Source organism: Mixophyes fleayi, chromosome 3 (assembly GCF_038048845.1).
Source record: "Mixophyes fleayi isolate aMixFle1 chromosome 3, aMixFle1.hap1, whole genome shotgun sequence".
Classification (NCBI taxonomy): domain Eukaryota; kingdom Metazoa; phylum Chordata; class Amphibia; order Anura; family Limnodynastidae; genus Mixophyes; species Mixophyes fleayi.
In genome coordinates this window covers 95992737-96226707 of record NC_134404.1, presented here as the reverse complement: position 1 = coordinate 96226707, position 233971 = coordinate 95992737, and the positions used below count along the sequence as shown (strand labels likewise).

The following is a 233971-nucleotide window of genomic DNA, read 5'->3' as shown; positions in this document are numbered from 1 at the left end:
TGCATTAAGCTGCGTTATACTTCATCTAAAAGCTTTTCTTGTTTTGAAGGTAAATGCTATTTGCAAGACCTGTTCTTCCAGAAAATACTACTGACAAGTAAACTTTAAATATGTCCAAGATCGTTTTCCTCCCTCATAGGTATTACATCTTGTCACATTGGTCACCCGACATAAATATGATTGCTTAACAATGTGCCTGGATACACTTTAGATTCATAAGGCAACTGGAAATTCTTACTAGGATTAGCAGATGTCCTTATCTTCCATACATGTCATCTTTGTCTTGTAAAAAGAGAATCCTTCCAGGGATTTCATTTAACTTCTCTTAAGAATCTGTCATTGTCTGCAGTAGTAGTAGACAATCAACCGGTGTATTCATTACTGATAATTCTAGTGAGTGGGACTTTTCTGTTTGTTCTAGTGGGTTCCAGGGTCGGGTTAAGACCCCATGAAGATCTAGGCTATATATTAGTTTTGTTCCCCTTCCCACCATTGTTTGTCAAATAAATAAAAATGGGTTGGGGTAATCTGAGCCCCATAGTGCCCACTGGGCCCTGGGCAGGAGTTTAGGTAGCCCAATAGATGATTCGGCTATGAATGTTATGCTCAGTACCTTCCAGGGCTGGTATGTAGTCATATCTTTTCTATGAAATCTCTAATTTTGGTAAGAGACAAATTATATTCTTCAGCTAATGAGCGGATTTCAATTTAGATATCCTTGTGAGTTTTCAATTTCAAATGTATAGGTACATATCAATTATAGTGTTATAGTTATTATTTAGCATGTGCATTGTTCTGTAAGGTGGTACTGTACACATAATAGATGCTTGATACAGTGTCCATCTGTCCTGCAAACTGCATTGTCCTGTCTTTAAAGGTATAAACTGTGGGTCTAGACACAACTTTAATCTGTTTTCTTCTGTTTCTATTTTTAAGTTGCACTTGTATCCTTATATCCTCTTGTTAATACAATTTTGAAATGGGTGCATATGCGGAAGCCAACAGCAGTCCTTTCCAAAAATTCTGATTATTTTTTGGGTCTTATTTGTGGCAATACCTTGTCAAGTTACAAATATCACCACTGTTATTGCTGCATATTTTAGGACAGCCTAATTTATACTTTATTCTCCAGGCCTGATATAGTTTAATATTGGGTCTAAGAACCTCATGACGAATAGCTGACCCCAGACACATTGTGAACAATAATAGCACTCATCAGCCTCCCGGGACCACTGTAATGTGGAAACATCCTGGGGTAAATGTATTAACCTCCGATTCTAGCAAATCGACGATATTTGGCTACTTTGCCGGCCAAATTTAAAATAGCAGTGTGTTTAAAGGCAAGTTTTGCCTGTAATATGTATTGATTTCCTTAGATTCCAGACCCTGACCTTTTATCTATGAACCTTTGCCCATAATCATTATCAGCAATTTATATAGCGCCACTAATTCTGCAGCGCTGAACAGAGAACTCACTCACAACAGTACCTGCCCCATTGTAGCTTGCAGTCTAAATTTCCTTAAATACATACACACAGAGACTAAGGTTTATTTAACAGCAGCCAATTAACCTACTAGTATGTTTTTGGAGTGTGGAACAAAACCGGAGCACCTGGAGGAAACGCACGCAAACACGGGGAGAACATATAAACTCCACACAGATAAGGCCATGGTTGGGAATCTAACTCATGGCCCCAGTGCTGTTAGGCAGAAGTGCTAAACACTAAGCCACAGTGCTGCCTATATTCTGACTTCAAATGAATATTCTTCCTATTATCGGGAAGTTATCCAGTCCTTTGACAGGTGACCTGTTATAGTAATTTGGTATTTTTACCAATCTGCTATGGCATATTTATTAATTTTTATAGAATCTTGGCCAAACCAATGGCATCCTTTGGTCAGTGAAAGCCTAAACTGTAGACATGATGTCAGTATCTAGTTTCTCAATTATGAATTGATGGCACTTCCAATAAAGATATTTGGTATTTAAATAATCTACTTTGGGTTTAATTGTGCTTTCATACTGTGATAAAAAATATAATTATAAAATATTTTTTGTATTTTAGATAAAATATATTAACCAAAGGAAATAATTATTCACAGAGTTCCAATTTTGTGTCTTGTGGTTTATCTTCCATACCTGAGTGACAGCTCAGAGGGCTTTGATTCAGATTTAGTATGGCAGGCCTCAGTTACCATGGTAACATCTCAAACCCCTGCAATGACGATATGAGCTATTCAAACAACTTGGTATCTTTGGTTTAAATTGGGCTGATAGCTGTTTTGAATTTGGTCTGACACGCATATAAATTTTCCAGCCTGTCAGATTTATAACAAAATCCCTTTTTTTTTTTTTTTTTCAGCTAGGTGAAAAGTAGAATATGTAAGGGAAGAGTTGAAAATGATGTTCCAGACAGTTAATGGGTATCATGCTGGTTAGAATCTGTCAACACATAGTAGAAACAACACTGGAGTTTATAACAATAAAAGCATGTTTATGGCTAAATAAGGATGGATGAAGTGTGTTAAAGTCAGAGATCACAAGGTCCTATAGAAAAAGCAGTGAAAGGATGAATTAATATGTTGGAATACCATTGGTTGGTGTTTTATATTTTCATGAGCGAACCACATTTCATTTTTTTCTATGTGTTTGTTGAACAGTATTTTTTTACCTGTTTGTGCTCTCTACTAAATTTCACAATGTGTTTTTTTATTTTTCAGGACAGATAGGGCATTTGATTTTGTAGCACAGTGAAATGCATCTTTTTTTTTTCCTTTTAAGTGCATTGCACAGATCAAAACAGGTAGATTGTGTAAAATAATACACTTTTTCTTATAATCCGCATAGCTATTTTAAACCAATTAGTGAAACCAATTTACCCCACATATCTATCACCTAGTTCGCCCGAGTATATAGATATCAAATATGTTTACATTGGTGTTGGAGATATGGAACTAGTAATAAATGTGGTTTTCTCTTTTTCAACTGTGTTTTGTTTTTTTTCCTTTCATGGAAAGTTATCTTGTCTTGGGGACCTCTTATTGCCAGCACTGAAAGATTCAGTTTAAACTGTATCAGCCACTATTGGATCCAGCATCCACTGGATCAAGTGCTGACATGCAGGGGACATCTGAGACAGATCTCCCTTGCAGCTTCATGAGCTTTCCACCAACATGGAAATCATTGTTGATGTCAAACAACCATCCAAAACTCCACTGAGCAATACATAGTGTTCGCTGTGTACTGTGATCTGGTGGGCAAGAACCATAATGATAACAGGTCACCTCTTTAGAACCCAGGACCACCATAGAGGTCACAGGCTGTGGCATGCAGCCGCCTTATTGAGCGGACATAGATTTGTCTTCTCGGGCCAATGCTAGTCTACCTTGAATTTAAATATACACATGAATAAAGTTTTATAAAGTAAAATTACATCAACAGCATATCTACTACATATGAGGTCGAGGAACACTTTCTCTCACGGTTTTGTTTTTGTTTTAGCTTTTTATATATTTATGTATAGTATGTATTTTTCATCCAGTTTCATAAATCACTTTGTTTTATATAGATGTGCATTTAACACAACACTACTCTTGCAGCAGTTTGAGGGGAGCCACAGATTGCTAGTCTGTGCTGAAGGGACTTTTCACCTTTAACTCTTAGACTGTTTCTTTCTGCTTCCCACTATTCCCCTCCAAATATCATGACTACGTCACATGCAAGTCTGTCCTCAGTTACACAATCATACGACTGGGAAGGTCGCCTCACATCAAATTAGCAAATGAAATCTTTGGAATACTCTGTGCTGACATGAAATTTTGGCTACAGATGGCTCTATCCCCACCTACTTCAAAACTGGGAACATTCAGACAAGTAGATGATGATCAATAACCAAATGGGGGTTGACTCAACTCACACACTTTATAAATAGGGAAAACTGCTATGAGCACTGATACATTTTCCCAGTATCAGACCGGGGCATGAAGGAGCCTGCGGGGGACTGCAATGCTAGGGGCCCACCAGGGGGGGTGTGGCCAACCACCATAAAGGCGAGACCAGACACTAGAGAGGGCATAGTGTAGTATATAAAGAAATGTAGTGTATATAAAGAGTGCATAGTCTAGGCCCTCCCCCTTAGATCAGGACAAAGTCTTGCCCCACTAGACTCATAACAGTTAGCAGACTGTCCTACTCTCTCTAAAATCTAGCCAAGCCCAGGTGTTCCTGTTGTGCGTTTAGATAGATAAGATAGTGATATAGAGATATATATATAGATATAGATATAGATATATATGTATATATATGGTAATATTAATGGAACAAATAAACGTTCATGTTATACCACACAGTAGTGCCCCAGTTCAATTTATGCCACATTGTTCAGTTTATGCCACACTGTATTTTATTCCACAAAGCAGTGCCCCCAAGCAAGGCCGTCTCTCCCATTGAGCACAATGGGCAGGTGCCCAGGGGCCCTGCAGTCCAGGGGGCCCATCAGAGGCAGCGCAAAAAAAAAATCCTGAAAAAAAAAGAAGAAGAAAATACTTACCTTGCGGTCAGCTGGCGATCCAGCTCCCTCCCTGGTCTCCTCCGTGTGGCGCTCACAGTGCATGTCGGGCGTTATCACGCCCGCCCGACATCCATTGCGGAGCGCAGCATGGAGGAGGAGACCGGGGAGGGAGCCGGATTGCCAGCTGACCGCAAGGTAAGTATTTTCCTCTTCTTTTTTTTCAGGATTTTTGTTTTGCGCTGCCTCTGATGGGCCCCCTGGGCTGCAGGGCACATATATATATATATATGTATATATGTATATATATATGTATATATGTATATATGTATGTATGTTAACCCGTGCATGATACTCATGCATTCTAGTCAAATCAAGGTACTTAAGGTGTTAAAAAGGTTCTTGTCATGCATTTGGGGCTAGGCCAGGCCTCCTCAGGGAAAGAGCGTTACTTCCTGACGTAAGCGCCCTTTTTTAACATGGTTTTGTCCACATGTCACCACCTCATCATTCTTCTCCATCACCTCATCCTTCCTCTTCATCGCCACATCCTTAATCTCCATCGTCTTACTGTTCTAAAACCTCTTGATACACAACGTTTCTGCTAAACACCTTATCGCTGTGCTCAATCAGTCTTCCTTGAAGGGCAGTATTCATAACCTGCACTTTCACATCACTGCTTCTCCGTACTCGTGAAAATGCGACATACAATTGTCCGTGACCAAAGAAAGGCTCTGGTAAATAAATAACCACACGGTCAAGAGTTTGAGCCCTCAACTGGTAAATTTAGCCTTTACTACCCCTCCCACGGGGGGAAGGGGGGATGATGGAAGTTAACTGACTTCACTATTATAATTTTTTTGTCAAATAATGTCAGTATACCAAATTTCAGGTCAATTGGATGAGCCCTTTCTGAGAAAATAGTTTTTTCCACACACACACTAACACACGCCGCTAGGCTTATATATATTAGATAGGGGCCCCGGTGCACTGCTTTGCCTGGGGGCCCATAATGTTGTTAAGAGGGCCCTGCCCCCAAGCAATATTACCGCACAGAGTAGTGCCCACAGACAAATTTGTTCCACAGAGTACTGCCCCTAAATAATACTATGCCACAGAGTACTGTCCCCAAAGCATATTATGCCAAGAACAAGCTACCCCCAGGTAAAAAGGGAACATTGGCAAGTTGAAAAAAAAAATGTTTACAATAAAATAAATAAATGTGACTTACCTCTGCTTCATTTCCTCTCTCTGGTCAGCTGGGCAGGCTCCAATGTCATGTCGTGTGCAACTCTTAAAGGTGCAGGTGACTCACGCTTTGCAAATTTTTAACTCTGGTGGGCCCCACCTGCGTAGAAAACGGCAGGGGCGGATTGGGAACTTAGTAGCCCTGGAGAAAAAAATCTGAAAGTTGACTCATGTAGGCGGTGCCAAATAAATGATAGGTGGAGCCCAGTATATGTGTGTGTGCACCTAATGTATGTAGTATGTGTGTCCTGTTCTTGTCGCTCTCCCGACCTATGGCTGCTGGTGTCTTTAGCTCAGTTGCTGCTTGTCTGGATCCTGGAATGTTGGGGGTCCTATCTGGAAAAAAAATGGGTACATGAAATTCAGAAAACTCCAATCAGCCCTTTGCTTTAAGTCAATAGTACACACGTTTAATAGTTACGTATAATAAGCCCCCCTGCTCTCACCCCATTTTGCTTATAATAAGCCCCTCCTGATCTCACCCCCATTTCACTTTAACAAGTCCCCCTGTTCTCACCCCCATTACATTTCCACAAGCCCCATTGCCCACACACAGTTTACCATAACACACACACAAAACACACAATACACTTGCCTTGTTTCAGGCGCACTTCCCGCACTGCACACATGGGAAGGCACCTGTCACATGGTGCGCATCCCATGTGACACCTGTGTTGGATGGGATAAGCTACGCACAGGGGAAAGGGGAGAGGATCCGCGGCCACAAGAAGGAAATTGGCCACTGCGCTAAAGGGGTTGTGGTCCTAAAGCATCGGGGCCCATTGGGGAGTCTCCCGGTAGGCCAGTCCGACGCTGCATGTTCCCCAACCATAGATTGCAAAATTCCAAGTTGAAAAATTTAGATAAATTAGGCCATCCCCATATGTATACAAACCTCAGTCATTCTGAGCGATGTCCCATTTTTTATCGGGTAGGTCACACCTTTTTTTGGCTGATAAACATTTGAGACTATCCTGTTAAAATTGGGACTGTTGGTAGGTATGATACCAGCTAATCAGTCATTTATCCAGTGCAGTTTAAAAAGACTAAGATGATCTGAATTATATGGGAAATACTACCCTTTTCCTATGCACCTTTCACATTTTCATGATGGCAGAATAGTAAATTGTTGCTCTTCTACTATATTGTTAATTCAAAATGACTTGCATTTTTATTTGCATTAAAGAATGAACAGCTTTATAAATGGCATTAAAATAAAGCAGAAGGGTAAAAAACAGGGTAAGAAACAAAAAGTAACAGACATTAAAGATTAGTTCTGAAACACGGTAGCATTGGGACTAGTATACATGTAAATCAGAGAGGTAGAAAAATCTCTGAAGACACACTATGCAAAACTTTAAACATCTCGTCAGATTCCAACCTTCTACCACTTTACTACAATCCCGTTACACTTGAAGTTTCTGTAAAATACTGCTCAATTCAGCTTCATTCATGGCTACCATTAATCATGAGAATGTCCTTATTACATGTGGCACTCTTGTATGTGAGTGTATTATCACATTGCTTGAAATGTGCATGGAAAGTGCAACATGGAGGTGCAGAATGGGTCCCATTAATGTATAGAACAAGACCCAAAAACCACCAGTTCTGAGTCAGAGCAAAGTTCTGCTTCTCTGCAACATCCGCCCTCTTGATTTGCAAACCCATTTACCACAGCAGACGTGTAGGCGCACTTGTGCAAATCGAGGTTCACGGCAGGTTCAAAGTTGATTTTACACTAAAATCTACTAAAATCAGTCAGTGTGCGTACAGTGCACATAGCACTACAGGAATGTGTGCATGGACAGAATGTTACCATTCTGCTTTATTAACCCCTTCCCTGTCAAAAAGCCTTCTCTACCGAATTTTTTTAAATTTTTTTTTACATTTCATGCCTTCAAAGACTACCTATCCAATCCTTAACCCCAGGGTCAGTTCAAGCATGTTGGGCTCCAGCCTAGACTAGCTCCACACTCTCACAGACACATTCCCAGCACATCACTGACATGGAGGGACAATAGCCGGCGGCTTTACTGGCACCATTTTATTTACAGTCCCTTCTTAAAAGGAACGTCCACATATGTTTTTTTTTCCTTGAATGAGATGCCCACCCAAATTAAGGGGGGAATTCAACTGGCTGTGTTACTCGATAGTACGGTAGTTTTAAAGCGGATTTCTGCTCGTGGCTTTCAGGGGCATATTCAATTGTTGGCGAAAACGCCAAATATCTTGCGGGGCTCACACTATTCCGGTAAAAGTGCGCTTAAATACCGTTATTACGGTAGTTTTCTCGCTGGATTTCCAGCTTACTATTACCGTAATAATGGTAATAGTTTTAACGCCGCGGAAATACAAAAGAATTGAATATGCCCCTTAGAGTTGCAAGCAAAAATCAATGTTGAAATGACCATACTAACAGTAATAATGCACAGTATTACCATAGTAACAGTGATAGTGCTTGGGTTGCGTAACTTTTACGAGTAACGCGGCCAATTGAATTCCCCCCCTAACCATTTAACATGAAATTCCCCCCACAGCATTCAGCATGGCAGGGGTTTTGAAACCCTTCTGTTCAGGAGGTGAGCTCTCCCAGGTATGTCTCCTGAGCTTATCCTGTGCCCTAAGCACTGACTCGATAGCAGTTTTGTTTAGTCTGCTGTGTTCTCTGCATTTGACACGTGTTCTGAGACCATGGGGTATATTTACTAAACTGCAGGTTTGAAAAAGTGGAGATTTTGCCTATAGCAACCAATCAGATTCTAGTTGTCATTTATTTAGTACATTCTAAAAAATGACCGCTAGAATCTGATTGGTTGCTATAGGCAACGTCTCTACTTTTTCAAACCTGCAGTTTAGTAAATATACCCCTAGGTTTGTGTGGCATCCAAGAACAACAACATGAACATCTCTTCCTTAGGATCTGGCTTAAAACAGACTGAATCCTACGACACAAAGCATTTCATTGTAAAAGTCGCAAGAGGGCACACACAGACCAATACATCAAAGTGATCAGAGGGTGGAAAACCCATTTGAAGGACGTATGTGGTAAATCTGTCCCAGACACCACTGTCCTTAGTCTTTCTCCTCAAATTCACGTCTAGCCTTGATATTTCGCCAGCTTCAGCTCATTTCTTGGCTAAAATTTTCTCCTTTTTACTACCCCTCACCTGTCCGTTGGTATAAGCTTGCTCCAATTTAAACAGGAACTGTTTTTTAGATCGTCATACTTTCTATGTGTCAACATTGTACTAATCTCTTTAGACTGTAAATTCTCTGATATATCTTAGTCATTTTACATTTATTTTTCCCTGGTACTACTGTGCATTGGTGAACACCACCACCCTAACATCTGTGGTACTGACAGCTGGACCTCAGCTGTGGCTGGTTTAGAAATGAAGATGACAAGTCATGGTTTCCAAAAGGAAAATACAAATGCTCTTATGTGAAAAGTGTTCTTGATTTTAGTAGTATGCACCCAGAGCAGGTGTGTGTCTAGGAAACAATAATGACACTTGCTTCAGCCAGCAGAACAGACAGTTTCAATATATAAAGGTTTGACTTGCATAATCTAAATAGGATAAGACAGGGACATTCATCACATTGGTGCTGAAACACATTTATAAAAACTCTGTTATGAAGCATAAGAGTTTAGTAACTCTGTAGGACTAATTTGACACTGTCTGAGATCATTAAAACAGTGTTGGCATGCTGTACCTCTACAAGACTGGCCAATTCTTTGATATCATCATCATCATCATCAACATTTATTTATATAGCGCCAGCAAATTCCGTAGCGCTTTACAATTCATGCACCTTTTCCTCTGAAATCCGATATTAACCATAATGCTAAATGTTGCCGCACACACAAATCTTTAACTCATAAGTGGACAGGTTAGATTCCTGCCTGCCAAAGAGACAACAGTTTGTTGGAATAAACCAGTTTCAGCGACTATAACTGACTCATCTGAACTGATTTCAGCTTCTGCAATGGTGGGCAAACCATTGAGTAATCCCTCTAGAACAGATATTTTGCAATCTAGTGTGATAGCGGGATCTAGCCTCATAAAAACTCTGGGGATGAACTCAATGCTAATAAATATATTCAATTAATTGAATATATTAGTACAAGGGTGTATAGTTTTATTTTTCAACACAAAATCTAGTTAGGAATTCATAGTAATTAAGATTTTTTTTTTCTAGCAAAAAACAACCAGTACTACATTATATATTGTAGAAGTAAATGTGATCAAAATCTATTTTTCGTGCTCATTATTAAAAAAAACAAAACAAAAAAAACCTGGAAATATCCACACTATTATTACCACATACTTGTGATTCTGTGCGACATTATTTAGAGAGTCAATATTTACTTTCTAAGCATGCCTGTCACAAATGGTTGTGTGTGTGTTATCTGTCAATGGCAAGGAGGGATCCAGTAATTCTGCATGCTCCCTGCAGACCTGGAACAATAATATAAATGTAATCAAGCCCTTAAGTGCCTATTTGATGAGAATAGCAATTACTTTCACATAGTGCCTTTGTGAAGAGAGAGCCCACTGTGAATTGTTTTTTTCTTCTTAAGCTTACGCTTTCTGTCATTCAATTTAAAAAAAAAAAAAAAGAAAAGGTTTTAATCAATTTCCGAATGACCTCCCCAGGTGAGAAGGATCTTCTTTACGTTTGAAATCTGCACAAGGATTTTGCACATTTAATGCCACAAGGAACTTAATCACCCCACTATGCATGCATGTCTCATACCAAAAGTACTCACAGCCAGAGCATTCCCACAATAGCAGCTGAACCCAGCAGACGTTTCCTGGATTTCTTCCTATGCATATGTTCCACTTTGGAGAAAGTTGTGCTATCTGGTATCATTAGATTGATCTAACAGAAGAATGTGGATTCCCACAGACAAGTAACAGTTATTCCAGGGAATCCTTTTATTTCTCATGTAATGTTGGAAATATGAGAAATGAAGAGGGCTTGGATCCAGGGAGCAGCTGAATTGTGTGTGCCAATAATGTATAAGAGTAACATATTTAATGGCAGACCTTGAAGTATACAAAAATTTAAGCCCCGAAAAAGGTAAGGTAGATGCTTTAGTCATTGTTGAGATTGTGGAATTTTTATTAAATAGGTCTCTTCTCAGTGTGAATGAAAGCTGGGTATGTTTAAGAATGGGAGATTGGTGTTTTAAAAAAAGTCAAATCTGTGTTTAACCAGGTGAAACAATTTAGTAGTGATGGTAGTTGAGTTGTTAAAATGTTTATAGTAAAGACCTTATTATTTATTATTGTTATTTATTTACCAGGGCACTTTATTTGTCTAAACAGCAGTAATGATAATGATGGATTACAAGAAGTCTGAAAGGTTTACTAACAATAGGTTATTTTAGGTTTTTTGCTGTGAATACAATGATAAATAAGTTTTATGAAAGTGCAGCTTGGCTTGTATAAATTGAATGAATTAAGTGTACATAATGCATCGTTTAAATTCACCTGCTATGAAACAAGCTGAGGAATGTGGTGATCCTCCATGCATTCAGTGTAAACTAAAGGATGAGCTGTCCTTGGTGATGAAACTGGTGTCCCCTCTCTTTCAGGATTGTGCTACCAGCAAAGCAATTCTTTTACCAGTGTCTTGTGTGTACGTGCCAGTGGTCACTTCAGTGGCTAATATACAATTAGCATACTGGAGTTTCTGATACTGTTCCATAATGCACTGTTCTGTCACTGACAGATGACATATCGATATGTATGTTTGTTCATGGCACTATTACTGTATACCCTTTTATATTTGTTTATGTGTGCTAGTGTATTAAGTCTGTATTAAGTCTTGGTCTTTAAAATAGGATTATGTGCATAGTTAATTATATTTGGCATGTAAAGCTAGTCAGTCTACAGATTAGTGTGTCATTACATTCTACTCTTACAGTGCATTGCATGAGAATGATAGCACCGTTTGAATAATGCAACTATAATTAATGGCATAAATGGGATTTCAGCATAAATGGGATTCCAGCTTTCGTCACTGATGTGGATGTGTAAATACTTTCCAGAGGATTACATTGAACACCAGCTATCTATTCTATAGGTAAAGGAGGACATAGCTGCTTGGCTGTTACATTATTATATGTTACAATTCATAAATGCTCAGATTTGTCACATTGTGTTTTATATATTTGAGTTATTGTTTATGTAGCCATGAGAAACGGTCATTTGATTATTGAACAAAACACCTGCAGTAGGGGTCGCTAAGCTCAAATGTGTACCATATATTGAACTGGGTAGAAAAGGTACTTCCAAAATAAAGTTATTTTGTTCTACTTTAGTACATGGTAATGCTATGCTCACATTATGATATTTGGTCACTATAATCTGGATAACATTGAACTTTTACATAGAAGACTAATATAAAAATTAATAATCACCTGGCTCTGGATTGATTTGCATATGACTGGTATAAGGATAGTTGAAGGCCTTTGTTGAATAAACTATAGTTTTGATAGCATTACTGTACTTGGCTATTGGGGCCTGAAATATATTAAACATTAAAGTGTATTAAACCTCTGCACATAGTGGAGGTAGGTATTTTGTGAGAATGCAGCCTATCCATTTCATGTCTTGGTGATATTATATTATATAGTATATTATTGTTCTTGGTAAAATGAAAGGCCACATTCTGATATATACCAATGCAGCCCACGATATGTCTGTGTGTAGACAGTGGGTACACTTTAACTGAAGATTGTGTATACAAACAAATTACTTCTTCATTACAAAGTACAATAAAATACCTCTTCAGATAAAGATTTTGGAGATTTTCCCTTTATATTATCCGCTCACCACTTCCTCTGCACCTATACTTCCCATATAGCAAACTTCCTTGTGTCAAGACATGGTTTGGTTCTTTGAGTCCTTTAAACCTGTGAACTGATATGGCTCTTGGCAGTCCCCATTTCAGGGGCTTTGGGTGGAGCTACAAGGAATGGCAGAAAATCAAATAGAAGGAGGATTGTTCAAAACGGCGCATCCCCTTTAATGTCTAGTTTTATTACAAGTTTGGAGAAACAAGTGTTATTCATTTGTTCCATATTGTTTTACTTATAGTTTTAATAATAGGAAAATGCAGACTTGTTTTAAGAATTCTGTGAAAGAAAGTAATCGCATGTCTGTCTGCTTCTATGGGAAAATAGCATTCTTTCACTAGAGATGTTGAGAAATTGCAAATACAGTAATTATTTTTGAAACTGCTTTTTTGGATCCAATCATCACATGTCAATATTCATGCCTATTGTCGGGTTTAGGAGATACCTCTGCCTAGGAACAACCTGAAGGAGCATTGTGCAAAACTGACAAGTCCAACTTCCTACTACTTTACAATGACAGATGAAAATGTATTAGCAAATGGGGTTAGGGTAGTATGTTTTTTATATATAAAATTGCAGCACCACACTTAAAAAGAGGTAATAAAAAAGTGTTGCAAGTAGGCGGATACAAATTGCTGGATAGTCCATAATTATCTGAACGATGGTTCTTATCTACATCTGCAGGCAAAATACAGCTTCCTCAAGAGTTAGCATTTAGAATCACTCCTCTCATTAAATCAAATCTGTAAATTGTAAAATACTGCTTGGTTTAGTCTCATTTATGGGTTACAATGATCATGAGAGATGTTGGGACTGCCTTATAATATATATGTATTTGAACATTCCCTCTACATTGGGAAAAGTGTGGTTGAAAGTAGCATAATCCATTCCATATAACAGTATAGGACTAGACCCGAACTTCTTCAGTTCAGACCTGGTGCAAAAATCAAATCCATTTGTGTAAATGGTGCACCCTCAAAAAAATCCCCCATTCCACCCCTTAATTTGATTTTAATAATATTGCAAAATTAAGTGCATATAAGGAATGCCCTCATTCCTCCCAAATCCTTCATTAGCACGTGGAACTTCTCCTCCTTGGCAAAAGCTGGCATTTTGATCTGTCAACGTTTTGGTGCAAATAAGGGCGCATCTTTGTTTTGCACTTGTTCTTGGCCCATGTGCACTTCGTAAAGAAGGCTCTCTATGGGAGCACCGTTAAACCATTTATTGGGGCCAAAGACAGTGTGGGGAGAGATGGGTAACTTTAGAACTGGCTATTCAGTTTTAGAACACTAGCAGATTTTTACTAAAGCAGCATTTAGATTTAAGATCATAAAGTTGATAATAATATTACTCCTAGGTAGGGGCAAAGAATTATTTCTATTTTTCTGCATGATAACTCATGAGAGATTAACACTTTGTAACCTTTATTAAAGAAAGTCTTCATTACTGCTATAAAATAGGAAGCATACATTTCGATTAGTCTGTGCTATTATGATTAAAACTGTTATGTTCTTTTATATATGCCACCACTATATCCTATGGCGGGATACATTGTGATGTTCTGTGCTGCCATATACTGCCATGTATAATCATACAGGAGTATTATTAGGATTCCGCTAAGATTGACCTAGTTATACCATTGATCAGTTGCATATAATTTTGTAACATATTTTTACTTTATTAATTGTGAGTCAGTTGCAGAGAAACCAGTGACATATTGTCTATTCTTCCTATCTTATTGTTCTCAATCGGGAAGGGTAAAAGTTCTAAAGAAAAAAACGCACCTTTGTCTGATATTGGTGTTATGCAACCGCATGAATTATTTGTCATAATAAAACCATAATTAGAATCGTTCTGTCCTGTTTCCTGCAGCTAATGCTTTACGTTCTTCTGTTATTAGAGAAATTAAAAACCGGAGGTTAGCTATCTTATACTCTGGCTTTTGTTGGATATATTTTTAACTATTTTACTCAGCCTCAGTCTTCTTTGGTGAAAAATCCAGGAGAGTTGAACTTTTATTCTTCTCTGCATGGAAGATGATCTTGCCTGGCAGTATGTGGAATTTGTAAACTTTTATAACAAAAGTTAGATCCTTTTGAAATAGAGCAGATCAAAAGGAGAGGAATACTGTAGCTTTACCGAGGGCTCCTTTTTCTTACATTGACATATTACATTTAAGGTACATAACAATTCTTCACTGACAAGGCCCATCTCCTGGAGATATTGAACTACATGAAAACCTAATTATATTACAAGTCTAATGGCAGATAAATACAAGCATTGTATACACAAGACTAATCTGAATCAGTTGGGTTCTTTAATAGTATAGGAAATTACGATTTACATTGTGTCTGTGTTTAAGCCTTGGCCTGTTCTGTTAAGGTAGGACCATATACATTATATATTAGGGATATATAAATTTCTTTCCTGAAACCTATATCTGTGCATACCTTTCTGTGTTTAGCAAATGCAACTCATGCTGTTGTCAGTGGAGCATTTATAATGAGTACCAGTAGAGAATGTACATGTGGCTGACAGAAGGGAAGGCTGTGTATGTATCCAGCTCCTCCAGGTAGGATATCAAACCGCTCTTTCACATTCATTCTGTTGTGTGTTCATGCATAGGAATTCTGACCCACAGTAAATTCCAGCCCTATTGTTTCTTGCATTGAAATGGAAGTTTGTCAAGGAACAGCTTTATGTTTTTCTAAGCTGGCAAAGGTCAGTCACAGGTTTTATATAATAATGAAAAACTGCCCCCCTAGGAGCCTGTGTGGATGTAGGATTAAACAATTTTATACAGCTGTGAAGACTACATCTCCACAATTCTGCTACTGCCTCAAAGGGTATATTTATGTACTATTCTGACAGTTTATGGAAAAATAGAATGTGGGCAATGGAAAAAGTCCAACTGGACCATCTATCTGTCCTTTTAACGTACATTTTCAACACCATTATTCTGTACATTTTTGAAGCAGGATCTTGTGCCACATACTGAACACTCTGAATATATATTACTGGACATTAGTTTCCATCTCAGATTGTGAGAGGGTTGTAAATAGCCTATTTCACAATCATCATATTTTAACTACTGATTATATTTTAAGACTAACTAGATTTCAGAAAATCATATTACAGTCATTAGAAGTCGGTCACAGTTTTAACAGTAATTTACCAGTAACTCATTACATTGCTGTCTACCACAGCTATACAAGTGAGCAGACAGAAATATCAATACAGCATAAAACGGCTCCCAGTGGAACTTGGAGAGACGAGCCATATCGTACTGGTGTTAGAAGGCGTCCATAACTGAATTGTGTGCAACAACCCTAAGTCTGCAAGTTGCACTTAAGGTTTATGGGAGCTATAAAGTCTTTCTTTTATCACTGTCATCTTTGATTTCCACCCTTCTCTCAACTAAAATATTTCAAAAGTCACCATAATTTCTGCAAAGGAGAACGAGGAGACTGATTGAGCAGGTATGATAGTAGTTTAAACTGGTCCATAATACAGAAGTTCTGGACCCAGGGGAGGGCTGGCAAATTTTAGCCTAGGTGGGTAAGATTTTACATTTTAAAAGAAAAAAATGCATGTGACCCAGCCCAAGGTAGCCCACCATGGGACCTGCCCAGGGAACAAATGCCCGCTTGTCCCTGCTCTGTACCAATATATCCGTTCTGTTTTTAACACACAAATAATCAACTACTTAATGCCTCATTTGATTGTTTCAATAGATCAATCTGGTTTATTTTGTAATTACCAGCTAACATTTTCACACTGCACCTAAATGTGTCACCCATATATTTTAATTTGGATGAATGTACATTTATTGGGCCAGATTCAGTTTGGCGCAAAGAGGGGTGATGTGTCTCCAAAACAATCCATAGAGGCATATCGTGTCGGAGTTCTACAGAAATTTACGATCACGTTCTTTTGCGTCCCATAGGGAAAAGGAGATTTATGTACCCTATTAGTCAGTAAGTTGCGGAGCCGGACAGCGAGGTGATATCCAGCTGCACCTCGTGGCTAATTCAGTCTGCCCCATTGATTGCAGTTTAGTGTATTGTTCAAAGTTTTAATGGGAAGGTTTGTATGTATGTTACAGAGTTAATACACATTTGCAGGCCCATAATAATTAAAAGCCTACAAAACAAACACAAATATAAACAACACTACTAAAAGTATAAAAATCCTCACAAAATAAGACAGGAAACTTATCTTTATCATACTGTAAACTCTCTTACTGACCCACTTGGCAACATGGTTTGGAATTTGATTAGGCCAACTACAATATGTTTATAGTTATATTGCATAATATGAAGATTTATCAGTGGTGCATAAGGTGAAAGCATTTGTACTAAAATGCAATTACACATTCAGGTTGGCTTTTATGTTAGCCTTTTTCTCTATCCGCATAGATATCCAGATAGTATTGAAAACAAACATCATTTTATAATTTGTTTTGTGTTTTAGCCTGGTGTTACAAAACAACATCAAGTAATATTGCTTATGAAGAGTTTATTGGCCTGAAAATTAAACCTTTGGAGTGATTCATCTCAATAGGAGTCACAAATTATATTTTATTTCTCTTTTAAGTAAATAAGGAAGTCAGAGGTGTATTGCTTTGTAAATCAAGCTGGAAGTTGTAGTTCAGATACAACTGCTGCCTCAGTTTAGTCTAGACCTGTGTTTCCCAAGCAGTGTGCCTGAAGCAGACCTTTGTGCACTGCAATACCTCTCTGGAGCATTGTGTGGGTTTATCCTGTTGCTACGGGCAACAATATGTGCACTTTGCATGTCCTGGATCTGTGTCCAGGCCCTTGTACTGCAGGAAGGGTCTAGGCAGCAGTCCCACTTTCGCTGAATAAGAGTTGAGTCTATGAGCACCACATTCTGAGTACCAATCCTAATGGTCCCTGCATATAGTATTTACTGATACAGGGCTCTGCATTAGAAACTGCTGTTATTAACGCCAAGTCAAAGCTGTTCTTGCTTGACACTCAGGTGAGTCACACTCAGGGGTTTCCTAAGGAACGATTGTGACTCTAGGAAATGGAAACGGTAATAACAACTCAAAATACACAATGCAGAAGCACTTAGATCCGTGATGGGTATCCTGATGCAAATCAGGAGCTGCATGGATGGTCCTCTAACCTTCAAAAGGGCCGCAGATAACAATCTTGGTAGTTAAACAATACATTTGATCAAATAATATCTGTAACGCTATATCGGCAGATCATTTAATGTAAGATAGACAAGTGTTACACGCTACATCAAACAAACTTCACATTAAAGCAGGGGGCCCATGGCTAACGTAGATGCAGAGAACCGGGTCAGAGGTAGAACTGTACACATTGCTTCCAACAATGATTTAATCAAAGCACACGAGGAACAAACTGAAACCCTATTGGCCATACAAACCAAAAGGCGGACCTGGAGCACTGATCTCAAAGAAATAATATTAAAATTCGGGGTCTCCTTGAAACCATTGTCCATGCAAGGTCTAATAATTGATAAAATGTATAGAATCCCCAATCCAGCTTAGACCCCATAGGAAACGCATAGATTACAGTTCCTTAAAGTAACGGCACGAATTCTCATGGGAGCTTGGACTGACATCTGTAAAGGGGCTCGCTCAAAGGCCTACGAATCTTCTGAGATCTTTACAGAGCCGATATCACCAGGCATTGCATATCCGTCCTGGTAATGATGATCCTCAGGCAAACACAGATCCCAACTGAACTCCTTGCTCAACAGGAATGGTTGCACTCACGTGGTCTCCTCACCAGAGTGTGGCATCCCATTGCTGAAATCCTGTAGCATCATTCTAGACCCAGTCAAGACCAACATAACCTTAACTTGATTCCCCTAAATAGCAGAAGAAATGGTCACCTGTGCATCATCTTATTAAAAGCTGCTTTTTTTATTTGGCCTACTCTGTGGCAATTCTCTTACAACTACATTTGGCAGTTCCTCCATATGATGGGCACTTGCAGGTCTTGGTTAAACCAGGACAGGTATCATAAACCAGATTTTCCAAGGGGTTGGGGAAATCTTCTATTAGAGCCTCTTATATCATGGGTCCCGGTACCGCAACATCACAGATTTTGGGCTGCACACATAAATCTGCGATGTTGCGGTACCGTAATGGCACTTTATAGGCGCAGCCGCGAATCCTAATTAAATATGCCCCTGTATGTCATTAATGCTTATTTTGCAATGTAATGCTTTATATAACAAATAGCACTGTTCTCCCACATATTCCTACAATGTGGCAATGACACTCTAGAGCCACTTTTGTGACCCCATTTATGGTCACATTCTTAAAATCTTTTTTATCCCCTATATTCCTAAATCGATCCCTCCCATGCCCCACTATGGATCCAGGCAACTCCTCCCCATGGACAGCATTACATCGATCTGATCTTATCTGCTATCATCGTTATGCCACTCTTATACAATTTTCTCCCTTAACCCCTTGAGTGCTAAGAAAGTGAGTGACTGGTCCCCTACATGACCAACTAAAGTGCTAACGACGAGTCCCACTGCTAGGAGATTTTCTATCACCTGTTTTTAATAAATAGACCGCCTGTATCCACATTACTCTCGCATTCTACCTCTACAATCTGAAGTTTGGTATATGTTATTGATTCCGTTAATATATAGTTCATTTGAACCATTGTCATTAATCTGTGCACAGGTTTTATTTTTTAAAGGAATGTAGGCCAAGTGGTCTAAAAACTGTAACTGAAAATCCTTTGAGAATGCGTGGCATAAACGATCAGACTTTGCTGTGAATTATTTTCCTGTGCTGGGGACAATCTGATAATTTTTTCTATATTCTTCATAACCACAATGGTTCAAATCCTACAGCAATGACACTTCCCACAGTCTGTTGTTCATTTACATAACTTGTTTATTGTGTCCAGAAAACAGCTCATTCTGCATGATAGAGCTGCTTAGAAAGGCTGTTCAGTGCAGCTACTGCAGGGGGCAGATTAGTCAAACTAAATAGTAATTGCAGCTGAAATATAGTTAAATTATGACCATTTCTAAACTGATTTGCTTAAATTAAATTGATTTTGCTGGTTGCAAACATAACTCATAGGAAAAAAAAAATAGAGCTGTAATAGCAATATAATTCCATATTTTTTATCCTTGCATAATGTAGAAAACCCACTTCACAGACATATTAGTCCACTGTTAAAGGAACTCTGTCATCTGAACTGAAAAATCTGGGCCATATTTTGACCAATGTCTGTTGGGAATTTCATGTGGTTGCAAGGTTTCCACCTTGATTATTGCACCTTTCTCCTCTCTGGTCTGCAAATATGCCCTAAATGTGGTGTTGCAAGTAATCTTTTTCTCCCAGCGTTCCTTCTGTTGTGCCTCTCTGCAAAGCCTTTCAATTGTTCTCCATTCCCTCCAGATTACAATAGAAGTTGCTAACTGTCACTTATAAAGCCCACTTTAATGCCTCCCCCCTCCTACATCTCTGACCTTGTCAAGAAATACTCCCCTACCCGCCCACTGCGTTCTGACATTTGCCTCTCCTCCTCCTCCCATGTCACCACCTCACACTCCCACCTTCCTGACCCGCCCAACCAGACTTGCCCCCACCACCCGCCCCTTTTACTCCTTTCTTTCCATCCCTATAGTCTCCATTTCTACTCCACCCCATCCTAGTCAGCTCTTCCCCCCTCACTTCCATCCTCCTTCATCACCTCTGTTTACTTCCCTAATCCTTTTGAATGTAAACTCTTATAAGTAAGGCCCAGCTTCAAACGGGCCTTAAAAACCCACCTCTTCCTTAAAGCCTTCCAGTCCCCCACCTAATTGACCCCCTCCCACTCCTGCCCTCCTTCCTGTCCCACACCTACCTCCCTTCTTTTCATTCTCCTCTCCCCCCTCTCCGTCTCTGCCTCCGTTCTCCCCCTTTCCTCCTCCTTACATAGCGTCTCTGTCTGTCCTACCCTCCCCTTAGATTATACGCTTCTTCGAGCAGGGCCTCCTCTTCTCCTGTTCTCCACCTCCATAACTCTGCTCTCCAGCTCCTTGTATCCTCTGTGAGGTCCTCCTGCCCTTCTACCCCTCTCTCTACCCCGCTGGGGATCTCGCCTCTCATCTAGCTGTACATTGAGCTTCCGAGTTACTGTGCTTTTTGTTAACTGTACCATGCTGTCTCACCCTGTATCGTGTTTCTGTCTGTCCCTGTACGGCGCTACGGATACATAGTGTCTCCCTATAAATAAAAATTAATAATAATAACTCCTATATCTTCATTTTTTTGTAATGTTTCCTTTTGTCCTAGTTGTGTTATGTACTTACTTTCTCTATATTGTCTTGTATTGATTTTTACAGATTCTATTTTTTCTCTTGCCCCTTAATTATCTACACTTTGTTCAGTTTCTGTTTTGTTTGTGCGACGCTGCAGATTCTGTGGTGTCATTTAAATAGAATAAGATGATGATGATTTGGTTTCTTGTCATGCCAAGATGTACATATTCCATATATTTATAAACGCTCTTACATGGTCTTTCAGTCTAGGCCATATGAACACATTCCCATGCACATCATAGACATTTTCCTCAGGCCCCCTGGAATCACTCACTGCTCTTTTTTCGCTCAAGATGATCTGCTGTACTGACAGGTTAGCTCTTATGTGTGTGTGAGGGGGGGGGGGGGGGGTGAGGAGAAGCTTCAACAGGGGCAATCTGTTTATACTTGGCTCAGCCCTGTAGATGTCTTTAGAGTATTAGCTTATCAGTGCATAATTTTCTTTTTTCTTTTTTCTTATTTAAGTCTGATATCGATAGGTATGCATACATATTAAAGGTTCAAATTGAATTTTCTGCTTTTTGCTCAATTACATTGGGTAGGTATTTTTTGCTAAAAGTATCTGCAGTAAGCAGATCAGCTGGAGTAGCAAATATCATGGTCCTACTGTTGAAGTTTAGAAGTGAAGAAACCCTTACTGATGCTGTGCGGTCACTTACTCTGGGTGTCATGATGTAATGTGGTACCTCATTAGCTGCTGCCCTTCTCATCTGCTCTGGCATCTGGACCAGAGGGTCTCCTGAATACTCAGGTGTTTAACACAAAATTCATGGAATGGACATTAGTGGTGGGATAGTGCAGTATTTCTTAAACCTGGTCCTAAGGACCCATGACAGTGCATGTTTTCATGTCTTCTTGCTTTACCACAGATGTATTCATTACTGACTGACACAGATCCACAGCTGGTATAATTATTTTCCTTGTCACCTGGAAAACCTGACCTTGAGAAACACTGGTGTAATTAAAGTCAAATAAATGTTGGGTGCCAAACCATATCATGAATAAACGTATATTTAATTCAAATGTCTTCTGCACATAAGTTTAACAGTTACACATACAGCTTCTCCCAAAGACTCCGGCACGATACATCACCAGAAGTTAATACTCTTAAATCCACTCCTTCACTCCACCTATACATTTCTGACTTCAATCCATTATCAGTAATAAAACAGCTGCTTGCCAGGTGTTGTTGGATGCAGTAATTCCACACATGCTGGACATACTTGGTTCTTTCTCACAGGTGTCGGTAAACCATGGACATGCTTCAGAACCTCTTGCACTCGCTCAAACCGCAACTTACAACATCCCACTTTCCAGGGATTTTCAATATCTCCGAGCCAGTGGTAGTCATTAGTGCTATGAAGATATTTCCAACAACAGTTACAGCAACAGGAATATGGAGATTTCGTAACTTCAACACAAAGGAAATACAGATTAGTGAACAAGTGACAGACAACAATTCCGCCAACCCTGCTATCAGCGCTGTTGGCGGAAATATCTTTATCATCATCGCGTACCCCACCCCTCCGAGCACACCTTCCCATTGCAGGGACCCTCCTGTTGCTGCTTGCCCTATTGTTACTATCACAAATGACATCGCAATATCCAGGGACCTTTGATTAATTGTTAAGCATGCTGTTGCTGTCCAATTAAATGGACAGTAATATATACTCAGGCAGACCTATTTTACCGTCCCAATAGCCAGGGACTCTACCTTACTTGAGGTCACAGCTTCTCAACCACAGGGCTCTTTCTGTACCTCATGGTGGGGTCTCCTTCCCTCCAGAGCAGCCACACTTCCTCTGCAGCAACCCCCCACCCCGCCTCATAGTATGGGGGCACTTTACAAGGCACTCTCATACGTGAGACCTTCTTCCCTAATTTAGCTCCTGCTGCAAGCCATGCTGCCTCTGCAGTGACCCTCCCCCCCTCATGGTATGGGGGCACATTCCAAGAAGGCTCAATACAGGGTACACTCCATGTGGCTTCCAGCCATACACATACGCTCACCCCTCCTGGGGTTTCTTTGTCAAGCCAATCCATGCCTCTCCTCTAGGCGCTCTCATCCAATGGCTCTCCTGTAGGCACTCTCATCCATTGGCTCTCTTGTAGGTACTCTCATCCAATGGCTCTCCTGTTTTGGAACCTTTTCTTGTAGGTACTCTCCCCCTCTTGTCCACACTTATCCACACCTGTCACACACCTACTTACACTGGTGCCTCTTCCTGAGGTATCCCCAATGGTGGTGAACCCCTTATATCACTGCCTCATTTTCTATGGAGCTTTTATTAATGTGTGGCAGTTGATTCCCTCTAATGGGGTAATGTACTGGTGTCCTCGTAGCATGCGCCACACACCTCTTTCGCCAGGAACCCAGGACCACCCTCTTCCTTCCAGGTCTTGGTTCCAATATGGCCACCAACGCTCTAAATGAAGGAAACCAGAGTCTTAATTTTCAGGATTTTGTTCAGTGGTTGTGGGTCAATGCATATTCTTATCCTATTATTTCCCTAATGGTTACTTACTATTGCCAAGCTGCTTATCCATCCTGTACTGGCACTATGCTATATCTGTCTTCAGAATACTGCAGATCTTCCTTTACTGTTTTCATCAAAGATACAGGCACTTTCATTTGAATATGGGAACTTGTCTATTGAGTAATCTGGTGGGTACTATGGTGGTATTGACGTCAAGTTTATATTTGATTTCCAAGTAACCATCACATTTATATACATCTGAATTAAACAAAGATATATTGTAAGAGGTTGGTAATCTTTGAGAGACATCGAGAGCTATTTTGTTCTGAAATCGAACATTTATGAAGTCCGTAACCTGAAATGCTTTTACTCCCAATAACAGGATTCACCCAACTTATTTCACTACTGTAAACTCTAGACTGAACTTTTTTTAATTATAAGGATGTCATCATTTTAGTTGTCATTTCCCCATGGATTTCAGATTACTTTTGTTGTATATCATTATAGGCTGTAAAGTTACCCGTTTGTTAAGCTGGAAAAAAAAGAAATCACTTTGCTGGTTGTTTCACAATCGTACGTAAACGTTATGGGATTTTCATCTTGTAAGTAGGTTGCAAAAAGCTGTCTTAAATCATTTACTACTGTTGGTTATTCTACGTTTGAACATTGCTTCTGCTTGTAGTTGGAGACACATTTTTTTCTGCCAGAATTTGTGTAATCCACATTTTTTTCTGCCAGAATATTGTCTCTTATATTTTCTGCCACAATATTTACACTGTACTTAACAGCCAGGGAGCTTTCACCAGTTACTGCATGTAAATTGTTATGGGGTCATTTTCAAACTGTCTTTGTTAAAAGATTTGTACGTTTGAAGACATTTCCCTAAATCTAAGTCAGCATTCCCATATGATCTCCCTCTCGTAAGCTATTCTGTCTCTGATAGGAGAATCTCTTGTTTCCCGAAATATATGGCTAGCTGCTAGCATTTTCCATTCTATGTCATATGTGCTAATATTCTTCCCTGGTTTCTGATTCCTTGGACTGACATGTGTCTTTCCACAATATTTATCAAATGCGTGGATAATGTATTTCAGAGTGAGACTGTCAGAAGCCATTGTTGTCCATAAAGCTTGTAATAGAATAGCTTTATTTGGCAGTTCTATTCACTGGGAGCTACGGTGAGATCTACATACTGGGTAAACTCTCCTGTCCAACGTTGACCGCACTTGTGCTAATGTTAAGAGGCCATATCCCATAATTCTCTGTCGAATAATGCCTACCATAACACATTGCAAACATTTATTCTCAAATGTAATTAAAATAAAGTTCTGTTTGACAGGCAGAAATTAAGCTTTTACCTTCATGTGTCTATTTTCTGGAGGGTAAGACACTAATTCTGCATAATGTATTAAGAAAAGGTATTAGATGCTTGCATTAGCTGGAACAACACTCTCATTGTAAGTATGATCACATACAACCAGAAAGCCTTACATGCAAGACAGGCTGGTATCAGTGCTTGATTGAATGATTAATGAAATAAAAAAAAGCTGGAGGACTGATGTCCCTGTCCTTTCAGGCCCGTAGAATTGTTTTGAAAGCTGTATTAAATATCCTTCATGGAGCTTTCCCTGTGCTAACGTCACTTGGGTAACTATTATATTATGTAAGTGGCGTTCTGAAATTCTACTTCAAAGACTCATAGCTATAATCTGCTTGGAATACATTTATAGAGATTACTTGTACAGCATAGTCCTTTTATTAAATGTTAACATATACCGGTATGCTCAACTTGTAAATATTTGTTTTATGTATATTACTACAGCATATATAGTAGACAATATAGCCTAGGTTTCCAGGCAAGCTGTTGCCCTGAAGCCAAATTTAAACTTTAAATCCTGTTTTTAAATTCCGTGGTATGGTGACTAGAAAGGATTTGCCTTGACTTTTTGCCTCGAGAAGGTTTTAACAAGGAAGCAGAAAACAAGAAGTAGAATCTGCTTTGCTGAAAGGAAACAGAAACATTGCTGTTTATCGAGGTACAAGAATAATATGTAGGGTGCCGGGCACATAAGGAGTTAAGTAGATATGTTATAATATGGTGTTAAGCAGTTGCCCAGCAAGTTGAAGATTTGCCAACCATGTCTAAAGTCCCAAGTTTTAAAGATTAGTCCCTTAGAATGTCTCTGGTTATCATCATATTATTGACCAATTAACTCAGCAAAAGGATTCTTATCTTATATAAAATAGTTTCCATTGTTTAATTTTTTATCTCTATCTTTTATATATTAATATATATTTAAGACGAGTATTTAAAGTGCAAACAAAACAACATTATAACCCTGTTCAGTTAACATGCCATGATTGAAATTGTAGTGCGCTGATGAGTCTGTACCCTGCATGACATCACAGTAAAATTTCCCTGGACATTATTTTTAAATGTTGGCAACTGTGTCACTGGGGTATATTAACTGTGTGGTGGTTCCGTAGAACCACAAATTCCCTGCACTTTCAAGTTATTTTTTAAAACGTCACTTTTATTCAAGACAAAGCCCATCGGGTATTGTCTTTAATAAAATTGCCGTTTGAAGAAAATGACTTCAAAGCGCCAGGAATCAGTGGTTAGTAAATATACCCCAATGGGTCCACAACAGCTGGAGTTTTACAGAATGCCTGGAATCATTTTATTACAGCAGTCAGTGTTACATAAAAGCTGTTACCTATATTTTCATTATGACACATATATATTCATTCCAAAGTAATGCATATCAGATCACTTTTGATAGTTTTTTCACAACATTTAGGCATCATTGACTTTTGACATGAAAAATATCATGTGAAAACGGCTAATGAAGTATTTTTGTGTGATTTAGAAACTTACACTCATATGGCGACAAGGGTGTTGTAAATCTATGCCATGACCTGGGGCTAATATGCTCCTTCTCCTCCCAAGAGCCCGGGAGCTGCTTCGGTGTTGTTTTTCGGTGCTCAATAGTTCGTACTTAGACCCAGATGTAAATTGGGAGAATGAAGAGGTTTTAGTGACACTATGATCTGCTGGGTGATGGGAACGGTCATTACGGCTTTTGATTGGTCCTCTCGCTCACACCTCTCTTCCACAGCCACTTTTAATTGGGTAGACAAAATATTCCCCACTTTCCCAAATAGAAATAGGCATAATAGGTGAACTTTAGAGGTGTAATGAGAGAGGATGTCACACAAGCTCTTAAACCGCTTGGCTGGCTTTTAAACCACTAACAACAGTGTCCAGAGTGCTCGATAACAATGCTCTTCAACTGAAATCCATTATATTTGAGCAGACCCTGTCACACAGACTGATTTAATCACTCGCTGCAAACAGTGAGCTGGAAAAGTGCTACCCTTTAACAGCTGCGATAAGAAAGGCTATCCAAATTAGGCCAAAAAGCCTCTAAAGCTAGAAAGTACCATCACTAAAGGCACCCTTTAAAATGCTCTAATAGGGACATTTAAGAATAACACACTTTTGTTTGTATTCTAGTTATTTACATAGTGATGTGCTAACATCTGTTATATAAACATATATACACACTCATGCTGATGTAATAAAGTTCATTATAAATAGCTTTTAACTACATAAACAACTGAAATAACACAGTAGTGTTGAAAATTAAAGGAAGGTAAACAAATTTAAGAGACACACACACACACACACACACACACACACACACACACACACACACATATATATAATGTAATGTAAAATGTGTGTGTATAACGAACTAGATAGCATAATAGCATAAACCCAATGGCTACATTTAAATAGGAAATAATGGGGCAGGGTCTGATGTGAGTGAGTTCTCTGTACAGCGCTGCGGAATTAGTGGCGCTATATAAATAAATGGTGATAATAATAATAATAATAATAATAAGTCCATGATGGTTTGTGTGTCCTGTTGCATTGTCAAAACACCTTTATTTAATTGAAAAGGAATCCCATATTTTAACAGTAACCAGATGGCCTGCAGCCTGAAGAGACAGTCTGAAGCTTCCTCGCTTTCATCCTGTTCGCAGAGTTTTTGACCTACTTTTTAAATCGCAGTCTAAAGCATGTAAAGAAACTTGATCTGACCACAGTAAACTGACTTCAAACTATGTATGCTACAGCTTATGGGTATAAAACTGTTCAAATCTAATAAGAGGTGGAGAAGATTTACTTTTATCGCGGTTTTATTTTAAGTTTGTAAATTGAGATTTAAGGCAAATTTGCACATAAAAGCAGATTTTTTTTTTTTTTTTTTAAAGCATCCTGGCTTTTATAATAATAATAATTTATGTAGCATTTTTCTCCCAATAGCACTCAAAAGTGCTTAACAGTTGCAGACCCATAATACAAATTAAACATACATAGGATTAGGAGTACAGAAGCGAGAGCTAAGTATTTGATTTTTTTAGTGAAGTGTCATTAATTGTCTGCACAAGTATTTCATTAAAGTCTTTAGTCTGTTTTTGTAGATTTCTAGAGGCCTGGCGGACTGTACGAGGCAGTGAGTTCCAGACAGTAGGTGCCGCAAAACCTAAAAGCTCCAGCCCCATATTAATTATGGGAGATTATACGTAGGTTGTATACAAATCGTTCCATTTATTAAGCGTTGGTTTGTCAAACCATATGGCAACATGGCAAGCCACTGCTTATTACTATTTAAAAAAAAAAAAAAAAAAAAAAAGACATGGTACAGGCCACGATAGATCAAGCTGCCTGCTGTTTGAGCTATCTTGCTTGTCAGAAGGGAATAAAAACTAAAAAAAAAACCTGCATTCTGATTTGTACAAAGCCAGTGATACTCAGCACCGGGCACGATGAATTCACTACGATTTGATTGCAATTGCTGTAAAATGACTGCGGAAAGCTTTTTCTTTCCGTATAGCTGGAAGGGAATTTCCGCAGTTCTCCTGCTAGGGCTGAACTACAGGAACTCCAATCTCTGCATGAGGTAGCAATGGGAGATGCAGAGATGCCATAAAAATAACATCTGGAAACAGTAGGATCAGGCCTTTTGTTTTCTAGGAACATAACTTATAGGGAATGAATGCAGGATTTTTTTTTACTTTAATAATTAATGCATGTAACAATATATATACAAATAGAAAAAATATATATATACTTTTACTATTGTGTGTAATTAGGGCATTCCATTATGAGCTAATCCACATGTGCTTCCTGTAAGTCCACTTGGGGACATCTGTGGATACTCACATAGATGTCTCTGTCTTAATTGGAGTTAGTTGCATGTGATTATATTAGTGACTGCAACAGACCTCTTCATTCTCCAATACTTATTCCTGATCCCTGCTTATGGACTCTTCAGCTGAGAAATCACTTTAGAAGACAGACAGCCTGAGTCAGTTGTTATGCTATAGCTAAGACCTCTATGCCATGGTCAGGTAGAGTAGCTCAGGCTACACATTACTGTAGTTAACTCTTTAGTTAACACTCAGCAATTTCGCAATTTCATTTTTTCTGACTGTGTCTATATTAGAATTTTGCAGAAGGCCTTCTCAGTCTGGAGGATTCTGGAGATCAAGGAGTCCAAATTAGACTACATAGTAGCACTTCCATTTTCTCTATGCAGGATGTCATACCATGATTTTCATTATTTGTTGCTTTTCTTTATGCATGAAAAACTGCATAGTAGCTCTTCTCCAGTTCCTGCTGCTAGATGCATTTGGCATTTAATCTAGGTCTACCAGGATAAGAGGTCACCATTAGATTGTTTTGTAATAGAGGCTGGATAAGTGAGGTTCTAAAAGAGATCTGGGGGTAAATGTATGAAAGTCCGATTTCTGCAAGTCGCCAGAAATCAGCGACTTTGCAGTGAAAATTTAAAGGGGTGATGGCTTGTAAAGGCAAACTTGCCTTTACAAGTCATCGCCGCTTTAAATTTTCACTGCAAAGTCGCCGATTTCCGGCGACTTGCAGAAATCGGACTTTCATACATTTACCCCCTGATCTTATCCCTGGTTCCTGAGGAGGTCAGAGAGGGGAGTTTCCACTTTCAGTTATCTGCTTAATAAAACATTATGTTAAAAGGATTCTATCATACTTCAATTATTGATTCATTTAGACTGTAAGCTCCAATGGGGCAGGGACTGATGTGAGTGAGTTCTCTGTACAGCATTGCTGAATTAGTGGCGCTATATAAATAAATGGTGATGAGGTCTGTACCCATTTGTTAAAAAACAGGATTAGAAATGAAAAGATCACCATCTCTGCAGCAGAGTTACAACATGTAAAAATTACTTGAAGGGAAGCTGGGGAACATGCAAGCTGTAATTATTATCTTTTCAATATAAATTTATTCATTTTGGTTGCAATTTCCAGATAAGAAAAATACAGGTGTTATATACCGGACTCAACGCCTAACATTCTTTCTTCAGAGGTAATGCCCTGCTCCCTACTCTTAGGTATAGGGATGGTCTAGTGCCTATCCCCTTTTTTGGTATTCCAGCTAGTTGACCGCTGACTAGGTATGCCTATTTAAACAACACTGTGGGCTCTTCTGTCACAGTATTAGGTGATATCCTAGCCCCAGCACAGTCCTTCTGTGCCTGCTAGTGTTCCAGACCTTGGCCAATTAAGACTCTCCTCTTGTCTACTGATTCAGTACCACGTCCCTGGACTACCAGTTTGTCACATCAAGAAACAGATCTGAGGGCTGTGTGTGACGTGCAGACTTCCTGCAGTGAAAATTAAACTTTCTTGCTGGGATCACTGGTGAATACCAGGGGGTCTGTTAGACTCTATGTCTCTTTTCTGCCAGCGCTAATCCTGGTTGGCAACAGGGAATCCGCTACTACCAGGTCCAAGTTTGTGACAACAACATTAAAGCTGCACTATATTTTCCTAAGTTGTCCCTCTCATACAGAATTTCAATTAAAATTGATAAAGTTCACCATCTTTAAATGGAGATGGCGATTGAGGCTTGTAATTGGTCGTCTACTACCATCCCTCTCCGCAGGTTACAGTGTGAGTAATGGAGGTTTCGGCTGGGGCATGGAGTACTACAAAAATATTTTCCTAAGGTGATGGTGCAGCTTTATATATGCTTATTTTTCAACAAAAAGACTTCAGAAAAGGTATTAACAATAATAACAATCTTCAACAAATTGGGGGAATGAATAAAAGTGTTGCTCAATCATAAAGCAGCTCTAGTTAATGATTCCAGTAGCCACTTGATATGTTTGGTCAATTTGAAATGTATTTATCTTTAATTGAGAGGCTTACTGGAAACATTTGTAACTTTTAAAATGTTTAAAATAACATTTAAAACAATTTTAAAATAAATAAAACACCATTTGTTTAAATTATTATGATATATACTAGTTAATTTAAAACTCATCCTGTGTTAAATGTTTTGTGTTTTTTTTTCTGTGTTCTTATGAGAATTTATTTTTCACATAGGCATTGACAGGGCCGCCGAGAGGGGGGGGGGGGAGCAGGTACATTTTACCCGGGCCCTCACTGCAATTTTTTTTTTTTTCCATTTTTTTTTTTTTTTTTTTAATCTTGCGTTTTTATATATATATATATTTTTGTTTCCCGGGGGGAGGGGGGGTCCGTTGGTGGGGGGAGCTATAAGAAATAAAAAAAGAAAAAGAAATCAATACTCACGTGACGCCGCGTCCCTCCTCTCCTGTCTTCTCCATTCACACTGACTGTCGGGCGTGGCGTCATCAAGTCACGCCCGACAGTCAGTGAGGAGTGCCGCAGCATGAGGAAAGAAGCCAGAAGAAAGAAGAGAAGACAGAAGAGAAAATAAAAAAAAGAACCTACCAAAAGGTAAGTAAAGAAACGGAGAGTCAAGGGGAGGAAAACAGAAAGGGACAGTGCTATAAAGAAGGGGCAGAGAGGCACAGAGGAAAACAGGGGCAGAGAGGCACAGAGGAAAACAGGGGCAGAGAGGCACAGAGGAAAACAGGGGCAGAGAGGCACAGAGGAAAAAAAAAGGGTCAGAGAGGCATAGAGAATAAACGGCCAAAGAGGCACAGAGGAAAAAAAAGGGGCAAAGAGGCACAGAGGAAATAAAAGGGGCAAAGAGGCACAGAATAAAAAAAAAAAGGGGGGAGAGAGGCACAGAGGAAAAAAAAGGGGCAAAGAGGCACAGAGTTAAAAAAAATGGGGAGAGAGGCACAGAGTTAAAAAAAATGGAGAGAGGCACAGAGTGAATAAAAATGGGGGAAAGCAGCATAGAGGGCGCAATGTAGTTGTGATGAAGGGGCACAGTAATGTGTGTGTGATGGCACAGGGGCTTGTTGCAATGTAGTGTGTGTGCGGTAGGTGGTGGCTAATTAATGGGTGCTATTTTGTTTGTGGGGTGATGGTGAGGCAATTTAATAGTGGGGATTATTAATTTAAGATGGGGTGATTTGGGGGCTATATAATGTGGGGGGGAGTTTGGGGAGAATAAGGTCTATTTATTAAATGTGACTATGAATTATTTAATGGCAGTGATGGTTGCGGGAAATAGGTATTGCTAGGTTGTAGGCATGAAGGGAAATAGGTTTATTTATTAAATGTGAATACTATTATTTTAATGTTGGGGCTGGAGGAAGGCCTAATTATTAATCGTGGGTGCTATTGATTTAACGCTGCGTCTGGCTGTAATTTTCTAAATGTAGCCATTTTTTTTCCAAATAGGTCCTCCAACATTCCATGATCCAGACAAGCCGCAACTAAAGAAACTAGCAGCCACAGGTGGAGAAAGTGAGAAGAACAGGTAGGACAGAGCAGCATAGTGTGTGAAATGTTGTGTTTCTAGTAGAGACAATGCCAATGTTTGGTGAGTGTTTGTTGAGCCCAGTGGGCGCAGGCCAACACTGAACTCTTTCTGTACACACTGCATTCTTCCTATACCACACAAGGGTGCTAGATGTCCTGAAAGTCAGGAGTGCTTAGACAAATGTCACACTCCGAGGAATTCAGGACCTAGGGATTTTGATGTGCTAGCCACGCCCCAATGGCGCATTGCCACTCCCCTAATCGTGTGACCACACCCCTGAAAAATTTTGCGGCGCCGTTAGGCGTCGCAAAATGTTTTGACTTACTCAACTAGAAGGGGGGCCCCATAAATTTGTTGTACCGGGGCCCTGAATTCCTCTTGACAGCCCTGGGCATTGAACGTATCCTGCAGTGTCTTGTGTAGTAAAGCGGAGCAGACCTGCACTTTAATTCATAAATGTGCATCCTTGTTGAATTAGGGCATGTGTATGTGCAGGGGCAGGCTGAGCTGGGGGTCATGGGGGCATATGTTCCGGTCCGGTCCCATAATGGGCTACCTTGTGCTGGGTCACTGGGCCAACTGCATTTTTTTTCCTTTGAAATAGACTGCTGAGTCAAGTCTTGTCCCCGGCCTAAAATTTGTCACCCCTCCTCTACGTTTAAATGCGTTTAAAGAAACGCAGGTTGCGCTCAGTGTGCATGCCTTGATGAGTCAGGCCCGTAGGGTGCATTCTATGCCCTCTCCCACATACTGGGTACAGATTGCACTAAAAAAACAACAATTTGGACTGAGCATCATTTTAGAAGTGCAAAAAAGAATCAGATAAACTGTGTTTGTTTTTTTTAATGTTTGCATACTACCTCTTTTATTTTCATTACTAAAGTTATAATACTATACTACGCTATATGGCTTTTGTGCTCTGTATATATTCCTCTTCTCTAAATGAGACACTGATTACCTATTGAGGAGGAAACATTGGGAACCAAAGTAGTGTTTTTGCAGCTAAATCTATTTCTAACATTCACTTGGTACGTGGCTATAGCGCACAATTGACACATTTGGAGTGAGCCTGTTTTCTTTTATGTTGTAGATTTTGTAAAACAGATATGACCGGTATTTTTGGAGGATGGCTGCCACCCTTATAACCTGAGGGAGTGTATTTCTACAGACTGGATGTATTTTAATAATTATTTTAGAGATATATACAAGATAGTGAATGTATGTTACACACATGCAGTTTAAAGATTTATTTATTCTGTGAATGAGCAGGGGGAAGAAGATGAAATTCTAACCCTGCCTTATCAGAGCTGTAGTTTGTCTTTTTGCAACTAGACAAGAGCTTGGCAGCTGTTTACCCCATAGCATTAGTACATGAAGACATTTAGTGCTTGATTTTCAGTGCATACAGCCAAAAAGATTTTCCAAGATTTTATTTTCAGTGTTACAATCCTCAGAAACTGGCACCAAGATCAAGTCAATTTATCCACCTGAGTGAGCATAGCTTTGCACAGCACTATATAGGTTTTGGATAAATATTTTTTTGACAGCAATATATAGGTATTAAATACATATATATTTTTTAAACGTTTATAAGTTGTAATTGTAATATGATTTCTCGCACATTTAGACATCAGGGGGTAAATGTATCAAGCTGTGACTTTCTGGCAGGTTTGAACAGTGGAGAAGTTGCCAATAACAACCAATCAAATTGTAGCTATCATTTTGTAGAATAGGTACTAAATAAATGATGACTACAATCTGATTGGTTGACATCGGCAACATCTCCACTTTTCACACCTGCCGGAAACTCTCGGCTTGATACATTTACCCCTAGATATCTTTTACAAAAGCATTGTATTTAGATGGAGAGCTGTATTCAGACAGTTTAGTGCCCTGGGCGGGAGAAAATATCAGTGACACAACCCTATGTCATTGGGAGCAATAGTAGGGGCGCACTGCTGTAGGATATATGGAAGACTCAATGAGGTAGGATGTCTAGCTCATAGAGGGCATTGGAGCTAGCAGAGCTTCCTTTGATGTCCATTATATTTTGTCCCTTTTGTTAAGTGCATTATACAATGCACAGCCCTACTTAATGTCCATTGCACAGAACATCTCTAATGCCCATTATACAGTGCTCAGATTGGGAATTTGGAGGGGTGTACTTGGTTTGCAACAATGTTTAGGTAAGTGGTACATATCAAAGTAACATCCTCATGAATGCCAGCACCCAAGGTTTCCCACCGCCAGCTTGCCTTCTTCTCATATTGCATCCTGGTGCCATCTCCTACACAGGTGATAGACGCACATGCATCCGGCCATCCACATAATGTAAAAGAAAATGTGATTCATCAGACCAGGACACCTTCTCCCATGATCCAGTCCTGGCACTCACTTGCCCATTGTAGGCGCTTTCGGTGGTGTACAGGGGTCAGCACTGACACTCTGACCCGTCTGCAGCTACCCAGCCCTATACGCAGCTCATTCTCTCTTGCAGTCATCACCCCTTCTTTATCTCCTCATCTTCTCCCTCATTATCAGGATGTCCCCTCACTCCTGAGGTTCTCTCTGTCCCCCCACTTACAGTGCTCTCTGTTCCTCTCCACTGCCAGCATTGTTACATCACAACTACAATGCTTAAGGGAACTGCCATGAGGTAAAATAAATAATTCCTCTGCATAGGTCAAGTCTGCGCATGGCATTACCATAATACTGGTGTGATGGGACACTAGGAGACATTAAGAGTGAAGCTTGTATACAGACACCTGCGGGCAGCTATAGCACCCTGGGCAACAGCACCTGTTGCTCTGCACTAGTTATGGCTGTGTTAGATGTAAAACTACTGTTTTTCAAATGTACTGAAATCATCCATTATTCCGTTAATGTGTATGCGAATCACTGTTACTTAAACACCAACTCGGTCTTCCACAAAAGCCACTGATAATGGCAGAAAGCATCTAAGAATATAAACTTTAAGTCATCATTTGACGTAAAAGCAGTTCAAGTTGGATGATTGAATAAAAACATAAATTAACAAATATATTTTTCTGGACAAGTGAAATGCTTCTTTAGATAATGAGCAAAAGCAACATATGATTTTGTAACATCATCCATCACAAATGAACACGATGGATATTTATTTATTTATTTTTGTTTTTTTGTAAATGTGCATTTTTATTGTATTTCTTGTTTTGTGACTGTACCTCTCCTCTTCAGAACATTACAGATGGAGGGTGTTTAACCAAAATAAATTGCACTTCTTGATCCATAGCATGGAGAAAATCTACTGTATTGTCATGTTGTATGTGCACACCATAAAAGCACTTTGCTGTGCTAGCTGTTCCAGTTAAACTTGCTCCATCTGTATGTTCAGTAAGTATTTGATGCTTATAGAAAACTTTTGCCACCTGCAGCTTGTTTGAAAGGACTGCACCCTAACAGAATTACATTAAAAAAGTCGTTTCTACAGTCTAATTTAATGTGAATAAGATAATCATAAATATGTACATTTGTTTTAATGCCACAAATGAATTATTAATAAACAATATCAATATAGTATCAATCCATTATAACATATTCAGCTTTTGAAAATACTTTGTGTAGGATTTACTATAAATTAACTCTACTATGAATAAATGTTTTTTTTTTGTTTATTTTAATCAGAACACCATTTTCATCTCCAGTGAGCATAAATATGTTGGCACTTTCACCCTTTTCACATCATGTTAATGATTGCAATGTTTTCATGTCTGTAGACTAGAGACTGCCCCTCGGGTTGCTATCAGAGGAATACTGCGTCTGCTGTAAGCCTGCTCTGTTGGACTGAACCATTAACACTTTTTGTAGTCCTGTTTTTGAATAGATGAGAACTGGGTTACATGCAATACTGTCTCCTGTAGTGGATTAGAGTGTTTTTTTGAATGTACGATGACAAAACAGCTTTTGCTCCAGTTCCAGCTTAGTGCATCCTACTCAGCTGCTTAGATTTATTCTGCAATGGGAAGCAGATCTTGTCAGGTGCAATAACTATCATCTGCCTTAACATACATAGAAGCTCTCAAGAAACATCTGGACTTTCCTTTAGCTCAAATGGCTTCCCTGCTGGCATCTGAGATGTACCATGTGGTAGGAAGTGTAGCTACTTCACAAGGATTCAGACTGGCACAAATGGGTTAGTACCTGGTTTAAAGTTTATGCCTCGGTTCCTTGTGTGGGTCAATGTATGAATTGCACTTAACTCAGAGAATGATGTAGATTAATTTGTATTTTAAATCAGTTGACTCTTATGTTCTATATCCTGTTTGTTTGATTTTGAGTAAACATTACATTGTTTTTGTATTTTATATTTAACTGTACTTAATATTTTGAGATTAATATTTAATAATTAATAGCGAGGAATAAATGGTTGCAGTAATAAACCACAGCTGCATGCATATCTTCTCTATAAACAGACCACCATTCATTTTCTTAATCTTTTGGATGTCCATTCTGCCAAAATAAATTAAACGGCTGCTGCCTTAAGTTCATTAATTCTGAAATTGAAATATCCATTTCATGACAAACCATGCACTCGTCTTCTACTTTAAAAAAATGAACTAAAACTCCCCTGACAGTCTTGAGTCATTACAAATAGAGCATATTTTTGCTAATGATTTGTGCATTTGTATTTAAGCTCAGGAAAGTTCCATTTGCTGACGTGATTACAAAATGAGCTTACCCCTGACTCTTAAAATCATTTTAATTTAAAATGCATCTTCATTATTCATGTTTAGCTTTCCACCTGATATTGTGTACTTTTTTTTTCCTGTCTGCCATACAAATTAGTATTCAACTCATTTTTCAGAGGTGCCACTGATGATAATATTGCGTGGGTCTGAGAGTAAGTAGGAGAACAAAAAGACTGATAACAAACACAAGTTGATAACATTATAATGCCTTAAGTGACCTAGTTTTTGGTGATGTAAATTAATTATATGCGTTACAAAGCAATTATAGTTTGGTCTCGCTATAAAATAAGGTCTTGCTACAATGTAAATCTCCATTCCATTACACCTACTAAATTGGTAGACATATGGGTAACAAAAAGCCCTCTTAACCAACACAGGCATATGTAGTGGATAAATAATTAAATATGTATGGATAACACTTTTACAGGATTTATTTTAAATATTTACTTTTGCTTCTATTATGTAACACATAACTACTTTGCTTACAAATGTTTGGGTAGATTTGAATTCTGCACGAACATGAAACAAAAATGCAATAGATAAATTGCAACTTTTGTCAAAACAGACAGCTGGCTGTATAGTAGCTGAAAGGGAGCGTTAGATAATATATATCTTATATAAGATTATATTAAGTTAAATGCCATTTTGTGTGATAATAGAGCACTGATACTGCAATGACCACATTCATATATAATGACAGATATTGCATCTTTACTCTTAGTTAATGACAGTATGCATTTCACTGGAATGCATTTTAATCTACTGCTTATCCATATTACATATTATAATGCCAATACGTATTGCCAAAAAGACCCACTCTCATACTTCTATATATGAAGCTCTACTTTGTCTTTAAGAGATGCAAACAAATGCCAGATACAGGGTTAATTTCCACTGATTTGTCTGCTTAGCATTGTTGTTCGAATTGATTCAGCCAAATATTCTGTTGAAAAGAATGGTGAATCTGGAATGAATTGGTCCATGTCATATTCGCATATAGTTTTTCTAGTTTACCTGCGGTAGAACAATGCTGTGTTTATTTCCTTAAAGTGGACACGTCCTGCATTTCTGAATAGTCATTAGCACAGTCTGACTAGAAGAATGTACGATTATTAGGTCGCAAAGCATTCTTGATAACATGAGTTATAAAATTGTACTCATCCCTCTCAATGCCATAAATGACTTAGGTGGTGTTTAAATGAGTTATTTGTGTGGCCGAAAAGCCTGTCATGCATCTCTCATGTGATCACATAGAGCCAATCAAGAGTCTTGAGGCTGGAATACTACCAGGAGTCTAATGATGTCACAAGGTTTTCCAGGTTCCAGGAGCTTGCTCCGCATACAGCATGCTCCTGGTCTACAAATGGAATGTTCTTACTCTCCTTATTTCTCATGAATATTTATATCTTGCAAATGTGTGGCGGAGCCCCATTTGGGATTTAAGATCCACTATGATGACTAGTCTAATTCTGCAGAATTATAACAGTACATACATGATAGCCCAAACTTGGCTCTACAATACATGCACCAGGCCTCATGCATCCTCAGAAGATCAGAGCAGTGCTGCTATTGTGGTAGATATACTGCATATATTTATATGGTGTGTATTCCAATATATGCATTGTGCAGTTGTTTGCAGGCTAATGGTCATCTCAGAAATGGAGCACACCCACAACTAACCCTCTGCGTGTCTTGTGTTAGCAAAGAACATGCCTCCCCCCCCAAAAAAAAACCAAAAAACCCCAAACAATTATGTAAAGGCTGCACTCAAGTGTTACTGATTGGCAGCAGTAGAGTAAGCTCTAATAGAGGGATGGGCTTTCAGAGAGTGTTTAGAAATTTGAAGGCCATGGGACAGTCTGATCTTATGTGGTAGGGAATTCCATTATTGGGTAGTAGCACGGGAACATTCTTGTAGGTGGCAGTGATGGTTACCAGGTGCAGATCAGAGGTAGATCTAGGAGAGTATTTTCATATGAGATTTGAAATGTACAAAGGGGTGATGTTTTTGAGGGCTTGTAGGTTGAATTGGATTCTGGAGGGTATGGGGATAGTGTAGGGATTTGCAAAGTGATGCAGCAGATGTGGAGAGGCGAAAAGGAATATCAGCCTTGCTGCAGCATTTTAGATTGAAGTGGGGATAAATGTGTGAGGGAAATGCCAGATAGCAGGATGTTGCAGTAGTCAAGGCTAAGTGGTTAGCACTTCTGCCTTACAGCACTGGGGTCATGAGTTCAATTTCTGACCATGGCCTTATTTGTGTGGAGTTTGTATATTCTCCCCGTGTCTGATTGGGTTTCCTCCGGGTCCACTGGTTTCCTCCCACCTTCCAAAAACATACTGGTAGGTTAAATGGCTGCTATCAAATTGACCCTAATCTGTGTGTGTGTGTGTGTGTGTGTGTGTGTGTGTGTGTGTGTTAGGGAATTTAGACTAAGCCCCAATGGGACAGGGACTGATGCTAGTGAGTTCTCTGTACAGCATTGTGGAATTAGTGGCGATGATGATGATAAGAGTTTTGATAGCATTTTTGGTAAGAATAGATTGTACTCTGGCAAGTTTTCTATTCCCCAATAATCCCTGAGTCTCTCCTATCAATTTTATTTTATATTCTCCCTTCATAGCACAATGGTGCTTAAGGGGAGGCCTAATGGTTATATGTTAAATCTTAATATATTTTTAATCATTGAGAGTACAGTATGATGTCATTGGGGACATGGCCAGCTGTTGAAAGGACTGGAAATATAATAGAGTAGGCCAGTCTTGGCTAACCTGTGACACTCCAGGTGTTGTGAAACTACAAGTCCCAGCATGCTTTACCAATATATAGCAGCTTATTGCTGGAAGGGTATGCTGGGACATGTAGTTTCACAACACCTGGAGTGTCACAGGCTAGCCAACACTGAAGTAGGCAAAGAGGTAGGAGAACCAAGCCTCTGATTTTGCTTATAGGCCTCACAGAAAGCTAATACAAAACTATATATAGTATATACATTCCCATGTGCTAAGCACAATTAATGTAAGAATATTTGTGCTGTTACAGTCCCCTTAAATTAGTTCCCTTGTAGACACCGCATGTTGTAGATATGCTCACATTCAGAACCTTGTGTTGTCTAGCGCCTAGTTGATTGCTCACTGTTTTGCTATTAGAAGCATTCTGGAGTTTAATATTTTCTGTAGCATGCTGGAAATATTAATGCAAGTTGGTGCCCCATGGGGCATCTAAATCTGCTAACATATAACACTTCTATGGGTTTCATTTGCCAATGTGCAGCTTTGGCAGCGAGTTCAAACTTGCTGCACATGGCCTTAGATTTTAATCTACAAACCGCCAGATTTATTATCCAGCGGTTTAGCTGACTAAAATGTCAATTGCAGTGATGTGCTGTGGTTTTAAACCCCTACAATGCTGATTTAATGGAAACCTCGTCATTCTAGGGGGAGGTCACATGAAACTAGGGATGCCTGGGCCAATGCTAAGTAGTATTGACCCCATCCTGGTAACCCTGGGCAGTGGGTACCAGGGTAAAAAAAAAAGTGTGTCCACCTGAATAAATAAAATTTTTATGTGCACCCTTTATTACAAAAAACAAATCATATGTGTGTCCTTTATAAATAAAAACACTAATCGTGCCACCTTTATTATTTATTATTGTAAGAGTACCCCATTTACTAAAGTAGTAGGGCCCCTTTATTATTTTTTAATAAGTAAATATGACCCCATAACTTATAATAATATTTCCACTGTAGTAGTAATAAATAATGGCCCCCAACACTTTATATAGTGCAGTCACTATTTTACTTACTTTCTTGTCCTTTTTCATTGAGTGGATGTAGTCCAATGGGATAAAAAAGCATGCAGTGCAAACAAGTTTAGAATTGGCTAGCCCACCTACTTTATAGACCGACAGCCAATCAGGAGTGCTCTTTCATTAGACCATTTCACAAGACCGCTCCAGCTGGCTGTCAGTCTATTAAGTAGGCAGCCTAGCCAATTCTTAACTGATTTGCGTCAGGATGCTCTAGGGAGCAGTCCAGTTGTTTGTTTGTTTATTTTTCACATTGAACTATGTCGGATCAAGAAAGGTAAGTATGGTACCTCATACCAACCAGATTCCAGAGGTTGTGTGGCACAACTTCCCCTTAGTGTTGGAGAGGTTGTGGTGAATTAGGCTCTTTCCTCACATCTGGTAGACGTGCCCTAAAAACGTCAGATTCTGGGAAGACATGGCTTCATACCCAATGTTACATTAATACCCACCTATAAAAATCCATGTTGTTCCTCCTGGGGCTCCCGATTGAGAGCTTGGATAATACCTCTGATAAATTAGCTTCCCAGATCAATATAACTAGATGCCTAATAACTAGCCATTGAAAAAAAACTGCAGCTTAATATACAGCAAAATATGCTACCTCACAACTATGGAAAAAATCTCCACCTATCTATTTAATAAAACCAAATCCAAATCTGGGCCTTCGGTCTTACTACAACACCTCACCCAACCAAAATTGACCCACTAGTTTCATTTCAGGCCTTATCTGGTAGTTGATATATATTTACATTTTTTTCCATTTGCGAATATAATTTTTTTTGTTTTTGTTTTTTTTAAGTGTGCCGGGCCCTCAGAAGTTGACCTCAGTTCCCCGCCCCTTCCTTCTTCCCCCCCTCTCCTTTTTTGTTAAAGTTTATTATGCACCTTTTTAGCTCTCATGCACTCTTTTTCTTGAATATCTAAGGTTCACATTTGAAACTTTGTTGGAAGCAGTGACTGCTGCATATTCTATTTGCAATTTTCTTAATGTATGTACATAATGCCTATAACCAATGTAAATAAAAAAAAATGTTAAAGTTCTTAAAAAAAACACTACAGAAAACTTTGGGGGCCATTATTATTATTATTATTACAGTGGTGATATCATGTGCTAAGCCAGGCTGATGCTTAGTTGTACGACCTGATCAGAAAGGGAAAGGAATTTCAACAGAATGACGGGCAAGATAGTGACAATTTTGGGTATCTCATATGTCACAACCATGTCTTTTTTGGGTGATTTGCAGTGGGTTGCATTAGAAAATGGTGGATTTACTGTGACTTTTTTTGGTTGATTTAGCATTGATAAATGTGGCGATTTGTAAAATACATTGAATAAAAATGGTTTGAAAAACATTGTTTGTGTTATGAGCTGAAAAACCCGTGGGTGGCATTCATCTCTTATTACAACTAGCCTGCAGTGAGTCTTTATAGTGACACCGGCCTCTACATCCACACTGTTCTAGGCCTCTCACCACCACTGATTCCTGTTCACTGATATAATTCACTACTACCTAGTGTATATTGTATATAACTAGTCTGCAGTGAGTCTATATAGTGACACCAGCCTCTACACCCACACTGTTCTAGGCCTCTCACCACCACTGATTCCTGTTCACTGATATAATTCACTACTACCTAGTGTATATTGTATATAACTAGTCTGAGGTGAGTCTTCACAGTGACACCGGCCTCTACACCCACACTGTTCTAGGCCTCTCACCACCACTGATTCCTGTTCACTGATATAATTCACTATCACCTAGTGTATATTGTATGTAACTAGTCTGCAGTGAGTCTATATAGTGACACCGGCCTCTACACCCACACTGTTCTAGGCCTCTCACCACCACTGATTCCTGTTCACTGATATAATTCACTACTACCTAGTGTATATTATATATAACTAGTCTGAGGTGAGTCTATATAGTGACACCAGCCTCTACACCCACACTGTTCTAGGCCTCTCACCACCACTGATTCCTGTTCACTGATATAATTCACTACTACCTAGTGTATATTATATATAACTAGTCTGAGGTGAGTCTTCACAGTGACACCAGCCTCTACACCCACACTGTTCCAGGCCTCTCACCACCACTGATTCCTGTTCTCTGATATAATTCACTACTACCTAGTGTATATTATATATAACTAGTCTGAGGTGAGTCTATATAGTGACACCAGCCTCTACACCCACACTGTTCTAGGCCTCTCACCACCACTGATTCCTGTTCACTGATATAATTCACTACTACCTAGTGTATATTATATATAACTAGTCTGAGGTGAGTCTTCACAGTGACACCAGCCTCTACACCCACACTGTTCTAGGCCTCTCACCACCACTGATTCCTGTTCACTGATATAATTCACTATCACCTAGTGTATATTGTATATAACTAGTCTGAGGTGAGTCTTCACAGTGACACCGGCCTCTACACCCACACTGTTCTAGGCCTCTCACCACCACTGATTCCTGTTCACTGATATAATTCACTATCACCTAGTGTATATTGTATGTAACTAGTCTGCAGTGAGTCTATATAGTGACACCAGCCTCTACACCCACACTGTTCTAGGCCTCTCACCACCACTGATTCCTGTTCACTGATATAATTCACTACTACCTAGTGTATATTATATATAACTAGTCTGAGGTGAGTCTTCACAGTGACACCAGCCTCTACACCCACACTGTTCCAGGCCTCTCACCACCACTGATTCCTGTTCTCTGATATAATTCACTACTACCTAGTGTATATTGTATGTAACTAGTCTGAGGTGAGTCTTCACAGTGACACCAGCCTCTACACCCACACTGTTCTAGGCCTCTCACCACCACTGATTCCTGTTCTCTGATATAATTCACTACTACCTAGTGTATATTGTATGTAACTAGTCTGAGGTGAGTCTTCACAGTGACACCAGCCTCTACACCCACACTGTTCTAGGCCTCTCACCACCACTGATTCCTGTTCACTGATATAATTCACTACTACCTAGTGTATATTGTATGTAACTAGTCTGCAGTGAGTCTTTGTAGTGACACCGGCCTCTACACCCACACTGTTCCAAGCCTCTCACCACCACTGACGCCTGTTCTCTGATATTTCACTATTACCTAGTATATATTGTATATAACTGGTCTGTAGTGAGTCTTTGTAGTGACACCAGCCTCTACACTTGCACTGTTCCAGGCCTCTCACCACCACTGATTCCTGTTCACTGATGTGATTCACTATTACCTAGTGTATATTGTATATAACTAGTCTAAGGTGAGTCTTTGTAGTGACACCAGCCTCTACACCCACACTGTTCCAGGCCCTTCACCACCACTGACGCCTGTTCTCTGATATTTCACTATTACCTAGTGTATATTGTATATAACTGGTCTGTAGTGAGTCTTTGTAGTGACACCAGCCTCTACACTTGCACTGTTCCAGGCCTCTCACCACCACTGATTCCTGTTCACTGATGTGATTCACTATTACCTAGTGTATATTGTATATAACTAGTCTAAGGTGAGTCTTTGTAGTGACACCAGCCTCTACACCCACACTGTTCCAGGCCCTTCACCACCACTAACGCCTGTTCTCTGATATTTCACTATTACCTAGTGTATATTGTATATAACTGGTCTGTAGTGAGTCTTTATAGTGACACCAGCCTCTACACTTGCACTGTTCCAGGCCTCTCACCACCACTGATTCCTGTTCACTGATGTGATTCACTATTACCTAGTGTATATTGTATATAACTAGTCTGAGGTGAGTCTTTGTAGTGACACCAGCCTCTACACCCACACTGTTCTAGGCCTTGCACCACCACTGATTCCTGTTCTCTGATATAATTCACTACTACCTAGTGTTCAATGTCAATAAGTTAGAAAGTTTGTTGTTCTATATATCAGTATTGTGTAATTTGTCATCCTCACTTTTTACTATATGCTTGTCAATTTTATATACACATGGTTTTAGGAGAACTACATGATTACACCCCAGTCATAAGACTGAGAACAATTTATAAGCAATTTCTCTTTTTTCACCCTTGGTCCCTCTTGCTGTTCCCAACAGTTTAACCCTAACTTCCCCTTCTGCAGCCTGACCCTAAAATTCCCCAAACCCCTAACCTTCCACTGCTGCTTAAACTAAAGTCCCTCCAGCTTGTAGCCTGCCTACCATTATGTGAACAGGAGACGCAGTAGCCAGAGTGTAAGATGAATGACTGCAGCCGCCAGGGACCTGGGAGCATTAGATGCTCCCGTAGGAGCTGAAAAATCCTATGTGGGAATCTGGAGCATTAGATAGGGTAGCGATAGTGAAAGGCTTTCAAGATCCTGTTTCTGAGCGACTGTGCTGCTTCCCAGCAGGGAATTGTCCCTGGATTGAATTATTTACAGCAATAGTCAATGGGGAACAGTTTTCGCACAGGGACATTGTCTGTCTAAAAAGATTACTCATGTAGAAAGGGTGCACAGTGTCTGAGAAATGTTTGTGTGTGCAATGTTTATGTATGTGCTAGAACGGACCTTTGTCTGTTTACTCACATATAGAAATGTCCTCCTACTAGACACATTACTATCCCAACTAAAGATATGAAATGGTATAATGCTGATCTCGGTATGGGTGCTGTCCCGTCAGGTCTAGTACTGACTCAATGAATTCCACTTAATTCTCTCTTCGATAGATTCGATGATCATTGTATGAAAAACAACACTTTGCATTTTATACTAAGCAAACTGGTGAAATTTAGTGAAAGAAAATATTGTTGCTTAGTTTTGTATTTAGCTTGTCAATACTTAAAACTACATGCCAGGAAGCTTAAATATTTTACATGATACAGATGCAATAGAGGCTGTGATGGGTTTGTATTGCTCCATAGCTAAGGATTGTGAGGAGAATTTGTGCTATCTTTGACATATCGTAGAACAGTTTAGCTGTGTAAATGTAGTTCAGACTTTAATTGTAAAACATCTTGATCACTCCAATAAGCTCTCCATCCATATGGTGCAAGCACCCATGTGCAGCAGCTAAAGCTAGACAGGTATGTTTTGGTTGGGGTAAAAGTATAATTATTTCTCTCTTATGCTGAAGCGGGTTGAAAAAAATTAAATAGAAAGCACCCTTCACTGGGTGATACAATGTCCTCTTTATGCAGCCGATTTAGTGTAAATTGTAAATATAAAATAAATATACAAAACAAAAATTCTTACAGCGCAACTTAATCACACACAGACAAAATATTTCCAGTGTCAGTCCGTTTAAAACTGCTGCTCCTTCCAGGATCCACGACCAAAGAGCCATTTAATATAGATATAAAGTAAATATAAAACTTTAAGAAAAACTTCTCATTGGTGAACTTTTTTTAATTAGGGGTTAAATACTTTTGTGTCAAAAAAGACAAAATTATTATAGAAGTGATACCTTTATTGGCTAACCAAAAAAAATATTATTATATTTGCTAGCTTTCAGAGCACAGAGGCCCCTTCATCAGGCGACTTTACAAATGAATGACTAAGAAACAGGCAAAACATTTAAGAGCTGTTACTTCAAGAAATTTGTACAGGGGGGTGGAATATATTATTAAGATAAGCTAAAGTAATAAAACTGAGGTTTTTGTTACGGATGGAAGCGTAAAGTCCTATAAGTTCAGAAATCTGGAGTCACTGGAGAATTCCTCCTCTAGTTTAGCCAAGAAGGCAAATAAACCTAGGAGAGACCAAGCAGAGACTACAATCCAGGATGAATCTACACAGACACACAATAAAGAAAAGTCTGGACATCCCCGTGGGTAAACACTTCTCTGGACCAGGACACAGTATAACAGTCCTAATACTGAAAGGTCTTTTTAAAAATGACAGGGAGATAAAAATCTGTGAATTTAAGCTGATAAGAACATTCCAGTCATTGACACAAGGGCTCAATCTAACACCTGGATTTATGACCCACTACTTGGACACACTTCACACCCCACAGCAAAGTGACTCCAGGGGCTAGATTTACTAAGCTGCGGGTTTGAAAAAGTGGGGATGTTGCCTATAGCAACCAATCAGATTCTAGCTTTTATTTATTTAGTACATTCTACAAAATGACAGCTAGAATCTGATTGGTTGCTATAGGCAACATCCCCACTTTTTCAAACCCGCAGCTTAGTAAATATAGCCCCAGATCTCTGAACTCATAGGACTTTACGCTTCCATCCGTAACAAATATCTATGTTTTATTACTTTAGCTTACCTTAATGATATAACCCCCCCCCCACCCCCCTCTGTACTCTGAAAGCTAGCAAATATAATATTTTTTTTGGTTAGCCAATAAAAGTATCACTTCTATAATACTTTTGTCACAAAAGTATTTAACATCACATAGATTATTCTGTCTAAGACGGTACTGCAATAATAATTTTTAAAAATAATTTTTTTGCTACACATCTTACTTAGAGGTTAAATGTCCAAACTGACCGTTTTATATCTCCTTATCCTATGTCTGATAGTTTTCTAGATACACTCTTTAGCAGAGGTTTACTAGAAGCTACCTTTTCCTATGCTCAGTCGTTATTATGTAGCTAAGGACTATCTAGTAAATGGTTAGGCATAGAATATGGGTTATATTTGCACAACAGATTCTATTTTGAACATTTAACACCAAAAAGAAGTTCACAAAGACGGACATAGGCTTTAATTCGCTTCAGCAAGTAATCTGTTTCTACACATGATAATGATACATGTTTGCTAGCTGGAGGGTGTTATAACATGTCTGTGAAAGTAGGCAGCCCTGCGCTGTATATACTGACAGCAAAGAAAGTGATGTCTTAATCGAAATGCTTTGGTCTGTTTGTGCATTTCCTTCCATTTGTAATCAGAGTCAGGGAGGCAAATAAGGTCTCTTCCACATGTTTTGTTTTTTTCATTTATTTTGAAGTGTTTTGTATGCCTCTAAAACATTGGTAGACTAGATCTAAGCAAATCCCCATGGACCGTGAAAGAAGATGTCTGCACTTTATGCTGCGGAAATAAATAAATAATCTAACTGCTAGTAGTTTATTTTAACACTAACAGTGTTTAAGAACAAAGAAAGAAAAGTCAGTGTAGACAAGCTCTAAGGCTATGGATGTGTTATATTCTATTTGTTTCCTTGTTTTTTTCCGTTTCCAAAAGCCTGAACTTGTTGGTTTTTTTTTTAAAGAAAAATACCTTTGGGTGTTTTTCTTTAGAATCCTATTCAAGTGAATGAAGAGAAGTTTTAGGAGTGCAGCTTAACGTAGCCTCAAAATATTTGCTTTTCCCAAGAATGATCTAAAAAACTCGGCAGATGTTCGATTTCAGCTATAGGGCTAATTTTATTGAATGGAAAAAGTCATATCTTTAGCACAAATGGGCGAGTATCACAGCGGCAGCTTAGTAACGATCAGCTGCCCTGCAAGGTTTTAAGGATAAATTATGGAGATGGGTGGTTTTCTATTATTGATATAAAAAACAGCCCTATTATAATCTGACAAATAGACCTGCAAGTATGCTATAATCTACAGTCCCTAATATCATCAGCACATGCGTAGCCAGCCAGCAGTACATTACTACTGACCGAGAATTTATACTGGTCCACGTCAGGGACCAGGATTGTTGGATGGATTTTCAGAAAAATATGGCAACATGCAATAACAAACTCGTAATTTGTTACTGCATAAACCTCTTTTTTCACATGCCAGGAACCCAATATCGTACATATTTCCCTGTTCATACAATAGTAGTTTTCAGTGTTTTTAGGTTGACTGTAAAGAGACAAAAATTATAATAAACATAACCATATCCTTAATTCACCACACAAGAAATTAAAATACACATACTCCCATATATTATTCCAAATGATTACTGAAAAGAGAAAATGTGTAATTATATGGTGTTTCAGATAAATAAGGATAAAAGGAAGAGCTTGATCTGCAATGCACTGGAATTCATTTAAAGCTCTGATTTTAATTGAATTGACTGAAAGTGGGATGGAACTGTAAGCTGATGTTCCTTAATAATCTGCCTGTGACTGTCTATCGGCTTTCAAGAGTGCTTTCCCATTCTCTCATGCCTAGGAAACTAACATTGCTTTGTAGATTGTGGGATTATCCCTCAATTGCCTGAATAGTTGCTGTGTGCGTATTTTCAATGGTTTATTTATTTGTGATCTAAATAAAAATGTTATCCTTTCATTATCCTGATAGACCGGTCACATGGTGAGACTTTATTTATGTATGTGGTGTTTGTAAAAATGAACGCCTAGGGAAGAAGCAGGGAAGCCGTTCTTTCTGCAGTCACTGTGGATTGGTGAAATCCCTTCTGTTTCAGTGAAGTGGTTTTATATGTCATAGTCTGGTTCCATAGCCATTACACTGAGTAGAAATCAATATTTTTTAGTTGTGTTGCTATATGTGTGGAATAATGTTATTTTATTGACTCCTGTGTAACTGCCTGGATTTGTACCATACAACAGAGGGGGGCTATGTCTTTGTTGAACCGCAAACCCTAGTTGCAGCACCAGATGTTGCTCAGTCTTCCATTCATTAATATTTATATAGCGCCTACATATTACACAGTGCTTTATAGAGAATATTTAATCATTCACATCAGTCCCTGCCCCAGTGGAGCTTAAAATCTATATTCCCTACCACATGGAAACATACCCATATCAGGGTTAATTTCATGATAAGCCAGTTAATCATACACTATACCATATGTAAGTGATCTGTGGCTCTGCAGCTGTATTGGGGCTTTTTGAAAACTGGGCTTGGGAAAAAGGTGTTGTAACCCATAGCAACCAATGATACATTTTGTAAACAGAATTAGAAAAATTGCTACCACCGAATTGATTTATCGGGCATTACACTTTTTTCTTTTTGTACTGTGTGTTACAAATATTGCTGTATGGGTCATAGCGGCCGGACACAGTGTCACAGTGTTTCTCCCTGTGCTGGTTGGAAAATGTATGTGTTTAGTACACACTTGATATGTTCCTACATTGCTGTATATAATAAGGAAAAACACATATTTTTGAACATAATCTGGGAGTATTGATTCAGTGATCAAGATTAGGTTTAGACATTTTCTAGCAATCACAAACTACCTTTCCCTCCATCAGATAGATCCTCCTCATTCCAAACTGCTAAATGTTGTTATATGGAATCCAGCAAATTACACTGTGTTGTGTTATGTAATTCAGCAACATGAGCTGAGCAGTGAAACATCACAATACTAAGAACAATAGCAGATGTACTATTTTAAATACATCAAGGGACATACTATAATATTTTGGGCTATGTGCAGTTTTTTGCATTCTTTATACTATCATTGTCCAAGTTCTTCCAGGGAAGGGCAGTTTTTGTGTTATAAAATAGTCCTATTGCAAACATTATGTTCTAAAATAAGGGAAATGGAGGATAATAGGACAGGAGCACAAAAAGACCTGTCCTGTATTTATGTCCTCATACATTTCTTTGCTTCTAAATGTATTTATCAATTTCTGTTTACATTGTATCCTTGTTATGTTAGTTAATATGGTCACTTTTCCTGGAACATTACTCTTATTTCTTTCCAATTATTTCCAATTTGAGTACACCTATTCTAAACACCTTAAACATAAGTTGCTTGATTTAGTCAAGGTAATTCAGTTAGGAAATTAGGGTTTAGAGCAGGGGTCAGGAAACTTTTTTACCTTTTACCCCAAAATATATTTAGATCAGCCGACGTTACCCCCTTGATTTGAAAGGAAGGAAATCCTATATTATTAATTATTGGAATTCAAAATTTTATTGAATCTATTAAAAATTTCTTTGAAAGTTTCAACTTCAAAACTTCAGGTTATGTTGCTTCATTTTTGAGACGAGAGCATCAATATTGGGGCATTTTGATGTCAGAGCAAATTGGATATAGTCTTCAGCGTCCAATCGATTTCTCTGCTTTGTTTTTATGTTCGTTACAGTGGAAAATACTTGTTCGCAAAGGTTGTTGCAAAAGGCAGCAATTTTTTGACTGCCTCCTCATGTGCAATTTTGATGCCTTTGCAGCTGTTGACATAAAAAAATATGATAGATCTGCTTTGTTTTCAAATGCAATACGTGCTTCATTATTGCATCGTAGCTCAAGAAGGGCCTCTGCCAACCCTTGAGCCTCTTCTGGTACAACAGCAATTTCACATTTAAAGGGGTCTACAATCCAACTGACAGCATGTGAATCGGCAGCATTACCCCAGGAATTTCATTTTTACCCCATTTGGGGTAATTTACCCCTGTTCCCTGACCACTGGTTTAGAGGGAGGCTGTAACAATGAAGTGTTTCCCAGGAAATATTGGTCATATTAGCAGCTATGGATAAGCACTATTATATTGGTGTTTTATAAATAGTACAAAACTATCACTGCACATTGTCCTTTCTCTTCCCCAAATAATTATTATTGTGGTCTGTGCTCCTATAAGCATTACATCAGTACCTTGTGCTTTATGTATGTTATTGCCATGATGGCAGACAGAACCAGATAGATGTGGTTGTTATTGTTAGATAACATTTGGAGAACAAAGCTCTGCACTGCTGCTATGAACTGTTTGAACCTCTCCTTTTAATGAATGTTAATAGCTGTCACAATAACAATCCAAGTCAGAAGGAGGGTGAAGCAGTGATGTCCACCTGTTGTAGATAAGCTGGCTATAGTCTATTGTGGATGAGGTCACAAAGCATTCAGCCTCACTAGAATAACTAACCTCACACTCGCAGCGGAACGTAGGGAAATGTGAAAGATTACGTATTGCTTCTAAATAGAAAACGAGGGCACACTTCTGACTTTATTTGATCAATCCGTAAACACCACCCTCTATTTTTTTTTATTGTATTTTTCTTTGTGTGCTAAATGTAGCAAAAAGGCTATTAGGCTAATTAACCTTGACACAGCATGAAACAAATAAATTACAGATTTAAGATTTTAATTAGCATTAGGGAACTTCACAGAGAGAATGTAACTTAACTTGCACATGTATTATTACTAAAGGCAGAAGAAAATCAAAATGGTTTGTAGTACAGGTGTTTTTTATCCTGTCTTCAAAATATTGTACATGAGCTAATTATGTAATTCATAGGGAAAATCTTTTCACACAGAGAGAAGTGTATGAAACAATGGACTGATGATTAAAGCACCAACCATAATTTTGTCTTGATACTTTGCAGGGTAATTAACAATGACCTCTGAATAGGATTTTTGTTAAATGTTTCATCTTGCGTTAGGTGTCATCCTTGAGAAGATATTGAAAGTCATTCATTACAGGGACACAAGCTTGCCTCTGATTAGGAGGATGATACAGTCGCATGCAGCAAGCTATATGATTAACCCAAAAATCACACGATAGTCACTATTGTGGTGCTTCGCTGATGTGCTCCTCAGTGCATGTTTTCCAGGTCTCCTTACAGTCACAAATTGAATAATTAGTACTTTAGATCTTGAGAAACACTGCATTAGTATGCCCTAAAGCCACTTGATCAACAACTGCTACTTTTCATGTATTATTTCAGTTAAAAAAAAATAAAAAAATCCACCTCCTCATTTAGAGTCTTGCATACAGACCATACAGCTCTCCAAGGTTTGGTAGTCTTCCAAAAATTAACCTATTTCTCCTCTTCTGAAGATTTTCATTCTCATACATTTTATACCACTGCCACACTAATATCATGATCTGTGCACGTTCTTAAAGCTTTACTGTACCTTGCTGCAACTGATTTCAATGATGCAGCGGCTCCAGCATTTTGTATACTGGCTATTGGGTGGGGCTCTATATTGTACAGTAGTCGCCACAATGGGTTCATCATTGTATACTAGGCACTGGAATGAGTTCTACATAGTGGTCATCAGAATTGTTTCTGCATTGAATACTGGCTATCGGAATGTGCCCTACATTACATTGTGGTCAGCAGAATGGGCTACAGAAACTGAATATTGATTACTAGGATAAACTCAGAATTGAATATTGGTCTCGCTAATGGGCTCTGTATACTAGCCACCAGAAGGATTGTGTACTGGTTACTGGTTAGTAGAATAGGCTTAACATTGTATACTGGTCACATGGGATGGGATTATATTTTAGCATAGCTATTTAAAACTGCAATTTTTCCCCTCATAAATGTGTGTAAGTTCATGAATAAACCACACCCATGAATTTTGTGGTTTTGATGCTTTGCCCCCAGCAAGTCTCCTTTATATTCTCTAGTCTGACATCTCTATTTTTCTATTTCAATATAGTTTAATTTCTGTATGTTTTGGTCTACTAATCAGTAAACGCATTTTCTTTTATTTTGCAGTTGAAAGATGTATGAGTGTAATGCAGTCTGGGACACAGATGATCAAGCTGAAGAGTGGAACAAAGGGTCTGGTTCGCCTGTTCTACCTGGATGAGCATCGTACATGTATTAGGTGGAGACCCTCCAGGAAAAGCGAGAAAGCTAAAAGTAAGATTCAGATTTGACGACATAAACTAGATAAAACTGTTTTAAATAATTGTACATTGTGCATCTATAACCCTGAATTACTGTATAGTGTCAGTGATCAGTGAAGATCAAATATCGCTAGTCCTCAAAGACTAATGGCTAGATTTACTAAGCTGCGGGTTTGAAAAAGTGGGGATGTTGCCTATAGCAACCAATCAGATTCTAGCTGTCATTTTGTAGAATGCACTAAATAAATGACAGCTAGAATCTTATTGGTTGCTATAAGCAACATCTCCACTTTTTTAAACCTGCAGTTTAGTAAATATACCCCTAAGACTTATAGGATGAATGGGACAACTTTTAAAAAAATTCTATTACATAATTGCATAAGTAGTCCTACTTTTGCATGCTCAATTTAGGCATTATTTTATGTTGTTCATATGCAATGCACCAGATTAACAAAGATGTCTGGTAGACCTACATTGATTCTGATTGTAATAAATTATAACAAGTAAATCTACTTTTATTTGTTAACATATATCAGTGCTGGTGTATTACCTAAAATAAATGGTGTTGATGCTTAATATGTGTGCAATTATATTTGCAAGGTCCCATTTCCAAACAGACCCTTTACAAGCATATTTAGACCAGTGATGCTTCTTCAATCTTGCATCACTGTTGGGCAGTGTAAAAAACAGAGTCTGAGTGATTGAATTGCAGTATCCTAGGTAACAGAAATTAAACTGTAAATTGTTGGACTCATACTTGGGGCATTGCCAGCGATATTGCAGAAAATATAACCGATGTGCTATATTTTATAATCTGAGATTATTGTTATATACCAGTAACACTGCATTAGAGTTGTGGAGGTGATTATTGCCGATTGTAACGAGTAAATACTTTTCCTTTTTTTTTTTTTACTTTACATTTGTTTTTATATTATTACATATGTGAGTTTGCAAAATCACATAAGAAAAACACTTGCAGAAGAAAACAGAAAGTGAAGAAGTATACCAGCTAAACATGTAATAGCATAAGCAGGATATTTAAGGAGGGAAAAGACGGTGGGTGGGTTGTAACTGGTATAGATAATTAGGATAAGCAAAGATGGCAGGAGGGAGCAGTTATAACCCAGTAGGTGGGTAAATAAGGGGGGAAAGGGGGTAAGTCAGGACATCTGAGGACGTGTCCGAAAGCAGAGGGGAGAGATTACATGTACAGCGAACGGGCACAAATCTGGTGAAATTTATCTTCCCTAATTAAACTTGAATTTGAACGCAGTTGTAATGGAAAGTCAGGGTGAGACTTAAATAATGTATATTTGTTCTTTAATGCAGGGTGTGTATTATATCATGACTGTGCAGTGTCAATTTTGCTCTCATTCACACGATGCCATACCCCACATCAGGAACCAACACGTGTGTAGATGCTAATTGACCACATTGTTTATTAATTACACAAATAGAGAAAGCAATTAGCATCTCATGTTTATATCCAAAAATATGTAACTCTGTTTATAAACCGCAATAATGCTTACTTCCAAATCTCTGTATAACTTATAACCAACTATACCAAATATTTCTTTCTTACCACTAATTGTCCCATGGGTCTGTTTTAACCACCACCATGGACTTCCCTTAGCCACAGTTTTTCTGCTTGAGAGATCAGCTACACAGGCACCATCATCATCATTTTCCATACCACTGGGTCCCCTTGCCAATACCGGGGTAACCAACATAGACCAACACTCTACCGGACACCTGCACAGCCAGTAGATTTGACCCCTTAATACTGTGCAGGGTACCACTACCAACCAGTGTCTCAACTCCATCCTGAATCCCAGAAACAGTATGTTTAGACCAAACCCCATAGGATGCTTCAAAGGCACCAACTTAATGTGTCTAACCAACAGGCCTCTGTTATAGACCAAGCAGAGTAAACAATAAAATTATTTGTAGACATAACATATTGTTACATATAAAACTCCAAACATGCTGCACCTGTTAATACCAAGTTAAATATATTTACATTTATTGTAACCCTTATATCCTGTTCTTCCACTCCTTCATTACACCATCAAACCCATTATTCCACCGCTAACAGACCCAGCTCAGACATACTGTCTAAAAAGTTATAAATTAAGTGAAACTGAAAACTCCCGTCTTCAGGTTGGAGTGGACGCTCTCTTGCTGGACATACATCCTATACCAGCCCACTTAGGGCATATCTGTCAGTGTGGCATTACAGATTCACTAGCCTGTCCGCAAACAATCTGTCTTATATGTCTGTGAGGGCATATCAATTTTTATTACATTTTCCATGATGAAAGAAAACAGACCTATACATAAAACAAGGAACAAAAACAGAACGTAAATATAACATAATGCCCATCTTGGCAAACGTATTTGTCTCGCATTTAAAATTTACATACACAAAAGTAGTCATAAGAAAATCTATGATTAAAAGTCCAACAAATGTGAGAGCAATATAAAAAGTCAATATAGAAAAACTTCATTTTGAACTCTGAGGAGCATATTTGCTCCAATCCTGCCCTCAACACCATAAGGTTTTAAAAAGGCTCTGGACTTCTTGCAGAACTTCTCACCTTGTCTTTTCTTTAGCACTTCATAGCCTGACCAACCATATTTCCTTTTGCCAAGGTTTTGTTCCGTGAAATTTAAGCTAAGATGTTATTCCAGCCAGTCTCTGGTTGAGTGAGACATGGACAGTCCCACTGGAGAACAACTTCCCAAATACTACCGCAATAGTACTAAATGTACCTGGTTATTAGAGTAAGCAATCACCCATTTCTTACCATGTATTGCCAGTCAGTGACCATCCCACCACTGACTCTAACCACCACAAGCCATCTGCCAAATAAACCCGGGCACTTGCAGCCGTGTACATCATTTGGCATCAGTAAAAAAAAATTGTCCATCTAAAATGGAAAAAAAGCATCTGCCATAGGTTCACTGTGGACTCAGGGCCCCCAACATCCATCCAAATTGAATCCATTTGTTGTACCTGGGAGCTGGTAACTGAAACTGGTCTCCTGTCACCAAATGAGACCCTTCCGCCACTAAATGTTATTTACAGCAAGCTTGACTGGCTGCAACCCCCAGTTTCATACTCTGACCCCAAAGTGCGGCCTGAAGCCACTCTCCTACTCTCAGTAGTGCAGTAGTCTGCAGTTGGGCTAGAAAATGCTTGAAGTAAAAAATGAGGCCAACTATTCATACATAAAGTTCAAACATCATATATAAATGCTTCCAACTACCATCTGAGAACTCGCCACTCCCACTATGAGCTTAAGCCTGTAACCCCCATCCCATCCCAAGGTACCGCAGTCAATTTTTTTTCTACTTACCATGTAATTGCCTTTTCTCATTTTACCTCCACCCAGGTATAAATTGTTTTGGATCTTTTTTAAAACTAGTAGCTTGTTTTAGTCATAATGTAATTTTTACTAATAAGCACTAATGCCTCCATGTCAATTATGTTCTCGTGGCATTTAGGATAGAAAAGTAAAGACAACATGCAATGAACCAGGAATTTTGTTTACCGAATTATCCTATATTTCTATGCAATATATGCTGGCAATGGGGATATATATATCTATGCAATATATGATTGGCAATTAGTCAGTTTCTCTAATGTATGGCTTTCAAAGAGTGGGGAATATGCTGTGCACAGAACAAATAGAGAATGAATCCTCATAGTCCTAAACTAAGAGAATAAGTATAAAAGTCCATCATTTTAGCCATAGCATGCACGTGTGCACTGTAGATACAGTTTTTAAGACGTCAGATCTTGGCAGTAATTGGTATATTTGTTAATTAAATTGTGACATTAAATACGTTATACATGCTTCTACTGTTCAACAGGATGGACTAGTATGTATCTGGTTAGCATCTACTCTCAAAGGCTTCAAGCGTGCCCTTAAGACTCATTTCTTTATTCAAGTCTATCAGTCCTCCTAACTCTCTTGTCCTGGCTCTCTCCCCTAGTTAGTACCACCCTTTTTTGTGTCTTCCCCTTCCCTGTGTCTCCCCCTTTCCTTTAGGTTGTTAGCTTTCATGAGCAGGGCCCTCTTTCCCTGTGTGCTCCTTCTACTGTTCCTTCACCCTCTGTACCTCTTGGCCTGCTCGCTAGCCCTGTTTTACCTGTTTTATTAAGCTTCGGCCTTCTTCCTGCTGATTTTTACCATCCCTTTCACTATCTGTCAGATATAATCTGATTTGCTTTACCCATGCATCTGTGTTTGTATATATTTGTGTATCATGTTGTGTCTTGGTTCTGTTTTCTGTATTTGTAATGTACGGCGCTGCAGACCCTTTGTGGCGCCTTATAAGTCAAAGATAATAATAATAATAGTCCAAGAATCTCAAGAACAAATATTTCTACTTCTTTGACTAATTGACTTTAGCATTTGTTTTCAGTAATGAATTGGATTTGACCTCATTTTCTCTCCTTTACTCATTTAGTATATACTTCTGCTATGAAGCGTGTAGCTTTTTCTCAGACATTTTTGTGATAGTTCATGTGATTTACGACACTATAAAATTAAAAGTCCCTAGAGTATGTCATTATCTAAAAATAGGGTACCCTTTCTTAAATAAAGAATGATAAGTCTTACTTTGATGTTCAAACTGTGCTCTGTAATTACATTTCACAGAGTTTAACCAAAGGGAACAGCAAGTGTGCTTTAAACTCCTTAACTTTAACATGTTAGGCATTTAAAATTAAAATCTTTTTCTTTTCTATAACTTTTTAGCAGCATATGAATATTTTGTTTAGGAGGCCTGGGACATGAACTTATTTTACCATTTAGTGTTTCACAATGCTGTTTGTTTACTTGTAAAATACATGCTAAGCCTTCTGCCCATCATCTTGACACAGGTTTATCTCGCACTACTGACACATATTATTATTATTATTATAATTACTATTTATTTATATAGCGCCACTAATTCCGCAACGCTGTACAGAGAACTCCCTCACATCAGTCCCTGCCCCATTGGGGCTTACAGTCTAAATTCCCTAACATACACACAGACAGGGACAGACACACACAGAGACTAGGGTCAATATGTTAGCTGCCAATTAACCTACCAGTATGTTTTTGGAGTGTGGGAGGAAACCCACGCAAACACAGGGAGAACATACAAACTCCACTCAGATAAGGCCATGGTCAGGAATTGAACTCATGGCCCCAGTGCTGTAAGGCAGAACTGCTAACCACTTAGCCACCGTGTTGCCAACATCTTGTACCAATGTTCCTTTCACTCTAATGTGGCATACTTATACCACTCATTTTGATGGACATAAATACTGTGCATTGTACACCTTGCTGGCCCACCCTACACCCAAAGGCTTAACTATAGAAACTTGTTCTACTCACACTCATTAACTGTGAGCCTCTTGCCCTAGATGCATACCCTTTACTATGGCTCCAAATTCCTAGGTAGCACTCTTATAATATTTGTACATTATACCCCATGCAGAACTGAGGCAGCTTGCCCAGCTGCGAATGCGCAATTAGCTGATAAGGGTATTGAGCTTGCGCAAGATGGCGTTTTACTCCGGTATAAATGCACAGAGCAGACGTGCTCAAACATTCTCCTAATGAAGTCTCAAAAAACCTAACGGAGGCAAAACGAGTTGAATTTCCTACTTGATCAGTGGGACAGCACGGTGTTGGGCCGCACGGTGGCTTAGTGGTTAGCACTTCTGCCTCATAGCGCTGGGGCCATGAGTTTAATTCCTGACCATGGCCTTATCTGTGTGGGTTTGCGTGGGTTTCCTCCGGGTGCTCCATTTTCCTCCCACACTCCAAAAACATACTGGTAGGTTAATTGGCTTCTATCAAATATTGACCCTAGTCTGTCTGTCTGTCTGTCTGTCTGTGTGTGTGTGTGTGTGTGTGTGTGTGTGTGTATTAGGGAATTTAGACTGTAAGCTCCAATGGGGCAGGGACTGATGTGAAAGAGTTCTCTGTACAGCGCTGTGGAATCAGTGGTGCTATATAAATAAATGGTGATGATGATGATGATACCCCACTGAGACCTATATTTTGTGTATTTCCGCTTGTGGGACACTTTGATTTGTATTCCCTCTTCCTGATGGCATATTCTATGGCTTCTTCAACCATACTGAGACACACATTACTTGCTGGCTCATCAATAACATGTTCCCTTTACACACTGCTAGAACATCATTATCCAGCGTTTCTCTCACCCTGCTATCACACATTTAACTTAGCTAAATAATCAGCTTTTTAAAATGATTGAGTGCAGGCAAAATGATCTGTTAAAGATGATATATTTTCTAAACAACACACAGAGATCTCCTGGGAATTTCATCCAAGGCCTAATTTTGTCTTTCTCATTTCAGTTATAATTGATTCAATTTACAAAGTCACAGAGGGGAGACAATCTGAAATCTTTCATCGCCATGCAGAAGGGAACTTTGACCCCACTTGTTGTTTTACCATTTACCACGGTAACCATATGGAGTCTCTCGATTTGATAACATCCAACCCAGAGGAGGCTCGAACATGGATTACAGGATTAAAATATTTGATGGCTGGAATAAGTGATGAAGATTCTCTAGCTAAGAGGCAAAGGACGCATGATCAATATCCTTTTGAAATACATTGTCTTGTAGTTTATCTTGTTGTATGACTAATATTCTTCACAGCCTAATACCAGCTTTATCATTGAATCTGAGATATACTGTATATATTTTCATTTTTTGTCCAGCATACTCTACAGTACTATACAGTTAGAGTACTTAATTCAAGCACATCTAAAATATATAATAAGTATCTGCAAATTTGTATATACCAATCATTCTATTCAGACTTATGGTCCAAGGTTAGCAGAGTGACGGATTATAAATACCATAAACACTGCCCATGCCATGGGCCCCCACATTACATCATTTCTGTGCTCCATCACTCCCTGAGACACGGTTCTATTTACTATTCACTCTAGGGCACTTAATACTGTACACCAGTGGATTCCAAACTTTTTCAGTTCAAGGCACCCTTATGGTCTCCAAAATGTTTTCAAGGCACCCCTAAGCCAAAATAATTACCAAGTAGTCCCCCACCTTGCTTACTACTGGTCCTGGTCAAGGCACCCCTGTGAGATCTCCAAGGTACCCCAGGGATCCTAGGTCCACAGTTTGGGAACCACTGCTGTACACAACAAACCTCCATGTACTTGCAATAAACAGCCAGAACATCACCACACCCACCTCCTCACCCAGTCATAAATGTACAACCGTGTTTGAATCGGGTGGGTCTAGGATCGCCCTCGGGCAAAAATGTCTTTATTATAATCCATCCCCAGGTTAGAGCACTGTAAACTGGACCACGTGGATGCTGATGTGTTTTGCTGCCCAAGAGCTTATTTTACAAATTTAGGCAAAAACCTGTGACCATAATGGATATTGTTGACGGATTTATTTCATATATATATATATATATATATATATATGTATATGTATGTGTGTGTGTGTGTGTGTTGTGATCTTGTAATGGGTCCACTTAGCTTCCTTGTAAAGCTTCAGACTGCTCTATTTTCTGTGCCCAGCTGGCTTACTCATTATGTCCCAGCTCCCCGCCTCACACGCGCAGAAGTGGTGTGTCAAGGAGAGTGGTCTAGGAAAGAGCATAGCGGGGTCTGAAGCAATTTTCATAGAAATCACACTGAATAACGGGAAAATAAAATAGGCAGAAGGAGAAAGGGGTTTTTGTTTTACTAACTACAGAGTACACAAGGTTCTATATATGACATTAAACAGCAATCCCAATATTCTCTTTAAAATGCTAAAAAATAATGTTCTGGGGGAAAGTTGGATAAACTAATGGGATTGGTTTACTTTAGTATCTGTGTTGATCCTTTTAATTCCGTAAGACACTTCTCTACAATTTACCTGTGTCTTACGGAATTAAAAGAATAAAAAATTAAACGATAGGAGTAAGCTTCTAAAGCTGCTTTAGCAATCACATTTTAGGAAAGAAAGAACTTAAAGCCAATGTCAATAACACACGGGGGGTATATTTACTAAACTGCGGGTTTGAAAAGTGGAGATGTTGCCTATAGCAGGGTTTCCCAAAACCAGTTCTCAGGGCTCCCCAACAGTACAGGTTTTCCGGATCACATGTGACATAATTAGGACCACCTGTGGATCTGTTACAATGTGTCAGTCAGTAATGAATACACCTGTGCTCCAGCAAGGAGATATGGGAAACCTGCACTGTTGGGGAGCCCTGAGGACTGGGTTTGGGAAACCCTGACCTATAACAATCAGAGTCTAGCTGTCATTTTGTAGAATGTACAAAATAAATTAGAACTAGAATCTGATTGGTTGCTATAGGCAACATCTTTACTTTTTCAAACCCGCAGTTTAGTAAACATACCCTTGGGTGTTTGAAACCACAGTGAGAGATGTGAAAGTGGTAATCACAGACAACATAGCCCTGCAGATTCCAAGAGAAACCAGAGAGTGTATTGTATATGTATTACACTCTGAGAGATAGATTTATCAAAGCTTATAAAAAGGAAAAGTGGAGGTATTGCCCATAGCAACCAATCAGAATCTTACTATCGTTTACTAGAATGTTCTAGGTAAATAATAGCTAGATTCTGATTGGTTGCTATGGGCAACACCTCCATTTTTCCTTTTTAGAATCTTTGATACATCTACCCCTTTGTCACACAGGTCATTATTGTACCTAAAATTACACCTAGAGTTCGGGAAATTTAAACATATATTATTTCCAGGTGGCGTGATACTTGGACGTCCCTAATACTAAAGCATTGGAAATATTCTTTTAATAGTTCTAGTATTCCATAAGAAACAAATTAATTTCCATTGAATGTCGGAACATAATACACTATTTCTAATCTCTTTTGTGCAATGCATATTTCAGACTTCATCATGTTAGTCTTCTTCATTGTTTCTTGTAATTGATCATACTGTATTTACTTGAAGATGTAATAAGTAACTCACTCATATTAAAAACACACTCTTATTTATGTTTAAATATACATTAATAATGATTAATATACATTAATAATGATATATACTCCTAAACTTCTAGTTCTCTGAGAATAAAATGAGCAGCTGGAAGTCTGCTGCCTGATCTGAGCCCTTTGCAGTTCCAGCTGGCAGAGAAACTTGACAAGAGCCACAGAGGAATAGGCTTAGGGAGATAGGGGTGGAAGACGGCTGCTATTGTGCAGATAAAATGTAATACGGGGACAGAGGATGCACAGAGGGGTGGAAAATGCATCACATTCTCAATCAGGACTCTTTCATTTTATTTTGTTTTAGCTTATACTCTTGTTTTATACAGACAACAATAGTCTGTAGCTCTGTGACACTAGTGTATGATATATAGATATACATATATTTATATAGATATATGTATCTAGTTATATGAACGACTATCCTTACACAGCTTAACCTGCTACAGCTAAACTTTATTATACATTCTGTGAAACATAATGAAACATAATAAACCTGTTTCTCTAATATTGTTATACATGTTGTTTTCTCGAAATTATAATAATTGAAAAGATGAACTGGAATGAACCAGAAGTCTTGTGTTTGACATAGATAAAATCCGTCGGAATGTATATCGTTCAGCTTTGCATTCCACACATTTTAGAATTCTGCCAGCACACTAATAATTGCTATTAATTCAGTCGAGCAGACCTCGTTAATAAAACATGCATAAGGCTTTGCTGGAGACCTTAGAATTTTTCTATGCAATAGTGGAGATAACAGCAAATTCTGATTATGAAACAGGACTGCACACATTTATGTTGTACACCTTAAACCAAACCAAATAACCAAATTTGAATGAAATGTTTACTCTGCTCATCGATCACATATTCGGAAATGTTTGAGGTTGATTATTATACTGAAAATAATATGTTTTCTATGAGTAAAGTAAATTTACTCCATATCTGAAAAATGCTGTATGTACATGGTCTAGCTTTGTGTTGCTACACATTATAGTATTTTGCCATGATATAATAATGTTTTATTTACATAGTGTCAACATATTACACAGTGCTTTACAATCCTAGGGGGAGAGTCATTTAAATTTCTGCTCAGGGAGCTGCGAGCAAACACCAGCATTTAAATTACCGTACTAACGGTAATAATGCACATCCATTACCGTAGTAACGGTAATGATGCGCACCCCGGGGAATTCAATCTCCCCCATTGAATGTTTAGTTATACACCTCAATCTCTGTCCCAGTGGCCCTCACAATCTAAATTCTGAACCACAGGCAAACACACACTAACACACACACAATTAACGGACCAGTGTGCTGAACGGCAGTAACCACTGAGTCACGGTGTGGTCATTTTGCCACGGGGACACTTTTTCCTAAAGTATGTTGATGTTGTTTCATTTAAAGGAATTGCCTATTTTGAACACCCTTTATCCCCCCTTCCACTCTTAATAACTGACCCCTGAGTGTAGCACATAAGTGTGGTTTTTCTCATTAGACTTTCATAGTTACTTGTTTTTGCTGTTTCAGAGCAGGGAATGCAGAGAGAGGTCAGTATTGGAGAAAAGGATGAAGCAGGTATTTTTTGGTCAGCCTGATAGGAGATATTTAGCGAATGTGGCACTTGATTGGACTGCTGCCATCCAAACTGGTGGTGTTTTCAATACATAGCTTAAAATTGAAATACTAAGAGGAATAAAGAACAGAATATTTTTTTCCCTGGAGGCATACTCAGGCCAGTCTCTGCATATGTATGTAAGTGAGACTGCGAGCCAGCTTACACATGTACAGTGGAACGGACAGGCCAGTCTCTGCATATGTATGTAAGTGAGACTACGAGCCAGCTTACACATGTACAGTGGAACGGACAGGCCAGTTTTGTGCTGGTAATAAGTAGATCTCATTTTTTGTATTACTTTTTTTTTTTTTAAAGAACAGTTATCCTAGCAATAACAGAATAGGTATCACAGCATTACTGCTGCAATACTTGTTAAATAGATTTTCCCCTACAAAAGATTATCTCTGGAGATAGCAGTATTGTCGCCAGCGGTAACCCTGTGATGTATAGGGCAAAGCAGAAAGAAGCCCTATCATCCTTTATAATTCTGCTCTATAGTTCCGCAGCAGTGAATTGATATGTGATCTGTATGAACACTCTGAGCAATACATACTATACTTTATAGGTCATATCTCCTCCGTGTGCCATAGGATTATCTAGACATGACCATTCCATGGTAACATCTACCAACATTTACTGCAGTGTAATGTCACAAGCTACAATTTTTTAAAAAATATGTAGGTAAATGAATGCATTCCAGGGACTTGATGAGGTGCACTAATCTAGTGAACTAACAATTACCGTTTTGTAGTAGTAGATTGTTTAACAAAATGCTGGAGCTTTTCTGCAAACTGATCCAGGGATATGAAAGATAAAACCAAGCTGTAAAATGTAATGAGATTCAGTCTAAGAAAAAGTGGGCACATTTCTGATTTTAAGCACTTCCTTAATGACTCCGTACATGGGTGAAACAGACGTTTGAAGAAGCTGACAAGAACAGGGATGGTTTGCTGAATATAGAAGAGATCTACCAGCTCATGCATAAGCTTAATGTGAATTTGCCTCGCAGGAAAGTCAGGCAGATGTTCCAGGTTAGTATTCTTTATAATTTGTATGTGCTCTTTTTGTTTTGACTGTTTTTCTGTCTTAGGTACACAACATACAAGGGAGAGTCAACTTTTGGCCTAGGGAGCCAGCAAAAGAAAGTGGCCCATAGTATAGTAGCCTACAAGTTAACAATATCAGGCTATTATTAGTACAAATTAGACCAGTGAATTAAATAGTAAATCTGTCCCAAATAACCAAAAAATACTCTAACATTATTTCCTATGGGGCCGGCTTGGGAGCAGAAAAATGGGAGGAACCACCACCCTTCCCACATAGACCTCAATTCAGGAAATGGTTAAATAATAAATCCTCAGCTAACCTCAGCCGTAGGTAGCCAGAGCTTCCACTGTAACAGGGTGACGACGAGCCTGGGTTCCTTCTACCGTAGTGACAGCCAGTCCAAGACTGGTTATTGCAGGGCTGATGTCTCTGTGGGATGGAGGGCTGCAAAAAATAATGTGGTCTCTTTTCCACAGGGCAACCAGCCCCAACCTAAAAAGCTTTGGGACTCCCTCCTGCCCCCCTGTGGGGCAGGGTAACTATTAAGACTGTGACATGTGGAGTTTCAGCTTTGATAAACACATTCACAGAATGGTCAAATAATCAATAACTGAGTAGAAGATTCCCCAAAATCCTTTTTCACCACCACTCACTTTGTGTCCGCAAATTCAACGTCAAAATGTCTGTAATTTGTTTAGTCACCTTTTAGTCAGAGTTTAGTATGGGAAAAATGTAACAAAAAAGAAATGTACAGTAGAACAACTAAAGTACGCAGTCAGCTATGCTTTTATTAATAACTAAAGACAAATGGGAGATAATTCCCATCTTGTCTACATTATTCCATCTTTCTTTTTTATACTTGTAATTTATATTACTCTTGTTATCAAAGACGTCTTTATATTTAAACATCACTCTCTAGTGGTGATGACACACTAGCGTTGTGCCCTCCATAAGTGCACTATGTACTATTTAAAAGAAAAACAAAAGTTTAAAAAGAAAATAAACACCAGTGATGAGTGATATATTTTTCCATAAATAGTTGTTAAAAATAAATGTTTTTGCTTTTAAAGTAATCGGCAATTATTCTTTGAAATCATATGTTAATGTTTTGTCACCTGTACATGCCGTCAAGTGAACACAAAGGAGCTTCAAGTAATACTAATAGAACTTTTGATTGGTCTCACAGCCCAGAGCCATATGCAGTTGGCATAGACCAAGATTGACTATCCTTGTTGCAAACAATGAGGTACCATGGTAGTATCATTATTATTCTTTATTTATATAGCCCCTTAATATTCCACATCTCTATCAGATAATTTTATTCATGTACATCAGTGCCTGCCCCTGTGGAGTCTATAATCTAATTTCCTTATCAAGGGTGTACAAAAACATACACACACATTAGGGAATCATTTGCCAGATGCCAATTCCTCTACTAGCATGTCTTTGGATACTGCACACCTGGAGGAACCAATCCCCAGCTCTGTCAGACATAAATACTAACCACTGTTGTCGTCCATAAAAAAACATAATGTGTACGCAGCCTTATGAAGTCCAATGTATACCTTAAAAAGGCTTCCAACATGGTCTCCTTGCACCATGATCATACATCAATCAGCAGGCCTGGATTTGTGGAAAGATCACATAGGCCAGGGTCTAGGGCAGCAGGCAGCCCTATGTTTCATCATTAACATAAAGTAATGATCATTTTACATTACTGATAGAATGTAGATGGAATGAGTCAGAGGCTATTGCCATTGCACTCTGTGAGTATAGGGGGGGGGGGGGATGTGGGAGCAGCAAAATTGGCCTATTTGGTAAAAACTTTAAACTTGGGAGTGTTATTTACCAGCCTACCGCCCTCCCATGTTTTACACTGGTACTCGAGTGAGCAGAGGGTGCAGCTGCTATGGAGCCTGCATATGGAAGGCCCACCTCCCTTTTCAAAACCCTCTGTGTATATGTAATGTTTTCACCTTGGCCAATACATGGAGCCTTCCACAATTTTGCTGTGAGACCCACAAAAAAAGGTACTTCCCTGAATAGTAGACTGGCCACAATGATGTCCACTTGTAACCCATTTAAACATTGAGAACTTATGCTTGGTTCATTATTTATCTGTATTTGTGTTTATCCATAATGTCTGGTCTTTGTATTTTGTTCTTCATGTTATGTGCTATGGATCACTGCTTTCTGTATATGTCATGTACAGCTCTGCGGACCTTTTGTGGCGCATTATAAATAAAAGTTAATAAAAATAATAATAATTATTTTTCACTTATGTTTTCACTGGATTAACCTGGTGAACATTAATAAATTAGTGGGAAGGGCTTGTTATACATTAATTCAATGAGCTTAGATTGCATCTTTCAAAAGGAAGTGTAAATCATTGGTCCAGACATGTTTCTGGGAATCTTATTGATTTTAGGAGGATGACATTCAGTGTGGCTGAGCTTCCACTTGTCTACCAGCAGATAAATACACTGGAAGTAAGGCTAGGTACAGACTACAGGAAAATTCTAATGATGCAATAGTTGTAGCGATTTTACTATAAAAAAAATAGGCCCTATCAGCATGCCAATTCATGTGTACACACTATAACACTATACACAATATACCTTCATCTTCATCTGTCATAATCATTGGCCGAAAAGTCTGGGTCCCTGCAAATCTCTCATGAGCAGTGCACCTTCTGGGGCAGCCATCCCCAAGAACAAAGACCAAGACATCTGTGAGCCACAGCGGTCTAAATATACTGGAAACATTATCTTCCCCAAACGCATTACTTAAACACAAAATTAGCAGCAAAATTAATATTCCACCAGGCATACCATGGTTTTTCACTTAGTAGTAAACAGAAGTCTTGGTGAGACTGGAAATATTGAAATTTTAAATGTCAAGTGAAAAATATGTTGTAAACTAAAAGTATAACGTTTCTTCAGCGCACTTGTTTGTAGGACGTTTGGGGATTTCAGCAGTGTCATTCACTAATTATAGTGTTGATTTACAAGGCCCCAGGTAACCGGGGGATTCGCTTGGCAAACTATTATACCAGCAAAATGAAAGTACACCAGGGAAAAGCAAACAGTACATTACATTAAGCTGCCCGACAGAAAGCATGAGTTAAATATTAGATATAGATCTTACATTGGATAGAAAAAGATAGCGTAAAAATATTTATATAGAAAGCATACATATGTTATACTGCTGCAACCTACACTTTGGATTTTACCTTTTAGAATATCCTATCTTACTACTAAGAAGAATAATCCCTATCTAGCATTACACAATACACCATTCCCAGGTCCCAGCAGTAAGCGGTTATGGGACACCTATAGAGGATTATCATTTTGTATACGGTCGCAGTACATATACAAGCAGTACCATGTCACATTATAGTGTTGCATATTGTACTCGGCTAGGTATCCTGGAACATAGGAAAACCACATGTGATAGATAGAGAGGTACAAATACAATACAAATCATTTAGCAATGTGCCATCTGGTTACAAAGCTTCATGGTGCCACTTTCTCAGTGGTGGGATTCAGCGGGTCCACACCGGTTCACCAGAACCGATACCTAATTTTAAGGTCAGTTCGGCGAACTGGTGGTTCCAGACTGAGTCCACCCTCTTCGTTGGTGGGATGAGCAGGGTCCTTTAAAAAAAAATACCTGTTTGCGGCGGCATCTGCACTTCTCCTCTCCGTTCTGTCCGCACTGAATGTCGGGCGTGACGTCATCACGCCCAACATTCAGTGAGGAGCGACGCAGAGAGGAGTCAGCAAGCAAGAAGAGCAGAAAACAAAAGAAACAAGCCGATAGAAAAGGTAAGTGAAGGAACGGAAGCAAGGGGGAGCAAAAGCGGCATCAGAGTGTGAAGGGGGAGCAAAAGCAGCATGGCAGAGTGTGAAGGGGGAGCAAAAGCAGCATGGCACAGTGTGAGGTGGGGAAAAACGCCCCATGACACAGTGTGAGGTGGGGCAAAAGCAGCATGGCACAGTGTGAGGTGGGGAAAAATGCACCATGACACAGTGTGAGGTGGGGCAAAAGCAGCATGGCACAGTGTGAAGGGGGGTTAAAGCAGCATGGCACAGTGTGAGGTGGGGTGAAAGCAGCATGGCACAGTGTGAAGGGGTAAAAGCAGCATGGCACAGTGTGAGGTGGGGTAAAAGCAGCATGGCACAGTGTGAAGGGGGTAAAAGCAGCATGGCACAGTGTGAAGGGGTAAAAGCAGCATGGCACAGTGTGAGGTGGGGTAAAAGCAGCATGGCACAGTGTGAAGGGGGTAAAAGCAGCATGGCAGAGTGTGAAGGGGGGTAAAAGCAGCATGACAAAAAACTCTTTCTTATAACATAATCTAGTTTTGTGTACCTCTTTTATTGTTCTTATTTGAGTATTAATTGCATGAAATATTAAAGTAACTTTTGGTATATCTTTTTCTATAATAAAAATGGTCATTAGGGCAGAGAAACGGTTGTTAATTTATTTGAATCCCACCACTGCACCTTCTTATATATCTATTGTTTATAAACATCCCAACATCAAAGGCAATACCACAAACCTGGTGATATATGGAACATACAGCAAGTTGCCAGTTTCAGCAGCACCCTGCCCTTCTCCACTCCGAGCTCAGATCCGCCTTCAATGTGTATGCAAGACAGTCATGAGAGCGTACACACTGCAGAATTGGAACACCTTCGCTCCATCATTGAACAGGATTTTTAGTTCAGTTTAAAAAAATCTCGTTCAACAATATGATGTACTTTGGAACGATAATGGTTCCTCGTTGCAGGGTACACACTAATGTGATATCGGGGCCAACTGGTCCTTTATCGCCTCATTGGCCCGATTATCAGCTGAAAACACTGTAGTGTGCACACAGCCTAATGCAATTGTTTAGAAGGAGACTACATGTGTAAGAGCATAGAACATGGGAATCATAGGCAATGCCATTACTATATTTACAATGCAAGTAAGTGTCTAAATGCAGCAGAATATTTCAAGTGCTTCACACCTGAATGTCACAAAGGGAAGGTTTGCTTGAGATAAACTAAATTCCAAGAAGGGTGTCTGACGATTGGCCTGTCCTAAAGACCTATATAAAAAGAAGCCTATATTAGAGAACCTCTGTCGAATGTTTGGTAAATCCTGAGCAAATCCTCTTAGGCAGATGCTTGAAGCAGAGATAATAATGACATCCGTACTATGACTGTCTCTGAGGACAATCTAAAACAGACCACAAGATAATTTTTATTGGCAATCAAGATTGTGTTTTTTTCCCCACAGAACTGCTGCTGTGGCTCTTGTTTCCTTGTGTTCTAAATATGGTGTATTTACAATAAAAAACACTAAACCTACAATACTAGTTGCATTTTATAAACAAATATTTGTATTATTAAAAATATGTAATAAAAAAAATCTGTTAAAGGTCACGTGTTAAAAGAAAGATTTTACAGATTTTTACACGGTCTATCTAATATATAAATGTCTAGTGGCGTGTGTTAGTCTGTCTGTCTGTGTGTGTGTGTGGAAAAAATAAAACCAAGCTGCAGCCCCACCTGCTGGGCGGAGTTATACACTGACCTACTAAATTCTTAGTGTGCGTGTAAAAAAAAATTCAGAAAGGGCTGAAATTTGGTATACTTTGATGTTTTTAATTTGTTAATTTAATTTGTTAATTGTTAAAAGTATCTAAAAAGATTTAAAAAAAATATATATATATTTCTTGAAGGAGAAGTGACAGTTGGGAGTGGTTGGTGGTTGCCGGGGGTGACAGTGAGGAGTGTTTGGTGGTTGAGGCCTGGGCTATGGCCCAAATGCATGACAAGAACCTTTTTAACACCTTAAGTAGCTTGATTTGACTAGAATGCATGAGTATCATGCACGGGTTAATTTGTCTATAATATAAATGCCTAGTGGCGTGTGTTAGTCTGTCTGTGTGTGTGAAAAAAATAAAACCAAGCTGCAGCGCCACCTGCTGGGCGGAGTTATACACTGACCTACTAAATTCTTAGTGTGTGGAAAAAAAAATTCAGAAAGGGCTGAAATTTGGTATACTAAGATGTTTTTAATTTGTTAATTTAATTTGTTAATTGTTAAAAGTGTTTATAAAGATTTAAAAAGAATATATATATATCTCTCGAAGGAGAAGTGACAGTTGGGAGTGGTTGGTGGTTGCCGGGGGTGACAGTGGGGAGTGGTTGGTGGTTGCCGGGGGTGACAGAGTGAGAGGAGTGTGATACTCAGGACCGCTGAGAGAGATCCCTGTGTCTGGATAGACATCTGGATAGATGTGGCGATGAAAATGAAGGATGAGGTGATGAAGAAGAATGATGAGGTGGTGACATGTGGAGAAAACCACGTTAAAAAAGGGCGCTTACGTCGGGAAGTAACGCTCTTCCCCTGAGGAGGTCTGGGCTATGGCCCAAATGCATGACAAGAACCTTTTTAACACCTTAAGTAGCTTGATTTGACTAGAATGCATGAGTATCATGCACGGGTTAACTTGTACATATATATTTGTCTTGGAGCCGAATATAAGCTGTTCTGTTTTATCAGTTGCCTGCAGTGTCCTTCAGTAAGGGCAGCAGTCAGAAGTCTGTTGAGTGTAGGAGAAATTTTCCCTGCTACAAATGTATCACACATATCTTTAATCCTATAAGCTTCTGAGACTTTTTTATATACATGTTTCTGAATGTATTTGGTAGATCTTTTATATAAGCTGACTTGTAGCACAAGGAAACAAAATATATTGTTATTTAACTTAAATGTGGTGTTCACCTTTGGAGAATCCCCTCCATTTCTTTTCTGGCATCCTCCCCTTCAGCTCTGTGGGAGAGCTCAGCACATACTCCCTCATCCGTACAATACGGCTCCCAGCTTCAGGTAACAGAGGTGAGGGGGCCTGTTGCGTGTGGCGTGTTAGTGTAAAGAGCGGACAGTCCAAAATAGAACTTCTCCTTTGTTCCACAATATCCCATAGATGCTCGGTTAGGTTCAGATCTAGTGACTAGGAAGACCATGACATATGGATAACATCAGTGCCAATCAAACAATTGGGAATTCACACATGCTTTGTAGATGGGACAGTGCAATCCCCCATCTTGTCAGAAATTCTACAACACTGGCAAAAATTATGACTCTGTACCAGTAAGTAGCTATTAGCACTGACCTTGCCTTCTACAGGAATGATTGCACCCACATCATACCAGGATAATGCACACCACTACATTACGGAGACTCCATAAACTGTTAGTGTTGAAAACAAGCACTCAGACTTCTTTAGGTTGGCCCCATGTGCACTTTTCTGTTTGTTGAGAACATGATGAATGTGGTTGGTAGTGTACTGTGCTCTCTGCACCACTGAACACAAACATGTCCATTGCCAGGTGTGATCAGTGGTTTTTACCCTGCAGCCAGAGTATGATATACTTCTCTGTGAAGATCCCATGACACTGTTGTTGATGCGACTGGCTGCTCGCACTACAGGGTGAATTTGCTGCTAATTGATCTGCAGTTTAAATTAATGCATAGATATTTCAATCACGGAGTATGTGATCCATCCACTGTCTTTGCTAATGGGTTTTTCCCTTGTACCATGCTGATACCTAGACACCATTGCTCCTGAAACATTAGCAACTTGGTCTTGAATTGATAATTAATGTTCCTGCCAAACACTCCCCTACAGTCACCCCTCTTTCAAAATCACTGCAGTCTCCCCCGTGCAGTTTTGCAGTTATGGGGAACAAGGGCAGTCTGGCACTTTTGTGTATGACCCTGATTATGCTGGGATGTTATCTGCTTAATTAACAGATGAGCCACATCTATGTGATAGCCATTGCATTCAGTATGCTTGATGTCCTTCATTTAGCCCGGTGTTTCCAGTTTTCAGTTCACTATGTGTAGATACCTTATTGCATTCAACGTTTCTTTTTTAGTAATTGATTTTGTAATTTTATATAATTATTTTCTTCAGCAGTAATTTGTCTGATAATATCACACAAGTACTCCCTATATTACATAACTTTATTTGAGCACTTTCAGGGCTGTTATCTTCCAGGTCACTTAATTCAGAGGCAGAATCATTCCCCAAACATGCTGGGATCTATGTACAGTACACTATCTGATGACCCTCTAGCTTCTCACCTGCTCTGAGGCCTGTAACTGATAGGTGTTCCACTTTAGCCTCCTCACTAGTCGGCTAACTGCAACTGGCACAATATCACACTCCAACAACAGGTCTGGAAATGCATATGCCGCTCCTCCAGAACCTATGTTGCCTAGTTTGCCTATCTAAATAGAACAGGTTGATCAATCCAGCGCTATATGTAGTGATATAAATCTGTCTGTATGTGATGTTAGTATGACATATGGAAATTAATGTAACCTACCTCTTCAGACAAGCTGATAATATTCCTCAACCACCCTCTTAACCTCACGACCTTACCCTATTACCATCCGTTACACAATTTCACACAAGACAAATACCCCCTCACCAACATTGTTGTGTGACAGGATCATTTAGCCTATGAGTCGTTTTTACCTTTGCAGCCTGGCTGGTCCGAAATGCAAAATGTAGACTTAGCCTCATGTATCAAACTCCCATTGTCTCATAGATTGTAAGCTTGCAAGCAGGGCCTTCTCACCTCTTTGTCTGTTCTACCCAGTTTGTTTATTAGTTTACTGTTTGTCCCCAATTGTAAAGCGCTACGGAATATGTTGGTGCTATATAAATAAATGATGATGATGATCATTTCTAATAATGTGTAATTTTCATTTCCATATGTCATACTAGCATCACATACAGACGTCTATATCACTACATATAGCACTGGATTGATTATCCTGTTCTGTTTGCATTGTAACAAGACACAGGATCATCGTCTTGTAATCCTAGCTGCTTACTGTAGTGTAATACATTGGTCTCTTTGACCTGAGCGCAGATTTATCCCAATTAACCATATAGTTTGCCTATCTGAATACAGCCCCAGTATGTCATTAAATATTTAAATATATTTGATATAATGGGAGTCATTTCTATATTTTGTTTGCACATGAGATATTTATAGAAATAAATGTAACATTTATACTAGTGCATATATTACTAGTAAAATACATTTAGTTTGATTTTGTTTGTTTTTTTGGTTGCTTCTGTTACACAGTTACCTGTGCATCAATTTTACATAAATGTCCCCTATTCCATTTTCAGTTTGTATGCCCATATACCTTACAGCAAAGGACATCAGATATCATACTGGCATTGGTTGCTCGATAGGAGCTTGCAACAAAATGATTAATGCTTTATAACATTAAATATTGATTTCAAAGAGCCTCACATTTTTAATAAAACATTATTAAATACAACCTAATTTGCAGCAGTTAGAGCGGAGCTATCAAACTGATATTTGGATGTTCACAGCGTTGGAACAAAGAAAATATTTTAATACCACAAAATAGGAATCCTGTATAGAATTTTCTCTTAGAAAAAATAGAGGATGGTGAACTATTATGAATGTATTACGTGACAAGCATAAGAGAAATTATTACTCACATACACAAATTTATAGACATGATTGTCCATAATTCTGACAATTTATTGCAGGTACAATTTCCAGACATCATTTATTAGAGCCAAACATAATCAGACTGGACATCATTATTTGTCAGAGTTAACATTCATTATCTGTCGACAAGTGTGTTGATTGATGAGTGAGTATGAGCATGGGAAGTGAGAAGCAATGAGTGAGGATATGGGAGAATGAAAGTGATAATACTTCATATTTTTTTTTAATGGCCGAGTTGCTTTTTTTTAGTGTTTCCAGCATGTAATATCAGCCAAATAGCTTATGTTTCATTTTTAATTTGATTGCATGGAAAAAAATCTTTCTGCAAGGCATGATTGCATAACAGATATAATAATGTTTGTTGTAGGATCACCAGATAAATTAAAGAGAATGTAGAATGGGCAGCACGGTGGCTAAGTGGTTAGCACTTTTGCCTCACGGCGCTGGGGTCATGAGTTCAATTCCTGACCATGGCCTTATCTGTGTGGAGTTTGTATGTTCTCCCCGTGTTTGCGTGGGTTTCCTCCGGGTGCTCCGGTTTCCTCCCACACTCCAAAAACATACTGGTAGGTTAATTGGTTGCTAACAAATTGACCTTAGTCTGTCTCTCTCCATCTGTCTGTCTGTGTGTGTGTATTAGGGAATATAGACTGTAAGTCCCAATGGGGCAGGGGACTGATGTGAGTTCTCTGTACAGCGCTTCGGAATTAGTGGCGCTATATAAATAAATGGTGATGATGATATATGTAACAAGGACATCTCCTAATCTGGAGTACAGTACATTGGCCTCTTGAGCTTCTTCTGTATTTTCCATAATATGTCCCCTAAGAGTTACTAAGACATCCTACTTATCAGCTATTTATTTTGTCACCTAACCTTGATTCTCCTCATCCTAACATAATTATCACCTACCTCTATATTTTTAAGGATGATTCACTGTACAGATAGGTGTTTTATGAACGGCTTTATCCCAGTATTATCTATTTCCATTAGTTTTATTTCCAGCCAATTGTTCAACAATCACTTTTGCCTCCCACACTCCTAAGGCAATAGGATGGGTGATAAAAGATACACAACTCTACCACATCATAAGTCACACATAAGCTTGGCTTTTCTAGAGAAGATCATAGTACAGTTGAAGGCACTGTTATCTGTTGCTATCTTCCATGCAACATACATATCACAGCAACATATCCATGTCCTTTTAAAGGAGTGAGCTTTCTGGAAGTTATATTAGAGGTAAAGACAGGGTACACACTACAGAACATTTCTCCTGATGCGATATAGTTAACGATTTTACGACTAAAAAAAATAAATAAAAAGGTCTCGATCAAATGCCGATTCATGTGTACACACGAAATAAGTTTTACACCATTTACCTTCAAGTCTGCACCCTTCATCTGTTATTATACTGTTGGCTTAAAGGATCGTGACTCTGCACACTCCTTAGAGATCTATGGACACTGCTCGTCGGGAGTGCATACACACTGCAGAATTGGAGCCACATCGTTTCATTATTGAACTAGATTTTTAGTCCGGTTTAAAAACCAGATCAAACTATACGATGTGCTTTGTAACGATAATCGATCATCGTTGGAGTGGACACACTAATGTAATATCAGGCCGAATGGACGTTTATCGTGTGATTGGCCCGATAATCGACTGAAGTACCTGTAATGTGTACCCAGCCTAACCCTATGTAACCCTATCGTTTTTATTACCTCGGTATTGATATTAAATAAAGTCAAAGTGATAAATTTTCCTGTCAATCTTTCTGAAGTGTGATGATCGTCTTACAGTAGAATAGTTTAGGGGTATGTTTTGCTAGCAGGAAGTATGTGTGACATAATTGGGGCAAGACTTTGCATAATTGAATGTGTACGCAGATCCAGAAAATATTACAGAGAAGAGGCAATGTGGTTTACTCATTGCTTGGACATAGGGATAACTATGTCTATCATATACATTCCTCCGTGCTAAACACATTTATACCAAGTAAATGAAGAATCTGCAATACCTTTAACAGACTAAGTTATGTGTTTAGAGGAACATAATTTAAAGTTGGAAGGTATTGGATGGTGAAATGGGCTATATAAAACAATGAGCACATTTAAATTTGAGTACAGTACACATGTTATTTCAGCTCTATCTGAGTTTTCCTCAGTCAATAGCATATTGTTACTTACACCGACAGTCCCAAGGCTGCAGAATAAAAAATAATGCATGTTGGAGTTGGTTACTAGGTTATATATCACACTATACTTTTACTTTTTATGATATGTTCACAGTCCAATAGAAAGTGCTTATAGCAGCCTGTTCTAAATGATGGACAAATCCAGTAAATAATGATGTTGATTCATTTATGAGCGTATTACTTTTCCACTTTTACTGTTATAATATTGAGCACTGATCTGAGTGTGTTCCTGTGCATGATGATATGAAACCTTTGTTTTGCAGGAAGCAGACACTGATGAAAATCAGGGCACATTAACCTTTGAGGAGTTCTCTGTGTTTTACAAGATGATGTCATTACGGAGAGATCTATACCTTCTGCTTCTAAGTTACAGTGATAAGAAAGATCACGTGACGGTGGATGAACTTGCTCAGTTTCTGAAAGTGGAACAAAAGGTTTGAAGCTGAATTTGTTTTGTAATACATGTACCATATCTTCTAAATAACATTTATATAAGTGGTGCTTAGTGTTTTTAACATTATAATACTTGTTCAATTTTGTAATTCATTAGGAACGTTATAGGAATACTAGTACATTTGTTGAGCGTGTGAAAGGGTGGCCTACAATACAACATAATCTGTTTGCCAGGTACATAGCACAGTCCTCATTACACTGATACTAACATTGTACAGACCCTGTCACAGTGCACAAATTCAGCCAAAAATACTCCCCACACACACACGGACAGCCCTGTGGATGTGGACAGAACATGGGGCAGACGTATGCATGGTCTACAATGGGTACGGAATATCTGCCCAGGTCATTAGGAGTAACATTTTCAGAGTTCCTAAGCAGAAAGAGGGGTGGAGAAAGCAGAATTATCCAACTATGGAGAAACAGTGGAGGGAGGTGGTCATCAAGATGGGCAGGTAGAGAGCCCACAAATTAGATTAGGGCAAAAAGCATTAGAGCACAGGTAAGTGTGTGTTATCAGAGGGGGTTAGAGCAGAGTGATCCATGCAATGATATACAGTAGCCGGAGCTCATGAGGAAAGTGGGGGACTGAGTAAACAGCAGTGTCACAAACACGCTCCCAGCTTTCGTGACTTTGGGGTGTTTGCTGTATGAGGTTACACATGATTTCAGCCCACAGTCTCTCTCTACCAAGCACACAGGTTATAGACCTACTGAATCGCCCCCACACACTTCAGGTTTGCCACCACCTATTGAATGCGGGTAATAGGACCACAATATACTGTGCCACACTGGCACACATGGCTGCTGGCTACCCACATGCTAGCAAGGCCCACACAAGCAAACAAAGGGTTAACTCTTCACACCTCCAGACTGTTACACAGATGTAAATGCAATCACACAATAGGCTTATTGGTCAAATTTATCAACAAATCACACACCGGCATTCAAAGGGTTAACTTGGTCGAGCTATATTCTTCTTAATAGGCTAATGGATTCGTTAGAGTATCAAGGACGCAAATTACTAAATTTATAGATTTAATATACAAAGGTACAGGGCATCCAGATATAAAAAAAAAACAATAAACAATTGACATAACATACACAAGCAAAGCAGTATAAAATAAAAGGGGTTATATTCAGAGTATAAATTACATGAGTTGTATAATCTGTGCCATGGAAAATTGGCTAGGAAGATGGACCGCTTATCAATGTGGATTGATTTTCCCAAAAGCAAAATGAAATTGGATGGTCTTCACAGAGGCAGTGTTAATGTTAATAGTGGGACAGGGATGTCCCCTGGGTGTCACCTTTGGGTAATTCTTCACAGATATATCCCAGAGGCATAACTTCCCCTTCAATAAAAAACGGTCATAATATCCTGCACATTTAAATACCAAACATGATGGAATTATGACAATGTGTCAAACCTTTCCTACAGACATGTGATTATAGCTGTTCCCGTATACTGCCAGTACCTGTCATTCACAGCCCTGGTGTGATTTTTGCCCCTCAGTATGGAGTGGCACCCAGATTTTCCAAAATATGAACTATGAAGACATTTTCTTTTGAAGCTCCTATTTCTATATACCTGTATGGGATTTCAAATGCTGTCTTTGGCAGCAGGGATGTCTAGCTGTGACCGGCCCCACAAAGTCTATTCAGGTGTCCAAAACTAACTTATGTCAGGATATAGCTCACAGCAGGGCCCCTTTGAAACTGCTACAGGTGACACTGCTATCTTCTAAAGCCGGAGTCACCGAATACACACACAACAGACTTTATGACTTCACATTTTACACTTTAGTAGCTCAACTGATCAGTGGATTCATTTGATATACCATATTTACACTGCAGTTATGATTTAGGCCTTAATCCCCACAATTATGTGATGGGTTAACCCTTATAAATAACTAAGTTCTCTCTGGTCACGACAAGCAGGGTAACAGAGCATGGTAAAATTGGGTTTGGGTTGCAGAACATTGGAATCGACAAGAGAGTTTACCAGAGAAGAAGCAGACGGATCAGTCAGAGCAAGGGAGAGAGAGCACTGAGCGATGAGACTGAGTCAGCGATCAACATTTTGCCTAGGTGAGGGTAATATTGGAAGGGAAATAATAGAGGGAATCTGAGCCGGGGAGGTCATAGCAGACTAGGAACAAGAGAGTGAGGTAGAGTGGAGAGCAGCTAAGCACAGGGTACACAGACTAAGGTGCAGTGTGTGTGGGATCAGAGGAGGCATGTGTAAAGGTGGAGTTTGTGTTGTAATGGAGGGTAGGCCTGTATTCACCAACAAGTATTCCTTTTTGCATTTGTATATGATTTTGATCTTACTGGGGAATTCCAAGCCATATGATCATCACACTCTTCAGTCATTTCTAACACCCTTATATATTACATACATAAAGATGTATTTGTGATGTATCTTTATAGTGCTGTATATTTTGACTCTCTTTGGGACTAAGTTGTGATTTAAAGAGCCGCTAAACCTAAAGTATGTATTGATCTGATATTTAACATGTACAACTTCCTATATGACGACATGTTATCTAACCGAATGAAAACTATAATGCTCTATAAATAGGCATTTTAGGCTTTTGATGACTACAATGGGGTTCTTAAATAGAAGCTTCACTTTGATCACATCCGTAGCTCACGTATTTTAGTTCATATTATGTTGCTTGTTGTTATTTTATATAAAGAAATTGATATTTTGGGGTAGCTGGTTGTCTAAGTATTGTCAATAAGATGGCAGTAGTAACTGTGTGGGTGACTTTGAATCAATAATGACTACAGAATGACGGAGTCTCATGAAAAGGTAAAATATTATTATCTGCTAAAGTTGTGACATACAGAGGTTATGTACTAACTTAGAAGGGCGCTCACGGAGGATATGACTGCTGAGCATTGTGACAGATTAACAGCTATTCTAATACACATGTTTATAGATCTATTTAGTTTGTTTTTACCTAGATTAGGTCATTTTTCTAAGCAAACCTAATTTTAGCTATTTTCTTTCATAGAACTTTTACACAATTGTTTGTGAATGTAATGCGATGCCTTTTTGTACCATCATATTTTAGTGGCCATTTAATGGAAGCCATTTATTTGAAAACGGTCTTCCCAATTCCTTAAGGTCTGAGAGATTGAGCATTTCTGCTTTTAGCCTGAAATATGTTTTTCTAATAATAAGATTCCAGACATCTCCCTCAGTTCATATGTATGTTTCGGTCAATATGCCATCTGTCTATGAACTGTCATCCAGCAATGTCCTGGAAAAACAAATCAGGTCATAAGGGAGATTTTTCAGAGATACTCGACTACAATATGTTGGTTTGTTATTATCAAAGCTGATGAACTGGAACGATCATACATCTCTTTGTATGTAGCTATGAATAAGCAGCTGTGCAATGTATTAATAAACCACAGCCTCAAACTAATGTCATATGACCTATGTTTTTTTTTTATATACAGCAACCATGGAACTATAATTTTTATTTAACAAGAGCACCCTAAAGGGTCTATTTATTAATTTGCAGTGATGAGGATAGTTTTTCTGTTAATTACTATGCACAGCGAACCAGTGTCTCCATGTGGGTCTGCTTCTGTTGCAATTATGTGAATATGTCTTTACTATACTGGACGGCGCTTGATAGCCACTTCCCACTCCCGTTCCACCTCTGTAAATGTAAGAAGGTCCAAGTGTGGCCTTATCTGTGTGAACTTTGTATGTTCTCTGAAAACCTACCTATTCAGACAAGTTTATAATATTCCTCAACCACCCTCTTAACCTCACTACCTTTAGCCTGTTACACAATTTCACAGAAGACAACTACCCCCTCACCAACATTGTTGTGTGACAGGATCATTTAGCTTATGAGTCACCTTACCTTTGCAGTCTGGCTGGGCCAAGATGCAAAATGTATACTTAACCTCATGTGTCAATCTCCCATTGTCCCATAGATTGTAAGCTTGCGAGCAGGGCCTTCTCACCTCTTTGTCTGTTTTACCCAGTTTGTTTATTAGTTTATTTCGTTTGTCCCCAATTGTAAAGCGCTACGGAATATGTTGGCGCTATATAAATAAATGATGATGATGATGATGATGATGTTCTCCCCGTGTTTGTGTGGGTTTCCTCCGGGTGCTCCGGTTTCCTCCCACACTCCAAAAACATACTAGTAGTTAATTGGCCATGCGATTAAATTGACCCTAGTCTCTGTGTGAGTATGTGGGAATTAAGACTGTGAGCTCTAATGTGGCAGGGACTGATGTGAGTGAGTTCTCTGTACAACGCTGCAGAATTAGTGGCGCTATATAAATAGATGATGATGAAGTGTCATACAGATGTAGATGTATGGTGTTTTTTTTTGGGTGGGCATACACAAAATAAATCTGTGTATTTTGTGGTAAATATGTGGGCAATGTGCCAACTTATCATATGCCAACTTATCATATGCCCCTTAATCTTCTTTGTCAAATGATGAAATCACATATGCTGCAATTGTGGTCATTAATTCAGCCTGGTTTTTTCGTTTATTCCCAAATAATTCTGCTTCAGTGCTTAGCTATTTATGTTAAAATTGCAAAATTGGCCAACTAAAATTGCACCTTGTGTTACCACATAATAGTTTGCCCTTGAAAGTAACTGATTATACTATTGTCTGCTCCCAGTGAAAGTCGTACAACCCAACCCAGCCTAGTAAAGGATAATCTAAGGCTGGGTACTGGTAACTCATAGGATGGAGTATGGGAAGAACTGTTTATCTCTTTATGCCAATACATACACATGTGCCTACAGTAGTTTATTAATAAAATATTTGTCTGCTTATTGTTCATTTTCAGTCTTGTATGTTGTTTTTATTTGTAAGCTTTGATTTATAGATTTACCCAGCAATATTATTGAAATTATCATTATACTTTCATGGCATCTGTTTTTTGGCTTTTTTGCCCTATATTCTCTGTCCTCTGTAGATGAAAAGTATGATCTTTTGGAGCACTACTAAAATTCAATATTTATAACTGTTTTGCTGACAGTTTATTTATGGTTCACTGCATCTCAAGCTTTGTCAAAGGGATTTCTGCCATAGCCCTGGGTCCAGACTTTCCACTGTATTAACACTCAGTGTACTATGGAAAGGAACTTCTCACAACAATGCTGTCATTTCTCCATACAGATGAATAATGTGACAACAGAATATTGTCTTGACATTATACAGAAGTTTGAAGTGTCAGAAGAAAACAAGGACCAAAATGTGCTGGGAATAGAAGGTATGCTTTGTGTATTTTCCAGTTAAATAGTATTCTGTACTTAACTGAGGTGTTTATATATAAACATTTGTATTTATATATGTACCATATATGTTCAGCATGCTATCTGAACCACATCTTTGATAGAAGATGACATGTCCATCGCTATGCAATGGGGTGGAGCCTTTCTGTTTTGAATCCAGAAGCAGAGGAAAGGAAGTTCAGAAATGTTTAGGTCTATTTATTAAAAAGTGGTGATAGGGTTGGTTTTATATTGCCACTTGTAATTACAAACCTAGTTTTGCCATGATAATATCGCCAGAGTTACTGGCTGGCAGTGGTAAGATTAGTCTGACCGCTTCACCAGCCGGTCTTGGTTGGTGCGTCTACGCATGCATTACCCCAGCTTGTCGGTTCTTGCGCAGTAGACCTGGGAGTCTTCACTTGGGCTTCCGGTTCCACTTGAAGAATAAAATGAAATAACAATAACATTTTAAAAAAAATATTTTGCAGGGATTCTTACTGGATAAAAATGCTTTATTTAAATAATTTTTCGTTCAATATATTTTGCTATTGCCATCCTGAGAGAGAAAGGAGGATTGCTTTTTATTGTTCAAATCCAGACAAGGTACTGCAGGCCGACAGGCTTTGATAGATAGGGAGAAGCTCCTGGAAAAACACCCATATGTGCCAGAGATAGGGCTTTACTCCTTTTATATCTCAAAACACAAACTCTATTTTATTACTCATTAAAGTTATTAGTCTGCAATATTTAACTTTTTAATCTTGTCACAAACTGCAGCCTTGGTAGTGCCTAACTCCTTATTACAGTACTAAGCTACGTCATCAGGGCCAGCTTCTACAAACAGCTAGCCATTAGACATACGTTTAATCACGTGTTAGTGTCCAGGCTAAGATGTAGGGTTTGCGTGTGTTCATCTGATTTGCATAATAAACAGCCAGTGGAGCACAGAAAATGAACTTTTTATTCACTCAGCTATTGCTTCTTAATTGTTGTTTGAGTCGCTGTATTATTTCAACAACACATTTACCAAATTGCCAGGTTACTGTATATCTGCCCTGATGTCCTATTGTATACCGAACCTCTGGCTAGTCCCTGACCTAGATCCTTGCTGTGTACTGAGTCCTGGTTGTTAACCCCTGCTCTATCGGTTATCACCTCTTGTTCCTCTGTACTGAATTACTGGCTTTCGACCATTACTATCACTGTTAACCATTCACATGCTGTACTGCAGCACAGAATAGTAGGTATTGTTAAAACAAAACTACATATCTGGGTAGCTAACTAGAATTTAAGGTCCTGCTATTTTGATCTCTAAATTGTGTGATTGATGAGATTTGTTAGAAGTCTTGGTCATGGCTCAGTTGCTAGGCAGCTTGTGCATCATTGTTGCCTTGCATGGTTATCTATTACTGGTTTAGTTTTCAACCACTGAATGTTCTGGAACTTTTCATTAACTCATCAATTGCAAATGATTGGCTTATTTTCTTTGAATGCTACAGTAATTGCAGAAGCCCTAAGGTTACAAAAACAAGGTCACAGATGGTACAATCATTCCGAAACTAACTTTATTTAACATTCTCGGCTGTATCCATCAGCACAAATTTGAAAAATAGGTCAGATTTTCAGAAGCTTTGTTCTGCTTTGATATACTGTATCAGCTGGAAGTATTATCTTGTTTTATTAATATTGTACTTTTTGTATCAAACATTTTCTCTATTTACATTAACATCTCACATATGTTTTTTAAGAACGGGTTCAGCCAAAGCCGTAACTACCATAGTAGCAAAGGGTGCAGCTGCCTAGGGTCCCACAGCCTTTGGGTGGGGAAGCATGTCTTCTCTGTAAAAGCCCCATGTGTATATGTTCTTTATTCACCTTTGGCCAGTACAGTATAGAGAGATTTATAAAAGATTTAAAACAGTTGCAACATGTTATAAAGTGTGGTGATAGTATGTCTTACAAAATGGCCATTTAGTAGAGAGGCAAATAGGGTGTATGCCCTGGGAAGCAAGCGTTAATCTTTCTATTGATGGAGCTTACTAGTGATAGCTTTAAAATATGCTTCTATCCTCTCTTCATCCTTCACACATTAGTCTTAATCCTAAACATTTTGTAGCCTTAGTATGGAGCCAAGTCCCAAATCTCAATCATTCTCAATTCTAGCTGTCACCTGCCCATGTGCCTGCAATGCTCCACTTACACTTCCCCAGCATTGACTCATCCCCATCCTCGTGCAGGAGCACGTGAGGTCACCTGTAATTTCGTCTGGCCTTCTATTTAAACCGTGTTCTGCCCTTTGGCCAGTGATTGAGCAACAGAGTTATATTTTTCTTATTGATCTTTGTTTCCCCAAGCACTACAAATGAGAAGCGCCTGGGGAAACAAAGATGGATAAGATATATACCTCAGAATAAGATGTGGTTTTATGCAACGAAACGCGTTAGGTTAATTGTCACCTTCTTAGCACCTCATTTGATTTAATCTTTTGAATGGTGTGGCTAACACCAGACTGTGACGACACCTGCACTTGGAGATTGCTGGATGTAAGGACAGCTAGTGAGCGAGCTAATGGAGAGTAGCTCCTATTGCTAGTACTTTTGCTAAGACGGCATTATATCGGGATCGATGGGAGGCTTGATCTTTAATCCACCATTAATTCATTTACTGCCTTTATCTGAGGAGTTAGGGGAGGCTGACCATACCAGCTTATTATCAGTTTTTCTACAAAGAAGAGAAAATTACATATCTGTCAAATGAAAACTAGTTTAAGAAATGTATATGAGTGTATGGTCAGTATTGCTATTTTGTGTGGTGTGTGTTTAGATGTAACAAGAGAAAGAATGTGTTTTAAGCAAGCTCATGTTTGTGTGTGTTTAAATAGGAAGAGTATGTGTTTTAAATGAGCAAGAGATAGAAAGAAAGATTGCAAGCACACGTTTGTGTGTGTTTAAATGTGTAAAGAGAAATGTGTTTAAGCAAGCACATGTTTATTTGTACAAAGAGGATGTGTTTAAGTGGGGATAAAGATAAATGTCTGTTTGCAAGCGCGTGTAAGAAAGAAACGTGTTCAGGCCTAGGAATAATACAGGCCAAGCATAGAGAGAGAGAGATGGGGGGAGGGAAGTCCATTGTAGTTTAGATAGCAATCATTCTTGAGATGGGGGAAGCAGCTAGCCTTTGTAAAGCATGTGTAAAAAGATTCAGAAAGTTCATAGAAATAGAAAGAGTATAATAAGAAGATAAAAGTTACCATAAAAGATGTATAAAATGCAGGCAGATACAGACAGATATAAGAAGATAAAAGTTAATAGAGTATATATAAGATGCAGGCAGCAGATAAGGTATACGTTAACAGTGCAGTGTGTGTACTATAGGCTACTGGTGGAAAATATGTCCCCTCTTCTAGGTGTGTATGTGGGGTGGTCAAAAGAGACTGTATTGCCTGCTTCAGTGGCTTATAAACCTTTACCCAGTATGCATTGCTTCAGGTAGGGCAGTGATGACTAACCTGTGACACTCCAGGTGTTGCGAAACTACAAGCCCCAGCATGCTTTGCCAGTAGATAACTAGCTGATAGCTGTCAGAGCATGCTGGGACTTGTAGTTTTGCAACACCTGGAGTGTCACAGGTTAGCTATCACTGAGGCAGGGGGTGGTGACCTCCACAAGTGGGCACTGAATGATGAGTCATTATTTTGTGCTAAGCTGTCCTTCTTGTCCAGTGAGCACATGTTTATCCTTTGTTTGAACCGAACTTCCTGTGGAGCCACATGTGAGAGACAATTTCTTTGTTTGAAATGCTCTGGTTTTCAGCCAGTTCATATCTTTATCTACGCATAAGTTTGGCGCATGTAAACAGCAGTGGAATGCTAGTGGCCATTATGCGTGGCTCAGGCTCCGCCTACCGCGACTGCGTCATCAGCGGCGATATAGCAACTCCTTCACATCATCAATCAGGGGTAGATTTACTAAACCTTCTAAAAAGGAAAAGTAGAATCTACAAGATAAATGACGGCGAGCATTTGATTGCTTGCTGTGGGCAACACCTCCAGTTTTACTTTTTAGAAGTTTTATTAAACCTACCCTTCAGTGTTTCTTCTGTGATTTAATCAAGTATCAATACTTGTTATCTAGAGAATGACCATCCTCACAAGCGATTAGTCCACCATTAAGTAGTCGTATATATTTGATGTCTTAATATTAATACAAGTATTATTTTAAATAAAATGGTGCAATCATAACACACTTCCCATATTGATCTCCTTTCGTACAAAATATAGCATTAACATGTTATGATTTTCCAGAATGGTGACTTTCCTCATGAATACCCCCTGTTCCCTTCTGTCCTGTCCTCCTCCATACTCTGATCTCCAAACATGTTTTCTTGATAAACATTGTGGCTGTGACACTGTATTTGACACATCTGTTTCCATACAATTTTAAAAATGTAAAAATAAAAAGTTATATAATAAGATGACATCTAAGCTATGTGTTTGCATGAGAATTTAAAACTTCATAATTCTTAATATATCATCTGTTACTGTTCCACAAAAGGAATAACAGCACGTCATTGTTTCCTAAAGGTTTTACCAGTTTCATGAGAAGCCCTGCTGGTGACATATTTAACCCTTTGCATGGTGAAATTTACCAGGATATGGAACAGCCACTGTGCAATTATTACATTGCTTCATCACACAATACTTATTTAACTGGGGACCAACTTCTATCCCAGTCTAAGGTGGATATGTATGCTTGGGTGTTACAAGATGGCTGCCGATGCATAGAAGGTATGTTACTGCTGATGAGCCTACGTATATTATATTGTATTTTTTTCTATTGCATATCTGATATAACCTTTTATGTTCTACAAATGTCTGATATAATGTCATATTTCAAACATTTGTAGAATAATTAGGGATTCTTTCAATAGATGAGATTGCATTATAATTTTCTTTTCTTGCTTCAATAATGAATCCTCTTAATGCTGTTTATGTATGTTGCTGTTTTGTCTTGCTGCCAGGAACTAATAAAGCTTTCAGATACAGGAATTAATCTGTATGCATTAAAACAGAGCAATTAGCGGTTATTAAAGTGTTCTAGTGATAAAAAAGGGAAGAGTAACAAATAATACAATTAACACAAACCTCTATAGTTTAGAGGAATAAATGACAACAATCAGTAATATCAGCTGTGCATGTATATGATTACCATGTTATGAATTTCTTAGAACTAGTGGCACTATAGATGTGTCTTATGGTGTAATGAGACCTATATAACATTTTAAATACTGTATTTCTATGCAGCAGAGCTCAGTTGCTAATTTGGCCTGTGATTTGGGATGTGATTATAACATGCAATGTATCTATTTTACATCCAAGTCATTTCATTACCGCTGCCAGAAATTTCCACTAATTCCCATTTGTGATGTCTCTGCGCTCTGGTCAGATCATATCACACACATGACAAGTTCTAGACATGCATCTTGCATCCCAGGAAGAATGCTTCATCCCATTACCCCCAGCCATTCCTCTTCAGAGAAAAATTACCTTTCTAAGTACACGTCTATAAGACAGGTAGTAATCGTGTTAACGGGAACGAGAACCCCAACACGCTTGACACCTACACGAAAAAACGAAGGCAATGTAAACAGACTTACCTTAAAACCGAAGATCCAGCTTTCCGACTGCAGCGCATGTAGACAGCCAATCATGCCGATGAGGCAGCTGTCCGGCACTTCACTTGGACGTCAGTGCGCCGTACATTCATGTTAATTTAAAGTGCCTATGTTTGGACCCCGCAGGCTTACTGCTTAAACACTTAGCCTGCGGGGTACAATCATTGCCACTTTAAATTAACATGAATGTACAGCGCATTGACGTCAAAGTGAAGTGCTGGACAGCTGCCTCATCGGAATGACTGGCTGTCTGCATGTGCTGCCGTCGGAAGGCTGGATCTTCGGTTTTAAGGTAAATCTGTTTACATTGCCTTTGTTTTTTCCAGCAATCGGCATTTTCGTGTAGGTGTCAAGCGCGTCGCGATTCTCGTCCCCGTTAACACGTACCCAACCCTATAAGACAGCTACTCAAAGTATGTCTCACAAATGTGGAAGACCAATATTTTCAAAGAAGGATATTACAAGAAGCAGAGTTGTTGATGTAGCAAATTGTGAGTATTAGTTATACAAGTATATTATCAAGTGGTATCCCTTATGTGGGTAAACGATTTAAAAAAGAAATAAACAGTGGGCATACCCATTTGAGAAACATTCTCTATGGTCCTTTCCTCAATTGAAATTTCACATGTTTATAACTGGCAGAAGGCATTATCCCGCTGGATGTAGTTGTCCTTCAGCAGTTGGATAGTTATAACTTGCCTAAATCTGCCTTGTCATGCTTAGAAGTTGTTTTCTTCTTTCAACAGTTGACTGTTGGGATGGACCAGATGGTGAGCCAGTTGTACACCATGGATACACACTCACCTCAAAAATCCCCTTTAAAGATGTCGTTGAGGCCATCAACAAGCATGCCTTTGTCAAAAACGAGTATGTGGGTTCTTCTCGCTTTTATAAAATATGGTCCCTCTGCATCAGTAAGACAATGCTCTGCTTCCTTTTCAATCATGTGTTTTTATTGGAAGATTTTTATAACACAAACAAAAATTAAAACAATGCTTTGCTTCTACTTCAAAAAAAAATCCCTGGAGTGCATTTCAGTTCCAGAAGGGGAACTCGTGTAAGCCTCTTACCAGCTACTATAAACTCTTCTCTGTAGCTTATAAAGGTTTAATGCCTTGGGCAATTCTCCAATGTAAATCTGACACAATTTTTTTTATTTGGACCAAACGCAAACTCTTTAAGACAAGCTGTCTACCGAGGAGGAGAGCCACACTGAAAAGTTTGTTGTTAATGCATTCAGGGCAGCTTAGCTAAGGCTGGATATTGTCAAAGAGTTTGTGAGAGGAATAGGAAAGTGAGCCAGATGTAGTAGTGTTCAAGGGATCCACTGTAAATTTACAAAAAACTTGAATATCAAGGTCCTCTAAATACAAGATGATCCAATGTGAAAGCGTCTTGTAGCATTCACAATTATATATGTAAAAATGACCATGCTTCAACAGAACTTATGATATTTTGCATTGTATTTACATTTAATATTCAGCCAATTACTAAATAAACAGCCATTTCACACTATGAAGCTGGCCACACGCTACTGTCCTGCCACTAAGCCTAAGTACCAAATAAAGGGGTCTCTGTCCAACTTGGCAGCACACACGAGTGGCGAAGTTGGGTTAGTTGCAGCCATTTGGATTTCAGGAAGAGTGGCAAGATCCCTTCTGGTGTCACTGGAGCCTGGTAAGTGCAGTTAGAAGGTGGTCTCACACAAGCCGTTAGCAGTCTTTTTACATTTACGTTTATCAACATAATGTAGAGACTTCGATTGGATTACACTAGTCCGAAGACCCTGATTTGAAATATACGTTTGAAATTTGTGTTCCATGTTGACGGTTTAACTTCGCAGTTAGCATTTATAGCTTTTTTATTTTAAACACTATTTAAATAATATTTGAACTTAACTGTCTCGAGCATCTCTTTTGATTGCATTTGATGCAGTCATTATAAGGCATTGGGGTAATTTTGGGGCCAAACACAAGTTGATCGACTACCTGCAACAGGATCAATTCCTCGAAGATCAGAGCTTTGTCGAAATTTTCCAATTTCTTGTTTCAAAATCTAGTTTCTAATAAGAACCTGAAACTTAAATAGCTGCTACTAAATAAATCTAATATAGTGACTTTATTTAAGACTCCCCTTTGATGTGCTTGTTATGGTATTATTGTATTCTTTAAATTTCTTTATGCTGTTGTTGCTGTGCATTAGTTCACTTAGATATTAGTCTATCCAATTAAAGTAAAAAATGTTTTTCTTCTTTACTCTTTGTTACTGTAGGTATCCTGTAATTCTGTCTATTGAAAACCATTGTAACATTCAGCAACAAAGGAAAATTGCTCAGTACTTAAAAGAAATATTTGGTGATAAACTTGACTACTCGTCAGTTCCAGTTGGAGAGTGCAAACAACTCCCCAGCCCCCAGAGTCTAAAGGGCAAAATACTTGTAAAGGTAAACAGTAATGGGGAATAACCCTCACTTCTAAAATATCTATAGAAGCGCAGAATAATCATTCTTAAAAAAACATTTGGAAGTATATTTACTAAACTGCGGGTTTGAAAAAGTGGAGATGTTGCTTATAGCAACCAATCCAATTCTAGCTGTCATTTAGTAAAATGTACTAAATAAATAACTAAAATCTGATTGGTTGCTATAGGCAACATCTCCACTTTTTCAAACCCACAGTTTAGTATATATATATATATATATATATATATATATATATATATATATATATATATATATATATATGTGTGTATATATATATATATATATATATATATATATATATATATATATATATATATATATATATATATATATATAATGTATTTTGTAATAAGAGTTAGCTGTTAATAAGGCAGCTTTTACTACCTGCACTGTTAGTCAACCATTTGTATTACCATTATTCAACCAGTAGATTAGTTTTAATTGGTTTCAATATGTTGTAGTTCATACCTATCTTTGATGCATTTATTTTTCCTACATTCTTTCCATTTTGTGAATCTGTTATATGCAGCAGTTCTAGTAAGCTTGTAAGCCTGCATTATTTGATTTTATGATATCTTTTACTATATTAATAGGCAACAAGTTGCAACAAGGGAGAAAGAAAATGAGCAATTTGTTTTAATGTTAAAGATTGTGCCACGCTGGTGCCTGTCCCCTATGTCACAGTGCTGACAGTTCTTTTGCACAAAAAGAGTAATTTACAAGCTGTAAGGTCTATTGGCCAGAGTTGTGTCATCCATTATTTATCCTCCTGCCTAGGGTCCATTGGGCACTGAGGGGTCAGGATTACGCTGTCTGTTGTGTGTGTTTTTTTGACAAATGGACGGGGGCCTAAAACCAGTATTTTTCCTGGTGCCCCATGAGGTTTCAATCAGGCGCTGGTATGGGCGCACATTTAATGTGCAGGAAGTGCCAACTTTTCAGTGTACTGTGTTTGTGAGTACAGCTTTAAGGCTAGGGAGGCCCCAGCATTGGGCTGGGGAAGAGCTTGATTCAATAGCTAAATTCAGCTAGAAAGTACAGGATATTGCCATGAATGTCATTATCACCAACAAAGGAAATTGGAAATGGGAAGGGAAACTCTTTCATGCATCTTGAGATGTAAATTCTGCTGGTAAATACATTTTAGGACAGTTTCAAAACTTAAAAATATGCACCTGTCAAGTTTATGGTGTCTATCAGTAATACCTTTGGGGTAAGAGTTCTATATATCCAATATGACTGTCATCTTCATTCTTCTACTCCTTATTCCCTTAGAGTATTTATTTAATCTTCAATTCACTCTTCCAGGCAATAAAGTAGGTCTTGATCTTGAGATGGGATCTATATACAACTTTACTCAACAGAGGATAAAACATCATTGAAGCTATACCCCAGTAACAGACATTTGTTCTGCCTGGAGATATTTTATTTATTCGTCTGAGAATATGCTGCTTCTGATCAGATTGCATTGTATATTTTCCAGGGGAAAAAGTTGCCTTATGACCTAGCAGAGGATGCCGAGGAGGGGGAGGTCTCTGATGAAGACAGTGCGGACGAGATAGAAGAGGAGTGTAAACTGAGCCATTGTTTTGTAAGTGGAATCCCATTTTTCCATATAACGGAATACTGATCTACGTTATGCTAATACCAACATGTTATAAAAATAGAGTTGTTGCAGTTTGACATTTTTAGGCAGGAAGCAGAATATTAGGGGTCATATGTGAAGCAAAAATAGGGAAACACTTGTGGAAAAATAAGGATAACATGAAATGTACAAACAGTAAAGCCAGCCCTTTTTCCCCACTAGCTACCTTATTTAAGCCTGATAGACAACTGCTAAGACAGCATAAGGCAATATTTGAAACAAAACCAGAGAAGAAATACACCCATGCTCGGTGTATCCCATATTATATATGGCACCAGCTGCATGACAATATTTCCTTATGTTGTCTTAACAGCTGTCTATCAGGTCTATTTAAGGCTCATTTGGGTGTGGCTCACAAGCCAGCCCTAGCTAGATGCAAGCCCCTGTACCTGGGAGGTGAGTGCACCTGATTTTATCTGCATTATAATGGTGTTTAAATCATATAGGTCAGTGTAGGACCTGCATACAATGAAGTGAAATTGACACTGGAATGCAGGCTTAATTGTTTTGATCAAAATATGAACTAATACATCATGTTTTCATTTTGCTAAATACAAACAGATATGCAGTGTTAAGGCTGACAACTGTCTTTATGCAGAGAAATAAGGCTTTTTGTGCATAATTAATATAATTGCCATGCATGTAGTTTTTATTATTTCTGTCTATTTTTAAGAACTTTAAAAGTAAATTATAGCTTGAAATATGGTATAATTAAATTAGGTTATTCGAATTGTGATCTCTTTACCCATGTGGTGTGCCTAGATGATATGCAAACTAAACAACGTTTTAGAGCAGGCCTGTCCAACCTGCGGCCCTCCAGATGTTGTGAAACTACAAGTCCCAGCATGCCCTTCCAGCTACCAACAGGTTGTCTACTGGCAAAGCATGCTGGGGCTTGTAGTTTCACAACACCTGGAGGGCCGCAGGTTGGACAGGCCTGTTTTAGAGTTTACAGTCATATTAACATCAACGTGTCTAGTAAATGAGAAAAATCATGATTTTAAGCTATAGTAGCTGTTTCATTTGAATTAAGTTTATTTTTATTTGTGTTAATTATATTTTTTGATAATGGAGGTAAGAATTTCAACTAGGAGGTGGACTAGATTTGTATATCAATTTTATGTGCAAACTTGAATATTTATTATAGTTCAGGAATACAAAGCGCCTTAAATTACACCCTAGCTTCTTACATTGAATTATACTCTGAGGTGTCATATTTCACTGAATATGTTACAGCTGGACATGCACAGCTACAATTGTTGTTTGTAAAGGTGTTATTAATCTGTATTTTTATATAGTGTTAAAAATAACCATGTTTTGGATATACCATCTCTCAAACATTAGATACATTTCAACATACAAAATGTACAAATCTAACCATAAGATGTCTATATATATATATATATATATATATATATATATATATATATATATATAAAGCAAGAATCCATATATAGAACATACAAATCGTGTTGTGCATCAATGATAAGGAAGATTCTTTTCAAAGTTGTATTCAGCACTGGAGACCAACATGTTCTCTTGTTGGTAAGAATCAATTAGGGACCAATGAGGTTCTATGGGTATTTTACAAATAATTGTAACAAATGAATGTTCCTTTTAGTTTTTATGATTCCTAAATGCTGGCAGTGTGCACTAGGTATCAGGGAAAGAATGGAAGTGTTCACAGTTTGTAGCAGGATACTTTCTTCTGTATTTAAATCCTTTTGCAGAACTAACCCTCCCTGTAACAGTCAGGGGGTGATGTATGGCGAGTGATGAGGTCCTGCAGTTAGTGTATCTCAAATTTCGATCTCCGTGCATACGCAGTTAGTCTGCCCTCGTCCCGGCTGTTCCTGCAGACAATGGGGTAGCCTGCTCAAATTCTGGGTAGCGGGCAGGAAATATAGGTTGCGATGATAGATTGTAAGCTTGCGAGCAGGGCCTTCTCACCTCTTTGTCTGTTTTACCCAGTTTGTTTATTAGTTTACTGTGTTTGTCCCCAATTCTAAAGCGCTACGGAATATGTTGGCGCTATATAAAGAAATGATGATGATAGACCTTACTGTAGTCACCATCTTTGGTAGGTTTTTTTCGTTGTTTTTTTTTTTTATAAAGTTTCAGTAATCAGTCAGACCAATGCATTTCACCCCATTAAGTGTCAGGGTTCCCTCAGGGAAATGTCATAGCTAGATATTGCACTTTCTTCATCATCAACATTTATTTATATAGCGCCAGCAGATTCCGTAGCGCTTTACAATTGGGAACAAACATTAATAAGACAATACTGGGTAATACATACAGACAGAGAGGTAAGAGAACCCTGCTCGCAAGCTTACAATCTATAGAAAGTTAGAGCCAAGTCTATGGCCAGCTCTGATAAGTGAATAGGAAGATCACAAGTACAGTGATGTGATTGATTGGTAGAATGTCAATTAGATGATAATCCTGGCTGATGTTCAGCCCTTTTAGGTGCTGTCCAGCAATGTGTATAAAAAAGTTTATTTTAGATCAAATACCTGGGGGTTTTCCTCACTTCTCGCTATGACCTCCTCTTTCGTGAGAATTTCCTACCCCTTTTCTCCAAGACGCAATCAGACCTGACCTCCTGGAATCGCCTTATTATTTCGTGGCTGGGCAGGATCATAGCTGTCAAAATTAACATACTCCCCAAATGGCTGTACCTCTTCCAAACCCTTCCGGTAGCTGTCCCTGCCTCTTTCCTTGCCAACATCCAGAAGGCACTCACCCACTTTATTTGGAACCATAGACCTCCTAGAGTTTCATCCAATATCTTAAAACGGCCAATCACTGGAGGAGGAAGAGGCCTTCCCGACATCAAATTATACTATTTGGCATCCCACCTTTCGCAAATCGTTGCCTCCTACGCTCCCTCTGGCTCCACTGCATGGCTTGATATAGAATCGGCCCATCTAACCCTGCCCGATCTCTCCTCTCTCTGGGGCGTGTCTCCCGCCCGTCACCCCCCTGCTGTTAGAGCACTGCCTTCTATCAAATTTGATGCTATGCTCTGGGACTCCAACTCCTTCAAACTAAAACTTTCAACTGCAATATCTCCTTTAACCCCCATCTGGCATAACCCGGTGTTCCCTCCCGGATCTGCCTCTACGATCCACCGTAACTGGTCTCGTGCAGGGCTTAAATTTCCAGTAGATTTTTCCAAACAGGGCCGCTGGCTTTCGCTAGCGGATCTCCAACCCCAATCCCCGTCCCAAATCCTCAGCCCCTTTGAATTCTTCCAAATTAATCATTTCTTGCGATCCCTGCCACCAACCTATGTTCTTAGGGACCTTACTCCATTTGAATCTCTTTGTAGAAAACATCCCTTGGACAAGGGCATGATTTCTCAAATATATAGCATTCTTCTCACTTCTGCCCTTCCCTCTCCAAACCCTCATGAAGACGAGTGGGAAAAGGACCTTGGTCCTCCGCCGGATGAAGAGGCTTGGGATGACATGAGACTGGGGATAGCTAAATGCTCTATATCAACTAAACTCAAGGAAACCTCTTACAAAATTTATTACCGTTGGTATTACACTCCCACAAGACTCCGTAAAATGTTTCCCTCTTCCTCGCCCTGCTGTTGGCGGGACTGTGGCCAAAGGGGTACGATGTTTCATATTTGGTGGTCTTGCCCGATTATCACCACCTTCTGGGATTCAGTCCATAGTTTCCTAAATACCCTTTTTGAAGCCCCCATCCCGAAAGATCCCTGGATATTTCTTTTATGTTACCCTCCCCAAGACCTGGACAAATTCTCCAAGAAATTAACTGCCCACATCCTGACAGCAGCCAAATCACTAATAGCCCTTAATTGGAAAAATACCTCACCTCCATCCCTTTTGGCTCTCAAGAAGCAGATTTGGCACGTGGCCGCTATGGAGGAGATTACGTACTACCTCCACGATAGAGGCCACGTCTTCATTCAAGTCTGGGCTCCATGGCTAGCCGTGGAACTCACCTTCCCCCCTCAGCGCTCCACGTCCTCCGACCTGACCCATGTGCGATGACCCTAACTATTCCCGACACATATCTCCCCCTCTGCTATAGGCTCAACACACCCTAGTTATCCTCTAAATACTTACAGTGCTTATCTTTGTGGTCCTACCCCCCTCACCCCTCCCCCACAATCCCTTTTGTTCCCACACCCATTTTATATTATTCTTTAAAAATGTAAAAACCGGTCATTTTTGTCTAAAGGTTTCCTAATATGCGATACACCACAATAACTGTTGTGATTTTACTGTGTATGCTACACAGTGTTATCGTTTTGCTGTCTGTATTTTCTTGATTGACCACTGAAAATAAAAAATTATAAAAAAATAAAAAAAAAGTTTATTTTGTCCTCAACCTACTCGTTCTTAGTCCTGTATATTTTTAGATAGAAATGTGTATCACATGATATTTATTTCTCTCATGGTACATATTTCAGTATCCAGCAAGTGTTTCAATATGTCTCCTTGTCATAGGGTTTATTATAATAAATAATCGAGCATTGTAGCTATTGAGTAAAAATCATAAAAATAAAAAAAGCCTTTTTTCACAGTGGGCTTCAAGAGTGATTTCAGAATCCTTTCAGCAATAGTTACAGTATGTTCTTTATACCCCATCAATCCATTATCAAGGTTCAGGTTCACATGGGTCAGAGATGCTGTGTTTAGTGGACCATTGAGTTCAAACAGGTTGTAATATCAATCCTAAATATTTTGTTTGTTATGCCAATATAAAAGTTTCCAGTAATAATGCATAAACATATACAGATAGTGGAAATAGGCATTGTTTTATTTTTATGTTTTTTTACTCAAAATCTACAATGCTAGATAATTTATTATAAACAAAAATAGATGACAATACATTTTCAATCACTACCCTTTTTCACATAAACTATTACAAATGTAATATATTGTAATGTATTGTAACAAATGTACAATAAAATAATACTTATATTTTAGAGATTCATAGGATGCTGCTTCCAGATTCCACCAGGAAGATCCGTAACATGTAAAAAATATAAAAGTGCACAAATAATAGTGCAATATTGTATAGAGAATATAATTCTATCTACATTCCTATACAACACAGGGAAAAGTAATTCTATGTTATAATAAACCCTATGACATTCTACCAATCATCAATCACATCACTGCACTTGTGATCTTCCTATTCACCTATCAGCTCTGCCCATAGACTTGGCTCTAAGTTTAAAAGGCAAGAAAGTGCAGAATCTAGCAATGACATTTCCCTGAGGGAGCCCCAACACTTACTGGTTGCCTCTCACGAGGAATAAATCCCCCTCCCTACAATTTTCCCTAAGTGGCAACAACACTGACTCCCAAAGTAAGAACCGAAGTTAACCTACCACCATTCGCTACTATTAATTGTTATCTGTGCAGTAGATTATAGTGGTGTGTTTTATTTCTATCAAAGCAAACTCTGTGTTTGATTCATTTAATTTGGTTCATTAATGCATGCTTTCTGGCATAGCTAGATTTGTTTTTTATGAATTAGCATTGAGGACTTGGCAAACCACTTGTTAATAGGTTTTGTGTTAATTCTGTGCAGAGCAATGGAACAACAGAACACCAAGTGGAGTCCTTCATAAGGAAAAAGCTGGAGTCTTTACTAAAGGAATCTCAGATCAGGGACAAGGAGGATCCCGACAGCTTCACCGTGAGAGCTTTGCTAAAGGCAACACATGAAGGCCTGAATGTTAATCTGAAACAGGTATACAAATCTACTACAAAGTATAAATCAAAATACAAGAATGTGCTCTTTTCAAATGCTTGAATAGCTCTTTTTTTAATAGCTTAAATTTGCACAAGTCAAGTCAGTGTCATTTTGTATTTATTTAAGTACAGCCGTAGGAAAAGACTAGGGGGTATATTTACTAAACTGCAGTTTGAAAAAGTGGAGATGTTGCCTATAGCAACCAATCAGATTTCAGCTGTTATTTTGTAGAATGTACTAAATACATGATAACTAGAATCTGGTTGCTATAGGCAACATCTCCACCTTTTCAAACCGCAGTTTAGTAAATATACCCCATTATGTCATTAAGAACATATACCGAGACATGCATTTTTTTTATTGTAAATATCTGCACAGTGTCATCCAGACTCTGGTGGACATTGCCAAATATGTTTATAAATACTGTAAATGTTGATTACGTAATTTAAAATACCCAGGTAGCACATAGTGCAGATCCTCCTCTTCCCCTGTGTGTTTGAGCGATTTTGTAAGCTGTTCCCAAAATATAAACATATCAATGAACATGGTGGGAGTATTGGGCTGCCACGGAGTATCTACAGGAAAAGGTACTATTGCATCTTTGTTATTCCTTCCTCCATGTCAGCCATTACTAATGGGATGTACCCAGGCATTAATAGTAGCAGGGCCAACAAACACCAGATCAGCAATGATGTAGCATAATCAATGAAAAGTTTATTAAATAGCCGTGTGGAGATTATGTCTCCCAAACTGAGCATCAGTAGATGACCATGTTTGGTGAAGGAATGAATAGATGACCATCCAGCTGCTTTGCAGAGATCCACTGTTGAGGCCTGAGCCCTTCGTGTGCAAAAAGTTCCCACTGCTCTTGTTGAGTGAGCTTTCAGGATTTCCGAGACCTTGCGTCCATTTCTCTTGTATGCCAGTTTAATATCTTCTCTGATCCATCTTAAATTGGTCTTTTTGGATGGGGCCTATCCTTTCAGGGTCCTGTTGTGGTCACATAAAGTTGTCCTGTGTTCCCAAAATCCCTCTTTTCTAGATAAGTACATAGAGATTGCTCTGAATAAATTCAATGTGTGTAGCATTTTTTCTTTATTACTGATTGTGAATAAAAGGATGGCAATTTGATTTCTTGATTAACAGGAACAGTGGAGAGCACTTTAGGTAAGAATGCTGGATTAGGCATTAGAACTACCTTATCTGTGTAGACATATACAAAGGGTTATTTGTGCCACAAAGCTTGTAGTTCTATGGGCAGACGTAATTGCCACTAGAAATACCACCTTCAGTGTAAGCCACCTTAGAGAAACCTCTTGTAAATGCTCAAAGGGATCAGACATCAGGGTGTTGAGAACTAAATTGAAATCTCATTGTGCCACAAAGGACTTAATACTAAGAAGAATTCTTTACTGCTTGAATAAAAAAACTGATATGGTCTTTTGAAGCTTACTTGATATCTAGTAAGACACTGAATTCAGACAATTGCATCTTTACATTTGAGAGGGAAAGACCTTTGCCAAGACCTTCCTGGATAAAATCAAGAATATGTCCAATAATAGTTGAAGCTGGATTCACTTTGAGCTAATACCACGTTAATAGTCCATTTGGATTTGGATGAAAAATTGGATCTTTGTGTTGGAGGTCTGGCCAAATAGGTAGAGGCCATAGTTGATGCTGATGCATCTCCCAAGCGACCACAAACCATGGGCATCATTGCTAGAATGAAAGGATTACTATGACATTCCTTAGCTGAAAGGACCATGGGATTGCAGGGCATCTTTCCCTTCGTTTACTGGATCTTTGTGCCAGGAGAAGACCCTGGCCACTCTGGTGTTATGATTTGTCGACATTATGTCTATTGTTAATAACTGGAATATTTCCTGGTGCCACTCTCCTGGATTAACTTGTTTTCAACTGAGATAGTCGTCTACACCATGCTGTCCGCCCACCACATGAAGTGCAGAGAGCAGCTTCAGGTTTCTTTTTGCCAGTGACATGACTTATGCTGCTACTGCTGTTGGTATCACCTTGGCAATTTATGAATGTGACTGCAGTCATGTTGTCTGAGAATGAAAGGACTGAATTGTCCCTCAGCCTGTAGTGCTGGATTGTTTTGTGAATATTATCCAGTCTGGTTTCTGATATAAACACTTCTAGTTCTCTTAATTTTGGATTCTGCTAGCATTTCAGAGATTCCCTGGTGTCCTTGTTAATCAGTGGCATGATCCAGAGGTGTTTGTCTGGGAACCCATGGAGTGAGTAAGTCTAACTGAAGATTGAGCATGTTCCACTTGGCCCAAGGGAGAATTACTATGGTGCAGGAGAGCATCTGTCTGTGATGGCACAAGAGGACTGTTTATAATCCAGCCGTGTCCTTACAGAATGGCCAATTCTTGTGCTCTCCTGACTCCGTCAACATGCTTTGACTTACTTTTTGATCTTGTAGATTGAGCGTCGGTTACCCATATATGCAGCCAGAGAGCTCGCTGTTGAAGCCATAGTTCTGTCTGAAAAGGTGATGCTATCACAAAGATAAACCATTCCTCTCTACATTACTTCAATGTTTTTCCACAAATTTTGCCTACTACTAATTTCCTGGACATCTGTGTGAGGAGTCTCAACCCATAGCCAGAATGCTTTTATTGCTTAAGCCATAGCTAACGATCCTCAAAAAGTTACTTCTGGACTGCAGAAGAGGTTGGTTCTTCATGCATCCCTATAGATTTATATATGTACCTGAGCAGATCTCTACATTAAAAAGTATCGCCTCTTTATTTTCCCATATTCAATACTAGCTGGTCCATTAACACATTCTAAAGAGTCCAGTCCTGATTGGAAAGCCCTGTCCTCTGAGTCCATACTTGTATTAGGACCTTGTTCTCTTAATATACCATATAAAAGCTTCTTAGTCACAAATTATTTCTTATCCAGGCTATCCGCTGCTCAGGTGGCCGGGGATTACTTCCTTGGGACTGGGAATAACATGTTGCACATAAGACCACATCATAGTAGATAATAGCTTGTCACAGGCTCCACAGATCCTATGCTGCGGAGCTTTATTTTCTTCCCCTCCACAGGCTCTGCAAGAGTACTGATATTGGAAGAGTATTACTAAAATCCAGAAAACAAGCACCCCTGACTTAGGGGCTTACTTAGAACGGGTACTTTTCAGCTGGTAGGGTTGGACTCGGGCTCCATCCTGATGGCAGTGCCTCTATGCTTCAATTGAGGTGCTTTCATGGAGAAGAGAATGCTTGCTGTAGCGGTTCTGTGGCCCTGTCTGCCTTATCCTCCATATTGGCGTCCTTTAACCCTGGATGTGGCGTACGCAGAAAGCACTTTTGATGGCGAGCACCTGCCATTTTCAAATTTGAATACCAATTTCCTTGCATGTTGTTTACTACTGAAAATAACAGCTAATGATCCACGAGTAGCCATCCATCCTCCTCGGAACATTGCACCACCAATGGTGTATCACCGAGACCATTTAAAGCAGGTAAGCCCCTAAACACCGAAAATAATAAACTGCTAACTCTCATCACTAAATAGACAGAAAAAAAGGCACAGCGAGGAGAGGAGTTGCACTATATACTAACTGGGAGCGTTTTCAATTTCTTATCTCTACCCAACACTAGAAGGGACTAACCCATCTTAATGGCTACCATGGAGGATGGGAGAGGAAATTTTCCATTGGGCAGCATGGTGGCTCGGTGGTTAGTATTTCTGCCTCACAGCACTGGGGTCATGAGTTCGATTCCTGGCCTTATCTGTGTGAAGTTTGTATGTTATCATCATGTTTGCGTGGGTTTCCTCCAGGTGCTCCAGTTTCCTCTCTCATTCCAAAAACATACTGATAGGTTAATTGGCTGCTGACAAAATTAACCCTAGTGTGTGTGTGTTATAATTTTCACAGTAAGCTCCGGAGGGACAGGGACTGATGTGAATGGCTCAAATTCTATGTACAGAGCTGCAGAATTGGTGGCGCTATATAAATTGATTATGATGATAATTTGTGGAATAAAAACCTAAACGAAATGTAAAGATTTTGAAAGGTGCTGCCAATGCATATTCATGTTTGTATAATTGTTTTTCTCTGTATAACTCTGGAATTATATTATGAATGTTACAACACCAAGAGAGACATCTGTCACTGTCATAGTTGCTCATAACAAATCACGATCTATGCAGTCCATCTAATGAAAACTATTAAAACTCCATCAATTTATAGTGAACCCATTAAGATACAAATTATTACTTTGTCCTACCTGATAAAATATTAATTATTTCACGAACGTAAAATAAAATTAGCGGTTGTCTGATCTTAATTGGTGTTGTCATTTGTAACAATAACAAAATATGAGGGTGGTTATTTTGTTTTTTAAACTGAAATGGTTAAAAAAAACACAAGGACGGCACTGTTGTTGTGTGAATACTGGAATCAGTAATTCCATTCTGTACATATAATAAGAAAACAGACATGTGCTGGACACATGATTTAAGAACCAATTAGTGAATTATTCAAGACTGTTAAGATATAATATATTTCTCTGGTATATAGCAGAATGGTGATAAAATAAATACAGGACAATATAGCCAGGGCCTGATCAACCACTAGGCTGACCAGGCTGCAGCCTGGGGCGCTGGGTCCCGGGGGGCGCGGCACTGTGGGTATTTTTTTTTTAAAAAATTAAATTATTTTTTTTTCTTCATTCATTTTTTTTTTCGGGGTGGGGGAGGGGGGGGGGTCGCCGCTGAGGGGGGTGGAGGGCTTGACGATCAAAAGCATTGGTGGTCAGTGGTTAGCAACACACAGCCAATCGCCAGGCTGCCTGTTGCTGTGCAGCAGACAGGAAGCAGGACGTCTTTACTTCCTATCTGCTGATCTGAGGAGAGGAGCGACGCTGGCACAACTACAGGTAAGTGAAGGGGGGAACTGCCCTGCATATCTATAGGGAGGGGGGGGAACAGCCCTGCATATCTATAGGGAGGGGGGGGGACAGCCCTGCATATCTATAGGAAGGGGGGGGGAACTGCCCTGCATATCTATAGGGAGGGGGGGGGGGAACTGCCCTGCATATCTATAGGGAGGGGGGGGAAACTGCCCTGCATATCTATAGGGAGGGGGGGGAACTGCCCTGCATATCTATAGGGAGGGGGAACTGCCCTGCATATCTATAGGGAGGGGGGGGGGAACTGCCCTGCATATCTATAGGGAGGGGGGGGGAACTGCCCTGCATATCTATAGGGAGGGGGGTGGGAACTGCCCTGCATATCTATAGGGAGGGGGGGGAACTGCCCTGCATATCTATAGGGAGGGGGGGGGAACTGCCCTGCATATCTATAGGGAGGGGGGGGGACTGCCCTGCATATCTATAGGGGGGGGGGAACTGCCCTGCATATCTATAGGGGGGGGGGAACTGCCCTGCATATCTATAGGGAGGGAGAGGGGGGACTGTCATGCATATGTATAGGGAGGGAGAGGGGGACTGTCATACAAATCTATAGGGTGGGAGGGGGGGGCTGCCATGAAAATCTATAGGGAGGTAGAGAGGTTGATATGTATGAAGGAGGGCAGAGGAGGGGGGCTGATATATGTGACTGGGGGAGTTTTGATGTGATGGGGGGGGATAGCTAGCTAGCAGAGTGGAGGTAAGGAAAATAGCTGCAAGGGGGATGGATGCAGGGTGGGAGGTAAAGAAAATGGCTGCAGCAGGGGTTAAGGAAAATGGCTGTGGGGGGGGTTGTGGTTAAGGAAAATGGCTGCAGGGGGTATTTAAAAAATAGAGCAGCTTTGGGGGCAGAATCTCATGATTGTGTGGTGGTCACATGGGTGGTCTCAGCAATCACTAGAATACTAAATATTAGTGAGATGGGGCTGGTAGAGGTTTGTATTTGATTGACAACAAATATTCAGATATTGCTTATATATGCCTGTCCAATGGGGTACTTTTAGCTGGCCATAATGGAGTGTTTTGTTTTAACTAAAGGGCCTAATCATTCAGGGTTTGCATTATAATACATTTTTGCATTTTCAAAAAAGGACGCCAACTTTCCAGAAGCCAGCGAGAGGATAACAAAGTTGCAAGAGAAAAGAGCAAGGACAGGTAAGAGACAATGGCACAATCTGTCTAAAATTGAATGCTGGAGAATACACCTGAACATTCATATTCAGGAGTGTTCCTATACACCTATATATTCGGAGGAGGGGGGGGGGGGGCGCTGCGGCCGTATTAGCCTAGGGCGGCCAGAACCCTTAATCAGGCCCTGAATATAGCTGTATTTTCATACTACAAACGGCTACTGTTAAAAGAAAAACATATATTGGTATTTAAGCTTATGCCATATGATGTTCATTGCAAACCCCATATAAACTTTTATAAATTGTGTTACCTCAATTTCACATCATGCAACCATAAATCGTTATGTCCTAATAATATATGGATTAAAAACATAAATGCTGGGAGAGATATAGGATGCTAATAAAGCAGCATAGTATAATTTAATCTAAATGTTTGAAGGATAGTTTTAACACTTTTGAGACTATCCCTCATGTTTGCATTTTTAGGGCTCGTTCTTACACATGCGCTTGGAAAATGGCTAAAATGCATTGCATGAAAACTATTGCAAGCTTTACACATTTTATTACTTTCTGCATGTACTTCTCATGCCTTAATACAACCTACTGTGCTTGTAGCACGCGTTAATGCACCACTAAGAAGGTGTGCTGCGTTGAGTACAACATTAACAATTTAAAAGACAATGGTGGGAATGAGTCACATTTTCCATGGTTCTATGTTTAATGTACATTTCAAGCATTGCTTTGGGCTGAAAAGTGCAGAAGCTACGGATAGGTGTGAACGAGCCCTAAGACAATCAGCCATGATTCTCACATCGTGAAACAAATCAAGGTTTGTTCAAGTTAGAGACCAGACATTTTCCGATAGTTACATCTTTACAATGTCTAGTATAATTTCTAAATATATTTTTTCTTTTAACAATATTTTTTGAACAGTCCAAATGCCTTTTGAAAAATTCTGAACTGGTGTATTTACAAAATAACTGCACTATAGTTATTATGTAGGTGCCATGTTGTGTAGTGCAGGGAACATTGGAGATTGAAACATGTTTGTTGTGGTTCCTGTAGACAGAAGCTGTTTTTTTGGCATTGTGAATATATTCAGCATAGGACTCTGTCCTACGGGCTTTGTTGCAGTAAAATTCAGATTGCTTGATAAAGACAGCATCTGTCTCTACATTGTTTGGCTTTTACTGCTGCTGGCAAATTAACAAATGTTTAAAGCATCAAACTGTGTAAAAACCTGGATGTGCCCTGTTTATACTCCACCTGTTGCTATAATTAGGTGATTATAGATAAACATATTCTTTCTTATGAATTGTTGTCATTCTAAAATTCATCTTTTAAATTCTTTTTGTACTTGCTATCTGGAATAAACTTGCTTGTGACATTTTACTAGTAGTAGAACACTTTTTTCAATAACATCACTAAATGCTGAATTCTGATTTTTTTTTAAAATGTATTTATTTGAATCATATTCATTCACAATACTACGTGGGTCATATCATTGTATAGCCTACAGTACCTGACATTATAGCATATTTGCAAACTGTAAATAATGTTTTAATTAATTAAAGCAAATTTTCATCTGTGCGATGGATAAATGCACTGATTACGTACCTTGGTAGTCATTATTAAGTAATTAATTGTTAATTTCTTTACGATCAAAGAGTGATACTGTACTTTGCAAATGTGTTTTGGGAGCAGATAGACTAATTGAAATGTGAGTACTGAAAAATAACTGTAGAGTTTACCTGCCTAGAGGTATGGCATTATTTATCCATCGTTACATTCCTTGTATATTAAACTGAAAAAATGAAACCGGTTAGGGAGATGTTTATGTAAATATGCATCTATATTGGAGGGCGAAGCATCACACCGGCCAGAGGTTGGAATGGGATCTGCAGACAGCGGATTTGTCATGTTAAGGATTCATGCAACTTCTGCTGAGTGTGTGACGCACTGTAGAGACAACCTCACTGAATAAATTACTTGAGCTGGAGAGGCTTTTCAGCTCATGAGATTTTTTAGCTACTGTCAAAGATATAAATAAACATCTCTATTTTAGCAGAGTTAACGTCTAAAAAAGCTATTTACAGAGGTTCACATGATTAGTGAGAATCCCAACCATACACTGATGAGCTTCAAAGAGGGTGAAACTGCTGACTGTAGCATGTACTCTTTAATGACAACTCATGCTATGGAAATAATTACTTGCATATGATAAAGCAAACGATTGTGAGTGAGTGAATACCTACATCTGTATGTAATAATAATAATAGAAAAATAGCTTTGGTTGTAGGTGTAAGATGTGAACCAGTGACAATGAAGACACTCTAATTCGTGGCACGCTAACCCTGTCGCTCCATTGTGTAACAATGGTAGCGTGGCATAGTTAACTTTGGGAAATGTCCAATAGTGCCATCCATCTAAACCAGTGTTGGCTAACTTGTGACACTCCAGGTGTTGTGAAACTACAAGTCCCAGCATACCCTTCCAGCAATAAGCTGCTATATATGGCAAAGCATGCTGGGACTTGTAGTTTCACAACACCTGGAGTGTCACAGGTTAGCCAACACTGATCTAAACCATCCATCCATTCTTCTGTGCATTGCAGTCATTTTAATATGCATTGATAAATAAAATGAAGACTATTGCATTTTAATTTGTTGAAACAATACTTATGTGAATATTTAATTATTACTTTACCAATTTCATACACAGAATTCAGATACAAAAGATCGAAGTAAATCCAAAAGGTCATCAATGGGTAACATTGCAAAGCATAAGGTAAGCATAGACTGCTGCGTAGTACTGTGCAGACAATATGCCACAACTGGCCTTTAAAATTATTCAAGTGCTAAAAGATTTGAATGGCAATGTATGTTTTTTTAGTAAAATATACACAGGGTTAGGTTGTTTTTTTAACTATACAAGAATATATAATAGAACACGCTATTTAAAGCTGAAAGTATTAGATAATTAATGGCTGGCGCTTATGTTATGCTGGCCAGGCTATGATATCTGTATGTGGTACCAAAATAACCGCGATACTCAATAATAATCCAATCCATCATCAATTGGATCATTATCAGGTGTCTTGGTAAATAAAGTTGGAACACGACCGCGGATAACTTATAGTGGGCCTGTTTGTATGGACGTCTTTTGATTGCAGTAACAGGATTCTGTGACATTGTAGAAGACCCAGCTACTCTGGTCAAGTGCCGAATGTTCAGATCTAGGGGTAAATGTATGAACATGTGGGTTCTTCAACACCCGCGTTTTCGGCGATTAAATTTCAAGCAGCGCTGCATTGTAAAGTTTCCCTTTACAATGCAGCGCCGCTTGAAAATTTAATCGCTGAACACGCGGGTGTTGGAGAACCCGCATGTTCATACATTTACCCCCTAGTGTCATTTGACCACTTATGTACATGGCCAAAATGGACGCCAAGCGGCAGGATCCTGTGTGTGGCCAGAATGAAAGTGAATAGCTTTGGTTTTAGCCGATGCAACACTGAATGTGCAGAGCCAGTGAGAATGTAGACATGGGTGATATTACTGAGATAATATTATCCTAATATTGCAGATAAAGATTGGTTATTGGGTTATTGATGAACTGCAGATTCCAGTCAGTGAAGGCTGAGTTGGTTAAACTACTATTAGTCTACACTAAATAATGTTTTGCAATGACAGATATTTATTTTCTATTTTTAGGAAGTATGTTATTTGCTATCTTAAGTTCTTACTTAAAGTACATTTATAAAGGAAAACATCAAAGAAGAACTTTGCCTGCAGATTCAATTGTCCAGGCAAATTTGATTATCTTCATTGTTCTTGGATATGACAACCGTTCATTCATGTCTTTCTTTGGACATAATAGTATCTACACAGCAAATTTGTTATGTATAAGGAAAGAAAATATAACCTCATCTGCCTGTATAGTAGAATATACCAAAGCTGGCCTTTCCCTGTAATCACTGTTGTTCTAGCAATCAGTTGCTCCTATCTACTTCTGTATAACATTGTTTCCTAGAAGTAAAACAAATTATGCACATATAGGGTGGAATTAAATTGCCGGTGATATAGCGCACGAACATCGAGACGCGCACATTGCTGGCAATTATGGTAGAAATCTTCACTCAGTTTTTTCTCGCACCTCTGTGGGGTGCAATTAAAAATGAGCAGAGTTTTCTGTCAAATCTCCGTCGGGAAGTGTCTCACGAATGTTCCGGAGACACTTTATGGCTAATTGAACTATCCCTTAGATATTTGTTCATTGTTTGTTCTGCAGAGAACTGCAAAATCCAGATCAAAATCTTGCAGCACCGATGAAGATGAAGATTCCCCTCCAAGGGAGTCAGGGCAGATGCACAGGTCAGAGTTCCTACCAGCAAGTCCAGAATCCTTTGCAGTATTGTGATCATGTGGTAGTGATTGGAATATCTTCTCATGTATATAATAATTTATGCTTCTTGTTAGCTAGCATTAGCTCCGTATAAGTGTTGACCTTAGACATTCAAATGTATGATATCTAGCTCACTTCTAAAAGCACAATGCCTCACATTATGAGTAAATGATTAAAGATCCCACTGTGCTTCAGTATTATCCCTCCTTTAATTAAGACATGCTATTCTTTTAAAGCAGAGCTCTTAAGGGAACACTACCAACAAAACCTGAAACTGTTTCTTATATATTATAACTTAATTTTGTTGCAATGAGTAAACTATTTGATGGGAGGATATATGAAATTTTGAAAACATCAGGTTAACATCAAGGATAATATAACTATTGTGCAATTTTCCACTGTGCAAGCTAAAAAGAAGATGACATACAGACCTGATGTAATTGTTGTATTTTTCAGAACCTCTTGATTTCATTTTATATGATTTGTTTTGTTGCATTTCTAGCTCTGTAATCATCTTGCTCATTCACGCATCATCTAATACATCAAATCACCTGTGCAACTGGTAAAAACTATTCTAATCTGACTGGTTATTCCTTTAAAAAGAAAGAAACTTAAAAAAAAAACAGCAATAATCCTACAGACCTACAGCATTGTTGGAAACGTGCTATCATTATAAGGGCACTGTAATCATAGGAACTAACTCCAATAGCTAGGTTTAGATGTATAACAAAACCAGACTTAATTTAAAAAAAAATCACATTTATTATTTATCATTAACAGGGAATCTTACATATATTTTTTAAAGTAGAATTCAATAGTGTCACAATAGTCATAGCAGCCCATGGACCATGAATTGCGTATTTGTGCAGGGCAATGTGGATGCAGTTTGTGGTGAATCTCGTCATCATGCCCCCACCCATTTCCCTAAGGTGCAGGAAGGGAGGTCTTTTCTTAAAGAACGGAATGCAATTACAATTTATTGTTACTATTTTTACCTTATATTCTTTTTTTTTTTTTTTTGTGTTTGTTTTTGTACCTTATGTCTATGTTGCTGCAATAAGCAGAACTAGAAAACTAGTCCCTTTTGATTATTATTAATAAATAAGCATGAATATGTTTAAACTCAGTTTCAAGTTTTAATATTATATACAGTCTAAATATTGGGACATCGACACATTTCTCATATTTTGGGCTCTATACACCACCACAATGGATTTGAAATGAAACTAACAAGATGTGCTTTAACTGCAGACTTTCAGCTTTAATTTTAAATATGAGAATTGTGTCAATGTCCCAATATTTATGGACTTGACTGTACACTTGCTTCCCTTCCCCATTAAATAAATTGAACTTGGCAGGCAAGCAGTCATGCTTTTTTTTTTTACTTTAAAAGAATATTGCTGCAAAACAATGAATCCTTAATGCTGCAGTTAAGATAATACATTTTAGTGTTGGTTTCCAAACAGTACACAATTAGTAGCCATGTTTGCAAACGACCTACTTACCAATTGAGGGATAGAAAAAGGAAGTAAATTGATTTGGCACACTCACCTATGCAAAGGGATTTCTTTGGGTTTTATATAATAACCTTAAGATATGTCATTGCTATTTTTTGTAAAAACCTGGTATGACATTACATCAATGTTTCTGCAATATTAATATAAAGTTTAAAAGCAGACATTAGATGTAGCTTATTATTATTATTATTATTATTATTAATATTATTATATTTTCTTTATGTATTTATAAAGATTTGACATAGCAGAACTGATTCCAATGCTATTCAATGTATGTTTATTAAGTACTTTGAAAGTAAGTAAATTGAAACTAAACAAAATCATCAATGTGATAATGTCACTAACCTTGATTATTACTTGCTGTTTGCAAGATATGTTTTGATACAGATAAGGAAAATAGCTAAATATATATTTATACTGGAGATATAGATACAAACACTAGCTTCAACCTCGGTCAGCAACGCTATATTGTCACCACCAAGCCAAACACAAGTATGGGTAGTAATTAATTGGGCTTTATCAAGCACAGCCAACCCCTTCATCTTGTCCAATATGTCTTACCTTGTCTCTCTCGTTACTATTTACTTTGTCTCTTTTTTTCTGATCCACTATTCAATCAGGTTACATACTAAGGTTGACATGGATATCATAATAAAAGGATTATTATCCAGATTAACATAAATGTGTATACTAGGAAGTGTTTATTCATAACAAACATAAGATATTAATAGAAAATATTTGCATACCAGTGCTCATTGCCCTGATCTAGCTCTAGGAATAATATCACTAATTGTCACCAATGCCAATATCACTAATTGTCACCAATGCCATTATCACTAATTGTCATTCATCCAGCTTAGTGTTGGACACTCATGGTGCACTCATGTTACAGATCACAGTTGTGCAGAGTTTGTTTTTATATGGTGTCTGACCATTGATCTCTGACCTCCAGTTGCAACTTAAATGGAGAATAAAATAGGGTTCATTGATTCCTATGAAATGATCCTTATTAAAGTGCATGTACTGTGCCACGTGTATAACATTGTATGTAACCTAATGGATTTAATGACCATTTTCTACATACTTGCAAAATAGCCTGACTGGTATATAATATGATCACTGATGCTGGAGGCCAACACGAGCCTTTAAATTTACAACCATATAAATCCTGACAACTGCTATGTGAATGTGACAGTAGTGTGTATAAAAATCAGCAGATTCACTATAAAACACCCATTTATCCTAGCCAACCCCATAACATGTGTACAGGATCCGTGTCGGCTGACAGTAACTGCCTTTCCATCTCTGTGTGATATAAGGGCATGTCTTAGTTACAGCAGGGTAGTCCTAGTTTAGCATTTTGTATTAATTTTCATCAGTGGCGTATAAAAATTGCCTGCTACCCTGGAGCTGGCTGAAAATCACATACTTGCATTCCATTTCTGTCCTTCCAATTCATCTTCCTCACCTCTCTTGACTGGTAGAGAATGAGAATTGATTACTTTGTATTTGTACTGCACCAGCCTGGCATCAGGTATATTGTAGGTTATTAGCACACAATCCAATTGATGTGTTCAGCAATCATTTTCTACCAGTCCTGCTTTGTGTTCTGTATTCCGTGATAACTGCTCTGCACTGTAACTCTTTCCTAGCTCTTGAGAAATATTGGAAATGAATGGGGTGGGCCGGGGAAATTCAAATCCTTGCTTCCTGATTGCTGTAGGTGGAGCCAAGCTACATACGGTATCTTGCTTACTTGTGCTTGGATTGGTGGAGAAGAGGATTTTGAAAACGCTCACTACAGGTAAGAGACTATACCAGAAAGTAGTATTATATTCCATGTCATTCAGAGATATCCTTACATGTTAGTTTTCTGATTACAGCTTGTTGAATTTTATGCTACAGTATTAACGTACAAACATTTATTAAACAATAGGAGAGAATTTGGTCTTGAATGATTCCCCTTGGTAAATAAAACAGGGCACCATTAAGGGTATCTCCATTTTATCAAATAAATATCTTTAGCTTGCAATGCATATTTTCCCCTTATGCCCAATTTACAGGGAAATGGGGAATTGGGTTTTACCTAATTTGGCACATAACAGGAAATATGAGGTGGATTTTATGACCTTGGCAAACATCAAATAATGTGCAGGCCTCAGTTTTTATTTACAAATATGTGAGAACTTTACCTAGGCAGCTAAAAGTGTGCGTGCACATTACAAAAGGTTTACTTTAATGAAGACACCAAGTAGTTGAGTAGTTTTGTTCTACAGACCATTTGGCTGAACAGTTATTTATAATACTCTTTAATAATCTCAATCTTACTTTTCTTGCTATCTAGATTTGTATCAGATAGCAGGATAAATATAGCTATAGTCCATTATCTAAGAGTTGGGGTTCCATTTAGATTATTGACCCTTTGACGTCATCCCTTAAATGGAGAATTTGTGTTATTTTGTGCCCGATCTCTTAATCAGATTAGCTTTGAATAGTTTGGCAATGGTGCTCCACTTGTATGTTGGGTGCAATTCTTACATATATGTGTTATCTGTGTCACTCAGTATGCAATAATGACTGTTTTCAAAATTTGAATTACAAATATTTTCTTTTAATATAACTTAACAGATTGGGCCGTCGGAGGAAAACTATGAAATTATGTCGAGCCTTATCTGATCTGGTTGTGTACACAAACTCAGTAGCTGCACAGGACATCATGGATGATGGTGAGATGTTACCTAGATTGTATATGATTTGAACAAAAGCATTATTTTGTTTTGAGTTGTTTGTTTTTTATCCTTACATTTGATATTATGTGGGTTATCAGCCTGACATATGTTTTGGAGTATAGAGAAATAGTTTTGCTGAGCAAAGCCAAGTTTAGACTGGTCAAACAGATCAGTATTATAGTCCTGCGGGAATCAGTCGTTGTCGTAGCAGAAGGAAAAACTCCAGATCATCTGTTTTGAGACTTACGTCTCCCAAATAATTCATTCCCAAATAATTCCTCTTTTCTGAATATGCATTTGTGTAATCCAATAAAGGCCTATGATATTTTCTGGCCTTTTGATTGAGCACTATTCAACTTTTAACAGTGTTGAGTCAATCTGTTTAAAATATTTCCTCACTGGCCATGAATGTTTTGGGATGTGGCTTTAACTGTTTTTGATTGAGTAGGGTAGAAAATATGTCATCACATTTTACCTAGCACAGTGGTTGTCCTTTCAAGATTTTCTCTCATTATTTTTTCAGCATGCATGGGTTGTTAACCTGTACTCTTATATCCTATACACAGTTTTTATCGGTCTTTAATGAATCCTTCATCTGTTGTCATATTTATGGCAATTGCTGCCCTACATTCTGAAGGACATAACTGTATGCCCTTCTGTTGGTGGCAACTGCTGGTGCATTGTTCTCAACCAAGGCTGGCGGCCACAGTTACAAGCTTCAGTGTGCAGGGTGTAATCCAGCTCAGATAGCGAAAGAGGAAAAAATGTTCTTATAAACACTCTGGTCACACAGGCAAGGTAATCTCTGATTGATTATTATAACATAGATGACCCTTCTGAGGTCCACAGAAGGGTTTCCGTTCTGGGAGAGACTTAAAGGCAAATTTACTACGCTGCCAGTTTCCAACAGTTCTGTAGCGGTTTTGTATTTAGTACGTCTGGAGGAAACCGGCACAATGGTCTAACATTGGCTTATATGTCATTGAGATCCACTCAAAATCATCAAATGGACCTGTACAAAAATAAATAAATATTATTATTATTATTATTATTATTATAAATTTTTATTTATAGGGCGCCACTAGGTATCCGTAGCGCCGTACAGGGACAGACAGAAACACGATACAGGGTGAGACAGCACGGTACAGTTAACAAAAAGCAATAGCAAAATATAAAGGAAAAAAAGTCCAAAAACATACATACATGCACACCATAATGATTTAAATATACACTATACTATGACCTGTATATAGGCCACAGCTTTAATAAAGAACATGTATCTTGTATCCTCATAAGTACTGCAGGCTCTGTTCAAGCAAGCTTACAATCTACAGCCACTAATGTTGCTGGGGTAACAGGTGCTGGAAATTGCACATAATAATATATGGGTTTTGTTGACTATTTATCAGAATGCTGGAAAAAAACAATTGTTTCTTTTTGTGCTTCGGAAATGGCAGAAGACTGACATTTCGCTACCAGAGCTGCTGTTTCACAGTAGTAGCTCATAATTGTGCAAGCTCTGTGCTGCGAGATAAGCCTTTGTTATTTTTAATGATAATTCCTCTTTAATGATAGGAATAATGTTTTCCTACATTGATGACACTCGTGTTAGTTTAAATCCATCACTGGCAATGCAAACCATCATTTCGTTACTTAGCATACAATTTACCATTGTTATGCAAAACCATTATTTCATTATTTAGCACACATTCATCAGTCGTTTATTTATCAGCTAATTGATAGTGCACATATGGAGTAGACAGAGAGACATCTTAAATTATAACTATGAATTATTTATGCGCATGGTTTATTTTTCTGTTGAATGGGCAGCTGTATATAGTATACTGTGAAGGTGAAGAATGCATTCTCTACATATTGTGTGTGTAGATATAAGTAACAACTACTGTAGTAAAGACTTCTAGACACCAAGCTGAATTACTGTTTGTCTTCAGGGTAAGTGTAGCACCCCCTTCTGTATTATGCGTTGTGAGGGTGTATATATATATATATATATTGAATGATGCAGATGCTGCTCACCTCTCTACTCGGTTTTCAGTGTCTCCTCCCGAATCGCTGCTTTCTCTTCTGGGGGGTGTTCTAAAGATACACCAGGGGGAGATTCGGGAAACAGCTTTGTGATTTTATAGAAAAATATACTTTGGTATAATTTGAAATAATAGTGTGAACAATACAATACAGTAATAAGGCAGTGTGGATAAAAGTGGAGTACCACTTCTTACTATGAACACCAGGTTAACACAATAACTCGCAATACATCAATAATATTACCAGCATACAACATAAACATTAATTGTCACAGCCTTATACACCAGACCAATATATCATATATTAACGTTACTGGCTCCTGATAGTGGAATTATCTCAAAGGGTGAATGCATATATATCTACTTATATTTTTACCATATACTGCCAAACACACACACTGACAGCACTCAAACACACCACACAGATGGAGCAGTGCACTGCAAGTTGGGGCCCTTCTGTATGGATGGAACCAGAATGTGTCCAAATTTGCAGCATTTAGAGGTCTTTAAATCACTTAAAGTAAAGTCCAACAGTCACAGTATGCAAACCTTCCTGTAGCAACATCTGTAAAATCCTCAGCTTGTATCCTTGCTTTTTGTATCCTGGGACTTGTAGTTCCACAACTTTAACACCAGAGATATCACCTTGTGGTATAAACTCAAATGCTGCTTAAACAAACACTTGTTGCACATTTACCTGCCCACCCATCTATCCCTGACACTTCAGCCCTTGTGGCCAGATATAGTCCAAACCCTACTTGAACAATAACATATAGGTATATTAACCAGTTACTTATCTGCACCAGTATATGAACTTGATTTTCTCCAAAATAGTTGACTTGCAAAATGTCCTTCTTTGAAGGTGCATGCAAACCTCCTCCTACAGCTTCAAACTGTGGCTTCCAAGAAGACTGTCTGTTCTCTCTGCTCAGACCACCAATCCAGTGCCCTTCTGCTTAGGGTCACCTATCTGGACTTGACACACACCTCAGTCTCTCTCAGGCTGCTATTCTCTCTCCCTCTTCCCCTGCTCTCTGGTTTCTCAGTCTTGTTAGGCTCCGCCCCCTTTTCACAGTAGCCTTGTGGGTGATGTAGTTTCTCTTCCTGGACTGGTAAATGACAATATCCATATCTTTTGTTACTGATGCAATTGTGACTAGTAACCCCTGGATGCTCAAGTCTAACTGCAGCATCCCCAGTGGTTACATAGGTATATATGGGTGCTCTTCCCACTAGACCGATGTCTCTACCCTCTAGTTATAAAAGTCATTGTCAGTTGAGATATACTCAATAAAATGCCCTGAGTTTTCAAACAGGCTGTCAGAATGTTTGTGTCTGATGTGACATCACATCTCTGCTAGACCATTTTTGCACACTTGTGGACATATAGAAAAATGAGCATCCAATGTGGAGTTACTAAACTTGACATTTGATTAAAATTCTAACTCTGGATCAATTAAGAAAACATCAACTTTCCCACAGTTGTAGAGAGAGTGTGCTGTACAGCCAGATCAGTGGGAACAGCTTACAGTTCCATACTGTGGTCTTGCAGGATAGACGGATGAGAAGAGAACAGGCAAGGGTAATAGGAATCAACGTTAGGGAGAGGTCCTCCTTGTACCAATTGGAGAAGGAATAACTGTGGTTAAGTTTGCTCACCATACAATAATAACACTGAAAACCCCAGAGGAAATGCCAACCACCGCTCTTATGACTGTTCACTTTGCCTGCCTGCGTCTCCTGGCATAAAAAACAACCGGGGACTTGATAGTGAAGAAAATCTGTGGCTCAATAATAATGTGTAAAACTCTGCACTGTATTATATGTGACAAATGGGGAATAGTAAGTAAAAAAAAGAAACCAGAAGTAGATCTAAAAGCTTCCTGTGTACATAAAAATCCTCACAGTCCCAGACATAAGCTCACCAATTGCCACAGGTGACCAGGAGGAAGGTGAAGGCAGTAGGAGGAAGTTACTTTTTTCCGCAGTATCCTCTTGCGGCCATTCTCTCTTGGAATGTCTGCCTTGTAACAGGGGCCTGTTGTTACCTAGTACAAGTGCACCCAAGCAAACCTAAGAAAAGCTCAGTATAACTCGGTCAATAACTCTTTGAGTCATACCAGTGTATCCTTGTCTGGGTGAGCAGTGTTTATAGTCCTGATATAATTTGGAAATGATAGAATGCTCATTATATATCCAGTGATGTATTATGAATATTATATGTCACTTATTTCACTTGTTCTTAGTAATCACTTATCCATATCCAAAATCAGTCTCTAGAAAATGATTATTATCCCTTAAGCTGTGTACATTAATATTTATAAAGATTAATTTTAGTTCAATTGAATGTCAGGTTGGGTAGTTATAGTAGCTTTTGAATATTACACGCAAATTGTATTATCAGGTACAATGGTCATGACATTTATAATTAGATGTAATGTTCTATGTCTGCGTAGAGGGTCATAGTATTGTATTATAATCGTCATATAATCAGGTCATGTTGGGTAGTTGCAGTGTCCTTGTCTAATCTTCATGTTCAATGGTCATGTTAGCACAGGATTTAGCGCAATTGTATTATGATTATGTGCATTGATCGTTTGGGTATGTCTTATGTCCTGTGTAGAGAGTACTGCACATAATACATGCAGTTCATAGGCACTATATTCACTAAGTGATAGTGACTTAAACCCAATAATGGTCATTTATGATACTGCAGCCTCAAAATGTCATTGCGGCTATTTTTGTGTAAATGCATGCGGTTGTGCGTTTTCATAGTTTTGCATGTACTGCTTGGAGGAGTTAGGAAAATCAGGCGGTTTCTGAATAATTGTGGGCTAGGCGTGCTTGTGTACATAAGTCCCAATGTCCTCTCACTTTTATGATTTATTTGACACAAATTTTACTTGAGACTTAATATTTTCAGAGCAAAATGGAAACCTGTAGTAGCCCACAAGCAAAAGGCAACGCAGAGCATGTTTTATGGGGTCAATTTTAAAATCCAGAACATGGGCATGTTTCTTGTAATGGGTAAGGCGGATATTGGGTGCATTTCTCCATCATAAAGGACCTTCATTGAATTATTGTAAAATACATTGTCTTATGAGGGTGTATACAAAGCTTTTACATCCTCTCTTGAAGAGTATGCACTTAAGGAAGCCTTTATGGACAAATCAGATATGTGTCCCTCTTCAATCAAGTGGTCCAATAACATTAATTAAGAAACCATTGAGTCAGGGGAGACTTTTTTATTTTTCCCCAGAGATTGCACTAGGTTTTTAACAAAATATTCTATGGGGTATATTTACTAAACTGTGGGTTTGAAAAAGTGGAGATGTTGCCTATAGCAACCAATCAGATTATAGCTGTCATTTTGTAGAATGCACTAAATAAATGTAATCTAGAATCTAATTGGCTGCTATAGGCAACATCTCCACTGTTTCAAACCTGCAGTTTTGTAATATGTGTTAGTTATTTAGTAATAAATCTAATTTTCATTCTATCACTTTTTGTTAGTATAAATGATATTACTTTAGCATTTTTGAACTATAGAGGTCAGCACTGCTTTTTTCTTTTTTTTATACCAAGATTGGCTTTGTTCATTTCTAAATTATGTTTACATTTTTGTGGATTTAGTTGGATTTAAAGTGTTTTCTGCAGAAACAAAAGAAGCTTTGCCATTGTTTTGGTCCAAGCTTTGAGCTTTTATCTTAATTGCATGTTTTGCTGACATAGATCCAAACAATGCAGCTTATCTTTGTAAGCAAGACAAATGCTTATTTTTACATCATACTAGGAGGCAGCCTTGCTTAAAATGCTTGCACAAAAGCAATTTCTCTTCCATACAAAGGTATGTGGAGCTACTAAAGCTCAGTGTTACCCTGAACATTTGTAAATATCTGAATGTGACAATGTGTTCTAGAAGGGAAATTAATTATGATCTGTTCTTTCATAGTCCACCTCTTAATTACAAAACAAATGATAAGAGATAGAACAGGTGCAGTGCTGGATATATAAACTCCTGAAATATGCCTAGTAGTTGTCCAATTGTGTGATCCAAAACAATGAAGTAATCTCTTTTCTGCTAAACCGGCCCTCGTATATAATGTATGTATGTGTGTATGTATATATATATATATATATATATATATATATATATATATATATATATATATATATATATATATATATATATATATATGTACATACATACATGTGGTATGCCAGCTACTATGAGATCCATCCAATGTAATAGAGTGCAAGGGAAATCGTATCACGACCTCCCTTCCGCTAGGGGTATAGTTGGTGACATAAGTAGCAGCAGACTACAGTTTGAAATAAGGTTTTTTTGAACCACATGAGACCGCCCATTCCCCTGCATCTCCATTGCAAGTGAACCGTTTTTAATTCTCTCCACTTACAGAGCACTCACCTTACCACCATCTCCCCTTATTTTCACAAACTCCTTCCATTCTTATAGCTGCTTCTACAGCACACATCTGGGAAGGAGCAAAGCCTGTTGTCAGCAGTGTAACTGAAGCTAAGAACAATGTGATAGGCGAAGGAGTCAGTCCTCAGCCTTACAGTGAAGTAGAGAAAGGGAACAGGGGAAAACTAAGCAACATTGACACAACAATTAAAGCCAATGGGAAAATTATTATTAGTTCTCCTTTCATTTCATTATCATCCGATATTTATATAGCGCCACTAATTCTGCAGCGCTGCACAGAGAACTCACTCACATCAGTCCCTGCCCCATTGGAGCTTACAGTCTAAATTCCCTAACACACACACACACACACACACACACACAGATTGAGACTAGGGTCAATTTGAAAGCGGAACACCCGGAGGAAACCCACACAAACACAGGGAGAACATGCAAACTCCACACAGTTAAGACCATAGTTGGGAATTGAACTAATGACAGTGGCGGATCCAGGGGGGGGGGGGGGGCGATCAGGGCATTCGCCGCCCCCCCCCCCCCCAGCAGCAAAAAGCTAGGTCCCAGCCGCCGATTAAAATTGGAGGGGCGGGGCTAAGTGTGAGCGGGGGCGGGGCTAAATGTGGGCCAGCCAATCAGAATGGTCCCAGCCGGCGACCACAATGGGAGGGGGCGGGGCCAATCGCGGGCGGAAGGCGGGGTTAACGCAGGCCAGCCAATCAGAGCAAAGGAGGGGCGTGATTATGCAAAATCGCCCCCCTAAACATAAAGTCTAGATCCGCCCCTGACTAATGACCCCAGTGCTGTGAGACAAAATTGCTAACCACTAAGCCACCATGCTCCATTTGAATGAAAATACCATTATGGTGACTTTACGGAAACCAATGAGTCCGTTCGAGAATTTTAAAGAGAGCTTCCGTACAAAACCGTTACAAAAAGAGAAATATATTGATTTGGGTCCAACATTACCAGTATTGCTATAGAGCTTATAAATGACCTATGATGATACTTCTGGTGCACATACAAGCATGTATCTGTTATAGAACTTGCAGTACACTTTAGTTCGCTACAACCTGTCGAATCAGGGCTGGTCCTGACATAAATGCTGTACACTTTTTTCATAAAATGTTCAGATAATCATAGCATATGTCTATTCCAAAAAGTTTATTTTTATTAACAAAACGGATACTTGGCACAACTGTTGCATGGTCAAGATGCATGAATTTTTTTTAAAAACTGGATCTACCATGAACTCTGAGAGAGTGTATTAATGACCATAGAATATGGGCAAATACTTGTTTCATTTTACCAAGTAGTAGTGTTACAACAAATTATCACGCAACATAGACACTATTTATTAGTATACTGCTCCTATACAACAAGGCAGACAAATAGCACTATTATCTGGCTGCATTTTTTTTATTTAAGAAATAGGACAGTGTAACCTACATACACCGATTTCCTTTGATTACATCAATTTACTGTCCTGAGGAAATGCATTATTGTAAGATACTCCTTTGATATAATCAGGTAACCTATTGCTTTGACACTAGCAGGTACAATAAAGTGATTACATTAATTTGTTGAGATCTAGATCTTGCTGTATCACTTTTCAAAAGAGAAAAGATAATGTCTGCTATGCTGTTCTGAATATGAAAGTATTACATGCGTTAATGTTACCAGTAATACAAAAGGGGAATAACAAGTTGATCACAGGAGCATTTTGAAGCGCAGAGTTTTGCCTATCTAGAGGCACTACATCACCATGTCAGAGTTTCTAATCTCTTTCAGGTCAGTGATGTCCTTACTGTTGAACTACGCAGACGTAGGGAGCTTTTCCTGTGTTGAACAGTTATCCATTTAATACAATAAACTGAGTCTTACTCAGCATCTCAAAAGGGTGTTAGCGTTTTTATCTGCTTTAAATGCACTTTTCTTAATTCAACAGGACAACATTCAATTGCATGAAAAGTGGATGAAAAGCAAGTTTACTATTGATGCAATTTTCATGTGATGAGCAGGGCTCCGTTTGATTGAGCAAAAGTGAACCCAGCACGATTTCATCTGTATCTGTCTCTACTGTGTATATTAAACATAAATTCATATGGACGTAAGACGTCCCTATATGAAACCCATATATTATAATGTTTTGCTCCTTTCTGCATCACCACGTCATTCCTCTCCTTGTAAAGAGAATACATTGCAGGGTTCTTATTTTAAAAAACAGCTGGTCCACAGTATGTTATATTTAAGTGTATATGCTTTCAAAAGTTTACTTAATCCATGCCCGAGAATAAGCAGGAATATTTGTGTATGGAATAATTTGCAGTAGGATAGGTTCATTAAAATAGATGAAGATTTTCATAGTTTCCAAGTCTTAAATATTCTGTAAAATATATCAGTATGTGCCTGTCAAGGATGGTTGGGACAAGGAAATCTTGTACAATTCTCTAGAGAGATTTGTTAGCTATTAACTGTACATTATTAAATAATGTTAAGGGATTACTTTTCAGAATAGGAACTATGAGCTTCAGGATGGTACAAGGCGTTAACATGGAATTTATGGGTCTGGATTTTTAGTAGAGATGGGCGGGCTCGGTTCCCAGAGAACCGAACCCACCCTAACTTTGGGTATCCGAGTCTCGGTACTCTCCCACCCGCTCGGAATCCAAATCGAGGCCGAACGTCATCGTGACGTCGTCGGATCTCGTGGCTCGGTTCTCGCGATACTTGAAGATTATAAATACACGCCTCCACAGCAATCCATCGCCATTTGACAGAGTGAGAGAGCAGGGTGTAGTCACAGGCTGATTACAGCAGGGATAGAGAATACAATATTCTGATTCCAATTGTGCTAACAAAAATCGCTAGAGAAGAGAGGAGGATAGAGGAGTTTTTTTTTTCTCAATATTTGGCACTCAAAGTGCTTTTTGTGTGTCCCCCATTATTTTGCCTAAATATTTCTGGCTGTCGAAATTACTATCTGTCAGCAGTATCTACCAAATAATTTTTAGCACTCCCCAGTGCTTTTGGGGTGTCCCCCATAATTGTGCATAAATATTTCTGGCTGTCAAAAGTCATATTTGTCAGCAGTATCTACCAAATAATTTTTAGCACTCCCCAGTGCTTTTGGGGTGTCCCCCATAATTGTGTATAAATATTTCTGGCTGTCAAAAGTCATATTTGTCAGCAGTATCTACCAAATAATTTGTAGCACTACAAGTGCTTTGGGCTCAGAATGGATTCAAAGCAGCCCACATATGAGCAGAATGAGCAACCAGGTTCTGTCACCAGTCCTGATGGTAGTGTTCCCAGTACGTCATCTGGGAAAGGCGATGTCAAACTACACCGTCTTTTGAAATCATCCAAAAAACACACACCAAAAATAAATTTACGCTGTTGAAGCGAAACAAAGTCTAACTGAGGAAAAGTTAACTGCCGATGAAAAAAAAAATTGCCAACATGCCATTCTACACACGCAGTGGCAAAGAGAGAATGAGGCCTTCACCTTTCTTTATTAGTGGCAGATCCAAAAAAGTTACCGAGCCTACAATTGGTGCACAATTACTGTTACGCGTCAAAGCAGAGCTGCAAAGATAACAGTAAGGCATTAGTGCAGGAGTGTCCAACCTTTTAGCTTCCCTGGGCCACATTGGAAGACGACGAGTTGGTTTGGGCCACACATAAGATACACTAACAATAACGATAGCTGATCATCCAAAAAACCATAGAAAACATAGTTAACATATATATATATATATATATATATATATATATATGAGAAATAAAGTGATATATATATATATATATATCCCTTTTTTTCAAATCCCCCTATACTTACCTTTCAATTGCCCTGTTCAAAAAATCCTCTCTAGTTATTATACTATAATCACTTTTTGTATTGTTTCAATGCAATATCAATAAAGTGCATTTAAGCCAGGCATTGTATATCAGGGTGCCCTGACCAGGCCTGCGGTACCTGACATATACATCACTGTGACCCCAAATTGTGACCTGTTTTGCTAATTACACCACTATGTTAGTTAAGGGATAACAACTTATAATGGGCCAAAGAGAATAATATATAATTCCCCATTAGTATTACAAGTAGAAGTATGTAGCAGGGAGATAAGGTCCATGATGCTCCAGGACCAGGTGACTTTTATTCACTGGTCAGCGTCCCTTGATATGATAAAAAAAATCCCCCTTAACTTACCTTTTAATCGGCTTGTTCTCTTGTCCTCTTCTCTTCTTTTCTCCAATTCTGTGCTGCTGATTGTTCTTCTCGCGCGGGTGACTCCTCTGTGCTGCGCTCCGCAATGGATGTTGGGCGTGATGACATCACGCCCGACATTCACTGCGAGCCCCGCACGGAGGAGGAGACAAGGGAGGGAGCCGGAGTACCAGCTGACGTGACCGCAAGGTAAGTATTTTCCTTTCTTTTTTTTTTTGCAAGATTTTTTTTTCCATTAACAGTGCTGCCCCCTTGCCACAACCAAAACTCCTTCTGGGCCACATTCACAGGCGTGCTGGGCCGCATGCGGCCAGCGGGCCGCGGGTTGGACAACCCTGCATTAGTGGATAATGTTTGCTCTGATTCACAAATTACACCAATCCCTGTGGAGAGTTCATCCAACAGTGGGATGTCTAATCGTGAGCATTGTGTTAGTGTACCCATAAAGAGGGGCCCTTTCAGCAGTTCTGCTGATGTGTACCTGAACAGCCCGAGTGTAGTCGGTGATACACCAATTGAGGATGCCACTTTTGAATTAGAAGAGGATGAGGGGGAGATTTGTCTAGTGGAGAGGGGATCTGATGCAGACAGATACCAAACTACCGTGGTCCATTTATTTTTACTTTCTAATTCCACAGTCTATACAGGCTGTTTTTTTTCGATTCAACTACAAGTGGAGGGTGTAATATACACCCAAAGACGATGGCTACATTGCAAATAATCAAAGATGGAGGAGGTAGACAACCAGGTTTGTCTGTATAATTTGCAGGCAAGTGTTCGCATTAAGGACGGCCTACCAGGGATTAAACTGTTTTTTGGATAATTTATTAGCTTTAGAATTACCTCACTTATCCAAGAAACTTGTTGAGCACTAAATTAGGTTATTTTAGACCAAAAACATTGTATTTTTTTCAAAAATGGCAAAACAAAACCAAAACACGCAATGGCGGTTTTGCAAAACCAAAACACGAAGGTAATCCAGATCCAAAAACAAAACACGGGGGTCAGTGACCATCTCTAGTTTTTAGGTCTGTATGAAAAAACAACAGAAGTGACATAAACTTGACCATCTTCTATTTTTTCATTAGTTTTCTCTCTTAGTGGTATTTAAGATGCAAAGGCAACTCTATTGTTACTTGGAGTTTCAGATTTTAAGTTATTAATACATTATGGGGAAATAAGAAAACAAAACAAATAAGGAGACTCTAAGGTAACATTCTATACGTGCTGTTTAGTGCAATGCTGTCCACGTAATTCATGTGGACAGTGCAATGCTATCAACATGTTGAGGAAGTTATAATATCCATTACTGTCAAGAGTTTCCAAGGAAATTGGGGGCCACCAAAATGCTCATGTGGACCATGGACCGCCGATTGGTTAGCCTGATCTAGAGTACAGATATTCCTTGTAATACAAGTTGTAACAAAGTCCATGGTAACTTGCTACTTATAATACACAAGTTGTCACTGTCAAATTGATATAAAATACTGATGCGTTAGTATCAGTACTCCATACAACAATGTCATTACAACAGTATAAATTCTAGTGGATTATCCGAATATAAATGCTTACCACCACTGTTTAATGAAAGTAGCAGATCATCATGTACTTTTATTAAACATGTCCCCTGAGCTGCACTTTATCTTTGCAGAAATCATTGTTTTCTCATTTTCTCATTGTATTCTTGGTTACATTTCAGGGTCTACAGGAAATGTGTTGTCTTTCAGCGAGACCAGAGCTCACCAAGTGGTTCAGCAGAAGTCAGAACAGTTCATGTTGTACAACCAGAAACAGCTGACCAGAATCTATCCATCAGCATACAGGATAGACTCCAGTAACTTTAACCCGGTGCCATACTGGAATGCTGGGATCCAGCTAGGTGCGCATATTTAATGTACTGCTCCTAATTTAAAAAGTATATTGTAATATAGAATTTTATATCACATTGCTGGTTCCTTGACATTGTTTATATGTTCTGTTATATGCTTCATTGCACTTCTAAGTGCATGAGTGTTTTAGCTTGTTAATCATTTCCAGCAGCCCCCCCTTGCTTGTGACAGAGGCAGTGTCGTGATGTGAGGAGGGAAATAGAGGGAAGGGGGAGGCACAGACTAAGAGTTAGTTTTCCACAAAGCAGGGTCCCCCAACAGCAATGTTTTCAGGATCCTGAGAAATTCATGCACCTCTTTATGAAGTAAAGTTCATACATCCAACTTGTTCAGTCTTATGTAAGAACATGCAAAAATGTTCCTACCATAATGTAAATGCACATGCATGGATTTTGCACGTGGAATTGGGAGGAGCTAAGAGGATTGGAGCGGAGCGGAGCGTTCCTTCAGTGCGCAGACTAGAAGCATGAATTAGCCTAGTTTTGCACTTAAGTTCAAGAACAAGATTTAGTTTTGCGGGCCAAGATTATTAGAACTAGATTTATGGGTTGGAGGAGAAACAATTAATGTGATACTCTCCGTACGACAAGAGGGCCTCATGCATTTACTTATGTATGTTTTTCCTTATAGGTTGTGGACATCAGGGGGTATATTTACTATATGGTGATTACGTAGAACCACCGATTCCCGGCATAATTTTTTTAAACGGCACTGTTATTTAAGACGAAGCCCATTGGGTTTTGTCTTTAATAAAATTGCTGTTTGAAGAAACTGACTTCAAAGCGCCGGGAATCGGCGGTTCCACGGAACAGTCACATAGTAAGTGTACCCCCAGGTCTATACCTTGAATGGGACATCTTTCACAGCTTCCAGGCTCACAATATACAGGAAAGTGCTTTATCTAGATGCATTACGACAAATATGTTAAAACATTTAAAACACAGAAAAGTGATCCGTATATAACCCCTCATCATCATTGTTAAATGAGGGTACACTGCACATGAATTTTAGGAGAAAAGTTAAAATGGATGAAAGAGTTGGTCCTAATGGGGTGATAGGCTGGACTTTGTGGTACGTTTTTACTCTCTCCATCGTGTGCATTTCCAACCAAACCTGCAATGGTCACATAGAGGTGTTTACTGGGGTATTTCTAAGAGCCGGACTATAAAAGCAACATTTGGCCAGTGGAAATGTATTGCAAACAAGCATATTTTGTACTTTCTACGTAACGTTTTCTGTCTAGCTCTGTATAACTTTGCAATTACTGTAAGGTGTATATTTCATCTTTCTTCCCTGGCTGCAGAACACATATGCACAGTATTGAACATTGCTATCAGTCTACTGGGGTCATGATAGAGTAATTATAAAAATAAAAAATTATTTGTACAAGATATATCTCCTGTGGTTTCCTAGCTTGGCAATCAACACAGGATACAATTTTAAGAACATTTAGGCAATAAAGTAATTATGCCGACATGTTTTGATGACCTAAGGGTATATTTACTAAACTGCGGGTTTGAAAAGTGGAGATGTTGCCTATAGCAACCAATCAGATTCTAGCTGTCATTTTGTAGAATGTACTAAATAAATGATAGCTAAAATCTGATTGGTTGCTATAGGCAGCATTGCAAGTTTTTTAAACCCACAGTTTAGTAAATATACCTCCTAGAGTCCACACATGACTGAGACAAAGAAAGACTTGATATTGCAGTATATAATTTACATCCACTGGTATCTAGGCATAACCGAGGGTAACACACGTAATACATTGACTAAGTATCACATGGGAAGGCTTTTTTTTTTCTGTTTAGCTTGTAGCAAGCACAGGGCTATCTGAAAGACACTGCACACATGTTGCTCACTTGGCATTGTGGCCCTAGCCTCTACATTTATTCACAGTCTTTTCACATCTTACAGTGGCACTCAACTACCAGACAGAAGGACGCATGATGGAATTAAACCGTGCAAAATTTAAGGTGAATGGCGATTGTGGATATGTCCTTAAGCCTCAGCAGATGTACAAAGGTATTCCACTCTTTTTCTTTAGATTCACATTTACAATAAATGTAGTGCATCTATTTCAACTGTTATTATTTGATAAATAATTATTGTTAACTAAATTTGACCTGTTAGTCGTATAGCACTACAAAATAGCATGACACCATCTTCCATATGATGTGACAGTTGTAACATGACCGTGTGTCAACTTGAAATCTGTCCTCTCAGATAACATATTGTTCTGGAAACAATTGATACACTTTTATTACTTTTTATATTATTTTTACAGCATTAATAAGTTAGTATAATAAAACTAATATTGAACACACATATCTTATTGTCATATGGTATAAACCACTGAAAGAAAAGCACACACCCCCTCAATTCAATTGAGAGTGTAATCCCCTAACTTACTTTAAACTGTCTTGTTATTGAAGTCCTATCGCTTGTAAGTATACACTCCATGATGATCCGAGCTTACAGTCATATGTAACAGTGCTGCTGGAGGTGATGCAGAACATGATTTCGATGGTAAGGAGCGTTGTGCTCCGTCTCCTGTATCCCCAGTGGTCTAGTGCGACAGGAGGTCAGACAATGGCGCTACTGCGCATGTGCGAACTGGAAGTGATTTTCCTTCCGTGTTCTGGTCGAAATAAGAAGCACTATTAGTAGTTGCGTGTATGTGCATATATAGAGGTGACCTGAGGCCAGGGCCCTCTTAACAACATCTTGGGCCCCCAGGCACAGCAGTGCATCGGGGCCCCTATCTATAATATAAATGTCTAGTGGCGTGTGTTAGTCTGTCTGTGTGTGTGTGGAAAATATAAAACCAAGCTGCAGCGCCACCTGCTGGGCGGAATTATACACTAACCTACTAAATTCTTAGTGTGTGTGGGAAAAAAAATTCAGAAAGGGCTGAAATTTGGTATACTAAGATGTTTTTAATTTGTTAATTGTTAATTGTTAAAAGTGTTTATAAAGATTTAAAAAAATATATATATATTTCTTGAAGGAGAAGTGACAGTTGGGAGTGGTTGGTGGTTGCCGGGGGTGACAGTGGGGAGTGGTTGGTGGTTGAGGCCTGGGCTATGGCCTAAATGCATGACAAGAACCTTTTTAACACCTTAAGTAGCTTTATTTGACTAGAATGCATGAGTATCATGCACGGGTTAACTTGTATATACATATATATATATATATATATAAAAAAATATTATTATATATATATGGGCCCTACAGCCCAGAGGGGCCCGTCGGAGGCTGCAAAAAAAACAAAAACCTGAAAAAAAAAGACAATACTTACCTTGCGGTGAGCTGGCGATCCGGCTCCCTCCATGGTCTCCTCCTCCATCGCGCTCCGCAATGGATGTCGGGCGGGCGTGATTACATCACACCCCCGACATGCACTGCATGCGCCGTATGGAGGAGGAGACCATGGAGGGAGCCAGATCGCCAGCTGACCGCAAGGTAAGTATTGCCTTTTTTTTCCAGGTTTTTTTTTTTGCTGCCTCCGACGGGCCCCCCTGGGCTGCAGGGCCCCCGGGCACCTGCATATTGTGCCCAGTGGGAAAGACGGCCCTGCCTGAGGCTCTTACATAACGGAGCTTGTCCCAATAGCGTTACTGCACGGAGGTGCAGTGTTCCAAGAGCTTATAACCTTCATATGCATAAAGAATACTGCTCAGTACATGACCTGCATAGTACTATCTGTAGGCTGCTGTGGCCATTAACTCTGTGAGTACCTGCATTACTGTTAAAAGTTCATAAATAAACCAACAACCCGGTTAAGTTTAAACGTGTCTGGATTAACATTCATATCCAACATTGCTGACACCTTACAGACTCCATAGGTTCTGCCAATAGATGTGGGAGAGGCTGAACCACTGGTCAGTCATTTTATAGCCAGTATTCAATCACAGTGAATATGACAGCTCCATGGGTGATCAGATATGGGCATATCTCCCATACTAAAGAGCACAAAGAACACTTTTTTCTGAAACAAAGATATAACTTTTCTTAGAAACAACATTTTTAGTTATTTTATTCCCTAATTTGCTTACTTCTCTGTATTTGTTAATTTAAATTATGTTTTTAAGGAGTTTTATGATTTTGTAGGTGTGTTTAATCCATTTTCTGGAGATCCACTACCTGCAAGCCCTAAAAAGCAACTTATTCTGAAAATTATCAGTGGCCAACAATTGCCGAAGCCTCCAGATTCAATGCTTGGGGACAGAGGGGAGGTGAGACTGACATCTTTTATTCAACCTACTTTCTAAGAATATTTGTTATCCTTTTCCAGTAGAGGTTTAATCAGATTCTTCATATGTGTTCTAAAATTAAAATGATGTCATTCAAGCTAATTACTAGTCATATAAAACTGTAAATATGTGTTTGTTAATTAATTGATAGTAATAGCTGGGTGTGGTTCAGATGAACTCTAAATTACCTTTTATATTTGATTTGGTTTCTTAACATTTCTGCACTACCCATGAGGTATTTATGGATAAAGTTCTAGACCCGTAGTTACAGATGAATGCCCAATACCAATTTATGGCTCATGTCTTAAAACCTAAAGCCCTTGAAATCTCTCTCTAAGGTTTCTATGTCAATAATATTCAAAAACAGACCCCTCAAATGTCATACTTACAAGAGTAGTTATGTCTTGTATGTAATTGGAAGGAAATGTATGACCTGTTGTTTCGAAGTAATATCATCTTTGTAGTACATTCTGGTAAGAAGTTAGGCAAGTATAAATAGACCCTGACTTGAAAGGTGTTTGAAAAGAGATCTTAAAAATAATTTGCATTTACACAGACATTTTAGTTCTGACATCACAGTGGAAGGAGGGCTGTAGGTATCTGGAGCATGTTTAAAATATTTTGTAAATCTAAAAAATTTGTTCACTTTTGGTAGTCAATTTCATATTGAGAACTAATCAATTTCATATTGATCATTTGTGAGTTTACAATTTCTTTGTATTCCTTTTTATTTTACAAGGAACGATTGTATTATATTGTTGTATGTCATTTTGTTAACTGTTTTCATCTTAAGCATTGTGGATTTTTTTTCCATATTAAATTATACTTACTAAGTTCTGGTTTCTGTGTTCTTAAGAAATCACATGTCAGACTTAGCTTCTTTGTAGAATGCTACATAGTTGAAACAGAGGAGATCATTTGTTTTTTGATAACTGATGAAACTAAATTGTAATATATTAGTTTTACTCAGGAAACCTTCGGTTCTCCCTTTAGAGTGTCCGCCCTTCAGAATAAACCTTGGTGGTGGCATAATTGGTAAGGCAAACTTAGTGTGTTGGATAGACAGGGAGAGTTTTAAATATTTTTAAACAGACAAGGGGGTAAATGTATCAAGGTGAGCGTTTTCTGGCGGGTTTGAAAAGTGGAGATGTTGCCTATAGCAACCAATCAGATTCTAGCTTTCATTTTGTAGAATGTTGTACATAAATGATAGCTAGAATCTGATTGGTTCTTCAATCCCGCCGCAAAACTCTCAGCTTGATACATTTACCCCCAGGTGGTTGTTTTTAATTAACCCCACACACATCACGCAGGCCCAGGTGAGTGCTGGAATCTGACAATACATATTAAAATGCGTTGTGCCCAGACACCAGTCTTTAATTGGTTATTCTTGCCTCTACTTTTCTACTTCGCTGAAGAAATCTTGAAAAAATTGTGCTTTCTGTAAGTCATTATAATTTTATAAAGGCATCTCAGAATACATTTATACTTTACAAAGTTACAGATGTAATAGAAAAATGTAGTTTATGTCAATTTCTTCCAACAATGACAAAGTGTCATAGAAAAGAGGCAAGTTAAAGTCTGAGGAACACTTAGAAAAACACACATTGCAGTTTTATAAATATAATGGTGTGTACCCCATAGTGTGAAATAGAATATAATATTAGAAAACACCAGGGTTTCCATGACTATATAAAATTACGAGGCTGCTGGCCAAGTGTTTTTATACAGGTTGTGGAACTCCAAGGATGACTTCTAATATCTGTTTTATTTTACAGTACGGGGTACAATATTCCTTATAATTCACAAGTGTTAATTTGAAACAGAGCACGTTCTTGTATGAGGCAATCCTTCACTAAGGTAAGGTGTTTTACCTTCAATGACAATTATGCATTCCATTACAGAAGACTTAGGGCTAGATTTACTAAGCTGCGGATTTGAAAATGTGGGGATGTTGCCTATAGCAACCAATCAGATTCTAGCTTTCATTTATTTAGTACCTTCTACAAAATGACAGCTGGAATCTGATTGGTTGCTATAGGCAACATCCCCACTTTTTCAAACCCGCAGCTTAGTAAATCTAGCCGTTAGTCATCACTGCTCACTAAATACAAGAATATATTTCACAGGAGTGACATCACTACTCGTCAACAATAACAATATGTATTACAGGATATTTTATTTGTGTTGGTCACTTTAGTCTTTAATAGATATTCACTATGCTACCTTTTTGCTAATTATGAAAAAAATGTTGTCATCCACTTAAGCTGGGTACACACTGCAGGAAGAGGTGACGATTAGCGATTCACTTACGACAGAAAAAAAAAGACCCGATCAGCATGCCAATATGTGTACACACACTATAGTAGTTACCTTCAGATGTCTGCTGTTCATCTGTCATGTAAATCGGCCTGTCACTTTCACTGCACTTTGGACATACTCAGCCTGCACGGAGCTCTACTGCTGCCTGGAAGTCTGGCCCTGCACACATACAGCTCAAAGGTCACCATCAGCACAAAGGTCACCCTCCCCCTCTCCTCCCTGCAGCCTCTGCGGTCTTAAAGTGAAAGCTAGAAGCACCAGCAGGGTCTGCAGGAGGATACAGAGTCCACTTTCAGTGACAGGTAAGTGCTGTTTGAAGCAATGTCTGTCCAATTCTGCATACACACTGCAGAATTAGACCGACATTGTTCATAACTGAACGAGATATTTTAAGCAGTACGACCAATCCGTTCAAACGATGGTCTGTGCTTTGGAACGATGATCGCTCATCGTTCCAGAGTACACACTACTGTGATATCGGACCAATCAGTCGTTTATCGCCTGATTGGCCCGATTATTGGCTGAAAACAGTGTAGTGTGTACCCAGCTTTAGTCAACCTCCCTGACATTATAAAACCTTATGTACATATCTGTTGTTATCTTAATCATTCACATCATAAACAAACCTAAAATCCTGTTCACATATCATACATATTAGGCATCTTGTTTCTACACTGGCTGGATGTAGCATTTATTTTATAACACGTGGAGAATTTGGATCATATCTGATCATAATTCCCATATACTGCACTAATGACATCAGCATCCAATTTCATAAAAACCAAACCATAATGACCTAAAAAGGCATGTTTAGATTTACTGTATGTTGTTATAACAGAAACAGCTCATGGTGAGTGAACTTATATTAAATTTTCAAATAATTGTAATATTAATCGGCAAATTATTTTGTAATGAGAGGCAGTACAACAGTCAGATACTCCTGCTCTGTAATGACGCTTAATATGTTGATTTATAGCGCTGTGTATTGTTTCTTCAGATCATTGACCCTTTTGTGGAAGTGGAAATTATTGGTCTGCCTGTTGACTGCTGCAAAGAGCAGACTCGTGTGGTTGATGACAATGGTAAGTTATTCCTATTTGTATTTTCTGTTATATTTGTTTTCTGCCAATAGAGGAACATGTTGTGTCTGCCTGGTCTGTGCATGTGTTGAACACACCACACAATGTTTCATTATGCCATTATTATAATAAAGTAGAGCTCATATCAGCTAGTATTGCCTATTTGTTTTATCTATGAGCAGTGAGGTGAGTGTTATAATCCATCTTACATACAATGTGGAGCATTTCTGAATGCATTTTTCTATTTATTTTATTTGTAGTAAAGGCATTGTTCTAGTTGCACATTTCTTATGCTAATTTTTTTTTTAGAAAATATCCCAGAGTAACTTGAGAAAACAATAAGGGTCAAATATGATGAGCACAACTTGCAAGGCACAGGGCATCTATATATACACAGTTGCTTTTATTTTTATGGTTCATACATTACACTCTCACGTTGTACATTGCTTCATGCACTTTTCCTATACATCTTGATTTTACACCAATCCGTTTGAGATGGCTCATTTTAGAGCTGACGGTGCTTAGAACGGTAGGAGTTTACAGATTCTTTTTGGGATGAGTCCTACAGTTTTTTATAGTACCGTATGTCTCTATTGCAAAATCTAGTTATGGATTATTAAATTTGCTTAAGAAATGGTGGCAATTATTTCCTCTTGTACTTATCAGTTTGGATTGTTAATTTTGGATTTACCAATATCCCATACCAACTGTAGATAGCACAAATATAGCTAATCTCACCAACCAGTTTCCACTAGTTTGAAATTGATTATTATTATTTTATATAGCACATATATGTTTCCACAGCTTAGTGCAGTGAATATTTTAGACACTGTTTCCCCTGCTTAGTTAGGTTTGAGATTTATTCACAGTGCCCAGATGACTGTTAAAGAATAAAGACGTGTTTAAGATCACAAAGTGCTGACACTGGTATTCAATACAAGGTCTCTAAAAACATTCTCAGGAGCAGATTGACTAAGCTTTCTAAAAATGGAAAGGTGAAGGTGTTGCCCACAGCAACCAATCAGATTCTAGCTATAATTTATCTAGTACATTCTAGAAAATGATAGTTAGAATCTGATTGGTTGCTTTGGACAACACCTCTACTTCTCATTTTAGAAGGTTTAGTAAATCTACTCCTCCTTGTTAGCTGTTCACAGAAGTGAAGATCTGGACATTCAGTCCTGATTGTAAAATTTGTCCATACACAGCCAATTAAATAATGCCCCATTAGTGCAGTCAGCCAGTGGCCAGACATACATGATGATCACGGTTAATGTCTGTGTTCACTTTGGTCCAGGAAGATTAAATGTCTATTCTTAGATGCACTTGCCCATTTTTGATTTAAATGTTATCCCAAATGTGGCCTGCTTAAATTGGTGCATTCAACCATTGGGTTACTCCTACCCACATCTAACATGTCTTCGCAGTATGATTTGCTGCATGTAGATATACAAATAATATAAAATGACTGCGAGTGCACCTAGCAATAATGCTTAATTGACAATGTTCTGTTTGAAGGCTCTTAATTGCGCATACTAAAGAACGTAGCTTAAAATACACCACTTTAACAAAGATAATTAGGGTTTATGGCACACAGTAGTTTTGCAGCCATTTTTTAATAATTTTCTAAATCCACTCCCATTGTCTAACAAAAAATTACGGAATGTAGTTTGGAGATGAAAACATTAGATACAGCTGACTGCCTCCACATTAATTAAAAGTAACATGATAATATATATAATTTGAGCAGTAATGATTTGAAGTTCCAAAAGAAGGCTTAGTGCTTGATCATAATTTAAAGCCTAAAAGATACTCTATATAAATGAAGTGAACACAACATCCTGTCTAGAAATACAAAAGTAACTTCCTTCATTGTAAAAATAGAATGGAGAAGGAAAAACACAATGGATAAATGCTTTTCACTTTCTATATGGTTTCAAGTGCATTGTTATTAATCTTTTACTATGGAGCATTTTGTTTTGCTGTTGAGCACATTTTAAGGATATGTAACATAATCTTGGTTTATTGATTGCAAATAAGCTTTATCCCATAACAAACAATCAAAAATTTCGTTCAACTGATCTAGTGCAAGTTACACAATGAAAGCAAATGTCTGGTACTCTAAAATTGCAATTTTACCTTCCTGGTAAATTGACAAAAGCCTATCTGTAGAGGCATGTGCAAGGACAGATGGGTCTGACATACACAGTATTTCAATTGATATGCTGTGCACATTAAAGGGCTATTTTAGAGGTGAACATAAGTCCAACTGTGGGGGCACAATAATCTGTTTTTATTTTTTTTAACAAAGCGGAATAATTCCACGTGACTTGTACTTGCGGTCCCCCATTCCTGTACAGGCGGAGCACAGTCATGCAAGCACAAGTTATGTGCGGTAGGTTACATAAGTGTAGCATTCCCACGGAGATGTGGCCTTTTGAGTAGGCCTCTGAGGAGGCATATCTGTTGTGGCTCCCAAAGCCCTGGTGTAAAGATATGTGATCATCACCATCAGCATATATCTTTACTAGTTTAAAAAGAAAAGTGAGAGAGATAAATTTACAAAATGACATGCTGCTCTCTTAAAAGAAGTAACCAAGACCAGAGCTAATTGTCTTATTAGTTTATTTGAAATAAATATTCACTACATCTCATAAAGGGATCAGGAGTCTTCTTTCTCCTTTCCTGAAGTAATACAATAGAGAAAACATAACAACCCATTGTAGACCAATGAGTACTTTCTTCTAGCTTTCAAATAAATGTATTTTACTTACTTAGCTATTTTTCTCTAGAATATGCTCAGTTTCTAATTTCCTTAACACTCCTTTCCCCCTCTTGGATCATCACCTTATTAGTTACTCGCTTGCTCCCAGTTCTTCAACCTTACTGCTGTCAAACTCTTTCATGCTTCCTCATACCCACAGGAATATTAACTCTATTGATTTTCATCAGTTTTCTACCTCTCTCTCCAATTTCTACATTCTTCTCCTCGGATATGGCAGTTCCTCATTTTCACCATATCCTAGCAACTGCCCTTGATGAATTGGCTCCAGAGACTCTTCATACTCTGCGTAGACTTCGTTGTCAACCATGGCACACTAAAGTAACACGAAATCTACAAAAAGTTTCTTGTAAAGCAGAATGTCACTGGCGTAAATCTTGTACCTCTAAAGATTTCAGCGCATATACTGATATCTACCACTCCTATCAAAATGCTCTGGACACTGCTAAACAAACATACTTCCAATCTCTAAGCTATGCTCAGGCTTGTAACCCCATACACCTTTTTGACACATTTAAATCTCTCACCCCAAACCCTCCAACTACCATCATTTCCCATGATATTGCTTCCTATTTCAAGGACAAAATTGATAAGATCCAACTTGAAATGGTATAATCTCCCTCGACTAGCAATCAGCAAAAAATTTTCCCAGTACCCTCTGACTCCCTCTCTTCATTTGATCCCACAAATGAAGAGGAAGTTTCTACTCTCTTCTTTTCTTCCTACTCTACCTCCTGTCCTTCAGATCCCATACCCTTACAAATTGGTAGGTCCATGTCTCTTGTTCTCATTCCACCTCTAACTAAAATCTGTAATCTATCTCTCTACTGGTATCTTTCCATTTCTATTCAAGCATGCACTAATTACTCCTATTCTGTAAAACAAAATTCTGACCCAAACTCTCTCTCAAATTACCGCCCCATCTCTCAACTCCCATGCCCCTCCAAGCTTCTTGAAAGAGTTGCCTACACTACATCTAAAAAGCATTTCCAGAATATGCACATATCTCACACAAGACGCTGCAAAAACTTTAATTCATGCATTTATCATCTCCCGCATCGACTATTACAATTTCCTCCTTACTGGTCTTCCCAAAATCAGACTCAAACCCCTGCAATATATTTTGCATGCAGCGGCTAGATTGATTTTCCTTGCAAATCATCCTTCCTCTGCTGAGCCACTCTGTTAGTCTCTACATTGTTTGACTGTTATCCAATATAAAATTCTTCTACTAGCATACAAGGCCATCAACATAATTGCACCAATATACATCTCTTCAATTGTCTCAAAATATCTTTCAACTTACCACCTCCGTTCTGCGCAAGATCTGCGTCTCTATTTCACTCTCACCACATCCTCCTATTCTTGATTTTAGGACTTTTTTCGGGCTGCATCCACTCTATGGAATCCCTTCCCTCGCACAATAAGACTTTCCTCTAGTCTACAAACCTTCAACCATTCTCTGAAAACCCCCCTCTTCAGACAAGCTTATAATATTCCTCAACCACCCTCTTAATCTCCCTAGGTTACTCTGTTACTATCCTTTGCACAGCTAACACAAGACCAACATAGTTTTGTGACTGAGCATACAGCCCACTAAATACTTTGTAACCTTTGCATTCTAGCTGGACAAATATTCTATATGATGTAGCACTTACCCTTGTGTATCAAACTATTGTCCCATAGATTGTAAGCTTGCAAGCAGGGCCCTCTTACCTCTCTGTCTGTATGTATTACCCAGTATTGTTTTATTACTGTTTACTCCCAATTGTAAAACGCTACGGAATCTTCTGGCGCTATATAAATAAATGATGATGGTGACGATAATGCTTGTAAATGTCTAGAATTGCCTCTTGCACACTGGCCACACCCCCCTCTGTTCACTGGCACATTGGTGGCACAATGACATTTTGCAGCAGCACATGTTCTTTTAATCTAATGGAGGGGGAGCAGGTGCTCTCTCTTTAGGCGCTATGGTTCCTTGCTGCTCTACTGGGTGCCAAAAATCTGGATCTTGTCCTATAGATTGTAAGCTTGCGAGCAGGGTTCTCTTACCTCTCTGTCTGTATGTATTACCCAGTATTGTCTTATTAATGTTTGTTCCCAATTGTAAAGCGCTACGGAATTTGCTGGCGCTATATAAATAAATGTTGATGATAATAAATAAATAAATAATAAATCCACATTGTGGCCTTACACGTCCCCAGTCATATTAATTGTATTTAAATCTGTCATATTGTGTGTTTCAGGGTTCAATCCCGTGTGGGAGGAGATCCTCACTTTTACGGTCCACATGCCGGATATAGCGCTTGTGAGGTTTTTAGTTTGGGATCATGATCCAATTGGACGAGATTTTGTTGGACAGAGGACAGTGGCCTTCAGCAGTCTCATGCCTGGTATGTACCATGACTATTGATGGTTTTAGCTCCTCCAATTTTTTCATACACTGATAAGGGGGGAGGGAGGCATGAATAAGTCCCACCATTAGACTACTTAGTAACGCAGACTGGATAGAAAACACCCTGAAAGAGCTCCGACTCCCAGTCTCCTCTCCCAGAAGACTCATTGGACTTCTTTTTCACCTAAGTTGCTTTACAGTGCTATTATCTTCTAGTTTAAGTTTAAACACAAAATATTTACATCTTAATAGTACTAAGCCTTAGACTCACACAGCCCTAACATTGGTACAAGCCTTAAATGTCGCTTAACATTAGCTCAAGTCCTAGTCAAGACCTATTACTAGGAAAAGCTCTATTACTCTCCAGAGTCCTAACAGACGTCTGATGTGATCTGGTTTTCGGAAAGAGATATACCGACGCACCAGATAATCATATACCCAGTCTATTATTGTAATATTTGTTATCATATGACTGGGTTGGTGCACCCTACACACGTTGGGCTAATATTCACAAAGAAAAAGTAGAGAGTAGAAAACGTGTATATTAGGGGCACTCTATGATTGTTTGTTTATATAAAACATACATTTTAATGGTTCATTTAAAACGATAGTAGAGTCCCTGTAGCATTAGAACCTGCGGCTTGGGGCCCATCATGCCTAGGGAGTTGGATGGGGTCCGCTCAAAAAACAACAGCAACAGCAAAAAACTGACCCATATTCCGCTCCCCCTCACGCACTAGAGGTACCCAGCCCCATGCTGAAACCACTAGAGCTCTTCCCTCACCCGTGGGGCAGTTGGTGTGCGGTAATTAAAAATGATTTTATAATAAAAACACCATTTTACCTTGATGCACTACAGGTCCCAGCAAGCCCAAGCTGTCAGTAACAGTTTGGACATGCAGGTGCTTTTAGTACTACAAGCCCCAGCACACCCATGGCTGCCAGTCATTGCTGGCACTTGGGGATCCACAAATGCCATCACCCCCTGGCACCCAGGGCCTACTGGGACCTGTAGAGCACCAAGACAGAATTTAAATAAGACATTCCTCGTTGTGAAAATAATTTTCATACATTTTTTAAAAAACAGCAATACACCCCAACCACCAGGTCCTTCATCTATAATAATTCCAATGGTCCATGGTTGTCCAATAAAATACCTAGTAAAATTAATCCCAGGGTCCTTGGAAGTCCAAAAAAAATTCTAGTAAAATGAATTCCAGCTTGTTCTTCAAACTTGATTAACCAAAATAATCCACCGGAACATGCTTGGCAAAATAACACAAACCTTAATACACAATACACACTAGCTCCTGACTGCAGGAGCTCTTGTCACAAAATTAAAGTGACAGCCACTAGGTCTATTTATAACCTGGGGCTTTCCCTCTGACAGCATGGCGGAAGTGTGCTTTGTCTGTTAAGGTCCACAGGCAGCACTAGAGTTAATGAAATATACATATAGTAGGCACTCATTGATTGACTTTGGATCTTCTTATTAGTAATGTCTTGCTATGAGACCGAGGGAATTTTCTTGGGTAGGCAAGATAACTGGTGTGAATTCCACAATTATAGGCAGGCTAAATGATTTCCACTTCTAAGGGGATTATTATTGCAATTTCACCATATAGTATAAATTTCATACACTCCTAGTACTAAAACCAGATCCTAAATGAGGATCCTTATAAATTGATAATAATTAATTTGGTTTAAACATAATTCATTTTGACATTCCATAAACAATTTAATAAATAAAACAAATCAAATCAATACAAACAATCTACTAAAATATTCAGAAGTTCCCACAGCAAATTAAAAACTTGATGTAAAAGGACATGTTCTATATCATAAAACAATCCAAAACAGTTACATTATGTGGCAATCAATACTGCAACTAGGGTTAATGTGTTTGGAGGGAAGGGGAAGGTTTGGGCTAAATGTTTGTGTTTAGCAAAGGGCTGCCACTGGCATTGCATTTAGACTGTCACCATTTTGGTGTCATCAGTATAAGCGTCGACATTTTCACCATCGGCAGAATGACTACATCCCCTTCAGATAGTGATCCGTGCCCAGCTGCAGTTTCCACAAATTCTAAATAATATCTGATAATCGCATTGTGTATGGTAATTTAGCCTGATTATTTTGTTTCTTTGTTTGAAATGGCTGATTAGAGATAATATAAGTTGCACAGCAATTGTTAATGCATTATCAGAAATATCAAGTTCTGTGAAAGTATGTAGAATATTACAGATATTTTTATAATTACTTGAAGCTCTTTGATATAATGCAACTTGTATTTTAGGCTTCCCGTTCCTTTAGATTTATGGTAATTAGATGCACTTTTGATCGACTTTGGAAAGAATACACAAAAGGAAGGAACAGGCTGAAAAAAAAGAAAGCTTTTTAAATGGTTGATACACATGTTTTTCTTATCACTCGATAACTTTGGTCTTCTTGCTGGATTTCTCTCCCTTGCAAACTAAGAAACCTATAGCACTGTGATTTATCCCTATGTCTATTTATAAGCGGTACACTGCCAATCCACTATGATCCGATAAATGGTTCTTCTCTGGAGCATTCTAGTTCTAAGCACCATGTAACATTGTTATTTGTGAAATCTCTACCAGGATACCGACATGTTTACTTGGATGGTCTGACGGAAGCATCCATATTTGTCCATGTCACAATAAATGAGATATATGGGAAGGTAAGCAATTTCATTTGTCGCTTATCTGCATTGGACAGTACAATCTTGATATGTGCATGGAGAGCTTTAATTCAATTGACTTGATAGATATTTGAACTGCATAATAATTTATAGGACAGTTATGAGGCAGCGCTTCTTTAATAACTGTATGGAAGATCACAATTTTCTCTGGCTAATGAAAGGCTTTTGATATTCAGATATAGCCCAGCTTTCCTGCCGACTGTGTAGATATTGTGTTCATTAAATGTGAATTTTTATACTGGCGATTTACATATTAACTGTTTTTCAGTGTTTAATTTAAAATGAATGCAACTACTTGGTCTCAGTGTATTGTAATATTTGGCAGATACATTTTAAATCATTCAGCTACTTTTTTATTGCTAAAGCGTTAAAATTATACATGTTTCTTTCCATTTCAGTGGAGTCCTTTAATCCTCAATCCCAGTTATACTATATTGCACTTTCTAGGAGCTACTAAGGTACCCCATGATATTTATCGAGTACCTGTCGCATGATAAAGTATTGTATCATTGCACATTAGCCCCGTTCAAACCCAGCTGGGAACTGTGTTGTTGTGGCGGTATTATGCATACAGTAAAGATAGTATGCATGTAGTTCATATGTTTTGTAAACTTGTGCCATTGACACCTAGCAATTGTATGCAATTAACACCATACTGGTCATGGTGTGTTACAGTTCATACATGCATGGATTTGCCAAACTATATTGATTTCATTTGTAATTAGTCCTGACATCTCATCTCTTAAGTCATCTCTTATCTACACTTCTACTTTATCTAAACACAAAGCAGTGTTTAATATTGTTTTTTTTTTCTGTTTACAGAATAGACAATTTATTGGGCTCAAGGGGCTTTTCAATAAAAATACAAAGCACAGTTCCGTGGAGACCAATGGTCATATACGGAAGCGTTCGATCGGAGACCGGATTTTGCGTCGCACCGCCAGTGCACCAGCAAAGGGCAGGAAGAAGAATAAAATGGTGTTTCAAGAGTCGACAGACAGTAAAGACCTTCCGTGTGAGGTGTCTGGTGCTAAGGAGAAAGATGTTGTAATGAGGAGGACTTCCAGAAGCCTACAGTCTAGACCTGTTTCAATGCCGGTGGACAAACTTCTTCTTGGGGCCTTTGAACCTTCTACATCAGAGACCAAAATAAATGACATAGCATCAGGTACCATAAAATAATGTTTCACGTGCCAATCTGCCTCAGAGTTATAAAATTCCAGCGTAGTATAGTTTGCTATTGTAATTACTTAAAGGTCTAAACATGCAGTGACAGTTTTTATTGTATCTTTGTATTTGAAAAACATACTGCTTAGACATCTTATTCTATAGAGCAAGATTCGGCCATCTTTGGTTCTACCACTGTTGTGGAACTACAAATCCCTCCCAGCATGCTAGGACTGGTGTGCAGAATGAGAGATCTGTGCACGTTTACATATGGTAAATAGCACAACTGCTTTGGCTAAAGTCACAGCTCTTGTATAACAATTACTAGACAATAGTAAAAAGTTTTGTTTTCAGAGAGATGAAATTTAGAATCTCTGGAACGATAGAACCCTTGTAGTACATAAGGGCACTTGTGATTCTGTCCACAAAGAGTGCTGCAGGAGTAAAAGACATGTTGAAGATGATATTTGTAAATGTGTTCCGTGATATAAGATATCTATATTATATGGCATGACACCTAGTGCCATTGATGACTACATTAATTAATTAGGAAACCCAGAGATGTTAATTATTCCAACCATCATTTAAACCTTCTTTAATTTTACAGATAAACAAATACTCTTGTTATGACGTCACCATGGTTTCCAGCATACGCAGTAGTGGCATTGGTGCTTTAATAGCATAGTATTTTACAGTGTGGTCCCTGGGCATTATAGGAACTTGGGGGACGTCCCCATATCCAGTGCAGTGGGGAGGGAAGCCAGAGGGAGAGTAGAATATTGCAGCAGGCCATGCTTTGATGCATATTTTAGTCACCATGGCTACCAGGAGCGAGGAATTATTCCAGGCCTGTTGTAATATTGTCATTGGTGCATTTTGTTTTCATTCAAGCTTTATCTGTTATGTAATTCATACATTTGAGTGCTAGCAATATGCTTCATGATACTTATTTAAATCAATTTTATCTATACCAATGAAAATATTTTTTTCTTTTAATTAATGTTGCATTGAAGCATATGCATAATTGTATTTGCCAGGATACTGATATCCTAAAAAGTGCCACTGTCAATTTTGAACATATTTTTCTTATGAGTTTACCATGTATCAATAAGAAATGGTCATCCTTTATTCACAGGTTGATTTATAAACTGCTATAGTCATGTCTAATTGTCACCTTAACATTCTTTTCATACAACTGAACTATATTGTGTTAAGCTGATGTCTCATTTTAACAGTTGTTTTATTATGTTTTCTATTACAAATCTAACTAGGACACTACTGAAGGTAACAATGCATTTAGTGTGGTATTTCATTACCATCACTTTCAGCAAATATTACATCACGTGCTGGATGTAATAGATTAAAGCACAAACTCAAGTTAAGAGATAACTCAATGGTGCAATCATGAGTTTTCATTTCATACCAAAACTTGTCTGCAGTGTGCACATAAGTCATAATTATGTTTTACAATTTTTTAACCAACTTTACATTATCCATACATCTGTCTATAAAGAAAATTTGTCTCTCAATGTTTCCTTACTGTAGTATGGAAAGCAATATATATATATTTCACTATTTGTTTTCTTAAATAAACAGGAAAGATGGAATGTAAGTTCCAAGACAAGCCAGTGGTGAAAGAACCAATGATGGAAAATACCCAGAATCCTTCATGTCTTCCCAGAGATCCATGCCGGGCTGGTGCCACAGCCAATGGACACGTTGTACATAAAAAATGGCGTAGTTTACACTTTGACTATGGGAAGCAAAATGATGATGATATCAAGGCATTTAAGGATACTTTTACAACTGAATCAGATGACGAAAAAGATCAAATAAAAGATAAAGGCCCAAATGTAAAATATTCTACAGAAAAAATATCATCAAATTCAGTTTACCAACTTGAATCACCAACAAAACAAGCCAAATACAATGTAAATGAATTCCTGTCTATTACAGATTTGTCAAGTACAATGTTGACTGACATAAATAATTTACAATCTACCACAGCTATTTCAGAAAATGATATATCTCAAATTATAAACGGAGTTTCCTCTGTACATGAGAGTGAACTTGGCAGCTCAATGTCAGCATTAATTAGGCAGTTTGAAGTAACGAATGACAAGACAAGTTTCACTTGTGTCTCAAGTTTAAATGGCATAAATAGTCGCACAAACTTTACTGGATATTCTGAAATGTTCACATCCGCCATGTCAACACCTAAAAAGCACACTTCAGTTTCAAACCATGTGGACAACTTATACTCCTCAAATGATACCACAATTTTTTCTAGCCCAGAGACAACAGAATATTCAATATACACAATTGTTAATGAAGAGGACCTTTCACCTGAGGTTGGTAATACATTGATGGATGCAAACATTGTCAAAGTAGAAGATAAATGGGGAAGTGACTTAAAAAAGTCACCATGCGAACGAAACTGTCCTGAATTAATGCCAAAGCCCACAAATGTGCTCTACACTGAGTCAAATCCCACAAAGACTCGACAAGCAAGTTTGGAAGGTCTATTGCCTTGTGATTCAGTCCATCATACAAACTATCCAGTCAACAGAATTCTTTCTGAGCCAACTGGAAATCTTTCTATAAATAGACAAATTGAAGTTCAGAAAGTATCTCATGGTCTGCAAGGATCATTGCATAGATTTCAAGAGCAAGACTTCAAACATAGATCTTCACCTTTACCTTACCAGCACAATTTCAACAATGATAGCAATTCAAAGAAAATGTATCAAAATAATACATTACATGGCAATGTACACCGACAGGGGGTGACTAATTCATTCAATGAGATAAAACAACAACAAGAATCTTGTAACCTATATCAAAATAAGCATCATGGCCAATACCTACAAAGTTCATATGCACCAAGGGACCTGCAGTATGTCGCCCAAAGAGGTAGCTGTGCAACTAATCTCATCCCTAAGCACCCCCGTTCAAATGTTTGTTCAACCCAAGGAAACAAGCAGCCTAGTCCATGTAAGTCAAAAAGTCTTGGAGATCTGACATCAGAGGACATCTCTTGTAATTTTGAAAGCAAGTACAAAAAAATCAATATGGACTTTCTGCTATCTGGCAATGCCGAAGACAAAACATGTTATGCAAAAAGTAGACATCAGTCCACAGACACATTATCTGAGCAGTTGCGGAAACTGGTGTCCGATGATCAGGAAGACTGTATTAAGCCATCATTCTGTGAGGATTATGAGTGCGACAAACCTAGACCTCTTGCACGGAAGCTATCATCCAGAAGTCAAAGTAGAGTGAGAAACATTGCTAACCGTGCCAAGGAAAAACAGGAGGCCAATAAGTTAAAACAAGTCAACCCGCTTCCAAGTGGTGTAGTTCTTCGGAACAAACCAGCAGCTCATCAGCCTGTAAACAGACATTCCACTGGCTCTTACATAGCGGGATACTGTAATAACTTTAACAGAGAGAGCCTAGAAGGCAGAGGCATACCAGAGGGTGCATGTTCTTCCCAAACCTATAGACACAATGATCAGTTTTGCATAGATCGCTACACATATCAGACTGAGCCATGCAAATCCGATGAACCAGAAATCTATTTCCTACTGAGATTGTAAATTGTACATAGACCTCAATTCAATGTTGTTTACAAGAGTTTTGATTTTATTAGAATGTCCATAACTATTAAATGATATAGCGAAAGGATACTTTTTTGTCTCACTTAACAGGTTAGTCTTCCTTTAGTTTTTAAGCTGCTCTTCCCATCAACAACTCTGTAAATATATTGTTGGACTTTTTTTCATTTTTAATTCATAAATTAACATGGATGTGTACAGGGAAAAAACATGCATGCATAACATCTTTTAGTGTACCATGCATGTACATTGTAAGGGAGCAGAGCTGTAAATCTGCTCACATCAGCAAAATATATTGCAATAAAATACTGAGATTCCCTATTTTTGTTAATTTCTTATTTGTTATATAAAATATTGAATGAATAATGGTGTGGGGCTTATTGCTATTACAGTGTATAAAATGTTCCAGCAGGTCAATCATTCCTCAACAATGTATACATATCACTAAGTGAATAGTCATTATTTAGTGCTTGGTCCCTAAGGATGTCTGTATGAAGAGATATCACAAAGGATATAAGAGAATGAGACAGAAGAAGCTGCTTGGTGTAAGATACTTTATTGGTTGCTCTGCTTTTGGTGTGGCTCCTGCTGACTTCTCCTTGTCACTTCTTTTTCCTGTCATCCTTCGGTGCTTGGATTCAATAACGGTCATTAAAGTAATGAGTTTGATGGAGAACCATGAGACCTCACCATTATACAATGCTCATTTGGGCATCGTCCTAAACTTACATCACCTGGACTCTGCTTGTATGTGACTCAATATGCTTCTGTAAAAGGACATAGAGAGCACACTTGTGACATGAGTCAGAGTCTGTAATTTTGACTAGAGGAATGTATGGAAGCAGGGTTTCGCCTTATGTATATTTGTATGAAAAATCAGCTAGAAGACTTTAGCAGTAAGCAATCAGTGTGAATCATATTTCAAAGGTTCAAATCTGCACCAAATATTTACTTTCATTGTTTAACTTGCAACACATGAAAAGTAATTTCTGATTGGTTGTTATGGTTTTAGAGCAGATTTGCACCTTTGAGCAATGCTGGGAAATAACCCTCTCTGAATTTTAACTTAACAGATATTATCATGCCGCTCCTTAACATCTATTCTAAAGGGATTGTATCATTTTGTTGTCCAACATTTATTATGTTTTTGTTTGCCAATAATACACTCATTCGTATAAGTAAGTCCTTGGAAGTTTCAGTCTATATATGTTATGTCTCTCGACATGCTGTTTGTAAGTAATAGGCCTTTTTTGCTTCTTAGAGTAACGTTTGGTAGTTCTGATTGTCCTTATAGAGAGTAATTGAATAGTAAACCACCAGTGCCTTATATAAAAACAAACAAATTTGTTATAAGCTTAACCTATGCACTGTAAAGCACAAATATAGATGTGATAAAAACTTCCCCTAACCAGCTCTTGTAATATTTACTCAAATCTCTATAATATAAAAGCCTAGTGGCGTGTGTTAGTCTGTGTGTGTGTGGGAAAAAAAACCCAAGCTGCAGCGCCACCTGCTGGGCGGAGTTATTCACTGACCTACTAAATTCTTAGTGTGTGTGTGGGGAAAAAAACTCAGAAAGGGCTGAAATTTGGTATAGTAAGATGTTTTTAATTTGTTAATTTAATTTGTTAATTGTTAAAAGTGTTTATAAAGATTTTAAAAAATATATATATATATATATTTCTTGAAGGAGAAGGGACAGTTGGGAGTGGTTGGTGGTTGCCGGGGGTGACAGTGGGGAGTGGTTGGTGGTTGCCGGGGGTCACAGTTTGGAGTGGTTGCCGGGGGTGACAGTTGGGAGTGGTTGCCGGGGGTGACAGAGCGAGAGGAGTGTGATACTCAGGACCGCTGAGAGAGATCCCTGTGTCTGGATAGACATCTGGATAGATGTGGCGATAAAGATGAAGGATGAGGTGATGGAGAAAAATGATAAGGTGGTGACATGTGGACAAAACCACGTTAAAAAAGGGCGCTTACGTCTGGAAGTAACGCTCTTTACCTGAGGAGGCCTGGGCTATGGCCCAAATGCATGACAAGAACCTTTTTAACACCTTAAGTAGCTTGATTTGTTTAGAATGCATGAGTATCATGCACGGGTTAACTTGTATTTAATATATTGTTAGTGCTACTACTATGAATTTTGTAATGTCTCAAGGTAGTTAAGAGGTGCCATAGCCACTATTGTTAAATCAGGATAGGCTGATCCTTAAAGTAGGTTGATGTTCTGGAAACTAGTGCTCAGGTATGACAAATCTTCCCTGGAGGTCACTGGATTCTCCTACAGTGTCCTGGGTCCTTGCTGGCTTTCACTCTCTTAATCACCTGCTTTAACCTTCACTCTGTCGTTATCTTCATTTCTCTCCTACTTGCATTCACTCCTTAACATGCTGTCTCTTTCTGCAAGTCTATTTTCATATGTCTTTTGCTTTATTCTGGTTCACTTTCCTCTCTAACTCCATCACTTGCTCTCACTTAATTAGCTGCTTTAACTTCTTCACTTACTGGTTCTCTCTTCCTACAGATTTCTGTCTGTCACTGCCTTTATATCAAATATTACTTATTCCTTTTATCCATCTGTAACTCCTTTCTTTTCTGTTATCGACGCAATTTATCAATAACCTTTTTCCAAAGCAACTGAGAGATACTCATCTAACTGCCCTTCTTCCTCAACCTCTGTCAGCCCCCTTCTTGTTGCTTTTTTCCAGCAACTCTTTCTTTATCTCTGTCCAAGCTTCCCTGTGCAGGAAGCTTAATCCACATGCATTTCTGTAACTCAGTGGGCAAATGGAAAGGATGTTACCAGGTTCACTCTGATCATATGTGACATGTGCCAGCCAGTTCACTTCTCTGCCTGAAGAACACTAGAGATGTACAGTATAAACATGAGCAGCTTTTCATCCTCCATAAACTGCATGCCTCCTCTTGGTGACAGTCAGAGGGGATGAAGCAATTTAAATAAAGAGAATGTTTAATACATAAACCAACAATACATTCAGTACTGTTGTAGTACACTACAAATTGAGTACCTTACTAGTAGTGGTAAAATAATGTGTGTGAAGCTATTAAAAGCTTGCACTACACTGCTTTTAGAATTGTTATCCATGTGACTGTGAGCATACTACCTTTAGAGTCCACATTCAGGTTTTTGGAACTGACTGTGAAAACAACTTGTGGCTTAGAACATGGTGAACAGAATAAAATGTCACTTTAAAGTCCAGCCTACTGTCCAGAGCTGGATTGAGGCTTCAGGGGGTCCAGGGGAGTTCCTGTTGTCTAAAATTAAGGTCATAGGGGGGTATTCAATTAGCCTTGATTTCGCGATTCCGATAATATTTAACGCGTTTTCGCGTTAGCATAGAGTGCACACAATTCAATTCCCCTTATTTTACGCGTTTAAGTCGGAAATAAACATGTTACGCAAAATCTTACCAAGCCCATAGAACAAGTGCAGGCAGGCTATTCAATTGTAAATTTTCGCTTTAACGCATGTCCAACAAAATCGCGTTTAGTCATTTTTTCGATCGCACCATTGAAGGTCTTTTAAAAGCGTTAATGATTCCTTTAATGTCCAAACTTATTTTAATATGGGGCTTTTTTGATAATATTATACTCATTAAACTTCTCTAACTTGATAATTGTGTAATAAAAATAACTTTAATCCCATGAAAATAAAAAAGTTTGTAAAATGATATTTAAATACACCCCCTTTAGAAAAAAGCAAATGGTATAGTCCACTGGATTAAAATTAAAAACATTAGTTTCATTTCTCATTCAACTGACCTGAGAGAAAATATTAAAGAGGAGACTGAGACAACTGTTTGGTTTTGTATATCTATATCTAGCAGATAGTTAAGGTTTTTTATTTCTATAAAATTGTTAATATCTAGCATTATTTATAGTTAAAAACTGTTAATAGTTTAATATCTAGCAGTATTTATAGTTAATGATTTATATTTCTATAAAACTGTTAATAGTTTAATATCTAGCAGTATTTATACTGCTAGGTAGTTAATTAATAATAATAATAATAATAATAATAATAATAATAGTTAATTAATACTTTAATTAATACTTAAATTTATTTATTTTTTTATATTTTTTTATAAGAAATTTACAAAGGCATTAGTAATGGAGCCATTTTCAACAAACGTTTGGCAGTTTATGTATGCAGCATGTATTGATGAATGTGCACATGCTGGTTTGCTTGTTGAGGGAGAGGAAAGAAATACTTTGGAAATAGAGGAGAATGTAGATGTGCATGTGGCTGCAAGTGAGGGAGAGAATGCTGTGGCTCCATTACTTGATGCAAGGGTTCGGGTCCCACGGCCCCGTCTGTACCGCACACGTCGGTTACTTGATGGGGTCCCTGAGGATGAGGTGATAAGATTATATCGCCTATCCTCAGTTGCAATTTATTCTTTATATGACCTCCTTAAAGAGGACCTGGAACCAACAGTCCCCACAAACCATGCTGTGCCTGGATTGGCAAAGCTGCTTGGGGCATTGCATTTTTTAGCGTCGGGAACCTTTCAACCGACATTGTCCGTAATTGCGGGTTTCTCCCAACCCACATTTTCACGGAGTTTGTTCCAGGTCCTTAAAGCCATGAAAAAACATACTAGGGAATTTATTAAATTCCCACAGTCTGAATTAGAATGGCAGGAGGTCAAATCCAATTTTTATAGTGTGGCACGTATGCCAAATGTCCTGGGTGCAATAGATTGCACCCATGTGGCACTCACACCTCCGCACAGAATGGAAGAGAGCTTTCGAAACCGAAAGCACTTCCATTCCATGAATGTGCAGATGGTGTGTGATGCCAGAAAAAAAATCCTAAATGTTTGTGTTGGCTTCCCTGGTTCCTCTCATGATTCTTTTATTTTGCAGAATTCAGGAGTGTTCAAGAGGTTTGAGGAGGGAGATTTTCCTCATGGATGGCTCCTGGGTAAGTTATATCTAGGTATTCGCTATTAATAATTATTTCTAAAATGAGAAGAGCACTAATAAAAAAATTTTTTTTTTTTAATAGGTGATGCAGGATATGGGAGCCAGCCCTGGTTGCTCACTCCAGTGTCCAATCCAATTTCTGATGCTGAAAAAAGGTACCAAGCGGCACATATAGCCACCAGAGGTGTAATTGAGCGTACCTTTGGGCTACTTAAGAGCCGGTTCCGCTGTTTGGACAGGTCCGGCGGTGCGCTTCTGTACTCACCATCAAAAGTTTGCCTTATTGTTATTGCTTGCAGCATTCTGCACAATATCTGTTTGGCAAATAATTTGGAGGTAGAGATAGATCCTGCTGTTTTACAGGATCAAGACCTTTCTTCAGCCACAGCATTTGGTCGGGAAACAGGAACTCGTGAGCGCCAGCGTTTAATTTTGGATTTTTTCTCATGTAAGTGTAAATTTTGTAATGTCATAATTTTTTTTTATAAATATAAATTAATTAATAAGTAATAGTTTATTTTTTTTTTGGTTTTTTTTCAGGACTTCAAATTATTTAGTGGGAGATAGCTCCAACAATCGTTGTTCGGCGTTCGATTAAAGGATTTTTATATATATATATATGTTTTTATTTGAAAATATGTTTTAATGTTAATAACTGTTAGTTAAGATAAAAGGATCCAGCAACTGAATTTTAAAGACCGAGGCCATGAAGCTTTTCAAGAGCCAGCTTCTTGGACAGGTGGGTGTCATCATATGTAAACTGCACCATGCTATGTTCTGTGTGATGTAACCTTATGTAAAGTATCACTACTGACACATAATCACACTGAAATTACATTTTTTCTCTTTTCCTTTCTCCAAAATGTACCTGTCACACCCATTCCACTGTGGATTGCAGACGGAACCAGCGACTGGATTTCAAAGACCTAGGCCATGAAGCTTTTCAAGAGCCAGCTTCTTGGACAGGTGGGTGTCATCATATGTAAACTGCACCATGCTATGTTCTGTGTGATGTAACCTTATGTAAAGTATCACTACTGACACATAATCACACTGAAATTACATTTTTTCTCTTTTCCTTTCTCCAAAATGTACCTGTCACACCCATTCCACTGTGGATTGCAGACGGAACCAGCGACTGGATTTCAAAGACCTAGGCCATGAAGCTTTTCAAGAGCCAGCTTCTTGGACAGGTGGGTGTCATCATATGTAAACTGCACCATGCTATGTTCTGTGTGATGTAACCTTATGTAAAGTATCACTACTGACACATAATCACACTGAAATTACATTTTTTCTCTTTTCCTTTCTCCAAAATGTACCTGTCACACCCATTCCACTGTAGATTGCAGACTGGATTGGATGGAATTGGATTCTGATTTGCATGGAATATTGGTCCACTTCTATTGTTTGTTTTTTGTTAAATATAATGTATACTATTTAAATACCACCAAAAACATAAATTATAAGAGAAATGTTTGTTTGTATCCCAAAAAGTTAATCACTCTTTAAAATGTATTAATAAATTTTTTCTAACCAAATTGATGTGTTGAACAAGTATTTATATTTCTATTATATTGTACAACAATCTTTCTAGATTATAATAATGAAAGACACATGTTTTAAACAAAACTATAACATCTTTTAATAATTTACATATTTTCTTTGTGCAATAAAATTTATATATCACAATTTAATTTCTGTGGTCTTTGCTTTTCTCCAATTTCTTGTATTTTTCATAGTAGTTCTTCTATCCTCTTCAGTTGGCTGTGAATTAATTAAAAGTGTTTAATTTTTAAAAAAAAAAAAACATAACAGTTGAATAAAAATTGCAACATTAGCATCATTAACAATCAATCCTCTATTTTAATTTTCGTTAGGATTAAGTATTATCTTTAAAAAAAACCACTGATAATATTTCTGGAACTTTTTTTTTTTGGGCGCTGTTATCAATAACATTTTACATTTAATTTTTTTTTACAATGAATGTTACAATTGTTAAAAACATTAACATATAAAAATAATTTAAAATGCATTTATATCTCAATAACATACCGTGTTTAACTATAGGCAAAACTAAGTTCTTGTCGTTAGTTCTTCTTTAGTATAACTTCATGATTTGTAGCATAGACCATTAGATGATTATAAAATCTTTTGTCTAAGGGATTTAAACAGAAAAAAATATATATATAATACCTAATATAAAATGTAACATAATCAGATTAATTTTAACACAAATATTTCACTTACCATTGTTAAATATTCTTCCGGTAATTGAAGGATTATGTGCATTTTTCCATTGTAACTGTGTATTTTCAACTAAAAAAAAATATATTTTTTTTTTAAATACATGCATATAGGCATTCATATACACATATATCTATATATCTATATACACATACATATATATATGTACAAATGTGTGTGTATATATATGTATAAAATAAATTAGAAGACAGGGGGCACCACACAGTGCAATTATAAGCGATACATTGTCATATTCATCCAGAGATATATAATTCCCGTACCAGATATTCAAAGTAATCAAGCCAATGATTTATATGATGAATTCCTTCTGATGGCACCACGAATAACCTGGTAATAAAGGTAATCCTGGATAGTAGATATCGCCTCCTGACATAGGGCAAGATGAACAGCTGCAAACTAAAATACAAGCCACAATGGTGTGATACCGTAAATGAACCAGACCAATATGCTTAAAAAGACGTCTAGATTGTCGCCGGCTGGTACCTTCCTCATCTGCAGACAGGTGTTGAATGACTGGGGAGCTGCCTACAGAATTTAAGTATTGGTCAGTTTTTATATCTGCCCTTCACAAGCGCTCTATTGGAAGTTTTGGGTATATATATATCTCTCTATCTCTATGTATGTATGTATGTATGTATGTATGTATGTATGTATGTATATATATATATATATATATATATATATATATATATATATAAAATGTATATCTTTATGAATTTTTAAAAATATGCAAATACATACCTTTTTACATGTAAGGTTCATTGTGATCATCAAAATGAAATATTCCAAAATCTTCAAACGTTGAGAACTTGTAAAACTTGTTGCTCCATATTTATCAACAGATCAATTATATCTTCTATTTCTAAAAAAAAAAAAAATTAGAGAAATATATTGTTACTAAAATGTTGTTATTTAATATTAAATATGACCATAGATTGGGTTAGTGAACGTACTAAATATTGAAGTATTAGATAATAAAAAAAATAGATAGACATTTGACTTACGTTGGGGGTAGATTGCATCACTGGATCCTCTGATGATGAAGATGATAGTAGTCTTCTTCGTGCAGATTGCAATTCTTCTGGGCTTGGCCTTGCAGACTGCACTGTCAAATCCAAGGGTATCTCTGGGGTCCTTAAGCTGCTTATAGCACTTTGTGGTTGGCCTGTTTGAGGGATGGTTCCTGAGACATTAAACTCTGGAAAATTTACAGAAAGGTTTTCCAAAAGCCTTCTTGAGCGCATTTCTTCATTTAAACTTTGAAGGTTGGTGGCTATGAGGATATTGGCTGCTGCAGTCTGTTGTTGGTTCTGCGAAATTTGGTCAAGAGTATTGGAAATTCTTCCAATACTCACTTCGGTTCTTTCTTGGGAGGCTAAGATTCCGGAAAGAATAGTGGCAATGTCTCGATTTGTGTTTATCTGTAATTGCCTCTGTTTCGACATTTCCTCAGTAAGTCCAACAATGGCATCTTTGATTCCTCTCATGTTGTCTTCCATTGTTCTCCGAAACACTTCCTGGGAGTTTTCCATTTCTCTTGCAAGTGTTGTAAGTCTAGGAAAACTAGATGTTGAAGGTGCACTTTCCCCACATTGTATTCTAGATTGTGAAGTGTCTTCCAAACGCTGAAATGTTTGCTGGAGGGCCTCAAAAGCTGTGGTTGTTGTTGTAGCTATATTGAAAGAAAAAAAAATATATATACGCATACATACATATAGAAACTCACAACTATTTATTTAGAAACATGCTATATTGTTTGACATTATAAAAAATATAATTATGACTCTACACTTACGCTGAACCACAGGAATTTCTGGTGAAAATGATAAAGAACCAGACTGATGGGAGTTTTCTGATTCTGGAAAAAAAAAAAGTACATTTTTTTATGACGTTAGTTACATTTGTATGTATAATAAGGTCAGTATGAACTTGGCACTTTGTATCAATGATGGAAACTTACTGGTAGATACACAAAACGTTTGATTTATATCCTAAATGACCAGGGCCCTCTTACCAACTATTTGGGCCCCCGGGTAAAGACATGCACCTGGGCCCATATACGTCTGAGGCAGCGCAAGACAAAAAAAAGAGAAAAAAACCCCACAAACTTACTTTTAGGACAGCTGGCGATCCGGCTACCTCCCTGTTCTCCTCCTCCTTCACATTCCGCAATGCTTGACTGGCGGGCGTTATGACGAGTCACCCAAAATGCACTGCCAGTGCCACACTGAGGAGGACAACAGGGAGGGAGCCAGATCGCCAGCTGTCCTAAAGTTAAAAATATTTTTCTTGTACTGCTTCGGAAAGACTTACCTGGCCTGCAGGGCCCCCGGCCACCTGCCCATTGTGGCCAATGTGAAAGAAGCCCCTGTAAACGACTAACCTATATACCTTTAATCAGTGGCCTATGATGAATTTTATAAATAGTAGCTAAGTTAAATTTTTTGTCCAAAGAAAATTTTTACTTACCATTTCTAGCAAAATCACATGTTTCTGTATCCTCAATAGGGGTTACATCACTGTCTGCAGCTCTTGCCTCTTGTTGCTTCTCTCTCAGGTTTTCTAAGGATCAACAATAAAACACGTTGCTATTATTATCTAATTGTAAATGATTTATTTCCTCATCAACAGATTATTTTAACCTAATGACAATTTGAAATATTTAACAAATAAACAAAAAAAAAAGGCTTTGCAATGTTCAATGTAGAATGTATATTGGACTATCATTCACCTGCAACGGATTCCGAAATGTTCTGTAATGACGCCAATTCTGTCCTTGAACTACATGGTTGCTCTTCAAATGCAGTCTCTGAAACATAAAACAATGTTAAAAATTTGGCCAAAAATCCGATTTTAATAAATTTAAGATTTTTTTATATTTTTTTTTAAAACCAACCTCTTCTTCTTTTTTCAGTGATGTTAGTCACCGTAGAAACTGATGATACACTCGTTCGTTTTCTTGGGATTTCTGTTTGAAATTGCTTTGTTTTAGATTATTACAAGACATAGATATATTTTTGTAAAAAAATAATTATTTTTTTTTCATAAATACCTGTTGTCGCACGCGATCCTTTTTTCTTAGAGAGTAGGATGTCTTTGTGTGTTTGAACTACACAAAAAACACAATGAAAATGGTTTTTAGATATTGATTGATGACATACACATATTTTTAAAACAAAAATTGCCCCCGACACTCTTCAAAATTGCCCCATGACTAATGTTTGGGCAAAAAAAAATAATGCCTGATTCATTAACCATTTACCTATATAAACTGCTAATTTTGGTCACTCGGCCAAAATAATGTTACAATGAAATGGCTGCAAAATATTATAATGTTTTCCAAAAAAATAAAATACTGACGTTTTTCACGTAACACACAAATATCATCTGTGTACAAATAAGCTCTCAAAAATTAGTGCAACAGGAAAAAACAGGCAGTATTTAACTTATGTGCAAAACAGAATACTGACTTGCACACCTTGCATTGTTGCATGTTTTTGTCCAGGATACTTAAATAACGTTTCTAAACTTACGATCCTTAATGAATCATGAGCCATGTCATTAAATAGATTAGAATTAAATTATAAAAAAAATATAGGGTTCAAGACCAAACTCCTCCTTTATATGCCTTCTTTCACAGGATCATATATATATATATATATATATATATATATATATATATATATATATATATATATATATATACACACAACTGACTTAACACATACATCGATAAACACATAAACACATTAAAATATATACACATACATACTATGGTGTAAGAGACAAGAAAACAAACACACACATACACAAAAAGATGTGCACGTTTTAGACCATAAGAACAGTATATTAAAGATAGGCGTGTATATATAAGAGTGATTATTAAGATAAAAATGGATCAATATCTACAATTTAACCGCTATGGCTATATTTATCCATTTATATGTTAATAAACACGCTTATATATACATGTCTAGCTTTAATATACTTTTTTTATGTTCTAAAACATTCACATGTTTTGGTGTATGTGTGTGTTTGTTTTCTTGTCTCTTACACCATAGTATGTATGTGTATATATTTTTATATATGTACACACACACCTAAAAAATAAAGATATCTATATATAATCATATGCACACATTCACAACCACCTGTTTAATGTATATTCATTCATCTATATCAAAAATATAATTAAAATGGGTATATCTTAGATAAAGAGAAATGAGTATACATAAAACAGTGTTGATTGAGAATGTGTGCATATAAAAACTATAAATATATTTGATTTACATTGAAAAAAGTTTGGGCTGCATGATATACACACACCAAAATCCTATGTTATTATTGTCAAGGTGGGGTTCATCTACATATTGCTTTGTATGTATACAAATTTCAATCGACAGCTGTGTGTACATTGTAAAATAAATTTGGAATACAAACAACACAAATGTACAGTAACAATAACCATGGGCAATGATAACATATGATTTTCGTTTGAGAATATATTTTAGACATGAGATATGTGTGTGTGTGTGTGTGTGTGTGTGTGTGTGTGTGTGTGTGTGTTGGTATGTGTGTGTTTGTATGTATGTGTGTGTGTGTACATGTGTGTGACTGGTAAAATATATTCAAACAAAAAACACTTACCAACTTGGCTGGCAGCTGTGTCAGGACGTCCTTTTGAGCTTTTCTTAGATGGCCGTTTGGAAGTTGGCTCTACAATTAAATTTAACAGTGTTAAAATTAAAATTATTTAAATAATTAATAAAAAATAAAAAAAATTTAATTTACACTTCCTCATACATATAAACATATATACATACCTTCTGATAAATATGTTGAAGGTTCCTCTGTGTCCACAGCACCTTCCACACCTTCCACGAGTACAGGATCCAGGACCTCAGACAGCCTCACTTCCCAGGGTTTCATGGTGATATTTGCAGGTTTCCCACCACCAGTTCCTTTTGCATGCCTCTTGGATGCAGCCATCTTCTTCTTTACAATCCGCTTACAGTCCCGGAAACGTTTCCTGCAATGCTCAATAGATTTTGGAACTTGCCCACAAGAAGTCACCTTGTCAGAGATCTGACGCCAGATCTGGTTCCTCTGCTGATGACTTGTGACATGTGCCCGTTTACCATAAAGAACATCATAGTTAGTTACTATCGTGTCCACCAGGATGTTGTTCTGCTGCTCAGAGAAACGAGGTGCTCTGGTGATGTTACTACCACCTTCCTCAGGATCATCACCATCATCTTCTTCAGCCACTGTAGATTGCTGCGAGGGTCTGGAAGCCACTTTTTTAAGGAATCTCTGTCTTCTTCTTTCTTGTGCTCGCTCTCTTTCTTCTGTTTCATGCTGCCACTCTTCTCCACTGCTGATATCTTCTTCATCCAGGTGTACCTGTTCAGAAAGATTTTCCCTATGCTCCCTAGACATACTGATATATGTATGCTATGTAGCTGCTATGTAGCTGAAATAAATAAAAGTAATGCTGGAACTAAAAAGTAACTAAACTTTTATTTAATTGTGATTATTGCACACTTTTTCTGTATGCAGTATATTGATGTCTGCTATTAAATAAAATGTGTGGTGTTGTGTAGTGTTTGATTTAGTGTGTGGTGTTAGTACTGTGTAAAAATATAACTTACTATAATGTAATGCAAAATGTAATGCAAAATATAATGTAATGCAATGTAAATAATGTGAAAATAATGAATAAAGGTATATAAAGATGCAAAAGTACAATCCAGAAGCTCACAAAACCAGAGGGTCTCAGGAATCAGCCATCAGCATCGAAATCTCTGCAAAATGGCACTTTGCAAAACATTGTTTTTTTTTTTAATAGAAATGTGGGCGGGAAATCGCGAACGGCGGGAAAAGGGTAAAAAAAAAAAAAACACTTCGTACAAGTCGGATATTACGCGATAAGGGGCTGGGTTAGGTATTACAATTGAATACCGTCATTTCCGGGAAGTTGATTTTTTGCGATGTCCGCGGTTCCGCGTATTCGCGATATATTACGCGAATACGCGGACAATTGAATACCCCTGATAGTGTCATAATTCAAGGTATTGTTACCCTCATAAATCATTTATTCCCCTTTCACCCCTTTCTCATTGCATTCCCCTCTGTGTCGCTCTCATTGCATTCCCCTCTGTGTCGCTCTCATTGCATTCCCCTCTGTGTCGCTCTCATTGCATTCCCCTCAGTGTCGCTCTCATTGCATTCCCCTCAGTGTCGCTCTCATTGCATTCCCCTCAGTGTCTCTCTCATTGCATTCCCCTCAGTGTCGCTCTCATTGCATTCCCCTCAGTGTCGCTCTCATTACATTCCCCTCGTGTTGCTCTCATTGCATTCCCCTCTGTGTCGCTCTCATTGCATTCCCCTCTGTGTCGCTCTCATTGCATTCCCCTCAGTGTTGCTCTCATTGCATTCCCCTCAGTGTCGCTCTCATTGCATTCCCCTCCGTGTCGCTCTCATTGCATTCCCCTCCGTGTCTCTCTTTTTCATTCCCCTCAGTGTCGATCTCATTGCATTCCCCTCAGTGTCGCTCTCATTGCATTCCCCTCAGTGTCGCTCTCATTGCATTCCCCTCAGTGTCGCTCTCATTGCATTCCCCTCTGTGTCGCTCTCATTGCATTCCCCTCAGTGTCGCTAACATTGCATTCCCCTCAGTGTCGCTAACATTGCATTCCCCTCAGTGTCGCTCTCATTGCATTCCCCTCCGTGTCGCTCTCATTACATTCCCCTCCGTGTCGCTCTCATTACATTCCACTCCGTGTCGCTCTCATTGCATTCCCCTCCGTGTCTCTCTCTTTCATTCCCCTCAGTGTCGCTCTCATTGCATTCCCCTCTGTGTCGCTCTCATTGCATTCCCCTCAGTGTCGCTCTCATTGCATTCCCCTCAGTGTCGCTCTCATTGCATTCCCCTCTGTGTCGCTCTCCCTCCCCTATACCTGGTTAAAATTCTCTCCCCTGCAGCCCCCCTCCTCCCCTGTAGGTCTCATTCCAGCTCCCTCCTCTCCCATAGGTTTTATTACAGCCCCTGCATGAGGCTAATCTTTCTACACAAACTTGCCCCCCCTGTAATTCGGCTCTGCTACTGTCTCTATAGGACCATCCTCTTCATCCATTTCAACATTTCGATATTCTTCTGAAATTCAGGTTCAGCATAATTTATGTATTAATTATGAGGGAGGGTGTTGTGGAGCTTGTTGCTTCTAAGAGAGAAAGGCTTGGCTGGGTTAGCTATCAGACACACACAACATCTCGCCAAGCTTTTTCCAGAGAGTAAGGGTCATAAGAAACAAAGATGAAGTCCATGGGTTGGAGAAGCTAATATCATGAGGGGTAAAGCTGAAGTCGAAGAACAGGACAATACACAAAACAAGAAGCCGCAGATGCAAAGAGTGCACACCTGAGTGAGGGCTTTATAAAGGCTGCATACAGGTGGGGTCTCAGTCCTCATTGTCTAGACCTTCAGCAGAAGCGCTGAGGTGCATTGCCACCTGTTGTCAATCGATGGTATTTAAGTGGATTCTCACAGAGGAGACCTCTGTTACATGTAGTAATTTTGTGTATTAAAATGTGTTTTTGTTACATTGGTAGAAATGGGCCTGGATATAAAGTGTGCCTGAAAGGTAAAAAAAATAAATTGCAAGTATAGGCTGCAAGCTGGTTTCCAAGAATGTGTACAATTCAAGTACTTTTCCAGCCCATAACCCACTTTTATATAATCTTGTCTGGCAGAAAAAAAATCTAGTTTTGCATGCGGCTGCATTCAAGCACCTACCCCACTCTCATCAAGGACCCCAGATCCACCCAATGTCTCCCATCAAAAGATGCTATGTTGCATATTACTGCTCTTCCCTGTATAGAAAGGTACTTTTGTGTAAAAACAGTCACATAACAACATGACTTTGCGTTTTCATAAATAACTCTTAGGGGCACATTTACCAACAGCCGCATAAAATGAAAAATAGATTTCAATCCTTATCGCATTGATAAGAATTTAACTATTTCTCATTTATGAAAAAACTTCAGCAGGGACAGCAGTCCCGATAAACTGCTGTCCCTGTGAAGTCTAACACTTACCTTTTCACTGGCTCTTCAGTGTGAAGAAACTCGCGATGGCAGCATCTTCCTTGAACTCCTACTGCGCATGCCCGACAGAAAGTATCGAGCATGTACACAGAGACTATACTGACGAGGAACTGTTATCAAGTGACAGGTTGGGATCACATGATCCCTCCACACATGCACTGTGCAGCTCTGCTCTTCGGAGCAGAGATGACGGCTAGGAACGTTTTCAATTACGTTAATGACACGCGTACATTAACATAACAAGTTTCCGAAAATTACTCATTACTTGTTAAATTGCGTTGGGGAGCAGTCCCCATACTATTTTATGGGCACTGCTCAGAAAACAAAATAGAGTGCAAAGCAGCAGATATCCACAGTATCTGCTACGATACAACAATCATAAATTTGAAGGATCCTTCAAATTGCGGCTGAATCACGGTAAGTGTCCTTTGGGGACAATACACTGCTTGATAAATAGGCCCCTTAGGCAGAGCATTACATTTTGCTTAAAAATGGAAATCAATGCAGGTAGTCTGTTAAGTGTAAATGTGTTATAAATGGAGCCATCCTTCTTTATTTCTTATTGAAAAGGAACACAAGTATGTACTGATATGTGTATCTTAGCTAAGATTTATGCATGTGAACTATTACAGTTCTGTAATTCGTACACCGTTTTTATTATTTCAGACATAAGCTCCATGAAATAAGTGGAAATAAATGAAGCTTCAGCAGTTCTACACAGATTAACTGTGCTCCAGTTACTGTTTTGTATTCACATCAAAGCACACTTCTTTTCAATCTTCAAGCCTGATATACAATGGATTATGGAAATGCTGTGACTTGGTTGAGGGCATAAGAGCTGCATGTATATTTTATAGCTCTGCTGATTGTGTAGTAAGCACAGTTAATATCTATAAAGGTATTTTTCATAAAGTATATTATAATTTTAAATATTTACGTATTATAGATTTATAATTTCTAAAGCTATAGCTATAAATTTGTCTGTAAAATATTTAAATCTGTCAATTTGTATATCTATAAATCCCCCTATCTTTAAATGTGTCAGTTCCGTACATCTGTTAGCCCTTCAACCTTTAAAATTGCCTGTCTGTCTATAAATCTCTCTCTCTTTAAACATGTCTGTCTATAAATCTGCCTGTCAGTCATGAGATGTAGATATGGGTATTTTAATAACTTTAGTTTTTTGGAACACTGTTTTTTTTTAAACAGCTACTTGTATATCACATAGAATATAATTTAATTCATCGACTGTCAAGCCTTTGAGTGACAAAAAGACTGATTTAGGCTCTCTGTATACACTGGCTTGTGAAGTGTATTTGATAATGCATGTAAAATTGCCGCGGTTATGTATACATTTCATTTAGTGATGAATGTGTTTGCACTGGAATGCTCCAAGAATTATTCAGAATCAATCACTAAAGCTCAGCACAAGTTAAATGCACGTAAAAACACAAGTATGTATGGTTTCATTCAAGAGAATGATTTATATTTTCACATCTGTTAACAATGATGTAAGTGTATATTTTTGTCACCAGTAAATACATACGCCTTTTAAGCTGCAAAAATATGTTCCCACAGCATGAATTTCTTTTTTTATACCATTATACACCTTATTTATGGGAATAGCACAGATTAGAGGGTCAAGTTACTGGTGTCTGCCAAAGTTTACATGTTCTGATAGAAGGTGCTGGGTGAAACTAGGCAGATTGTGGTGTTCCTAACAAAATGCAAGCTAGACTCACTCATGGGCTGTGTATAGCGCTCAACCTAAAATATGTAATTTCATGTTTTGGGACAAGATAGGTAAATTAACCAAAGGGAGTGGAGAGTGCACTTTATTATTATCGTAGATTTGTAAGGCGCCACAGTACTCCGCAGTGCCGTACAATAGCGAAAACAGTAGATACATAAAACAGGGACATACAAGGTAGACAAAATAAACGCAGACATGAAAACAAAGGGTATGAAGGACCCTTCTCATTAGAGAGCTTACATTCTAAGTGGAGGAGGGCTTTAAGAGGATTTCTCAAGGTTGGGAAAAGAAAGCTCATTTATAGATGATCTATCAATATAATAAAAGCATGTAAATGAAATGTACAGTTTTAACACAAGCAGTGCCCCTCAATCTTATGATAATTAGTGTTAATTATGTGTTGTAGCATGTTTTCCTTACTTAGGGTAGGGACACATGAACATTGAGCACCTGTATTTTAATTCCTTTTTAAAACATAGCTGTACTGTATGAATGGTGCCTGCTTGCTTGAAAATCCCTTCTCACTTCCCATACACACATTTAAAAATTTGTCTAACAACTGAATTTCTTGCAAACATGTTGCAATGGTATAAACTCTAAAGACTATTTTCCAACTTTTGAAGTTGGGGATTTGGGACAATATGTGTGATGAGGGGGGGGGTGATCCAGGACTTATCAGTGCTTCCAAGTGGTGCTTCACCCCCAGCCCTCTTCAAAACACCACTGCAGTGCCAAGCGTGGCACTGACTGCGACATACCTTCTCAAAGCTGTTCGCAGATGGAGCGGTGGAAAGAGTCCCAAGATAAGGACAGTTGGGAGTTATGTCTAAGGTTAATTTTTTCATTAAAATTCAACTTAAAATGAAAAGGTGTTCTTATTCATATACTTATATATTAATAAAGACAATATATGAATTAATATTCATAAATATACTAAATTATACCTTATTCTTAATGTTGGACTAGAGCTGTAGTAATACCTTGTGGTTCTCCAGCTGTTGTCGGACTACAATTTTCAGCATAAACTGTCAAAGCATGCTGGGATTTGTAGTTCCATCTAGTGAGCCCCATAACTGTCTAGAGACTAGATCATTTTTTTCACTCTTTTTGCCCCCCCTAAAATGAGTAAACCTCTCTTAAACATACAAGTTCTCATTTTGCAAAGCTATATATTTTTCAAAAACTCCTCGTTAATAATGTAAGTGAAGTAATGACCTTTATCTTGAATGGAGCCCAGTAAGTGGCATAGAGTTGTTTGTCATTTAGGTTGGTGATTTTCACTTGATTGTCCTTTATGATAGAGCAGAACTCTCTTCCCCGGTGTGAACCTCCATGCAGAGTAAACAAAAACCCAGGACCATCATATTCCGTTAAAGGTCTTGTCTTTCTATTTTAAGAAAGTGAAGAAAAGTGTAAATTATGCAAGTTTCAGATTCTTTCTTCTTCTAAAGGGCATCATAATAATCTGACAATACTTTCTCATTTTATTTGCCAAACCCCAGTTTTCCATCCACATAAAGGATGTACAGTTCAGTATATCACTAACAAAGTATATCCAGCTTATTTTCAAAAGAAACACATTAACACAGTTATGTGGTTATTCATATCGCTATATTTTTATAGCCCCACTCTAATAAGATCACTATAGAGTAAAAGACAGTAAACACACAGATGTCATAGTATATACATGGAGATTCGGTAGTTTCAAAAGAACAATAAGATCTGGGGATCATTGTTGCTCAGCAGCTATTAGGCAAAATGAACAATTTTCAACAATTGATTTTGAATCTGAATTGGTCTTTTCTTAATTGCGCAAGCACCAAAAAGTGACCAATTAGATGGAAAGCAATAATGTAAACCTATTGTATTTATGCATGTGTAACCTTTAAGTCAGGTGCTTATAAATGAAAACCTGTTATCCATCAACTTACAAATAAAGGAGGATAAGGTAAATAAATCCTGATTGGATATAGTTTGTCATACACAAAGACATGACTACAAGTATTCATCCCCGACAGCACTGTAGAAGCCCTGTTAAACGATCTATAAGAAGGGTTAGAGGGCAAGAACAGTGTGACTAAGGAGGGTCATTTTCTATATGTACTTTAGTATATTTAACCATTGTGCTCCAAGTAACAGGAAAACCCCTTTCCTGGTACATACAAAGCATTCTGGGTGATGGATCCCATACCTGATATTCAGTACAGAAGCCAGAATTCGCATGTGTGTGGCCATCATTACATCTTTCATCAACCCCTCCTTAGGGCACCATATCAGATTCACTATACACTGGCCTGTGACTGTCTCCATGATTTCACATAACACTACTATTCCTTAATCTGGTATACAGTGGCGAGAGAAGGTGCACCCCCTGAAAATGTTTGTCTTTTCTAACATATTTAGATATCAGCTGGGGGTAAATGTATGAAGCTCCGTGTTCTTCAACACCCGCGAGTTCGGCGTCTTCAGCGCTTAAATTTAAAGCGGCGCTGCCTTGTAAAGGGAAGTTTCCCTTTACATGGCAGCGCCGCTTTAAATTTAAACGCTGAAGACGCCGAACTCGCGGGTGTTGAAGAACCCGGAGCTTCATACATTTACCCCCAGGTCTGCATTTCATTGCAGTCAGCTGATTGACCCTTGCAGTGCCATAGACGTAGGATTTCCTCCAGGGCCTGTCACACACTGAGGCCATCAAGGTAAACCCAACATTGTATGATGCTCTTTACCTAAGTGTTCCTAGCTGCGGCCTTTTGACACAGCTTAGAAGGTCAGTAATCCAGAGAGACACCCGGATCTCTTGTTAATCAGAGTACGGGTGAACAAATGACTAGACACATGCCGAAAGCAATCCCTTAGGAAGCACATCACAGTGATCCTGCATGAAAAGCTGTGATCTAAGTTTAATAAGCACAGGTCATTTCTGCCAAAGTGCCTCTAGCATCAGAGCATGAGATGGGAATCCTATGACATCCCAGCCTAAGACATTGAAGTTAATATATATGTAAAAGTTAAATAAACAATAAAGTAATACAAACAAAAAAAGGGTACAAAATACAGAAACAAAAATTTTACATTAATTATACAGACGGCACAGTAGCTCATCAGCTGCTCTATTAAATCCCCCCCAAGTAAAACTATTGTCCACAGCTGTGGCAGAAAATTGATTGTGCCAGTGGATTTGTGGGCATGAATAAGTTGGAGCTTGCAAGTGGCACTAGCCCATGTGGGACTGAAAGCCAACCATGGTGCTCTTACCTGCCTCTGCTGAGCCTGGGGCTGCCTTGCAGGAAGTGACAATGTGCTGAACATCCTTCTATGCTGGAAAGATATCTTCCCTGGCAGGCCTGTATTATGAAGTTTGTTCCCCCTCATCCCACCCCCCTTTTTTTGGGTGGGGAGGGGGATCTTGCTTCCTGTCACTGCATACAAGGTGGCGTCTGTATTAATGACAAGTAGCAAATTTTATTACAGCCTAAAACAGACACTAAACCCCCAAGCAGTATAGATATTTGGTATCATTGTAAATGTTAGAAGTCTGAGAGCAAATCAAGAGGTATGTTTTATGGGTGTATTCATTTCCCAAAAGTAGTTAAGGGAAGAATACTGAAAATTAAAATTTGTAAACGTTTCCACCTTTTCTTCCATAAACTAAAAAGATATTTACGTGATTATGTTAGAGGAAAAAATGCCATATCTGCCCTGAAACAAACAATATCAAACCCACTTGGGTAGACTTAAATATCAAAAGCTATTTCGGCAAAATGGACGCAGTGGGGAAAATGCAAGAAATGGTGCATATTCCTGGTGCCAAATTTGGGCTAGGACCTGAGCAGCAAGTACGTTAAGGTGCCATAACCTAGCAAGTAACTTTACGAAACTATATTTATAATGTATCTCTGTGTAAGGCAGCACATTTTAAAATTATAATGATTTTCTATTTCTTTCATAAGTATTCGTAAAGAACTGTATTTTGTGTTACTATTTAGGTCAAGACACCTTATTATTTTAAATCAGGTATCCATAGTTCCAAATATGTTGGAGGATACATTTTGGGGTTGTACTTACCTCTTCTCATTACTATATGCTCTGCAGTCATTCCTGAAGAACTTCCAGAATCCAATACCACTGAGGCACAGTACAAATCAGCTTTGGTCCCACCATGTGCCTAGATGTCCCCCAACGTGCATAGATTTGTGAAGCAAGATGCTGGAATTTGTGGAGGAGCAGAGTTTGCACAGACCAAGAAGAGGAGTTAGGTGGAGGGGGGTGTACTTACAAAATATGGATTGTGATTATTGAAATGACATAACAGTGTGGAGAGGAAGGGTGTTCCTCCCTGTACGAAGGGGCATACAGTCATTTTCATCCTACAACAATACTATGATTTTGCAACAGACTTGGGGGTTTCCGGGTCTCATCTTGTACTTAAAATACGTCCTCTTGATGCACTTTGCAGATAAATAAGTGATTTTCTGACTCGATTGCTGTACTTTCAAAGCACAAAACTTTTTATTAAGATGCGAGGGGATCGCACATTCAAAACAAAAAGATCTTTCGAGAATAATCAGATGCAGGAAAGAGGGAAAAACAAACAGAGCAAAATATCACCAAGACTAGCATGGGCGGCTAATCTAGCACAGAAGCGTCTCTGGGATACTCTGCCGTCCAACGGGTCAGAATAGTACATTATATACTCAGAGGGTCATAAATTATATTATTGCAAAAATCTAGGTCAGGACCTTTCAAGAGCATGGTGGTTAATTGATGGATAGAGTCTCTTTGTTGGAATAAGAACCCTCCTGAATACGTACGTGTATAGCCTCTGGTTCCCACATCAGTCAAGTTTATATGTCACAAGGCTAAGATTTTACAACCTAAGGCAGAAGGCTTGTTTGTCAGTCGAGTAGTTCTAGTAGATACAAGGACTATGGTCATTGCTACACTGTTGAATTTCGGATAAGAACTAGTGAATTTAGCACAAACATGGACAATTTGAATTCTTTACTAACCAATGCAATGTTGAATTTAGAATATTGAGCGGCAATAAACAATGACATCAAGGATCATGTTGAGTCTGGACAAAGACTCAGTAAGTGAATATTGGTACAGCTTAAATATATCTAATGCCTAAAGTTAATATTGCATTGGTATTGATTGTTGTTGAGTTAATCTCCTTGACAAGGCTCTCATTGTCTGCAGACCTCTTTGATGAATGGAAGCTCCAAGATTCCCAATGCCAATGAATATTCTATTGTACAATGAATCTCTATGGAAATAAGATGGAACAGTGATATTAATACAATAACACTATGAAACAATTATACATGACCGCATTTGCAGTAACCTGCAATTGCTAGTCTTAGCGAACTGCAATCGCATCACACACAGGGAAAGCAATTTATAAGCAATTTGTATTGATTTATTTGACCAATATTTTAATTTACATTTAACAATAATAAAGACAGTCCTGATGTCCCTTACTCTCAGCCATAAATTAAGCTGAACTAAGCAGTATTTTGCGAGAAAAAATAATAAATCTCATTTAATAAACGGGGAGGTTCTGAAGTGCTAGGAGTTTGGGGCATATGTGTCAGAATCGGGCATTGCTGTATAGGTGCATATACAGGCACCCACTTTTTGGACATGTGCAGAGTGATTTCATGCAAGATGTGTTACGAAGACTTGCATATGTCTCACTCTGCATCAGCCCCATAGTGTCGTTTGTTAATGAGGCTCTCTGTGTTCAGACAGAATCTAGTTCATGACTCCTGAGCACGTCATAATTCTACGACCCTATCAGCTTATACTTTGCTCAAAAAGGCTTACACCCTTAATATTGCTTCCCGTTGTTCCACGTACACTGTAAGCACTGTTGCAAGTACAGATTACACTCCGTTTGTCTCAAGTTATGCTCCTATATTGTAACAAGATGCAAAGCTGCAGCAAAATGTTGTTGAAATCTGATTTTGCAATTGAAGTTTATGATTAGAGCTGGGAGGACAAAGGCCAATTCATTCTGTTAGTTGTTGGGGCTGGAGAAGGACTGGGAACACTGAAAAATAAAATCAGGTGGGACGTACTATACTTTGCGTAATGAGACGAACATTCCATGGTTCCACAGGTTTTACAATTTTGTTCATCTCTAATTGTAACTAATCTTTGTTTTATCTCCTCACTGTACAGCACTATTGAATATGTTTGTACTTTACTAATAAAACAATAAACAGTGAGCAGAAGTGATGTCTAAAAAGTGGGTCACCGAACTCTTTGCCGTTTGGGGAGATGAGATATAACTAGAATAAAAGTAATGTGATTCTTATTCTTTAAGACAGTTGGATTCTGAACACGGAATTACCCTGTCCATTTGCTACATATTTCATAGTTGAGCAAGTGTTTGCCCTGGGGAGCCTCACAACCAATGCATCATGCCAATGAAAAAATGTAACTATAATTGAGGTCCAGAAAGCACGTGAGGCTCCCAGGATTTCAGTTTATCAATTTATGTTTTTGACATGCTCTGTATTTGAGTTCTGTTTTGCTTCTGTATTAGATATTCGGTTTATTAATGTGGCACAACTACAGTAGATGGAATATGCCAAGAATCTGGAAATTGATTTTATTGCTGCATTAACTTATGACATTTTCTTTTCTAATTTATGTAGTGGACTGTAAGAAAAGCTGTGTATGGTATTACTGTCACTGCGTATATTCTATACCCAGGGCCGGTGCTAGGGTTTTCGGCGCCCTAGGCAAAATTTTAACACCCCTCCCCCCTTCCTGCCCCGCTGCCGCCCCCCCCCCCCCCAATAAATAAATAAATGATTACATTTTATTTACCTGGTCTGTAGATGCAGGGGGGCTCGTCAAACCTCTTTTCTTTTCTTCACTTCTCTTCTCTTCTCTTTTCTTCACTTCTCCTCTCTTTTCTGTCCTATGGCTGCTCCTCGCCTTCACACAGGAGGCGGAGCGATGCATGCTGGGAGGGGAGGGGAGGGGGAAAGAACTTTATTCACACTGTCTGTCACTGACAGACAGTGTGATAATACAGCAGGCGCTGCCGGGTAAAGACCTGTCACCTGATCACTGACGTCAGTGATCAGGTGTGTGATGCGCCGGGCAGCCCGGGCGCATCTGAATGAATACACAGTGACGGCGGACGTTGGAAAAAACAACTGCACCTCTCTCCCACTTCTCTCCGCTGACTAGATTTTTAAATCTAGTCAGCTGCAGCGGCGCCCTGCAGGTCCCGGCGCCCTAGGCAACTGCCTAAGGTTGCCTAATGGGAGCGCCGGGCCTGTCTATACCAGTGTTGGCTAACCTGTGACACTCCAGGTGTTGTGAAACTACAAGTCCCAGCATGCTTTGCCAATATATAGCAGCTTATTGCTGAAAGGGTATGCTGGGACTTGTAGTTTCACAAACACCTGGAGTGTCACAGGTTAGCCAACACTTCTATACAAACATGTCTACATTTAATATGTGTATTAATTATTTTCTGATTGTACTTAACCATTTAAATATTATTTTGATTATGTCCATAAATACAGGAATTTCTTGACTAACTTTCATATAATTTATGCTTACACATGCTAAAATAAGATTTCATTGTGTGGAACAGGATTTTGTTATGATTTATAATTTAAAGAGTACCTGATATCTGTACCTTAAAGATATGTGAAAAGAACATGTCTAATTAAATATTTAAACAAATACTGTGTGTCATAACTATATAGTTTGTTCTGTATGCATCCTTTTTACAGCAGCATGAAGTTTGTCTTGTTATGGGCAGCTATTAATATTCATGAGTACTAATGATAGTGTGACCATACCATCTACTGGGAGGAGCATTCATTTATTTTTCTTGGTTTTTATTTATTCCTCTGTAGGAGAGGAGTAGCAAATAAGCCTCTTTATAACATACCTGCGGACATTACTGAGCGCGCATCTCTGCGAAACATAGCCTCTGCATTTTTAAGCAAACTTCCTGGCCTATGCTCTATTCTGTTTGTGGTTTGACTAAACATTGTCCAACAATATATCTCAAATATTTGTCTTCTTTCATTGCCATCTTAACTGTCTTCTCAACCACACCTATTATTTATGCAAAAGGATGCTTATGAGCCATTTCCAACTGTGGTTGTACTGTGACAGTAGGATGTGTGTTCTGGCATACAGACCAAGCCCTACAGAACCATTTTACGGCTAGATGGACTCCACGCCAGAAAAACCTGTGTAGAACTTATTCTTTAGTTCTATCTTCCCATAAGTGTCCGCCACCCACCTAAGTGTGCACAGTATTAGCACTAAGGGTACATGAACCTGTTGAACTACTAATTGTTCTTTTCCCCCTTTAAAGTAGCAGTTCAGAACACATAATTTTTGTCAACATACAATGGCATTTGGTGTGCCAAGATAACAGGTCTTGTCATATCACCAACATTGTTAACCAATTTAAAGACATGTTGTAAAGTCACATACTTTATCTGGTCACATGCAAAGAACAGCAAACGTACTAGTTCAGGAAAGTCAGACCAGTCTATACCCCCATCCGAAGGCAGGGTAGGTTCCACTGCACGGTCACTAGCTATTGCGTTTATTGGCTGCTCCAGTCTGGGCAACCAATAACACTTAATTAATGGCCTGACCTTTTTCCCCATCCCTTTTGGTGGCAGAACTTTATTCCCCTGAACAGCACTCTCAGAGGTCAGTGTAGGAGATTCTGTCTGTGGCCCGTAAAATTTCTGACCATTTTCAGGCATTGTAGTAGCTGCAAAAAAAAGTCATCTGCCATGCCCCCAACTGAAGCAAGAGGTAGCAACAAGGTGGAATTCACGCTTTATCTGTGTCACGCTCCAGGCTCTCAGGTTCAGTTACTTACCTCTTCGCTGTCTTTCTAAGCTGTCCCAGCGGTCTCCAGGTTCTACTAGTCTTATATCTTTCTGCAGGATGTTGCCCAGTCGGTCTACTCCAGAAATACCTCCAAAACCAGTACCTAGGCGCAGCTAATCAGAGTATTTTTTGGCCAAAATCTCAGCACAAAGATGGATTTAAGACCAAAACCAAACACGGGGATCAGCACACATCTCTAAATAAATATATACTGGCCAGAAGGAGAAGACTTTTGCGTGAGGTGGTGGGCTCAAAATGTATTGCAAAATATGGAAATAACATTCCCTGGCTTTAATACAGAATATAGCGGGAATAGTTCACATGCCAATTACCACACAGGGTTCACCTCTGTATACTCGTACTCTAATCCCAAACACTGCACCTACACCACTGCTCTCCCTCTCTGCATCTCCCTACATCTGCAGCCACAACTGCCCCAACATTGCACACTAAGGGTACTGTTAAATGTGTGTTCTGCATTCATATTTTTCACCCATAAAAATGATACTTTTATGCTTTGTATTCCCCCACATAGCAGGCAGTGTAAGTGTTCAGTTCCTGTTACATAAGAGCAGATACATACTGTGAACTCTCTCCTATCTCAGAAACTCACTACTTATGCTGTCTGTTATGAGCAGGAAAAAAACACTGATACAGAAAGTGCCCTTGTGACTGTATCCGAAATCAGCCATGTTACCCTTACCATGGGTCTACTGTACTCCCATATCAATACAGACATTAAATGTTATATATACAAAGCTGCAAAAATGTGGACCCGCAATACAAATAATGTTTTTCGAGGTCATGTGTCAATTTTCACGTGCACATTTGTATAGCTAAGTGCATGACTTAGCATATCAAGCTGGTAGCGACTGTTTAGGTGCCAAATTTTGCTCCTAGTTGGCGGAGCTGGGCGGATTCCGTTGCTCCCTGCTCATTGTTGTTTATACACACATGTGCCTTGTGTTGTGCTTCCATGCAAAAAATAAGATATGTGGAATTAAATATTTGAATGCATTTCAAGAGGAGGAGAGAGAACACTTACAGGGGTGTTCCAAAGTTAACAGGTGTGTGTGTGTGTGTGTGTGTGTGTTTGTCTGTCAATGTGTGTGTAATCTTTACCTGTACTTTTAGGTGGTGAAGGCCTGCTTCAATAACCTTCTGTGTCCTTGTTGCCGTAACATAAACCTGTGCTCAGCAAAGGTAAACCGCTGACGTGGCGCCTCACTTGGTGTGCAGCCAAATATGTATCACAGAAGACCCACTATTGCTTCAAAATCTATACATGTAACAAATAAATGGATACATACATATGGCGCTGCCTACACGCCCACTGTGTCCTGGGATGGACATGCAAGAATGTTCTTCAAACAGATCTCTGGAATGTAAAATCATAAACACAGAGACAATGATAGTGTAGTACGTTTGAAATATCAGCTGTTATAACTGAACACTCCCATGTAACTCCCGTGCATAGATATTTCTATTGTGCACCCGTGTCTTCACTCTTTCTGTGACCCCCAAAGGGTATGCGCTTACTATGTTGTAAAAGGTAACACGCCAAACTGGAACGGATATAATTCAGCAGTCACATTGGGATCTTCAAGCTCGAGAAAACATAACAGAAAATCGATCTAGCACATTAACTTTTTATTAAAAAATAAATATACCAAAGACAAGCGGACACGTACCAAAGAACAACGTTTTCAATGCATGATAAGTAGATAACCCAATATCCTCACCGCAACCTCTCCGTCTGTTCGCGTACAAAGTCCTCTGTCCCGGTTCCAAATGTAAGTAAAACCAACGCGTTTCAACTTATAAAAAAGTCTTTGTCAAGGTTATGTTCCCCAGTTCAGTGTTCATCTTTTTATAGTCGTTTCCTAATTGTGATGCAGTCCAGAACGAGGTTTGGATTTGTTCCGTTTACAGGCATTTCCGGTATTATTTCACTCCCCGATCTGGACGTAAATGCAGTCTTCTATTGTTGTTAATCCTTGCAGCTTATAGTACCTAGTCTAATACAAACACCAACTAGACTACGCAACACATAATAATATTGTGACCTCCGCAATAAGGATCCACGGAGGTGGATCTCTCCCTCAGATGAACATGAAACGGGAAAAAACAGAATGTATATTTATAAATAGTACAAAACACAGTCTCTTCACATATTGTTATATACAGAGACCAAACTCACTAATTTCAAGGAGTTATAACATGTGTCCCTAAAAGTTCTATAATGAAAAAAAGGATTTGCTTCTATAAAAAACATTTCAATTCAAATTCAGCATTGTGTCCCTTAGGGGCAAGGGTATCTATATCATATATCCATCTCATCTCTGATTTTGCTAATCTAGAGAGGATGTCCTTGTTCTTCCAACATGCTTCGATTTTTTGTAGCCCCCAAAAACCTATGACATGTTTTTCTGAACACGCATGATGAAGTTTGAAATGTTGGGACAATGCATGTGTCTCTAGTCCCCTTCTTATATTATAAAAGTGTTCACGTAATCTTATTTTAAGAGGGCGAGTGGTTCTCCCTATATATACTTTGTTCACAGAAAGAGTGAAGACACGGGTGCACAATAGAAATATCTATGCACGGGAGTTACATGGGAGTGTTCAGTTATAACAGCTGATATTTCAAACGTACTACACTATCATTGTCCCTGTGTTTATGATTTTACATTCCAGAGATCTGTTTGAAGAACATTCTTGCATGTCCATCCCAGGACACAGTGGGCGTGTAGGCAGCGCCATATGTATGTATCCATTTATTTGTTACATGTATAGATTTTGAAGCAATAGTGGGTCTTCTGTGATACATATTTGGCTGCACACCAAGTGAGGCGCCACGTCAGCGGTTTACCTTTGCTGTATACGTTGTTTCCACTACAAACTGCTTGACAAGGCTGCATCATGTTCGCACACAGGGATCTGAGATCCACATTAATTACATATGCCTTTTCAGGAGGTTCGGTTACATCTAATGTAGATGAGGATGACTACATTAATATCATGCATAAATTAGAAAAAACCTTGAGAAAGGAGAATCGGATTTGGTGGGAAGTAGTCAGCTTAGAACATTATGTGGCTGAACAATTAATCCCAAAAGGGTTAACCATTCAGAAATTACCTTCATTTAATGATGCTACCTGTGATTTTAAAGATGAATGGAATATGATTTTAAGAACATGCTCTTTTTCTCTTATCAATTTAATTTTAAAAGAGAGAAGAAAAGAATTAGTGGTTTTGGAGGAGGAAATTAATATGTACAACACGATGATTAGTCCGTTTAAAGACCAACAGGAATTTATGGAATTTGAGGGGATTATCCAAAAAAGATTGAATAAGGATAATGTTGATATTATGAATAGGAAGAAGAAGAAATTTATAAGGGATAAGGATTTAGTTGCTTTCACACTTAAAGAAACATCATCAGCTACTATAGATAATGGAAGAGAGATACAGCATACATCTACAAAAGAGAGGGGGAAAAGGAAACAGGAAAGACATCCCTCCAAACGAAATATGACTTTCCCGATTCAAGCCCACAATAGTGGTAGTGATAATAGAACACAGTTGAAGCATACTATGAACAAGTCCAACCATAATTGGAGGGGCAGTAATAGAGTGAACAATAGATTCACACAAAAAGGGAAACAAACCTTTTCACATAGGGAAAGTGACTTTGATCATGGCAAAGTGAGTTTTAGGCCGGGATGGCTAATTCCCACCAACAATCGCTATGAAAGTTTATCCCATTTGAGAGAGCCTAATACAGATTCCCATTGGGTCAATTCCCCTTTTTTAGATCGGGGCAGAAAAGTAAGGACAAGAAGATAACATCACAGATTAAGAGAAAGATGAAGAGAAAGAGAGGAAAGAAGGGTGGAATTAAGGGGAAAAAAAAGAGAAAAAGACGGGGGAATAATAATCCTCTAGAAACTAATAGTGAAGGGATTCAAAGTGAGGACTTGACCCCTAACATAATGATGAATGTGGAGGCTTCCAATATTTTCAATTTAAGTTCATATGAGTTAACAGAAGGGGAAACCTCTCTGTTAAAGAAAGGACTTAAGTTTGCTCCAACTAATGACATCACCCCATTTGATACTTATATAGATTTGCAAAAATTTGTTAGGAAAGTAACTATAAAGAAATTTTTTAAGATGAAGAACGAAAAATGTAGTGAGGAAGTCACACCAATATTAGAAGGTCATAAGAAATTCAAAAACAAATCCACCTTTTTTCCCTCTTATATAAAAGGGAATTTCATAGAATCTTTTAATCAGCTGGTTGCAGATGATATCAAGCAGATAGCGAGAAAATCAGCGATGGCCAAAAGAAGGGTATACAATCTAAACACCAAAGAGAGGAAGGCTATCAAAACATTGAAAGACAATCATCAGATAGTGATCAAACCCGCCGATAAAGGCGGGGGGGTAGTACTTATGGACAAAGACAAATATATAGAAGAGGTCCAAAGACAACTCAATGGAAATGAAACATATAAGAGATTAAAAAAGGATCCTCTAGATCAGATCACTAAAGAACTGAAGGTTTTTTTTAGAAAAACATAAGAACATGGGAGCTATAGATGATGAGATTGCCAACTATATACTGGTTCAATACCCTAGAACACCAGTATTATATGTGTTACCCAAGATACACAAGGATAGGGAGAATCCCCCAGGAAGACCTATTGTGTCGGGGTCAGGATCTATTACCATCAATTTGTCTGAAGTTCTGGATTACTATCTGCAACCATTGGCACAGAGTTCTAAGTCTTATTTGAAAGATACTACTAGTTTTCTTGGTTGCCTGTCAGACATCAGCTGGGACGAGAACATGATATTGGTAACAGCTGATGTAAAATTCTTGTATACGATCATTGCCCACAGCATAGGGTTAGAATCAGTGAAACATATCATGTCCGCAACGCCACTTAGAGAAGAACTAAAGGGATTCATTATTGAAGGGATAGAATTTGTGTTATTGCACAACTATTTCAGGTTTCAAGAAGATTATTATCTGCAGTGTATCGGTACCGGCGATGGGCACCAGGTTCGCTTCAAGCTATGCCAACATTTTTATGGCCAAGTGGGAAGAAGAGTATGTGTGGTCTGGACATAGCTATGGGGCGGACCTGGTGTCATGGCGCCGATACATAGACGATGTATTTTTTGTGTGGAGAGGTTCGGAATCTGACCTGCAAGCTTTTTTTGGTCATTTGAATGATAATGACCGTAATATTGAACTTTCGTTCCAATGGAGCAAAGTTAGTGTTAACTTTCTTGACATTACGGTTTATATTGAAGGTACCACCATACAGACAAAGACCTATCAAAAACCGACAGATATCAATAGCTATATTGATCGGAATAGTAAGCACCACCGTTTCTGGCTTGAAAACATTCCTTTGAGCCAAATGAAAAGAGTTAGGCGAAATTGCTCTAAAGATCAAACATTCTATGAGCAAATAAAAGAGATGAAACATGAATTCAGCCAGAAAGGATATATGGAAGAAACCTTAATAGATGCAGAGAAAGTGGTGAAGGATATAAGAAGGGGGGATCTTTTAGTTCCCAAAATTAAAAATCTAGGAAGAAATGACACCAAATATGAATGGGCTTTTATTTCAGGATATAATTCTAAACATCAACAAGTAGAGAAGATATTTCAAAAATACTGGTATCTGTTAAAACAAGATGTGGTAATAGGCAGTATGATCCCTGATAAGCCTATTTTCATATATAGGAAGGCTCCTAGTCTGAAAGACAAACTGATTAGGAGCCACTTGCCGGAGGATAAGAGAGCATCGATTAGAGCGAAAGGTTTCCATAGGTGTGCAGAATGTGTAGCATGTAGAACTTGCAAAATGGAACAGAATAAGACTACGGCTTTAGTTCTGAATAATAAAGAGATCACTATAGATCAATTCATTACATGTCATTCTAGTAATGTAATTTACGCTATTAAGTGCAGTTGCAACAAAGTATATATAGGGAGAACCACTCGCCCTCTTAAAATAAGATTACGTGAACACTTTTATAATATAAGAAGGGGACTAGAGACACATGCATTGTCCCCAACATTTCAAACTTCATCATGCGTGTTCAGAAAAACATGTCATAGGTTTTTGGGGGCTACAAAAAATCGAAGCATGTTGGAAGAACAAGGACATTCTCTCTAGAATAGCAAAATCAGAGATGAGATGGATATATGATATAGATACCCTTGCCCCGTAAGGGACACAATGCTGAATTTGAATTGAAATTTTTTTTTTTAGAAGCAAATCCTTTTTTTCATTATAGAACTTTTAGGGACACATGTTATAACTCCTTGAAATTAGTGAGTTTGGTCTCTGTATATAACAATATGTGAAGAGACTGTGTTTTGTACTATTTATAAATATACATTCTCTGTTTTTTCCCGTTTCATGTTCATCTGAGGGAGAGATCCACCTCCGTGGATCCTTATTGCGGAGGTCACAATATTATTATGTGTTGCGTAGTCTAGTTGGTGTTTGTATTAGACTAGGTACTATAAGCTGCAAGGATTAACAACAATAGAAGACTGCATTTACGTCCAGATCGGGGAGTGAAATAATACCGGAAATGCCTGTAAACGGAACAAATCCAAACCTCGTTCTGGACTGCATCACAATTAGGAAACGACTATAAAAAGATGAACACTGAACTGGGTGAACATAACCTTGACAAAGACTTTTTTATAAGTTGAAATGCGTTGGTTTTACTTACATTTGGAACCGGGACTGAGGACTTTGTACGCGAACAGACGGAGAGGTTGCGGTGAGGATATTGGGTTATCTACTTACCATGCATTGAAAACGTTGTTCTTTGGTACGAGTCCGCTTGTCTTTGGTATATTTATTTTTTAATAAAAAGTTAATGCGCTAGATCGCTTTTCTGTTATGTTTTCTCGAGCTTGAAGATCCCAATGTGACTGCTAAATTATATCCGTTCCAGTTTGGCGTGTTACCTTTTACAACATAGTAAGCGCATACCCTTTGGGGGTCACAGAAAGAGTGAAGACACGGGTGCACAATAGAAATATCTATGCACGGGAGTTACATGGGAGTGTTCAGTTATAACAGCTGATATTTCAAACGTACTACACTATCATTGTCTCTGTGTTTATGATTTTACATTCCAGAGATCTGTTTGAAGAACATTCTTGCATGTCCATCCCAGGACACAGTGGGCGTGTAGGCAGCGCCATATGTATGTATCCATTTATTTGTTACATGTATAAACCTGTGCTCGACTTACACTAATTTATCCCACAGCTTCTCACAGTCTGCATTGCATTTGTGCCTCTGTCCAGTTAGAGATTAACTCTTTAATATGATTTATGCTTGTGTTTGCATAAGGCCAGCTTGTATACTTATATATAAACATATATTGCAATATGTGGAACTAACATTCCCTGTTTTTAATATAGAACAGTACTTGATATAGCATTAATTATGTGTTTGGAGAGTGCAGAGTATCCCTGTTTTCTTATATATATATACATATATATATATATATATATATATATATATATACCGTATTTCCCCATGTATAGGATGCTCCACTGTATAAGACGCACCTATATAAATCATGTAAAAAATTGAGGATAAACATTCTATGGGGAGACGTATGTGGGGTTAGACGTGTGTGATTTCTGCACTAAGTGGGATTTTCTCACAAAGTGGACGAAAATGCACAGTTAGACAACACAGTTGGACAAACATTGGACTACATTTGACTTGATTTAACTCCCAGCAATAAGCAACATCTGCCACAGCCTATTTCTGCACTACTTGTCTATTTATATGGAATACTGCTAAGAGGTAATTCTTAAAATATCCTTGCTTTTTGCTTTTACCCCTTTTTTCACAATGTTTCACAAATTGCTTTTCTTAGTCTCATTTCATGGCATGATCTTTAGGACTGTGTCATCTTTCACCCCTCCACCAACACACAAATTTGTTCATATTGCCCCTGCATTACTCCACTCACCTCTATTTAACACCCATGAACTGTTGTCCTATTTATTATCTCTAACAAGTACAGCCTCCACCTGTCACCAGAAAATAAAAGGCCACACATCTTACAATCCCCTTGCCTATCTTTCGCTCACTCTGCTTCTATTAGCTGGTGATATATCACCTAATCCAGGTCCCCCACACTCCTCACACACACATACATCAGAACACTACCGTTCTATAGCAAACCTCAAACACATCACCTGTCTACCCTCTCTTCCCAAGTCCTTTAAATGTGCCCTTTGGAATGCACGATCTGTTTGTAACAAACTTACCTCCGTTCATGATCTCTTCCTCTCAAAAAACCTCAACCTTCTGGCAATAACAGAAACATGGCTCATGCAATCAGACACTGCCTCACCTGCAGCACTTTCACATGGTGGCCTCCATCTCACCCACACCTCCAGACCTGAAGGCAGACAAGGAGGTGGGGTTGGACTACTTCTCTCCCCACAGTGCACATACACAGTTCTACCAAATGTCCCATCACTCACGTTCACATCTTTTGAAGTACATGCTATTCGCATTTTTAATCCATTCTCCCTACGTGTTGCGGTGATCTATCGTCCCCCTGGAGCACACCAACAATTTATTGAGGATTTCTCTGCATGGCTCCCTCACTTCTTATCTTCAGACATCCCCACCATCATCATGGGTGACTTCAACATCCCCATTGATAACCCACCTTCCAAAGCTGCTTCCAAACTACTCTCTCTAACATCCTCACTTGACCTCTCCCAGTGGATTGAATCATCTACTCATAAGGATGGCCACTGCCTTGATCTTGTTTTCTCTAGACTATGCTCAGTTTCTAACTTTATTAATACACCCTTCCCCCTCTCGGATCATCACCTTATCAGCTACACTCTCACCCCCACTGCTCTAACCTCTCTACTGTCTAACTCAACCAAGCCTCCTCATACTCGTAGAAATCTGAATTCTATTAATCTTCAACAATTTTCCACCTCTCTCCAACACCTTCTCTCCCCTATCTCTACATTCTCATCCCCTGAGATGGCAGTACCTCATTTTCACCTAACCTTAGCAACGGCCCTTGATCAAGTGGCTCCAGCGACACTTCATACTACATGTCGACTTCGATGTCAACCGTGGCACACCAAAGCAACACGAAATCTTCAAAAACTGTCCCGTAAAGCAGAACGTCACTGGCGTAAATCTCGAAGCTCTAATGACTTCTTCACATATACTTCTGTCTACCACTCCTATCGAAATGCTCTGGACACTGCAAAACAAACATACTTTCAATCTCTTATCTATGCTCAGGCTTCTAACCCCAAACGCCTTTTCAATACATTTAATCATCTTCTCAATCCTCCCACCCCGAACCCTCCATCTACTGTCAGTGCTCAGCATCTTGCTACCTACTTCAAGGACAAGATTGATAAGATCAGACTAGAAATGGTATCCTCTTCCTCAACAAGCCATCAGCTCATTTCCTTCCCACTACCCTCTGACACCCTCTCTTCATTTGACCCCACAAATGAAGAGGAAATTTCTACGCTCTTCTTATCTTCCTACTCTACCTCCTGTCCTCTTGATCCTATTCCCTCGCAAATTGGTAGATCCCTGTCTTCTGTGCTCATTTCACCTCTAACTCAAATCTGTAATCTCTCACTCTCTACTGGCATCTTTCCATCACTATACAAGCATGCAGTGATTACTCCTATTCTAAAAAAACAAAACTCCGACCCAAACTCTCTCTCAAATTACCGTCCCATCTCTCAGCTCCCTTGCCCCTCCAAGCTTCTAGAGAGACTTGCCTACACTCGCCTCACACGCTTTCTTTCCGCAAACAACCTTTTGGATCCTCTTCAGTCAGGCTTTCGTTCTCAACACTCCACAGAGACTGCGCTGACCAAGGTTGTTAATGATCTGATCACTGCTAAGACTGAACGCCATTACTCTCTCCTAATTCTCCTTGATCTCTCGGCTGCATTTGACACAGTTGACCACTCTCTTCTCATACAAACGCTGCAATCCCTAGGTCTTCAAGACACAGTTCTATCCTGGTTCTCATCTTACCTCTCTAATCGCTCTTTCACTGTTAATTTCTCTGGAGCCACATCTGCTCCGCTTCCCCTATCAGTTGGAGTACCACAAGGCTCGGTGCTAGGTCCTCTGCTGTTCTCTATCTATACCGCTTCTCTTGGAAATCTAATAAGTTCCTTTGGCTTTCAGTATCATCTCTATGCGGATGCTACCCAAATCTATCTATCCTCTCCTGATATCTCGACATCTGTGTTGTCCCGTGTAACTGACTGTCTTTCTGCCATTTCATCTTGGATGTCCTCTCGTCAACTCAAACTTAATCTTTCTAAAACAGAGTTAATAATATTCCCACCCGCCAACAAGAGCATACCTGACATTTCTATCTCTGTTGATAACATGACCATAAATCCCACCCCACAAGCTCGCTGCCTAGGTGTAATCCTTGATTCACGCCTATCCTTTGTTCCCCACAGTGACTCTATATCTAAATCATGTTACATACATCTAAAGAACATTTCCAGAATCCGCACATATCTCACACAAGACACTGCTAAAACCTTAATTCATGCACTAATCATCTCCCGCATTGACTATTGCAATTCCCTCCTTACTGGTCTTCCCAAAAACAGACTCAAACCCCTAAAATCTATTTTGCATGCTTCGGCAAGACTGATTTTCCTTGCAAATAGCTATTCCTCTGTTGAATCACTCTGTATGTCTCTACACTGGCTGCCTGTCTTCTACCGAATCCAATATAAAATACTTTTACTAACCTACAAGGCCATCAACAAAGCTGCACCAACATACATCTCCTCTCTTGTCTCAAAATATCTCCCAACTCGGCAACTCCGTTCTGCAAAAGATCTGCGTCTCTCATCCACCCTCATTACATCCTCCCATTCCCGGTTACAGGACTTTTTTCGGGCTGCACCCACTCTATGGAACTCTCTCCCTCGCACAATAAGACTCTCCTCTGTTCTACAAACTTTCAAGCGTTCTCTGAAAACCTACCTATTCAGACAAGCGTATAATATTCCTCAACCACCATCTTAACCTCACTACCTTTAGCCTGTTACACAATTTCACACAAGACAACTACCCCCGGACCAACATTATTGTGTGACAGGATCATTTAGCTTATGAGTCACCCTACCTTTGCAGTCTGGCTGGGCCAAGATGCAAAATGTATACTTAACCTCATGTGTCAATCTCCCATTGTCCCATAGATTGTAAGCTTGCGAGCAGGGCCTTCTCACCTCTTTGTCTGTTTTACCCAGTTTGTTTATTAGTTTATTACGTTTGTCCCCAATTGTAAAGCGCTACGGAATATGTTGGCGCTATATAAATAACTGATGATGATGATGATGATTATCCTCAATTTTTTCACAGAGTATTTGTGCAGCTTATACAGTGGAGAGACTAGGCTATAGTGAATTCTGACTTACCCTAGTCAGATGCTTCCTCTGTCTGGTAAAGTCTTCTGTTTTCTCTCCGTCTGATCCTGATGCTGGAAACCCGATTAAGGTCCTCTCTGCGATGTCCGGATGTCCTTTCGGGACCTTGACAATCCTTTCAGGACCTCAAGGTCCTGAAAGAATGCCTTTCAGGACCTTGTCAAGGTCCCGAAAGGACATCCGGACATCGCAGAGAAGACCTTAATCGGGTTTCCAGCATCAGGATCAGACGGAGAGAAGACTCTACCGGACAGAGGAGTCATCTGACAGGGTAAGTACTACTACCCCTGTATAAGACGCACCCAGTTATTAGACCCAAAATTTTGGGAAAAATAGGTGCGTCTTATACATGGGGAAATACGGTATACATAATGCTAGTTTCTCTATAATTGCCAGCTATATTTCTGTTTTTGACCTCTAGGATTATCTGGAGAAAATACCAGGTGTAGGTTTAAGCACGTAATAAGCCAGTTATATGAAATGAAATCTACAAAAATAAAATCCAGCTTTGCTGTAAAGTACTAGGTTTCAAGCTGTCAGGGCTGATACAGTGTGACAGAATAAACTCCTGTAGGTGTGACAGTATGTGTTTAGCGGCGACAAATGTATTTTCTTAGTAAACCTCATCTTTATGTTTCCAAGAAACTCATTACAATTTCCTACGAATATGTGGTGGAAATAAATAGTACTGTCATCAGTAATAAAGGATTCTGCAAGAAGGGATTTGCTGAGTCCAGGCCAGTTCCAGGTCATGGCACTCAATATAAATACAGGTCAGTACGATGTCGGTGTGTAGCATCATAAACACGATTAATATTGTCACTAAAGCAGTGGTGAGCCTATAACGTGGCAACCTGAGAGGTGTTTCAGGCAGCAAGACATTTTTTTTTTTACTAGGGGAATTTATCTACAAAAATATCATTGCTTTTGGTGAAAATTATGAATTAGTGGTGTTTGTCTTGTTGGTAGACGTAACACTGCTGAAAAGTAATTGTTTTTTTAAGTGTACACAACCTTTAAACAAAGGTTTTTGGTTGTTTGTTTAAATGATGATTAATGCTCTCTCCGGTATCAGAATGGCTGGGCACATTCCTGAGTAAACCACAAGCTACTTAGTGCAAACTTACTATTCATGATTTACTTAGTACTTCATTATTTGTGTAATATAATTTAGTTAAGTAGCATCTAGGGGGGAATCCGCAGTACACTAAGCTCTGCCACAGGGAAACCTAAAGACCTTACATTCAATCTAACTATAGGCACTGCCATGAGCGGTTCAGTTGCTTTATGAAGGTCTTGAACCAGTAGCAGAACTGGGACATTTTGTTGTATATATTTTATTTATAAATGTATTATGACTCTGAACTTATATAATGCTTGTTGTATGAATTGTCTAATAGGCACAAACTAGACAATGCTCCCAGTGGCCATATTTCCATGAAGGAAACGTAGAATGCATACACTACTTTAACAATTGAACAACACATCTGTTTTATGCTGCAAAAAAAACTATCAACACATATATGGGGCTATTTATGAGCGCTGACCTACAGCAATCAATTAAATATTTGCTTTCACTATCTAATAGTGAAATGAACAAGAAAGGAAGCTATTATCTGATTGGTTGCTATAGGTTACGGAACTTTTTTTGCACAATCTTTCATAAATCTTCCACAAATTATGTCAATAAGCTGCAATTCCACATTTTTAAGCAGGAAGTTTTGTAGCCTTTTAACGTGAATCAGAAACCATTTATTAAAATGTCCTCCTGTAACTCAGTCTTCCCTAAAGTAAAGGGGAGTGGAGAAAAGTAATGTGGGGGAGACTTATATGGCTGTTACTCCAAGGCACAGTCAGTTGGAATGAATTTGTGTTTCATGAGTCAGGCTCTTCCTCCGTGTACATGAAGGGAAGATAATTTGTAACCTGATGTAAAATGGGTACTTGGGGTTAGATTTACTAAGCTGCGGGTTTGAAAAAGTGGGGATGTTGCCTATAGCAACCAATCAGATTCTAGCTTTCATTTATTTAGTACTTTCTACAAAATGACAGCTAGAATCTGATTGGTTGCTATAGGCAACATCCCCACTTTTTCAAACCCGCAACTTCGTAAATCTAGCCCTTAGACTCTATAGAACTGCACACAGAGGGGAACCACTAATAAATAGAGATGAGCGGGCTCGGATTCCGCTAATCCGAGCCCACCCGAACAGTGCGGATCGGAACGGGATCCGAGCACTGTTCGGATATTTCCGGCGGGCAAAAAATTGAAAACGAGGCTCTGTCGTCCAAGTCTTGCGTCGAATCTCGCGAGGGGTGGGAGGGAGAGCCCAGAACAATTCCATCTTGTACCTCTTTTTTTGGCATTATGTGCTCAAGCTACCTCGGTGCAACCTTTTGGCCTAAAAACAATATTGTGAGGTGTTCAGAATAGACTGGAAATTAGTGGAAATGATTGTTATTGAATGTTATTGAGGTTAATAATAGCGTAGGAGTGGGAAAAAAAACACAAAACCTTTCGTCAGGTGTTTTGCGAAACAAATCCGAACCCAAAACCTCAAGCAAATCCGAATCCAAAACACAAAACACGAGACACCAAAAGTGGCCGGTGCACATCCCTACTAATAAAGGGGCTTGTCATGGTCAACAGTTGCTAAGCCTGAATTTACCCAATCCCAGGGGTGAAGCCATTTGATGGAGCACTAACCTATAAATATCATCGTTTGATTTAAACCATATATACATAAGAAAAACTGTAATGGGAAAAAAAAATCACAAACAGTAAATAAGAGGCGCAGATCGTGTTCTCATGTGTTGCAGATACCTTAGGGAAGTTTGGTTTTAAAATAATAGAAAACTGTATAATTTGGATTCCCCCCCCCCACACAAATTGACACATGTTGCAAGTAGATAACTAAAAATGGTGGGATTAGGATTCTATAGCAGTGTTCCTACATGTGGTGAGCAAAGCGTGGCTCATTAATATCAGGACCATTTTAAGATAAAAATGGACGAACGACAGAAATGAATTACGCCCTTTTGCAAAACATAAGGAATGGCTTGCAACTATTTCCCAAGAAGATTACACAAAAGAGCAAAACATGAACACAATATCTTACCATTTCCTCTGGTACAGATTATGCTATGACTGTTTCTTATAGTTTGTTTTATAATTTGCAGAGGTAAGGACAGTGCTCTGGTAGGACTCATAGCTTATCTATAGCTAGGTATAGGTTTCCAAGTAGATTTCAGGTTTCATATATCAAATTTGACTTGCTGATTGAATAAATGAAAAAATGAAAAAAATACAGCTCAAGACCATTGTCAATCCCAGCTATACTGCCACCAACACTGCATAGACCATTGCACATAAAAATCATCCCCTCAAAAATTGCTCCCAATACATCTTTCTTCATCAAAGGGCACTACTTTGGAGATAGATTTCTTCCCATGGGGTGCATCATATCCTTAAGCTATTTGAAACATGGAGTTTAGTGTTAGAATGAGTTATTATGTCTGAATCATATAATAAAGGAGTGGGACATTCCTTGGATTACTTCCGGTTTACAGGCGCTGCAGGATCTTCACTTCCTGGTGATACAAGGGGCATTTTTTCAAATTATTTCTGTGGGAATTTGTGTCCATTCATTTTGTAGAGCATTTATGAGGTCAGGCAATGATGTTGGACTAGAAGGCCTGGCTCGCAATCTCTGTTCCAGTTCATCCCAAAGGTGTTCGATGGGGTTGAGGTCAGGGACCTGTGCAGGCCATTCAAGTTTTTCCACACTGAACTCAACAAGCCATGTCTTTATGCCCCAGTGCACAATGTAAGAACTACAGTGATGTTGGAATAGAAAAGGGCCTTCCCAAAACTGCTGCCACAGAGTTGGAAGCATAGCATTGTCCAAAATGACTTGGTATGCTGAAGCATTAAGATTGCCCTTCACTGGAGATAAGTGGCCTAGCCCAAACCCTAAAAGACAGTCCCATACCATTATCCCTCCTCCACCAAACTTCACAGTTGGCATAATGTAGGTTGGCAGGTAACATCCTGGCATCTGCTAAACCCAGACTCACCAATCTGACTGCCAAACAGAGAAGCGTCATTCGTCACTCCACAGAACACGTTTCCACTGCCTGGAACTAGGCATTGGTCTTGGTGATGTGCAGCTGCCTGGCCATGGAAACCCATTCCTTTAAGCTCCCGGTGCACAGTTTTTGTGCTTACATTAATGCCAGTGGAAGTTCATAACTCTTCAGCTATGGAATCAGCAGAGCCATGCGTCTTAGCAGTTGTTAACCCCACTCTGTGATTTTACGTGGACTTCAGCTTTGTAGCTAAGTTGCTTACAGTTGGTCTTGGAATATCCAGCAGGGATGAAATGTCATGAACCATCTTATTCTAAAGGTGGCATCATATCATAGTAAAACGCTTGAAGTCATTCAGCTATTCAGAATGACCCATTTTGTATCACAAATGTTTGCAAATGGAGACTGCATGGCTAGGGGCTTAATTTTATACACCACTGGCAACTAGTCTGACTGAAACACCTCCATTCAATAATTAACAGGTGCAGCCAAATACTTTTGTCCATATAGTGTATATTCTAGATGAGTTTCACATAAATACAACGTGAAGTAAGGAGACTTACCAGGGTGCCTCTGCCCGCTGCCACTGATCTAGTAGAGAAAACATTTCTTTCTTCATGAGAATGGCAGGGGAAAGCCATTGTGCCCACAATGACGTGTCCTGCTCTCTCTATCAGGTGATGACGTGAACTCATCACACTCATCTTCTCACCATCGCAGCACAGAAATAGCACTCTGCTATCAAGTTGCATTACAATTTCAATCAGACCTCTCCATCTCCGAAATCTAAGTTTAATTGTACTTTTTAGAAATGGGCAGGTTGAGGAGGTTTAGTAGGGCAGTTTTATTATGGTCATATAAGGAGCATGTTTTGAGCTCTGGTGAGCATGCAAGCGGCATGGGGATAGATACGTGGGGTGGTCTGGCATATAAGTGATGTGGGGGTCTGGGTGGCATGTGGCAGGTCTGATGGACATATAAAGGGAGTGTGGGGAGGTCTGAAGACATGTGGAGATCTGTGGGCATTTAAGTGGCATGAGGAGAGCTCTGAGAGGCTTTTAATGGGCAACTGGTGGCGTATGTGGGGAGATCATATGGCATATTGGGAGCTTTGATGGCTACTTACAGGGCCTGATTAAGGGTTCTGGCCGCCCTAGGCTAATACCGCCGCAGCGCCCTCCTCCTCCGAATAAATAGGTGTATAGGAACACTCCTGAATATGAATGTTCAGGTGTATTCTCCAGCATTCAAATTTAGACAGATTGTGCCATTGTCTCTTACCTGTTCTTGCTCTTCTCTCTTGCAACTTTGTTATCCTCTCGCTGGCTTCTGGAAAGTTGGCGTCCTGTTTTGAAAATGCAAAAATGTATTATAATGCAAACCCTGAATGATTAGGCCCTTTAGTTAAAACAAAACACTCCATTATGGCTAAAAGTACCCCATTGGACAGGCATATATAAGCAATATCTGAATATTTGTTGTCAATCAAATACAAACCTCTACCAGCCCCATATCACTAATATTTAGTATTCTAGTGATTGCTGAGACCACCCATGTGACCACCACACAATCATGAGATTCTGCCCCGCAAAGCTGCTCTATTTTTTAAATACCCCCTGCAGCCATTTTCCTTAACCACAACCCCCCCACAGCCATTTTCCTTAACCCCTGCTGCAGCCATTTTCTTTACCTCCCACCCTGCATCCATCCACCTTGCAGCTATTTTCCTTACCTCCACTCTGCTAGCTAGCTATCCCCCCCCGTCACATCAAAACTCCCCCAGTCACATATATCAGGCCCCCTCCTCTGCCCTCCTTCATACATATCAACCTCTCTCCCTCCCTATAGATTTTCATGGCAGCCCCCCCCTCCCACCCTATAGATTTGTATGACAGTCCCCCTCTCCCTCCCTATCCATATGCATGACAGTCCCCCCTCTCCCTCCCTATAGATATGCAGGGTAGTCCCCCCCTCCCTATAGATATGCAGGGTAGTTCCCCTCTCTCTATAGATATGCAGTGTAGTTCCCCCCCTCCCTATAGATATGCAGGGTAGTTGCCCCCCTCCATATAGATATGCAGGGTAGTTCCCCCCCTTCCTATAGATATGCAGGGCAGTTCCCCCTCCCTATAGATATGCAGGGCAGTTCTCCCACTCCCTATAGATATGCAGGGCAGTTCCCCCCCTCCTTATAGATATGCAGGGCAGTTCCACTCCCTTCCTATAGATATGCAGGGCAGTTCCACCCTCCCTATAGATATGCAGGGCAGTTCCCCCCTCCCTATAGATATGCAGGGCAGTTCCCCCCCTCCCTATAGATATGCAGGGCAGTTCCTCCCCCCCTCCCTATAGATATGCAGGGCAGTTCCCCCCCCCTCCCTATAGATATGCAGGGCAGTTTCCCCCCCCTCCCTATAGATATGCAGGGCAGTTCCCCCCCCCTATAGATATGCAGGGCAGTTCCCCCTCCCCTCCCTATAGATATGCAGGGCAGTTCCCCCCTTCACTTACCTGTAGTTGTGCCAGTGTCGCTCCTCTCCTCAGATCAGCAGATAGGAAGTGAAGACGTCCTGCTTCCTGTCTGCTACACAGCAACAGGCAGCCTTTCGATTGGCTGTGTGTTGCTAACCACTGACCACCAATGCTTTTGATCGTCGAGCCCTCCACCCCCCCGCGGCGACCCCCCCCCTCCCGCGGCGACCCCCCCTCCCCCACCCCGAAAAAAAAAATGAATGAAGAAAAAATAAATAAATGTAAAAAAAAAATACTCACAGCGCCGCGCCCCCGGGACCCAGCGCCCGAGGCTGCAGCCTGGTCAGCCTAGTGGTTGATCAGGCCCTGGCTACTTAAGAGGCATGTGGGAAGGTCTGATGGGCATGCACAGGGCATGTGGGAAAGTCTGAGGGGCATGTAAGGGGCACATGGAGAGGTCTGTGTGGCATGTGGGTGGATTGATGGCATGTAAGGGACATATATGGAGTTCTGGGTGCCATGTGGGGAGATCTAGGACATGTAGTGAGGTCTAACAGGCATACAATGGGCATATGGGGAGGTCTCAGCTGTTAGATGTGAGAGTTTGAGAAAATTTGAGGGTACAAGAGTCCTTTAGAGACAATTGGAAGTCTTTCCAAGGTTGTTAAAGCTGTAATAACAGGTACGGGAGAACAAAACAGTCCACTAACATTGTCATCCTTTAGCCATTCTAATTTTATTTTCTAACTTCTATGGCTCACTCTTTCTCTTCCTCTTTTTCTGTCTCTCTCCCTTGCTGTCCTCTATATTTAATCTTCCTCAATGTCCTGTACATCCCCTGCTATGCTTCAGCCTTCCATCTTACTGACCTCCCTGCCAACTTCATTCCTGTATTTTCACATCAAGAAATATGGCATTCAGAGGAAACTCTCAATGGATTGGAGACTTAAACAATGGAAATGTCCTTGGTACACTGGAGCTGGTATAGCATTACGATCCACATTTTAAAAGAAGATCTCAGAGGTCCCTTGCATGGCTTTAGTGACACCAGATGGAGCACAAGAGTGGAAGCTGGTCACCCAAAAACTCAGAAATTAGCAGGTATGCATTAAAGAAAATAATTTTATCCTGAAAACTTTTAATTGAGGCCCATTCTGAAGCAGATGGCCTAAGAGATTTCTGCTTGAAATTCAAATCTATATTTGTTTCAACATTCTGGATCAAGATCTTGCAAAGTTTTGATGATAGTAATAAGATTCTTCAATCCAAATATTTTTCATGGAAATAGGAGAAACAAATATTAAGGCTGTTTCTTTAGAATTGCAGGCCCTTATGGAAAAATTACTTATTCTACATTATGTAGCAAGTCTTGTTGCTGATAGTATGGAAATTCCTAAGGACCTGACCCCACGTTGCTGAAATATTCAGGACAGGCACAGCAGAGAAGACCTGTGTCATGTAGTAGATACTGAAACATCATTCAAAGTAAATGTGTTTCTTGTGGCACTTGATTCCATCATTAGTAAGCTGAACCAGCGTTTCCAATCGATGCAACAGTATTGGTAACATCCACTGAATCTCTGGTCTCCAAATATCCAGAAGATCTTACACCGACTTTATTAAGTGAATTTCAACACTTTCGAAAAGCCTATGGTGCTGCATTGGAGTCCACTTGACTTTCTGAATAACATGTACAGCCTACAAGTTGAATGAATATTTGGAGAAGTTTGCATTGCTATAAGAATCTTCACCACCCTTCCAATTTCTGTGGATGCAAACTGGCCTTTATTAAAAACTATCTGCATTCAATAATTAGTGAACAGTGTTTGAACAGCCTTGCTTACGTTTGAACATGAACTGCACAGCAATTGACCTAATACAAGATTTTGCATCCAGTAAAGTAAGAAGATGGTGAACTAATCTTTAAAAGACTATCAAACCAGTTTCTCTTTCATCTGTTGAGGGACACTGGATCGCTTGCTATAGAGTGAGGTGGCAGGAGTTTGGGCACTTTTAAATTGACCTCCAAAAAGCTAAGCTACTAAGTACTCGCCAGAATAGAGTGTTTAATCCTAGCTGCCATGATCAGCCTTCCATTTATATATTTCATCTTTATTTTACAAATTCTTCTCTACATTCTTTTCTTTGTATGTCAAGATATCTATCCAGCACCTGCTTTGCCTTAGCGGCTGTAGGATGCCTAAGCAGATAGAACAGGTAATGTGAATGGTACCTCCTCCTGATGCCTGTCCACTCCCAATCTGGGATCACCTCTCGCAGAGAAAAGGGACCCTGTCAGAGTGAGCATGTTGGCTTTTGTTTTGTTTTGGAGTTTTTTGGGGGGGAGGGCAGCCCTATATATGAAGTGCAAGATGTACCTAAGAAAAAAATCTCGATGAGAGAAGATGGTTACAATTTTACTGTCACAATGGACTTATAAAAACACATATAAAACAAATGTATATATACATATAATCATATAATGTAATACTTTGCTACTGTTCAATTAAATAGAACTTTTCTCATTCTATGTATTAGCATCTGAGGTAGGTGAAATCTCTAGAATTTATATATGCAAGATGAATTACGTTTGACAAATATTGGTCAGTGCATATTTAATATACATATGCAAAGACATATTTAATATACATATAAAAAAGCAGTGGAGAGGGCCGTTGAGTGTTTTGGTAGCAGTGGTCTATTGAAAGTGTGAACTAGCCTCCTTTTGACGTTTAAAGGGAGAAGGCTTATTCGTTGTCCTCAGGAAAAAGTGGAGCTGTACGGTTATATTTGGGAAAACCCGGAAATAGAGAGTGAAGATGTTTTTTGGCCCACGTTTTTTCGGTTATTATACCCTGGGCATCCAGCCAGTTGACTCTTGGATTTTGGATTATCTGGCATGGTATACTTGACTCCGCAAGGCAATTGATTGCATGGTATAAAATGACATAAAAATGACCAATACTCAATAAACATATGTTGGTAACCATCTAGAAGAGGACAAATGTAATAAAGGGTAATATCCTTACAGCGCTACATATACCGCTTCTGCGGATCAGTGAGTTAAAACTTTACACCAAAAGTTGGAGTGACATAAAGAGAAAAATTATAAAATCACTTTTCTGCGCTGCGGTTTCCTAAACACAACTAATAGAGTAAATCTTATGAATATAAGAAACAAAAAATAATACTTATATCGACTGGTGGTATGATGTTTAGGTCCTTTCAAACGGTTATGAGAATTTTCTGAATTTTTATCAGAAAATTCTCATAACCGTTTGAAAGGACTTAAACATCATACCACCAGTCGATATAAGTATTATTTTTTGTTTCTTATATTTATAAGATTTACTCTATTAGCTGTGTTTAGGAAACCGCAGCGCAGAAAAGTGATTTTATAATTTTTCTCATCTAGAAGAGGAGCATAATGTTGAATAGGTGCACCTATATTGAAAGTTTATGTCCAATTGCATCAACTCCTCCAAACATATGATGGAATAGATTTCTCACTGATTAATTGGAACAACTTATCCCCGCTATCAATTTAATATTTTATTGAGTCCGGACCCCCTATGTCAGTAAACGGATTTATTGATGTGAACTTTGCCCAATATCCGAATATGATCAGGATTAATTGAATTTTTGTTATAATCTATTCCATCATATGTTTGGAGGAGTTGATGCAATTGGACATAAACTTTCAATATAGGTGCACCTATTCAACATTATGCTCCTCTTCTAGATGGTTACCAACATATGTTTATTGAGTATTGGTCATTTTTATGTCATTTTATGTCATTTGTTTTAATAAATATATTTTTTATATATCCACACTGCAATACTGGTTATTTCGGATTACCTGTAGTACCACTGCAATTTGTGTGTTTATTTATTGTACAGTTTATGGTGACGCAGAACGTGTGCAGTGGTCCTCTTGTATATCCCTATAATTTTGCACCAAAAGATATTTTGTTGTGTTTTTAATTGATTGCATGGTATCCACTCACATTAAGATTAATTAATGTTTGAGACAATGGAGTAAACGTACTAACTGACTACATGCAACTAAAGATATTATCTCCATCTACTTCCTTGCTTTGAACTACTGTATGTCCTTCCAATATACTATGTACTTAATCATAAGAAATGCAGTTTTCAGACAGTTACCAGAAAAATGAAAACTTCCCTTAATTTAACACTTGTAAAAGAATGTAGCCTCATAATTTTATCTTAAATTATTAGTGGCAATTACAAATTGTGACGTGACCATAGCACAGGTATCTTTCTTGTCTTGTTTGTCACTTTTGATATTTTTGGAGAGATAACCCCCACCTCAAATACACAGTTCTACATTTGGGGGTCTATGCATCATTACAATGTGGAGCCACTAAATATGCATCACTGCACATCGCAGTGATGCATATTTAGGCACCGCTGGAATGCATCATGCCAGGGCTACTCTTGGAGTGACCCCTATATTTTTCTTGTTTGCCAGCAGCTTAGCACTGCCGGTGAAAGGAGGAAGTGCTGTGCGCATGCGCACAGCATGGATTCTGCGAAGCCGTAAAAAGGCTTCAGCAGGATCCCATAGGAAAAGAAAGGTAACGTCATCCTGAGATGGCATTATTTTACTGCGCAATGCAAAGCTTATCAAAACTTAATGAATTGCAGAACTTCGCAGTCCCTATATAAATCTATGAGACTGTGAAGACAAATGTAACGTGGGTTATAGCAGGAGAAACTGCTGTTTTCTCCATTTTAATAGCTCACCGTAGTTTGATGCATAGACCCCTTTAAGGCCAAAATGATTTAGAACTCATGTATCTTATATGACCACTGCATGCACTATTTGTGTTGCTTTATTTTTATTTTTAGGAAATGATTTTAAATAATTCAGTCTGGGTTACCTTATTTTTTTAATTAGCTGTATATTGGTGTATATTACAATCCAAATTAGGTTTCAAACTGGTTAACATTCAAACATTGCAATAACAAATCAAGGTATGAATAATCAATTGGACACACAGAAATTGTGGAACAAGCTGCACTTATGCAGAGATTAATTATTTTAGATGTTTTTAGATTAGTTTAGATTGTGTGTACCTTTTCATGAGTAATTCCCTAATATTTAGCAGTTCCTGTACAGTATGATTCCAGTTTTATAATTTATAAATTGATTAGCATGAGAAAACACATCCTGTTGGAATCCAAAGAATATGTTGCTACTTAGCAGCCTGGGTCTCTGCCAGCACTGTTTTGCCACTGTATCTCCACTGCTAATTAAGTTGACAGCCCATTTTTTCACTTGGGTTTGAAATATCACATTCTATCATTTTAAATGTGATGCCACTACACATGGCTTGCCTGCCAGGTCTGTGAATGAGCAAAGGCTGGATGGGTTTGTTAGTGGGAACCACTGCTCACAGTGCATAAAATAATGTGAGGATGACAGGGTCTCCTTGGAAGGTTGACATGCCCTCATCTAGGCATTTAAACCAGCAACATTATGATGTTAATACACTCTGGACATTCAATCTTAAATCCTTTATACGTACCATTGGCAAATTCCATGTAACACCTATGTTTCTGCAGAACTGGTCTCTAAGCTTGAGAATGATGCTTTTCCTGAAACTAATGACTAAAACACATATTTGTGTGTTAGGAATAGATTACATAGTGAAACAAAGTAATTTTTTGTTTTTTAGAGACATTCACCTTGAATTGGCCACTTAAGGAGGACAGCAGGGTAAGCGTCTCCTTTGAGAATGAGGATTGATGCTGAGCCCATAATATCTTAATCTGTGATTCAAGGCCCTGAATGAGTTTGTGCTCCTCTTTTTATTTTTTTCTGCTGCAATGCCTATAAGAAAAAAGGTTTGAGAAAAGAGTTTGCCCTTCAGTTAGGAGTGGTGAGCTGTAAGATGAGTTACTTGTACAATAAACTATGTTGCAGTGATGGCTCTTTAAATGAGTCAATAGCATTGAATACTTCTTGGGTGTATTGAACCCATTAACATTGACAGATTTTCAGAGGCATTGTGTGCAGAGAAAATGTGTTGAAATTACTTGATTTTGAGCTTAGCAATCTCTTATGAAAAATTTCACCTGTGTTATTGATGAAAGGGAATGGGATCTGTTTCTACACTTATTACTTCCAGATGCTTCCCCTCTTCTTGGACAAAGGATAAAAATATGGCATTGTAAACACACAGAGCAGAAACCACTAAATAAATCCACCAAATCAACAACATGAGTGTATATATGAGGGGTGGGCAAACTGATTTTGGGGGTAAAAGGTAAGAGGTAGACATCTAACTATGACATGAAAAGAAAGGTGTGAAGATGCCGGGTTTTCTGGACCAATTTTACCAACATTACACTGGCTGGTCATCCAGGGGTGCCTTACTATGCCTGGGAAGCCTACCCCAGTACCTTCTAAGGTTTGTGTAGTCACTCAGGCAAATACAGTTAGAAAGTAAAACAATACATTTATTGTAATAAAAACGATCACTAGAATATTATAAATGCCAGGCAGGTTCACCATATTATTTGTCCCTTACTTCACTAGCTTAAGAAGTTAGTCACCTGGCTGCCCTGACTTGACGACCCATGGATCTGCTAATGTATTTCACTGGTAGAGAATGGCAACTCAACACCAGATCTTGCATCTTTCAGGGATCAAATCACTGAATACATATCATCTTCCCCCCTGGAGTGGCTCTTTATATCTAGGGTCAAACTTCCATAATGTTTTCCACTCCCTGGGAAAACCCCTGGGCCTCTCCTTCTTAAACACTGGTGAGTGCTGGACTAGGTGGTTGAAGGGGGAGTGGATATAAGCAGTGCTTCCACAGAAGCTCCCTGCTGGGTTGCAGACAAACTGTCTGGACTAGTCATGTGGAGGAACAATGGATACTAATTGGTCTTCCCCTCACCTGTATCCTGCAACCTGATCCTTATGCATAACCCCCATGGCTTCACTTTAAGGACAATGAATAACAGCTTCACTGCAATATCAACAATATACAATAAACAAAATACATATTTACAATGAGCTACAATGTCCCCTTATCTATATGTAATTAGACACTGCAGTTGTACTCTGTTGAGCTGGAGAACAAAAGCAAGGGCTATATAAAGAACATGCTACAATCCACATTTTGTGAGAAACAAAGGACAGGCTGGTTAAGGTGTTATCAAACTTGTTTTGTCACAATAGGGTAGACCAACATCTAGCCACTAAGCTGGAGGTTACTGTAATTGCAGGTCAAGTCAAAGCATGATGGTATATCTGTTGCTAAATTTAGAGGGTTTATACTAAGCAGTTGTGGGAAAGGAATTAAGATTGTACTGAGCTGGCACAGAACTAACTGGAAGTGGAGGTAAAAAGTTGAAGTCTTGATTCTGTTCTGACCACAGAAGTAGTATCAATTAGTAATGACTTTAAAGAGAACCTGCTGTAGTTGTGGGAAAGGGCAAAATAGGCAAAGAAGGGAGAGGGTAAACATAAATTTCTTTGCCTACATCTAAAAATCTCAGCGGAACAGAATATATTTGCATACATAGTTAAACTAAATCTTGCAATAGACTGTAGATTGTAGATCAGCTGAATTAAATGATTAATTAAAGAAACTTAAATAACTTCTCCCACTTGTAAAATAAAGTTTCTAAGAAAAGTTCTTATCCAAATGATATAAAGTTTTATTCAGCCTTTGTCTTAAACGCAGCTCAAGGTTGAAGTGCACAACTATATGCCACAACTAAAATGCCTTAACTTATACACTATTATCTTAACAGGATATACTTTGTTACACTAACTATGAGTTCATCTTTACATTTTCCTACTAGGATGTTTTTTTTTTAGAAAAAACAAGTCTAGTTAGTGTCTTAAGCTAAAGACAATACACTTTGTCATGCACACCTATAACCTATTTATTTGCAGGTTATAATTATAAAAATCTAATACATAAGCAATGTACTAAATGTGGTATTTTCCATTACAATTCCAGGCTCAGAATGTAGGGTATGCAGATATGCATCACCCTTACTTTCCATCTATTTGCTCATATAATTCAAACTCTTTCTGTCTTGTTTCTTTTGTTAGTAATTTAGTTATTCTCTTCAAACAGCATTGTATACATAAGTGAGAAATGTGATTTTGCTGAGCTGATGCCATACAGCCATTTTGTCTTTGTGCAGCTTAAAGACAGCTTAAATGCAGCTAGCATGTAGAAGTTATTCATTATTATTTTGTTGTTTGCAAGAAGTTGTGCCCATGACCTTGGATATGGCAGACAGGAGATAAACCACCAGCCCCTTGGGAGAATTCCTGTGAGGATGTAGCAAGGTCTGTGTAACAAAAACATGCACAATGAGTGGTTAAGACGAAGATAAGACAGTTAGGGGTGTAGTTTGCTGAAGTACATGATTTTGTGTAAGTATGTGAATTTGTAAATAATAAAGTAGAACTAATTGCACACACAGAACTTACAGTGACTTTTATTCTCTCCGGCTGATGAGCTCATAAACTGGTAAACTGACGCTTACAGGTGAACTGACTGATTTGATCCAACAGCGTTGGAGGTCCCAACGAGATTGCTGACCTGAGCCAAGGACAGACAACATTTCAGGTTGTCCCTGGACACAGGACTAAGACTATAATCCGGGTGAGTAGAGTTTTCTACTTGTCAGGTTCCTCTGTTTAGAGCTTCCTCGTGTCCGTCTAAGGTATCAGGCATGCAGATCTGTAAGTCTGAGATTTATACAGTGATTACTAACTCAATTTATTTATTGTAATTATATCGGTAATTAGATTTCTGAAAGATGTGTGAATTTTGAGTGCATGTGTGACACACTAACACCATCCCCAGAAATTTATCAAAGAAGGGAGATGCTGTAATCTGCCCAAAGTTTAGAAGAATTTTGCAGACCTTCGTCCCAGATACTGTGAAAAAAGGCTATTTAGCACGGACATCTATTGTAAAGAGCCCACAGGACCGGACATCCAGTGTAAGGAGCCCAACAGAACCGGACATCCGCTGTAAGGAGTCCACAGAACTGGGCATCCACTGTAAGGAGGCCAACAGAACTGGCCATCCACTGCAAGGAGCCCAACAGAATCGGACATCCACCCCAAGGAGTCCACAGAACGGGCCATCTACTGTTAGGACAGCCCACAGAAACTAGATAAGTCCCTGTCTAGACTCAATAGTACTGTCAATATGGGGGAATATAGACAGTAAACAGAGAGATAACTACAATTCCCCCATAGAAATGATGCACAGATTTTAAGGATACAGGGTGAGTAGAAGGTCTGCAAGTAATTTTTCAAGAAAGCGGGGATAGCCAAAGAATGAATTGATATTTGTTGAGTGGATATGCTAAATGCATGAAAAGCTGAATTATATAATGAATCAAAGTAGGTTGTGTACTATAAATGTATGTTTGATGCTGAGCAGCTGAAAGAGTGAAATGTGTTCCCCTCCTTATTCTGTGTAAAAGATTTCCATGTTTTAGGATAAGAAGGGAGGCTATGAGCAGCGGGGAAAGCTGCAAATCTCTCTCCCCCTATCCGTCTAGTGTGAAAGAAATCTACTAGAAAGACTCTGTATTTTGTTATCCGACAATGTTTGTAACATTGATAAAAAGGTTCTTCAAGTATGCTTCAATAATTCAAGAGTAACTAAAATGTGTCCGGAGTGGTGAGTGGTAATAACATATTGAAGCTGACTTGTATTTAGTCTAATGCTGGGACTTGTAGTTCCACAGCAGTAGTCTGGAAGATATCAGTTCATTTTTTTCCCTCTGTATGTGAGTTTTGTCTCCGTCTTACTGCATGTGAGGAAGATCCGTGTTTGTCTGTCTTGACCGTTTCACAAGAGACATGTTTCAAGGTCGGAAAAGTTGTATATTTGTAAATGTAATGCCTGTATTGCTTAATTGTAAGCTTTTAAATAGATGCAAAAGAAGTTTTAAAATCCTTGGTCAGTCATTGCGTGAATCAGTGGACGGACAAAACTTTAAATAATGTACAGATAGTGTCAGGAGAAAACACTGACCTCCAGCTGGCTGGGGTCCAACGAGCTGTTTCTGTAGTTGAACAAAATAATTTTGTCTGTGAATTTGAGGAAAAATAGCGCTCACTTTAAGTTAAAAGAGAAAGATGGTAGTGAGCTTTTACATGTAGATATTACAAATAATAAAAATGCTGTCTGTGAGCGAGACTTGTTTAAGTGAATATATTTGTACTTTCCACACGGACATCACAGAATCTGAAAATATGTGTGAATATTTAGTGATAGGAGATTCTGTTGAGAAAATGCTGAGTGATTTGTAAACACAATACGAGGTGTCTAACGAGAGTACTCTGATTTATGGGAGGAGCAGTGTTGCTTTCAAAATGGCTGAATGCCTGGAACCTTTTGAGAACTAGTTTATTGAATGTTTGAAAACCAGGAAAACACATCAGAGTCATTCAAGGGGGCTGTACTAGGTGATGATGAGAAAGGAGTGCCTTTGAACAATCGCCCAGGTCAAGTCACTTTGACATTCTCTGCTTGTGAGATTAGGGACTGCCCCATTGAGGAAATCATATTTTCATGGCATGGAACACATAGCTTCACAGTTAAACTACACAGAGAAACATGTAAACAAGTGTCTTATTAGCAGCTGTTCACTGCGCAAAAATGTTTACTGGTTACCTGATGGTGTACTGATATTGACAAGCATGTTACATGCAATAATACACACTGATTGTGAAATATGAATTAATGACAGTTACTGTAATCCCTAATGAATGTTAATCTCTATGCAAAAGTTTTTTCTCTTCACAGAAGGTCTCCAACTACAGAGAAAGACCCTTTAGGCAATCCAGATTGAATTTATCCAACTTCCAATGAATAGAAGTTTGCAATTTGTTTTGGTCCACAGCCACAACAAACATAAGTAGAAACGAATGAAGTATTTAAATAGTGTACACTCTGCTGAGTAAAGATTACCGTGTTTTGGAAAGAGATATTAGACTTTATGGGCTATTCGCATAGCAAATGCATGAGCTAGGTGGTTTTTCTGTATGTCGTAAAAGGTCAAAAGGTATGTTTCAAAAGAGAAAAGGAGAAATGGACTAACATAGTTGCATATGAAATAGTGTTTGGGGTTATCTTTGTTTTGTTTTATTTTTAACCACATTTTATATTAGATGATTTGAAAGAAAGTAATGCAATGTAATGTCAAATTATGGTAGATAACAAAAGATTTTTATTTTTATCCTCATCATCACCATGTATTTATATAGTGCCACTGATTCCGCAGCGCTCACATCTGTCCCTGCCCCATTGGAGCTTACAGTCTAAATTACTAATATAGACACACACATACAGACAGACAGGTAGAGACTAGGGTCAATTTTGATAGCAATTTAGGTGCATTACTGCACAAATGTTTTATTCTGCATGCATGCTTTCTTTGCATATTGCCAGCTAAATGCCTCAATTTGTTACTATAGGCATAGCTTTTTCTCCTAAATGGTTCAAAACAAACCTAAGGTGTTCTATACAATTGAGAAAGCCATACAATATGTGGTTTACCTTTTAAAATTGTACTATCATTTTTCCATTGTGCTTGCTTCTCATCTAAATGTAAAGGTTTCCCTCTGTACACATACATTTATGTACAGAGGGTAAACCTTCAAATTTCCAATTTATCTATACTTGCTTCTCTTTTGACTCTGAACCTATATTTTTGTTTATTGTTACGATCTTTTCCCCTCTATTCACTTGCATTTCTGTTTCATCAGTTAGCACTTTTCCTTTTTTTTACACTGTTAAGAGTTAGGTTTTCTGATTTAGAGTGGTTAGGAATGTAATTTTCTAAATAACTGTTTTTCAAATTAGTCTTACCTACTTCAACATCGCCCTCTGACTTTCCAAAAAATACAAATGATGCTATAACAAAATTTGTTATCAAGATGACTCCAAACATCAAAGTGCATAGTTCCTCATGCCACCACCACTCATTCCTCCTGGCTTTCTTTCTCTGCTCCATCTTCAAACAGAGACTGCAATCTGAGATTGTCTTCCCTTCTCTCAGGAGTCGTGGGTACTAGTCTCTCCAAGTCCACCTTCTTGCAGTGTCATGCGTGCATACACACGTCTTTTCCTGCAACTTTCACAGAAGTGACAGTGGTGAGCAACACTTCCCATAGATCTTTTCAGTGATCTGAGAGGAAACTAGAACATAATAAGTTTCTCTTCATCACATATTCCCCTGGCTGGAGCTTATGACTTCATCCTATGGCTCTGGTTGGACTTTTCCATGTTTTGATTGAATCTCCTGAATTGCTTAGCTATTTGGATTACATATTGTGTGATGATGTCTTGCTGAACACTCCAGTCTGTTGGAGGACAATAAGATTTAGACGTTTCCAAAAAAAATTCTCATAGGGTGAAAGGTTTAAGGGTAGTCTTGGACTAGTCCTAATGCTATGAAGCATCAAATGAACGGCTTCTGGCCAGAGCATTCCTGCTCCTCTCTGAATCTTTCCTAACCTGTTCTTAATAACCCTGTTTATTCTTTATACCTTTCCTGATGCTTCTGGTCTGAAAGGTGTTTGCAGTTTAGAATCTATTTGTATCAGAACACACATTGTCTGGAATATGCACCCTATGAAATATGTACCTCTATCCATCCGGAAAACCTGTCCACGCATACATATAGTCAATTTGGAGCCTCTGAAATGGACCAGTTATTGGAGGCAAATATTGGGGTTCTGTAGAGACTGTTTTTTTTACATTTGCTCTCAAGCATGTGATACATGATCTACATTTTATCTGTATCTGTATAGAAACAGAAAGACCTGGAGTGTACCAATAGATGGCTATCATTTTACACATACTGTCTACACCAACATGAGTAAGTCTGTATGTTGCCTCAGCAAGCACTAGGAGCAGAGTTTGTGGTGCAACAGGTCTCCCTTTTAAGTCCTTCCACAGTCCAGCATCTGAATCAGGCACACATCCTTCTGCTTTCCAGCTAGCACACTCCTGCAGAAAGGAACACTATTGCAATTAGTTATTCAAATTGTCAAATGTCATCATCATCATTTCTTCAGTTTACGTTGCTTTATCCCTGTTACATGCTTCTTATTTAGCTGCTTTGTCAGCAAGATTATTTATCTATCTGGATAGTATGTGCCTGACACTTTATACCAGCAATCTGTTTGGGCAGTTGTAAAGCTTCAATTAGTGCATGTGCTATTGGTGTGCCAGATGTGGTTAGATAACCCCTTTGTTTCCATATCTCATCAAAATCATGCACTACACCAAAGGCATAGCGTAAGTCTGTGCATGTTGACAGTTTTATTTTCAGCTAATTGACAGGCTCTGGTTGAGGCTATTAATTCTGCTACATGAGCTGAATGTGGAGGTCCTAACGATCCTGGCTCTATGATCTCAGATTCAGTAGTGATTGCATAACCTATGCATAATGTACCATAAATTGAGTGTCTATGACAACTGTCATTGGTCAAAGAGTTAATTCAGCATGTAATAGTGGAGTGTTCAGAATATCTGCATGTACAGAAAAACATTGTTTTAAAACTATTTTGCAATCATGCTCTTGGCTGTTTATGTCCTCATTCTCTTCACTGTCACTTTCTCCTCCATGCTGTGAGACTGGAAGGTAAATTTATCCAGTGGTAACCATTTTTACGATTACCACTATACAGACATGTTTAACCCCTACAAATAAATTCCGAAATTATGAAAATACAATGTGAAAATAAACAGACTTAACTTTAAGCCCGACCCTTGACGTTTCTGATCATAGCCTCATGCTGACAGCAAGTGATTCCGATTCAACAAGTGTTCGGCAGTGCACGTTGACGTCATCGCAACGTTGTGTCAATAGAAATTTCAAGCGGCAATGTCGGGTTAAGTGTTTAAACACTTAACATTAGGGGTCCCCACATTACCATTTTAAATTTCTATTGACAAACGTTGTAATAATGTCAGTGTGCACTGCCGAACACTTGTTGAATCGGAATCACTTGCTGTCAGCATGAGGCTTCCATTAGCGATGTCCAGCGTTGGCTTGAAGGTAAGTCTGTTTATTTTACCATTGAATATTCATAATTTCATAATTTATTTGTAGGGGTTAAACATGTTGGAATAATAGTAATAGTTAAAATGTACCCAACCCAATTTATCAAGCTGCAGGTTTGAAAAAGTGGAAATGTTGCCTATAGCAACCAATCAGATGCTAATTATTTATTTAGTACATTCTAAGAAATGACAGCTAGAATCTGATTAGTTGCTATAGGCAACACCTCCACTTTTTCAAACCTGCAGCTTGATAAATTTATCCTTGGGTCTCATATGGAAGTAAAGTAGCAGGATTAATGGAGTTAGAATGGTGTATGACAATGTTAAGTGGAGTAAGAAGTGTAATTTCCCATCGAGTAAACCTAGCAGTAAAAACATGTCTGGTTTGGGCTAAGGTAAATAATGTGAATTTTAGGCTAATAGGTATTTGATAAGCTTTGAGAACCAGGCTAAAAAAGATCTTCGCCTATAGCAGCAACCTTTCCCATAGAATTGAACTTATTTGGAGGTACTCGGATGCTGTCACGATTAAACTCGGAGATGTCGCTGACTGATATTGACTCTACTAGACAGGAAGGCGCAGAGTCTAACGTACCCCCGGTATTCACCAGGGACCCCCGCAAGGTGGTATGGGCTTGGCTGCGTGGGGTACGTAGGTCGCGGCCCTTCAAGCTAGTTAACAATGCAGTGGGAGAGAACAGGGATAGTCGTACAATCCGGGTTTTTGCCAAACGATAGCGCGGTACACAAGGGAGATCCAGAGAGAAGGTCAGGAGGCAAGCCAAAGATCAGAATCTGAGAAACAAAGAAGCCAAATCGCAGGACAGAGAATGGTCAGGAACGAGCCGGCGGTCAGATACCAAAGGACACTAAATATGGGAGCAGGATACAAGCGCTGGAGAGAGGTGAAACCAATACTCTGGCACCAGGGAGGAAAAGGAGGAGCCTTAAATAGTAGGGGACTGGTCCTGATAGGAGAACTGCGGTGGTCAGGTGGTCCTGACCGCGAAATATAGTGGCACAGACGGGGTCCGTCGGAAGAAGACAGGCATCCGTTCCCAGCACCTAGCATGGTGTGGGAACGGCGTCTGACAGTATCCCCCTCCTTTCTCTTTGGAGTCGAGGACTTATTCTTCAAAAATAGAGCTAGGAGGCGAGGAGCATGAAGATCCTTTTTGTTGACCCAGGATCTCTCTTCAGATCCATAGCCCTTCTAATGGACCAAGAACTGTGGTTTACTTCGGAGGGTTCGTTCTTTAAGGATACGCCCGACTTCAAACTCATCCCCAAATATGGTCCTGACAGGAGGGGGAGCTGGTGTTTTTTTTTTTTGAAAATTCATTGATAACCAGAGGTTTGAGGAGAGAAATATGAAAAGCGTTGTGTACTCGTAGGGAGGGGGGTAATCAGAGTTTGTAAGTAATGGGATTCAGAACTTGCATAACAGGATAGGGTCCAATGTAGCGAAGGTGCAAACTTCATGGATGGAACTCTGAGTTTAAGATTTAGAGTGGAAAGCCATACTTTATCTCCAATGTAGAGTACAGGGATGTTCCTCCGATGGCGATGCGCAAAGAGAGAAATTGTGAGCCAAATCTTGGGCTGCCGGTACCGCGGAGACAGGCAGGTCTGAGAAGATAGGCAGAATGGGATGTCTACCAAATAGAATGAAGAAGGGAGACATGCTAGTGGATTCATGTAGATGATTATTGTGGGAGAATTCTGCCCAAGGAAGAAACTTTCTCTACTTAGATTGTTGTCCGGAACAAAGAAACATTGAATATAAGACACTAAGGGCTAGATTTACTAAACTGCGGGTTTAAAAATGTGGGGATGTTGCCTATAGCAAACAATCAGATTCTAGCTGTCATTTTGTAAAAGGTACTAAATAAATGAAAGCTAGAATCTGATTGGTTGCTATGGGCAACATCCCCACTTTTTCAAACCCGCAGCTTAGTAAATCTAGCCCTAAGTCCTTGTTGACTCGCTCAGTTTGCCCATTGGTCTGGGGATGGATTCATAGGAGTTTACAGAAGGCCCTCCAAAAGCTGGAAATAAACTGTACCCCAAGGTCGGAGATATTTTCTTGAGGGCAACCGTGCAGACGGAAGATGTGACAAATGAACAATGATGCCAATTCAGGAGCAGAAGGTAGGCCTTTGAGGGGAACAAAATGAGCAAATTTGGAAAATCATTCAACAACAACCCATATACAAGTATGACCATCACTACTAGGGAGATCAGTGATAAAGTCCATACTCATGCTGGACCAGGAATGGGAAGTGGGCGCAGGAGTCCGGCAGGAGGTTGTCTCGAAGTCTTATGTCTAGCACAAACCTCACAGGCTTTGATAAACTTCTGAACATCAAGATTAAAGAGGGCCACCAGTAAGACCGGAAGAGGAGTGCCACCATCTTTTTTTACACCGGCATAGTCTGCAAATCTGGAACAAAAGGCCCAATTCAACAACTTGCTGCGTAAATGGTAGTCAACAAAGGAACTGCCCCTAGAAGGAGTTTTGACTGAGGATTGGGTCAAGGCCAGGATCTTTTCGGGGTTAATAATAGGTTTAATGGGCAAAGACATTTGTAAGTCAGAGGGTCAAAAGAGCGTGAGAGTGCATCTGCCCTGAGGTTTTTGGAGCCGGGCTGGAAGGTCAAGATGAGTTGGAAACGACTGAAAAATAATGACCATCGAGCTTGTCGAACATTTAAACATTGAGCGGTTTGCAAGTAAATAGTTAGATTCTGGGAGAAAAAATTTCTGGGATAGAATAGCTCCTACCCCTACGGCAGAGGTGTCAACCTCCAGGAAGAAAGGTTTGAATAAATCTGGTTGAATCAAAATGGGAGCACGAGAGAAGGCTTCGCTGAGAGCTCTAAATGCCAGAACTGCTTCGTTAGGGTACGAATTAACTTGTCCTCCCTTACGTGTAAAAGAAGTAATGGGAGTAATAAGAGTGGAAAATCCCTGAATAAATTGCAGGTAGTAATTGGTGAACCCGATAAAGCGTTGGGTAGCTTTTAACCCTGCAGGTTGAGGCCAGTCATGGATAGCTTTAATTTTATCTGGGTCCATTTGGAGGCCAGAACCGGAGACAATGTAACCCAAAAAGGGTACCTGGGGTTGATAAAATAGGCATTTCTCCATTTTGCAGTATAATTGGTTCTCCTGAAGGCGAAGAAGTACTTCTTTTACATGACCCTGGTGGGACAAAAGATCCTGGGAAAAGATCAAAATATCGTCCAAGTAGACCATCAAGGTCTGGTACAATAAATCTTGGAAGATCTCATTGACAAGTGGAAGATGGCTGGGGCATTACATAGCCCAAACGGCATTACCAAGTACTCGTAGTGGCCATCTCTGGTATTAAACATCCCCCTGTCACGGGCACTAGGAGTCTTTACCCAGGGATCACCAGATGGTAGGCTTACCAGAGCAATGTAGATGGTAATAGGGTACTCTGGTAGCTGGGTGATCACGGAACATGAAATGATGACCGATGAGATGCTCAGGAAAGTCTATGACTAGCAACACTGGTAATAATGAGGTAATGATACACAAGGAACTGTATGGACAAGGACACGTGAAGGTAGTCAGTGGTCTGCGATAGCAAGTTGTACCACGGCTATAGTGAGGAGGAATGTCCAACAGAGACAAGGAGGTGATGAGAGTCAGCGGTCTGCGGGTAGCAAGTTGTACCGCTGTCTGAGTGAAGGAATGGAATCCAAGTGGAGGTATCCAGGTAGTCAGTGGTCTGCGGTAGCAAGTTGTACCACTGCTATGTGAGAGGATAATGGAACAGGTGATACCGGAAACAGGGATCAGTGGTCTGACATCAGCAAGTTGTACCACTGCATATATATGTGAGGAGGTGCACGGGGAAAGACTGCAACACAGGATATACACAGGCACCTTATACACGATCCACAGTAATATGCACAATATAGGTATATATATATGTAAATGACTGATCAGGTCTGCAATCTAGAAAGTCTCTTGAAGTAGTCCAGCACAATGATAACACAGTCAATGATGGCAATAGACTCAGCGGATAGCAGACTCCAGAGAGAACCAAACACAGTCCAGCAAGATATGCAATACACAGCACAGTCAATGAGAAGTATGCATACCGTGGTTCAGCAGTAGCAGTCAGATGGGATTGCAGCGGTACCTGAGCGGCTGGAGGCCGACTGGATAGGAAGTCCCTGGATAGGAGAAGCAGCGGTCTAGCAGGTGCAGCGCACAGGTGAGTAGACCGACAGGGACACGAATCCACAGGAGTCAGCAACACGTGGAACTGGACTCATAGGAAACCCAGGAGAATGGAGATGATCCAGCAGAGGGTAGTAGAAGAGATACAAATCCAATGCTGACAGGAGGGTAGAGACCAGTGGAACACGTGAAGGCGTGGAGAGTGGATCAGCAGGAGATGGACGATAGCGCTGACCACAGCGGCAGGACTCAGCGGCACACGGAGGTAACCAGTAGCAACCACAGGAACCAACAGCGATGGGAAACAGGAGTGCAGCGCAGGGCAGGAGCTGTAGATCACGAAGTGTAGCAGATGGTAATGAAAAGCGGCAGTCTCGAGGAAGTCACAGCAAAGATGAGATGAGAGTGTAGTGCACGGAGGCAGCGGATAGTAATCAGCTGGCAGTCACGATGTTGAACACAGGCGAGTTGCAAGCAGGAGACTGTAGTGCACAGAGGCAGCGGATAGTAGTCAGCTGGCAGTCACGATGTTGAACACAGGCGAGTTGCAAGCAGGAGACTGTAGTGCACGGAGGCAGCGGATAGAAATCAGCAAACAGACTTGATGTGAAGCAGGTGAGTGAGGTAAAAGCTGGAGTGCACGGAGGCAGCGGATAGCAATGAGTAAACAGTCACATTGATATAAAATAACGTTGAAGTGGTGTAGAAGACTGTAGTGCACGGAGGCAGCGGATAGGAATCAGCAAACAGTCATGATGATACAGTTGATGGTAGAAGTGGTATGGAACCACAGTAATAGAAGTGGTTTGGAAACCACAGGAATCAGCAGCACTGAATACACAAGTAATACAGGAACACCTTCAGAGACTCATGAGGAATGAGACTCCAAGATCAGGCAACGTGGTGTTGACCACAGGTGCTTAATATAGGGAGGTTGCCTGATCTGCCAATTAAGTTAAAGGGGTATACACTGAAGTATAGAAAAGGGCTGCGCATGCGCAGACCCTCAGGATGGTGGACGGCCACGGTTCCTAAATGTCCGGGAAGAGGCACTCACGGTCCGGTGAGTGACAGTACCCCCCCTTTTAAAGGTGGGCACAGAACGCCTGGAACCGGGCTTGTCCGGATTTTTGGAGTAAAACTTCTTCAAAAGGGCAGGAGCATTAAGATCTTCAGCTTTGATCCAAGAGCGCTCCTCAGGACCAAAGCCCTTCCAATGAACGAGGAAGTGGAGGACTCCTCGCGAGATTTTTGCATCTAGTACCTCGGTAATCTCAAAATCCTCCTCCTGATGGACTTGAACTGGCTGCGGAGCTGAGGGAGGAGTTGAAAAACGGTTGATAATAAGAGGTTTGAGCAAAGATACATGGAAGGCATTAGAAATCCGAAGACTCTTAGGAAGAAGGAGTTTCACACATACTGGATTGATAACTTGAATGATCCTATATGGACCAATAAAACGAGGGGCGAATTTCATGGATGGAACCTTCAAACGAATATTTTTTGTGGATAACCAGACACGATCTCCAATTTTTAGTGGTGGAATAGCCCGCCTCTTCTTATCAGCGAAAGATTTATATTTGACAGATGTCTTCTTTAAACAGGTTCTAACCTGAGACCAGATATTTTTAAAGGTCTGACAAACAGTCTCCACCGCAGGAACTTGGGTGGGCGGGAGGGCAGGAAATTCCGGAAAAGACGGATGGTGACCGTAGACCACAAAGAATGGAGTTTTGGATGATGACTCATGGTACATGTTGTTATGGGCGAACTCAGCCCAAGGGAGTAACTCTACCCAGTTGTCTTGATTGGCTGATGAAAATATCCTTATAAAAGTCTCAAGATCTTGATTGACACGTTCGGTTTGTCCATTGGATTGTGGATGGTAAGAAGATGAGAGTGCTAATCGTATGCCCAAGGTTTTACAAAGGGCTCGCCAGAATCTGGACACGAATTGTACTCCTCTATCAGACACAATCTCAGATGGACATCCATGGATACGGAAGATCTCTTTAATGAAATGTTCAGCCAGGATAGACGAGGAAGGCAAACCAGACAGAGGGATGAAATGAGCCATCTTCGAAAATCTGTCCACTACCACCCAAATAGTGTTATGGTTCTTACTAGGTGGTAAGTCAGTAACGAAATCCATACTAATATGGGTCCATGGTTTGGACGGAATGGGTAGTGGTCGCAGCAACCCTGCTGGGGTTCTGCGGGAGGATTTGAATTGCGAACATAATTCACAGGAAGCAATGAACTCTTTGACGTCTCTCCTCATTGAAGGCCACCAGTAACTTCGAGAGAGGATCTCAAAAGTCTTGTGTTCACCGGCGTGTCCAGAAAAACGAGAGGCATGGAACCACGAAAGGATTTTCCTCCTTAGAGTAGAAGGCACGAGGGTCTTCCCAAATGGTAGCGTTTTGGTGGATGAAGCAGCCAGTGAGATACATTTGGGGTCTAGAATGGTATGGTTGGAAACCTCTTCTATATCAGAGGACGTAGCAAAGGCTCTAGATAAGGCATCAGCTTTTTTGTTCTTGGCAGCTGGTTTGAAGGTAATTATTAATTCAAAACGGGAAAAGAAAAGAGACCATCTTGCTTGACGAGGGTTCAAGCATTGGGCAGACTGGAGATATGACAAGTTCTTATGATCCGTGAAGATCGTCACCGGATGGCGAGCTCCCTCCAACAAGTATCTCCATTCCTCTAATGCGGCTTTGATAGCCAGTAATTCCTTGTCTCCGATGGTATAATTCTTCTCTGCGGGTAGGAGACCCCGAGAATAGAAGGCACAAGGGTGGAATTTTTGCTGTTCCGAGCGTTGGGAGAGAATAGCTCCTAAGCCCACATTAGAGGCATCTACTTCTAGGAAAAAAGGGAGTGTCACATCAGGCTGACGAAGGATTGGAGCCGAAGAGAAGGACTCTTTTAATGTTTGAAAGGCTTGAATAGCCTCAGTAGACCATTGCTTAGGATTAGCCCCTTTACGAGTCAGGGCCACAATAGGAGATGCAATGGAAGAAAAATCTTGAATGAAGCGTCTATAGTAATTGGCAAAACCTAAAAAACGCTGGATGGCACGAAGAGTAGTTGGCTGGGGCCAATGTAGTACAGCATTTACTTTGTCAGGATCCATCTTCAGACCAACTCCGGAAACAATATACCCCAAGAATGGAATCTGGGGTAATTCGAATGAACATTTTTCTAATTTACAGAACAATGAATTTTTCCGTAGCCTGGAGAGGACTTCTGCCACATGTTGGTGGTGAGAAGGCAGGTCCTGTGAAAAAATCAATATGTCGTCCAGGTAGACGACGACACATACATATAATAAGTCCCGAAAAATCTCATTAATGAAGCCCTGAAAAACAGCGGGGGCATTACATAGCCCGAAAGGCATTACCAGATATTCGTAATGCCCGTCTCTGGTGTTAAACGCCGTCTTCCATTCGTCACCGGAACGAATTCTGATTAAATTGTAAGCACCACGAAGATCCAACTTAGTAAAAATACGGGCTCCCTTGATGCGGTCAAATAGCTCAGTGATCAACGGAATGGGATACCGGTTCTTGATAGTAATGGCATTGAGTCCACGAAAATCTATACAAGGGCGTAATGATCCATCCTTCTTTTTGACAAAGAAGAACCCAGCTCCAGCGGGCGAGGTGGAAGGTCGAATGAACCCACGCTGGAGGTTCTCCCGTATATATTCAGATGTAGCTTGAGTTTCAGGTAACGAGAGTGGATAGACCCGGCCTCTGGGAGGAGTCTTGCCAGGAAGAAGATCAATCGGACAATCCCAAGAACGATGAGGAGGAAGACGTTCAGACTGAGCTTTATCAAAAACATCGGTAAATGAAGCATATTGAGGAGGGAGTCCCGGTGAAATAGCTGAAATGGAAGCTTGCTGTACCTTGAGAGGAATGACTTGGGAAAGGCAATGATGGTGACATTCAGGCCCCCAAGACGTGACTTGAGGGGTGCGCCAGTCAATCTGGGGAGAGTGACACTGAAGCCATGGAAGGCCTAGGACAATCGGACTTGTCGTAACAGGAAGAATTAAAAACGATATCTCTTCATGATGCAGAGCACCAATCTGAAGGGTTACTGGAGACGTACTCTGGGTGATGAGACCGTTGATGAGACGTGATCCATCGATAGCCGTCACAGTAATGGGAGTTTTTAAGGTAATCATTGGTAGAGACCATTGATTAACTAACGATTTGGAAATAAAATTTCCTGCTGCTCCGGAATCAATCAATGCCTGTGACTCAAAGGTCTTGGTAGCAAAGGAAATAGTCACATCAAAAGCGCAGACTTTAGATTTCATAGACGATGGAGAGGACTCCAGGGACCCTAACTTCACCTCTCCAGAACTAGTTAGGGCCTGGCATTTCCCGATCTCTTAGGGCAGGAGCTGAGGACATGAGTGGAATCAGCACAATAGATACAGAGTCTATTCTTGACTCTTCGTTTCCTCTCCTCAGAAGATAACTTGGAACGTCCAATCTCCATGGGAATCACAGCGGGTGACATTGGACGAAATTGAGGGTTAGAGCGAAAAGGTGCTTTAGCAGAAGTCGTTTTCTCAGCCTCTCTTTCACGAAATCTCATATCAACACGATGGCATAGAGAGATCAAATCTTCAAGTGACGAAGGAAGCTCTTGGGTAGTCAGTGCATCTTTAATTTTATCGGAAAGCCCCTGCCAGAAGGCGGCAACTAGGGCTTCAGTGTTCCACTGAAGTTCAGAGGCTAAGATCCTAAATTGAATGACGTACTGGCCTACAGTATGAGATCCTTGTCGCAGACGGAGGATGCTGGAAGCAGCGGAGGTCACACGACCTGGTTCATCGAACACACTTCGGAATGTAGAAATGAATTTGGCACTATCTTGTAATATTGGATCGTTCCTCTCCCACAGAGGGGAGGCCCAAGCCAGGGCTTGTCCTGAAAACAAAGAGATAAGATAGGCCACTCTGGAACGATGGGTAGAAAAATTTTGAGGTTGGAGCTCAAAATGGACTGAACATTGGTTAAGGAAACCCCTACAAGTTTTGGGGTCTCCATCGTACTTTGACGGAGTAGGCAGGTGAAGCGTGGAAGCTATAGACACCTGGGATGGCAATGGGGAAACGGAGGAAAGCACAGGAGCTTCAGTAGTAGCTGTCACAGTCTGTCCAGATGTTCCTTGGGAGGTTAATGACTGATAACACTGAAGTAACAGCTGTTGGCGGGCATCCTGTTGCTCCACACGGCTAACCAGATGTTGCAGCATCTCTTTGGCGGTAGGTTCCACATCTGGGTCTGTCATGGCCTGATCTTACTGTCACGGGCACTAGGAGTCTTTACCCAGGGATCACCAGATGGTAGGCTTACCAGAGCAATGTAGATGGTAATAGGGTACTCTGGTAGCTGGGTGATCACGGAACATGAAATGATGACCGATGAGATGCTCAGGAAAGTCTATGACTAGCAACACTGGTAATAATGAGGTAATGATACACAAGGAACTGTATGGACAAGGACACGTGAAGGTAGTCAGTGGTCTGCGATAGCAAGTTGTACCACGGCTATAGTGAGGAGGAATGTCCAACAGAGACAAGGAGGTGATGAGAGTCAGCGGTCTGCGGGTAGCAAGTTGTACCGCTGTCTGAGTGAAGGAATGGAATCCAAGTGGAGGTATCCAGGTAGTCAGTGGTCTGCGGTAGCAAGTTGTACCACTGCTATGTGAGAGGATAATGGAACAGGTGATACCGGAAACAGGGATCAGTGGTCTGACATCAGCAAGTTGTACCACTGCATATATATGTGAGGAGGTGCACGGGGAAAGACTGCAACACAGGATATACACAGGCACCTTATACACGATCCACAGTAATATGCACAATATAGGTATATATATATGTAAATGACTGATCAGGTCTGCAATCTAGAAAGTCTCTTGAAGTAGTCCAGCACAATGATAACACAGTCAATGATGGCAATAGACTCAGCGGATAGCAGACTCCAGAGAGAACCAAACACAGTCCAGCAAGATATGCAATACACAGCACAGTCAATGAGAAGTATGCATACCGTGGTTCAGCAGTAGCAGTCAGATGGGATTGCAGCGGTACCTGAGCGGCTGGAGGCCGACTGGATAGGAAGTCCCTGGATAGGAGAAGCAGCGGTCTAGCAGGTGCAGCGCACAGGTGAGTAGACCGACAGGGACACGAATCCACAGGAGTCAGCAACACGTGGAACTGGACTCATAGGAAACCCAGGAGAATGGAGATGATCCAGCAGAGGGTAGTAGAAGAGATACAAATCCAATGCTGACAGGAGGGTAGAGACCAGTGGAACACGTGAAGGCGTGGAGAGTGGATCAGCAGGAGATGGACGATAGCGCTGACCACAGCGGCAGGACTCAGCGGCACACGGAGGTAACCAGTAGCAACCACAGGAACCAACAGCGATGGGAAACAGGAGTGCAGCGCAGGGCAGGAGCTGTAGATCACGAAGTGTAGCAGATGGTAATGAAAAGCGGCAGTCTCGAGGAAGTCACAGCAAAGATGAGATGAGAGTGTAGTGCACGGAGGCAGCGGATAGTAATCAGCTGGCAGTCACGATGTTGAACACAGGCGAGTTGCAAGCAGGAGACTGTAGTGCACAGAGGCAGCGGATAGTAGTCAGCTGGCAGTCACGATGTTGAACACAGGCGAGTTGCAAGCAGGAGACTGTAGTGCACGGAGGCAGCGGATAGAAATCAGCAAACAGACTTGATGTGAAGCAGGTGAGTGAGGTAAAAGCTGGAGTGCACGGAGGCAGCGGATAGCAATGAGTAAACAGTCACATTGATATAAAATAACGTTGAAGTGGTGTAGAAGACTGTAGTGCACGGAGGCAGCGGATAGGAATCAGCAAACAGTCATGATGATACAGTTGATGGTAGAAGTGGTATGGAACCACAGTAATAGAAGTGGTTTGGAAACCACAGGAATCAGCAGCACTGAATACACAAGTAATACAGGAACACCTTCAGAGACTCATGAGGAATGAGACTCCAAGATCAGGCAACGTGGTGTTGACCACAGGTGCTTAATATAGGGAGGTTGCCTGATCTGCCAATTAAGTTAAAGGGGTATACACTGAAGTATAGAAAAGGGCTGCGCATGCGCAGACCCTCAGGATGGTGGACGGCCACGGTTCCTAAATGTCCGGGAAGAGGCACTCACGGTCCGGTGAGTGACACCCCCTCTTTGATCCTGATCAAGTTGTAAGCGCCCCTGAGGTCCAATTTTGTGAAGATTTGAGCCCCCCGAATACGATCAAATAATTCTGGAATGAGGGGTAGAGGATACCGGTTCTTGACCCTGATGGCGTTGAGTTTGCGGTAGTCAATGCATGGTCTAAGGGATCCATCCTTCTTTTTCACCTAGCCGGGGAGGATGATTTACGGATAATCTCCCGCCTTGATTATTGTAACCTCCTCCTCACTGGCCTCCCCCACTCCCATCTCTTCCCCCTCCGCTCTATACTCAATGCGGCCGCAAGACTCATCTTCCTCTCACGCCGCTCCTCCTCTGCCTCCCCTCTCTGCCTTGCCTTACACTGGCTCCCCTTCCCCTACAGAATCCTTTTCAAACTTCTCACCACCACTTACAAGGCTCTCTCCAACTCTACTGCCCCTTATATCTCTAACCTCCTCTCCATTTACACTCCTGCTCGCTCCCTGCGCTCGGCCAACGACCGCCGCCTCTCCTCCACCCTTATCACCTCTTCCCACTCCAGAATCCAAGACTTTTTTCCCGTGCAGCCCGCCTTCTCTGGAACGATCTCCCTCATTCCATCCGTCTCTCTCCTACTCTGTGCTCCTTCAAACATGCACTCAAAACTCACCTCTTCCTCAAAGCCTACCAACCATCTACTTAACACCCATCTCCTCCCTTTGCTCGTCCTCCCTTCTCTCCTTTTGCCTCAACTGGCTCCTATTGTGCCTGGCCTGTTTACCCTCCCTAAGGATGTAAGCTCATATGAGCAGGGCCCCCTCCCCTCCTGTCTCCATACCTGTTCTTACGCTCCGTCTTTACTGCATATGACTAGCCGGGGGTTCTGAAGTATTGGTACTTTTTGTTCATTGTTCTGTATGGTTTCACCCTGTATAGTCTACTGTTAGTACTGTGTGCGGCGCTGCGGATACCTTGTGGCGCCTAACAAATAAATGATAATAATAATAATAATAAATCCTCGTTTGAGGTTCTCTGAGACGTATTTTGACATGGCCCGGGGTCTCAGGTATGGACAGAGGAAATACCCTGCCCCAAGGGATGCTCTTGTCTGGCACCAACTCAGTCCCAGGGGCGGTGAGGAGGAAGTGATTCTGTAGTCACTTTGCTAAAAACATCAAGGAATTCGGAGTAGAAATTGGGAACGGTATCACAGGAGGAAGCGACTCAGCAAGAGATGACTGAATTACTGCGAATGACAGGTGTCAGACAATGTGATTTACAGAAGGCACCCCAGTAGATGACCTGGGGGTGGTGCCAATCAAATTGAGGGGAGTGTGCTCTTAGCCAGGGTAGACACAGAATAATAGGGTTAATGAATTGCGGAAGAACCAGAAATTTGATCCATTCAGAATGGAGAGCTCCTACCATCAGCCGGACGGGAACCGTAATGCAGGTTAGAGACCTGGTTTCCATCTACTGCGGTGAGCATAATCGGCTGAGGCAATGGTGAGGTTTCCAAACGGAGCTGCGAGATCAAACTGGAAGATATGAAGTTCCCCGCGGATCCCGAGTCCACGAAGGCAGATAGGAGTTGAAGGCCATCAGGGGAAGATAGAACAACAGGCATGAGAAATTCTCGTTCAAGTACGTCCCGTTGCTAGGCAACGGGATGGGGTCCCTTGGAAGAAGACAGGCGTCTGTTCTCAGCACCTAGCATGGTGTAGGAACGGTGCCTGACAGATGCTACCAGGACTTAACCCTACGGTAGTAAATGCTCATCAGAATAACCATAGTACAGGATCGAGGATAGCCGGAATACAGAAGGCAGGTACAAAAGACAGTCCATTGGTTATTGGTCTGTAGTAAGTAGGATAGCTAGGAAACAGACCAGAAATAAGGGCAGGTAGCAAACAGAGGTAAACCAGTAAACAGGCAGAGGCCAGGGGTTCAAACAGGGTCAAAGTAAAAGGTCACAACAGGAATCAGGTCAAATGCAGAGTATCCACAGGAAAGAACAGGGCAGAGCTGGTCCGCAATTGTGCAGCACACAGAAGCTATAACCGGCAGGGAGGCTAAGCACCCCTATCTTAAATACATGAAGTGGCCAATCAGAGGTTAGAGGTTCAGATGGTACTAATTGCCACTCCAGAAAGTGCTTAATTAATTACATTAGTTTACGCACGTGCCCGGCTGCCACAGATGCGAGGAAGTGGCACTGATTGCAAAGGTGTCCCAGCTGTTGCCTTGGTAATGGCTGGAACAGCGATCCTGGAAGTGCTGTACTAGCTGTAGTCATGACAGCTGGGATGTGCCTCCCCTCTAGAGATACCCAGCCCTGTGCTGAAAGCACTAGGACTCTTTCTATACCCCTGGAGTGGTGGGTGTGGGGAAATAAAGTGTGAAAAAAAAAAAGAAGAAAGAAATTAAACACTGTTAGTTTGTGGAACTACAGGTCCCAACCAGCCTAGACTGCTATTAACAGTCTGGGCATTCTGGTGCTTGTAGAACTAGAAGCACCATCAAAACCATTACAGCCAGGGCATGCTAGTACTTGAAGAACCACAATTGTCAGCATGCCCTGACATGCAGAACCCGCTGAGCGAAGTAGTACCACAAACTAAAATTGAAATAAAACACACACTTATTTTAAATCACATTATTTTAATAAAAATAACCCAAACTAAAATGTAGATAAACCACACACCTCTTTTAAAACACATCATTTTATTAAAAATAATAAAACCCCAGATATACTTACCATCTGTTTTCTTCATCTGTAATTGAGCCAGTCTTGTAAGTGTAACGCCCCCTAGTTGCGTTTTAGTAAAAACTACACCTCAGTGAATACAGGAGGGGTCACCTAGAGGGCAAGCTAGAAGTTTATGAGAAGTTACATAAACTGGTTACCATGGTGATAGCCCAGCACAGCCTGTGAGAGGAAGGAGGGGCTGGAGAAAGAAAAAAGAGGGAGAGGAGAGATGTAGCTGGGGACCTGGGAGAGTGGGGTGGAAGCTCCAGGATCCCCCAGCATTGCTTGGAAGTCTGAGCGTGGTGACTGTGCCAGGGCAAGGAATGTGCCCTGAATGAAGGGGAGAACTCCAAGTCACTATAGAGAACCCAAGAGAGAGGGGGACACTTTGCATGGAAGAGACCCTGGAGTGAGGGTTGCTACAAGAGGCATGGTAGCTGTATTATCAGAGTCTGAGGCTGGGAGTACACAGAGTAAAGTGTCAGAGCCCACAGGAGACATCATCCCCGCAGAGGAGGGGTGAGCTGCAGTTGAGAGGTACACAGAGTGTCAGAGCTGCATGGAGGAGAAGCTGCCTGCCTGTAAGCATCCATGTGAGTGCCCCTGCAGAAAGGATGATCTGCAAGACATGTGATTTATGTTATATAACATCTGGATAACATTAAGAACTGTGCAGGAGGAGTACTGAGATATATATTTGCAACCATATTCGTATTGTTCATTAAGAACTGTGCTGGAGAGAGTAAGGAGCTGTATATATATTTCTTTATTGCTGCAACCATTATGATTATCGTGCTGGAGGAAGAGGAGTGTAAATAAATAGTTCAGTTTATCATAGAGATGGTCTGGCACCCAAATTATTGTGACTTTTATTATACTGCACCACAAAGTGACATTACCTGTGTCCCACTAGCTACAAAGAAACACCTGCATGTGCAGGGACCCCCTGATCATTTACACCCACACCCATCAGGTAGCCAGGGATTGTGAAAGAGGTGCACTGTATACCCTTTGCACCCCACAATACACACAGTGACAGGGGGTTACATAAGCTTTTAATCCTTAAGACTTGAGTCCATAACAAAAACCAAACCATCCTACCCCCAAAAATATTCCACAGATAGTTGTAAAAAGATCTTCTTATCTTCTGTTATTTGATTAATTTACCACCTTCGTCCATTTAACTTTAAAGCTTCTTTCTTGAAGAACCCAAAATATTCCACTGGATCCAGCCTGGCAAAATATGAAACCATGTACACAACGTGAACTTAGCTCTTCTATGGAGGAACATTTGCACGCCAATACTGTAAATTCACTATGGCAAAAATGCCCATTCCCCGCTCAGTTCCCTCGGACGCTGTAGTAAGTGTCCTTTGTGTTAGCTGGTGAACAGCACAGGGCTGCTTTTGTGGCAGTATCTGCCAGTTCTGGGCATGTGTAGAGTAATTTGCGGACAATACGTTCAAAAGCGGTAGATACGTGCCTTAATGAATCAGGCCCTTGATGTCCAGGAGAAGGTTCTCCTTAGGAAGAAAAACATTGCTAGTCTCTCTTGTCCACTGAAGCTGTGTCTCAAAACATCCGCTAGAGAAAAATTCCAAATCAAGGGTCATCAGACAGTGATTTGTTTCTAGTTAACAAGAGTAGTTTAGTGAAGGAAAGATTTTTAGAGTACCATTGTTTACCATAAGGAGAAAACAAAATGGTTAGGGATCTTAAATTATATCCAATTTAAAACTTTCTGCTCTTCTCTGGTAGGATTCCTCTATTGTTCATGATTTGGTGTGGCAGTTGAGCAAGGTAAAGATTAGGGGATACTTCTGATATCTATTTTTTTAGGATGAGGGCTTCTTCCTCTGGTGTGTTGGCAAAGAGAAGTCTGGCTATACAATTTTTGTAAATAGTGCATGTGGAGGATTATGTCTTGTCAGGGTGGCCTTTGGTTTTGGGGCACAATGAGAGGCTTCGGAAGTATAATTTTGAAGAGGTCCAGAAAATATATGGGTAATGCTGAATTCTCTACCAACTCTGGACCATCTTTGTTTCTAATATTACTTGTTTTTGATTTTTTTTTTAGAGATCCTCACATTTCTCAGTTATAACATACACTATATACTGGACTATAGCATCCAAGTCAAGTTCCATGGCTGCATGCGATTTGAAGAGGTCACTTCTGACTTCAGTGGAATCTGTTCTGTTTCCTTTATCTCATAATTCCAACAGAAACATGTTAACCTCTTGGGGTAGCTTTATTTGAAGTGTTTCCTTGATATTTTTTACAAAACAATTGGGATTAGGTTTAGGTAACTGAGGGAATCCTCAGGTGAAAGATCTGGGCTTGAAGATCTCCTGGGACTCTGAGAATTCACGGCACCTTGAATTTTTTTTTATACTAGTCTTGAAGAAGTTTGAGTCAAAAATCTGTTGTTTTTTGCCTCTTAATGTCATCTGATAAGTAGGAGAGGATTCAAATTAATCTGACGTTGGAAACGAGTCTATAGAGGATAAGGTTAAGGGTTGTATCTGGTTATTACACTTTAAATCACTAATGTCCTGCTAAAGAGTGGCCAAAAATCTGTTGAGGCATGGGATGATTTGTTCATGCCAAAAAAGGCCTGGAGAAGAAAGGCCCCATTGTATGTGTGGTTTAAGTCTGGACTGTTTAATTTATAAAATGAAAAAACAGTCAACAATTGAGATTGGATTTGGTGAAGTGGTGGCTTGGTTCAGCCTTCTAATCTACCCAGGCGATAGGTCCCAAATACACAGTGGAGCCTCAAACAGTGATATACTCAGTAAGTGCTTTGCAGGAGGTTCTGGGTGACAAAGAAACCTGAATACTGCTTGTTTGGGTATTATTCAAAGAAAGCTTCTTCTGATAATTGCAGAGTTATGAGAGTTCTGTGGAGGGCCAGGTAAAGATACCATATTTATAGATATAGAACTCTGTAATTAATCACCAGTACTACTCTCATTGCAGTGTCATAGACCAAAATGATAAGCTGCATTAGGTATTTCACTCTTAGGGCTAGATTTACTAAGCTGCGGGTTTGAAAAATGTGGGGATGTTGCCTATAGCAACCAATCAGATTCTAGCTGTCATTTTGTAGAAGGTACTAAATATATGAAAGCTAGAATCTGATTGGTTGCTATAGGCAACATCTTTACTTTTTCAAACCCGCAGCTTAGTAAATCTAGCCCTTAGACTTGGTTCAAAAAGGGAACACCATGGAATTGGTCTCTGTTGAAGAAGTTGAAAACTGCAATTTTTTTTAAATCTAAATATTTTGATAAATTAATAATACACACTTGATATAATCATACATTAATATTGCCCCCTTAATAAATAATTAATATGTGTATTGTGGCTTCTTTCAGGTTCTGAATGGCAAGACCTATCACTCCTGACTACATAATCTGCCTTTTCCTGGAGATTTGGTCAAAAATGCACACTGTTAGCCACAAATCACATGCAGTTTGAGAATTTTTAATCTTCCACATATTGCATGCAGTTGCAATTTTCATCCTCCAAACTGCAGATCAGTAAAAAAAAATATGCATGTTACCTTTGATAAATTTCCACTCACGTATTTTTGAACAATTTGAGTGATTGCCTAAAAAGGTGGCAATTTGGAAATAAACCTTGGACTTGATTTTTATTAACATAATGAAAGCCAAATCAAATACTAATTTATATATGAATATATAACAAACTACAGTTTGGTTTGTACATATTTTCAGTAATTTGTTTTATCACCATATTTATCAAAAGATGGTACATAGCAAACTTTAGCCTTATTCACAATCTCTATTGGGAAACAGTATATTTATTGTACAACTCTAAACATGCTGAGAAAGTTACATGATCATGAGATCTTACCCATAATTATAAAGGACTTGTTAGTCATGGCCAAAAGTTTTAAGAATGACACCAATATTATTTTTCACTGCTTCACTTTTTATGATGGTAATTTGCATATTCTCCAGAATGTCATGAAGAGTGATCAGATGAATTGTAATTAATTTCAAAGTCCCTCTTTGCCATGATAATGAACTTTATCCCCAAAACAACTTTTCCACTGAATTTCAGCCCTGCCACAAAATGACCAGCTGACATGAGGTCAGTGATTCTCTCAGTAAATCAGGTGAGAGTGTTGACAAGGACAAGGCTGGAGATCACTCTGTCATGCTGATTGAGCTAAAACAACAGACTGGAAGATTTAAACTAGGCCTGTCCAACCTGCGGCCCTCCAGGTGTTGTGAAACTACAAGTCCCAGCATGCCCTTCCAGATATCAACTGGTTGTCTACTGGCAAAGCATGCTGGGGCTTGTAGTTTCACAACATCTGGAGGGCCGCAGGTTGGACAGGCCTGATTTAAATGGAGGGTGGTGCTTGAAATAATTGTTCGTCCTCTTTTAACCTTGGTTACCTACAAGGAAACGTGCAGTCATCATTGCTTTCACAAAAAGGGCTTCACAGGCAAGGAATTTGCTGCTTGTAAGATTGCACCTAAATCAACCATTTATCGGATCATCAAGAACTACAAGGAGAGAGGTACAATAATTATGAAGAAGGCTTCAGGGTGCCCAAGAAAATTCAGCTAGCTCCAGGACGTCTCCTAAAGTTGATTCAGCTGCGGGATCGAGGCATTACCAGTGTAGAGCTTGCTCAGGAATGGCAGCAGGCAGGTGTGAGTGCATCTGCACACACAGTGAGGTGAACAATTTTGGAGGATGGCCTGGTGTCAAGAAGGCCAGCAAAGAAGCCATTTCTCTACAGGAAAAATATCAGGGACAGACTGATATTCTGCAAAAGGTACAGGGATTTTACTGCTGAGGACTAAGCTAAAGTCATTTTCTCTGATGAAACCCCTTTCAAATTGTTTGGGGCATCTTGAAAAACCTTGTCCGGAGAAGGAAAAGTGAGTGCTACCATCAGTCCTGTGTCATGCCAACAGTAAAGCATCCTGAAACCATTCATGTGTGGGGTTGCTTCTCAGCCAAAGGAGTGAGCTCACTCACAATTTTGCCTAAGAACACAGCCATGAATAAAGAATGGTACTAAAACATCCTCCATTAGCAACTTCTCCCAACCATCCAACAGTTTGGTGACGAACAATGTCTTTTCCAGCATGATGGAGCCCTTTACCATAAGGCAAAAGTGATAACTAAGTGGCTCGGGTATCAAAACATCAAAATTTTGGGTCTATGGCCAGGAAAACTCCCCAGACTTTAATCTCATTGAGAACTTGTGGTCAATCCTCAAGAGGCGGGTGGACAAACAAAAACCCACAAATTCTGACAAACTCCAAGCATTGATTAGGCAAGAATGGACGGCCATCAGTCAGTATGTGGCCCAGAAGTTGATTAACAGCATGCCAGAGCGAATTGCAGAGGTCTTCAAAGAGAAGGGTCAATACTGCCAATATTGACTCGTTGCATAAACTTAATGTAATTGTCAATAAAAGTCTTTGACACTTATGAAATGCTTGAAATTTTACATCAGTATACCATAGCAACATCTGACAAAAAGGTCTAAAAACAATGAAGCAGCAAACTTTGTGAAAAACAATACTTGTGTCATTCTCATAACTTTTGGCCATGACTGTGCAGTAATGATCAGCGCTGTCACAGTAATAAAAAGCTGCAATGGATAATGTGTAAAATATGTATGTGTCATTTTAAAATCCTCTGAGATTCCTGCATCTCCTTTGAATATGAATGTCTTGCACCAAAGTTACGTCCACATCAATTTCCCATGCACACAGGTAGGGTATAATTGAGCATTGAATATTCAGAAGTGTGCTGTCACACAAACGATAAAGACTTCCATAGATCAAATATAAAATTATATAATGAAATGAAAATAAATTAATAAAATATAACTCGCACATAGATGATATAGTATGAATACTGCATACAAGCACTTATAACCGCTCCCCACCACTCTTTCAACACGTTTTGAGAAAACAAAATGACCTCTTGGATCAGGTTAATGGACCATTGGAAATTATGTGGTGCTCCCAATATTCGATATTGGATGCACCATATCACTACAATTTACATATTAATTGAAGCTTGTGAATGATTTATGCATGTAATTCAGTTAGTATGTGTATTATATATTGTAGCAAAGAGGCTTATTTGTCACACCTTTCCTATTGGGAAATAGGTAAAAACCCAGCTAGTCTGCAGAAGCAGGCTGCAGACAGGGTTAAATTTTCCAGGCTCCTATTTCAGCATATACAAAAACACAGGTGTTCCACATGGCTGTAATTGATTAATTGATTTGTTGTTTGGTGTGGTTGGTTTGTAGTGCTGGGGTGGATGATAAAAACACTGTTTGGATTTGTGGGCGGGGCCACCGATTCCAGTCAGTAGCCGGTTAGTAGTGAGGGATCTACTGTATAGACAGATGTAGGGTTGCGGGAGAAATTGGGATGAAATTGATTGTTTATGCTATCCCGTCATTTCCCAAATAAACAGCAAGATTGTTTCAGCAGTGCAGTGTACTTTATCACATATGGTGTCATCATGGGATCTGAAGGACAGCCAAAACACAGCTGTTCACCCAGCCTCCAGACACAAAGGTAGTGAGTGGAGTGTGTTAAAAACCATTGTAATCAACCAAACTATTGTAATGCTCTGCTTCAAATGTTGCTGCTGTAGAGAGACACACCTGTGTACTGGTAACTGATTAGCAGCTTTTTGGATTGCAATAGTTTTTAAAACTGCTGGTCATTGTAGTGCCACAGTTGTTAAATGTGCAAACTATAAGTTGGGTTGTTTCACTGCTGTTTGCCAGTGTGTGTTTCTAAACCACCTGCCAGGTTTGAGAGAAAAAACAATTTTTTTTAAAAAAAATGCTAATAATTGTAGTGCCACACCTTGTGGTTCACTAAGTTGTGAATTTGGTATGGTCCAGAAAGTTTTGTTATTTGCCTGTGAATGCTGAGAGGAGCCGGGTTCCACTTCCCAGCACAAACTTTTGTGGGAATGGAAGACATATTAAGCACCCTGGTGAATTTGGCAGCAGAACAGGAGGAGAATACCCATCTTCTCCGTGAGGAGATAGCTCAGGGGAGACAGGATAGGGAGTCGCCAACTACCCCCATGCTGCAGAAATTATTTTCTGATGATGACACAGAGGCATATCTGATAGCATTTGAGTGTGACGCCACCCAAGCCAAATGCTCACCTGGAATATGGTCAGAATACCTAGCTTCCTAACTTTCAGGAGAAGCACAGTGGACCTATATAGATCTGGATGAGGACCAGGCTGGCGACTATCAGCGGCTGAAAACCGATATCTTGACGAGGGTTGAAATCCCCAGAGCAGTGGAGGCCCAACGATATCATGATTGGAGACTCTCCAAAGGTCTACCGGTTTGGGCTCAGCTTGCTGAACTTTGTAGAGCACTAAAGAAGTGGTTGTAGCCAGAATAGAACACTGCAGGCAGAATGATCAAAATTCTAGCCATTGACCCTTGTATTAGGAGTATGGACTGAGGACTTCAAAGGAGGGCCCTGCAGGCGGACCCACAGTCGTATAAGGAATTGGTTGCTGTAGTGGAGAGATACAGCGCCTTGCAGCATAAACCCAAACCTTCATTGCCCGCTCCAAAGTTTGTGCCTCAGTCAAAATCTGGCATATGTAACAGTGGACCAGACATTAAGTCTAATCTTTTTCGAGTGAAAAGAGTCTGGACATTTGAGGGCACAATGCCCAACGTTAGTAGAACCGATGGATTGTTCACTAGTGCACGCATAACCAACCTATCTGAGCTGCTGTACAATGAGTCTGGTTACAGGGAAGTCCTGTTTGTTCCGTGTGACTGTGTTTGTGAATCACCATCTGGTGCTGGCTCTGGTAGATTCGGATAGTGAACAGTCTTTGGTTTCCAGCTCCATATTACCAGAGAGACTGACTCAAAAACTGCCCAAAGTGAAGGTACTCTGGACTCATGGGATGACCGAGGAATATGATAGGACCCTTTTGCCTGTTACTGTATATGGACAAACAGTCATGTTAGTAGTGGCATTTGCCCCGAAACTGCCATACCTTCTAATACTGGGCAGAGACTTTCTGCTGTTCGAGCAAATCCTCCAGGAGTGAATTCAGTTGGACACCTCGGCAACTGAAGCACCGGCCGAAGGTCCAGCCTTGACAGAGGAACTTGAGAGAATAGGAAAGAGAAAGTTCCATAATCTGCCACAAAACCTGATTTGGAATGTTCAGGAAAACACACCTCTGCCAGCTAAGAGATTGGAGAAAGACAAGTGCCAACCCAGACCAATTCATGCCATCATTTGTTGGCTAGACATCGGGTGAAGCGGCCAAGCCTCCCAACAAGGACTCAGATTGGTCATGATTTTCTAACTTATTTCCACTAAGAGACTTTGGCCAAGACCAACTTGGAGATGTTGCCTTAGCTAATGTCTATAAGAATGTGGTTGAGATAAATGGGGTAGAGAAGGCTGATAAGCCTGCACAAGGTATTGCCTATTATATGGTAAAGACTGATTTGTTGTATAGAGTTGCTAATGTACAAGGTAGAATTGTAGAGCAATTGTTAGTACCACAAATCCATATACCACTTCTACTCAAAGCTGTGCATACACATCTGTGTGGGGGACACTTGGGAGAAGACAAAATACGGAAGCGTATCTTGCTCAGGTTCTATTAGCCGGGAGTTTATGAGGCAATAAAAAGGTTTTGCCGGTCATGTCCAGTATGTCAAAGAACATGTCCGAAGCCAGCCTAATGGGCACGCTAGTTCCCATCCCCTTGGTCCAGACACCGTTTAAATGTATTGGGATGGATTTGATAGGCCCATTAGAGAAATCAGCACGTGGCCATCAGTACGTACTGGTCGTAGTGAACTATGCCACCAGGTATCCCAAGGTTATACCTTTGCGCAATATAAAATCCAGCACAATAGCAAACAAACTCCTTCTGTATTGTACCAGGTTGGGTAGCCCCTAACAAATCTTGACTGATCAGGGTACTCCCTTTATGACCCATCTAATGAAAGAGCTGTTGCGGTTGTTATGAGTAGAAGCACATCAGTATATCACCCACAGACTGACGGGCTAGTGGAACGTTTTAATAAGACGCTCAAACATATTGTGAAAAAGGCAGTAGCGGAGTAAAAACAGGACTGGGATGTGTTATTAACCTATTTAATGTTTGCGGTGAGGGAGGTACCTCAAGCATTCTGGAGCGCTATTAACCTCATACAGGACAACAATTGTCCCTGGACTGTTATCAGATTCCTTGCTTCTTTAAGAGTTAAGTAATAGTATGTGAGCTCTCATGGATGATAGAGATAGGTCTGTACAATATTGTTTCTTCTTGTAAGCTCAACAAAACGAAATATAAGTATTTTTTGAATGCTGAGAATAGTGACTCTATCGAGAACCTTGTAGAAAGTTACAGCCACTTAACAGTTTCCTTTTCTATCTGTTCTGTGGCACTATTATACATAGTAGTGTATCACATTCCGAAAATATGGGGGAAGAGAATTTACATTCTCTAACAGACGGCTACATTATAGTCCGTTTCCATGTGGTAAAGTTTATCTATGACAAAATCTAAATATTGTAGAAAATATTATTCAAACTATAGACACAAAATAACTATGGAAATTTGTTTGTTAACACTTTCCAACCCTAATTTCTAGTCTAGGTGAGCAAAGATGACAAACACAGAAGTATATAAACAAAATATATGCAAACATACCATTTCTTATAATATGAAATGTTTAAATGAAACAAATAAGACTAAAGTATGCACTATTTATTTCTGTTGTGGTAAATTTTATGGACCACTTGGTACAAGAGAAAATTTTAAGGGATTGTTTTCACTATTTTTAATTGGACATTAAATAATGGAAAAAAACTTCACACATTCCTCAGTCTTTACTGTTCATGCATCTTTTGATCTTCTTTTCCGGCTGTAATAAAATAATGTAACACTTCGGTGCAAATATGCATATGAGAAGACCGTAGCAGGAAAATAAGATTGCAAACATTTCTACGGCTTCTAAGTATTTTCCTGGAGAACTCAGATAAGTCGGAACGAACGTTATCCACACCGCAGAGACTATCACCATGCTGAATGTTATAAATTTAGCTTCATTATAGATATATGGTAGGTTCCGTACACAGAAAGCCAGAGTGAAACAGATACACACCAGGAGTCCAATATATCCCAGGGCAAGAGAAAAGGCCACAAGTGAGCCAGCGTTACATTGTAAAGTGATGGTAGGACTATCATACGAGGTGTTCCTTACAGGCTGTGGGGGCGATAGTATATTCCAAGCAGCACACAAAACAATCTGGAATGAAGTGCACAGAGAAATTAGTATTTTTTGTTTTATGGGGCTAAATAAAAACGCTGTGTTCCTGCCAGGATGATGTACATTAAATGCAGCAACCACTACAATGGTTTTACCCAAAATACAGGAAATGCAGAAGGCAAAGGTAATGCCAAATCCGGTGTTCCTCAACAGACAGGACAAAGCGGTGGGTTCTCCCAAATACGCAGTTGAAAACAGAAAGCACAGTTTGATGGCAAAAAGAGTACAAAAGCTTAGGTGTGAATTGTTTGCACGTACAATAGGATTATGTCTGTGGTATAAAAAAATGTTTATAACGCATAATGTTAGAAAAGTTCCAAACAGTGCGCCTCCAAACAGCACGGATCCCAATGTCTCTTTAAGAGAAATATATTCCATTGCCTTCGGTACACAGCGATCTCTCTGTATATTGGACCAATACTCTAGAGGACATTTCACACATTCCAACGAATCTGCACACAATAAGCAATATATAGCCTGGTTACTCATAGACTCTCATTCATCAGGGAAATCACTATACAGAAGAAACAATGACATTCTTTAATTCTACAGCACAGTGTATATTGATTTGGCTGCATTATTTACTACCAACAGTAATCTATCAGTATATCAGAACAATAGTTGATATTTGTTACATGTTTTGTTAAAACATATGTAATGAATAATTTTTCACACAATGTGGGAAAACATTTTGAGGGCCATAACCTGTTACATTATTATTATTGTCCTTTATGTTTATGAAACAATGCAATATTACTGTGTTCTCTACATTGAGGGGACCATGATGCAAATAAACTATGTACAATGGTATGAAATATAAGATAATGGTGACCCTGTCTACATAAGGTAGCGGGATAACAGCTGTAAGTGTTAATGGGGAAAATGTATGTGTGGCTGTAAGACAGAAGCATTATCAGCCACCAATATTAAAGCAGCCAATGTCGGCTTCCACCACAGAGGCTATGGAGATCACCATAGGAGAAGCTTGTTCACCCATCGGCGATCTGTTCATCAGAACACTCAGAAAAGTGGTAACATACTCTTTGTGGGTAGATATTTTTAAAAGGTATATCCACCCCAGATTTGTATTCTATTATTAATGTGTGTAGAGCAGCTATGCAAATATAAAGTTTGCACGTGCCTTCCCTGTTCCTGTCTTCAGCATTCTGGCCAGAGACTGTCATTACCGCGAGGTACCATTGTTACTATGTAGGAGCGCCATGTCTTGTAACCTGACACAAATCACACTCATCTACAGCACTCCTGCCATTCTGTTAGTGGTAGATTTACCATTTTAAAGACTTGCAAACTTATATCATTATTGGTGCAGAGAAGAGTATCAAGTATTTGTTTAGCCTCCTCTTATTCCGAGTATATCAAAGGTTATTGTATGAATTTTGCAGAACTGGGCTGTATTGATTTATATTTTAAATATACATAACTCAACATGAATTTTCATCAATGTTGTATAAGCTAAGAAGAATGTAAGGAACATGTAATTAATCAAAGCACCTCAATAAATAAGAAAACAGTACGATTGTTAACTTTTGTTTTTGTTTTCACTCTTTTGCTTTATAATTGCAGCCAGGATATATGTTTAATTTATTCATTTTGGAACTCTACCTTTGAGCAATTTCTGCTTTTTTATCAATTTATAAAACAACAAAAGAAGTGAAACACACAGATAAGTGCTCATATTGGATGTGCATATTAGATACAACTGACACTTTCACACTTTAATATGAAATAAAACTGAGAAGATTAACAATGACATATTGGAGTCAAGTTGTGCAACACAGGATATTGTGAATGGAGTAGTGATAAAGAAAATGGTCACATTTTACTGCCTGCTAAATATACGCTCTCTGACTGTGTTAAAAATCTGACACCTTTTTTTCTAAAACTCATTAGAAAATTTGAATCTGTAAAACCACTGAGCTGCTATGTAGGCTATATTTTATTAAAGCCAGCGATGCATGACAGATCCAAAGGCAAAATCTTTTCCATTGTTTATTTAATTAAACAAGTTTAATTGAATGTGCAAAATATACATGGTAAATCATTTGCATACAAAATGAAGCATGAATCTAGCGATAGATGTATTATTGGTAACCTTTAGCATCAGCTGCCAGACACATATGTCAATAGTCCACATTATCTACCACAGGGATGGGAAGCTTGGGCACTGTATGCCAGTGCCGGACAACAGGATTCTAGCCAGAGTAATTTCCCTTTGTGTCCTCTTCCTAGTGACTTTAATGTCAACTTGTAGGCACAGTGCATTCATACATTTTGTGTAGCAGGTTGGCCTATAACTGGATGACCATGTCTTCTCACCACCTTGATAAGCCATCCACTGGCCTTCCACACACAGTAATGATCATTACCCCTTTCAAAATGTATGTGTTAAGTTATTTATGAGATTGAGGGGACAATAGGAATGTATGAGTCAGTATTGCACATTTTATTTGTTATATAGGTAGAAACGCAAGTGGAAATCTAATTCCCAGTATAAAGTGCACCTGGATGCTGTAAAAAGCATGCCATTAAAGTATGCACCGAGGCCTGATTTTCTTCACCACAGCCTACCTGTGTATTGTTCCTGACCATGTGCATCCCCTTATGGACAGAGTCTACTAATCTTCTAATGGCTAATTCCAGCAGGATAACACAACATGCCACAAAGCACACGTCATCTCAATTTCAAACTGAGAGTATACATATTTATTTATTTATTTTTTTGGTGACAAATGCCTGGTGTCATCCTATGATAAAAGAGGAAAAGCAGTAGGAGCTCTTAAAGGGATGTCAGCAGAGAAAAACCAAGAAATTGCTATTTTTAAACAAAAAGAGATGAGCACATCAAGAGGGTCTGGGCAGTAACTTGTGGAGTGCAAGTTAGAGCGGTGGCAATCGTTTTTACCGCCGTAATGACGTCCGCCTGCAGTGCCGATCACTTCTCCAATCTGAATCACTTGCTGTCAGCATGGTGCTCCCATCGGAGATCTCTAGCGTCAGGTTGAAGGTAAGTCTGTTTATTTTCCAATCAATTTTTCTTCATTTCGGATTTTCTTTGTAGGCCTTTTCCATGTCGGAGTAGTTGTCATCGGTAAAGCGTACCCAACCCTGTTAGAGAGGGTTCATCTGGCTATAAACCATGAAGAGCTTAAACGATTGCTACATGAGAAAAAGACTCTTTCTTATAGATACACTGAGGAATGTGACAAAGTGGCATCTTCTCCCAGGGACTTTGTGAACACCAAGCTTGAGAGTGTCCAATTTTGTAAACCAGAAGTCCAAGTCCTCAAAGGAAACACTGCTGCTAGTCTAAATCCAGCTGTAAGGCTTTCTGGCCGGTGGTGGTTCATGTGCAGAGTGCTTGCACTCTTTAAAACCAAGTACACTAGACCCCAAAAACCAATGAGCTGTTCACTCGGGCAAGCTGGGCCTTTCTTTCTAAGTTGCTATTCCGGGAGTTTCACAACCAGTGGATCACCTTTAATAAGACTGAGTGTGTCTAAGCTGCCATATATTCTAGGGCGCAAATTTCTCACTGTTTAAAGAGATCCTCTATGAGTAAATCTGTCTGGACATGTGTATAACTGATTTAACATTCGGAAGCCCAGTCTTAAAATATCTGCCTAAGAAATCACAGTCTCAGGAACAGAATATTTGGGAACTGACAACCCGGAATGCTATCCTGGGGGTCATGGCAGAACTTCTGCAAAATCAGCATTGGCTAGTGACGTATGTGACGTGAGAAATGACGTGACTTTTCATCACGCCTTTAAATTGGCTAATAAGGATGGAAATTTGTCAATGAGAGCAGGCTGTATGCCATCATATATTATCAAAAAGTAATGTGTTATATTAAGTGATTACTGTGAAGGCAAGAAAGGTAGAGCAACTGGTTGTTCTACAGCTTCATGTACCTCTAGTGTTGGAAGATGCACACACTCAAGTGGGTGGCAGACACTTAAGGGAAGGTAGAACAAGCTCTATTCAGGTTTTTCTGGCCCGGAGACTACATAGCCATTTTGTAGTTTGTTTGCAAGTGTTGGTTTCTAGAGCGTCTGTTAGCTTTGAGAGAGACATAAAAAACTAAAAAAACAACGTTTTAAAAACTGCTGGTGAATGTAGAAGCAGTACAGGAGGAGAATATCCGTCTTCTCTGTGAGGAGATCGCTCAGGGAAGACAGGCTAGGGATGCTCCAACTACCCCCATGCTGCAGAAATTAACTTCTGATGATAAAATAGAGGCGTATCTGATAGCCAAGTGGCCACCTAGGAATTGGTCTGAACACCTAGCTCCCTATCCTTCAGGAGAAGCAAAATGGAGCATTAGAACGTACTGGTCATAGTGGACTATGCCACTAGATATCCCGAGGCTATACCTGTGCGTAATATAAAGTCCAGTACAATAGCAAAATTATTCCTTCTGTATTGCACCAGGCTGGGTATCCCTTAAGAAATCTTGACTGATCAGGGTACTCCCTTTATGTCCTGTGTAATGAAAGAGCTATGTCGGTTGTTAAGATTAGAAACGTTACACACATCAGTATATCACCCGCAGAGTGATGGGTTAGTGTAATGTTTTAATTGGACACTCAAACACATGGTGAGAAAGTCTGTAGTGCAGGAAAAACGGGACTGGGATGTTTTATTACCCTATTTAATGTTTGCAGTAAGAATTGTTGCATGGCAGGCAGCCAAGGGGCATTTGGATGTTCTCAAGGAGGGGTGAGAGCAACAGAGTCCAAAAGAACCCAATGTGCTCCAATTTGTGCCCCAATTGTATGACAGGTTGGGGAAGATCACCCTATTGGTACAACAAAATATGCATGAGACACAGGTTAGACAAAAAGAGAACTATGATAAGTTAGCTGTAATTAGAGCATTCCAACCAGGTGATAAAGTTCTTGCCCCCAGATGGGTTATTTCAGTACAAAGTACTGCCTTTTGGGCTACATGGGGCCCCCGCTACCTTCAAAAGAGACATGAAACGGCTCTTAAAACCGCACCAGGAGTATGCAGCTGCATACTTAGATGACATAGTCATTCACTCCCAGGACTGGGAGACACATCTACCCAAAGTGGAGGCAGTATTAGCCTCACTCAGGGAGGCAGGTCTAACCGCTGATTCTGAGAAGTGCAAATTGGCTATGTCTGAGACCAAATACTTGGGGTATGTTGTCGTACAAGGTCAGGTCAAACCCCAAGTTGACAAAGTAACAGCTGTTAGAGATTGGCCCAAGCCTGTGCAGAAGACCCAGCTGAGAACCTTCCTGAGTGTAGTAGGGTACTCTCGCCAGTTTATGTCTAATTTTTCCACTAGGGCTGCTCCTCTTACCGAGCTTCTAAAAAAACTTGTCCAGACAACTTGCCTGGTCAGAAGCAGCGGAGGCTACCTGGAGGGATTTCCGAGTGGGTTTGTGTTTGGCGCCAATACTTTACGCACCGGATTTCAGCAGGAGATTGTATCTCCAAACGGATGACTCTGGAGTAGTTTTGGGTGCTGTTCTCTCGCAGAGGTTTAATGGGACAGAGAAGCCTATCCTTTATTTAAGCCGCAAACTTCTGCATAGGGAGAATAAATACTTCACGGTGGAACAGGAGGGCTTGGCGATCAATTGGGCCACTGAGGCTCTCAGGTACTACCTCCTGGGTAGGGAATTCACTTTAGTCCCC

General features: G+C 39.3%; 2 protein-coding genes across 5 annotated transcripts in view; one reads left to right on the top strand and one right to left on the bottom strand.

Annotated features, from left to right (window-relative positions):
* Positions 1–36074: 36074 nt before the first annotated feature.
* Positions 36075–145919, top strand: PLCH1 (phospholipase C eta 1). 4 transcript variants are annotated; one of them, XM_075202027.1, is made up of 23 exons: positions 36075–36368; positions 53059–53205; positions 59578–59821; positions 64742–64871; positions 76908–77078; positions 82272–82365; positions 86952–87155; positions 88789–88909; positions 90314–90485; positions 92008–92115; positions 97750–97911; positions 106718–106783; positions 108287–108369; positions 112546–112643; positions 125066–125245; positions 127173–127280; positions 129369–129493; positions 132831–132915; positions 137944–138090; positions 140714–140793; positions 141213–141272; positions 141637–141982; positions 143578–145919. In XM_075202027.1, exons 1-23 carry the CDS (start codon positions 36287–36289, stop codon positions 145578–145580), a joined length of 5016 nt encoding a protein of 1671 aa, XP_075058128.1. In that variant the 5' UTR covers positions 36075–36286; the 3' UTR covers positions 145581–145919. The 4 variants fall into 4 exon arrangements, with proteins under 4 accessions (XP_075058128.1, XP_075058125.1, XP_075058126.1 ...); XM_075202024.1 differs by lacking the exons at positions 36075–36368; positions 53059–53205; positions 59578–59821 and adding an exon at positions 111641–111721 and having other exon boundaries at positions 64725–64871; XM_075202025.1 differs by lacking the exons at positions 36075–36368; positions 53059–53205; positions 59578–59821; positions 141213–141272 and adding an exon at positions 111641–111721 and having other exon boundaries at positions 64725–64871.
* Positions 145920–227836: 81917 nt separating this feature from the next.
* The window catches only part of LOC142143162 (extracellular calcium-sensing receptor-like), a 31169-nt gene continuing 25034 nt past the window's right edge, over positions 227837–233971 (bottom strand). Inside the window, exon 7 of the mRNA XM_075200873.1 lies at positions 227837–228735. Within this exon, the coding sequence (XP_075056974.1) occupies positions 227837–228735 (899 nt within the window). The remainder of the gene's footprint in view (positions 228736–233971) is intronic.

Coding starts and splice junctions, on each gene's coding strand:
- PLCH1 (XM_075202027.1), top strand. CDS start 36,287: ATGGCTTCCCTGCTGGCATCTGAGATGTACCATGTGGTAGGAAGTGTA. Junction 36,369..53,058: donor ATTCAGACTGGCACAAATGG/GTTAGTACCTGG, acceptor TTTATTTTGCAG/TTGAAAGATGTATGAGTGTA. Junction 138,091..140,713: donor CTTCAGCAGTCTCATGCCTG/GTATGTACCATG, acceptor AATCTCTACCAG/GATACCGACATGTTTACTTG.